This window comes from Sarcophilus harrisii, chromosome 6 (assembly GCF_902635505.1).
Source record: "Sarcophilus harrisii chromosome 6, mSarHar1.11, whole genome shotgun sequence".
In the NCBI taxonomy this organism is placed as follows: domain Eukaryota; kingdom Metazoa; phylum Chordata; class Mammalia; order Dasyuromorphia; family Dasyuridae; genus Sarcophilus; species Sarcophilus harrisii.
In genome coordinates this window covers 182,103,050-182,366,779 of record NC_045431.1, presented here as the reverse complement: position 1 = coordinate 182,366,779, position 263,730 = coordinate 182,103,050, and the positions used below count along the sequence as shown (strand labels likewise).

The 263,730-nt window shown below is 36.1% G+C and overlaps 1 protein-coding gene across 4 annotated transcripts; it reads left to right on the top strand.

Annotated features, from left to right (window-relative positions):
• Window positions 1-27,855: 27,855 nt before the first annotated feature.
• On the top strand, window positions 27,856-250,669 carry AFAP1 (actin filament associated protein 1). 4 transcript variants are annotated; one of them, XM_031941769.1, is made up of 19 exons: window positions 27,856-28,048; window positions 93,488-93,600; window positions 109,106-109,234; window positions 110,535-110,632; window positions 127,239-127,347; window positions 139,413-139,624; window positions 147,056-147,235; window positions 177,181-177,273; window positions 179,384-179,465; window positions 186,339-186,488; window positions 197,792-198,003; window positions 210,724-210,869; window positions 223,513-223,630; window positions 228,577-228,843; window positions 231,310-231,424; window positions 238,383-238,547; window positions 240,620-240,810; window positions 243,253-243,417; window positions 250,101-250,669. In XM_031941769.1, exons 3-19 carry the CDS (start codon window positions 109,108-109,110, stop codon window positions 250,125-250,127), a joined length of 2,457 nt encoding a protein of 818 aa, XP_031797629.1. In that variant the 5' UTR covers window positions 27,856-28,048; window positions 93,488-93,600; window positions 109,106-109,107; the 3' UTR covers window positions 250,128-250,669. The 4 variants fall into 4 exon arrangements, with proteins under 4 accessions (XP_031797629.1, XP_031797628.1, XP_003773456.1 ...); XM_031941768.1 differs by having other exon boundaries at window positions 93,485-93,600; XM_003773408.3 differs by lacking the exon at window positions 93,488-93,600.
• Window positions 250,670-263,730: the final 13,061 nt, after the last annotated feature.

Below are 263,730 nucleotides of genomic sequence, written 5' to 3'. Positions count from 1 at the left end.
CTGAGATTATTTCTGTTTCAAAGCATGCTTGTTATGACTAAGCCAGTTTCCATCCAGTTTCTTTTTAGGGGTCAAAGAATCATTGAGTTGTAGCTCCACAGCCTGAAAGGAGTTCCAAGAATGGAGTTTGTACTCATTTTATACATTAGAAAACTGAGGCTAGGAGAAGTGGTGAATATTTTTTCCCCAAGTCACCAAGGTAGTAAGAGTCAAAGAGATGCAATGAGATGCAGCTGATTTAGTCCTTACAGGTTTCTTTAGTGACTGGATATTGGGTGAGGGACATAGTGGAATGAGGGTTGTCCACCTTATTGATTTCACTGTCTTACAAATGCCCATGAAGAATAACTATATGATCATATACACCTGTGAAGACCGCACTAGCACCCTGGATACCTTAGAATCAGCCAGAATCAGGATAAGCAAAAGTCCTTGGTCTTTATTCTTGGTCTTTAGAGGTAGGAGTGAATTGGATGGATGCACGATTTCCAAGACCTTCCTTCTTCATCTCCCACCCAGAAGTGACTCTGACTAGTCTTACTACACCTCCTAGTCCCTCCTACAATTCTCTGTATACACCAATTATCGAGCCAGCACAGAATAGTGGGAAGGGTCATTTTCAAAGCACATTTCAAAGCATTGTCCAATCAATAGTTAGCCTTAAGTGCTTGGTTGTCCAACTTCAGTGCATGAACTCAAGAGCTTCAGCCCTTTACATACACCAAATGGACTGCTTAGTCCATTCATTTAGCCTAGAACTGGAGACTGCAGTGAGAAAACAGTTTTCTCTAATTTCTAGTTGCCTTACTAAAGATCAATAAATGAATACAGGATGTCTAGTTGGACTTGTTTTGAATGTCAAAACAAAACAAAACAAAAAAAAAAAAAAACCAGCCTTGACAATTGTGTTGCTAAGGCACTATGTTCCCTGGCTGCTTTTTTGGGTCTACCTTTTGAGACTTCTTTTGTTTTGTTTTGATAGAGAAGGGAATGAACCTGTAATCCCATTGGTATAAGGAGCTCTTGGTAAAAAACAAAGCAAACTGGCAGCTTCCAACTTCTAGTTATAGAGTTGTCTGGGTTGTTGGGAATTTTGCTAGGGCCACATAGTCAGTATTATCAGAAACAGGACTTGAATTCAAATCTTTTTGTGTTTGAGATCAGTCTGCTAGCCATTATACTACATCATTTTTAGGATTTTTAAAGTGAAACTCAATATGATACTGGGTAAAGGCACTAGATTTTAGAATAAGAAACTGGAGCTTGTTTCTTGTTTCTTTTTTTTTTTTTTAAATTCAATTTAATTTGATTTTATTTTCAATTTCAAATTTTCTCATTCTTTATCTACAATGGAGAAGAAAACCAAAACCCATTACAAATATAATCTGGGCTTTTTGGGGCATGCCCAGTTCTTCATAAAGATGCCCTGAAAGGCTTTTTGAGCATGCCTAATACAGAGACTGCTGCATTCCCTATCACATGTAGGGATATCCTCTTTTGACAGGCTGTCAGTGGCTTTAAATCCAGTGAAAATGGTAGTTCTTTTTTCTGTCATATTCATTCTCTGCAGCAGCTCTCTTTTCTGCCCAGAAAGGGAATATCTTAATTCACTCATAGTGAGGACCCCATGAGCTAAACCAGTGAGAATGAAAGGACATTTCTTTCCCTAATTCCTCTCTTTTACTGTGGCTCCAAGAAATATACCTCAGAATATTTGTTTCTTTTCTATGTTGTTTATTCTCCTCAGTTTCAGGTGCCTGAGATAATTCCCATGGGACCCTGGAGTTACAGCCATAGCAACCTTGAAGTCAGGATTGCAGGCAGGATGATGAGACAGCCAGCCTAGCATGGAAGCCCTAAGAAGCCAGAGTACCTAGGACTCAAGCCGAAGGGGAATTTTAGATTTCGAGCTGGACTGTGCTCTCTGCAAATCAAAAATAGGCTATGAATTTAATAATCCTCTTTCCTTTCCCAAAGACTAAGGTGGTTCAGGGAGAGTGGAATATATTATGCCTATCATGTATTCATAGGAAATAAATTTGATTATTTATGATTATGTCTTTTGAAATCAATTTTCTTTTGTCAAAACTAATGTAACTATCAGTGATTAAATGAAACCAAGTTGCAAGAAAGCATTTTTTACATTAGAGGGAACACTATCAGTTACAGAGAACTGACACCCCACCGTCCCCTTAAAGGTACCAGAGAATCTCAGGAAAATAAAAGCGAATCCATGTAGCATTCCAGGCAACAAGGCCAAGGAAACTGTGTTACATGGGAAACAAACTCATTTCTTTTTTGTTTTTAACTCACCTTTATTTTGTTTTCAATCCTAAATTTTCTCCTTTTTCCCTCCTACTATTAGAAAAGGCATTAGAAAGGCATAAAAACCATTGCAAATATGTATAATAATGCAAAATAAATTTCCCTATTTTCCATATCCAAGAATAAAAAAAAATAAAGAAGAAAAAATATGCTTCCATATGCACTGAGTTCATCAGTTCTCTAACTGGAAGCAGATGACATTTTTCATAAGTTTTAGAATTGTAGTGAGTGATAGTGTTAATCAGAATTACTAAGTCTCTCAGTTAATTATCTTTATAATATTGCTGTTACTGTATAACTTGTTCTAGTTCTGCTCACTTCACTTTGCATTAATTCATGTAACCTTTCTAAGGTTTTTATGAAACCATCCCCTTCATTATTTCTTATACCACAGTAGTATTCCATCATACTCATATACTATAACTTGTTCCCCCATTCCCTAAATGATAGGCATTTTTTCAGTTTCCAATTCTTTGCCAAAATAAAAAAGCTGCTATATTTTTGTACATATAGACTGTCGATCAGACTGGAACTGGCCTCTAACTTGTGAATAACTGGAGCCAAATAGAACAGGTTAAAGACAGGAGAATCAAGGATCAAACAGAAGTTTAATTAATTTCATTATGAGAAAAAAGGCAGAGTTTACATTCATAAAAACCATAGAGAGCTGGACCATGACATAATCATATTTAGGTCTTGAATTGGCAGGCTCATGCATGGACAATGTAGCGTTCTTGAGTTCTGTGGGAATACTCTCCAAATTGATTATCTTATAGGAGGGTACAGAAAGAGCATGAACAGGAGTGCAATACCTGGTTCAGTTCACTTGGCAGTTACAATGAACAGGAACTGTGAACATGTCAAGGGATGGGATGGTTAGCTCTCAGGTCCCTGAGAAATAGGGGGTAGTAAATATCTTCTGCTGATCAAAGCAATGCATTTTAGCAGAGAGTAAGATCATCCCAGAGTGCAGAAGAATATTATACCAAGCTCAGGGCACAGACTGCTTGTTGGGTCTTGCTCTGGATAACAGGGTATCTTCAAATATTCTTGACTGGATCCTTTCCCTCTTTCTTTGTTCTGAGATATAGACCAGTTGCAGAACTTCTGGGTCAAAAGTTTCATAGTTTGGGGGATATAGTTCCAAATTGCTTCCCAGAATGATTGGACAGGTTCGTAACTCCACTAATGATGCAGTGGTATATTTATGTTTTCCCCATATCCCCTTCAATATTTGTCATTTTTTGTTATCTTAGCTGCTATGAATATGAGATGTTATTGGTATTGATGTTGTTGCTGTTGAATTATGTCTGATTCTCCATGATCCCATTTGGGGTTTACTTGGCAAAGATACTTGAACAGTTTATCATTTCCATCTACAGCTTATTTTACAGATGAAGAAACTGAAGCAAACAAAATTAAATGATTTGCCCAGGGTCTTATAGTTAGCAAATGTCTGAAGCCAGATTGAATTCAGGAAAATGAATATTCCTGAATCTAAACCTAGAACACTATACACTGCACCATCTAGCTACCCTGGAGAGATGGTACTTCAGAAATTTAAAATTTGCATTTCTCTATTAGTGATTTGGAGCATATCATTTCCCTTTTTTGCTATTTTAGTCCATCTGATGAATGTGAGGAAGTATGAGAGAGTTTTAATTTTTATTTCTTACATGATTTGGAGTACATTTTTCACATGATTTCTTTGATTCCTTCTTCCAAAAAATTGCCTATTCATATCCTTTGGCTATTTATAAATTGGAGAATGACTCTTATTTTGACTCAATTCTCTGTTTCTCAGAAATATGACTTTGTCAGAGTAACTTGCTGTAAAAAATTTCCTTCCAATTTCCTGCTTTTCTTTCAATTTTAACCATATTGATTTTGTTTGTGCAAAGCCTTTTAGTTATATAATTCAAGTTCTTTCACCTTCTATAATATTCTCTATCTGTTGTTTGTTCATGAATTCTTCCTAATATCAATAGAGCTGATAGGTAATTTCTTTTATGCCTCACTAATTTGCTTATGATATCACTGTTTGTGTCTAAATTGTGAGTCTACCCTGTGCTATAAGATGTGAGGTGTTAGTCTATGTCTATTTTCCACCATATCAATTTTTCTATTTTCCCAAGTTTTTGTTGATTTCTTGGCTCAATTGCTGGATCTTTTGAATTATGAAACACAAAGTTATTATGTTCATTTGCTTCTATATATTGAGTACTTAATCTGTTTCACTGATAAACTTTTCTGTTGCTCACCTAGTATGAAGTTATTTTGACAATTGCAGTTTTATAATATAATTTGAGATCTAACACTGACAGGCCATCTTTCTTCCCCTTTTCCCATTGATTTCTTGGATATTCTTGACCTTGTATTTTGCCAGAATAACTTTATTTTTTCTAGTAGAGTTGTAGTTTACTACACTTTACTATATAATCAGTGAGTAAGCATATTAAACACATACTGTATGCTAGTTACTATGCTAAGGGATGGGAATACAAAAAAAGGCAAAAAACAGCCCATGAATTCAATAAGCGTGCAGTCTAATATGGTTACATATAAACTATATACAGAATAAGTAGGAAATAATCAATAGCAGGGATGCATTAGCATTCAGGGGGCTGAAGTTGGGCAATTCATTTATTCTCTGGGTCTTAATTCTTTATCAATGAAAGAAGGTTCACCACATTTTTTAAAGTCTAAAATTCCATACTTTTTATTCTTTTCTGCCCCCAGTCCCTACCATTCTCATAGATTATACTCCTAAATTCTTACTGTTCAAAACTTACCTTTATTGAAACTCCATAGCAATTCTAGAGGGCTGGAGAGATTCTCATGCATCAAATAGAATAAAAGAAGAAGAAAAAAAACTTATTGGGTCTAAATGAAAGAAAAAAAATAAAACCCCACAGATGGGTAACAGTAATCTTACTAATCAGAATGCCTTGAATTTGCTTGGCTCTTTGCCACATATAAAATGCTTATCACACACTATCTCATTAGATCTTCATATATGTATGGAAATCATGCCAGTGATTCTATTTTTAACTCATAATAAGTCACCACTTTTCATTCCAGTTTTTCTATCCTTCATCTGAAGTCTTGGTTTCCTTTTAGTTACTTAGAGCCCAGCTTCTTAAAGTGTGGGTTGCAAGCCTATGTGGTATCTTGTAACTTAATTTGGAGGAGTCTCAAAATTATGATTTATTATCATTGGTTTGTATACCTATTTTATATATCTATGTACTCAGGGTCCCATAAAAATTTCTCAGGTGAAAAGGTTTGGAAAATGGAAAAAGCTTAAGAAGCCCTGTTCTAGTTTATAACTCTCACATAACACAAAAGGCTCAGATACATTTGGAGAATTTTTTCCTTGCCTAGCTTGTTTTCCTTTCATCCAGACTTTTGCCTCAAAGACTGAAATGATTGGACCTTGAATCCAGTTAATTTCATTATTTAAATAGTCTGGCAATCCCTGGAATCACCTTCTGGATAACTGGGTGGGAACATTCAAGTTACTCAGGGTTATTTTCCTTTTTATATATATTTTGTAATTTTTGTAATATATAACCTAATATAGGTTATATAAGTACCATCATTTTAAACATATTTCCAGTCATTCATGTTGTGAAACAAAAATTTGAACAGAAAGGAAAATACACAAGAAAGAAAAAACAAACAAAAAATAGAAATAATATCTTTCAATCTACATTCAGTCTCACTAGGTTTTTCTTTATATATGGATGGCATTTTCCATCATACATATATTGGAATTGATGGGGGCAGATCCAAGAAAGCAGAGTAAAGACAAGGATTCACTCAGGGTTATTTTCCAAAACATGTAAGAAGTAAAGAGATCACAAAATCCCTTCATCCTCCCCTCCAGCATTGTCTCATCACCTCCCAATCTGGAGACAGAAAGGTACACAATCCATGCTTCCAAATAAAACAAATTCCAAATAAAACTGATTCCAAGTCCAGCTCTTTCTCCACTGTCACCTACTAAACACACACCTCATGGAGGTTAAAGACAGAGGAAAAAAGGCTCCATATGAACAAAAAATATAGAACCACACTTTTGAGTAAATGAATTGGAAGTCAAATGGAAAATAGCTAAACAATTTATAATATATGAATGAAGTATAATATTGCCTTACAAGTAAGAGTGAGTATGATGAAATCAGAATTTGAACCATTTTGTATGGAGAAAGTATTCAGATCCAAGAGAACCCAAGGATTGAAAAATCAGTACTAGGAGCAATTCAAGGATGATTTTAAGTTCAGAGACCTGAGGATGAAGATCCTTCCTTCCTCTCAGCAATTAGATGGTGGACAACTGGTATAGAATCTACATCAATTGTCAGACAAGTTAATTTTTGTTTGTTTTGTTTTATTGTACTTTTTTTTAAAAGGGAGGATTTTTAAAGGGAGAGTGAAGGGAGGTGGCATTGGAAACTGACACGATTACCTTAAAATTAGTAATTTTTTTTAAGAAAAAATAATTTAAAGGGAAAGGCTACCCTCTTTTCTTTGATTCCTATAGGTTTTCTTTTGTTCTCTGCTGTGCACTTTCTACTTTCTTCTTTTTCCCTCCCTTTCTTCTTCCTCCTACTTCCAGAAGGCTACAATTAAGTATGGATATATTTATACACATACACACATATACATGCATATACATACATATACATAGATATATATAAGCACACACATGTAAAAATCATCATATAAAAGCATATACATTTATGTAGGACTATACTATACTTATTTGTTCTGTTTCTCTGAAAATAAGTATCTTCTTTCATAAGTCCAAGCCTTTTCATATTTTTTCCTAAATCAAGCAACTCATCATTTTCCACACCACAGCAATTTTTAAATCTTATACTGTCTAGTTATTTTAAATAGTCTAAGATAATAATGATCAATATGAGTGACATATAGTATAATTTCCCTATTTTTCTCTTTTGAGAAAATATTTTAGCTTTAATTTTATCTGAAATCATGATTACTACCTCTATTTTTTTTAACTTGGTAAATTCTGCTCCTGATATTTATTATTAAGTTTGTGTGTATCTCTTATTTTCTATCTCTCTGGATTCCTCAGCTTTACTCCTACCTATCTTGCCTTCCTTTTACTTAACCCATCCCTCCCTTATTCTCTTCCCTCACTCTTACCCCATTCCCATTAACTATACCTCTTATCCCATTCTCATTAATCTGCACACCCTTCTATATTCCCCCTTATCCTACACTCCCTCACTCTCTTACTTCTTTATAAATTTAGCTAACTTTTATTCCTTTCTAAATTTATGTGTTGTTCTCTCTAAAGTTATGTGTTTATGTGTTTTAATCCTGATCAGATGTTAAATAGGGTTCCCTCTAAAAACCCACTTCTTTTCTCTCTCCCTATTCTTCTACTTTCTGATTTCTTTCTGAATTTAGAAGACTTTTATACATACTATATACACACATATATATGTACACACACACATATATATTATTCCTTCTTTAATCCATTCCCAATGAGAGTATGGTTCCAGAACTCTAGCACTGCTCCTCCAACTAATTCCTCTGTATTTTGCTTTTAAAAAAATCACATTATACTCAGGTCTATCCTAGAAGGAGAGTTTTAAGGCAGCATTTTGTTCACTCAAATCAAAAACTATACTAATAATAAAACAGTGAAATCTTATCTTCTCTACATCTTTAATTCAATTATATGACTATGACCATATGGGCTACTCTAAAATATGATTTGAGAGCTATCTTTAAGGGTGGTTTTGATGCAAGGGTGAATCACTTTTATAACCCAGGGTTCAAGCCTAGAGTATTTTCATAAGTCTTTCTTCATTGATGGAGAGAGAAACTGGTTATTTGATACTATGTATCTGCCTGAGAAACATTCTTCATTTCTACTTGAAGAGAGGACATGTGGTTCTAAGCTCCCTTTGGGACCAATTGGAAGGGAGAGAAAAAAAAAAACTTTGGAAGTCATATGTACCAAGGAAAGCAATATTACATTGTTATAAATGTTTGCAGAGAGAGACAATATGGATAGATGAAGAAGCCTCTGAATCAGGAAGATCTCAATTCCATTCGGCCTCTAATAAAATATGTACCATATGATCCTTGACAGGTCCCTAAACATCTCAGTGTCCCAGGAAACTAAGGCTATGAATTTTTTATTTGAAGTGGTAGGGGGAACTCTCTAACCCAGAGTTGCCTGGTTAGTGAAATCATGTCTATCCTCTTTCCCTTCTAAAAAAAAAAAGAAAAAAAGATTTTTGCAGAGGTGGGAAGATAAAGATACATGTTCCATAGCTGTTGCCATTTTTGTTAGTAAGGTCTATTTCATGCCAAATACTTGGCATTCTCCTCACTTTTATCTTGAAAATAAATCAAACTTTTGTCTCCCTCAGCATGAATACCTTCTGTATATAATTGGTCTAGTATAGCAACTCTATTCTCTTTGTCTTTTTTCTTTGGTGCCATTTCTACTTGCTTGTATACTCAACAAAGACTGTAATATATGGAGACCAACTCTGGTGGTTCCATTACTACTGATGGAGAGAAGAGCCTGTGATAGCAATACTCTATTTTAAAATTTTTAACTTTAAATTTTCTCCTTCCTTGCACTAAGAAATTAGCCAGCTATATTCTAAAATGATTCAATCTTCACAATTGCCTCTTGGTCAAGAGTTGGACAGTATGGTTATGACTCTTCTGGAAATGTCATTGAGTTCCTCTTTCAGAATTGTTTGTCTTTGTTCATATAGTCATCTCAGGTTTCTATGAAATCATATGATAGAAATGTTAATAGATCATTTCCATTTTTCATCTACTTATTGCTCTCCATCCAATTTTTTTGTCAAATGATCTGAATATGATTATACTTAGCTGGTCTTCCCTTTACTACTTCTTGCTGTCTTATTAGGCAACAACATTTCTCGTAGTCTTCCCCCATTCTTCTCTGTAAGATTTTACATGCAAATTTATAGTTTAAATTTGTCTTCTTACTGAAAATAGTAGTAATATAGATATAAGGTTTCTATGTACTCAAAAGTTTTTGACTTCTCATTTCCTTCTGAATCATGTTTTTTTTTTTCTTTTTCTTTCTTTCTTTTTTTTTTACTTAGAAAACATATGTGTAAAGGGCTGAACTCTTGAGTCGATGCACTGAGGTTGGACAACCAAGCACTTAAGGGTAATTACCAAATGGGTGATACTCTATAAGCATATGCTTGGGAAATGGCCCTTCCCACTATCCTGTGCTAGCTGGATAATTGGTGTATACAGAGAATTGTAGGAGGGACTAGGGAGTGGAGTAAGACTAGCCAGGGTCACTTCTGGGCAGGAGATGAAGAAGGTTGCGGAGATTCTGCTTTCATCCAATTCAATCCTACCTCTAAAGACCAAGAATAAAGACCAAGGACTTTTGCTTATCCTGACTCTGGCTGATTTTAAGGTATCCAGGGTGCTAACACGGTCATCACACATATGCATAGGTAATTTTCCAACACTGACCCTTGTAAAACCTTGTGTTCCAAATTTCCCCCTCCTTTTCCCCCACTCACTCCCCTAGATGATATGTAATCCAATACATGTTAAATATGTTAAAATATATGTTAAATACAATATATGTATACACATTTATACAGTTATCTTGCTGCACAAGAAAAATTGGATCAAGAAGAAAAAAACTGAGAATGAAAACAAAATGTAAGCAAACAATAACAGAAAAAGTAAAAAAGTTATGTTGTGGTCCACACTTGGTTCCCACAGTCCTCTATCTGGCCTTCTTCATCACAAGATTATTGGAACTGGTCTGAATGATCTCATTGTTGGAAAGAGCCATGTCCATCAGAATTGATCATCTTATAATCTTGTTGTTGCTATGTACAATGATCTCCTGTGAACCATGTTTTAAAATAAGTTTCCAACATCCTTTTAAAAGTCCAACTTTTCATCAAAGCCACTAAATATTGATATATTTGGGGATCTTGTTTTATTTGTATCCATTCCTTTGTTTCCATTGATATAAGGAATGCTTCACAAAGAAATGTCTTTTGTCATTACAAATTGGTGCCTTTTTTGACAATTTATAAGCATAGAGAGTTGCCTAGGAAATTGAGAGATGACAACTTACTCAGCATTACACAGAATACGTCAGAGATGGCACTAAAGCACAGGTCTTCCCAATCCCAAAGGTAGTTCTCTATCCAGAATAGCAATGCAATCTAGGGAATGGGAAACAGTGCTAGAGACTTGCCCTTTGTAATAAAGCTATAACCTGGATTCCTTGAAGGCACTGTTTCTCACCAGCCATACAAGTGTTCATTTAAAAGAATTAGGAGAGGAAATGCTGCTATCATGTTTGAGTCATGGGAACTCACTATTGGGAAATTCCTCTTTCTAGCTGCTAGCCAGAGTGCTCTCAAATCAATCTAAAATGTAGTTGAACAGGAAGTAAAGACCATCTCGGGGAGACACCTTTGATCTCGACACACAAAATATCTTGAGGGCAAAGACTCTGGGATGACATATGGTGAAAGGGGAAAAAAAGAGTCCCCCTCAGTATACCAACCCCTACAGTTAAAGCCTACAAGTGGGAAGGCTACCACCATTGGAAGTGGGCAAGACCTGACAGAAAGGAGCTCCCCTAATGTGTGCCTGGTGGGGATTAGTGATGAAGAAACATGCCATTTAGGAGCTAAGCTCAATTGCTTGACTGTTCCGGGTTACCTGGGGGGAAACCCTAGGTAATAGCTCTGCTAATACCCTGTACTCTAAACCCTTTCCACGCTAACATTTTGTATTCTGAGCTCCTTTTCAGCTCTAAAAATTTATGATCCCAAGTATTCTATGATATTTCAGATGTATGCTTCTATACAAATCATTAATCATTGCTCCCTAACTCACGTATTAAAATTTCAAATCATTCTTGGAGGAAATACTCTTGTCATCTATACCCCTTATATTCTCTAAAAATATGGCCAGGGGAAGCCACAGCATGCTAATTTTGTTTAATTTTATATTTTCCTTTTTGTTTCCATGTCCCTAATATAACCTGAATGTGATTTTAATATTTTTGGCTTGTGCCTGTATATCTCCCATTGGAAACCTTGGCAGTATTATGTAAAGAAAAGAAAAGAATACTTGGATCTGACTTTGGTGATAAGGAGGAAGGAAATGCAGGTTGAGATTTCATTCAGGTTAAAGCTGAAACTACTGGGATTGGAAATACTAGCTTAATGGAAGAATTTTATTGGCAGAAAGTTGAAAGCATCCAGCCAGTAAAAATAAGATATTTATGAGCCATTCAGCATCTTAGAAAACATGACCAGGAATTCATTTGGCAGAAATTACATTAATCTCAAGTACTGTCTCTTGAGTCAAAGAACCCACATTCAAATCCTACCTCTATCATTCATTATCAGTGGGATTTTGAGCAATTCACTAAACTTCTTTGGACCTCAGTTTCTTCATTTGTAATATTTAGGTGTTAACTGGATATGGTCTCTAAGGTTACTTCCAGCTGTAGATTCATGACAAAGTGTCTTGTTCAAAGTAAAAATTTGGTTGATGAGGTGACAAGGACACTAGTCCTTACTCTATCATTTTTGATAGAATTACTTATAACTTTTTGGAGTCATTCTCTTTTTCTGAGTTTGTCTCTTGAGAATCACCATAATCGATTTTAATGGTGGGGTTTAAAAAAATTGCTTGCTCATTTTCAAGCCATCTTCCTGACTTTGGACTTTTTTGTTAGGGTCTTGATCTATGCACTTTTGGAGGGAGTATATGCAGTAGTTCTTCCATTACTTTCTTGAGGGATTGAGCATGGTGTGGTAGAGTATCTCAAGGACAGCTCAAATTGAGTACTTACAAGCTTACCATGCTCCCATGATGGTCTGATCTGGGATAAAGTATAATTTCTACTTTTCTGGATTTGGGTTTGGATCTGATCAACATGCCTGTGCGACTGCCTCATTTAGAGTTCTAGTGGAATGCTGCTGGACTCAGTCACAATTGGCCATCTAGAAAGCTCTGCTCTTCCAGTTCAGAGTGAGGGAACTCTTTATTTTGGCCTGGTTATTCTATTGCAGGCTTCAGACTGGGCTAGAAGATGGAAGTGAGACCCCATCCTACTCCTAGGGTCCAAGTTACCCAGCTCCTGATTGTTCATTTCTTAGCACACAGTCTAAGTTCCACAACCACTCCTTCTCCTGGAATGCCACCCACCAGGTCTATCCTGGATCAACAACCTGAAGTAAGATAGTGAATAATATAGCTGCCAGTTTGCCACTGAGCTGCATCCTAAAGTACTTTAGGCTCCTCTACATTCAATTCAGGACCCTTTTTTGCTCTGGTGTATAGACTCTATTTCTGCTTAGATCCCATTTCTAATATCTACAGACCTCTCTATTTCTCCATGTCAACTTGGGATAGAAAAATAGCTGAACTTGGCTTTCTTGATTAGCATTGTTCTGGAGGCATTTTCTAAATCAGTTTGGAGGAGTTATGTTTATATGATGAGCTCATTGATCTTTATGTTACTCTGCCATTTTGGATCCTCTTTCCCCTTAGTCTCATGGCTCTACTTTGTCTCATATGGTGACTTCATCACTATGGAATCCATAATTCAACTAAGATCTCTATATTTGTTATTGTCTTTTCAGTACTTTCCAACTCTTTGTGACCCCAGTTGGGATTTTCTTGGCAAAGATACTGGAATGCTTTTCCATTTCCTTTTACAGTTTATTTTACAGATGAGGAATCTGAGGCAAGTAGGATTAAGTAACTTGCCCAGGGGTGCTCTATCTACTGCTCCACCTGGCTGCCCAGAATTTCTACACAGATGACTTCTGGACCTATAAAACCTCCTGAACTATAATCACACATCTCTCATTACCTCTTAGACATTTAGTACTGGATGTCCCAAAGTCATATAAAACTCAAAATGTTCAAAACAGAACTTGTTAACTTTCTTCTTAATTCCTCCCCTCTTTCTAAATTTCCCTATAACTATCCAGAACATTCCTAACCTCCCAGACCTTGAGGCTTGCATCTTCTTCCCATCCCCATTCCCTTGATATACTTAATCTTGTCATTTTATCTTTACAGCATTCCTGGTCCATGCCTTCTTTCCCTCATCCAAAAAGCTATGTCCTTATTGTAGGTCATCATCACTTCTCAACTGGACTATGCCACAAGAATCTAACTGTTCTCTTTAGCTCAAGCCTCTCCCGGTTCTAACCCATCCTCCATTCAGGACATATTTTTTTTAAAGTATACACCTGAAGTGCTACTGTTCTTCTCACTGAGCTTCAGTGGATCCCAATTATATTTAGAATCAAATACAAAGTTTTCTTTATCATTAAAACTCTTCATTAACTGATCCTTTCTTATCATTCTAGGCTACTTCCACCATGGACAGCACATACCATTTCTCACTTCTTAGGTTCTCTGAGTTTTTGTTTGTTTGTTTTTGTTTCTGTATTAAAGCATTTTATTTTCAAAACACATGGAGAGATAATTTTTTCAACATTGACCCTTGCATAGCCTCAGATTTTCCCCTCCTTCCCCCCACCTTCTCCCCTAGATGGCAAGCAATCCAATATATGTTATACATATTAAAATATAGGTTAAATCCAATATGTATAACCACATTTATGTACTTCTCTTGTTACACAAGAAAAATCAAATCAAAAAGGAAAGAAAATGAGTAAGAAAACAAAGTGCAAGTGAACAACATCAAAAAGAGTTATGTTGTAATCCACATTCAGTTCCCACAGATCTTTCTCTAGGTGTAGATAGCTCTCTTCATCACAAGATCATTGGAACTGTTATCAATTATCTCATTGTGGGAAAGAGTCACATTCATCAGAATTGATCGTATATAATATTGATGTTGCCATGTCCAATGATCTCCTGGTTCTGCTCATTTCACTTCGCATCAGTTCATGTAAATCTCTTCCTAGTTTTTAGACATTCTTCACCATATCTTCAAGACAACTTTCTCATCACTGCTTTTGCCTTCCCTATTTTTAATTCACTTCATATAGTCTTTGTATGTAGCTCTTTATCTTCATGTTGTCTCTCCCATTAGAATGTATATGCTACAAGGCCAGAGACTGTTCTAATATTTTGTCTATTTGTTTAGTACATTAAAAAAAAATCCTCAGCACTTAGCACAATGTCTGGTATATGATAAGTACTTAATAAATATCTATTGATTTACATTATCGTAGGCTCTAAAATTTTGGCATTTACTGAATACCTAGTATGACATGACAAGTTTACTATTTTTCATGAACTTTTTGAATGATGAATCTCCACATTACAAATAGAAAATCAAAATATAAAGGGCTTAGCCACCAATGGAAAGAGTTCTGGCTTGGGAGTGAGAGACTCTGGACTTAGGTCTTTGATTTAGTATTCTAGTATAATATTGGACAAGTCATTTAACTTTTCCAGGGATCACTTTCAATATCTGTAAAAAGAAGGGATTAACTAGGTGGTCTCTTCAGTCCTTTCTGGTTCTAGAGTTATCTCTATGACCTGAGCAAGTCACATAATTTCTTACAGAGGTATTATTTTTAGCAGGATCTGAATTCAGGCCTTCTAACCTCATAGACAATATTCTGCAACCTACTAAGGCAAGACTCCAGCCTCACTCTTCCTAACTCCAAGACCCCTACTCTGTCACCTATGGCACAGAACACATTGGAGGGATACTAAATCATTTGATTGTATTTAGCTTTTGCTAAGAATTGATCTTGAATGAAATCATGCTTAGTCCAAAAGTATAAATATCATGCAATTGAAAGAATGTAATTTAGATCTGGAGAGGCATGAGAGCTAGTTAGAGAGTCATAGATACAGAGCTAAGAGGGGTCAACTAGTCCAGATACTAAATTCTACAGAGAAAGAAAATGAAGCTCAATAAATGACTGGCCCATAGTCACAGATATCCACAGAGTGGAATTTGAACCTTGGTCTTCTGATTCTAAATCTAGTGTCTTTTGCATGGTACTCCATTACCTCATTTAACCTCCTTATTTTAAAGAGAGGACTGGGAGGGAAATGGGTGCAGTTGGGTGACACATTGAATAGAGTGCCAGGTCTGAAGTTAGGGAGATCTGAGTTCAAATGTTCCTCAGACACTTCTTGTGCGACCCTGGGCAAGTCATTTTACTGTTTACCTCAGTTTCCTCATCTGCAAAATGAGCTGGAGAAAGAAATGGCAAACTACTGTAGTATCTTTGCCAAGAAAACCCCAAATAGGGTCACAAACTGAAAACTGAAAAGCAACTGAATAACTACAACAAGAGTGGGAAATTACTTGTAACTGGTATTAATTGGCAGAGTGGGATGGGATTGGAAGCCAGCTTCTTACCATGTCCCAATTCTATCAGGGTGAGAGGATGGAGGAAAAGCCAGCCTATTTTAGGGAAATGTTTACATTAAAAAATATAACAGGCATACGATTAGTGGTTTGAAAGGGGGGCCTGCCTAGCACAGACAGAAAATGAAGATGACCTAATTCTACAACTCTCTGAACCTGACAAAGAAAGAAAGAATGAGCCTGAGTTCTAGCAAAGGAAAAAATATGGTATTTTGTGTAATATCCATATTGCCCAGAAATCTATTCTCACTTTTCCTGTTCTTCCTTTTTTCTTTGCTTAAATTTATTATGGAGACTTCCCTTCTCTACCCAGAAAATAATATTAGTTATAATGACCATACTGACAGGTTGGCAGAAGATATGTTTATATCAGATAATATAAAAGAGGGATGTCTGTTTGGGGTTTTTTTCTATATTTTCCGTTGTGATATCTTCCTTTTCTCTTTTAGCAGGAATGGGTAAAAGGGAGAGAGGAGTGGCAAATTTAGGCATTGGGCAGAGGGTTCTCAATTCAGTTTCTTCTCATCTATTCAAATATAAATTCTGCCAATGACTATGTGATCCTAAGAATGTCCCCACTTCCTCAGTCCTCAATTTCTTCATTTTTAAAATGAAAAGTTTAGGCTAGATGATCTCCATGGTCCTATCCAATTCCAACATTTTATTTTTATTGGTTTAAGATCTTTCAAGCTCTGACAGCCTATGAATCTCTTCATCTCTTTCAAAGGCATTCTTTCTTTTTTGTTCTTTTCATATCCAAGGAACTCTCTTAGGGAGTCAGTCCATATACCACTAGCATTGGTGTCAAAACCCACTCCAAGTCATTTCATTTCTCTGAGCCTCATTTTCCTTATCTGTTAAATGGGCATTGCCCATTCTAACTGCCACAGAGGAGTTTCAGGAAAAAAAATGAAATGAGATAAAATATTGGAAAATCTATGAAGTTTCATTACTATATAAATTCAAATGTGAGTTAAGAAAAGGATCCAATAAGAGACCAAGAGATCATATAGTGAAAATCTTGGCACCCAAGAAAAGAAGATAATCACCCACTCTTTGGGGTTATGTTATAGCAACATTGTGGAAATCAATAACTCATGATAGTTTTTTTTTAATATGAATATGCCTTGATGTCTGACAGAGCATGAAAGGAGAGGAGATAGATAAGCAGATGTACCAACCTTGAGGAGCACATATTCAACATATTTCATGTTCACTCTCTCAGGGAGATCTGCCATAAGAGGGTCAATTTGGGAAAGGGGATTTCAACCTCAGTCTCAAGTTTGGCAACATTTGTCCATCCCAAACCTTAAAGAAAATGTCACTTGTTATTGCTAATATCCATTCATTCACTGAATAATAACAGTTAACATTTGTAGATTTGCAAAGTGCTTTTTCTATACAGTGTCTCATTTGGTCTTCACAATTATTACAGATGGGTGCTATTATAAATCCCCATTTTAGAGATAGGAAGCTCCAGAGTAACTTGGGTAGCATCACAAAAAGTAAACACCTGAGGAGGACTCAAGTTTTCCTGATGATGATTTCAGTCCTTTATCCACTTAACTGTCAAGTATTTCATGAAATCCTTGTATTATGAATAGAGACAATCTAGCAACCAGGAAGACCTTGGCTGAAGTTATACTTTTGATCCATGGTGGCAGGGTGAACCTGGACAAGTCATTGAACCTGTTAAGACAAAGATGTAGAGAGGCTGTTGTTCTGCATCACTGAAGTTATTATTCTTATCTGGAATTACCTAGAAGAATGATATATCAAATTCAGAAAACAAAGTCAGTCAGAAAACAAGCTGCAAATCTGTTGTGGACGCAATACTATGTTAAATTCTGAGTGGGGTGGGAAGAGATGGACTTTATATAATCCTTGCACCAAATACCTTGGAATCCAGAGAGGGAAAAAGGCATAAATATTGGAAAAGATCAAAGAACGCTATCACTTGGTCTTCTCATCTCAAATCTCTCAATAGAACAATCCATCTGTCCATTCAGCTATCATATTCAATCAATCAGTAAACTTTTATTAAGTACCTACAACTTTGCTAAGTGCTGGAAAATTATTTTCCTTAAGCATTGATCTGACCATGTCATCCCTTCCTTCTGATTTATTAAAATTTAATGGCTCCCTAATACCTCTTGAATCATGATTTTTTTTTTCCCTTAAGGAAGTTGTAAAGTGTCATATGTATATGATGAGCACTGATGGTATGTAGGATTTAATATCACCCAACTGTGCCCAACAAAAAATACTTAGACTCCACCCCATCCAATATATTTTTAATATGCAAGACAGAAGAGCATGAAAGAGATAAAGGAAACAATTATCTTGTCTTTAAAGTTATTACTTTGATTTTTGGTTGCTGTTTCTATGGTCAGTTAGCAAATATTTATCTCCTTCTGTTGTCCAAGGCACTGTACTAGGGCACCACAAAGCATGTAAGGCACCATTGTTAGATTCTCCTTCCTTAAAATTACTATCAAGTTTGTCTTTTTTTTTTTTTTTAGATCATAGAAATGATACAAATTCTATCCTAAGAGAAAGGAAATGAGTCATTGCTGATATGCCGCTCATAGTTGAATCAGCAGTCTGTAATCAGACTGGTTAGAGAAGGGCAGGTAGGGGCTGGGCCTGTGATTTCATCAGAATAGGGAATCCCCATGTATGGTAATCCTTCTGCTTAGGTGGATTAATATTTAGAGCCTTTAAGGAGCTGCTTAAATTAGACTAGTTAGAATAAAGGTCAAAAATCAACATTAAATAGGAAGAAAAATTAAGTTGGGATAAAATCCTCATGAACAACTACAACAGCTTCAATCTAAATTGTTCAGATTAATTACCAGGAGTTGTTCAGTCCTATCTGACTCTTTGTGACCCCTTTTGGAGTTTCCTTGGCAAAGACACTGGAGTGATTTGTCATTTCCTTCTCCAATTTATTTTACAGATGAGCAAACTGAGGCAAACAGAATTAAGTGATTTGCCCAGGGTGACATAATTAGGAAGTACCCGAGGTCATATTTGAACTCAAGAGCTCATGATTGTAGGCCTGGTGCTCTATCCATTGTGCTACCTAGTTGCTACAACCAAGGTTAACTTAGAGACTTAATAAGGCTCAATAAGGCTTCTGTTCTGAATTTACAGACATCTCCCTATAGTAGGCATGGACCTCAATTGAAGTGACTTAAGGATCACCTTTTCAATTGGGTATGCTGTGTGCCTGGATGATTATTAGCTTTTTGATATCCCATGGGAAGTTGAGTAATGTCTATGGATGCTCTGAACTGCTTCTTGAACTGGAAAATGAAGTAGGCAGACCTGGCAAAAATGTGCCTCAGTTAAACAGCTCTCACTTGTTCCTGCTCCTCTGTCTTCCTTGATGGATCTTCCTTTTCTTCTGTCCCACTAAATATGAATAACATGCATATATCCTGTAAATAAAAGGCTATTAAATAAAAAAAAAGAAAAAGAAATATGAATAACAAGGCTCTTTCCTGAATCCTTTTCTTTGTTCTTTATATTTTCTCCCTTAGCAAACTCATCAGCTTCAACTATTATCTCTTCACAAATGACACCTTAATCCAGCCCCAATATACCTGTCAACACACCTAAAGTATTTATCAATTAATCAGCTTACATTAAGTGCCAACTATATATAAATTACAAATGTATTTATGTACAAATGCACATTTTATACATATATGTATATATATTATATATATAGAGAGAGAAATTGGGATTAATCTCAGAATTAAAACTAAAAATTAAAATTTAAAAATTAAAAACTTAAAATTAAACTTAAAACAAAGTTTAAGCAGCACTAGTAAAAAACTTCTTGCAGAAGGTGGGACTCAATCTGAGGTTTGAAGAAAGGAAAGAAAGAAGGAAAAGATGAAAATGGAGGGAATTTCAAACATGGGAAATGGATAAAAAAAATACTTGGAGTCAGGAGTTTAAGGAACAGCAAGGAAACCAGTGTTACTGGCTTGCAGAATATATTGGGGGAGAGGGGGAAGTAAAGTATAAAAAGACTGGGGAAAGGTATGAAGGGGTCAGATTGTAAAGAGTTTTGAAAACCAAAGAGGATTTGTTATTTGATTCTGGCGGCAATAGGGAGCCATTGAATCTTATTGAAAGGGTGGAGAAGGAATACGATAAACTCAGGGTTGTACTTTAGGAAGAAGAATTGGATAACTGAATGGAAAATGGAATTGAGGAAGAGAGACTGACCAGTGGAGAGATGGAGACCACACACAGACTTGGGAAAATCCTGTTTTACTAAACAACTCTCCTGTAGGTAACTAACTGTTTGGCCCCAGGAATGGCATTTACTGTAGGCAAGGATAGAATGCTGACAACTTCTGGACCCAGCTTCCAGGAAACAGGATTAACCTCTAATCAAGCATAGAATTTTAGGTTCAGTCTTCAAGAAGCTGGGTTCAGGAACTCAAGTGGAAACTTTTTTTCCTCCCCAAGAGAGATGCTTGAAGAATTCAGGATTTATATCTATCTATCTTTTTTTTTCACTCAACAAAAATCTATTTTCTCTTCCTTGTCCCCTTCTCATTGAAAAAAAAAAGCAGTACAGTCGAGCAAAACATTTCACCATTGGCCATGTTTTAAAAAGAAAAAAAAAAAACTTCCAGTCTTTATTCTGAGTTTAGGAGGTAAATAGCATGTTTCATTATAAGTTTTCTGGAATCTGTATTCATTAGAGTTCTAGAGTCCTTCAAAGTTATTGATCTTTGCAATAAAACATTATTGTGTAATATTGCCATTATCTAAATTGTTCTTTGGTTCTGTTCTCTTCATTTTGCATCAGCTCATGCAAGTCTTCTCAGGATTTTCTGAAACCATCTTTTTCATCATTTCTTACCACACTATAGCATTCCATTACATCCATATATCATAACTTATTCAGCCATTCCTCAGTTGATGAATACTTATTCAGTTTCCAATTCTTTGCCACCACAAAGAGAGCTGCTTTAAACATTTTTCTACATTTGAACTTTTCTTTGGATCTCTTTGGAGATCAGCTATATCAGCTCAAAGGATTTGATTTAATAACTTTTTGGAATGAGAACTTGGTATTGTTGAGAAATATAGGAGAAATGTTGTTTTTTTTTTTTTTTTCAAATGTGATAACCTCTGAGTTTCTTGTGCTATCCTGCAGAGACTGATAAAGCTGAATGGGTTATCACTCCCAGGTGTCTTTGCATATAACCAGAAGCAATAAACCTTAAAATAAAGGATTGACTCAGGATTGTGGAATTTCTGGAGTCAAATGCTAAGGATTAAAGTATTCAAAGAAGGTATACTCTGTAGTGATCTCTTCCTCCAGCCAAATGTAGGATTCACTTTATCAAACTGTAGGCCACTAATCCAAGCAGGGCATTTTAAGGCTGATTGTGCATCAGGTATGTTAGAAAACATCCCTTCTCTCTTTTCTGAAAAATTTATGAAAATATTTTAAAGCTATCCTTGTCTGAATCCTCTCCATTAATATAAAAGATTTTGGGGGGAATGGGGAAGCAAAGGGGATTAAATGAATTACCCAGGGTCACAAGCTCCTAGCTACCTCTGAAAGAGAAATCTCATCAATTTTTCTTTAACTATTAGCATCTTGCTCCCATTCTTCTGACTCACTCAGAAAGGACTTCTTCCTTGAAGTAATTAGGACAGTGCCTGGTCCAGCATAGAGGGATTGAATAAATTTTAGCAAAAATGATTCTCCGAAATTAATTAAATTGTTATGGTTGATGAAACAAAATATCAAATTTTCCCTTATCTTGAACAATGTAACTATTTTATCATGTTGTAGAATTTTCCTTGTTCATTCTCAGGTTACTTTGAAAATGTCTTATATTGGAGACATGTCTGAGACCATGGGAGGCCTCATTCAATTTGGATAGTTCTTTTTTTGAGCACAACAATTCATTGATTAGAAAGATCAATTAATAATTGTTTCTGGCAGATGTGCATACAATAATGTTCAGTTCTGATTTTCTTTTTCTTCAACATAGGGAAAGATGTGGTACAAGAGAAATGGGATAACCTGCATTTTGGATTTCCTTCAAAGGCTAATAGTACAATATTTCAGAGTGCGATTCTTTTCGTACAGCAAAATAACGGTTTGGTCATGTGTACTTATTGTGTATCTAATTTATATTTTAATATATTTAACATCTACTGGCCATCCTGCCATCTGTGGAAGGGGGAGGGGGGAAGGAGGGGAAAAATTGGAACGAGAAGTTTGGCAATTGTCAATGCTGTAAAGTTACCCATACATATAACCTGTAAATAAAAGGCTATTAAAATTAAAAAAAGAGAGAGAGAGAGAGAAATGGGATAGAAAAAGATTAAAAAATCATGAGATTTATTGTTCAAAAATACTGTAAAGGACATCTATTCTAAATGTTATTTCTGATGAGAAAACTGAAAAGTGGAGTGTTTTGAGGAATTCCATAGTAGTAACAGAACTCTGATTTGTACCTGTCAACAGGGCCAGAACCAGCTTCTAACCTGTGAGTGACCAAAGATGCACAAAGCAGGTTGGAGACAGGAGAATCAGGCCATAATAGTTGAATTAACTTTAGAGTGAGGAAAATGACCCCTGCAGGCAGAAGATCCTCTTTCCCAAGAAGGAGGATTTAACAAATGTCATGCTGCACAAGAAAAATCAGATCAAAAAGGAAAAAAAAAATGAGAAAGAAAACAAAATGCAAATAACAAAAAGAGTGAGAATGTTATGTTGTGATCCACACTCAGTTCCCATAGTTCTTTCTCTGGGTGCAGATGGTCTCTTCATCATAAGATCATTGGAACTTTACTGAATCATCTCAAAATGAGATAATATTTGTAAAGTACTTTGCAAACACAGAGCTCTTCATAAATGCTATCTATTAGCTGTTAGTAAGTGCCTGAATAGTTAAATGCTCTTTTATGCAGCACTAGCTGTTGTACTATTGTTGTGGCCATTATCCCACTTGTCTTGCCAGTGAAATGAGGGCATTAATGATCTTGAAGGTATCTTTCAGCTCTAAATCCTATAAAAGTGCTAGAGAAATACACCATGAACTTTTCAAACTTAGATTCTATTCCATTACAATGTCTGAATATAGACTTAATCTGGCCCACTTAGTATTTCTCAAACAAATGGTTTTCCATTATAAGACTACTCTTTAGCTCTGAATAACTATGCCTGTTCTTCCAGGTCCGTCTCAAATGACACTTTCTAAGATATCATTAGCTGCAAGTATTATCACTCATCTGAACTAACAAACATAATCTATTGTACTTTCACATTCTGCCAGGCAGAATAATCAATTATTATACTTGTCACCTGCTGACTATCCTGAAGCCACCTGTATGGAAGGCATTCTTTCCTATTCAAGGTTATCAATGATGATCTCTAAATTGCTACACCCGATGCCTTTTCTCCAACCTCATTCTTTTTTTAACCTCTCTGTAGTTTTTTTTTTTCTTTCCTTTTCTTCTAATTACTTTCTTCTCCCTCAGCTTCTGTAGACAAGATTGTCTCTTGATCAGCACTTTGACTGAAAGTTTGCTTCGACTTTGATGGATCTTGGACTTCTGTTCAAACTGATATCTTTTCTTCAATAATCTTAATTACTTCCCTAGGTTCATTATCATCTATATGAAGATGAATTATCAAATATGTGTTTATGTGTATGTGTATATGAACACATATATTTAACTCTAATTTCTCTGCTGAGTTTCACTCTTACATTGCCAATTGTTGGGGGTCATCTGCAAATGGGTGTCTCATTAGCATCTTAAATGCAACATTTATAAAATGAAATTCATTCTTTCTCTCTCTCTCCTTTCAGACTTCATTATTCCTGTTGAGGACCATAAACCTTTTTCAGGTAGCCAGTTAGAAACCTTGAAATCATCTTTCCATTTTCTCTAATCCATCTCTTTGTCCTCATCTTAATTCAAACCCTCATTGCTTTGCATTTGGATTATTACACAGTAATTTCCTATGCTTTTTTTTTTTTTTTTTGTGGGGGTAGACAATTCTGGTTAAGTGACTTCCCTGAGGTCACATAGCTAATAAGTGTCTGAAACCAATTTGGACTACAGGACTGTTGTTCTATCCACTGCACCACTTAGCTGTCTCAATTTCCCATACTTTTAGCTTGTAAGTCTTTTTCCTTTTCCAATCTATAGCTGATAAAATTATATATTTTTTCCTCCTTATTGGTTTGGGGGGAGAGATTATAAACTTCTGAACTTGATGTTGAAAATAATTGCAAACTTGACTCTAGAATACCACCTCAGATATATTTCATCTTATTCTCCTGTATATACTCTCTTCTAAACTGGTGAGCCTAACTCTTTGAGTTCAAAAATCAGTCTCTCATCAATGCTTTTACAAATATTTCCCTTGGAACGCATCTTTTCTCACTTCTGCCTCTTGAAATAGTTAATTCCCTTTAAGTTCAAGTAAAATTTCCTACAGAAAAATTTCCATGAAAACCTTAAGTTGTCAACACTCCCTCCCTTCTCACATTATTTTGTGCTTATTCATCTTTTTAGATAATATATTCTACCACCTTCCAGTGGAATATACACTCTTTAAGGACAGATATTGGTTTTAATTTTGGTCTCTCTATCCTCCAGCAAGGCAGTATATGGGCAGCCTTTGAATGTGTGAATCACAGCAAAATTCATTATGTCCTCAAAGAGATAGGAATATCAGATCATCTTACTTGTCTTTCAAATGAGCCAGTATGCAGGCAAAGAAGCAATAGTTAGAATTGAACATCGAACAACTAACTGGTTTAAGATTGGAAAAGGAGTACAAAGGAGGCTGTATATTGTAATTTCAATTTACATGCAGAGTATATCATTCGAATCAACAATCTCAGATATGCAGATAACATCACCTTGATAAAAAAAAGTAAAGAATGAAGAAGGTTCTTGATGAGAGTGAAAGAGGATTCTGTAAAAGCTGTCTTGAAGCTTAACAATAACAACAACAACAAAAAAAGAAAACAAAAACCCAAAAAACTAAGATCTTGGCAGTTGGTTCCATCACTTCCTGGCAAACAGAGGGAGAAGAAATGGAAGCAGTGTCAGATTGTATATTTCTGGGCTCAAAGATCACTGCAGATGGCAACTGTAGCCATGAAATTAAAACTCTTGCTCTTTGGAAGGAAAGCTATTATAAATCTAGTCAGCATACTAAAAAAACAGAAATGTCACCTTGCCAACAAAAGTCTGTATAGTCTATATATGGCTGGGCAACTTGGAGTATAAGAAAAGCTGAGTACTACAGAATCAATGCTTTTAAAATGTGGTGAAGCAAAGAGATCAAATCAGTCAATACTTAAATTAATTCAGGCTATTCACTAGAAGGTCAAATATTGAAGCTGAAATACTTTGACTACATAATGAAAAGACAGGACTCATTGAAAAAAAAAACCCTAGTGATGGGAAAATTGAAGGCAAAAGAGGAAAAGGACTAACAGGATGAAATGGATAAATAATGTCATGGAAACGATGAGTAGAACTTGGACAGACTTTGGGAGACAGTAGAGAATAAAAGGATCTGGTGTAATATTCTCCATGTGGTCACAAAGTATGGGACATGACTGAATGATTGAACAACAAACACCCTCCAGTACCCAATACCCAGAAGCCCCCAAATAAATGCTGTTGCATTGAACTGAAATATTCAGAATTGTAAAAGCAAGAACAACACAAGGTATCTATAAACACTGAATTACAAGATCAGTTATGTTGGATTTGGGAAAGTCACTCTGGGACTCAGTTTCCCGATGTGTAAAATTATTACACTAAAAGATTTCTATAATTCCTTCTGGTCTAAATTTTATTATAAGTTTCTAATATTTCTACCATCTACCTCAAGGAGTATTGCAAGTGTACTATGAAAACTTGAAAAAGATAAGGAAATAGATGTTATAATTATTTGTAGTAGCCTAGCACAAAGCACTGCATGTAATAGACATTTAACACAAACATTGGAATTGATCTTCATCATATTAATTGTCTCAAAATGCATAAGAGGAAAATAGGGAGGGAAATACTAGACTGGTTTAGGCAAACTCCTTTTCCTCTATGGAATTCAGTTTCCTCATCAGTAAAAAGAACTAGATGACATGATTTCCAAGACCTACTTTGGTTCTAACTGTTCTTAGGTCCTTTACAATTCTAATGTTCTAAGGTCTCTTTTTACTGACATTCTATGGTTTAAGGTTCCTTCAAGCTTCTGCATTCTATATTCTTTGATCCCCTATGACTGATTCCAGCTTTGACATCTAATGATTTTGTGAAATCAAGAAGGAGAAAGAACTTTGCAGGCTTTCATTACCTCATGTGAACTCCCAGTATACTGTAAACGTAATGTACTATTTTCTACAGATTTCCCTCCTGGTAAAAAATGTTCCCACATGCCCAATCTGCACCTGCGAATAATCTGGAGCATGGCAAAACTGTCATGGAAATGGAGCTCAATCCTAAACATAAATAGCACCATAATTAATTTTATTTCTCAAGTGACCCATTGAGAAAAGAAGTGCTTGAGATGTGGTGGCAAGTGCACCAGATTTATCCCAGAATCCTTGAGACTAAAAGTCCAACTGTGACTAGCCTCTGACTTCAGACAAATCCAACAAATGTCTCCAAAGCAGAATGAACTATCTAAGGATATGCTGTTTCTGCTAGTTAGAGATCTTTAAACAGAAGTAGAATAAGCCAGTTTATGGAAGATCGCCTAAATCAGGTATGGGTTACACTAGATGTTTTTTTTGTGACAGAGATTATGCCCTTACTTTATTAGAAATATGAACATGTTTAGAAAGTAGTCTAGCAACTAAATCTGGGTAGAGCTGAAGTTATTTCCCAAATGTTACTCATCCCCCTAATCCCTAGCATCTCTAAAACTGGAATCAAATTGAGACAGTTACTATGTAATGGAAGGTGTGTCATATTTGGAGTTAATCAACCTGGGTTCAAATCTCTGCTCTGTCATTTTCAGTGCACTGGATAAAGCATTGGATCTAGGAGTCAGGGGAACCTGAGTTGCCATTCTTTCTCAAGACATTTACCAGCTGTATAATCACTTTTTTTTTTTTTTCTTTAGGTCCCCGGTTTCCTTAACTTTAAAACTAGGATGCTATGAAGCAGACTTCTAAAATTCCTTCTAGCTGTAAAGCTGGGGATCGAATCCTAGATCTTCCATTAACTTGCTAGATGATCTTAATTAAGTCATTTTACTACCTTTCTAAACCCATAGTTTTTCTATCTGTGAAAGAGTTGGACTAAGATGAGCTCTAAAAATTTCCACGATTCTGAGAAACATGACGCTACCCAGCAGCGGGCAAAGCCGCTTTCCGTTCATTCCCGGAGGTTAACTCCAGCCAGAGCCATCACCATGAACTCCCTCTTCCTCCGAGGGCTCGGGTACTGACTTCTGCCCCTGGGGCACAGCTGAAGAGCTAAGAGTCAGAACCTTGGCTGGAAGCTTTTCCTGGGGATCTGTGGGCTGGGCGGCCGAACAGTTGGCTGGCTGCCCCCTGGAAGTTGAGGTAGCGTGCATGTGTGGGTGTGTTGGGAGATAAGGAGGAGAGTTAACCTGTCCATCCCGGGACAGTCCTCCTTTGTTCCACCTTGGCCCCTCCCCAACTTCTCCTAAGTAGTGCCCACCGTCGAGGGTCCCATTGGTCCTCTGGGCTGTCCTTATTCGACCGGACCCGCAGCGCCGCAAACGATCCATTAGGGGGCCGGAGCTGGGGGGCCCCCGCAAGAGAAAGCTGCGGATAGAACGCGCCTGCGCAGATTTCCTTTTCCTCTCCTTTCCCTCCCTCTTCCCCCTTTCCTTTTTCTCCTCCTCTTTTTTCTCTTCCGCCCCCTTCCTCCTTCCCCTCCTCCTTCTCCTTTTCTCTCTCCCATCCTTCCCTTCTTCACTTTCCCCCTCCCCCACCCTTTCCTTTCCTCTCTTTCTCGCCCCCACCTCCTTTCCTTTGCTCTCCATCTCCCACCTCCCCCTCCTCCTGCTTTCTGCCCTGCCTTCCCACTCCTATCCCTCTCTCAAACATCCCCCCATCCCACCCCTCCCGCCCCGGCAGCCGCCAGCTCCTCCTTCTCCTTTCTCTCTCCTCCTCCTCTGAGGCCTGGCCAGCCCAGAGGCTCCCGGCACTCCCGCCCCCTCCCCTCCCCTTCCCTCCTCCCCATTGTTGCGGCGGCTGGGTCCTAGGAAATCGGAATCGCTGAGGCTCCGCTCGCTACCTGCGGAAAGGGCGCGGGGCTGCTGAGGTAAGCGCTCTGTGCTCCCTCTCCTGCCCAGTACAGCCTGCCTCCCAGTCGGGCGGGTTCACTCCACCGGGTTCGCCTCTGGTCCCTATCCTGACGGCTCCCGCTGGGAAACACCCCGCTCCTCGGACTCGAACTGCCTTAACCGGGACAGGGTGTGTGGATGTGGATGGATGTGGGTGCGTGTGCATATGCGTTGTACGGTGTGCGCGCGCGCTCCGGGGCGCGATCTGGGGAGCTGGCTCCAGAGAGACCCGGGGTTACCTTTTTTTTTTTAATAGCAAAAAAAAAAAAAAGAAGGAAAAAAGGAACTTGCTCCTGAGAGCCGGGTTTGCCTTAGGGCCTCCAGCAAAGTGTCATTAACTGGAAGTTCCCGGTAAACCGGACAACCGGAAAACAAAGGAGGAAGAAGGGCGTTTAAAAAGGTCTTTCTTTCTCTCTCCACTGACGCCCCCTCCCCGGGCATCTTCCAGCCCTCTCCAGTGTCCCGAAGCTGCACATGGAAAAATCTGGGAAGATGACATGACTATCCGTCAAGCAACGGATGGGCAGTTTCTGCCCTCATGGTGGAGTGCATGCGTGTGCGTCTATGTCAACGTGTGTATGTGTGTGTGTGTGCGCGCGCGCGCGTGTGTGTTGGGGGCGGGGAAGGTGGACTTCGCCGACCCGCTGGCCCTAGGAGGGGGTTGGACCTCCCTCAGTAAAGGCCGCTTGTCTTCTGCCCATAGGTGCTCTGCCTGTGGTCCCTACCACGGAGAGCGAGCGCCGGCCGGGGAAGCTGGAGATGAGGGCTCCAGTGAGTCTGTACCATTCATAGTTCTCGATCTTGGGCAAGTTCTTCCCCCTCCCCTCACTAGGAACCTCAGTTTATTCCTCTGCTGCGCTAGGGGGATTGAACTCAAAAGGTTTGCTTGTTCCTTTCCTGGGGTCTGAACTGAGAGCCGGCTGGCAGGGCGAAAGCAGCGAGCGGACCTGCACCGTTCCTCTCCGCTCTGTTCCCGAAGACAGCCCCCCTGGCTTAGTACATTTCCTGTTTAATGCCGAGCTTGGGACTGGAGAGCCGAGCGCTATTGGTAGGGCTAGAGCCCCTTGGCTTCGACGTATTTTGATTTCTTCCGTTAGATTTAAAGGGGGTGGGGAAGATAACCCGCCCCAACCCGTATCCACTTTTAATTTTGAAAGGCCATTTCCCTCCTCCCCGACCCTAGTGGAAACTGAAACTTTCTAACCAGTCGGGCTTTTGGAAACTATATATTGTATTTGTTTGAGCCTCAAGCCTAAGGCAGCCGGAGCGATGCAAGCTGAATTTACTGAACTCGGAGGGGTTGGCAGGAGAACCCAACGGCACCTGATAGGCGGTCCCGTTTTGTACACTTTTGAGATCTTTGAGGAATTGACAGTTCATCAGGAGTCATTCATTCAATCAGCTTTTTTAAACAAATGAAATATGCTAAAGCCACTGTTAAACACTGTGGGAGGTAGCGTTTGGAGCTGGAAGTGGGACAGGGGATGGAAAGATGAGTCAGAAAGCTTGGGTTTGAATTTTAGCTCCACTACTTAATACTTTATCACTGGATGAGCTATTTCCTTTCGGACCCAGCTTCTTCGAGTTTAACATGGCTTTTGTGTTGAATGATCTCCAGGCTTCCTTCTTCTATAACTGACCGGGTTTGTGCTCTCCGGGTGTTTATAGTCTAATAAGGAAAACTAGTCTGGGAATCATTGGATTATAAACCAGATTAGGACGGCCGGGAGCACTGAGAGATTCCGAAGAGAGCACTTGTAATAGCTGGGGGGCGACTATTTTGGAAAGCTTCTGGGAAAGGTGGTTGTTTTGGAGGGTGGGCCTTGAAAGAAAGGCTGAGATTTCATTGGACAAAGATTGGGGATGAGGGCTGGGTGGAAGGAAGATTGGCATATATTAAGAATTTAAAGTGCCTAACCTAGTTTTCCAGATGCTGCGGGAGCTATAAAGATAAAGCTCAGTTCCTGCCTTGCGCAAGCTTACAATCGCCCTAAAGGGGGAGGGGAGGGGAAGAGAGAGAGGGAGAAAAGATAAGACCTACTGTCTGTGTAGAATGTTCATAGATAAGAAGAGACACACTTTTCCTTTCCTAAGGAGGTTGAAAATCTGGTTTTGTTGAGATGGGCTTGGTGATCTCCTTTACATTAGGTGGAGACTGAGGATGTGGGAGGAGAAGATTCTATTTACTTTTGAACAGCTTCTTAAATTTTTTCTACTCTTGACCCCTTTTTGCCTGAGAAGTTTTTACACGATCTGGGACTTATAGGTATATAAATAAAATAGATGTATAAATCAAGCATTTAGTGATATTAAATCATAGTTTCTCGACCTCTCCCCCAGATTCCTTAGGGGTCTCCAGCGATAATTTAAGAAGCTGGACTGTAGACAATGAGAGCAAGTTTAGCGGGGTGGCAAGGTGACTACCGGATTTTGGGGGGTAAAGTAGGCCAGTTTGGTTGGAGCATAGTTAGTTGGAGCAAATGATGCGAGTTTATTTTTGCAGACCTGGGTGTAGAGAATCTCTTGTTAAGGAATGCAGATGCAGTTTGGAGTCTTAGAGCGTTGCCAAAGGGAACTGAGAGGTTGAGTAATGTGCAGGGGTCACACAGCTACATGTTAGAGACTGGAGTTAAACACCAAGTCTCTATTATTACACATTAGTCCTTCGATCTGATTTTGAATAGTGAAAAAGTATACTGGAAAGGTAGATTGAAGGCAGATTGTACTACATAAATGTGAATATCAGGCTAAGGAATTTGGACTTTAATTTGGTGGGCTGTGGCAAGCCTGTGAATGTTTGATCAGTGAAGTCATGTCAGATCTGTACTTTAGAGACACTGATCTGACTGTGTAGTAGGTGGGATTGGATTGGAGAAGAGAGTAGAGGCAGCATATCACTTGGACTTTTCCACCCAATAATTAGTGAGGTTTTGGACTGGCAGGGTGGTTCAAGGAGATGGATAGTAATACAGATGTAAGATGTTTTCTGAGTGGAGTTTGTAGGATTTGGTGACAGTGTGGGGAGGCAGACAAGGAAGACCGAAAAGAAAGATTCAGGTTTCAAAGTCTAGGTGACTGGGGGAATAGAGGTTCCAGTAACAGAAATGAGGGAAGCCAGTTTAGAGTGCAAGAATGAGTTCTGATTTTTGGACATGGTGAGTTTAAGGTTCTGGTAAGAAGGCCAGTTGCAGATAACCAATAGGCAATTAGAAATAGGAAAATTTCAGCTAGAGGTTCAAGTTAGAAATAGATAATTGAGAATAATTTTAATACTGACTTAACTGGAGAAACAGTTATTGGGTGTTAACTGTGTGTACAGCTCAAGACTAGGTGCTGGGAGATTGGAAGGAGGGAGAGGTGAGAGGAGGGAGAACAAAGGAAGTAGAAAACAGGGTCCTTACATGAAAGGAATGCTAATGGGGGGAGGAGGAGAAACAATGGATGGATTTCTCTAGTTGAATCAGTTGTACAAACCATATGAAGAAATTCAAGACTATTTAACATGTAAATATAAGCTGTGGGCCAGGACTAAGAATAAAGGAATATTTGGATAGGCTAATCACAGAAAGTATAGTTTATATACTTGTCAAAATCTAGGGCTGTATCTATAGCCTTGGAGACCACCTAGACAGCCTGGTCATAACACAGGACCTAATTTCTAATCTGACATTTGTCGCTCATTGTACTATTTATGTGCCTTTAGGAAAGTTAATTCCCTTTCTTGATCCTTCGTTTTTTCTTCTTTAAAATATAGTCATTTTCCTGTAATATTTTTCATTGATCAACCAATCCTTTTGTAAATATAACCTCAATATTTTTCAAAGGAGGAAACTGAATCCCTGAGATATTTGCTTTTCTTGGTTCTCCATTTTCTCCACTGTAAATTTGGTCAGTTTTATGTGATAATTTTCATGGATCAATCCCTTTATAAATATAAGCTTCACATTTTTTTTAAAGGAGAAAACTGAATCCCTGAGAAGGTGATTGATTTGGCCAATGTCACACAGGTTGTAGAGATAGATTTAAACTTTAAACTCAGAACTGGGCTTCTTTCTGCTTAAATTCCCTACCCTTTACGAAGATAAATATCTAACTGTTTCTAAAAGGAATGTCTTCATCTCAAAACTCCAGAGGCAACTACTTTAATCTTGAGAAGGGATTTCCCTTACAAATTCTGACCAGAGGGCTAGCTAGATGGCACAGTAGATAGAGTATCTGCAACATGTGCATTTTATGCATAATATATAAATATAAGACTATTGAAGGAGAAGAATCAGGAAAAAACTTCATGTAAAATGTGATACAATTCTAGGCTGTTGCCCATTTTATGTCAAGGACATGGATAAAAGTTTGGACTTAAGCTTTTCAATTTAACTTTGTTAAATATTAAGTTCAAATCGGCCTCAGACACTTAACAGTTACTAGTTTATATGATCATAGGGCAGTCATTTAACCCCAATTGCCTAACCAAAAAATAAAAATAAATGATCTGAACATCCAGTCTTTTTTTTTTTTTTCTTTTTTTTGGAAAACTTCCATTGAGGGGGAACCAGTTATCAACTGAGGCTATCTATTATCCTATGGGATAGTTCCAAGTTAATACATGTTTTATCTTTACATCAAGCTTAAAAAATTTTTTTTTGGTAATTTTCTGTAACTTGAGATTCTTTGAGACCAGCTGTAAGAAGCTGAATCCTTGTTGTTTATGACAATCCTTTATGTGAAAACAACTCTCATGTCTCTTCAGTTTTTTTTCTCACTGGAATAAACAGCCCAAGTTCAGTATTATGGTTGCCTTTCTTTAGACTTTCTCCAGATTATCAATGTTCTTCCTAAAATGAGGCACTTAGAATTTAACACAATACTGTAATCATGATGTTTTCAGGGGTAGTGTTATAAAGGGGCTGTCTGTTACTTCTTTAAAACTAGAATCTATTCCTATGTTACTATACAGCCTTTGAATTTGTTTATTTGGCTGCTGTAGAATATTTTGGATTTGTATTGAGGTTTCAGGTTTCTAGAAGCCCTAGTCATTTTTCAGAAAGATTAATTTGTAAAAAAAATCTAAGTGCAAGACTTTATATCTTGGTACCTCTAAAATTTTATCTTATTGGCTTCTTAAAGTCAGTGTTCTGACTTGGCAAGAATTTTTTGGATCCTGATTCTGTCCGCCAGTGATCATTGTCCATCTACCTCTAAGTTAAATGCAAATTTGAAAAGCAGATAGTCCAAATTCTTATCCATGGGCTTGACATAAAATGGGCAACAGCCCAGAATTGTGTCACATTTTACATGAAGTATTTCCTGATTCTTCTCCCTCTATACACTTATTTATTTTGCATTTATATATAATATGTACATGTTGCTTCCTTTGAGACAATAGAAACTCTTTGAGGGAAGAAATTATTTTTTTTTCTTTTCATAGAATGTGTAGCATAGTTCCTAGTATATAGTAGGTGCTTAATAAATTCTTGTTGATTGAGTTAAGCATACATCCCTGGCACACTTCTCTAAGATAGCATTTTTTAGTCTTAGTGGCAGCTGCTGGCCCAGTGGATAGAGTACTGGATCTAGAATCAGCAAACCTGAAATCCAGCCTCAGAATCTTACTAGCTGTGTGACCCTGGACAAGTCATTTAAATACTGCCTTAATCCACTGGAGAAGGAAATGACACATCCTTACAGTATCCTTGCCAAGAAAACCTCATGGACAGTAATGACATTCTATGGTCCGTGGGGGTCATGACTGAAGAACAACATTTAATCTTAAATCATTAGAAAAACGGGAGTGCAAAATAGGGGCCAGGGGAAATTCATACTCAGCATTAGGAAATTTGAAATTTAAAGATGGGAAAGTATTAAAAAAAAATCACAATTATTAGTAGAGTAAGGACTAGAACTTAAATTTCTAAAATCAATTTCGAAAGATTAGCCTAGGTTGATGTAGAAGTCTCTTTTATGATTTAAATTAGCTGATTATAAATTAGATCTTGGCACTAACTTTAGATTTATCACTTAGATTTAGGCACTCAGTTAACATTTCTCCAACTTCTTATTTCTAAGGAGTAGGTTAATTTTAAACATGGGTGACTACTTGGATCTGTATCCTAGGGCAGGTAGGGGATCATAGGAGGTCCTGTTTTTTGCCCAGCATGAACTTCACCAAGCAAGGCTGTATTTTATCAAATGAGGCAGCTTTTTCTCCAAATAGGATTTTGGCCCAGATCTTTTAGTCAAAGGTGTTCCATGGGTCTCCCTAGGGTCACTTGAGTGCTGCCAGTGATGAGCCTGATCTTGTCCCAGGCTCTAAAATACACTACTTTGAGAATTTTGCAAGCTAATGGAATTTTGGGAAGTGCTTTTGGAGGTACCCTGTTTATAGAGGGTTTGTTTCTGATTGGATGTAAATGAAATGTAATGTAAATGAAAACCAGATAATTTGTAATGAATATTCATTTATACTAGAAGTATACCTTTCCTCTCTTTGGTTTTTCTAATCTATACTTTAATATATATCTGTCTATCAAAGAAGTATAACCCTTTTATTTTTAGACGCATAGAAGCATATCAGTTTGGGAAAAAGTTGTTACTTGGTACTGTTAGCTTCATAAGAATAAAATAAAATTTGTGCACTTAAAGTAAGAAGATAGGCTCATAGTCTGAGTAAAGGCACCCATTTCCAGGGTACTTAATTCCCTTGAAACCCAAAAGCTAGTTCAGACCAGCCATCAGATTTTCCCTCCCAGGCAATGTGGTAAGTAATATTATACAATAGGCTTTGTGTGATTGAGTCGAAATGTATAAATGATATTATTGTGAAATATCTCTTTTTTGGGGGGAGGGCTATTAATCGCATGATATGAATTTTCTTAAAACCAACCATACTATGTATAAGAAAGAGTGTTTCTTTTTTTCCTGTTATTGTTAACTATTTTAGTGGCAATAAGGATTAAAAATTCATGAGTGAAAAGCCCCTAATTCAGGTACATAATAGTGAATAATGCTTCTGAATTTTGATTCTGAGTTAAATCTCTGCAGGTTGGATTACAGATAATGAGTGTTGGAGCTGGAAAGATACACACAAGATCATTTAAAGTCTAATCCCTTTATTTTAACGGTCCTGTCAGTCAACAAGCATGCATTGTTATTTTTATGTGCCAAGCACTGTGTTAAGCATTAGAGATAAAAAAAAAAAAAGAGGCAAAAATGGGAAAGTAATGCAGATAATAAGCAGAATTAGGATTTGAACTAGGTCTTCTGTCTTTAAATCTAGAGTTCTTTCTAATATACTGCTCAGTTTTTTGAGTGGAAGCCAGGTGCTTTTTTCTACCATACCACTGTAACCATGTTCCATAAATCTTAGTGAGAGAGCTTTGCCAATAGCTGTCTGTGCATTTCTGAGATTCTCACAGGGGTGGACTGTGTTGTATAGGGAGCTGTATTACATGTTGGAAATCCAGTTGGATATGTAAAGGTACCATTATGGTTTTATAAAATTGTCCCTTGAAATGGCTCTGGGAGAGAATCCTTTACTGTTGGGGAGATAGAGTTCCTTTGATTTTTCAGCTGTACCACATTTGAAAAGGAAGTGTGGAGGTGGGGCCCCATGGAAGGGGGATTTTGGTGGGAGGAGGTGCTTTGTAGATCTCCCACTTTGTCTATAAGATATCTCCTTCACATTACAGGAAAGGATGCTTTATAATTGTCCAGATTGTGTCTAGGGCAGAAAATTTAGAATAAAATTTATCCATTCTGGTACTTCATTATTTCCTGATTTAATGTTAGGTCATACTATTTAAAGGTGATTAAAAATCATAGGGTCACAGGTCTAGATTCAAAGGAATCTCAAAGTTATATAGACCAGCCCTCTCATTTTGCAGAGAAGGAAACAGGCTTAAGGGGGTTGGGGGTGGAAAAGGGATCTTCCCAAGGCTATATAAGAGGCAGAGCCATTATTTAAATCTAGGTTCCCCCCCCCCCCCAAAAAAAAAGTTAGAATTTATTTTTTTAATTGAAGTAGCCCTTTTAAATAATTGTAGTCATTTCAGTCACTTCCTCATGTCCACCAAACCCTTCTTTGCAACTAAAAAGATGTACATTTAAGGAAAGCAAAACCCATTTGGCATGTATTCCTCATTCTGCCTCATGAACTCCTTACCCACTTTGCACTTTTAATGCTCTCCTTTCCCTTTCCCACTTCTCTGATGAAAAATGATCTGTCTCCTTTTCCATCTGATCTTGGAATTGGTAGCTGCGTTGATCAGATTTCCCACTATTTTTCAATGTTATTTATATTATCCTAGCCATTGTATAAATTATTCTCCTGGTTTTGCTTGATCTATATCAGTTTTTATGTCTTCTCAAATTAAAAAAAAAGAAAAGAAACACTTCATATTAATTCTTTCTTCTCTATTGCATTCTTGTCCCACAATTTGCCCAGTAGGTGATAAGCATCCTCTTTACTTAAACCTTTTCTTAGCACAAAAAGTACCTTTATATGTATATTCATATATAAGGGGCCCTTCCCTTGTTTCTGACCTCACTGAGGGTGCGCACCCAGAACTCTTTCTTTCATCAGTTTCCTCTTTGGGGACCTGGTCCAGAGGTCCAGATACTGTGGCCAGCATTCTGATGTCTTGCTTTGACTTGAAGGAATGCTTTTTGCTTTAACAGTGGGTACTACTAGAACAGAAATAAGAACAGAGGTGAATGTTATAGGGTAGCAAATTTTACTTTGTTGCAAGGAAAAATCTCCCCGTAGAGATGATTCTTTCTTGCTCAGCTGTTAGTTGAGCTAGATGACTTCTGAGAGGCTCTGAATATGCTGTGAAAATTGTTCAGACAATTAGCAATCACCAGAAATAGGATAGGCTGTCTCTGGAGAGAGTGGCTATCCCTTAAGGGCTTTCAAGCAGATTGAAAGATCTCTGGTTAGATTCCTATCGAAGATATTCCTCTTCATGTAATGGTGAAGCAAGTAATCTCTACTTAGGAGGCATGCAATAGATAAATAGATAAGATAGACTGATGGATTTATCTGGTGCTAGCCAATTTGCTTAGTACTGGTGATTCGAATACAAGATTTTTCCAATCCTTAGGTAGTTTACATTCCAGTGAGGGCAGACATCACATAAAAAGGAACTGGAAGTGGGGAAAGGAAGGATAAGGGAAATTGGTAAGTGAGGAAGATTCTGGAGGGAATATGTAGGCGTGGATGAGTTGAAGCATGAATGGGGGGGGGGGGTGTCTTATTCTGCAGGAGGGAGTCACATATTAAGAAAAGAGAATTTAGAGTTTTCTCCAGTGTCAAGGCATCCTGGGAGAAGGGAAAAATCTGGAGAGAGAGAAAGAGAGAGTCTAAGTATGAGATTCTGCCTACTCAGATTTAGTGATTTTAAAAGTAGGTGGAATGGAAAATGTCCATCACATCCAGAAAGAGAATTATGGACACTGAATGAGGATCAAAGCCTATTATTTTCATCTTTTTGTTTGTTTGTTTCCTTTCTCTTGTTTTTGTTTTCCATTTTGGTCTTATTTTTCTTGCACAATGTGACAAATATGGAAATATATTTAAAAGGATGGCATTTTAACCTATTTAACCTATTTTTAACCCATTTCAGATTTTTTAATCTATATCAGCTTGCTTGCTGTTTTGGAGAGGGGGTAAGGGAAGGAAGGAGAAAAATTCAAAACACAAAGTTTCACAAAAATTAATGTTAAAAACTATCTTTACATGTATTTGGGAAAATACAATATTATTGAAAAAAACAAAAGTAGGATTGTAGAATCTCAGATTTGCAAAGGGCCCCAGAGATTATTTAATTAACCCTACCTGAATTACAATCCCATCTGTGATCAGCCTGTCAGGTTATTTGTTGTTGTTGTTTGTTTGTTTTTTTGGTACCTCCAATAAGCCACCTATCCTTTATCTAGTAACTCTATTTAGGGTTGTATGGCCCTTAATATAATAGATGAGTGACATTTTAGCCATTTGGGGGGAGAATAAAAACCCAACCCACTGTTCTTATTGATGGCCTTTTCAAAATAAACTATATCTGGCATTATTAAGTTTAGTTTTTAACAACCTCTTCAAATATTTATTGACTTGAGGAGAATCTTTATGCTAAAAATACTTTTTGATATTTCTATTTTTAACTGTCAAGTCTGATGTCAGTAGGATTGGGAGATGGAATTAGATCAGAAGGAATCTTAGAAATCAAACCTGAAGCCCCCCCAGTAAGGCAAATGGCATGGCCAAAGTTATCCAGACCTAGAATGTAGAAGAACTCTAACTTGTATCAGAAGTTAAGTTCAGTTTGACAAATGTGCATTAAATAACCATCATTCCCCTCAGGAAACTTATACTCTAGTAAAGGGATAGCAGTGAAGCAACATTATATGTAGTAAAAAGGACACTGTATGTGGTGTTAAAATTTTTAGTTGAAAATCATGGCACTCTCATTTATTAGGAGCCCGTGGGCAATTCATTTTCCAACTCCTCTTTCCTGATCCATAAAATGAAGAGCTAGACTAGATCATCTAGCTCTAAAGTTTATTCTAATTCTAACATTCTTAATTAAAAATTTTCCCAATTAACAAGCATTTATTTTCTCTTCCCATCCCAGAAAGACAAAAGAAAAGATCATTGTAATACAATCATGAAAAATCAAAAATTAAAATAAAAAACAGATAATCTAGTCTTTAGGAGGATGCCAGAAAATGTTGGAGCTGGAAGCATTATCTAGCTTGAGCCACTCATTCTTTTTTTTTTTTTTTTTTTAGTTTCTTAGGTATCTTTTAGTTATTTTTCCTGTTTGGGAATTAATTCTAGTCTACTACGGGGTCAGAAATAAAACTTGGTCTCCTGACTTCATTTCAGTTCTCTTTATGCTGATTGTAAAATATAAGGTATAACTAAGTTTTTATTTTTAAAGGAAGGACATTGGGGATTTTAAAGTTGATATTTGTGGCTGGTTGTGATTACTTAGCTGAATAGAAAGTTACCAAATGCTCCTATATTAGGACAGCTTCAATGACTTTGAAGCCATTCTTTGAGAAATAGGTTGTCCTGCTAACTTTTTGAGATGATAGATTGTGTCAAGGATCAATCATTTGAATGGAAAACTGCCATCTTGGTTTATAAAATACTTAATGGAGGAGGGTTCCCTTTTTAGACTTTTGCCAACAAAAGCATTAATTTTATTACCTCTCTGAGAAATATATTCATAGCCAACTAGGTGGCCCAGTGGATAGAGTACCAGCCCTGAACTCAGGAGGACCTGAGTGCAAATTTGACCTCAGACACTTAACACTTCCTAGTTGTGTGATCCTGGGGAAGTCACTTTACCCGAATTGCCTCAGAGGAAAAAATGTATTCATGGAATTCATTTCAGCTTGACAAATATTTATTTAACTTCAGTGATATTCAAAGTACTTCAGGAGAGGTACAATGGATAGAGATGGGACTTGGGAGTTAGTAAGGCTTGGGATTCAAGTCCAAGGCTTGTGTGATCCTGGGGAAGCTGTTGGACCTCTCAGTGGCTCTAACAACTCTTCTAAAAGCAAGAACTTGTAGAATGGTTCCTTATATACATTGATAGAAAATAATTTCCTCCTTAGAGGTACCACCACATCAGTAAAAGCAGAGAGCTGGACAAAAAACCAAAACCAAACAAAAAACAGTTTCAGGACTCATGTGCAATGAGTACTAGTGACAGATTGTCATATATTTTGCCAATTTACAGTCTAACGGGGAAGAATGTGCCCAGATCTAAGTATATAATGCAAGATAAAAAATGTGGGCACAACAGATCTAACCAAACTTGAAAAGAGAGACTTTGCTTTATGAGATGGAGGAATCAAGGAAGCACAGTGAAGAAGTGACATCTGAACTGGGTTTAACAAGAAAACTAGGATCAGGTGGAAATGGTGTATGGGAGGCACCAAGGATGATTCTCACAAATACATGGAGGCAACAAAAATGGGAATGATGTGGAAAGGCCGGAAAGGGAGGGTAGGTTAAAATTTGTTCAGGGCTTTAAAGGACAGACTGAGAACTGTTAGCATTCCCTAACCATTGATCAGAGAATTCTTCACTTTATGTGTATAGACCAGTTTACTTTTGGAAAAGGATACAGCTGAGAAAGCTCTTGCTCAAACCTTTTCTAGAGTGTTAAGTCATTTAAAGCCTGAAGCCACATCTTCTCAATGGACCTATTATTTTAAGCTAAATTGCCAGTGTAAGAAATGAATGCATCTTTTGCTTGAGAAAACAACTAGTCAGCAGCTCTTTTAATGGTTGCACATGCTTTCTATTAACTTTATTTGATACTGTTACTTAAAAGTTAATTGCTTTTCCCTTTCTAAAAGCAGATAGCATGAGATTGAAATGATGTTCTGCTTAGAATTTTAAAGAATTAAAACTTCCTCTTCTTAAAACAGAGATTGCCAATAATCAGGAGGAGGGAAATCCAAATTTTTGTTTGATGTTACTCTGATCAAATAACACTTCTGTGTTTAATATATATATATTTTTTTAATTCCTAGAATTTTTTTCCTCCCTTAATTAAGCAAATTGAAAGGGGCCTTTGTTATAGTTAGGATGGAGCTGGCCTGTTGAACTCCATCTTTGAAAATCTGTCAGCTTCATTCTTTTCCAAATTCTTACTGCCATTTTTTTCACCTGCTAAGCAAATTTCCTGTGGTGTGATTCTTTTTACCTATATGGTGGGCATTCTTCTACTTTTTTAAAATCCAGAATTTTTATTTCATTGAATTTCCATGTAGTCACTCTTCTTTGAACAGTAACTTTTGAACAAACTACAGAATTGACTGGGGGAATTGACAGAAAATGAGCTTCTCTGATTTATCAAGTCAAGTCAGTCTGTAGTTGAACCAAGTCTTCCTGATTCCAAAGATAGTTGAAATCTTCCTAATTGAACTATAACATTGATGCCCCTTATAAAAATTGAATTGATCAGTTTTATGTGAAAGGCTACACCCAGGATTCCATTTTGGGGGCAGTATATTGAGTTAGCAGAGAAAGACATGGACATCCATAGAATGCATTTTAAATCCAGTAGGTCACCTTAAATTTAGAATTCCAGATTTGGAACATTAGATTGGAAGGGACTTTGGGTAAATCTGGGATTTAGTTTTCTCATCCATCAAAATGTTTCAACTGATAACCTCATCCCATCAAAATGTTTCAACTGATAACCCAACCTATGATTCTGTAACCCTTTAATTCCATTTGAACTGTACAATAACCAGTATGAGATAAGCACTATTATTTTCCTCATTTTACAGGTGATGCAGGGAGAAGTTAAGTGACTTACTCTCAAGGTCACACAACTAGAAAGTATGTGAAGCAAGATCCAGGTCTTCTCCCTCTCCAATATATTTATAGACACTTGTCTTTTTATTTATGTCTACTTTATTTATATTCTCTCTTTAAGATCACTAATCCATTGGTGTTTTGGTATATATATAATGTGTTTTTGTTTTAGAAGCATCTTACAATTCCATTGGCTTTCTAAGTGCCTACCTAGTTCAGTGTTATAAACACAGTGGCTGCTTGATAAACTATTCTGACAAACATTCATCTTCAAAGCCACTTAAAATACCTATTGGAAGTTTAAAAAAAAAAAAAATTCCCTCCTATATTGTGGTTAAGGCTGGGCTGTTATCTGAAAATCTTCAGCTGCCACAGAAACTGCTGTAACATGCATGGGATTTCAGCTCTATCCAAAGGCATGTATGGTGGTTTTGAGACGAGACTAGCCCCTACTGTACCTTATGATACTATAGGGGTAACTCATTGTTTCTCTACCCTGGGGGGGAATGATAGCAGCTCTGAATTATTACTGGAATTTCAAGAAAGTCATGCAGATCCTGAACACAATCTCTTTCCTTACTCTGTTAACCTCCTTCCTTTGCTATTCTTCCTGTTAGCTTTCTCTTTCTTGTTGCCACTGTATTTCCTTATCTCATTTTATCCCTTGAGGGCTCTTTATTTATATACCCTTCTTCTTCTTCTTATCTTATCTTATTATTCCCTTGTCCTCATACACACATATTCACACTTGATATATATATATATATATATATATATATATATATATATATAGACAGATACACACATATATATTTCACAAATAGCATTCATAGCAAGGAACATCCATGCTATATCAATCAATTATTCTTTGCTCTGGATATTTGAGAAAAAGAGGAAGATTCCTACAATGTTGGGTAAATTCCTCAGTTTATAATAGGACAGAGATTGCCTAGGATGGGCAAACATTAATATATTTAAATTTATAGCCTAAAAGGAATACCCACACTGAGTAGGTCTTAGATCCTTTGATGTTTTAGTTTATATACTGTATTCCATTTAAGAAACATTTTACAATTTAAGCACTATCCTAAGCAAATTTGCATCCCATTGCAAAAATGAGACCCTGCCTCTTTCCATTCATGTCTGATACAAGTTGGATTGGATTTAAATCATCATCTTCACAAGGTGAAGGTATGATTCTCCTATTTTAACAGCTCAGTGAATTCATGGAGGAAGGTCAGATCCATGATTCATTACATAGAAATATGAAAAAAAAAAAAAGAATGATGTTATTACAAACTTTGAGGATTAGTGAAAAGGTTCACCAGTAGAATAAAACCTCTATTTTTCTTTCCTTCTCATTAAAATTAAGTTTCCCTACTGAATTGGTTTGGTATGTCTTTCAGGAAAGCTGAAAGGGTTCTTTTAGGTTCTCAAATATGCAGTTTTTCAGCTAATTGTGTTATCAGAAACAGCTTAAATGTGCCATAATGGCTTTTTCATGGATTCATCTGGACTAGAAAATTAACCACTAATTCTCAAGAAAGGTGAGGAAGCCACAGACACAACCCAACTGTTTTCTTGGTTCTTTTCTAACTGGTCATTATAGGAGGAGAAATAAAGAAATGCCTTGTGTTCTAAAGAGCCCACATAATGCTGCCATGCTCTTGCTGTACCCTGGAGGCTTAAATGAGACCAATGAATTGAATTGACTAAAGGGCAACTCACTTAACTTTTTCCCAGGTTAAAAAAAAAAATCTGTTTGACCACATCTCCACCCTTTGGATACAATGGTATTGTACATTTTCACTAGCCATGGTGCTGACATACCCAGTGAGTTTAGTCTTTCTTGTCCCTGTATTAGGGATATTAAAGATAATGCCATAGAGAGTCATTTTAAAAGATATGTATGTGTGTATATATAGGTATAGAATGAACCTATTACCTAGAATGATAAAATAATGAATAATTTCACATATAGTATCTATCCAGTTTTTCAGTTTATCTTTTCATCCTAAATTTCTTTGATGCTTCCTAACAAGAGATATTGGACAAGAAAGTTAGAATGGACTTCCTGTTGAATTGGTGGGATTCCTTTCTGGGAAAGTCTTCAAGAGGTGTCTGGGTGGCCATTTATCCTGAATGGTATGGGAATGGGATTCATGATTATTTCTAAATAACTTTTTAACCCTGAGACTTTATGTGAGATAAATTGCAATTAATCTGTGATTAGTTCTGACTTTACTCATTCTGTGACTTTGAGAGAGTCACTTTTCCTACTTAGTCCTTAGTTTCCTTCTTTGTAAAAAGGGACAAGATGCTCTCAAATGTCCTTACCAGATCTACAATACTATAATATAAATGACAAATTACATATTACTTAAAAAGAAATGAAAACATATTGGATGTTTTCCACGTGAAAACTTAAGTATTTGGGTCATTAGGTAAACTAGGTCAAAGATATATGTCTTGAAAATGGAAGAGTTGCATTTTTTATTTGTTCTTATTTTGGTACAGTGGAAAGAAATTTGGTTCTGGATTCAGAAGATCTGTGTGCAAATACCAACTCTGAAGATGACTCATCTGAGCTTAGACAAATCATTTAATTTCCTCAGACCTTAATTTCCTTATTAGTCATAAGAAGGCATTGGATTTGATGTCCAATGAGGTTTGTTCTATCCTTAGATTGATTATCTGATGATGTATATTTTAAAAAGCCCCAACAAAAACTCCACTTTCTTCTTGTTGACTGGGGAGCATGTATTTTACAACTTAGTAGTGGGATATTCTTTTCCCTTTTTCCTTGGCCACTTCTTGATTATCCTTCCTTTGCTTTTCTTCTTTGGAATATTTCATTGTTTATTATTTCCATCATTGAGTGATAGAGGAAAGAGGAGAAGAAACTTAAGCAATGGATTCTGTTAATGGTTACCTTCTCTGATAAAAAGGTAGAATTTCCAAAAAGATTAGCCCACAGTCTAAGATGACATTTGGGAGTTATCTTTATATTTTAATTATCCTTATTCCCTTGCCACTTAAAGGAAACTGAGAGACCTGTCCATGTTCATACAAATTAAAGCTTTATGATTCTAGAGTTAATGCTTTTCCACTCTGCCATGTAGTTTTTGCCTGAGTTAGTGAGGACTCCATAACAATATGAATGCCAATTTCTGTAGCACTTTAAGATTGTACACAATTTTATAGCTCTGTCCTCTTTCAATGGAAATGATGTGGTTGACTAATAGACCTTCTCATTTCTCACTTGGACTTGACCTCCTTATTGTCTTCTTGTCTCCTACCCATCCCTCTCCAGGGCACCCCATGCAGGCTGTTAGATTCATTTTCCTAATTTATTATAGTGATACTTATACTTCTCCTTCACTGGTTCCCTATTTGCCTACCGGATAGAATCTAAAGTTTCTAACCAGTACAGTGTCGAAGATCATCCAAGTCAGTTGTTCAAATAAAATACGTAGAGAAAGTATTCACTATTAGGCTGCTTTTATATAGACAGTGTCTAATCCAGTTGTACTCTGCCCTCAGAAATCATAGTATTTTGTGCATTTCTGGGTATTGCTTTTTCAGGTGTCCTGCATATTTTGGGTGGAGTTCTGGTGAATGACTTGCAGCATTATAAAAATGGATTGGAATGGTTTATTGTTATACACAAGTTCAGCCCAGGAGGGCTAGACAGATGAACAGCAATTCAGACAGGACTAGAGTCACATGTGGCCTTCTTCGTCCTTACCATCCCATGGGGCATCGTGCTGGCTGGTGGCCTGGAGAAACAGTGGATTATACCCTAAATACTGTCTCTGGGGGGCAAAGTTTACATAGGGTTTTTACACAGAGGGCCTACTGTGGCAGCTGTCACGTAGCTGGTGGGGTGATGGGTCAGGGAACATGAACCTGGAGTAAAATGGAAGGGTTGGTGGAAGGAAATTCTCTAAAAATTATCCAGGAAAGCCTACTCAGAATAAGGAAGGTGGAATTATCATCAGGCTTCCTGAAAGCTTCAGCAGTCTAGCCTAGCATAGTTCTAGTTCTGAACAGATCTGGTTGCACTTTTAATCTTGTGAATACCTGAGTTGTATATCAGGAAGCAGGCCTGGGAGACTGGGGCTATGGACTCATAAAAGCTGACAAGATGCATTATGATCTGTATGGTGAGGGTTCTCAAAGCCATGACGGGTGAAGTTTGCAGGAGCTGAGAGTGTTTAACATTGGGAAGGCTTAAGGGTTATATGCCATCTATCTTCAGCTGTTTATAGGATTGGGAAGTTAGAAGTACAGGAGATAAAATGCTGGACCTGGAATCAGGAAGAACTGAGTTCAAACATGGCCTCAGACTCTTACTAGCTGTATGATTTTGGGCTAGTCACATAACTCTTTCTGTTTCAGTTTCCTTACCTATAAAATGGGCTAGAGAAGGAAATGGCAAACCACTCCAGTATCTTCACCAAGAAAACCCCAGATTGGGTCATGGAGAGTCAGAGATGACTGAACACACATTCATCATCCTCTTTCCTTTCCCTCAGTGGTTAAAATTTAGAAACCTTCTACATTCTTGTGATTATTCATTTAGGATGAACTTGAGAGGTCATTGAGTCCATTTTCCAAGTGAGAAAACCAAGGCACTGAGAGTTTATGTAATTTTCCCAGGGTCACACTGTTGAGGTGTGAGAAATGAGGGTTGAGAGATCCCCTGACAGTAATGGGATCCCCTGGTTGGTCCGCAGGCTTTGCAAAAGAATTTGCAAACCCCAATGAGTACAGGCTCAAAGTCTGTGGCAAGAATGGGTTTATTACACTAGAAAACAGCTTTCTTAGAGGACATTCTCCTGTTAGGATTTGTGCAAAAGTCTGGGCACACAGCTCGATTTTATGGAGTTTCTTGGAGGACATTGACCATGCCCCAGGCCAAGATCTCCAATTGAATTGAATTGAATGAAATTACTTCTCGGGGAGTTTCCTCTGTGAACAGGAGGGTGGGACCCTTCCCAAAGATAGGGAGGGTTTGAGATCCATGACCATCCTTCCCCAAAAGATTAAAGGGGATACAGTTTACATCAGGGCCTTTCCAACCTTTCACCCCCAAAAATCAGGGGGACAGTTTACATCAACACAGTTAGTATCTGAGATGGGATTTGAACCAAGTCTTCTGGATTAATTGCCTACTATGGGCAAATATAGCATGCTTGAATGTAGATAGTATAACTCATGCCCTACCAGATAGGAGAATTTAAAAACAGGTTGGTTTTTAAAATAATGTCTTTGAATCTTTTGTAAAAGGCAAAAAAGTTACTTTTTAGAAAGTGTCTTTTACTAGCAGAAATCATGTGCCCCTAATCATGATATTTTGGTCTCATACTTGTGTGCTACTTCTTTTTATAGCTTGTGTTAGCCCAGATTAGGCTAGCTAATTTCCTTTAGCCCAGCTGGTTTCCTTTTCTTGCAAGTCCTACATTTTTGGATTTATCATCATTTTTTTGGTAAAGCGATCCAGAAATTTGTAATTTTAGAGGCCATTTCTGTGTAGTTACAAATGAGGCTGATTATCCCAAAGCAAATGAGATTTTCGATTTTTAAATTAAAAAAAAGTTTTATTATCTTCAATTTTAATAACATGAAAAAGCTAAGATATATTTTAGAGGCTATTTTCCTCCATTATTTTCCTCTATTAAGAAAAGATAATCTGATCATAGAACACAAGTGTCAGAGTTTAAGGTTCTCTCCCTTCCCCCCATCAAAGGGTCCTTGGTGACTGCCAATTCTATCCTGAGGGTACAGCACAAGCTTGGGAAAAACAATGATGTAAGTCATCACAGGAAATTAGTGACAATCTAAGAGCCCACATTACTTGGCAATGATTTTTGTGGGGTTCTTTCTCCTTGAATCAGTCTCTGGAGGACCTGACGCTTTGAAGCTTGTTGCTACAGGTAGGTGTGGGTTTGGCAATGCACATACTTAAATTACAAAACTACTCTTTTGCATTGTTCATTATCTAAACTCAATATAATGATAACTCCATTAGGCCATTGATCTCATTCACTGGCCAGAGAAGAATATGTCCCCATTTAAGCACCTTACACACTAAATTATCAATTCAACCCCAAAAGACTCTAGGTTGTATACTTATTTAGAGATTGTATGTTAAAAATGTTTTTCATTTACCTGAGTGTATTCATTTGTCAGAGTTGAGTGAATGAATGTTTGCAGAGTAAGGATTGTTAGTTGCTAGGGGAGATAGTAAATTTAAACAAGCTAATTTTTATTCTGTTCAAGCTCATGATCTAGGTATTGGTAGTGTAAGTCACAATTTGAGTTTTTATTGCAAATCTAACCTCTTTTCACCTTAGCTTCTGTTGGGTTTTTCCACCTATTGGTTTGCAATTTCATGTGTTATTTTTGTTTATTTTTTTCCCAATTGTTATCATTAATAATAATAGCCAGAATTTATATGCACTGCAAAATGCTATATGTGTTATTTCATTTGTTATTTCTTCATAACAACGTTGTTCTGTTGTTTCATAGATGATGAAACAGGCTGAAGGGTATTAAGTGTCTTGCCCAGAGTTACACACCTAACAAGTTGGGATCTGAACTCAGAACTTCCTGACTTCAAATTTAGTATTTATTATGTATTGTGCTGTCTAGCTATCTATTTACATTTATAATTTTTTATGCTGTTTGAATATGTTGAAAATAAATTTATATTTAGGCTTTTTTTTTTTTTTAACATCTCAAGTATTTCCAGATATAACCTTCCTCTTCCTCCTTGGAACAGAATAAAAGTTCATCAAGACCTACCAACAATGACTATCACATCTTATGGCTGGCACACATAACATTCCACAATGTTCAAGAAAAGGAGTGAGAGATCATATATGGCCTTTTGTACTTTCTGAGGGTCAGGGTTACAATCTAATGGTGACTATTGCCAATGCAAAGATTATCATTTTGGACCAGAGAATGATCACTATATATGAAATGGTCTGGGAGTTCTATCAAAATACAGAATTTGACTGTCATAATGTGGAAGAGAATAAAAGAACATTGAACAAAGAGTGAAGAGACCTGGTTTTTTTCCCCCAACTATAGACTGTTTTCTCTCAGAACCTCAGTTTTCACATCTGCTATTTGAGAATATGAATTACATTCTCTCTCAAGTCCTTTTCTGCTTTGAAAAGTTACATCTTCTTATATACAAGGTACCATGTTAGGTGCTATGAGGGATACAAAGAAGTGTGAGACTAGCCTTGTCTTCAGAGAACTTTTATATTCTAGCTGAGAAGACAAAACAATATAAACAGGAAAGGAAACTTATAGTCTAAAGTCATGGTGTTAAGCTCAAATAAAAATAGGGCTCCGAGGATAGAAAGTTCTCTATGGGCAGCATATTGATTTAGTTTTAAAGTGTAACATTATCTGTGTTTTATTGTATCTTTATTTATTTTGTTATATATTTCCCAATTGCATTTTAATCTCATTTGCAGTGGTCTCTGGCAGCATATTTGATACCTCTGGCCTATAGTGTTGTAATCATTCTTGTGGAAGAAGGATGTTTGACTACTTCTGCTTGGACCCAGGTGGCAGAAGGAGGGCCAGCTGGTGGAAATGGTGATGGTGATGGGTTGGGGAGATTTGTTTCTGTTAAGGAAACACTTCCTAATAATTGGAGCTAACACTAGAATGGACTGCTGCAGGAAGAAGTGGTGAGTTCTCCATCGTTGGAGACTATCCATTCACCACTAATCTATCTCACTCCCCAGATGCATTGCTGGGGGCTCAAGCTCTCCCTCTCCACACTCATCTACCCACACTCTCTTTGCTAGCCTGCCAATTTCCCAAACAGGCTTTTATAGACTCCCAGGATGGATACTTGCCCACACCGCTGAGAGCTACACTCCTGAAAAGCTAATTCCTGACTCTTCTGAGTACTCCCTGGGGAACTGCAACCTGGCTCTCTCCTTTCCAGCTGCTCCCATGAATGTAGGGTATAGGGAGAAAATCTTTGGAAATGATTCATCTCCCTGTCTTTATTTTAAGTTTTGCAACACCACAAGCTCTGAACAATGATTTTTTAGTTGATGTATTTTATTTCATTGGAAAAAGCATTTAGTAAATTAGACATTATGCTGGGTATGAAACAAAAGGGAAGCAGTCCTTACTCTCAAGAAGCTTGCTTTCCACTGGGGGAAACTAGATATGTATGCATAAATAAACAAAGTATTTTGAGATGGGAGAGGAGGCTTGTGGGGATAGGATCCCAACAGTTTGAATAGAGATGAGAAAAGATTTTGTATAAGAGGTATGGTTTGAGCCTTGAAGTAAGCTAAAAATTACAAGATATGGAGGAGAGGAAGGAGAGCATTCTGGAAATGGAAGGCTGCCTGTACAAAGGAATGGGTTCAGTGGGTAGAATATTGTGTGCACAGAGTAGTGGGTAGGCCAGTTGGGTGGATCCATAGTGTGTGTGAGGAGGCAGTCATGTAATATCAATTTAAAATAAAATTGTAAAACTCCAAACAAAATTTTGTATTTGATCCTTGATACTATAGGGAGCCATTGAAGCTTCTCAAACAAGAGAATGACCTGGTCAGGCCTGGAACTTTGAAATATCAGTTTGTGGTATTTATTATAATTCTCTGGGAAAGAACTAGAGAGGAGAGAATGAGGAAGCAGAGAGACTGGTTAGGCCATTTTTGCATAATCCAGGGGAGAAGAGATGTAGGTTAGTACCAGGGTATGGATTTAGGGTGTTGAAGAAATCACATGATAATTAACTGATTTTGGTGGTGATGGAGAATGAAGAATAGATAGATAATCAGATACCAAAGTCTGCTTTGGACTTAATCCATTTGAGTTGTCCAGGGGATATCCAACTGGTAATGTTCATCAGGCTGTTGGGTATGTGGAACTAGACCTGTAGCTCTTAACTCCCTGGATCTGGTGCACAATACATTCAAGTATATGACTGTTGACTCACTATGTAGATCTGGAAGTCATCTGCATAGACATGCTAAATGAGCAGGTGGGAGCTGATGGGATCATCCTTAGAAAAGAGGAAGGAGAATAGAACCTTGGAGTAAATCCATTAGTAGGGAGTGGGAGATAGTTGTTTTTGCCTCTAGGGAGATTGAGAAGAAGTGGTCTGCCAAGGGGGAGGAGAACCTGGTCAGAGTAATGCCAAGAAATCTGAAGGAGTAAAAGCTCTCTAAAAGGAAAAGACCAAGTGGTTCATAGTGATCTGCTACAGGAGGTCTGGTAGAGAATGGATTGAGAAGTCGTTGGATTTAACATTTGTTGGAAGAAGCCATTTCAATCATATGGTAGGCTATACAGAGAGTAAGTGCTCTAGAAACTTGAGACACCTGGACAGAAAAGTGACGGAACTTTGACTTTGGCTAGTAAGTAGAAGAGGAATGATTTGTGCTTCAGCCCAGGGTGCTTTCTACTGAGCCGCACTGTTTCCTTGTGGCATGGCTGGGACAAGGGTGGGCATGAAGGAATTTATAATCTTTGAACCAACTTCTCAAGAGGCTATATATGAAGAGATTTTGTATCAAGATGGGAGGTTGATGAGGCAGAGAGTCATTTTGGAGATGATGAATAAAAGATGTAGCAACATCTGGAGAATTTCTTGATCTCCCCATCTGGGGGGACCAGGGCAAGAGAGGAAATGGAGGATTTGTATTGTGTGTTTGCTGTAGTCCTGGCTATATTTCAGGGAGGTATGCCAGATTTTATGATTCTTGCAGGAAAAATAAATGCTTCTCTTTAGGCTGCCCAGTGACTTCAACACTTTTCTGTTGCTTCTCCATTAACTTCTTATTTCTGGAGAAGAGTATGATGTATCTGTCTGACCACTTGAATTTTTGCCTTCATGGTCAAGGCTGGTATAGAAGAAAGAGCACTGGCTTTGAGTTGGAAGACTCCAAGCTCATGCCCTAGTCTTGTCATTTCCCATCTCTGTCAACTGCAGGCAAATTGCTTTACCTGTCTGAGGTGAAATATGTGAAATGAGGATAATAGTATTCTAACTGAAACAAATAGTAGCAGTGCATTAATAGAGATATTGAACCCAGAAAAACCTGGCTTTGATTTCTGCTTTTGAAACATACTTGTTATATGACAATAAACAAGCCATTTAATCTTTCATTGCCCCAGTGGACTCTAAGAGCATAGAACTCTGGGAAGTTTAGAGCTACCAGTATGCATTAGTGGTGGGAGGGAGGCTCCCCAAGCACCTAGTTCCTTAATCAGTAAAATTACACCTTACCTCCCTCTCTAGATTGTTCTAAAGAAAGATTTTTTTGCAAATTGTCAAGTGCTGTATAACATAGTGATGAGTTTAATGACTAACATGACTCCTGAGAATGAGGATGCTGTTGTCACTGGAGCTGATCTTACAGAGCTGCACATCAGTATGGGATTTCTGGGTACTTTAGGAGTTCTCTCCCTCCAAAAAAGCCCCCTTCCCTCCCCCCCAAAAAGCTACCAAAACACTTTCTATACTTTGCTCTCTGATGCCTGAAATTATTTTTTTTTCTCCCAAGGCTCAGAGTCTTTTATTCCTATTCACCCAGGAGAAGACTTGAAATGAAAATAAAATAATGGACTAAGAGACTTTTGGAGCTGGAAGGGGAATGCCGGAGCTTGAAGGGGAATGCCAGAGCTGGCAAGGGCCTTAGAACAGAAAGAATATTAGACCTGGAAGAAATCTTAAAGCATAGAACAGAGAATACTGGAGTTGGAAAGGCCCATCCTAGAATAGAGAACATAGAATAGTAGAAATAAAAGAGGCCTTCAAACATGGAGTATGGAGAATTCCAGAGCTGGAAGGGACCATCTTAGAACATAGGACAGAGAATACCAGAGATAAAAGAGGCCTTCGAATATGGAATATGGAGAATTCCAGAGCTAAAAGGGACCATTTTTGAACATAGAACAGAGATTGCCCGAGCTAGAGGGAGCATCAGAACATGAAGAATTTCAGAACTAGAAGAAAGTTAGAGCATAAATAGACACCACCTGAACTGGTAGGGGCTTTAGAACAAAGAGTTGGATGTGACTTGGAGATTATTTATGGAAGAGGAAGATCAAGCCCAGGAAAACCCAATAACTGACCAAATTCACTTGGAGAGTTATGGAAGAGTTAAAATGAGGTATCCTGACTTCTGGTCTAGTTCTTTGTTTTATTTTTGACTCTGTAATGAAGAGACAGGGAGGGGCAGCATGGAATAGGAATTTGCTTAGAAGGAAAACCAGAAAAAGAAATTGCCAACAAAGTAGGAAAATAGGTTCTATAGGCAGCAGCATAGCTGGAACCTGGAGGTTATCACAAGCCTGTAAATATTTACATAAGAGCTTTGAGTTTTTATTTTTTGGCTCAGACACTTATAGTGGGTATGCTTTTCTCTTTCAGTAAGTTTTGCTTGGGTATCTCCAGTATCAAAGGAATGAAAGGAAGCTTTCATAACCAGGCAAATGTTTATGGCATCTGGCACCTCCTGTGGGTGTTATGTTCCAGTGTTTTGTGTTTTAGGCCATTTCATATGTGATTTTTCTACTAAGATGCCCTTTATATGGGAACTCGATGTCTGAGAGACAGTGAGGTATGATGGGAAGGGACATAAGATATAGCAGTCAGAAGTTGGTGGGACCTCAAAAATCATTCACTCTAATCTGTTCGTTTATAGATCAGGAAACTGAGTCAAAGCCTTGTGTTTGAGCCCCCAGCTCTGCTATTTACTAGGTGTATTATTTCTGAGGGATATATGATAATATTAACATCCTTGTCTTTTTTGGCTTATATGATAGTTATATATACTAAATGGGAAAAAATATTGGATTGTAGACTTCTTAAAGGAGTTCTTTTTAAATCACTATTTTTCTTTTTTCAGTTAAAACCATTGAAAACAAATTAATCTTTCTCTCCCCTACTACCTAGTTGAACAAAAACAAACATCTGTTATTCTAAGGCTGCATAGTCTGCTGAAAAAGATTCCTGCAATAGCCATATTTGGAGATGTAGGTTTCTTTATGAGTTTTAAGCTTATCACCTCTCAAGAAGTGAATGACCTTTTGGACTTGTGGTTTCTGTTCTATATTATTGTTTAGAGTTGTGGATTTTTTCCCTGTAATGTTGTGATCATTATGAAGATTGTTTGGTGAGTTCTGCTTGCTTCCTCTACATCATAGTTCACAGATGTCTGACATCTTCCCAGTCTTCTCTGAAACTATCCATTTTATCATTCTTAATGGCATAATAATATTCCATTACATCCATATGCCACTATTTGTTTAGCCATTCCCCAATTGAAAATACCCTTAAGGTTTTTAGTTTTTGTCTCCCCTGAAAAGAGCTGCTATAAATCTATCTGTACATTGATTTCTTTGGAGTTTAAACTCAATAGTATTTGATAAATTTGATAATATTTGTTAAAAATAAAATCACTTTCTGATGTTGAGCCATCTGACAGTGCCAAAAACTGGGGTGGCAAGAATTTTCTTTTCTGTCTCTTTAGAAGCGGTGGTTGCAGCACCCAAAAAAGTAGTTGCCAGGCCACATCTTTGTAAGGGTTGCTTCCCAGGATATAATGGGTATTAGGGCTAGGTTGGAAGGATAGACATTTGTGTGTGTGTGTGTGGGGGGATTAGTACCATTCCCAGGCTCTTGGACTTACGCATTGGTGGCAGTCAGTGTTGCCATTGGTCAGGAAAGTTGGTCCCTTCTTCATGTGATTGTTCCCTTCAGTGTGTAACTATGGGCCTTGGCTTGGAAGCAGAACCAGAGTCTGAAGGACAGTACTTATTCCCATGGCTCTTAGATTCAGGGTTCTGGGTTGTCTTCATCAAGCTCTAAGGGAATTGTTGGTCTGATTTGCCTGGACTCCCAGAGTCCCCCACCCTTCTTAGTCACCTAGGCTCCTAATCTGGCTGCCTACATTGCTTTTTCCCCCTCTAATAATTTGGTACTAAATATGATACTTGTTAGGTCTAACTAGGTGTAAAAGGAATCATTTAAGTAAAGAATGTTCGTGTTATCTTAAAACAAGCAAATCGGCTGTATCTGGAGTCAGCAGGGGGAAGAAACTGGAGGGAAGCAGGGGAGGGAGAAGGGCATCATTTTCCACCCCCTCATCCTTCTACTGGTTTTGATTTTTGTGAAAGTGCCTTATATGGTGTTGTTAGAAAGAGTATTATACTTGGAATCAAGAAAGACCAGGACTAAAGGGGCTGGAACACATTAGTTAGGTGACCCTGGACATCTGGTATAATTGTTCTCAGCCTCATTTTGCTCATCTGTAAAAGAGGTGTTAATATATTTTTGTACTACTCATTACACAGAGATATTGTGAGGGAAATGACCCATAAACATCGAAGGCATTTTAGAATTAAAAAAACAAACTATTTAGGAGGATACTATCTTGTTTAAGTCACTGGACTAAGGAGAGAAGGAAGGAAGGACAAAAGAAAGAAAGAATTTATTGAATGCTTACTATGTATCAGAAACTGTGCTAAGAACTCTATACATATTCTCATTTGCTCCTCACAGCAACCTTGGGAAGTGTAGATGCTACTATTCTCCTAATTTCATTGTTGAGAAAAATGAGGCAAACAGAATTTAACCAAGGTCACACAACTAATAAATGTCCAAGGCTGAATTTGAACTTAGGGCTTCTTGATTCCAACCTTAAATTCTATGTAAAATACTATTCAGTTTTCAGGTTCCCATTGGTGGCTCCAAACTTTCTATTCCCCAGTATGAGATGAGATACTATATAGATATTTTGAATTTTTACTTTCAAGAACATCTGAGTTGTGGATGGGTTCCTTGCTTGCCCCTCTGGAAAGATAAGGAAAATAGCCAGATTCTAGGACTCATCTAGATGCTAGTAGGTCTACAGTAAATCCTGCTTCTGACATGAGCAAGTAAAAAATGATACAAACACCTTTCACGGCATTTCTCTGCATAGGGCTGAAACACCTTAGTTCAAAAATCAGAAACATGATTTGAATCCATGTTTGCTGACTCAATCCATTCTCCTATGCTGTGTCCAGGATTGTGTGCTTACTTGTCAGAGATGCTAAGATATGTCTTCTTCAGGAAATTAATGAGATGATTTCTCAATTTTTTCCATTTTCAAGATGATCTGATTCCATTGATATCTCTGGCAAAGTCACCTTACTGTGTTGTTGCTTTACTTATCCATTTATGTTACTACGTTAATGCAAGGATTATTTAATATGCTGTCTAGAAGGGTGAGGAGACACATAAGATCTTAGGTTTTTAGAATTATTGCAAGAATTTTTTTCTTTTAAATTGGGAAATATGGAAGAGAGAAAAATAAATGCTTTATTCAAAATAAAATAAAAATGAATAATTAAAAAAAAAACAAACCTTGGAGGTGCATTAGAGATGGTCTATGCCTTCATTTTATGCTGAGAAAATTTAGGAGAAGTAACTTGAACAGAATCTTATAGTAAGAAACAGGACCAGAAAGAATTGGAATTTGAAGCCAACTTTTCCTACCCTTATTTCTGTAATACCATGCAGTCTCCATTCTGAATTTTTCTTCATTAAGCCAGCAATGATCATTTTTTTTTTACTTTTGCTCATCTGTGGGATTAGCTCCTTCCCAGTTAAGCACTGATACTGGATCTCTGAATGGTGATCACCAGAGACAACCCCTCCCTCCTGCTGTTTAACTAGAGAAAAGAAGAGGTTCTTTCTTGTCTATATTTGGTGGGATTTTCTCAGCCTGACTTAGAGATAGGAATGCACAGAGAATTGTGGGAGAAGCTAGCTGTCCACACTTGCTGACTCCTCACTCTGCATACTGTTGGGGGAGGGTGGGGAAGCAGAGGGGGGTGGTTCCACAGTAATTTGCCAAAGGCCTTCTGAACCCATCTGTCCACGGCAATGGCCGGCAGGCCAGGCCAAGGATCTGTCTCAGAGAGATGGGCTATAGTAGTTAATGGCCTTTGTGGTCTTGATGAAATCTGAGATATTTCTGCCAGGACTTAATTGCTTTCTGGGGAATATTTGGATCAACTAAAGGGGGATTGGGGAGTTTGGGGGGGTATATTCAAAAACCTCATCACTATAGTCTCTTTTCTGATGTAGTAGTAATCACTGCAAGAAGGTGAATGTCAGCCCTCCCATTACTATGAACCATGAAAGTTATTTCAGTATCCTAAAAAGAGTACTGAATTTAGAGGCAGAAGTTCAATTCTGGCACTAACTTTGTGACTTTGTACAAATATAAACAAAAGGGAATTGGTATAAATTAGGGCCCTTTACTGCAACAATTGGAATGAGGGCTTTCTTTGGGTTCAAGGAATTTAAAAATGGGGAGCATATTTCATTAATGTTTCTACTCATTTCTATTTCTTCATTTGGTAACAAAGGTCTCTCTATAAGAGGGATTATGGGGTAAACTCACCTCTATGCTAGGGAGGGAGAAAAGAAGCTAAGTGTAAGACTTAGATATCCAAAGATTTGTTTACATTTACATATTGTTTTACCTAGCTGCAGATAGGAGTGGGATGTAGTAGGCCTTAGATCTTTGCCAAGATTGGGGTAGTTTTAAAGAAGGCTACCTAGATTCCTCTGTTTATATATGAAAAGTAATTTTTAAAGGTGTCTAGAGTGATCATTGGTAGGGAACAAGATGTCACTCTGTCTACTTCTATTCTTGGGAATCTTTGATAATAATATGGGACTGGAATTGTTTCGATTTGTTAGGGGAATATGGAAGCTCTTGTGATGCTAGATGTAGAAGGGCCATTTGGGCTCAACTTTATATGTGAGATTATTTTTAAAAAGATGGATATTGGATACTTATAATTAATGGATACAAGCCAATTAATTACTTGGGAAATATGAAGAAGCTGGCCCTGAGTTTTCCCTCAAGTGAGGAATCAAATACCTTATAGAACGTCTTATTACAGAAAGACTTTGGGATTATAGATATGAATTGTTCACTCAGATTATATTGGATTAGGGGAAGAAATGTATAGTATATAAGTCTTTTTTTTTTTTAACTGAGTCAATTGGGGTTAAGTGACTTGCCCAGGCCCACACAGCTAGGAAGGATTAAGGATTAAGGATCAAATTTGAACTCAGGTCCTTCTGACTTCAAGGCTGGTACTCTATCTACTGCCCTACCTAGATGTCTCTATAGGTACTTAATGAGATCTTCCTTATTCATGTAAATATAAATGTGTACTTTCATAAATACAATCAGTTGCAAATAATTTTTTTTTACATTTTTCATTGAGTATATTGATATTGAAACCAAAATATATGATGAGCAAAGAACTCTGAATGATAAAACTCTATGGATATAGGATCTTCTATCATATCTAATAATTACTAATAATTCAATTATATAGTGTTTTTTTAAACAATCTATATTAAATGGCAATAGCAGCCTACTTCAACATATTTCCATTACCATTCCCAAGCAGAATTAAACATGTTTGTGCGACTCAATGAAAAAAGGTTTTTTAATAGTAATGAAAATAATTTTCAAATAACCTATGGCTTATAAAGTACTTATAAAGTTTTCACAACAGAACTAAAAGGTTTGTTTTTGGTCCTTGGGTCTTGAGAAGAACCATGACATCAGGGAAGGGATGCTGTGATATGCAAGTGAATTGGTTTCAAGTGAGGGATGACTATGCAAGGTCACCAGCTTCACTTTCCCCTCCATAATCATCTGGGCCTAAGATGACTGGAGAAGGCTCTGGATGAAATGGGAGACCCTGACCTTTTTTAAGCTAAGGTCTTCACCAGGCCCCTGTTTAACTGAGACTGTGAGTCATTTTAGTCCTGTCCAACTCTGTGACCCTATTTGGCAAAGATATTGGAATGGTTTTCCATTTCCTTCCCAAGCTCATTTTACAGATGAGGAAACTGAGGCAAACAGGGGTAAGTGACTTACTGAGGGTTATACAATTAATAAGTGTCTGAGGCAGAATCTGAACTCACTGTGATGAGTCTTTTGGATTTCAAGCCTTGTGCTCTATCCATTGTACTATGTAGCCATCTGAGCTAGAAGGTAAAATGCACCGGTGTTATAGATAATATTCAGTTTTATACATGAGAAAACTTTAACTGAAGCTGAGAATGTTGAGCTCCTGCTTTCAGATAGTAAGTGGATAGTAGGTTAAGAAAATGGCAAAATTGGGACTTGTCCTCAGATCTTCTGACTTCTAGTCCAGTGGTCTTTGGGTAAATATGTGTGAAGCACCTCACTAATGTGTTGTGTTTAATATACAATAAACTCTGGGGCTTGGATCTAGGTCTTTGCGGTCTAATTCAGTACTTCCTTTTATGTAAAAAAAAAAAGTGGAGAAACCACTGAAATTTCAAGGTTTAAAAACATCTATTAGTGAGATATAACTACTCAATTTCAACTGATTTCCCCCCTAAATTTTGCTTTTTCTTGAGTCTGAATCACCTCAGGTGTTAATTATTTTTGTGACAGTTTTGCACTTCTGTGATAGTTTTATCCTCATCAAGCGTGAAAATTTGATTAGTAACAATTTGCTATGCTTTTAGATTTAACAATTTGACCCTCCCTGCTTGCAGCCCCTAGCTTCCACATGATTTCACCTCATTGGTTTTGAGCCATTGAAACTGATATAATTACTTTATTACATATGAGTAAATATAATTACTTTATTATATAATCAAAGGGCAGAGGAAATTCTTTTTGGCATCTCTAGATTCCCTCATTGTGATCAGTACTTTACAATTGCAAGGAATAATATGGATAAAAATATAGAGAGTGCTCTTCAAATCTACAGAGAACAAAATTCTGAAAGAGATAGCCAATTAGTGATCAAGTTCTATCCTTTCCATCTTCATAATGGATTTTATATATGTTCCCTTCTCTCCTCTGACCCTGTAACTACTACCCTAGTACAGACTCTCATCATTTCATGCTTGGATGGTTGCTATAGCTTTCTGGTTGCCCTCCTTGCTTCAAGTATCTCCCCACTCCAGGCTATCTATCACTTGGTTGTGAAATTTTTAAAAAATTTTTAATAGCCTTTTATTTACAGGTTATATGTATGGGTAACTTTACAGCATTAACAATTGCCAAATCTCTTGTTCCAATTTTCCCCCTCCTTCCCCCACCCCCTCCCCCAGATGTCAGGATAACCAGTAAATGTTAAATATATTAAAATATAAATTAGATTCTGTTGTGAAATTGATCTAACTGACCATGTCACCTTTCTCCACATTCAATAAATTCCAGTTTTATAAACTCCCCACCACCTATTGGTTCAAATACAAAATCTTCTCTTTGTCTTTCCAAGCCCTTCATAACCTCGTTCCTTCTTACTTTTCCAGTATTCTTACACCTTTCTTCCCTTTGTGTACTATGTGATTCAGTGATATTGATCTCCTTTCTGTCCTTCACACAAGACGCTTTGATATTTTCATTTGCTATTTCTCGTGCCTGGAATTCTCCTCCCATTATTTCTCCTCTTAACTCTTCCTTCAGGTTTAAAGTCTTGCTTTCTTCAAAAAACCTTTCTTAAACTGGCAGATTTCAGAAAAATCTGGAAAGACTTGTATGAACTGATGCAAAGAGAAATGAGCAGAATCAGAAAAAACTTAGTACATAGCATAAATCACATTGTGTGATGACAAACTATGAATGACTAAGCAACATAATAATCCAGAACAAATACAAAAACCTCTGAAAAAACTACTATCTATATTCAAATAAAGGATTGATGGACTCAATGCAGATTGAAACTTTTTTTCACTTCTTTATTCTTTTTCATGTTTTCTTTTTCTTTGAGTTTGTTTTTCTTTCAGAACTGTGACTAATATGTTTTACACAATAGCACACGTATGTTCTGTATTGAAGTGCCTATCAACTTCAGAAGAGGGAAGGGAATCAAAATTTTACCAAAATGAATGTTAAATATTTTTGGACATGTAACTGGGGAAAAATAAATAGAAGTTAACAAAGTAAAGAAACAAAAAGAAACCTTTCCCAGTCATGTTTAATTTTAGGGCCTTCCATCTGAGACTACCCCAACTTGTATGTATTGTATTTCTACATATTTGTTTTCAAGTTAATTTTCACATTAGAACAGGAACCTCTTGAGACTAGTGATTGTTTCTTGCCTTTATTTGTATCATTGGCCCTTAGCTGGTGTTTTAATAAGTGCTAGTTAACTGACTCTGGTTGAATGGCAATTCCTTTCATTTCTGAATTTGACTAGTTAGCCTCTGAAGTCCCTTCCAATTAGTGATTCTGTCTTGAAAGAGCTACTGGAAGTTTTGATCCTTTTTCAATTTACTGATAGACAGCTGATTTGATATTTAGGTTTTAGGACTTGAAAGATTTTAATTCCTATTCTCTTTTGGATACTTTTAAATGATAGGACTTTGGCAAGTAACTTAATCTCATTAGTTTCCTTACCTGTGAAATGGTAATATTAATAATTGTTGTTCATTCATTTCAGTCTGACTTTTCATGACTCTATTTAGGTTTTTTTTGACAAAGATATTAGAGTGATTTGCCATTTCTTTCTCCTGGGGATAATAACAGCACATATCTAGTGTTGAAAAGAAAAAAACAAAAAGGTGGTTTTTGAAGTTGATTAAAATCTTACCGTTCTATACATGGTTATGTGGAAATCATGATTCAGTCATGAATAGAATGAAACAGGAGTAGTTAAAAGTAGGACAGTGGACTGGGAATCTCTGCATTTCAGTTTCTTCCTGTAAAATCAAGAGGTTGTACAATATAGTCTTTTGAAGTCCCTCTCCATTCTAAATCTGGGCATGGGCATAGTCAAATAATTCTCTATTTTATTCCCTTTCATGCTTTGAATTTTGCTACTTTTTGCTTCAAATTCCCCCCATTTTCTCCTGTTGGAATCGTTCTCCAATTTAAATCAGCTTAAATGTCATTTCCTCCCAACAGCATTTTCTGGTACCTCCTATCTGAGAACTTGGAACTCTCACAATTCTGTAATTCTTTTATCTACCATTCTGTTTATTTAGTATGGTAGTTATTTGTCTAGGTGTTTTATCTTTCCTCCTAGATTGTCAGCCTTCTTAAGTGGAGGGATTGACTTTCATCTATTTCTTCAGGCCCTAGAACTTCCTAAATGTTTGCTGATTATTTGTTAGACTGGACTTGTTTTCCTATCCCTTACTTCTATTTCACCTCCTCCCTCTCCCCAGATTTTCTGCTTTGATTTTACTCATTTTACTTCTGCATGTTTGATGTTTTCCCTTCATGTTTCTAGGCTGCTCTATTCCCTGTGATCCTCATTCCATTAATTCCCACTTCAAACAAAACACTCTAGAAATTTTTATGTGTTTAGGCTTTCTGCCACCTATTTTTCTTTGCTGATTCACGATTTTGAATTTCCCTCTCCTTTTTTGTCTCTGCCAAATTTGAATGACTTATTTTCCTTTGGACCGTTTGTGAAAGGAAATGGTCATTTCTGAGGCCAGCTCATCTCTGTGTCAAGGTAGAAGGAAATTTGCTAGTCTTAATTACTTCTTTGTTGGCTTTGGAGAAATTTCCTAATCCTGACTGGTTTTCCTCTGAAGCAGACACCCAATGTTGCTTTCCCGTTCTACCTATATTTTCTCTCTCCAAATAGAGAATGCTAGAAAGAAAACAAATCAAGAGACTTAATTCTGAAACTAACTCACCACACACAACCCTGAGACTCACTTTCCTTTTCTTAATTGGACTAAATGACCTCAAAGATCTCTCCCAGCTCTGATATAGTTTATTCTGTATTCAATTCAATTAAACAAATATTGACAAAGAATCTACTGGATACCAAGGCAAAAAGTAGCAATAATAGCATAGAAAAATAGTCCATGCCATGAAAGAGCTTGTTCTGCTGGGCAGGATGAATTATGCAAAAAAACTTAGTTTCAAGTGAAGATAAGTGTAGGAGGAATCAGGTTCCCCAACCCTGGTCTAGAACATAGTGTTGGAACCAGAGTGATGCAAAATAAACCTGGAAAGGTAGGCTGGAGTCATATTCTGAAAGACTAAACTTTCCAATGTAACATTTGTATTTTATCCAAAACCAATAAGGAACCACTACAGATTTTTGAGTAAGGGGGTGACATGTCCAGACCTGTACTCTTTGAAAGATTATTTTCTCAGGTGTGTGGAGGATGAAATGAGAGATGTAATAGTTTAGGCTTGAGCACATCAGTGTCTGAATTAGCTGACTTAGTAGGTGACTGCTGTTGAGTCACTGGAATTCCAAAGGCTGGAATTCCAAAGACCATTTAAGCTCCTCTCTCCCATTTTACAGATGAGGCTCAGAGCAATGAGACTGAATCTTGAGTAAAGTAGTAAATATTAGAGATGGGATTTGAACTCAGAACCAGTATTCTCTTGTGCTATGCTGCCTCCCCTAGGAAGTAGGTAGAAAGCAGAGATATTCCCTTTCCATTCTGTTCTCAGATGCCTTCTATATTTTGCCTAAATAGCTTATTCTGTTTGTAGAACCAGCCCTTTGTGCATGAGGACCAATATGTTGTGATTTCCTGAGGGGAGGAAGGGTCATTCCCTCCTCTTCCCTCTCCCTGAGTGCTCCTCCTATCTTTTGACTGATACCTGAAATTCTATCATTCCTCTCTTTGTTTACCCCCTATAATTATGTGAATAATATTTATAGATAATAAGAACTTAATTCTATAGACTTTTCAGTTTATAAAAGACATTTTTCACACAAATCCCTATAAGGTATAAGGAGTGAAAATATTATTACCATACTGTTACAAATGAGGAAACTGAGGCTTTGAAAGTTTGAATAACTTGCCTGGTGTTATTTATATACTTTGTGAGGGTATGAAGTGATGTTTGAACTCAGGTCTCCTGCCTCCAACTTCTAAAAGTATCATTCATTCTTCTTTTTTGTCCTTTTCCTTTTTCTCTTCTTCCTCCTTTATTTCCTTCCTTTTCTTCATGAACAACTATTTATTAAACACCTGCAAAAATTCAAGAAGCATTGTTTAGTGGAAAGAACATTAAGGTTAGTTTTAGGAAATGCTTGTGCTCAAATACTACCTCCTACCCCATAGCTGGGTCATTTTGCCTCTAAGTTTTAGTTACCCCATTTATAAAATTGGGATAATAATTAATAATAATAGCTTTTACCTGGAGTAGTTGTAAAGATCAAATAAGATTACGTACATGAAAATAAAAGCTATTGTTATTATTCATTATTATTATACAGTGGGGATACAAATAGAGAAACTTACCACTTTGGAAAGTAGTTTAGCTGAGACAGAGACATTTTTAACTGTAAAAATAACCTTCGGATGGGTAAAGAAGAGAAATTTTGCCTGCAAGATTTGGAAGACAAGCTGACATTTCTAATTTGCCAGTTTTATTGAGGGCTACCCAGTGACACTAGTCTGCATTTTTTTCTGACTTGAGGATTAAAGTTCCTAGAAATATTTTTTAGCTGGTCTATTTCCTCCCTTACTTTTCTAGTCTGTGATATTCCTAAATTGTTAAGACATGTGGTTTCTGAAAGAAGAATGTGCCCATAAACATTGGCCTTGAAATCAGGAATTATGCCTTTGACATTTGTTAGCTACATGACCCAGGGTAAGTCATCAGTGCCTCAGTTTACTCAACTGTAAAATAGTGATATTAATAGCACCTCCTCACTACTGTGAGAATACAGTGAGATAACATATATAAAATGCTTTGCTAATTTTAAAATACTCTGAAAATGCTATACTATTATTTTTATAAGATCCTCTCCAGAATTTTGCTTTTGTGTTCCAAAGTCTCCTCCAGCTATAATAACCTCCCATGATTTAATAATGCTGACATTTATAGGAATAGGTAGAAGCTTCTTGCTGAGTACATTTGAAGGTAGCACAATATAAAAATTAGACCTTCCTTTGGCTGTGGGGTATTAATCTACATCATTTTCCCTCTGATATAGCCAACCCCATTTATGTGGGGTCCTTCCAGCCCCCATGGAAAGAAACCTATTTCTCACCATATCTGTTTTCCTGGACACTTTTACTGTTATAAAGGATACTAACCAGGGAGGCCTTTTTTATTTTTCTTGGCCCATTTGAAATGCCTGAATGCTGACTTGACTCTAAAGGAGCCACCTCCCTTCCTTGTTTCTGCTTTTAAAAGGCTTCCCCCACTCTTTCTTTCTCACTCCTTCAATTAGGAATTTTATAGGGTCTGAGGAGCAGTGTTTAATGTATATTCCTGTGGGTCAGAAATGAGAGATGACCCTCTTTAAGAACTCGACTGCTTGGGAAATTTGATTTATTTTTACACTATCTAGTTCAGAATTTTTTTGGAGAGGGTTATGTCCCCTGTCTCAGATCAACCTACAAAAGATGATTTTCTTCAAAGAGGAGCTTTTGACTGTGACCACTCAGAAGTGGGAGGGTAGATAATTATACATCACTTTGTAGCATTTAATTATTTAACTTCCATTCAGTGGATATTTATTTATTTTATTTTATGGGATAGCATTTTTCCCAATTATATATCCAGATAATTTTTAACATTCATTTTTGCATGACTTTGAGTTTCAAGTTTTTCTTCTCCCCAGTTCCTCCCCTCCTCTAAAAATGTTAGGCAATTCACTATAGATTGTATGTGTGTAATCATATAAAATATATTGCTATAGTAGTCAAAATTGTGAAAGGAAAAACAACGAATCAAGAGGAAAATAAACATGAAAAAAATAAAATAAGTTTAAAAAGGATACATCGAAATTGCATTCAGAGTCCCTCAGTTCCCTATTTGGATGTGACTAGCATTTTCCTTCATGAGTTCTTTGTACTTTTCTTGGATCTCAATGGATATTTTTTCAGCATTTACTTCCTGTGTGAGGAATGCTGGGTTGTGTGTGAAGGAAGACACAAAGTCTTTATGAGTCCCATTCTATCAGCTGCCTTCTCTTCTTTTCTCTTTTGTCACCCCACTCCTCTATTTTCCTCTCCCCTCTTCTCTCTTCTCTTTCTTCCCACAATTCTCCTTTTTCTCTCCTCTTTTCTTTCTTTTTTTCCTCTTTTCTCTGTCTCTCCACTCCTTTCTCTTCTCTCCTTTACCCTTCCTCTCTTTTCTTTACTCTTTCTCTCCTCTTTCTTGACCTCTGTCCTCCCCTTTCTTCCTAACTTTTTTCCTTTCTCTCCCCCTTTCCTCTTCTCCCCTAGCTAGGATTGGGTATTAGATCTCACTGTACTGACTAAGGTCAAATAAACGTTGGAGACTGCCTTAACACACTTATAAAAATTCACTAAAAAAACCCTGTTGTTTTTTTTTTTTCTGTTGTGTCCTTTGAAATTCTTGCTCTATTATTAGCAAATTGTCCACTCTCACTTTTCAATTAAGACAACTTTTACTCCTCACTTAAATTGAAACCGGGCTTTCTCTTCCCCCACCTGCTTTGTTACATCATTGCACCCTCTTTCCCAAGGGAGAGTATTGCTTCTAGACTCTGGAGAGGAATGGGGGGGGGGGGAGGAGGTTCCTTTTGCTCTTTTCATTTACAATCCCTATGCTCACTGACTTGCTTATTGCTCATTTGACTAATGAATGTATTTCCTCAGTATCATATCTACCAGAATCAAGAACATTATGACCATCCTCACAAGGAATTTGTGGTAATGAAATAATTATTTAATGAGAATTTGTAAGTTGGGTCCAGCCCAGGAAAGATATTGTATGATTTAATTTGATTAATTTGACCTCATTATAACCCTTTGAAATTATTAAATTTATTTTGCCATGCAGTTTTAATTATTTAAAATATAGATATTTTGGGGGAGGGAATTCCCAAATTTTGTTGATGCAATTATTTTTTTAACTTTTTTTTAAAATTAAAGCTTTTTTTTTTTTTTTTTTTTTTTTTTTTACAAAACATATACATGGGTAATTTTTCAACATTGACCCTTGCAAAGCCTTCTGTTCCAAATTATCCCCTCTTTCACCCTACCTCTTCCCCTAGATGTCAGGTAGTTCAATACATGTTAAATATATGTTAAATACAATTTATGTATACATATTCATACAGTTATCTTGCTGCACAAGAAAAATCAGATCAGGAAGGAAAAAAAAAAACTAGGAAAGAAAACAAAATGCAAGTAAATAACAACAGAAAGAGTGAGAATGCTATGTTGTGGTCCACACTCAGCTCCTACAGTTCTCTTTTTGGGTTTAGATGGCTCTCTTCATCACTGAGCAAGTGGAACTGGTTTGAATCATCTCATTGTTGAAAAGAGCCACATCCATCAGAATTGATTGTCATATAGTGTTGTTGTTGCTATGTTAATGATCTCCCTGGTTCTGCTCATTTCACTTAGCATCAATTCATGTAAGTCTCTCCAGGCCTCTCTGAAATCAGCCTTCTGGTCACTTCTTACAGAACAATATTATTCCATTACAGTCATATATCATGACTTATTTAGTCATTCTCCAACTGATGGGCATCCATTCAATTTCCACTTTCTTGCCACTACAAAAAGGGCTGCCACAAACATTTTTTGTGCATTTAATTTTTAAAAAGAAAGTATTAAACTTAATTGGACTCCCTTCTTCATGTTGTTTTTGTGGGATATATTTAATGTATTTTCATCATTAAATTAAATCATGGAGATGGAAGGAATCTTAGAGATTGTCTAAATTTAACCAACCATCCAAAAAAGAAGGAAAGGGACTTGTATAAGATCACACAATTAGCAAGGAACAGAGTTGGGATTTCTTAATTCAGGTCTTTTGCTTCCAAATTTAGTCCTCCTCCCTTTGTCCAGATACAGATCAATATATTCAAGTCTTTCCTGGACTCATCTCCCCCCCCCACCCCCCGTTTTCTACTGGAATGAAATTAAATCTCTCCATATGTAGGGGAGAAGGATAAGAAACTGTGATCTGAGGATTGGTCAGTTACCCTTTCCAAAGCTCAGAGTAGGCTAGGGCAGGGCTCCCATTTCTCTGTTTGTTGTAGTTAGTTCAGAAATCATTTTAGAAAGTATTCATAAGCAGAATACACAAACTCTGTTCCCCAAGGAATGGGCAAAACCCAATGAAAACACAGAGTGGGTTTTGGTTTTGTTTCCCCTTCTCTCTACATCTTTCTTCCAAAGTCAAATAAATTCTAAGAATCCCCAAACCATTGTTAATTCTTTTTCATTTAAAAAAATGTTATGTTTTGTTTGGAGCGATGAGCCAACCTTTCTGTTATGATATACAAAACCCTTAATTTTTTGTTTTTCAAAACATTTGGATAACCACACTCTTTGCTGCGCTTGCTACCTGGCAACACTTTGTCAGGGACAAATGTGGGAAGTTTCTCCATAGACAATGATATTGTATCGCATATGTGTGATTTATATTTATGTACTATATACATCGCGGAGCTATAGTGTAGAAAGGTCTTTGTCATCTTAAAGTATTATGTAAATGTGAGCTGTTGGCATTCATCTTCACTGTTTTGTTAGAAGTTTAAGGTTGATCAGTATTTAAAAAAATACTTTTAATTAAAAGTATTTAAAAAATAAATACATTTATGTGTATGTGTGTATTGCAACAGAGATAAAGAAATGTAATAATTAACTTATTTCCTTTAGTGAGGAAGTAGACTGATTTATTCCCAGGTACAAGTTTGATGATATCATGTCATTATGGAAAGAAATTGTCTTGAGAGCCAAGACACTGGCTCCATTCTCTAATTGTCTAAGTATCTGTGTGAAATAAGCAAATCATCTTAGCTTTCAACCTCATTTTTTTCACATGTGAAATGTGATGATATGTACCCTGGGCTACATGTTATCTAAAATAGATGCTTTCCAGAATTATGTGTGGGTTGTTATTTTGATAAATTTATTGACTTAAAAAATTTAATACCTTTCTTTTCTTTCCTTCCCATTTTATTAGTCTCAATCCTATTAACAAATATGCATAGTCAAACATAAAAATTCCCACACTGGCCATGTCCAAAAATATGTCTCCTTCTGAATCTTAAGCTCATCACCTGTGTTTGTGAGGTGGGTAGTGGACATCATCATTGATCCCCTGAAATTGTGGTTAGTTATTGCACCAACCAGAGTTTTTAGGTCTTTCAAAATTGTTTGTTTTCACAATATCAGCCTGACTTTCTAGGAACCAGAATAAGTCTTATAGATAATAGGGAAAATGAATGAATGAAAAAAGGCATTTAATAATCACTTTTTATACCAAACAATGTAATAAGTGCTAGGAAGATAAATAGAAAAGGGAGACAATTAAGAACACCTCTTAACCAGAAATATTGTCTAGAAAATTCTCCCTGATCAATTTATTTCAGTTCCTGGGGCTGGGATCAGGAAATTCTTCAATATAACAATTTGGCAACAACATTTTTCTGAAGGGAGAACTATTTATGGAACTCATTGGGTCACTTGCTGTATCCATAATCCCTAAACTGGTTGTGAAGCCTCTGGCATCCTGAGAATTACAGGATAAGAGCAACTGCTGTGCTCTAGAGATATTGCTAGATCAAAGCTGGGTGAGAAATGTGGGCCTGAGTCTGTCTACTCCTTTGGTTCCCCAATCAAGCAGTTTAGGTTGGACTTCTGTCTCTTCAGAGTCAGGCTCTATTTTGGAAGAATCATATTGGAAGATCCTAAACATTCTGGACACTTCTAATCCTGCTTCTCACTAGAAGCAGCAAGGTTCCTGGAGGCCCTCTAATTGACCCTTCTGCTTAGACAACCTACTAGGTCATCTCTAAAATGAAAGAATTGAATCAGAGCTTAAATGTAATGTCCCTTCTAATGGTGTTTTTCATGCTGAATCTCAATTGGCCTTCCCAAGGCAGCTACAAATTTGAGTAATTTTTTTTCCCCTGAGCTTGGCCCTGGATTCCCAGGATCTATCCCTGTAGTAAGTTAAGTGCTTCACTGATGTGATTGATGTATTTGCCCTAAGGATGCTTTCTTAAGGTCATTCCCAATACAGGAAGAAAACAAAACAAAACAAAACACAACAAATCACTAGAGGGCAAGGCCAAAAGGAACTCTTTGCTTATAGGATTCTGACTTTCTGTGGTGGACTTTAGATAGAAGTTATCTTGTTCAACACTTTTTGTTGTAAAGATTTGAATCTAGAGCTTCTGACTATATCTGCCATATAATAGCACAATTTCCATAGCCTTTGGCACTTTGCAAATGGTTTTCCTCACACCCAGCCTTGAAAGAAGTCTTATAAGTGATGTAATCCATTTTATAGATGGAGAAACCAATACCCAGAGAAGTAACAATATCATACCATAGTCATATGGTTAGTAAGTGACAGAGCCATCATTAGATCTCCCATGCTTGTGTGCCTTTTATGATGTCTGCCCCACCTTTTCTTCTCTCCTTCCCTCTCCCCCTTCCCCCCCACCCCCACCCCCACCCCTTACCAGTCATTGGTATAATAGGAAAAACTCTATACTGAATGTCAGAAGACCCTGGCTCTGCCATTAATTCTCTCTTTTTCCTCCAGCAGATTATTGCCCCTGTCTAGACCATAGTTTTCTCATGTGTCAAATGGAGAAAGAATGATTTCCCTCTTAGGGTTGCTTTAAGGCTATCATAATAATAACTGTAGTAATAATAATAATAATTTCTGATATTTATATGGCACTCTATGTACATTTTTTCATTTAAATCTCGCAACAGCTTTATCAAGTTGATGCCCCATTTTACAGATTAAAAATGGAGATCGTGGTTAAAGTGATTTATTCAAAGTTTCAGAGCTTGTAATTGTTTGAGATCAGATTCCTTCTCCAGGTCCCAGGCTCTTTCTATGCCAGGTATCTTTGGAAAGTATATAAGTATGATAATAATGGTAACAATAATGTAATTGTGATCATAAGCAGGTCTTGGTCTCTTGACACATTTTTTAGTCTTTGGGCCAATTGGTTAAAAATACAAATTACTTAACATGTGCATGCATTTTCTTTTCACACCTGCTTTTAATTGTGAACATGGTGTTTGCCTTCACAAATTAAATCATTTGGGAGGAAAATAGGTCTTGAATATCTGAAGGTTGTCTAGGCCAGAATAAAGACCTGCCTGCCCTGTCAGACTTGGCCACAGAGACAGAAAGGAATGGAAGTTATAGAAAGGCAGATTTCAGTTTGAGGTCAGGGAAAAACTTTCTAACAATAGGAGCTATCCTATAGGAGACTAGTATACCTCAGGAGGTTGGAAGGTTCCTGTCATAGAAGGTATTCAAAGCTTTGACTTGTTTATTGAGGTCACAAGAGAGAGATTTTCTTTGAAGATTTAGCTTAGACCATATAACTTCTGAGTTTCTCCCATCCCTTTTGCCCTGAATTGATTTTTTTTCACTTTAGAGATGTGAAAAAATATATTGTCTGCTGAACAAACCACAGAGTGGTTGTTCTAGACCAAGGATAAGATAGGGATGAAGGCATGAGCATAGTACCTTGTCTTGTCTTCCATATAGCATTATGAACTCCATGAGGGCAAGGATCCTAATCTTGGTCTGCTCTCAGGGCTTAATACAGAGATAAGCTCCCTTTGTCAGTCTTGAATTGAAAAGAATTTATTTAAAATTATTGTTATTTTAAGTATAATTTAACTATTTAATAGAACTTAGGATATACTTGTTATATATTTGAGGCCAAAAGACTTGATTAACATCTTGAGTTAATGGATTACTAGTATTGAAAGAAATCTCCTAAATAGAATGTTAGACCTAGAAGAAACTTTATTTTGTTTTTAGTAGCTTTTTATTTTTACTAAACGCATGCAAATTTAGTTTTCAATGTTCACCTTTGCAAAAACTTGTTTCAAATTCTTCTCCCTCCCTCCCCCCACAAGCAGCACCTATCCAATAGCAAACAATCCAATCCAGGTTAAATATATGCAATTCTTCTAAACATATTTCCATATTTGTCATACTGTGCAAGAAAAATCAAATAAAAAAATATGAAAGAGAAAACAAGAAAAAACAAACAAACAAAAAGCTGAAATTCTATGCTTTGATCCATATTCAGTCTACATAGCCCTCTCTCTGGATGCAGATAGTACTTTCTATCACTAGTCTATTGGCATTGATTTGAATCATCTCACTTTGAGAAGAGCCAAGTCCATCACAGTTGATTATCACATAATCTTTTTGTTACCTTGTACAGTGTTCTCTTGGTTCTACTTACTTCACTTAGTATCAGTTCATGTAAGTCTTTCCAGGGGTTTTCTGAAATCAGCCTGGTTGTCATTTCTTATAGAAGAGTAATATTCCATTACATGCATATGTCAGCCATTCTCCAACTGATGGGCATCCACTCAATTTCCAGTTCCTTGCTACTACAAAAAGGGCTGCTACAATATCTTTGTACATGTGGGTCCTTTTCTTTTTCTGGAAGGAACTTTAATGCCACATTGTTGAGGTCTAGACCAAATGTTGAGGTCTAGATTTGGGGTACCTAAATGAAATTAGGATTTAGTTGAGGTCTAGTGGCAGGTTTGGGGTACAGGGAGTCAAACAGAGCTCCCCTGCACCCCCCTTGGATTCGGCGCAAGGATACGGCGGTAAATGAGCGCGAATCCCCAATAAAAGCATTTATTAGCCCCAGAGCTAGATTGATAAAAGAGATTTATTATTGAGTTTAGAAGTAGGAGATAGGTGAAGGTAGAGACAAGGAGGGCACTGGACAGAGGGTCCTCACATGGCTGCCATGTTTGGAATCTCTGCAAAGAGGGGTTCCCAGTGTGGCCCTTTTATACTAGGAGACGTGTAGCAAAGTAGTAGAGTGCTACACTTGAAGTCAGAAAGATCTTGCTTGGAATCCCACCACCATCATTTTAGCTCTTTGCTCTGGGGATGTCACTTCATTTCCTCTTCCGTTTCCTCATCTGCAAAATGAAGGGGTTGAAGCTTTAAAGTCCCTTTTTATTCTAAAATCTATGATGTTATGATATATTCCAATCCTCTGCATTTTCCAGATGGAGAATTTAATGCCCCCAAAGATTACATGGTCCACCCAAGTTTTGTTAGACAGGGAATTAATGACAACAACAGGCCCAGAGCACACTGGCTCTTCTGATCCCATTGCTCCATTGTTTCTTTAAAAATACCTGTGAGATGTTTAAATGCTGGGATTTGGCTTGACTGAATGCTTCTGTTTAGATATCCACTTATAATTTTAATAGGATTATAGAAGTCATTTCATCTAACTCCTTCATAACACATGAGGAAATCGAGACCTAGAGAGGTTGTCTTGTTCAAAGTGGTGGATCCTCTAGAAAGAAAAGGAGGGAATGAAGGAGGAAGGAAAAGAGGGGGAGAAAAGGGAAGAGAGAAGGAAGGAAGCAAATGAAGAAGGGAAGTAGAAAGGGAAGAAGGAAAAGGAGGGAGGAAATGAAGAGGAGAAGGAATGCTTACTATATGCCAGATATTATGCTAAATTCTGGAGAAAGACCCATAAAGACCCATGGGGATACAGCTGTAAGTTTAAAAAAGTTGCTATCCTCAAGAGAGTCACACTGGGTGGGGGGGTGTGGAAGCAACTTTTGAGCATAATTACTTTTAGGAATTGAGAAGAAGATGAAGGATGAATGAATGAATGAGTGGATGAATACTTCATGAATGAGTGAAAAATAACTTAAGCACTTATTTTTGAGGAGCTATGTTTGCAGAGAAGGAATGGTTATAGACATGGAAGGAGAAGAAAAAGAAAGTAATATGATGGTGGGATGTTTCTGAAGTTGAGGGAGGAGGGAGCATCTCTGAAGGGCAGCAGCACAAATAGACAGAGAGTTTTGGGACTGTGGAGTAGTATTGCTCCAGTAATCCTAACAGCAGGCAGATAGTTATTCTATATATATATGGTAAAGTAGGCCATGTCAGAACAGACATTAAAACTGTAAGCTGAAAGGATGCATATTTTTGGTTCTTTGAAGCTCTCTAAATTTTAGTTCATGGTTATCACTCTAAGAATCTCTTCGGATCTTTGAGTGGCCATTCTCAGTGTTTCATTTTATCCTCTTTATCTATGACACATTAAAGAAAGAATTTCAGGAAAGCAAAACTTCTCTCATAATTCAATTTCAGCCTAGAAAAGCAAGTATTCTTTCAGAGAGATTCAGAGATTTAATTTTGTGACAGCTGAATTTCATTTGTTTTCTCATGAATACATTTCCTATTCCCTGGCGGTTTTTGACAGCTCTCCTCAGTGGAACTTCTATAAAAATCACACTTTCTTTTGGAGAAGGTTAAGGTTAGCTTTATGGGATGCTTGCTTCATTTAAACCAAAGATCACCTTCCAAGAAATGGAAACACTGTTAGGCATATTTTGGAAGTGATTTAAATTAATCCATCAGAGTGGCTACTGAACTGACTGAAGGAAGGAGATACTGTCTTAGAAAGAAATGGGATAGAGAGGGAATAGTCCATTGCCTTAAAAACAAGATAATATTTTTGGGAAATTTGTTATTGCATAAGGTAACACATTATATTGGTTATTTCTCTGAATTACCACATTGGTTCTATACCATCTCTATAGTTTATACTTTATGAAAAAAATAAATGTAACAAATAAAAATATCTACAATTTCTTTGATGTGACCAATTCTTTTCAATCCAGATTGCAATCTTATTCCTCTTAAATAGATAGACAGCTTTTGCAAGTTGTTGTGAACAAAATTTTTTAAAAATAGTTTTTTAGAAAATGATCTCTCAGTATTCATCTTTAGCAAGTTCTTGTTGAATTAGAGTAGCCTTTCATTTTGCTAATCTTATTCTTGAATGGCCAATACATAGTCTTCAGTGGGTCTACTTATGTTGTGAATTGTTTGTTATTCAATTCAATTTATTTCAACAGATATTTATTAAGTGCCTGCCATATGGAGCCCTTCCCAATAATTTGTAATCACCCTGAAGATTAAAATCTGTACCTCTTGTGAGTCCACAAAGGTTGGTTTTCTGTTGGGGAATAAAATAGACACCTGATAGAAGAAAATTTTCTTAAAATCTTCTCTTTATGCATTCTCCCTCTTCTTTTCTGCCTAGACTTCATTTCAGTGTCTGAGTTGGTTCCAGTCTTTCAGTTCTTCTTCCTTGTTCTCCCTCTCTGTAGTTCAGAGAAAGCAAATCTCCCCACAAAACTATACGCACAATTTTAATTTCAGAATGTAGAAAGCATTCCTATCCTCAGGAAAATCTCTAGATTGTTATTATCACATAGAAATATGGCTGAATTCCTAATTGGATTTTTCATGATTCATACAGTTATGTTGGTGCTATGTAGGTATGCTTTCTCGCTGTCGCTTAGATTAGGGATGTCTGGCTTAAACTTCACCTTAATTCTAGTCCTTAGATCGAGTCATAGAACTATAGATTGTCCGAGGAAGAAATGATCTTGTGATATAGCATGTTGAAACTGTAAGGAAACTTAAAGATTGTTGCAATCCACAATTTCCTCTTATTTTGTTCATAATTTTAGTAAGCATGCTAATATGACTTCCCAGCTCTTAGCAAACAGAAGAAATAAAATAAATTAAAAAGCAAATAAAAAAAATCTTCAAAACTTGAAGTTATTTTTCAGGGAGTCACTTTTATAGACCTCAGTGGTCCCTGAGGGCATTACTTTTATGATTCAGTATAATAATTGTTCTAATTATGATTCTGAATCATCAGGGAAATTACACTTAGAAAGCCCTGTTTAAGAAGGTAGGAAGATATGGAATACATTTTAGAAAGATTCAAGGATTAACTTGAGAAGTCTTTACCATGGAGGTAACTCTGTGGAAAAACCTAATTATTAGAGTCCATTCGTTCCCCAAGGGTCCCAGAGACCTAAAGTATAATCCTATTTACCTCCACCAGTAATTGTGAATTGTTAGAATTTTGGAGCATCCAAATTATGTCTAGGATACATGATGAGGCTTAATTATCCATTGGGCAAGCGTCCATCTTATTTGAAGAATTGTTTCAGATTTTTTTTTAAAACTTCTGAACAAGGAAATAGAGAATTCCTAGGTTCTGTCTCAATTCTTATTGTAATTCAGGCACGTCAGCTAGGAAGGCTAGTTAAAACTGTCTTCTTATTAGCACTATCCATTAAAGTGGAACAAACAGAACAACAAGCATTTATTGAGCACTTTTTGTTGTTTAAATCATTTTCCAGTCATGTCTGACTCTCTGTGACTTTTTCTGGGGTTTTCTTTGCAAAAATACTGATTCTAGTGCCATTTTCTTCTCCAACTCATTTTACAGATGAGGAAACTGAGGCAAACATGGTGAAGTGACTTACCTAGGATCACATAGCTAGTTAAATATCTAAGGCCATATTTAAACTTAATAAGATGAGTCTTTCTGACTCCAAATGTAGCCCTCTTTCCACTATGGCTGCACATAACTTCCATTTATTAATTCCGTTATTGGGGAGTAGACTTTTCCTAACCTGAAAAATGATGGAACTGGACTAGATGAATCCCAAGGTTCTTTCAAGTTCTAATGGTATGGGGACAACTAGGTGGCGTAGTAGATAGAGCACCAGCCCTGAAGTCAGAAGATCTGAGTTCAATTCTGGCCTCAGACACTTAACACTTCCTAGCTGTGTGACTTTGGGCAAGTCACTTAATACCAAATGCTTCAGCAAAAAAAAAAAAAAAATAAATAAATAAAAATAAATCTAATAGTAGGTATTTGAAGGGATCTGCTAGTTCTTGTTCTGTGATTCTCTAAATTTGTGAATGTGAGTTTATATCCACTTGATTGAATCTATCCTTCATATTTCCCAGGCTGCAACTTATCCAGCTGTCTTTTCCCCTCACCACAGCTGTAAGGAGGTAGGGTATCTTATCTTGATTTGCATTTGATCAAGCCCCATGCTATTTATAAACAATTAAAACATAGAGTTTATTGATAGCAAGATAGCAAACCAAGAAGAACTTGGAAACATCTGCCACTGCGGTTATATGTTATATGCATTGTCCACATAAGCAAAGATGTTCAACTCAACTCCAGAAAATATGTGTTCCTCTCACTGGTGTGACTGTCACCCTTGTAAAGTCATTCTCTCTTATCTTCCTTATTTTAACGGCCTTTTGTTTTTATTCTTTACAGAAAAGAAAAAAAGAATAAAGCAATTAAATTTGCTAAGGTGGTTGTTACAATCTATAAAACATTGTTTGGCTTTTTTCCCTTCTTAATTCCAGACACTATCTTGAGCTCTGTTAGTAGGGAGTAACCTCATAGAATGTAACAAAGAATCTCCCATTTTCTCTTTTGTTATTATCATGAAACAATGTTTTAGGAAAAGTTGATTCTGCAGAGTAGGTGAGAAGAGGGAGAAAAGGTTACAACAGAGTACATTATGACTTCAAAACATTAAAAAAAAAAAATCTCTTTTTAAAATGTTGCATTTGGAATGGTGCCCAGATTCTGAAAAATAGCTTTTAGGATTTGGGTTAGGGAAGGGACATAAACATATTATGTGTATGAGTCATTGAATCATAAGATTTAGGGTTTAAGATCATCTAGGTCAATATCTTCATTTTATGCATAAGTCAAGTGAAGCCCAGAAACATATAGTTGAGTGGCTGGTCTAGGACTCAGAAGCAGGTCTTCTGATTTCAAAGACTTTTTTAATGTCTTTTATCACACACAAAGGGAGAACTGAAAGCTCTCCTAGACCTAAATAGAAGAAAATAACAGACCTGCAAAGTTTGTTAGCAGTGAATGTTCTGATGCTCTATGCATTGGAAGTAGAGATTTCATGAAAAAATTCATTGCTGGTGTTTTTCTTCTCTAGGGTATTAAATATGATATTATATTTTTATCACAAAATCATGGAATGTGAAACTTCTTTGGAGTGTGAAAACAGACTCACTTTCCTTTATTTTGTGTCTCATTCTCCTAATTCCTCTTGATCCTGGGCTCTGGCCTTCTATGGCCCTGTGCTTGGAATTTTATTTTTATTTTTTATTGACTGACTATAGTGACCTGTATTTGTGACTTCGTCATTAGATTCTATATCTTGAAATGTTCAACGTCAAAAGAAAACACTAATCACACTAATTGAGTTCAATCTCTTCCATTTCCAGACAATGACAAGGTGAACTTTTAAAAAGGACAAGCATTTTGTCCAGAATTAGATAAATTCAGCACATATCTTGAACAAAATCCCAGGGAATCTGTTCTTTCCCTTGCCAGTCTAGTGTTTTTCTCTTTACCTGATTGGAAAACTCGAATAAAATAAGACTAATTGTATTGTTTCATTTTATACACTTCCTTGGCCCTGCATATGCCATGATAGAGATGGATGGGTGAAAATTTGTCTATTTTTTCCTTGAATCAGTGACATCCAGGAGAGCATTTACCTGAAGGGATCATAGTTAATAAGTTTTGTTCATGCAGTAAGTAGCAATTTCTGCATTGATTTTTAAATTTCCAGGGGTCTTTTTCTTACATACTTTGGAAACCATAAAATAATAGGCATTACTTTTGGATAAGCTTATCTAAAAGAAAATTCAAATCTGATTAGGAACCATTGTTTTAGAAAAAGTATCTCACTCTGCTGATGCAGTCTAGTAATTATCTGTAATTGAAGGAAGACAGATGCAACATTAGCTCCTCTTTTTAATAACAACCTTATTAATTTTAAAGTGAATGGCAGGAGAAGCAGATGGTAAGATGAGACAAGTATTTAAATATTTGGCCCTTGATGGCTTTTTTTAAAAACCCCTGTGTATTAAATGGGGGTCTGTGATTGGCCAAAGCAGCAGAGACCCGATTGCTATCAGTCCCTGAGCCAGCTGAGTCCTTTGCCAGATTGGGTTCCATGGGCTTTACACAAAGTTGCTTCACTGGGGACATGAAAGGCCTCTCTCTTCCTCCAAGGTTTTCTTGCTGCAGGATTGATCACAATCAAAGAATGTGAGTTTTTAATGCTTAATAAATCTTTTTTCAAAATGCCCACCAATGCTCTGTAATAGGGATGGAGCTTTTTGCCTGTGGATTTTTCAGACTCTCTACTTAAAATCTTTCTTTTTCTCTATTCGCATATTTCGCCTTATTCACTGAGTATGTATATATTGGTTCCCAGAGAAAAGATTCAGATAATAGCCAGTGTTGATTGTAGGCAAATCCTTTCATCTCTCTGAGCTTCAGTGGTCTTATTAGTAAAATAGGGATAAAAGTATTTCCGCTTCCTAATTCAGAGGACTGCTTTGAGGAAACTGCTTATATCCATGCCAAATAATATATTGGAATAAAAAAAAAAGTTTATTCATTATATTACTTTTATTACTAAAAGAATGCATATCTCTCTCTTTCCCCTTCTCCCAAAGAAACATTCAGCTAACCTACAGTAATTATTTTATAATATTAAGGAGTAAAACCCTAAGACTCTTTTTCTTGTAATAACTGAAATAACTATTCTAATTGTTTAGGAACCAAAAATGTCCATTCTTATTATTTAGAGATTGTTTTATATTTATTTTTTTTTTAAAAAGGGAAACTAAGAAGTTGATTTATGTATGGACAGTCTGTTTTGAAGTACTTCAAAGTTCAAACTAGAGGAAAGCTCAGTGATTAATATAGAGTCCAAAATCCTCATTGTATAGATGTGAAAACTTAGGCTCATAGAGGGGTTGTGCCTTGTCCAAAGTCACCTACTAACAAAATTCACCAGAACCAGACTTCTGTACTGTGGGTCTCAGGGCCCATTCCACTGTACCAGGCCCAAAGACACTCCGATGCCTGACCTCCTTCTCTAAATACTTGGCCTTATTTCCTCTGACTCCAATATAAATTCATTCCATGAATTACTTCTTTGCTGAGATAATTGTTGCTATGGAGCAGTGCCCTGAAGTTGACATGTGGCTGTTTTTAAGTTTCCAAGTTTTTCATTTTTGCATTTAGTTTCCCACTGGTTTCAAGGTATTCTTCCAGGGGCAAGTTCCACATGGGAGGTTTACTTTTTATTTTTGTTTTAAAAAAATTTCAGCTGGGTCAGGACCCATTTTAAGTAAACAGGGGGCACAACACAACTGGCAATTTGGTTTCCATATTCATTCCAGCTGTCTTCTGCACATTCAGCGATGAAGTCATTGTTTCCTGATGAGTGACCTGTGTTGCTAACCCTGATTATTGCATTCTCTTACTGCTTGCAGTATGAATAAAATGTTTCATCGAGTTCACATACTTGTGGGCTGACTTGTGCCTTCTTAGTTACTTGGATGATGTGACTTATGGAACAGCTGGTTCAGGCTATAGAAAAGAACATTCATTTTAGTCAGATATAGCGAATCACATGGATGAGACCTTAGAATATGGAGTTTAGATTGTAGAATATGGAATTTTGGAGCAGTACATGATCTCAGGCTATGGGATACAGCATGCTAGTGCTGGAAGGGACCTTAGAACATAGCATCTTCTTTGGAAGGATTCTAGTGTAATTTCAACCCCATCCTAAATTTCATGAACAACATCCTTAAAAAATGATCTCTACTTGAAGGACACTGGTGATGTTAATTATGCTTCCAGATAATCTTTGTAAAGAAGAAGAAAAAAGAAAGAAAAATAGTCCTCTCTTCAAGGAGCTTACCTTCTGATGGAAGAAGCACACAAAGGGAAGCTGAAAAGGGGAAGGTGGGAATGAAGGTATCCAGCTTAGAGACATATATCAAGATATGGTTGGCCTTCTCTAATGGAGATTTAGAGATGAGCTATCTAATAAGGGAGGAAGAGAAGGGAGAAAGAAAGGGAGGGAGTGATAGAGAGGAGAGAGAAAGAGAGAAGGAGGGAGGGAGAGAGGGGCTCAAGAGTGGAAGATAGCTTCAAGTTGTGAAATCCAAGTTTGGGGTACCCTTCCAATCTGAAGAAGTTTTTGAGAAAGTCTAGACTGCTGCCTAGTGAGAAATGAAGCAGCACCGAGCCTAAGCTCTCTTTCATATAGCAACCTTTTAAATATTTTAAAGATTGTCATCATGCCATCATGTTTCTTTCTGTTCCCCAATCTCTTGTCCTTTACTCCTACATACTGTGCAAAGAAACATAGATGGGGATTTAGAAATTTTCTTTTCTTTCATTCTCATTTAGCAGCTGAAGAACATAAAGCCTCAGAGAGGAAACTTGCCCAAACTCACACAGAATGGTGTATATGGACAGTTTAACTACTGCTCAACTAATGTATGAAAACTGGGTTCAGAACCTGGCTCTCTCATTTTCCTCTCTGGTATTTTTTTAACTGGTAAACACTGCTACCTCCTTAAAAATTACTTTTCTGAATAACTTCAACAGCAAAGAGTTATTTCCAGAGAAGTTATTTCTTATTTTCCTTAACACATGGGATAGGAAATTCTTTGCATATGATGGAGTGATTTGACAGTGTTCTCCTGGCAAGGTTTCAAATTCCTGGAGGTTTCGGTGATAATTTCAGTCATTGAGAATGTCACCCTTGCAAGTTTTAATTATTCGAGGTTTATTCAGTGTTAATATGATACAGAGACAGCTGTATTTGTAGTCAAATCTGTAAGTGCGATTGTTACTTGAGATGTTTAGAATATTATAGCCAAAGAGATAGGTTAAACATATTCCAGGCACATATAAGTTTCTGGTATCTACTGATTTGATGATGCATCTCAGTTTCTAGTCACTGGTCTTCCTCTCCCCACTTCTTCCTCTTCATCCTCTCTCTTTCTCTCCTCTATCTCCTCCTCTCTCTTTTCCTCCTCTATTACCCCTTCTTTCTTCTCTCTCTCTCTCTCTCTCTCTCTCTCTCTCTCTCTCTCTCTCTCATGAAATCCAAGATTCAGACAGTTGTACATGTATATATACAGATGTGTGCATGACTAATATGAGAGAAAATGATGTTTTCATAGATTTGTTAAAAATCACTTACCATCAGCTGGTACGTTGGTCATTAGGGTTATTAATGAAAACACTGTTTAAAAAGGTTAATTAAAAATGAAATAACTTTTTCTGCAAAGCACAAGCTACTTTTGGTGTTTTGATTAAAAAAAAAAAGCAGAGTGTATTTTGCAAAGAAGTAATTTGTTCTGCTAGAGTGAAGCTAATTCTTTTCAGCATATCTCTCTCTCTCTCTCTCTCTCTCTCTCTCTCTCTCTCTCTCTCTCTCTCCCCTTCCCTCCTTCCCTCCTCCTTTTCTCCTTCTCTCTCTCTTTTTCCTCTTTCTCCCTCCCTCCATCTCCTCTCTTCCTCTCCCTTTTCCTCTCTTTTTCTCCTCCCTCTCCCTCTCCCCTTCTCTCCCTCCTCCTTTCCCCCTTCTCTCCCTCCCTCTCCTCCTCCCCCTCTCCTTCCCTCGTCCTTCCCCCCCCTCCCCCATCACACAGACATCACATACATAGTCATTGTGTAATGAACTGATGGTATGGGACTTCTTTCACCAATAGAGTTGTTGTTATCTGAGTTTAGAATTTGTTTAGCATAGAATTGGTTACATAGTAGGTACCTGATAAATGCTTATTGATTTCAGTGGTTTGTTCTGCCTAGCATAAACAGATGCTATCTTTCTCTCATATTATCTAGGCTTGTTTGGTAGCCCTAGTGGTAATAGTTGCTTTTGCTAGTGATAGAGCTGTCAGGATTCTCCACAGGAATTTTTGGAGGCAGAAACAGGATAGGTAGCTCAGGAGTGATGCTATTCCTTGGAGCTCTTGACTTGTCTACCTGATATTTACTGATCCTTAAGAAGAGAGGTACTATCCATAGTGCTGCACAAGGGCTCTGAGACTCAGTGCTCCAGATTGAACTATTCAAGACACAAGAACAATTCCAGAGAGGAGGAAAAGGGAAAAGAGGCAAAAAGGAAGGCAAAAAAAAAAAAAAAAAAAAAAAAAAAAAAAAAAAAAAAAAGAGCAAAAGGAAGAAAAGAGACAGATGTTTATTCATAGAGGATCCTTTGGTCAATTTAGATTTTGAAAAAATATGTGTAGGTATACCCAAGTGTGAAATTATGGAAGATGAAGATTACTGCATGGCCCAAACTTTTAATAAAAACAAAGACTGTCAAAAGTCCAAAAGTTCTGAATAAGCAATAACTGGTGAGATAATCTAAGATAATTCTGCTGTCCCATCTCCCTTTCCACCCATATTGGACTGGATGAAAGAAAGTTGTTTTTTTATGTTTCCAAGCTCAATATTGTCTTCATTATTGCTTGTTACAAGTTGTGACGTCAGTAGTCTTGGATTGGATTCCCTGAGACCTGAGTTCCAGGATTGGCTCTGATTCTTTCACAATGTTTTTCTTAGATAAGTTACTTTTCTTCCCTGGGTTTCTACTTCTTTGACTGTAAAATGAAGGGCTCTGACCAGGTGATTTTTGAAGTTCCTTTTCTTTATTCTTATTTTGTGTCCTAAGCCCGATTCCTGAGCTGTGACTTTCTGTGCACAGAATGTTCTAAGTTCCCTTCTTTGGTTTTGGGATTGTAAGGTTGCTCCCACTAGCTCTAACATTCTGTGTTCCATATTCGTAGAGCTGCTTCCAGCTTAAACGTTCCATTATCTAACATTGCAAAAACTTAGAAAATTGCCCCTTATATTTATAGGGAAAAATTGTTTGGCAGTGAGGTGTCCTTGGCTGACAGCTCCTCATTGTGGTACATGGCACGGTTGATGAGGACTCTGACAGCCAGAAGCTGGCTGGAGTGGACTGTTTTCAGCTGCCATGCATTAGACTTTAATTTGTATGCACTGTGTAAAAGAATTGTGTATGCATACAAGACAAGTACATTATGCTCTCAACTCTATCCCTGTCATCCTCAATCTATCTGTTCTGCATGCCCATCTTTAACAGTATTTGCTTTGGAGAAGCAAATCAGTATCACATTTTTTTTTCATTGTCTCCTTAGTGCTATGTTTGACCATTCCATTTCCAAATACCACATCTCAGTGTTTTAAAAGTAATAATTGAACGATGGGTAGGGTGAGCAGAATCACCAAAGAACCTTCAGAGAATGCTGTCTTATTTGTTCTAATGACCATTCTTTTAGGGAAGCCGGGTCACATTATTTTACTTTAAATGGGGAAAAAATGAAAGACCAACTGAGATCCAAAAAGGAACACTTCTTCAGTCACATAACTAATTAGTAATAGTCTAGATAACTCATGAGACTTTTTTAGTCACATAACTAATTAGTAACAGAGTCTAGATTAGAATTCCTCCCTGTGTGCTGCCTGGGATGCTTTCCACTGTTATGTTTCTCCGAGAAAGAACCTTTTAAATATGAAAAAGGAAACACATTTAATGTAAGTAGTGATATGGATTAAGACAGTTGTAAAAGTACCAGTATCTGCAGGGTGCATGGGTGATGTGCAAAGGTATATTAAGCTACTACCTTCGAGTTAGATGTTTCGTGAAGGAGACTCTCAGAATCAGTGTTGGCGTGATTTCTTCAGCATGGAATACTGCTTTGGTCCGTTGCAATGAGGGTATCCAACTGATCAATAAGTTAGTAAAAATCCCTGGGCTGGAATGCAGAAGTTCTAGGTGCTAGTCCTGGCTTTGCCAAAGCTTTCCCTGTGCCTTTTTCCTATTCCTGGACTTCAGTTTCCTCATCTGTAAAACCTAAGGGAGCGGGGGGGGGGGGGGGGGGGGGGAGTTGCACCAGATGTCTTTAAGTTCTTATGTTTCCCTGATTTTTGTACTGTGAGTGTTTTCAAAAGGCATCTTTTGGAAAATCGCTCTGGTAGGCTTTTTCTTAAAATAGAATCCAGCTGTTAGTATCTGTTTGTCACTTTTTAGTGCTTTATTTCTCCATGTTAAGTGACCAACTGTCACCTTGCTTGTCAGTGTAAATGCCAACTGTGAGGCAAATATTGTTGTTTTTTTCTGTTTAAAAAAACAAAAACAAAAATGCTTTTTATTATTTTTTACATTATTGTCATTTGCCTATACCTCCTTTCCTATGTTGAGAGCCCTATCTTGTAACAAGAGAAAAACAATGTAAAATTATAAAGCAACCTTGACAGATTTTTAAAACCAGTCATTAAACACTCATTAAGCACCTACAATGTACCAGTCAGAGTGCTGCGCACCGGTATACAAAAAGAAGCAAAAAGACAGTTTTTGCCCTTAAGGAGCATACAATCTAAAGGGAATAACACAGTTGACATTCTTGGCTCCTTATTTCCTTGATAGAAGGCATGTATGTTTCATTATTATTATAAGAACCTGAATTATTACATAGAATGAATCTGAGTTGATTTGTCTTTTAGTGTTGTTTTCACTTAAAATTATTTTATAATTATGTATATTCTTCTCCAAATTCTGCTTTCTTTGCTCTGTAACACTTCATAGAAACTATTTTGTGTTTCTCTGAATTCTTTATATTTATCATTTCTTTGCTCACCATTATAGTCCATTATTGTCATATCCATGGTTTGGTCTGCCATTCTGCTCAAGACAACTTGCAATTTTTGCTACTGATTATTGTTGTTTTCTTCCTAGGATGCTTAGAATTAAAAGTTGGAAGGAAACAGTCAAGATTCAAATTCACATTCTTCACCTACTAACTTAGTGCACTTTCCATTTCCTGCTTTTATTCTGAAATTTATTTCTCTTGAAGAGTAATCAAGTGCATCCAAGATATAGTATGAATTATAGTAATTCAAAACAAGAAGAGAACATGGGTAAGATCCTCTTGAGGATTGGGTTAGGGATCATTTGGCAAAAAAGCACTATCCAGGAGGATAAGAGTATTGAAAAAGCATTTAGCCTTTTGAGAAATCAGAAAGTTAATGATATTGATGATGGTGCCCCCACCAATGAAAGCAAGTGTTAGAGGTTCTTTTTCAACCCACTAATTTTTCCACATGATGGAAAATGTTTTTTGAGATTATGAATGACTTGACCAAGGTCACACACAAGTCTTTGATATAATGGCAAAAACATTGGATTTAAAGTGTGAGGACTTGCTTTCAAATCTGGGCTGAGCTGTGTCTGTGATGTTCACCACATATCTACTTTTATGTGCAAAGCACTGTGCTCAGTACTGGAGATACATTAATGATAAATGATAGACCTTGCCCTCATGGAGTTTAAATTTTACCAGAAGGAAATGCCATGTGTTTAGTAAAATAAATCAGTGGATAGGATATGATAGAATCAAAGGAGATACCCAAATAAAATACCTGATTCTTAACCTAGGGTCTATGAACTCAAAATGACATTTTGATATAGTTATCTTCTTTTATAATCCTGTGTATTTTATTTTGTGCATTTAAAAATAATCTGAGAGAGAGCCCATGTAATTCCTCAACTGCCAAAAAAGGTGAAGAATCCCTGTTATAGAAAAATACTACCCACATGTTTGTGAGTAAATATTTATTTCTTTGAACATTAGGTTGTTTATCTTTAAAATTGAGGATTTGGATGAGAGGATCTGTAAGATCTCTTCTAGGTCTAAATGCTATATTTCTATGTTAGTAGCAAATCCATGACTATAATTCAATGAATTCATCAGAATTCGTTCTTAATACTTTGGGAGCCCTCCCCTTCTTCTGTTCCTGTATAATTTTTGTTTGTCATCTTGGAATAAATTCTCCTTGTAGGTTTGTGGCTATCTCCATGTACCTTTAACCTTCTCACAGTACCAGTGCAGTACCTAGGCAGTCCATTAGTTATTGCTTACTTTGGCTACATAATCAATATACCTCCTTTTTCCAGTCCTAAATGTCCTTAATGATGTATCTGGTTATTTATGGGAAATTGCCTCTGTTATGGGCTTCTCTAGGTATATGCCTCTTACACACAAAGCATTCACAATTTAAGCAGCTCTTACTGGAAGCACAGAGAAACTGAAAAAGTTCGTTTTGTTTGTTTTTCTCTTCGTGTCCCATTTGAGTAAGGGGATATTTTTGCAGAAATCTTGTCTCACTTTCCTCTGGTATGGGTAAGGAGCCTGGAAGCAGCTGTAGCCAGCTGGTAGGACTCAATGTGTTCTATCATTTGCCTGCATTAGCATATATAACTCAGTTTTCTCCTGGTAACAAGGCACCATCTGTCCTAGGGAGCTAATGGCTGAGGGACAGATCTTTAGAGATTGTTCTGTCTGCCTTCTGCAAGCAGCACCTGGGGCTTTTATACAGTTTGAGCCTTTTTTTTTTTTTTCCAGTGAGGGTTATGCTAAGTTGGGGTTGAAGGCCAGAGCCCATCACAATGACAAGTTGGCTTAAATCCAAGTTAGCTGAAGAGAGTCAAACCCTAGAATTTTGGTGGTTTGGGGGGGACACCAGGAGTCTGATGGATTACACAAAAACACAGGGAAAGTACAGACCATATTTTGTGGACTGCCTATATTTTGTTTGTAATGTAAGGAACTCGGTTGTCTTTCTGTGACTGGGAGAGAAATTACCTCTGAAGGAAAAAAAAAATCAATCGTCTCTCATGTTGAGGAGTCTTTTAGTTTTCATTTGGGTCTTAAATTTCTGGCCCTCTCTCACTCATCTGACTAACAGGGGCTTCATTTTTTTTTTTCTTTCCCCGCATTTTGAACATGTCACTGGGTTAGCCATTGGACAACATTAATGTTTCATCCTTAAGTCTGACATTTGGGATTTCCTGTTGGGATTTTTTTCCCCCTCTAGTCGTTTGAACTGATGGGATTTTGATGAATGCGTGAACAGATAAAGCACTGATTCCAAACAATTGTATTTACAGTACTCTGCTCCCTGAGGCATTTGGAGCTATGAGAACAGGATCTTGAGGGGGTAGTGGAGATGTTGGTCATTCATGTGTTTGTCTCCTCTGATTATTGATCATCTGTTTGATTGCCAAGTAATTCTGTCAGGTCTATTACAAGCAAGTGAAGAATAGTCCTAGGAGGATAGAGTAGGTTCAGAATAAGATGAAAGATTAGAAAGAGTGGACATGGCATTTGATGTTTTTAGAGATTTTAAGATGATTGAGGTTTTAATGTCAGAAAATATAGCTATAAAACTGGAGGGGACCTCAGACACCATCCAGATTGTCTCCCTCCTTGCAAACTGAAGAAACTGAGTCTAGAGTAAAGTTGCTTTTCCCAGGTCATAAAGGTAATAAGCATGAGTCATCATTTGAATTTAGGTTCCCTGACTCAAATGTAGGAAATTTTTCACTGTTTTTCACTTTTTAGCTGTAGTATTTAGAACAAAGTAATTTTCCTGTTCCGAGTCTCATTTCCTTCTTTGCAAGAGAAAATAACAAAGATTACATGGTCTTTAAGTTCAAATGTAACTTCATATACTCATAGATTGCACAGTTATTGATGTTATTTGAGTTTGATTATCAAAAGGGGAAGAGAATAGGGTCTATGCAATGTAGACCAGCAAGTGTGTAAATCATTTGATTAGTGAATATATTGAAAAGGAAGCAGTGATTAGAAAAATCCAACATGCCTCCATCAATAATAGACCTCCAAGTATAACTTTGTTTTCTTCTTTAGATGGGTTTGCTAAGTTGCTAGATTAGGCAAGTGCTGTGGATGTAATTTTTTTAGATTTTCTACTTGATGAAGAATATTTTGCAATTGTGGAAAAAGTAGAGCAATGTATCCCAGACAGTAATAGAATTAGATGAATGAGGAACTATTTAAATCACTAGACTCCAAGAGTAGTATTTATGTATATGCATGGCAGAATGTCTCTAGTGAAGTGCCTTAGGGATCTGTGCTGTTTAACATTTTTATCAGTGGCTTGGATAAAGGCTTCTAATATTTTCAGATGACAAGAAATTGGGCGGTACAGGATTACCAACACTCTAGAAAATAGAATTAATATGAAAAGAGAACTTAATACGCTAGATATACCAGTGAGTTGGGTAAAAGCCCTGTGGCTCTTGAATGAGTGACCATATTAAAATTCTTTATCCTTCTGATACAGAAGACAATTCTCATTGAATTAGAATAGGACACATATATGCACCTGAAATTTTTGTATTTGAGTCTTGACAACGAATTTATATGAATTTTTTCTTCTCTCTCACCTGGTTCTTTTGAACAAGTGGCCTACTTTTTAGTTAGTTGATTGGGTCCAGTGGTGCTGGGTGAAGCCCTTCTGAAGAGTGGAATTCCGAAAGATTATTTGACTGAGTCTAAGAGAAGTGAAGATATTTGTTCCTTGATAATAAGGTTTTAAAGTTGAAAGGGTCCTGGAAGAACATTTTGTCAACCTCCTTGCTTTTTCAATGATAAAGTTAAGATCTCAAGTAAAAGACACATAGGTTATCTCAACAGAGTTGAGATGTTAATGTAGTTCATCTTGACTTCAATTAAATGCCCTTACCATAATCTATGAAAGCTATTTCTCAGACCAAATGACATTGAGTATTCAATCAGCAAGCAGTTATTCATTGCCTATCATGTGTTAGATATTGGGGCAATAAAGACAAATATGAAAAAGAAATTCTGCTCTTAGGGAGCTCCTATTCTGTTAGAGAAGACAAATGAATATACTTGTATACAAAATAAATACAGATTATTATTTTTTCTTTTTGGGGGGATGGGGAGGGAGAAGCACTATTAGGTGAGGCAGCAGGGGAATTAGGAAAGACATCTTTCAAAGAAAATGAGAGGTGAGAAATTAGTGCCTTTCATGAAAAGGGGAGAGTGAGCACAAAGATGGAGATGGAGATGGTGGAGTAGCATGTGTGAGAAGTTCCTAGTTTGGTTGAGTGGTAGAATGCATGAAGGGAAGTCATGTGTTTAAAAAAAAAAAAAAAAGCTGGACAGATAGGCTGGAACCAGGTTGTGAAAGACTTTCAGTGCCAAACAGATGATTTTATATTTGATTCTAGAGTAATAGAATACCCACAGAATTTATTGGATTGGGAGTAACATGGTCATAATAGTGCTTTAGGAAAATCACATTGGCAGCTGAATGAAGGTTGGCTAGGAAAAAACAAGCTGCCACAGGGGTCACGTCCAAAAGTCATTGTATTCTCCTTGTGGTTTGGGGAGCTAACTTTTAGGTTGCTGCCCACTAGGAGAGGCTAGATCCAAAGCTTTAGTCAATATTCTACTCTTTATTCTAAAGCAGTTGTGACTTGTCTCCATTTTATCTATCAAATCCAACGTTTAGGGTTTCCAAGTTACTTAACTTGAGTCAGTCCTATGTAATTAAAAACCAACTGCTAATGTCATGGGAAGGATAAGGGAGGAAGATGCACATTATGTATCTGAGGTGTGAAAAGATGGATGGTTAATTCATGGAAAAAAGGTTTATCCTTTTCCCTATGGGCAATAGTACCTCTCAATTGATAGAATCTTAATTCCTTCCTCCTTCCTCTCAGGAGTGACAATGTCTCCTGGGGGAAATACAGAGCTGTGTGAAAGGCTTTCTCCTTTTAGAATGTGCTCTTACTTCTTGTTTCACAAAGCCTGCCACCTGGTAGTCTCGAGATGGCTTTGTTGTTGGGGACATCTGTATAGCTTTAGGTATCCCTTAATTGAGCAGCTGGTGCCTTCTCTGATCTTGACAGGTTGATCTCTAAATGTATTGCAAGAATCTTAAATGTTTTCCTTAATGATTCTTCTCTGTTTGGAGTTGATACAAGGACCTTTCCTGCAAAATTCTCCCCCATCCCCAAATTGGCACTGTTCGTATCATTAGTAGAAAATCTGTCAGGTCTATGAATAACTCTGCTAATAAAAAGGATGTATTCCAGCCACTCATGCCTCTGCCAGAAACTGTTATCAGAGCTAGCAATAACAGAGGAAGCAGAATAATGGGGTCAAGGATTGGAGAATTGGTCATTCTTAGAATCGTAAGTTCTGTAGATGGATGGGACTTTGCTATCATAGATTCAGGACTGGAAGGTACTTCAGATGTCATATTGTTTTAACCTCTCATTATACAGATGAGGAAACTGAATTCCAGAGAAAAGAAAAGTATCATCCCTGGCCACATAGATAACAAGTGAAAATAGATATGGTAGACAGATAGAAGGTGAAATAAGGGCAGCTAAGGGAAGATACATTTATTTAGAAACAAAATCAAATGGTGAAGCATGATCAAACCATGATTAAAATGGTGAAAACACAATGGTGACAAAAGTGTTATTTTAACTTACATTGAGGGGGAAAAAAAGAATCCAAGAAGGCCTACATCACTAATTATGATAGAATAGATGACAGATGGTAGAGCTGTCCAATTTTTTTTTTTTTATCTGACAAGTAAGGAAGGTCATCATTATTTTTTGAATGGAAAGAGCAAAATAAAAATGGGTAATGGAAATTCAAAACATAAGATTGGTTGGAAGCTAGTAAGAGAATACCCAAATTGCCTTTGGAAAAGACATTTATAAAGAGGCAGAACTTGGTCTTTTGACTCCAAATCCCAGGGTATTTTTTAAAGGCAATAGGTTCTTAGCTTGGAGTCCATGAATTATTATTTTTTCCCCTGTATGTTTCAGTATAAGTAGTTTTCTTTGTAATCCAATGCATTTAAATTAACATCCAATGTATTTAAAACATTATTCTGAGAAATCCATAGGTTTTACCGTTCTGCCAGAATGAGGATTTGTGACATACATACCTTCTTCTTTGGAGGAAGAATCCTTTCATTTCGTTTCTGACATTTTTCATTGGAATGCCCTCTCATTTCAAGCTATCTAAAATTTTTGTAGAAATTTTGGAAGTTTTTTATTAACTCTCTCTTTCTCCCTCCCTCCTACAGATTTATGGACTCACAAGAGTATAAAGGTCAGTCCAGCCTTCAGACTGTCCGATTCAAGACCAGTTGTCTTTCTATGTCAGTCCAAGATGAGGAACTTGAGACAAAGATAGATTTGACTTGCCCAGGGTCACTCAGCTAGTAAATTTCAGAGCTAGAAATAGTTATAGGTTTTCTTTCCATTGGACTTAACTGCCTCTATATTCTCTTGGATAGAACAACAATTTATCAGCAAGCTTTTATTAAACATTTGTTGTGTGGGAGACCCTGTGCTAGGTCATGAGGAAACAAATGAAGGAATGAAAAATCATTTAATTCCTTACTATAACAAAGACAAAGATGAAATGGACATGAGCCAAAGTAGCTAAGTATAAGTACTATCAAGTGTCAGGGGACAATTTGAGTCATGAATAAAAAACCTACAGGCAGAAACCTAACATTTAGAAATATATCTGGAACTGTTTTAAATTTACTCTTGCAGGGATAAAAATGATTTTTTCTCTTTTTTGGGGGGGTGGTGTTTCAATTTATGTACAAACCAAAGCAAAGCAGTGAAAAATTAATAAAAATTAATTTATATCCATGTAGGGTTTGTAGAATTTGGAGCTGGAAGGGACATTAGAATATAGACTCTGGGTATTGGAAGATATGTTATACTCAATGGAAAAGAGAGGCATGGAATGGCTAAGTGATTGATTTAAGGTCATACAGGCACAGCTGTGATTTGAACTATGGCTCTTGGCCTTCAAATCTAAGAATGTTTTTCAGCAAACCCAAGGCACCTCTCCAAAGAACTTCAGGCCTAATCTCCACTGACCTGTTTGGCTTCCTTCTTTCATTCTGTTTAATGTGTATTCAATCTTAAGGATGGGATGAGAAGGGAGTAACTTTGACCTAGCCTTCATTTATTAGTGACTGTGCAAAAACTCTGGGGCCAAGGAAGCTCTTGGACACCATAGTTCACTGACTAAATGAGCTTTACAGTATTAATATTGTAGCTATTTTCACTATTGCTGTTGAGTCATTTTTTAGTTATATCTGATTCTCCATGATCCCATTTGGAGTTTTCTTGGCAAAGAGACTAGAGTGGTTTGCCATTCCCTTCTTCAGCTTGTTTTTACAGATAAGGAAACTGAGGCAAATAGGGCCCAGGATCACACAGCTAGTGAGTGTTTGTTTATTTTAGAACTTAGTAATTCTGTAGAAACATAGTTAAATTAGGTGCCATATTTCCCTCTATTCTATATGTGCTTTTTATACCAAGGTAGGTTGTGTTTACAATTTTGAAGATTTAATATATTTTCTTTGTATGAGAGAATTTGTTGTTGACCTAAGAGTTGATGTGGTGTGCCGTGAAAAACAATGACTCTGGATTTGTAATAGATGTGAGTTTCATTCTGATCCTATTACTTAGTACCTCTTAACAATTTTTGGCAAATCACTTGATCTCGCTGAACTTTAGCTTTCCAATCTGAATAACAGTTGGAGTAGAGAATGGATAAAGTTCCTTTTATTTCCTCACTTATATCTGAATTGTATTGTTTCCCTTTATAAAAATAATAGCCATCATTTAGATTCAGTGGGTCTAGATGGGATCTAGTTATCATAGATGAGCTCCATAGGATCTGTGTATAACAGGGAGATCTCTCGGCCAGAGAGCATGGACATTTCTATCATTTTTCTACTATGATCCCAAATTGTTTTCAGAATGTTTCCTCCAATTCACAGCTGCATCAGTGGTGCATTCCCATGTCCATTTTTCCACAATTCCAAAAGAACATTATTCAGTTTCCTAAGAAGGCCCCAGTGTCCTGGAAAATGAAGTGAGTTGTTTTAAAGATAAAGTGTAGAGACCCCATTGTGCTATGGACCGTAAGAGAATGACTCACTATATATGCAGTGCCTGCTTTCTGTGTTGTTTGGAATTAAGCAAATTCTAAAAGCATTTGTTGTCTGTGGCAGAGTTCCTTCATGTGTCAAAGGAAGTTTGCCGTGCAGGCTGATCTGGTCCTTCAGCAGGAGAAGTAGAAAGAGATTTGAATTCCCATAAATGCACATTTCAAATGATTACATCATTATGTGATTTTCAGGCCAGTTGGTTTGAGTTTTAGTTTGGAACAGACAGCGCACCATGATGTAATTGGCTTGTCTCTCATTATATTCTACCTTGGTTGCACATTCTCTTTGGCCCTGCCTGCTTAGAGAATCCAAATGGCTTAGAGATGGAATGGACCTTTAGCAGAGTGTGAAGGAAAGAGTACTTACTTCACTTGGAATCAGAATACCATGGCTGGAAATTTGACTCTTTCATTGATGAGCAGGGTGTCTTTTGGCAAATCATATTTCCTTGAACCCCAGTTTCCTTGTCAAAAGGAAGTAATTGTATTTACCCTATTTATATCAGCAGGTTGTTTCAATGACATCATGGATTTAGAGGTCATCTAGACCAAGCATCTTATTCTGCACCTGTAGAAACTGCCGCCAAGTGTAGTGACTACCCTGAGGTCATAACTGAAAGAGGTAGGGTTGGAAACCAAGCCTTCTTATCTCTAGATCTCCTACTCTTTACACTATTTCCTGATGTTCTCTTATTTATACACACATGAATTCACTTGATTTCTGTAAGAGCTCTTGAAAACTTGCCAAGCTATTTACATCTATGACCCCATTTGTTCCTCCTAATAATCCATTTAGTGGGTCTTATTAAAATTCTTATTTTATAGAAAGGAAATGGAAGCTTAGAGAGCAAGTAATTTTCCCAGGGTTACCTTGGTTTTTTATGTTTGAGACAAAATTCCAACTCAATTCCTTATCTCCCAAGACCAGATCTCCTCCAGCAATGTGGATGAAATGATAGATGGGAGAATGTTTCTTTATTATAACTTCTGCATAAGATCTGAAGATTGAATAACTGGGAGAAACTTGAGAGATTTATTAAATTAGTCTCCTCACTTTGCAGATAAGGACACTGAGGTTCAGAGTTGGAAAATGGTTTTCTCAAGGTCATGTAGATAGTAAGTAGAATACAGTTATCCCTTTCACATTGTGGGGATTAGAGGTATAGCACCTCTGTGGTAAAAAAAATTTTGCTCTCCTTCCATATAGAGAAGTCTGAATTTTGTCATCTTCTTTGATGGGGCATTTACAGTACTTTACTGCAAAATTTGAATTGAGTGTTTGGTCATAGGCTGTTTTAGGTCAATGCTAGGCAATAATGCTATATGAAAAAGAAATTTTAAAAAATACAAAATATCACATTAATTTCTTTTGATGATCTGCAATGTAGTAAACCATGATTGGACAACTCACAATGTGGAAGGGATGATTGTATTTACAATTTGAAATCAGATTGTTTGATTTCAAATGCAATATTCTTATATGTAATACAAGATACATTTGAATCTTTTTGTATATACATTTATATACAATGTATGTACATATACATACAATATACATTTGTATACAAATACAAATATTTTTTCCACCATACTTTGTTATTCCTAATTGTCATTTTTATGATTTTATTATTTTTTCATGGATAAAGTGGAACTCTAAATGATAATCTGAGTTATCCATGGTGATCTAGAAGGTTCAATGGCACAGCCAGAAGTAAAATCCAGGAACGTTGATCCTCATTTCAGTGCTCTTTATATAATATTCTTCATTCTTGCCTTAACTCTGCCATCTTGACTTCACCTCCCCATTCTTCATTCTTTAGGCAGTTTTCTGTAAAAGTTCAAGCTTTTAACCACTTGGACCTACAATTACTTTGTGTTATCCTTTCAGAAGGATGATTTCCAGAGGGTGGGAAGGGAAAGGCCATTTAAAAGATGTTACATAACTTACATTAAGTAGAGAACTAATTTACTTAGAAACACTGAATTATAGTGTTCTGGTTATCAAGCAAAAGCACATTCATTAATCATAATCACTTCTTTGCTTGTTCTGTTCCACATATATTATATCATTGACTCTGGCTTTCAAGAAATTTGTTTGCTTAGGAGTTAGTTGGGCACACAAATAATTGTGGGGTAATCGAGCAAGCAAAATGGAGGTAACTCTTGAGGGTGAAAGTTCTTTGCTCACAACAATCCTGAGAATCAAGTGGTACAAATGTTATCAAAACCACGTTTTACAGACAAATAAGCTGAGGATCTGAGAGGCTAAGTATTTGCCAAAGAGGTTAGTAAGTGGTTAATTTCATGTCCACTTTTCATTTTATTACATGATTTTTAATGTTAAAAATCACAAAAAAAAGTTAGCATTGTAAGGGACCTTAGAACTGAGAGGGAATTTAGCTATCATGGCATACAACTTCCTTACTGTGTAAGAGGAAACTGAGGCACAGAACAATTAAGTGATTTGCCCAATGTCACACAGCCACTATGAAGCAGGATTGTTCTCCCACTCTGCCCTTCTCCACTCTTGAAAATGGAAGCATATTTTCTTCTAGGACTCACATCATCCCCCCATATCTTAGCCTTATTTCCAAGGATCATGACAGTTTCCTGAAAGAATGTGTTCTGTGGATTTTCATTCCAATTCCTTTGAGGGCAATTTGTTTGCTCTCCATTCAGTTTTGGAGACATTTGGAGATATCAGATCCAAAGAGCCAGCATTTGCATACATTTTTTAAGGCCACAGGCTTTCATTTGGTACATTGACAAATTTGAAAAAGAAAAAGAAAAAAAAAAAGAAAAATCAGTCTTTAAGGCGTAAAGCTACCATTGTGTGATGTTGGACTGTCAGGAACATTCAATAAACAAATGCAGGGAATATTTAATAATAATAGTCTGATGTAGGAGAATGAACACTGGGCTGAGGAATCTGGGACTATAAGCTTGAATCTCACCACTACTATTTATAAGCTGGTAAAAGTAACTTTACTTCTTAGAGCCTCTGTTTTCTTATTTTTTAAATGAAGCACTATGACTTGTAAGATCCCTTACAATGCTAATATTCTATGTAATATTCCAGATAGTTTAAACTTGCTGTTGTTAGATATGGACAGGAATGCCTTGTGATTAGTCAAATATTCCATTTGTTAGTGATTTATAGCAAGAGTGCATATATTCATGACCATAGATATACATATAACAACAGTTCAATCTACAAACTTTTATTAAGTGCCTTCTACCTGCTAGGCATTGTGCTAGGGAATGGGAATATAAATACTATGAATCTATTTGCAAGGTTGTTACAAGTAGCTTATATTCTAAGAGGGGAGGAGTAATGAAGGGGAAGGACATAAACGTTTATATAGTGACTCCAGTGTGCTAGGCATTGTGTTAAGTGCCTTATAAAAATTATCTTCTTTGATTTTTGGGAGATTAAATGATTTGCCCAGGATCACACAGCTAGAAAAAGTGTGGGGCTAGATTTGAACTGCTCTATCCCCCTACTCTATCCCACTACCTACTATTCCACTATTGCCACTCTCCTTTGATTTTTACAGCAACCCTGGAGCTATTATTATCATTATTTTTACAGTTGAAAATTCTGACTCTTCATGAACCTATTTAGGGTTTCCTTGGCAGAGATTTGAAGCTGTTTGCTATTTCCTTCTTTGTTCATGTTATAGATAAGGAAACGGAGGTTAACAGGGTAAATTGACTTGCTAAGGTAGCACAGCTAGGGAGTATCTGAAGCAAGAGTTGAACTTAGGAAAACAAGCCTTCCAGACTCCAGGGCTGGCTATCTGCTGCATTACTTTGCTATCCTAAAGATATCCTTTTATTTGCAGATTAGTTCTGCTTGACCAACCTCGTAGGCAGAATTAGTACCAGTGGATAGAATTTACTGAGGAAAAGATTTCAGTATCATGTATAGAAACCTAATATTGTCCTCAAATGGTGTGTCTTGGAAAATAAGTTCCCTGTCATTGATAGTCATGTGAAAGCTGGATGATCCTCAGTTCAGAGATTATTAGCACTGAAGGGACCTTGGAAATTATCAGTGCAAGGCTTTTATCTTCCAGAGGACAAGACAGTGGTTCCTGGAAGCTAGTGACTTAGCCAAGATCATACATTGAGTTTGTGTTGGCAGGAGATGTAGAAAGGACTTATGTCTTAGCTAGAGGTAGATTGGGGTGCCCTCTGTACTCTGATTCAGGTGTGAGATTGAAGATTCTGTGGATTCCTTTTGCCACTGAGCCTACAGAACACTTTTCAGGCACATAACACTGAGATCTGTGATGTTTCTTTGCTCTTAGACTGCATTTATTGCTTCAAGCTTTCTCTCTTTGCAGATGTTTGAGGAAATAATCTGCAGAGTTTGTACGACAATGCTACAGCGCAGCCCTATAAGGGGCTATATTCCCTATAAGGGAAAATATGTGAGGGCTTGCTGTGAGGAAGGCAGAGCAGTATCACATAGATTGTTGGGATGTCATACAAATACTATATCACTTAAGCACACTTCCAAATATTTCCACACAGAATTTATGTAAAGCCTCCTAACTTAGCAGGTGGCTGTTGAATGCAATGGAAATCAGCCCACTGGAGAAATAGCTTTTTTTATCTTGGTTCTTTGGCGTGCTGCCTTTGGAGAACACTACTCATTCTTTAGCTGGGAGAAAGGACAGACCATCTATCAAGCTGCTTTGTAATGATGATGGTGAAGTAGTGAAAAGAAGGCTGGACTTGGGCCCAGAAAACCAGGGTCTGAATTCTGGCTCCAGAATTTATTAGAAGGGTAGCTATGGACAAGTGATTTCACTTCTCTACCTCAGTTTCTCCATCTGCAAAATAGGGATACTATTGTTTTATATCGCGACTTCACAGTGTAGATTTGAGGAAACAAGTTTGCAAACTTTAAAATTTTGTAGAAAATAATATTGAAATTTGAGTTAGTGATCATGGGGAATAAAGGAAAAGAAAAGGCAAATATCCTACAGTGAGCAGAGGATTTAGAGTTATAAGGCTGGTGTTTCAGGCTTTGCTCTGACCCTTACAAGCTGTGAGATTGTGGATAGGTCCCACCTTTCTGAGATTCACTTTTCCTTTCTATAAAAATGGGGATATTACCTTCTTTACCTTACTTTCTAGGAATATAGTGAGCACCACAATATGCTATGTTATTGTAGAGTGCTATAAAAATGTGAGTTTTTGGTAGCAGAGAAATATTAGCAATTAAAGTTTGTAAGATACTTTAACTTTGTGAGATAAAGAATATGAATTAATTTCTTGTGCCTATCACAGTGTTTGGCACTTACACAATTGATAATTCATAAATGTTTTTGATGCATTATCTTAGGAGGAAACTGAGGCATAAAGAACTAATCTCTTTCTATGATTCTTAACAATTCTATCTCAACTAATAGCCACATTATGAGGATTGTAAAAGCCAGGGCCCAGGAGATTTTAGGTCAAGGGCAGGAGAGCATGCAGCCAAAATGCCACACCTAGACCTCATTACACAAATCAAAAGCCCAAATCCAAAGCAGGAGGGAGAAAATCAGGAGATTTCACTTTGCCAAGACAAAACTAAACTGCTGTTTCTGAGCCAAGAGTTGTCCAGCTTCCTGTATCCATTGGAGGGGGAGATATTGTCCAATGACTCAGCCTTTTTTTTTAAGCAGACTCAGGCCAGAGGGTGGTTTGACCCAGGTCTTCCTTCATTCAGCAAACAATTAAGAATTAATTCTCTACTACATGTAGAGTACTATGCTAGTTACTGTGAGGGTTGCAATTTTTATTTTTTATTTTTTTATTAGTACTTACATTTATTTCAGATATGCAATTCATACCACATATTACTGAACAAAATTATATTGCAAACAAATATATAGAAATAATAAGCATTACCAAATAACACAACTGGCACTAGTGTTATAAATATATTAATGGAACTAATAAGGAAAAAAGAGGCAATATTTAAATAAAATATAGTCCATAGTAGATATAAATAGAGAATTCCCACTTTCACATGTTATTTCTGGAGACTGCATTTTGAAATTGTTTATCCACAAAGTAAAGCAAGTTTCTATTTGTGCAGGGGAGATTGTCTTTTTGGACTTGGATGGAAATTGTCAACTACCTGAGTAATAATGTCAAGAAATGAAGTCCTAGCTCTTCATTGCATAGGGTTAAATGAGCAGATCAGTAAAAAGGGAATCAGTGATAATCAGGTATTATCCATGCTTGTGAAAAGATAATTCACCTCCCAGAACAAAAGGAGTACTCTTGGAATTTAGAGAAGAAAAAGACTAGTCTGGTTTGGATGACATTAGGGAAGGTCAGACTTAAAAAGGGAGTTTAAGTAAAGTGTAGTATATGAGCAAAAGCTAAGGTATGCCGGATTTAGGAAGGCCTTGGTACAAATACCATACCAGCTATTAGCTGTAACCCTGGATAGGAAAGTCACTTAATCTCTTTGTGCTTCAGTTGCCTCATGGAAAATGGGATTGGGTTTAGTAGCCTCTCTTCCAGCTCTACATCTATGATTTTATAGGAAGAGTAAGATGTTTTGGCAGGGGGTGAGAGGGTTAGAATGGATGAGTTTGGATGGAGAGTAGATGGATTCTGCTAACAGTCCTAGTGCTATCTGAGGGATTGGAAATTGATAAGTAGAGGAAAGAGGAAAGAACAGAAAAAGAGAGATTATCCCTTTGGTGCTGGTGCTTGGTTTATATTTTCCTTCTGCTCATTATAGGAGTTCTTTTACTGTTTTGAAAAGAATCATATGTCAGAACTGAGAGGGATCTCAGAATGCAGAATATTATTGCTAGAAATGATCTTACAACAAAGAACATAGAATGCCATACATTGAGGGGGATCATAGAGTGTAGAACCTAGATTCTCAAAGCTGGATGGGAACTTAATCAGAATATTCTTGGACCTGGTGAACCTTTTAAAAATCTTTACAGATGAGGAAACAGAACAGAGATGGGAAGGTGACTTGTTTAGTTTCATTCAATGAATTAGTGATAGAGGATAAGGGTGAAGTATGACTGTTAGAGAGCTCCCTGACCATAAAAAAAAAAAGACATTGAAATACTATTCCTGTGCCAAGAAATTTGGCTATAGTTCAATATGCAAATAGAAAGATGTATTTTACACATTATTACTGTTTCAGAGACATATGTATAATAACACATTGGGCAACATCTGCCAAATCTGTTGTCACCCGTGGAAAATTAAATAATATGAGACTGTGAAGCATTCCTTTGCCATTTCTGAATAAGAAGGAGGAAATGGCAGTGCATTTATTTTATTTTCTTAGAGCCAATAATTGTTGGCAGTTTCACTAAATGATCACAGGATATAGGAAGCTATTTTTTTTTAGTGGCAGTTGACAAAGATAGTCTTTCCAGGGACCAGTGATAAAATCCAGAACTGTAGATAGAACTTGGACCTTCTCCTGTTGCCCTTGAAGGACTATGGTGTAGTGTGGTCATAATTACTGCTTGGTAATTAGGAGATCTATATTCTTGCCTCAGCCACTGCATCTTACACAAGTCACTTACACTAGCCAAATCTTAGTTTGTTTTTTTAAAACAGAGTATATCTGGAATGTATTAAGGTATCTCAGCTCTTGATAATCTAGATTTCTCTCATTTATAATTCACTAAAATGTTGGGGAAAAATTGACAAACTCTTTAAAGCAAGAGTTCTTAATCTTTTTTTTTTTTACATCATGGACCTCTTTGACATTCTATTGAAGCCAATAAATGAATAAAACACAGAGCATTATGTAGAAAATCAATTATATTAAAATACCTTTATCAAAAAGCAATTTATATTCCATAGATTAAAAATCCACATTAAAGAAATAGAATTTAGTTATTCATGACTGACAGAAAATGGTCAAATAAAGAATAGTCACAGAATCACATTGTTATAAGTGGAAGAACCTTAGAACACAAAAAACAGTGTATCAGAATTCAAACCAGTCTTGGATCTCACCATATAGAATGGTAGGTTTTAGGAACCTTAGGCTATAGAAAATAGAATGTTAAAATTGGAAGGGGCCTCAGGACATAAAAGATCAGACCTGGAAGGGTCCTTAGAGTCCATCTATTCTATCTTTTTTTAAAATTAGTTTTCAATGAACAAGTTATTTGTTTTCCCTCCTTTTTATCCTTTGGAAAAAAAACATATAATAAGTATGCATAGTCAAGCAAAACAAATCCCCACATTGATCATGTCCAAAAATACGTATCCCATTCTGTCCCTGAGTCCATCACTTTTCTGTTAAGAGATAGGTAACAGTCTTCATCATCTCTCTGCTCACTGAGATACCCATGCTCATTGGATTGTTAAGTCTTTCAGAGTTCCATAATTCTTTCTCTCAGAGTTGGAACTATACCCAGAGAAGGGATGTGTTATGCCTGTATTTGCAAAATATATTCATGTCAAAGTCATAATCTTAATATCTTGACTTCCAAATCAATGCTCTTCAACCTTGCCTACTGAACATTGTTGTTGTTTTTTTAAATAAGGATGCTGCAGCAACCATAAAAGAATCCCTTATATACAATAGACTCCACCTCCATCTTCCCTCTACTTTTCTACTTTCCCTTTTCCTTTTCCTACCTCTCCTCTTGTCTCTTCCTGTCCCATACTTTTATCTCTCCATCCATCCATCCTCCCATTCATTTACCTACCTATCTACAAAGAGATAACGAAGAGAAAAATTATATGAAAAAGACTTTAGGGTTTTTAGAGGAACATAATTATGCATGTGATTTTTATTTTCACTCTGGAATATTATCTTGCCCCTCAGTAGAGAGTAGTAGAGCCTGTGTCAGGGCGGTGGAAAAGTTGGATCATGGAGATAAGTCTCAGGAAGCATATGGAGAATGTCATTTTCTGAATAAATTTGCACAGACCTCATCTGAGTCACTTGGCTCCTGATTGATTAGCATGTCATTACCCTCTGCTTCTGGCCCATGAGTACATGCTATTGTGTGGTATTGGCACTTGGGAGTGGCAGAGCTAGAGAGCTGGAGAAATGTGTGTGTGTTGGGAGTATCTCTTGAATTCCCTTCCTTTCTGGACATTCTGCAAACTTGAGTTATGTGATGTGTCTCCCTAGTTCAACCTCTACATTTCATTGAGCTTTGTGAATGTGAGACTCTCCGGAAGATTTATTGGTCTGTTCCTTCAGATCTTAAGTGAAAAAGTATGTAAGGCTAAGCAGTTTTAACTCCAGAATCAATTGAGAGCTAGAGAAACAATTCACTCCCCTACCTAACATATTTATGTGTCAAGCATTCAGAATATTAGCAGTGGAAGGGTCTATCTGATCCTATTCAGGTCTGTGGAGGGAGAAATTGAGGATAAAAAGAAGGAGCTTGCCCACAGTCACCTACCAAATAGGATGAGAATCTTTTTATATATATCTTTTTATTTACAGATATATGCATGGGTAATTTTTCAGCATTGACAATTGCCAAATCTTTTGTTCCAACTTTACCCCTACTTCCCCTCCACCCCCTCCCCCAGATGGCAGGTAGACCAATACATGTTAAATATGTTAAAGTATATGTTAAATACAGTATATGTATACATACAGGATGAGAATCTTAAATTTCTTCTCTTTCAAGCAGGACTCTTTCCACTTCCCCCTTTCTAGGATCTATTATTTATTTATTTAGTATTTTGATATTCTATGCTTCAGGGTTATAGTTGTTCTTAGATTATTTTTTTTAATGGAAAAAGTGGTGGGCTGGTCTGTAACTTCCTTTGCCCAGTCTTTTCATTGAAAGTGAAAATACTGTTTTCTGCTTTAGTCCCACATTCCTTCCTGTTAATTTTTATTGGCCTTGCTAGCCAAATGTACTTTTGTAGCCAAGAAAACATGTTTTCAGGAAACAGACTACAATTCTGTCATTCAACAACTTTTAATTGAAGATCTAGTAACATGCATAGTGTATGCATACTAACCACAATGGATATAGAAAATTAGCAGGAATTTTTTTCCTCCTCTCAAGAAGCTTATACCTGGGGGAGAGACAAGATTAAAATAGACAAAGCATCCAGTAATGTCAGAGAATAATAATAAATCTATGTAGATTTGGATATATTGTAAGTGTAGAGACCTAATAATGCCAGAGAATATAATTTTACTTTTTAACATTCTGTCTAACCTAGGAGCACCATTTAAAATGCTACCTTTTCCACAAAACCTTCCTGAGATGATTCCCCAATAACAGCAAGATTTGGCAAATGAACGCATATGTAGGATGAAGGAGTGAGGAGGTGTGAAGGGATGACACTGAGATTGTGAACCTGAAGGATAGGAATGATTATATGCCCTTGACAGAAAGAGAGAGATCTTGAAGAGGAATGAGATTTGGGAGGAGGATGATTGGTTTGGACTTATGCAACTTGAGATGGCTTTAGGACACTCAGCTGAAAGTATCCAATGGGCAGTAGTGATCCAGGAGAAAGGATGGCCACTATGTAGCCATCAGCATAGAGATGATAATTAAACCTAAGGGAATTGATATTACCAAGAAGGCATGTAGAGAAAGCAAGGTCTACCACAAAAGCCTTCTGTGGGGATACATCCACAGTTAGGGACCATGAGACTGAGAACAAAAAGAGAGTAGTCATGAAAACTCAGGGAAGAAAGGATGTTTCAGAGTCAGATGCTACACAGAAGTCAAGAATAGTGAGAATTAAGAATTGACCACTGGATTTGGTAAAGAGATCATTGTTAGCTTGGGGGAGAGCAGATCCCAAAGGACTGAGGAGCAAGTGACAAGGATAGGAAGTAGAGGCAATAATTGTATATAACTTTTTTTGGAAGTTGGGCTGAGAAGGGGGAGAATGCTATAGGAGAATACTCTGAAGATTTTTAAAACCAGCATAGATTTGGGTATGTTTGTAGGCAGGAAGGAAGGAGTTAGAGATTGAATATGAAAAGGTTGATTGAGATGATGGACTAAATCATATCCAAGATTCCTTCTAACTCCAAATCCCTGATCTTATAATGATAGCAGTTATTTGCATAGCAATTTTAGAGGTACAGAGTTTTCATATGATATCTCATTTGTCTTTTCATTGCTGTCATACTGAAAGAACTGTGAGGGTAGTGACTTTATCTTGTTTACCAAGGTACCCCCTCTCTATCCCTTCCCCATCATCTAGCCCTGGGCAGTGCTCAGTGCTTAATGTGAGAGAAATCACAAAAGAGTATTGAATAGCACTGCTATGGTAGTTGCATTTCTTGATGAACTTAAGCATTTTGACATTGACCTGAAGAGGAGAGAGTGTAGAAATTTGACATGGAATTGTAGAATTTTTTTTCCCTGAGGCAATTGGGGTTAAGTAACTTGCCCAGAGTCACACAGCCAGATTTGAACTCAGATCTTCCTGACTTCAGGGCTGTGCTTTATCCATTGTGCCATCTCACTGCCCTGAATTATACAATATTTGAATGAAACAAAAAGGAACCTCAGATTTTAGTAAGTCAATAGTCAACTTGTATGTCTTAATTTCTTTCTATGTTCCAAAACTCATGCTAAGTACTGTGGCCACAAATAAAAGCATTCTTGTGATGGAAGACAGCATATGAAAACAATCTGAAAAAAGGTACCCATTTAGCGGTATTGTGGTGAAGTTCAGAGACTTAAAGCTAAAAAGAGATAGTTACGAAAGATGGTCACTCTGGGCCATTTACACCAGATATTATTTAACCCTTTGAACAGAGAAGTAAACTGAGACTCAAGAGACATTAAGTATCCTTCTCTCTGCTTATGTCAGGGTTAAGATTCAAACCCAGGTCTCTACTGGTTCTGAACCAAACATTCTTTCCCTTATACTACACTATCTCTTAAGATTAGTTGATGTCTAAGGCCCTTTCCAGTTTCCAAAGTCTGTGGAATTTTCTTCAGGGAAAATAAGTTCTTGTTCATGATGGGGTCAGTGCCATTGGTTTGTAAGAGGAGAATTGAAAGTTGAGTTTCTAAAATGTTGTGGTCATTGTTGTTTATTCATTTCAATCATGTCCTATATGCCTTGAGACTCTTATTTATTTTTTTTTTTTTGGACAAACCTGGTTCTTTTTGTTGTTTAATTTTTTCTGTCATGACTGACTCTTCATGATCCCATTTGGTTTTCTTGGCAAAGTTACTGGCATGGTTTCCCAATTTCTTTCCTAGCTCATTTTACGGATGAGTTAACTGAGGCATACAGGTTTTGGTGACTTGCTCAGGGTCACATAGCTATTGAGTGTCTGAGGCTAGATTTGCACTCAGACCTTCCTGACTCCATGCTGGGTACTCTTTCACTGCACTGTTTAGGTGCCCCAAACTGTGCTTAATGGTTCCAGAAAACTGTCCAATAGGCCAGCCTCTCTTGCACTTTCCCAAATGGAAATTTAATGCCAAGGAACTGACAATGGATGTGATGATGTCAGAATCACTCTGAGGCTTTGGGGTCAAAACTCCATCTGTTGGCAGGTGGCCTTGAAGTGAAGCAGGGCTATGTGAGCTTGGGCTTTTTTAACATTTAAAAAAATTTTTTTTTGTCTGATGTGGTTTCCGTAGAGGAGTGCTTTGGTGTCAAGGGTACATCTTTTAAAGTCTTATTCAATTTGAACAGATTGCTGGGAGCAGAGCCCTCTATGATATACTGAGGAAGTTGTAGGAATTTGATGAGACACAATTTGTCCAAGAGGGCTAAGTCTGCCAGGGGGAAAAGACACAGACACAGACAATTGTGATTCACAATAACATGATAAACACATTAGACAATTATTAAGTGTCATGTAACATAGTGGATCAGGCACTGGACATGAAACCAGGGAGCTCTGTGACTTCATCTCTCTCTATCTCAGTTTCTTCATCTGTAGAATGAGTGGGTTGCATTCAGGATCCCTTCTAGCTTTAAGTCTTTATTCCTGTGCTCAAAGTGGGTGATGTCAGGGAAGACTTCCTGGAGGATATGGCATTTGATTGGGGTTTTAAAGGACAGATTAAAAATTCAGATGAAAACAAGGAAGGAAGATGGACACTCAGGACAGGAAATAATGGGAGCAGACAGAAAAGTAACAGGCCTTTTTATAAGATCTCTAATAGCCTAGGATCCTAGTAGTAGTAAAGAGTATGTGAGGTAAGAACATGAAACTTATGGAGAAGGCAGAACAAGCATTTACTCAGCACTATAGATGTGTAATGGGAGCACAAAGGGTTTTGAGTTCTTTGGTATAGGTTCGAGTCCTGTTGTCCTAGAAATAAGGGGCCCTATTTTTTACCCTATCAAGATAATTCTTTTGTCAGACATATTTCTATATTTGTGGTAGAATGCAGGATAGAGCGATTGGTAGGGAGATAAATCATAAACATATTGCCAGTTATAGGTAAGAAATTTTTTCATTGAAGGTGTCTTAGTTGATCGTAGCGGAATCGTGGGTATGATGCTCGTACTCATAGAAAAGCTATGGTGAGGAGGAGTGTTTTTAGTATAAACGATAGTGTTTATATGGGATAAGCTTGGTGTAAGAGAGGGGCCTAGGAATAGAATAGTTGTGATGGCATTTATAGCAATGATGTTTGCGTATTCTGCTAGGAAGACTATAGCGAAAGGGCCAGCAGCGTATTCTACATTAAAGCCGGATATTAGTTCAGATTCTCCTTCGGTTAGGTCAAAGGGTGCTCGGTTTGTTTCTGCTAGTGTAGAGAGATATCATATTATGGCAAGGGGTCATGTTGTAACGATTAGTCAGAAGTTTTCTTGGGTAGTTGAGAGTGTTTTTAGTGTAAATGAGCCATTGATTAGCATGATTGATAGGAGGATGATAGCTAAGGAGACTTTGTATGAGATGGTTTGTGCAACTGCTCGGAGAGCTCCATTTAGGGCATATTTTGAATTAGAGGCTCATGCTGATCATAGGATTGAGTAAGCTGATAGGCCAGATAGGGAAAGGACGAAGATAAGTCCGAGGTTTAGGTCTAATAGGGTGTTGGGTATGGGTAGTGGGGTTCAAATTGTTAGGGCGATGGAGAGGGCTAGAATGGGGGCAATAATAAATATTGAGATGGAAGAAGTTAGTGGATGAAGGGGTTCTTTTGTGAATAGTTTCACTGCGTCATTGAATGGTTGTAGGAGGCCATAGGGACCTACAATGTTTGGTCCTTTTCGGAATTGTATGTAGCCTAACACTTTGCGTTCAATGAGTGTCAGGAAGGCTACTGGTAGGAGGATAGGAATAATATAGAGTAGAAGGTTTATTGTAAACATTTATTAAGAAGAGGGTTTGAACCTTTGGGAGTAAAGGCTTAAACTTTATGCAATTACCAACTCTGTCATCTTAACAACCCTGTTCTTGGGGAGAAATACAAATTGATTTAGTATATTTAGATTGATTCATATGTTGGTTCTAGGGCTTATTGGGGACGTTGGCCCTATTTCTCTTGTCCTTTCGTACTGGGAGAAATGAATTTACAGATAGAAACCGACCTGGATTTCTCCAGTCTGAACTCAGATCACGTAGGACTTTAATCGTTGAACAAACGAACCTTTAATAGCGGTTGCACCATTTGGGTGTCCTGATCTAACATCAAGGTCGTAAACCCTAATTTTCGATATGGGCTCTTAAATAGGATTGCGCTGTTATCCCTGGGGTAACTTGTTCCGTTGATCAAGAGATGGGTCAATTACTGGTATTGTTACACTTAGATTCGTTAATCTAGGTTATATTCATTCGGAAGTTATTTTATGCTCTGAGGTCACCCCAACCAAAAACTATAACTCAGGGGCTTATATGGGTTGTTCCGGTAGGTTATGTGTTAGTATGTGTTGAGTTATGCGACTTAAGCTCCACAGGGTCTTCTCGTCTTGTATATTGTATTCCCACCTCTGCACGGGAAGGTCAATTTTACTAAGCCCTCGTGATGCCATTCATACTAGTCTCCAATTAAGAGACAAGTGATTATGCTACCTTTGCACGGTCAGGATACCGCGGCCGTTAAAGCCATAACTCACCGGGCAGGCAGTGCCTCTAATACTGGTAAATGCTAGAGATGATGTTTTTGGTAAACAGGCGGGGCTCATGCTTGCCGAGTTCCTTTTATTCCTTTTAATTTTTCCTTTATATGCACGCCTGGGTTGGGTTAACAAAGTGTGTAGTAAGGTACTAGTATGTGGTTATAGTTATTTGTTTGGTTAAGTGTAAGCGGTTGTTCCGATCTGTATTTATGCTTGTGCAAGGAGAATATGTTCAGGTTACTCATATTAGCATTATATCTTCTAAATAATTATAGAATTGTCCAATAGACGGCATTTACGGCTCAACATTCTTTGTAGCAACCGGCTTCCATGGTTTACATGTAATCATTGGCTTCTTGTTCTTAATTGTTTGCCTCCTTCGACAACTCTTTTACCATTTCACACACCACTTCGGGTTTGAAGCTGCAGCCTGATACTGACACTTCGTAGATGTCGTATGACTATTTCTATATGTTTCCATCTACTGATGAGGCTCCTATTTTTCTAATATAATTAGTACTACTGATTTCCAATCATTAAGTTCTGGGTAAAACCAGAGAAAAATAATTAACCTAATATTAACCCTCCTAATCAACTCTGCTTTAGCAACCATCGTAGTCCTTATTGCTTTCTGACTACCACAACTATATTTGTACCTAGAAAAATCCAGCCGGCTTTGATCCCCTAGGCTCTGCCCATCTTCCTTTCTCAATCAAATTCTTCCTAGTTGCCATTAATCTCCAACTATGACCTTGTCTGGTCAGGTGATGGTTCCAAATTGTTGTGGGTTGTGCTGTTGAATATCAGTCTTATCTTCGATAAATCAGGTATTTGTAATTTAGGATGTTATGTTCTGGAATAAAAATCTCATTTATATTTTTAGATTTCTAGGTTATGGGGCAAGTGGACAGTGTGGTGGATAGAGTACTAGTTCTGGAGTCAGAAGGATCTGTGTTCAAATCTGGCTTCAGACATTTACTTGTTGTGTGATTCTGGGCAAGTCATTTAACCCTAACTGCTTCCAGAAAAAAAAAAAAATTCCAAGTTAACAGTTTGTCCTTTTTTTCTTTCTTTCTTTTTTTCCCCAGCAATGGAAGAATTAATTGTTGAGTTGCGCCTGTTTCTTGAGCTGCTGGACCATGAATACCTAACATCAACAGTCAGGGAGAAAAAGGCAGTGATAACTAACATTCTCCTGAGGATACAGTCATCAAAAGGTGAGTGTTTGTGGTGGTTCAAGGTTTTGTACCATAGAGAGTAAGTAAGGAATTGAAACGAGACCTCTAAATCCCACCTATTTCAGACATGGCTATTAGCAGATGTAAATTATACTCTAATAGCATTTGCTCAGTAGTTGGTAATGCTCTCTCTTCTGATCTCATACCCTTTTGTTTACTTCTTGTGCATTTATTATAATTTCTATCACATTAATCTGTCAATATTTCATCAATGCTACTAGTTGTATGTATGATCTTTCTGAGCTTAACCCAGTACGTGGCACATAGTAGATGCTTATAAAATGCTAAATGACTGAGTATATGGAGCAGTGGAGAGACAAGAGACCTGGATTTGAATACTGGCTCTGCCACTTACTAACTTTGTGGGCATATTATTTAAACTTTCTAGAACATGGTTTCCTAGTCTCTAAAATGAAAGAACTGAATTAGCTGACATTTAAAGTCCCTATCAGCTATTCAGCTATAATCAGTGATGCCATGACTGTGTCTCCTTAAAATTTCTCTCTCACTTTCTCTCTCCTTCCTTCCTTCCTTCCTTCCTTCCTTCCTTCCTTCCTTCCTTCCTTCCTTCCTTCCTTCCTTCCTTCCTTCCCTCCTCCTTTCCTTCCTTCCTCCCTTCCTTCTTTCCTTTCTTCCTTCTTTCCTTCCTTCTCACCTCTAAAAATGCTGTGTGACTGGATGAATCATGTAACCTTACCCTATTTTCTCAGCTCTAAAATAAGGATGACTAGACTAGCTAGATTTCCCATTTCGGCTTATAATTGTTGGATTCAGGAGGAACAGTTCAGATCACCAAAGAGGAGAATATAGAGAGAACGAGACAAAGAGGTCATGACATAATCCTTGAAATCTGCTAAAGGAGAAGGAGATGATGAGCCATCAGAAAAAAAAAAGATTGAGGAGGAATGGTCAGGTATGAAGGAGGAGATTGAGTAGAAAACAGTTCCTGGAAGTTGAGAAGGGAGAATATCTAGGAGAAGCATTTAATCAAAGAAATTAAAGTGCTTTGAGAGTTGAGAAAAGGCTATTCATTGGATTTTGCCATTAAGAGACATTTGGTGACTTTGGAGAGACTTGTTTCAGCCCTTCACTAATTATTGTTGTCAAACTGAACTCTTCAGGGCCACCCAACTGGTATGTGGTGGGGCTGGCTCTCATTGCCAAGACTTCCCTTTCTACCACATACAACCTCCTGCCCTATAGCCTGGCCTTGAAGGAACGAACCCCATTCCAAGGTTTTAGATGTAGGAACTGATGTGGTTTCTCTTAATACTTGCAGGCTTTGAAGTAAAAGACCATGCTCAGAAACAAGAAGTTACCAACAGTTTGCCGGCCCCGCCACAGATGCCGCTGCCCGAGATCCCTCAGCAATGGCTGGTGAGTTATGGCCCTGTAGCCGGGTGACAGGAGACTGTCTGATCCTGTCGTTACCTGGAGTCTAGCTGAGGACATGAGGAATGAGGCGAGTGTGTGATCCTGGGAATGCTGAGGCAGCTGTTTGCCAGCTCCCACTCGGCCGTTCCCAATGGATAATTGGAAAAATCATATAGGAAATTAGCCTGCCTTGAGATGGCAGCTGCTTCTTTACAAAGTGACAGTGCTGTAAATACATTGTAATCCTGCTTTGATGATGGATTTTAAAGTAGCAGGGGAGAGAGGTTTTAGGGGCAGAATTCCTGAAAGGCCTCCAGAGGGGCTCGCTGACTTGGTCTGTGATTTTGAACACCTGGCTTTGAAATTTTCCAGTACTGTTTCTTTCCTGTTTCAAACCCCTTTGTATCTAACAGAGTTTCTTAACCTTTTCTGGGTCATGGATCACTTTGGCAATCTAGTGAAGCCTAAGATCTCCTTCTCAGAATGTTTTTTTTTTTTATAAAACAGTGCGTTGCAAAGTAAAGCAATTATATTGGATTGTAACTATCAAAATATGAAAACAAAACAAAACAAAACAAAAGTTCATGGATTCCATGTTAAGAATTTCCAGAAGTTCCGATATATGTTATATTCAATTTTTTTTTTTTAAGATTTAGGGTTCTTAAGAGAGAAGAAAGAAGAGTGCTTTTGGTCAGGATGCAAACATTTGAGTCCCAACTCTGATACTTACAAGTTGTATGATCTTAGGCAAGTTATTTAATGACTATATACCACAGTGTTCTTATTTTAAATTATATCTTATTTTATATTATATATCACATATAAGAGATATCTTTATATCTATCTATGGATATTGATATAGATATGTAGATTTAGATATTGGTGAATTTTTGGAAAATATTCCCAGATCCAGTTATTAATTCCCTTTTCTTCATGAGTTGAATCGTACCTAACCATGCTATTTACAACTATATTTGTGAGCTTGAGCAAAATACATCCATTTATTGGATGAATTCATTTCTTCATATGTTAAATCAAGTGATTGGACCAGATGATCTGTAAAGTCCTTTCCACTGGTAATATTCTATGAATCAATGACCTATGGTTTAATCTTTTTGCTTCAACAGTTTATTCAGGCACACGAGCTTCAGTTTTTAGAACTGAATCCCATTCTGCCTGGTTACCTGAAATTTATATAAGAAAACCTGGATAAAGGAAAAAAAAAAAACAAAAAAAAAAACAACTGACATAGTATTTCAACCTTCTCTGGGTGAATTTATACCCTTCCTTTAAAGTCCAGCTCACATGTTACTTCTTTCAGAACACTTTTCCTAATTCCCACAATCCTTTGAGTTAATCTAAAATGAACTTCCGTGGATTTTATGAAGAAACAAGCAGGTAAGCCATTGGTTAATTTGATTTTAAAAAAGAAGAAAACAAAAAATTCAGTATTGAAAATGAAAAGGATAAAATCACCAAAAATTAAGAAGAAATTAAAGCAATCATTGGAATGACCTTCCTTTTCAGTCCTTACTGAATACTTTGCTTTGCCTCCTACTTGCTTATCATTTGTATTGGTTGATACAAATAACCAAAAAAATCCTTATATAAAAAAGTTTGGAGTGACCAACTTAGATTTTAATATGGACTGATGGACATTTATATAGTACTTTAAAGTTTGGAAAGCACCATAAATACCCTATCACAACAATCTTATGAAATAGAGAGTATAACTGACCCTTATATAGTAGTTTTTTTACATACATAAATTTTACATATATAAATATCATATATATACATAAACATATACCATCTGAGTTTCATAATGAAACATCCTATAATTTCCATTACAAATATGGGTAAAGCTCAGAGATGGTCACAGGTTAAAACTACAAAAGTTCTCAGAAGTCATTTAATCTAATCTTACAAATGAGGAAATAGGCCCAGATAATTTGAATTGGGTAAGTGTCCAAAAGCAGAACTTTTCAAATTTAATTTTTAAAATTCTAAATTTTACAAACACCTAAAAATAATACTTTCACATACAAAGTAGAACAGAAAATAAGGTTATTTGGAAAGTGTGAATCTTTACTATATATAGCTTGCTTTTAAAAAAAAATGTAATTAATTCCACATGTTACTTTCAAAGCTGCCCTCTTTGTTTCCTTTTGATCTTCTTCAATTCTGGAGATCTAAAATATGTTTTCATGACCCTCTCTTCTTTTCTAATTTTGGCAAACATATTGTTTGCTATTCCCATAGTCCCACTAAAAAAAAAACCCAAAACAAAACAATTCAGTCCTTGTAACAAATAAAACAGTCAAGCAGAATAAGCCACCCTAATTTTTCATGTCCAAAAAGGTATGTTGCTCACTAGAAAAAAAAAATCTCTTTATAAAGGTGAGTAGTTTCATTCCTTTGGAATTGTGGTTATTTCATTTTTCAGAAGTTTTAAATTTTTCAAAGCTGTTTTTTTTTTTTCTTTTAAAGAGTTGCTGCTATTGTTAATGTATGATTTTTTTTTCTCCTGGTTCCTCTATATCAGTTAATGCAAGCCTTTTCAGATTTCTTTGAAACTCACCACCTTTGTCATTTTTAATGTTTTTTTTGTTCCATTACATTTGTATGCCATAATTTGTTGAGACATTTCACGTTTAAGGGATATCACTTTAACTTATAGTTCTTTGCCACAACTGAAAATACTGGTATAAATAGATTGAAGATACCAGCTAAGGTATTTACATGTGGCCTGGATGATGATTGACATTGATAAAATGCTTTGAAAAACCATATATATATATATATATATATATATATATATATATACATGATTATTTCATCTTCTTAACAATCTTATGGAAGAGGAGTACAAATAATATAGTATTATCCCCAGAGACGTTAAATAATTTACCCACAGCCGTACATCTTGGCTCATCATGACCAATTAATAAATAATATCTAGACTTCTCTTTCTAAAGCAGAATTTTCTGACTGAAAAAAAAAAACTAAAGCTTGAATTCTGCTCCTCCCCTTTATTTTTTAATTCAAAATAACAACAGTGTTTTTCTGTAACACATTATAAGACATCCTTTAGAAAGAGAAGCCAACTGGTTGTAACCAGCTTGCAAATGCTTCTGTCTGCTGGATAATAGTTCTGATCAGAGTCTAGGACAAAAGCTTCCTTGATATTTAATGCCTTGGGGAAGTTTTTGTACTTTTATTTATCAACAAATGACAAACATTTATGAAAATAACTGCTGTGTGTAGAGCACTGTGCTAGGCACTCCTTGGCTCCATGGATCTGAGAATCTAGTATGGGGATTAGATAGCAAGAGAGAGCTCTAACACACACCATTGTGGGCTAAGTACATTTGAGAGTTGCAAAACAAAGTACTAGGAATCTTAGGATTGTTCAGGAATGTTAATTGATTTTCTTTTGAATTCAGGAAATTCTTGTTTTGAATAGCCTCTCAGTTTAGGTTATTTGATCACAGTATTCTCTATCCCTTAGGACAGAAAACTGATGCTTAATAATTCAAATTTGCAAAAATAATAACAATAATAATATTAGCTCTCTCTCACACACACATATATGTAGCCTTCTTGTTGTTTTTATTATTCAGTTGTGTCCAACTCTACAATTTGGGATTTTCTTTGGGATCCAAAGATACTGGAGTGCTTTATCATTTTCTTCTCCAGCTCATTTTATAGATGTGGAAATTGAGACAAATGGGGGAAGGGACTTGCCTAGGATCATACTGTATGCCAGGCACTGTGTTAAGTGCTTTACAATGATCATCTCATTTGATCCTCATAACAACTTGGGAGGTAGGTGCTTTTATACTCCCATTTTGCAGATGAGGAAATTGAGGCAGGCAGGTTAAGTTATTTGCCCATTATCACATTTAGTAAGTATCTGAGGTTATATTTGAACTCAAATCTTCCTGACTCCAGGTTTGACATTTTATGCACAGTGTTTCATAGTTGCTTTACAAAGACATTTTGAGAGAGTTCACATGACTTTCTTAAGAGACAGCAAGTTATGAGTTAAAGACCATTTGTTCCAAGAATCAGGAGACATCAATGTGAATATCCCTCTGCCAGGAAGCACATGCTTCAGATTCAGTGCAACCCAGTCCAAACCCAATGCCTGTGCTTTCTCCCTGACTCTTCTTAAAACCTTTTAATCATGTCCCCAAACGATTTCTGTAATAGCAGAACCACAAAAGAGACAGGATGAAGCAGTTTTCTAGCCCAAGACAATTTAGAAGGTTTGCAGAAAAGGGTGAGAGTAGAATACAGTCTACTGCAGGCTGAGTCAACAGAAACGCAGACCCAGCAAACCAGGAGCAGGTCTTAGAAACCACTGAATCAAAAGGAGAAGAGGCTACTTTTGGACCTCTCATCCCACAGGTAGTAAGGGGGTTCAATAATTGCTCAAAGGGATATTACAGGGGTCTCTTTGCTGGCATTGAGGGCAAGAGTCTGTTGCTTTGCTCATACTCATACAGGTTGCAATCCTGAGTGGCACTCTCAGGGCAAGCACTTTAGAGCTTGTGGCTACAATGGAGTGGGGACTCTTACCACAGTTCCAGGACAGAGATGGTGCTTGTAATCCCTCATAGACTAGAGCATAGGCCAGGAGAATAATAAATACACCTCTTCTTAGATCATACCACCTTGGAAGAACTGAAACTTATGGATCCCTGGTAGGATCTCTGAAAATATTTGTACAAAACCCCTGAAGCTTGGAACAGTGCACCTTCCACCCTAAAAGCAGAGCCCCACTTTAGCAAATAGTTAGAAATCAAGATCAGAAAAATGAATAAACTATTGTGATGGGATACTATTTTGCTATAAGAAACAATGTTACATGCTCTCAGAAAAAACCTGGAAGTACTTTTGTGAATTGATGTAAAATGAAATGAGTAAAACCAGGAGAGAATTGTACATAGTAACAGATAGTAACAGAAATGTTGTAGAATAAACAACTGTGAATGACTTAGCTATTGTGATACAACAAGACAGGACAACTTTGAAGGACTTATGACAAATACTATCCATCCTTTGAAAAAAGAACTAATAGAGTCTGAATACAGATAGAAACATTTTTTCACTTCATTTTTTTTATCTGTGCTTTTTTTTTTACAGTGTGACTAACATGTAAATAAAAATTAAAAATAAAAATTTAAAAAATAAAAAAAGAAAGAACGTCAAATTTGGAAGCAGCCAGCTGGCCAGTTTAACTTGAATGTGAAATGCATGAAGTAGATTATTATAAAATAGGGTTGAAAAGGGCAATTGGAACCTGACTGTGGAGATGTTTAAAGAGGATTAGAGGATTAATTTATCTTTACTAGAGAAGCAGTAGAGAGCAGTTAAAGATTTTTGAATAGGAGAGCAATCTGATCAGATGCGAAGCTCAGGAAAATTATTTTGGCAAGAAGATCTTTGTTGATGGAAAGAGTTGAGGAAGCCTCTGAGATTATAGACCATGGGCACACAAAAAAATGATGCTGCTTATAACTGCTGAAATAGTTAAGTCTGAAAAATGATAAGTTTAATGGGGGAGATAAAAGAAACACAAAAAATCTATATCACAAGATAATACTTGGTAAATGCTTTGGAGAAGTCCAAAGTCACATGCTGTATGAGAGTGTAGGAGAAAGGGTTGTTAGCTTCCATGGTTATCAGAAAAATCTTATGAGTATGAAGAATTAACTTTTCATATTAGCATTTCATATCATCAAAGGATTGTGAGTTTTACATCTTGGAACTACTTTAGAGATCCAGGTCTTTGAAGACAAAAAATTGTTGAAAAATCAGGCAGAGAGGTTTTATTCTTGGTATTCAGCAGGGAGCTATTGAAGGATTTTGACCAAAGAAGTGACTTGACTAAATGTTTATAAAGGAAAGAATAATCTGATAAATATTAGAGAATAGAATAGAAAAAGAGGATCAAGAATCTTTGTTGTCATTGAGCCATTTCAATTGTGTCTGATTTGGGATTTTCTTAGCAAAGATACTAGAGGATTTTCCATTTCCTTTTTCAGCTCATTTTATAGAAAGAGAAATGGAAGCAAATAATATTAAGTGATTTTTCCCTGCATTCATACAACTGGGACATGTCTGAGACTGAATTTGAACTCAAAGGTCCTCCTGAGCTCTGGCTTAGCACTCTATCCACCACACCACCTAGTTACCCAGCTAAGTATCTTAAGTTTTGATTAAGGAGACAATTAAAATATTCTACAAAGTTAATAAGGAAGCACCAAACAAAGATGGTGATGGCAACAGAGGAGAAGGCACAGACTTGGTGTATGTTGTGGAGAAGAGAGAATTCATAGGACAGAATAATTTATTATGAGAGATGAGGAAGAGTAAAATAGAAGAATCAGGACTCGAGGAATAAACACTAGATTTTTAAACTCTTTAGCATTTTTGCATCCTTGGAATTCACTTATGTGATTTTTGACTTTGCCCACTAAATAGTGCAATATCTTCCATGTGACAGAAATAGTCAATAATTGTTGAGTTGAATTTAATATTTCTTATTTTGATCCTTTGACAATTTTATTATTGCTTCTAAAATTGCCTAAGGAATCTTGGAAATGGGCCACTTTTTCTTTTATGGTTTGTATTCATCCTTTCATAGTGACTTATTATTATAATATTTTATGATTATAGAACATGTTATATATCTTTTCACTCGAGCTAGGAAGTAAGAAGATCTTGGCTCAAATCTAGACTAGCTATGGGATCCTGACTCAATTGTTTAAGGTCTCAGTGCTCTAGGCCATTCTCTGAAAAAGTGCTGATCTACATTGGTAGAGGGACCTTCCTCCTCTTACTGTCTATTCCAGTGAAACATATGCCTAGTCCTTCTCGTTATCCTTAGTAGATATCACACAATAAATGCCACTTTTGCAGCATATCAAATATTAGCCTGGTTTTGCAAAGGAGGAAACTGAGATCTAAGCTGCCTGATCTCATTTGTTATCTTACTACATCACAAGCATCATCCTGGACCTCAGAATTTTACAGTAAACATTTTCATGACTTGTCTATTATAGAAAATTTAGATGGCAGAAGAATCATAAAAAGCTAGTCTATTCCAAGATTTTTAGGCAGTTTTAGAGCCAGTACTAACAAGAATGTCAAAAGATGAGAATAAGAAATATTAAATTTAATTCAACAATTATTGATTATTTCTGTTATGTGCAAGACACTTCACTGTGTTAGTCATACAAAGTTATAAAAATTTAAGAATCATTTCCTATATTCAATTACTCTGCCTTTTAAAGCCTTCCTTGAAAACATCTCCTTTCTTTCCAATTTTTAAAATAATACTCAATTCCACTGGATATAGCTGGTGCCTATCTCAGAATGAGTGTGATTTATTATTTCTTAGCTCTCTGGGATAAGCATACTAGCTTGTATATAGGGTCCTAGGATCCTAGATTTAGGGCTATAAGAGACTTTAGAGATTTTGGACTCATTTTATCGATGAGGAAGCTGAATCTTAGAGTGGTTCAGCGTGCCCAAGATCACACCAGTAATAAATAAATATATAAAACCCAGTAAATACATAACTAGTACTCTTTCCACTGTACCTCACTGCTTCCCATCCTTCCATTCATCTCTCCATTTAACAATTTTATTTTTTAAAAACTTGATTTTTGTCCTTGCATTTCAGCAAAGGGGCTCTGAGTTTGTGGGCAGAAATATTTGTGTTTGATTTAGAGCACATTAGGTTGGCAAGTGTACAGTGAACTCTGCTGACATTTCTCCAGTTTTACTTGACTCCATCCTAACCTAAATTGTGATGAAGCTTCAGTGATATTACCATTGGAGGCATAGGGACTGACCACAGTTTCTAGATGGGTGTTTCACAGATGAAAGACTGTGGCAGAACAGCTGTCTCAGCTCCATGGCCCAGTGGCAATAGAAATTCCCCTTTTTATCCTGTTGCCAAAGTCTGGGCTACTCCTCCTTCTAATTTCCCCCAGGACCCCATCCTCAAAAGGGCATCCTCTGATGAATACTCACTCAAAACAACTTAAAATTGCTTTGTCTTGGAAATGTTGTTGAATCTTGATTCATTTCTTTAGGATTGTAATTTGCTTTTTTCACTTCCTTTTGGGGTAATAAGTATTATCCCCATTTTACAACTGAGGAAACTGAAACCCAGAGTAAAGAATTGAACCCAGACTGACCCTGGTCTTTTGCCCTACTACATTACAAGCATCATCCTGGATCTCAGAATTCTACACAACATTTTCACAGCATGCCTATTTTAGGAAAGTGGAGTCAGAACCCTGATTAGTACCCATTTATATCTGTATGCAGTAAATGGGGGGAAAAGTGCAGAGGGAGAGGCTTTTATCGTCCTGTTGGTTTCCCTAAAAGTAATTTTAGGAACTTCTGAGGGTTATGTGCTTGCTTGAAGGCACAAGAAAGTATAAAATCATAGAATTTAGAGTTGGAATGACTTTTGAAGTCTAAGTGAGGGGGGGAAAGTTTTAAAATGTTTTAACATGTAATTGGGGAATAATAAAATATTATATATGTTTATGTTATATATATATATATATATATATATATATATATAAAAAGAAGTCTAAGTGATCAACCAGTCCCATTCCTTTCATTTTTCTTATAATTAAAGCAAAGTGTGGAGAGAGTGAGAGGCAGCAGGATGGAATGGAAAAGCTTGGACCCTGATGTCCTGATAATTGGGATCTATCACTTTAAGTGTGTGATCATTTGTCCTAAGTCTTGTATTGTTCAACCTTAAAATGGAAATGATAATACCTGGATACTTGTACTGTCTTCTTCACAAAGTTCTTGGGATTGAAGCATTTTGTAATTCTTAAAGAATTAATTTCATAAATGTGTTTCTCTTATTGATTTGGTACCCATGGCCTCATAGACAGGAAGAGGAGAATCTGGGATCTCTAATAACAAATTCAGGGTTCTTTCCATGACCGTAGACTGAGTGTGTGTGTGTGTGTGTGTGTGTGTATGTGAGAGAGAGAGAGAGAGAGAGAGAGAGAGAGAGAGAGAGAGAATATTTGCTTTATTTGAGTATTAGCCTTCTTAAAGCGTGAGGCCCCATAAATTTCCAAATGTGGTAACATCATACCTGTTCTCAGGATACTTGAGTTCATATCCTGACTCAGCACCTAGCTGATCCCATGTGACCACGGGCATGATGATAACAAAAGCAAATTTCATTTGTAGAACCACTTTATGTACTATGGTCATTTAAGTTCCACAAAAATAGTGTGGGGGAAGCAATTCAGATATCATTATTCCCATTTTATGGATGAACAAATAGCCTTAAAGGACTGAACTAAGTTTTTTTCAGGCTTGCCTAGTCAGTATGTGACAGGTCTTTGCCTTTGAAATTTGTCCTCTCTATATCATAATGCCTCTCATCTCTAATAGTGAGTGCTCATGAAATACCTTGATTAATTTAAGGACTTAATGTCATGTCAAAAAGCCTTCCTTCCTCCCTTCTCCACCATTTCCTTCTCTATCTGCTCTTCTCCTTCCTCATCTTCCTCCTTCTTGCTCTCTTTCATTTCTTCTTCCTATTCCTTTTTTCTTAGACAGGTACTTGACTCACAAGAGGACTGTCAAAGAAGGTATTGGATTAGTTTTTATACCATGAGGCAAAATTATCTTTCAATGATGCTTTGGGAAAGGTTGATGGATTAGGGAGATTTAGAACTCTCCTAACCATGTCATTCATCAGTTTAGACATTTGCATATTCAGTTAAAAGCTACCTTGCCTCTAAAAAGGGAGACTAAAATAGACCAAAAGAAAAAAAAATGTACTTGGATTGTAGAAATGTTCTTTGGAAGAGAGACCTGTACTTTTCAGAAAGTTCGTGTTTTCATTTCAGACCCAAAGTCATACATCTACCATGCTGATTGTACAGAGTCAGAGGCAAGTGCTGAGAGAGCATTTCAAAAATTGAGACCCAGTTCATTTCCAAAATGGATTCCATCTGTGTTGATTTTGGCTGTTCATATCCTCCCACCCAACTCTATGAAGCAGCCGGTGCACCAAAGGGGGCTCATCCAGACAAGCACCATTTGGGTTTCATTTCCTTTTTCTTCTGCTCCTTCCCACCTCAACGTATGCAGAATAACAGTCTTAAAAGAAGAATATTTCTGACATTTATCTAGGTAGTGAGAGAATAAGGTGTTGCGCAAAAACTGCCATCCAAAAAGACCTGGATTCAAGGAAAAGACAAGGAGGGAAAGAGAAACTGCTTGAAAAGCAGCTAGTCACAGAACTGGATCTGGAGTTGAAAGGGACCTAAGTAGCTAACTTATACCTGAACAGTCATTCCTTCTGTCTCTCTCCCCCCACTCCCACCCTCTTCCCATACCTATGAAATGATCATTCAAATTTTGCTTGAAACCCTCTGTGAAGGAGGAGTTGCTTACCTCCCAAGACAATCTCTTCTACTTCTGTATAACTCAAACTGTTAGGAAGTTTTCTATTACATTAAGCCTAAATTTGTTTCTCTGCCACTTTTGGAGGTTGCTTTATTTTTAAAATAAATTTTATTGATAGTTTATTTTTACATTGCCAACATTTCTCCCAATTTCCTTCTACCTCCTCTTTCCCAGAGAGCCAGTGTATATCAGAAATATTTTTCAAGAAAAAGAGGAAGAAGAGAAAAACATCAGTAAAGCTTTATGAATAGAGAAAAATTATACAAATCTGTACAGTTGCAGCACTTCTATAGAGCTCCTCTCCCTGCAAAGGAGGGAAGTGGGGATCATGTCTTTTCATACTTCTTATTCTTTGTAATTCTGTTATATTCATTTTTTTGTGGTGTTCTTTCCATTTATATTATTGTAGTTGTCGTATGTATATTATTTTCTGTATCAGATCCTGTCATTTTTTTCTCTGCTTCTCTGCATTTGTCATAATCTTCAATTCCATTCAAGCACTGTTTGTGAAGCCATTCCTCGACTGATGGAGAACTCCTATATTTCTATTTCTTTACCATCACAGAAAGTGCTGCTCCATATATTTTGGTGGATGCCACAACTTTTTTCTAATTTTTATCAATGTCTTCCTTGGAATATATATGTAGTATTAGATTCTTTAACCTCTAGCCATTACTTGTGTTTTTTCTCTCAGGTAATTTAATCAAATTTAACCTTATCATAGGAAAACTATTTTACCTTTCACATCTCATCTTCTCTAGATCAACATGCCCAATTCTTTCAACCGATTCTCAAATAACATGATCACAAGGCCATTTTTGATCCTGGTCATTCTCCTGTGAGTGGTATCTAGTTATTCAAAGACCTTTCTGAAATTAGGGGCTTGGAACTGAACCCAATGCTCTAGATTTAGTTTGACCAGAGTGTAGTATTCATCCTCCTGATTCTTCTATTAATGCAGCCCAGAATTATTTTAGTTTTTTTGGATTGCTTTATCATACTTTTGACTCATGTGGAACTCACAGCCCATTGAAACCTCTGGATCCTTTGCAAATGAATCATTTTCTAATCTCACTTAGTCCAAAATCTCATCTGATCTCACCTAATTCATCACTTGCTCATGTTTTTGTTTTTTGAGGAGTGAGTGAGACCAAATTTGAACTCAGATCCTCCTGAATCCAGGGGCTCTATTCACCATACTACCTGGCTGCCCCTCATCTTGCACTTGTGAAGTTAATGTCTTGAACTCAACTGTGAAATTTTACATTTTACCTCAGTGGCCATATTTATATCTCTATTGTATATTATTCAATTTGGCACAATCTAACCTAAAGATCTTTTTACTTCCCAGTTTTGCAAACCAGCATAATAGCTATCCCTCCCAGCCTTGTGAAATATATAAACTTTTAAAAATATAGTAATCTTTGCTTGTGACCAATTCAATGACAAAAATACCAAATAACAGAGGGCACTGCATCCCTGGGTCACTCAGTCAGAATCCTTCCTCCCATGTTGATAAGGAGCCATCTATGACCGCTTTTGGTTCTACACCTAACCAAATCCTAATTTGCTTAGCTTGAGTACTATTTAGGTTACATCTTTCTACTTCGTCGACAAGAATGGCTTGGGATCTTGGAATGCTTTATCATCTAGGCAAAGGATGATGAAATATCCCTTCTTGATCGGGATATGGGAGGCAATTGTGGAACAGTCATTTCTGATTTGTTCCCCAATCTTAATGACTGCTTTCATGCCTCTCCCCTAGAAATTATTCTGTGTGCATATATTTTGAATTTCCTCATAACTATCCATGTTCTATCCATCTCTATAAAATGTATGCTCCTTGAGGATAAGTAGTTTCAATCTTTTCTTTTTTCCTTTTTATCTTTAGTGCCAAGTATAAAGCTCAGCATGTAATAGACCTTTAATAAATGATTGTTGAGTGAATGAAAAGGAGGGTTTTAAAACCACAAACATCATTTTGAGATTAAAGAAAAGGATCCACTAACCACTACTAGTAGAAAAATTTCTTAAGAAACTTGCTTCTTCTTAGAACACATGTTAACCTTAAAAGAGGTCACCATAAAGTAATAGTTTTTTTTTTTTTTAAGCAGAACACATTTGATCTCCATTTTAACATTATCTTGACATTTAAAAAAAATCTGTCAGTTAAAAGAAAGATAATTTAGTAATTTGTGCTTTGTCATTTTTTTCCATTCTGTCTGGATTTAAGGAAAGGCAAAGGTCAGGCTTTTCTTGCAAAACCCCACTCCAAACTAAAACTCTTTATTTTTCTTTTAGTGATTAAGAACCTTATGGTCAAATTCAAGTTTTTTTAAGAATAAATATTATTGATTTTTGCTTCATGTGCTAAACCAAGGAAAACACATTAATGATAAATTCAAGCATAATGTTCAGCTGGTGAATACAGATGGGTTCATGTTTAAGATTACAGAAGAAAATGGAAAGGGAAGATCAGAGGTGAAAGGGACCACAAAACAATATCATCATAATGATTATAATGATGTGATAGATTATAATGCTTGGTAGTTTCTAATTTCTAATTTGAAGCCCTGAATTTAAATTTAAATTTAAATTTTAGCACTGCCATTTATGGCCTTTATCTTTTAGTCTTTCTTTCCTTACCCATTAAATGGGAACAATAATAGCTCTAACATTCTACCTTTAAAATTTTGTTGTGAGTATCAAATCAGATAAAGCAGTGCCTTTCAGATCACCTTAATTAGCCACCTAATTATATTATAAATATCTTGGGATCATAAAATCTTGGCATTAGGAGAAAAACAAGACGACACTTTCCCATTCAGAAGAATGATGATCCAATCAATCTGTAACCTCACGTCATAGACATTTTACAAGCTTATTGGTTACAAATCAAATCCTCTTTCTTCAACATTTACCAGATACTGAAGAGCTGTCAGCAAAGTTACTACATTCAAATAGGCTCTGTGTCTCATTTATCTTTTTCTCTTCCTATAGCAGAGTATATTAAAGGCAATTGGCCATCATTATAGATAACTAATTGGTGCAATATGTTATGCACTAGTCAGGAATACTTGAAGTCAAATCTGATCTGAAACACTAGACACTTAATCATTGGCTACCTCAATTTACTCATCTGTAAAATGGGGATAATAATATCATCTACCTCTCAGTGTTGTTTTGGGTTTAAATGAATTAATGTTTGGAAAGTGGGTTGCCAACTTAAGCGCTCTCTCTCTCTCTCTCTCTCTCTCTGTATATATATAATTTTTTTTTGGACTGAGGCATTTGGGGTTAAGTGAGGAAGTGTTAAGTGTCTCAGGTCCTCCTGACTTCAGGGCTGATGTTTTATCCACTGCACCACCTAGCTGCCTATAAGCACTATGTTAATGCTAGTTTTTTTTCTCATCATTATTTGTATGAATTCTAATTATATGACTAGCTATTTATATGAACAATGAGGCTATTTCACTTCCTAAAATTGTGAAAACTTATTCTTCTTCATTAATTGATTTAGAGATTAATTCTGGCTTATTGGAAAGAGTATTAGTTTTGGAATCACGAGACATGGGTTATAATCCCAGCTATGGTCCATTCTTAGCCTCTATTTGCCCGAATTTCCTTGGCTGTAATGTGAAAATAATAATAGCACCTAATTTCCAGGGTTGTTGTGAGAATCAAATGAGATATTAATTCTAAATGATTGTAAAGCACAGTATCTGGTACATAAGAAGTATTAAATAAATATTAGCTGGGAAGGTAAGTATCACAGTGCAGAGAACACTGGGCCGGGAGTCAGGAAGTCATCTTCCTGGTTCAAATCAGGACTCAAAACACTTATTAGCTGTGTGACCTTGGTCAAGTCACTTAATCCTGTTTGTCTCAATTCCCTCATCTGTAAAAATGATCTGGAGAAGGAAATGGCAACACTCCCAGTATCTTTGCCAAGAAAATCTCAAATGAAATCATGAAGAGTCAAACATGACTGGAAATGACTGAACAACAAGAACAAAACTGTTAGCTGCTATTATTGTCTTATTATTATGCTATATGACATTTGGCACCTTGATTTTTGGGGGCCTCAGTTTTTGCATCTGTTAAAAGGAGATAAATGGAAGGCAAGTAGCAATTAGAATTGGAGAAAAATATCAGAAATAATGTTCCACAGTTGTCTCCCATTTTTAGATTAAGGAGGCATGTTTCATTACTTCTGCCTCCCTTATGAGGGAATTATGTAATAAGCCCTAAAATGCTATGAAAATGAATATCACTTGAACCTTATGACTTTCCTGTTGTATAAACAAGACTATTTAATAGGTGACCTGCCTCCAATAGAGGCCTGCCCAATGCTGACCATAGTGTATCCTGAACCACTTTGGACTTCATATTTGAGGGAGATGTGGAGGGCCTGGAGCTAGGCCAGAGGAGAAAAATATGATGATTAAAGGATTGGGAAAGGGGCCCTGTGAGCAGAGTCCAAAGGAATTGGAGTTCTGCACTGCCTGGGGAATAGGAAACCAGGGTGGAAGAGAGATTGCTGTCTTTAAATATAGGAAAAAAAATCTCATGCAGATGTTAGACACAGAGTTATCACTTCTCTGACTGAGGACGGACTTCCAGTGGGGGGAAGGTGGGCCATCATAAGGGAATTTTTTGTGAATTCAGTGTCTCAGGAGAGATTTTTGGAGGAGGAGATAGTGGTATCTCTATTTTTGGAATTTTAATGAAAAACAGATAATTATTTTTAAACTACCTGTCCCCCATGAGGTCGTTCTGGGGGTGTGATCTGAGGAAAACCAACAAGAGCCTGCAATATCTGTGTGGCTACTGCTCTTGTCTGGATAAGCAGTCTTAGAGTGGTAGGAGGAATATATTTATCATTCTCTAAGCAGTTCCCAGTGAATCTCTTGGCCTCTCACCTTTGTCTTGTCTCCCTTTGAAGTTTGCTGGGATGCAACTGGATTGTTCCTGACAGTGCCATCCAGTCACCTACTTTATTCTGTAACCAGCACTTCATTGTTCTTAGAGAAGCAAGAGATCCATTATTGTAGTAAGGATCATTTGGGGCCAGAAAATCTGGATTCAACTTCTGACTTTATCACTTTTTATCCATGTGACCATGACATGGGCCAAATATCTTCCTGCTTTGAACCTCATTTCTTCAAATGAGGGATTTGAACTAGATGGTCTTGGTAAAGGTTTATTTCTAACATATATAGAGAACTGATTTATAAGAACTCAAATTTATAAGAATACAAGCCATTCCTCAATTAAGAAATGATCAAAGGATATGAACAGTCAATTTTCAGATAAATTAATGAAAGCTATCTATTGTCATGTAAAAATGCTCTAAATCATTATTGATTAGAAATGCAAATTAAAACAACTTTGAGATATCACCTTGCACTTATCAGATTGGACAAAATGACAGAAAAAGAAAATTATAAATGTTGGAGGGGATGTGGGAAACTGGAACGCTAATGCATTATTGGTGGAGTTGTGAACTGATCCAACCATTTTGGAATGCATCTTGGAACTATGCTAAAAAGAGCTATCAAACTGTGTATACCCTTTGATCCATAAATAACACCACTGGATCTGTATCCCAAGGAGATCATAAAAAAGGGAAAAGGATCAACATAAACTATATGATCTTATCCTTTCAATTCAGTGACCTTTAAAATTAACTTCTAATTCTGGGAGCCTGCATTATGAATTGTAAACAGGTGGTTGATTTTTTATTGTTGTTATTTTAATATATCAAATCTTTGTAATATAAGATTAATAGGAAGGTAGAGAACACCAGAAAGCTCATGAATTTAATAAATCTTTCATATTCAAGTCAAAAAGTATTAAGTATTTGCTATGTACCACACACATTGATAACTTCTGAGGAGGCAAATAAAAACAATAACAAAAAAAAATAATCAAACAAATAAACAAAAAACCCTCAACCAATAGCAGTCCTAAGAGTTCTTAAGAAGCAGTTAATGAATTAGCAGAATATTATCAAGGTAGGCAGGAGGGATGAACTTTATCACTGCCAATGCCTTGATGAATATTGAATTCCATTGACATGATTGATTTACGAGTGGATTTTATAGTGATCTCTGACTCTGTTTTTATCCTTTAGCCACCAGACAGTGGACCTCCACCATTACCAACATCTTCTCTCCCAGAAGGCTACTATGAAGAAGCTGTACCACTGAGTCCTGGAAAAGCTCCTGAGTATATCACTTCAAGTGAGTAACATTGCCCTGGAAGAAGCAGGGAGTTTTAAGAAGGAACTGGGATTTGTTTGTCGCCTTATCTGTAAAATAAAAATGATAGACTAGGAGAAATCACTGATGTTCCTTGTAACATAAAATAGTATGATCTCAGATTATGCCTTAAAATTCATATGGGTGATGTTATTAGAGAAGTTCACAGCAGAAAAAATTATGGGAAACTTTCCAACAGAGCTATCCCAACAGAAGTGTTTTTAGGGAGGTACTGAATTACCTCTTGCTAGGGGTCGTTGAGCAGAGGATAGATGATATAGAAGGATTCTTGGTCTGGTAAAGAAAACCTTCTAAACTTAGACAATTTTTGTGATTCGGCAACAAGAAGACTATTTGATGATCAATTCTGATAGACATAGCTCTCTTTAACAATGAGATGATTCAAACCACTTCCAATTGTTCAATGACAAAGAGAACCATCTATACCCAGAGAAAGGACTGTGGGGACTGAGTGTGGACTACTGCATAGTATATTCACTCTTTCTGTTGTTGTTCACTTGCTTTTTGTTTTTTTCCTCAGGTTTTTTTTCTTTCCTTCTTGATCTGATTTTTCTTGTTCAGCAACATAACTGTATAAATATGTATAAATATATTGGATTTAACATATTTTAACATATTAAACATGAATTGGACTACCTGCCATCTAGGGGAGGGAGTGGGGGGAAGGAGAGGAAAATATAGAATAGATTGTTTTGCAAGGGTCAGTGTTGAAAATTACCCATGCATATGTTTTACAAACAAAAAAAAAAACTTTAATAAAGAAAGAAAAGAAAAAAAAATTTTATGATTCTGAGAAAGCTAAATTGGAGATTCTAAGCTAAGGTCTGAGATTTGGTTCAGTTCAACAAATGTTATTTAAAATTATATGTGTGCTTCCAGCAAATATTAGGGTCATAGATTTTAATCTGCAAGAAAATTTTGAGTTCATTTAGTGCTATACTCTCACTTGACAGAGTAGGCAACTGAGGCTTGGGTAGCTAGGTGATACAAAAGATAGAGCACTGGGCTTGGAATCAGGAAAACTCATCTTCCTGAGTTCAAATCAGGCTTCAGCTACTTACTCAGATCTGGACACGTCTTTACTTAATGTTTGCCTCAGTTTCTTTATCTGTACAATGAACTGAAGAAGGAAATAGCAAAGTATTCTAGTATCTTTACCAAGAAATGGGGTCATGAATAGTTGGACATTACTGAAACAATTGAATAATAACAACTGAGACTCAAGATAGGCAGTAAATTGAAAAGCCAGGTCCTTTCATTCCAAATCTAATGGGCTTTCCATACCACCACACTATATAAGGCATTGTGGTAAAAGACAGTATGTTATAACAGAAAATGTACTGGACATGAGTCATTAGACCTCAGTATAAACTGCCCCTGCTACTTAAAAGCCACATGAATATGGACAAATAACTTAACCTTTTAAGTATTATTTTTGTCTTCTATAAAATGTAGAAAGTTATATCTTTATTGTTTGTCTCATAGAACTTTTGGGAAACACTTTGTAAACTTAAAAATGCTTTGTAAATGAATTATTTTTAATAGTGTTATTGTTATTCACCCTAAGTACTTTGGGAGATATAAAAAAATAAGTAAGATGGAGGTAATATCCCCCAGGAACTTGGTATTGTATTATGTGTGTGGTGTCCAGCTATACCTTTTCGCATCTTCTATTTGTACAGTTGATATTTTTGAGCCCCAGTATCATCAGAATCTATTTACTTATTTATTTTTTTGGCGAGGCAATTGGGGTTAAGTTATTTGCTCAAGGTCACACAACTAGTATGTGTCAAATGTCTGAAACTGGATTTGAACTTAGGTCCTCCTGACTCTAGGATTAGCATTCTATCTACTGCACCACTTAGCTGCCCCAGAATTTGCAGTTATAATTGCTCAGAACTGAAGGAGACCTCAGGATATGTAGTCTGATGTCACTTTTTACATGGAAGGAAACTGAGAACCAAACAGGCAAGTGACTTTTCAGATGTCATTGAGATAATAAGAATCAGAAAGAGGATTTGAATTTGCAGTCTCTGATTATGGAATAGGTAGATTTTTTTTTTTTTTAACTCTACTGCTCTTCCTCCTCATCACACACACAACTGACTTAAATTCATTAATTGTTAGGCCAACAATTCATTTTCAGACTGATTTCAACATCCTTTAAGAAATTGAAGCAATAACACAAGTCTTTTAAAAATTAAACTGGAATTTATATTTTCTCCTAATTTAAACTGCTTTCTGCCTATTAATTCAAATAAAGGTTCCTTTTAAAAGTAAATTACACCGTAATGAATGAATATCTATTTATCTTTCTTTGATATGTGTCAGGTGATTACAGTGCTATTTTCAATCACCTTTACTGGTGACTTCTTCACATTGCTTTATTATTATGACTACTTTTATTCATTATCACATTAATAATAGTAATTGACACTTGTGTAACATTGTGGAGTTGAAAGAATGCAAATAACCTATGAGGCATGTGTTCTGGTATTGTTTCTACATTTTACAGATGAAAAAAATGAGAGTTCAGAGAGATCAGATATGTTGTGTTGCTCTCATGTGTTGGAGAATCGATCAGTAGAATTGTTCTTGGCAGGTCTTACTCTGGATTGAAAATAAAACAACGACAAGTTGAACATGAAGTGGAATAACTTAGCATTCTGATTCCATGTCTCACAGATGCCATGGGGACATCTATACCAAAGCAGTAACATTGATAAGATAGTTTCCCCTATTGCTATCTAATAACTCTCAGCAGGCTCTTTTAGTCAACACACATCTTTTCATTTCACATGAAAAGTCTAACAGACTAAATAAGGCTCCAAATCTTTCAGAACAAGCATTCTCCTGGAGTTCATTGATCTGTGATCAATAATCTCTGATGGCGTTTCAGTTTTTGCATGAGTTGTGGCAGCCTCCCATTGTTGGATTCCATTGAAATGGAAGTAGATTGTTAAGATAGCCCCCAACAGGCTTAATGGCAGGTTCTTACATAAGAAGTACACATGAAAGATGGATTATCTCTTTCTCTCTTTCCTTCTTCCTTCTCAGAGAACCACCCCTCATAAAAAGGACTTAAATTTTTTTTAAGCTTTTTATTTTCAAAACATATGCACAGATAATTTTTCAACATTGACCCATGGATAACCTTGTGTTCCAAATTTTCCCTTTCTTCCCCCAAACTGCTCCCCTAGATGGTAAGCTGTCCAATATATGTTATACATGTTAAAATGTGGTAAGTCCATTATATGTAAACATATACATTTATCTTGCTGCACAAGAAAAATCAGATCAAAAAGGAAAGAAAATGAATAAGAAAACAAAATACAAGCAAACAACAACAAAAAGAGTAAGAATGCTATGTTGTGATCTACACTCAGTTCCCACTCTCTCTGGGTGTAGATGGCTCCCTCTGCACAAAATACACTTTTCATAACTGTTTACTGAATTGTGTCATTTTCAGAATCATAAGGAAATAAAAAATTTAAATCTTATTCTATGCTATGTTAAAAATGAATGTACATGTATAACCTATATCAGATTGCTTGCTAGCATAGGGAGGGAGGACATGAGGGAAGAAAAAAAAAATTGTAATTTATGAAAAGTGTATTTTGTGCAGAGCACTGTGGTAGACGTGTAAAGTCATAGTCTGACAGAGAAATAGTTTTAAATATTAATTACTAGTTATAATATAGTTTTAGATATTGGATACATTCTAAACAAAGTTTTCAAAAAGGTTTAAGGAAAAAGGACATTACTGATAGGAAGTAGTTGGGAAATCAGGATGTATTGGTATCATCTATTGATAAATTTCCTTTTTTCATTCATTCTGTTTCATTAAGAAAGGATTAAAAATTCTGCTTTGGAAAAAAAAAATTCAGTTCATCTCTTATTACCATGAGATGTTTAAAAATATATTATCCATATCTGGTTTTAAATAACTAATTATTCCACCAAATTCCTTCACAATACTTCATCATATTCTGGAGGGGACTATGGGTTCTTAAAAGATAAACTAGTAGAGTGAATCTCTGGTCCATTTCCCCTTCCTCCCTTCCCCCATACTAGATGGTTTTTGATGATAGATATTATGCAAGACTATTTCTGCCATTCAAGGACCAGTCTAGCTAGTTAACCAGAAAAGCCAAGAGGAATAATTTTTAACTTTAAAAAATTCTATTTACTATCTATTTTAACACAGATCCATGTTGATAGGAAGAATTACTTTCACTGTTTAAGTGATTGATAGAATTCTTCCTTGTTGCATTAAAATATTAAGTTAATTAAAGTATGGTTTGAAATGCATGACTCAGGTTCAATTCCATTTCATGCAGCTTTTTTTCTCCTTGTTGGCAAACTGAGCTTTGTGCAAAGTCTGTTGCTTAGTGTTTGAATCATTCAGCAGTAGCCCATGAGAGGAGGTGACAGTCTTCCAAAGAGCTATTACGCATTTTTGTTTGATTCATTGAAATGAATATTGCAGCTAGTCGTCAATGTGAGTAGCCCAACCTGTCACATCCTGTTCCTCTGATTGAGACCATGCCAGTGACCAATTTGCTTCAGGCTAATTCCAGAGGAAATACATCATTGGAGTTAAATGCCCCAGTGATTAATCCAGTCACCAGGGATTCACTCCATGGGGTCTCAATTCATCCTATGCATTTGAAAAATCTCTTCTAGCCTGTGGCACCCAGAACTTGCCTTCCATCCCATGAAGAATAATAGGCATGGATCGGCTTTGTTCTGATTGATGACCTAAATCAGTCATGGATTATATTTCCTTTTTCATTTTTCTCAAGCTTAGAATTGCTTTTATAGGTTTCTTGATTTATATTTCCTTAAAGTTAATTTTACATTTCATCTTGGCTTTGACTGTATGAGCAGGTCTTTGTTTTTAGATTTTGTTAGTGTTCAGGATGTCATAAGTCTCTTGGGAAGTTGGTGTTTAAATACATCACTAAGTGCCATTTTGACTGACTCTTTCTTTTGTGCTGGATAATTTGCATCAGTTTAATTTCACATTTGCTTATTGAATATCTCTTTTGTGTGAGGCACCATACTGGGCGTTGTGGATTTTAAAGATTAAAAAGACACATAGTCCTTCGTATGTAGTCCAGACAACTCAGAGGAGACGAATCAAATAATCAAGGACTGCCATTCTAAGAGGATTTGTTCTGTTGGTCTCTATAGGACAGAACAAGGAGCAATAAGTGGGAATTACAACTCAGTTTCAACCTGATGGCAGGAAAAACTTTTTCTACAAGAGCTGTCTAAAAGTGGATTAGGCCTTTGTGGGTTATTGGTTCCTCATGGGATGAATATGGTAGAATTAGAAGAAATCTTTGTTGAGTTCAACAGTCTTATTTTACAGTTGAGGAGATAGGTGTCCAAATGGTTGCAATTCTGGGCAATTTCCTCTTTACAAGACTATTTTCTCATTTTGAAAACAGTAAGAAACCTGTGGCTTGAACTGAAAAAGAATCTGGCTCAGCAAAAGGAAATGACTTTGTCAGGGTCATACCAAATAGTAAATAATAGAGGAAATTTTTAACTCAGATCTTTTGACTTAAAATCTTATTCTCTTTCTTTCTTAAAATATGTTTTTATTGATAGTTTTGGTTTTTTCCAAACTATTAAATTAAACTGTAAAATAATTGGAGAAGGAAATGGCAAACCACGCCAATATTTTTGCCAAGAAAATCCCAAATGAGGTCTTAGAGAATCAAACATGATTGAAATTACTGAATAATAGCAACAACAAGCTATGAAATTCCTTTGTAGACTTGCTGACATCCTCCCATTCTTTCAAGGTCAAGTTCCAAATGCTACTCCTTCTGTGAAACCTTCCTTGATGTCCCCATTTGCCTCTTACTGGAACTCATAATCTTATGTTTTTGTATTCTCATAGATCTGAGAAGTAGTTGAGCTAAAAGGTTCCCTTTCTTTGAAGACCTTTAAACAGAATTTGATGATTATTTGTTAGGGATATTGTAAAGTAAATGGGTAACTTCTCAGGTTGGACTAGATCAGGGATTCCTCATCTTTTGCATCACAGTCTCCTATGTCAGTCTAGTGGAAGCTGTTGATTCCTTCTTGGAATAATGTTTTTAAATGGATAAAATAAATATAGAGGGCAAAGAGAACTGGTTATTTAAAATACAATTGTCTAAATATATATGTATTTTTAGAACCTCATGAAGACAAAGACTCAGGGATAAAAACTTAAGGACAGGGGCAACTAGATGCTGGTGCAGTGAATAGACCACCAGCCCCGAAATCAGGAGAATCTGCATTCAAATGTGTCCTCAGACACTTAATATTTACTATCCGTATGACCCTGGGCACGTCACATAACCTTAATTACCTTGCCAAAAAAACAAAACAAAACAAAAAAACCCCAAAAACCTGAAACTTAAAAGAAGAAGAATTCAGGGACTACATAACCTAGAAGGATACGCCACTGTATAGTGGAAGAAACACTGGCATGTATGACCTTGGACAAATTACTAAGTCTAATTTCTGTCATTCATTTCTCTTTTCTTTTCTTTTCTTTTCTTTTCTTTTCTTTTCTTTTCTTTTCTTTTCTTTCCTTCCTTCCTTCCTTCCTTCCTTCTTTCCTTCCTTCCTTCCTTCCTTCCTTCCTTCCTTCCTTCCTTCCTTCCTTCCTTCCTTCCTTCCTTCCTTCCTTCCTTTCTTTCTTTTTTTGCTGTGGCAATTAGATTTAAGTAACTTACCCAAAATCACACACCTAGGAAGTATTAAATGTCTGAGATCAGAACTCAGATCCTTCAGGGCCGGTGCTCTATCCACTGTATGACTTAGCTGTATCCCATCATTCATAAAATTGAAGGAGTTGGACTCCATGATATTTGAGAGTCCCTTCCAGTTCTGAGCTTTGTGATCCTATGAATTTCAAAGGTCTTTTTCAACTCTGGAATTCACAAATATGTTACTGCTACCATATGAAAATATAGAATCAGTAGAGTGAAAATATGATATTAATTCATAGAAAATTAAAAGATCATTTCTAGCTGGAGAGGAGTGAAGGCTATCTTTAAGGTTGAGGTGAAATTTGATATGTTTTAAAGGGTAGAAAGGAATCAGATAATTATATGATATCTTGTTTTAAATGCTCTATACCTCTGTTTCCTTATTTGAAAAATAAAGAGCTTAGACTAGATGAGGGCTCAGGTTGCTTCTCTCTCTAAATCATCAGTTCATTTTATAAGCATTATCATATCTGATCCTCATAGTAGTCTTGTACTGCATTCCCATTTGGAGACTCATATAGATGATGTGATTGGCCTAAGCCATATCTGTCACATAGCTAATAAGAGGCAAGAGCAGGACTCATAACACTGTTAAGCTACTAAATCCAACTTATTTTATAGATGAAGAAATTAATTGTCATTAAGATCAAGAGCTGAAGAGATTGTAAGGGTACAAGAGAAAGAGAAGGAAATTCTTTTCCCTTGATGTCTTGACATAGAAGGAGGTCATTTAGGATTTGAATCTAGATCTTTTTGATCCCAATTTTTTTTTTTAATAGATCATGACTTTTTTTTTTGGGGGGGGAGAGGGTGACCTCATCACTTTAGATATATCATCTTTCAGACCCTTGGGAAAGAATTGTTGTTGAGTCATTATCACACTTTTTCAGTAGCAATGGTAATATTGATTTGATCACTATTCTTAGAGCAAGAGGTGGAAAGGTATTGGGGGAAACTGAGGGAAGGAAAGGGACTCAGCAAGGAACGTGACAAGATGCTTACATGAACTCTGTGGCTGTCTGACCCCATTTGGGGTTTTCTTTGCAAAGAGACTGGAGTGATTTGTCATTTCCTTCTCCAGCTCCATTTTATGGATGAGGCAAATTGGGTAAAGTGACTTGCCCATGTCATATGCCTAGTGAATATCTGGGGCTGGATTTGAACTCAGGAGGATGAGTCTTTGTGATCTTGCACTGTACTCATTATACCACCTAGCTGCACCATGAAAGAAATTTTCTCCTCGAAATTTGGGTGAAAAATAATTATTCAAGAATTATGTTCCTATAGCCAGTTCTCCAAACAGAAAGTCCAGGCTCCATAATGTGTTTGCTTGCCCAGTTTTGGTCTTTGTCATGATGTGTTGTAATTGCAAGAATAAAGTCTATTGAGGAGCATTTTTGGCTCTGTCAGGACTTCACCCTTAAGGTGATGAGTGCCCATAAAAGCATTTTCTGGCCTCTTCCCTGACCAACAGCACCATTAACTGTACAAAGAACCCACACAGTTTTATTTTTAGTCTTTCTAACAACTCCACCCCTCTCAGGAACATTTGGAAAAGACAGTAAACTTAAGAGGCTGAGGAGTGGGGGTGAGCTTGGGGGCTGGGGTTTTATCTCTACTTAATTCTGACCCGGTCACTTGTTTTTAACACCAAGGGTTACGATCCTCTCATTTTCCTTGATTTCTTCTCAGTATCTTTCTGCCAATAAAAACTTCAAAAGGAGATGAGATCCATTATCTCTATTGGTTCAGCCTAAGACCTTGTTCAGCCTGGACCACTATACTACACTGGATTCTCCTATAAGTTTCTCTTTGCTCTTCTATGAATGCTCAGGATAATTGAAGTGGAGAGTAGGGCAGTAGGCAGTCTATGTAACTATTCTAGCCAATTTTAAGGATAATAATAACACATTACATTTAGGAGATACTTTATGAATACACAGCCCTATATGGGTCTGATTTCATTTGAATTTATAATCAGTGCCTTTACTTTTAACAAGGATTAATGATTCCTTTTTTTTCAGATAGGACTGATGTTAAAGGTGGTAAATATACTCGGTTCTCACTTTTAAGTCCAATTTTTTAATAATAATATGTACCAATATAAGCTGGTTTTTAAGCTAAGGACTGTTATTGAAGGGTAAGTAGTCCCTTGTGAGACCTATCTGAGTCAGTCCTAGGATTTTTTCAGAGGAGAAAAATCTGTCACTGAAATGGAAGTGGAAAGCCAGTTATAGGAGTGGCACTTTGGATCTGGATCAGGAAGTGAGATACAGGAAATATTGGGATACTGAATGTCTGATTCACCTCACATACCCAAAGCTCTGGCTTTCTGTAGTAGCTCTGTATATTCTCTATTCCTGCGTTCTTCTATTAAATAATGGCCATCAACTGGCTCCACCATCATCTGTTGATCCAATAATTCTAATAATACCTTGGATTTAGAAAAACACCTTTCCCACTCCAAACATGCTGTCGTTCTACAAGTTCATCAGTCAGGTATTTCTCAAGCATTTCTAGACTAGTAATTAAGGGGCAGGAAAGTGGTACAGTGGATAGTGCTGGGCTTGGAGTCAGAAAGGCTAACCTTTCTGAGTTCAAATCTGACCTTAAGAGAGTAACTAGTTGGGTGACCCTAGGCAAGTCACTTAATGGTTCCTCATCTTTGAAATGGCAAACTACTCCAGTATCTTTGCCAGAAAAACCCCAGATGGCATCATGAAGAACCAGACATAATTGAAACCACTGAATAACCACAACTAAATACTTCCTTACTAATTGATATAAAACTTATTTTGGAGTTGCAAACACTATTTTATAGTATACTGTTGGGTTCATGATGGACGTGACTATGGAGGAAGGGAACAATATGTAAGATTAAAGTTGAACAATTAATTGTGTTCCAGTAACAGTAATAATATTGATTTGATCACTGTTATTAGAGCAAGAGGTGGAAATATATTAGAGGGAAGAGATTGAGGAAAGGAGAGGAATTCAGTAGGAAATATGGGAAAAATACTTGGATGAGCCCTTTAGTTTAATGGCCTGCAAGAAGGAAGGTCCAGGGCTGGCTATATATAATGAATTAGATGTGCTTACACAAAGTAGAATGTATTAACATTCCAAGGAGAGAAGGTCTTTGAAGGTTTGGGTCATAGAGTTAGCCCCCTTAGCTCTGGTTAATTGAAATGACCCATATCTTTAGAAATTATTAGCCTGGAACCCTTGTTTTCAAAAGCCATTCACACTTTTTTTTTAAATGTCTGTCATGAATACTAAACTGAACCCAAATAACACTTTAATAGTTATCTAGCTTTTCCCCCCAGAAAAGTGAATGTTTGTTTGGATGCCTCCTTGATGAGAGCTATTATTAATTTTTGTCCTTGTGTTTCCAGAGCCCAGAATATTAAGTCTTGTTTAGATTAGTTTGTCTTGGATAATCCCAAATAAGAAATAATTGAAAAAATTTAAGAAGGAAGGAAGGAAGGAAGAAAAGGGAGGGAAAGAAGGAAGAAAGAGAGGAAGAAATTTGGAGTAGGAGAAAGCAGATATTTCATTGAATCCAAACCCCGTATATAGAACTTTACTTACTATAGTTCTTTGAGATAAAGAACACCATTGTAATTATTGCATTTTACGGTGTTACCACTGACATATAATAACTTCAAGCTCTTTCTGTGACCCAAAGTGGTTCCTGAGTATAAAGGTCATTCTGGTTTGCTTAGGCATTCTCGGTTACCATAGATTTAATTTGATTATACCAGTTCTTGGCATTGTGTAGCTTTTTTATGTTGTAATTAAAGAGCCCTGTGGTTCAGTGGAAAGAGATCTGGATTTAGAGTTAGCAAACATTGGTTTAATTCTTGATTCAATTGCAGCCCTGGGCCTGTGAGCAAAGAACTTTATCACTCTTGGCTTTGAGCTTATCTGTAAATTGAAGGTTAGAATTGTGTGGTAATATACCCAATATTGAAAATCCCAATAAATCTAAAACATAAAATATCTCATCCCACCATTTCCTTTGGAAGTTGTTTTGTTTCCTCCTTCAGCTCTTTGCATTGTTTTTAACAAGAATTAATTGGCGATTTTCTTACAAGTGATAGTGTAGCAAAGTCATTGTTCATACTTTCAGAGCACTTTACTCTGAGTCAAAATTTTTTCTCTATCCGTTATCTTTTCCGAACCATCCAGTAACCTTTTAAAATTGGCAGGACAGTGATTATTTCCCTCGATTTTACAGGGAGGGAAAGTAAGAACTAAAAAGAGTGGTTTTTCTTGGTTAAAAAAAAATGGAACCTGGCCTAGAATCCTAGGCCTCCTGATTTCTAATTCATTGTTATATCTATTTTAGCCAGTTTTATTCTTTATGAGCTACTTCATTTTTTTAAGCTATAAGTCTTCCTTGATTATTACATTTTTGGAGATATTCTTGGTTATCACATTGTTCAGGATATTCATTTCAAGGATTATTGATGCAGGATTCTACCTCAACTAATGATAATCACAAGAATTCTACTAATTTCTCCAGCACTTTCAGGTTTACTTATAGCCACCCCAAAAGGTAGGCAGTTCAAGTATCATTATTCACTTTTTAAAAATGACCAAAACTTCTTAAAAGAAGGGAAGTAACTTAAGGTCAGTTACAAAAATCAGTAAATGGGAAGATCTCTATACAAATCTAGCTCTCCTGATTTTGAGGCCAGAACTGCCAGTGTGGAATTGAATAAGTCCTTTAACTGAGTTTACATTTCTGTGTTCCTTGCTTTTTCACAAGATAGTTGTTTGGAACTAATTTGATCATGTCCGTAAAGTGCTTTGTAAACTGTGAATTGCTATAGAAATTTGAACTGCTTATAAATCTGTTCAAGGAAACAACATCCAGAAGGTTTCTTTAAAAAAAAATATTTCCAATTTCAAGTACATTTTTAGTTTTTGAAGAATTGGGGTTGAGAATATCTCTAATTTTTTAGATTAGTGTCATTTTAGTTTCCAACATCCAACACTCCAGATTTGGGAAATAAGTATTCAAAACAAGGCTAAGTTCATCATTCAATTCAGCAACATTTTAAATATTTACTTACACATGTAGGACACTGAAGGTGATGACACTATAAAACTTGTTTTCCCTCCCGTGGAATATCCAGAGTAGTGGAGGGACAACATAACATAATATTTTATATTTTTTTCAAGGATGTAGATGCTCTTCATGGTAGTTTATTTTAACTGATCTACTTTGCTCTTTCTTGAAAGATTATGATTCAGATGCAATGAGCAGCTCGTATGAATCATATGATGAAGAAGAAGAAGATGGGAAAGGGAAGAAGACGAGACATCAGTGGCCATCTGATGAAGCCTCCATGGATCTTGTGAAAGATGCCAAAATCTGTGCTTTTCTCTTAAGAAAGAAACGGTTCGGACAGTGGACCAAGCTGCTTTGCGTCATCAAAGACACCAAACTACTGGTAAAACTTTTTGAGTACATAGTTTTAAGTAAAATCTACCTGCATATATAGCCAACTTCTGGTGCATGTTCAGAATCAATATTCCCTTTGGGAAAGGGAGGGAAACCAAAGTGCTAAGATATTGAATGCCTTCCTGACAGCTGCTTGTCAAACTAGTAAGCCTAGAAAGTTATGTGTAAATTGAATTTTTACTTATTGAATTACAGTTTAAATTAAATTTGACTCAGTTTGATTCAACAAACATTAAGAACTGACTGGATTACAAAGTATGGATATAAATCATACTTTTGTACTAGAATTGAAAAGGCTTTCTAGTTTAATTTCTTATACTTATTAGATATTCTCTTCCTCTTTCAGTGCCTTGATTTCCTCATCTGTAAAATTGGAATGCTAATATTTGGGCTTCTTCCAACACAAAAATTATTATGAGGAAAGTGTTCTATAAATCTTGAAGTGTTACATAAATTTCATTTATTGTCATCTACTCTGGTCCTTTCATTTTGCAGATGAGTAAATGGCGCTAAAAGACTTGAAGTGAATAACCTGAAGTGGAAGGAATAGAATTTTAAGATTTTAAGATTCTTGGTTACCATCCTCACCCTCCCTGTAGTTTCCTTCTTTGAGGTGTGCTTATTATTTATAGGAAAAAGAAAAGAATCCTTTTGCAAATCTAATACTCATGCCCTGTGGTATCAGTTATAAATCTGCCTTTTAAAAAATATTAGGTATGTGATATGTGAGGGTATACTTCTCAGATCATTGTGGTTCTTTATGGCACTAGTCTTTAAATACCATTCATCTTTTCCCAAATGCCCTTGGTTTAGGAGTATTTATATTTTGCTGTCAATATGATCTTACTGTTCCAAACCAGCATGATTCAGCCACATATTGTTGCCAAATCTAATGGCCTTTGGCAGTACACATCCCTCTTAACCTTTTTTCTGACATTTTTTGCCATGGACCATTCTCTTTTTGATATTTTCTTCTCCTTTACTTTCTGAAACACTGTACTATTGGTCATGTTTGTCTTACTATCTTTTAGGCTTGTTGTCTTTGCTCATTCACTAAGTTTAGGTGACCTCCCAAGTTTTCCCTTTGTTCTTTTTTCTCTTTTTTTCAATTTCCTACTTTGATGAATTCCTCAGTGATTCAATTATCACTTCTCTGTAAATGACAACCAAATTTATAGCTTCACCTTAGCCTCCCTTCTACAATAAGTCATTATTTCTAATGCTACATGGCTCCAGTGGGGTTCTCTATTCATACCAGAAATTCAACATATCCAAAATCAAACAACTTGTCTTCTCCTTTATGACCCCCAAACTCCTCACTTTCACAGAATCTCAGAATTTTAATGGACTTTGGAGGCCATGATGTACATGAATAAGAGTGTCTTCTATGCTTTAGACAAGAAATTGTCATCTAACCTTTACCTGAAGAACTTTTGTGAGGTGGAACCCATGGCTTTATGAGATGATCTTATGCATAAATCCTGTTATTAGAGAAAAAAAATCTCACATTTTGAACCTAAATTTGTGTTGTGTCTCTGAAGCTTCCTTCAGGTGCTTTCAAGTCCCTAAATTTGAAGAGCATATAACTTTTCCCTCACTTTTCCCACTCCAATGGAGAGCAAGGACTGATTCATTCTTTTCTGTATGTCCCCAACACTTAGCATTATTCCTGAATCAGAGTAAGTAATTAATACTTATCAAATAGAATGATTACAAGTTCCAGATCTTGAGCAGATTGGAAAAGGGACTCCAAATTCAGTGATTGTAGGGACTAGTCACTTCATGTTTCCCTTTTCACTATGGTACATGTTTTTTCATGCAAGTAGTATTGCTGTAAGCTATTTTTTCCCTTTTTTTCCTTCAAGATTAAGGTTTATCTTTTCCAAGTTTAGAGGCACAGGAGCTAATTGTTGGTCTGATCTCAATACTAATTTTCACGAGAGCTTTGATTTATTCCACTTGCAATATGGGCCACTTTGTTTCTCTCTAGGCAAATTCACCTTCCCAGGGGCCCACCCTATTAATCCTTAATTAATTATAGACACTCAATTGACAAAACCCAGTGCAGCTCAAAATTGCTGAGTTCAAGAGATCTGCCAGCCTTAGCCTTTCCATTATCACGTGATACCATGTCTGGTTATTTTTTCTTTTCTTTTACTTCTTATTGACATCTTTTGTTGATCTACATTTCTGAATATATCTCTTCTCCTTCTTCAATTTAATGAGCTACCTCCTTGCAACAACAATTTTTTTTCTTAATGAGGGGAAAAATGTACTTCAAAAAACCAACCAAGCCATCAACTGCATCTGACAGTATATGCAATGTACCATGACCACAGTCCCCCACTTCTGCAAGGGAAGTAATGCATGACATTTTAACAAGCCTAAAATTGAACTTTTTAGTTCCCTTCTGAACTGAGCCATGGTATTCTTCTATGCCAGGCTATGCAAGTAGGGCATGAAGGGCCTGGAGGTTTTGAAGGGGAAAAAGATCTGAAGAGAAATTCCTTTCTGCTTTTGAAACCTAAATGCTGAGTTTTCTAGATTTAAGTAGAAAGTCAGGGAGAGGGGAGAGAATAAAAAATGAAGGCTCAAACAGCAGTGGGAAGGGAAACCTATGTGGTTTGCTCAGAACACTTTAACCTTCAAGGACCCATTTTTCTATAATATCATGGCAAAATTCTTTACTCCTACTTTTTGAAGGAAAAGCATTAGAAAAATGCAATTTTTCAATTTAACAGATGAAGAAATTAAAGAGTTATACTGATTTTTTTTTTCCTGATCCTATTGATAGCCAATGGCAGAGCCAGACTCAGTTGCAAGTTTTCAGGCTCCAAGGCCTCTTCCACACAGTATGCAGAAGAAAGCACAGGGAGAACTACCCAAATAAACTGATAGTCCATAGACTACCTGTGATTTTTCTTGGGCTTCTTCTGAAATAAGCCAGAGGTTGAACTGCTGCATTATAGTATCATAAAATAATCCTTTGCATTTGTTTTCCTTTGTGTTTTGAAATTTTTCCCAAGAATCATCTCAACAAAACATAATGGATGATTTTATTAATATCCTGATTATCAACTGGAAAGTTGCTCAAGACCATGTGATCCATCCCTTCCTTTTACAGGCAAGAAAACAATGGCCAGAAAAGAGTCATTTTACAGTATGGCAAAGAATCAACTGTTCTTTCTCAACTTTTTAGTCTTCATTATGATACACTTAAAAAATGTGATGCTAAATTTGTAATGAAGACATTGCTTTTTTTTTTTTAATTGTTTTTTCTTCAGTTTTTTGAAGCAATGAGGATGCATATTTTTGCCACATGTGTGGCCTGAATTGCTCCCAAAGTTAGTTTCTGCCAGTATGATGCCATGGGAATTTATAAAAATAAATAGTAAAAAGGAAACTGGGGGGAGGGCTGGCAAAACTTAACTAATGTGTTCTCAGTTCATGTACGATTTGTTGTCTGAATAACTGCTCTCTGAGGCTTAATTATATACATGCTTTAAAATTTCTCATCAATTAAAAATCAAAATTAAATGTAATTCAAATGGGATGTTTTAAAAATGCATCCAGATATCGAGTTTAAATACATCAGCTATAATTATTTTGTGCTGCAAACATGAAAATTTGTATTTATATTGACACATACCTATTAATTGCTACACTTTTATAATTTATAAAAAAAAATGGATTAGCCTAATTTTCCTCTTTCATGAACTGGGGGTTCCACTACTCATGACCACTTTTTGCTGAGAAATTTATACATGAAATATATATATATATACATACATATATATATATTATATATATATATATATATGTATGTATATATATATATATACATACATACATACATACATATAGGTATACAAGTCTAACATTTACTGATGATAATAAATTATAATTTCATGACCTCTCAAATAAAATTACAAGATCCCATCTAGGATTGCAAACCACAGTTGAAGAATCTAGGATCTAGATAATTTCTCAGGGTCCTTTCTAGTTTTCTATGGTCATATATTTTAAGATTCCTTCCATTTCTAACATTGTTCTGGGTATGAAGAGCTCTTCCAGCTCTAATGTTTTTCTCGTATTTCTAAAATTCTATGTTCTAGATCCAGCTCTTCTATCTAGATTCTTTATAGTGTTTTATAATTGTTTGGGAATAAGTTGCATTTTCTTAACTTTTCTCTGGATAATATTCCTTTTCCCCTTCTGTTTCTAGTTCATTCTTATATTTACCAAAAAGTGTTTAAGCTTGGAAAGACACCTATCTAATAAAAGTTAATGAATGTGTGTCATTCTATATTTTTTTAAAGGAAAAGCCCCATGAATTATTAAAAAAAATTAAATAAAAAAAAATCTAGATTTTTATGACTATATGAGTCAAGAGTAATAAAAAACCTTTTGGATCCTTAAGAGAAAATAAAACACAATTATTTAGGAAGATAAATGGAATAAATAAATTTTCAATAAAATGGAAGACTAAGGAAAAGAAGTTTGAAGCCGTATCAGTCTTAACTACTTTGATGGTGAATCTGTTGGTCTAGCCAAATTATTTTTTTTGGTACCAGAAAATGTTTATTGAAAGTGTAAATGTGCATAGTTTTGGAATTGGAGAGAAGTGTTAATTTGATCCCCTGCTTAAATGAAGTATACAGATGATTTATAGACATTTCTATAGCTTATGTGTAGATATTGCCAATTTTCCTTGGGCCATTGGCATTCTACTCAGTCAGGTGCCAGTCAAAGATACCATGCAGAAATCCTCTTCTTGCTCCTTCTGTGGATCCATTGTGCAAAAATATGGAGAAGAAGTTTGGTGGCTTGTAGCTGAGCCAAATAAAACTTATCTGGAGCCTGAGAAAGAAGGGTTTCTTGGTCTCCAGTCACATTTGAGATCACTGAAGAATAGTGCTCTGAATAATCTCCCTCAAACCATGGATTGCTAAATATAGCAAATTCCAGAAATGGCGCTAAGATATTCGGTAGGTATGGTATCATTAAATTATGATATCTGATATATTTTGTATTGATGAATCTACATGGAAATGGACTATTTTTTTGTCATGTTGGTGATATCTTCTCACCATCTATTGAGAAAATTGTAAGATCTCAGAGTTAAGAGACCTCAGAGTTCAACTAATCCAACTTATTCCTGAACTGGCATTCCTTCTGTGATGTCCCTGTTATGTGTTCTGTTTCACATGATTGTTTTGCTACCTCTCCTTTTCTGTTATGTTTTCTACCCTTCTTGTCTTCCCTCTCAAAAAAAAACCCTAATCCCCCAATATTACCCTTCTTTAAAATAAACTTAAGCGTCTTTTGCTACTTTTGTCAATTATATTCACCAGTATAAAGCACTTGCTTTGTATCAGACACATCTTGATAATAGGTAATATATATATATAGCACTTAGTATGTATCAGATACTGTGCTAAACACTTTACAAATTATTATTTGATTTGATCCTCATAACAATTTTGGAGTCAGGTGCTATTATTTTCTGCATTTTACAGGTAAGGAAACTGAGGCAATCAGGGATAAAGAGTCACATAACTAGTAAGTCTCTGAGGTTTGAACCCAAGTCTTGCTGACTTCAATCTCACGACTCTCTCCAACATGCTACACAGATAAATTAAATGATGGGAAAGCAGAAACAGAGACACTATTCCTTCTTCTGCCTTCTTAAAATTAATCAGAATTATTGTCATTTTTTCCTGCTCATAATTATTTAGGTAACATTTTAAGGTTTAAAAAATGATCTAAACATGTTAATTCATTTGATCCTCACAACATTTTTGCTGTGAGGTAGGTGCTATCATTATTCCCATTTTATAGATGAGGGAACTGAGACTGAGAAATTAAGCGAATTGATCAAGACCAAATAGCTAGTAAATGCCCGAGTAAAGATTTGAACTCCCATATTCCTTACTCCAATTTATTAATATTAATGTTATTATTGTTGTTCTTGTTTTTATTGTTATTATTTTGGACTGGACTTGTGATTTCAGTGGTATAAGGAACCTTGCAATGAGACAACTTCTCCTACCAAAGCAAGTAATCATCTCCTTTGAAACACATATTCTTAGAAAGTATCCAAATTGCTTTGTCCAAGATTCACATAGCCAGAAAATTTTAGTTAGAGATGGTGCTTGAACCCAGGACCTCTTTAATTTAAAGCTTACTCTCTATCCACTACACCAGTGATGTGAAACACAAATAGAAATAGATCCCCATAGGAAACTTAGAAAACCACAGACAACATTGTCTATGTTGTATTGTATTTTTATTTATTTTGTTAAACATTTCATAATTACATTTTAATTTGGTTCTCATAGCATAAGGGACTTGGGTGTGTACATTCCATTTGACACCATGCTCTGTTAAGTTATATCAAGTCTAAATACATTATCCTTGTCTGTGTCTTTGCTTAATAGGAACAAACATCACCAGATCTAGCCGTGTGACTTCTAGGATCATGGGATTTGGAGTTGGAAAGAGCTTTAGAAATCAGCTAGTCCAACAAACTCCCTTTACAAAGGAATGAAATTGAAGCCCAGAGCATTTAAGCTACTTTCTGTGGCTCATAAAGATGTAGCTGAGATTGAATCTCTCTATCTTCTGCTACCAAATTCACAGCTCTTTCCACTATGTCAACCTGTCTTGCTTATTATCTATTGGTCCAATTATTCCCCCAAAATGATTTAGTTATTTAAAAAAGAATTTTTAATGTGTCATAAGACTGAATACCTGATGCTCATTAAATTGCTAATCTTTTTTCCAGCATAAGCCTCCACTTTGGATATCCACTCTGCATAATTACCTATCCAGATGCCTTGAGAATTACCTACTCCTCATCCTACTTGGTTTTATCATTTGTTTAACAAATGTTAAGGCCTCACTTTGTATAGGTCTATGTTAGGAACCAGCAGAGTTATAGAGATAAAACATGAGCCCTGACTTTATGGAATCTATAGTCTAATGAGAGAGAAGAAATAAAAGCATAACTGAAAAATACAACACTGAATAGTACATAGAGAGTGGAACAGAGGGAAAAGTACTTAACCTAAATTCAGAGGCTCAGAGTTCAAATTTCAGCTCTGTTACTTATTGCCTTTATATCCTCAATCAGTTAATCCTCATGCATTTATTAAACTCCTACTGTGTGCCAGACACCGTGTCTGGCAAATAAAAATAAAGGCAAAAGACAGTCAGCTTCCTTAGGAAATTAACAGTCTAAGGGGACGATAACATGCAGACAAGCCACAGACTGGATAAGCACAAAGGTCAGCGGAAGGAAAGCCCTAGAAGTGAAAGGATGGGAAAGATTTCCTGTAGAAATTGGAGTTAATGTGGTTTCACAAGCTTTTTTAGAAGAATGTTAAAACCCATACTGTATGGTTCTTGTTCAATCTAGTGCTACAAAAGTTCCAAGGACCAGCAACCCCATATGGAACTGCCACTGCATGGGTGCAGCATCACTTATATCCCCAAAGACAGCAAAAAGAAGAAGCATGAGCTGAAAATCACACATCAAGGCACAGATGCCCTTGTCCTGGCTGTTCAGAGCAAAGAACAAGCAGAACAATGGCTTAAGGTAAGATTGTCCTTTCTACTTTGGAATCATTACAATTTTCATGTTCCTTCTATGTATTGTATATTGTAGTTTTATTTAATTTATTCCTCATTTTTTTCTTAATAGTATTTTATTTTTCCAAATATATGTAAAGATATTTTTCCAACAGTCACTTTTTTAAACTTTATGTTCCAAAATTTTTTCTCTACTTTTCCCATCTTCCCCCTCTCTAAGATAGCAAGCAATTCAATATCAGTTAAACATGTACAATCCTTCTAAACATTTCCATATTTGTTATGCAAGAAGAATCAGATGAAAAGGGAAAAAACCATGAGACAAAAAAAAAAAGGTGAACAAATAAACAAAGGCAAAAAACTATGCTTTGATCCACATTCATTCTCCTTAGTTCTTTCTCTGGATGAGGATTTAGTCCTCATTTATACTATGGGTCAGGCTGAGTGCAAAGTGTTGGGGATACAAAAAAAGAAAAACAAAAGATTTTCCTTGTCCTGAAGGTGCTTACAATGTGATGCTTGAACTAAAAAAATAAAGGATAGCCCCTGGACATTTTGAGGGCTGTGTGGGTAATCTTAGAACCTTTAAATAAAAAGCAGATGGTAGACTCTAGTTTTCTTGGGAATCTTTTCTATGGAAGACTTGTGGAAAACCAGGGACCAGAATGGCATAAAATGATACAGGAAGGAGGATAAGGAGAGGATTTCATTTAAAACAATAGAAGGATTACCTCTACTGACCAGTGCAGAAACATTGCTTGGGTCCAGGTCATTGTCATTGATTCTCTCTAATGTTACTTTCTGACTTTGTCAGAGATGTTAACATATGAAGGCATTTGAAAAAATTTCGGTCTATTTTTCTTCCGAACCTTTTCTCCCTTCTTTCCTCCTTCTGCACTTTCTAGTGTATATGTGTTATTCCACCATTCATTCTGTTGGTTCAGACTAAGAAGTAAATCTAAGCAAGACGAAGCTTAAAATGAATCAGGGTGTGAGAAACCAATAATTTCCATTAAAATAAAAGAGAAATGCAGCTAAAACCAGTTATATTTGGAGTTATCCCCTTTTGAAGGTTATCCTGCCAGCTGCCATCAAATATATCAACACTTTTATATTAGGACTAGAAAGACCTTATGTACCATATAGTACATAATATAACATAGTTCATGTGTTTATGCAGCTAATTATTGAACGTACTGATAGAGGAACATGTAATCATAGCTTTAGAGCTAGAAGAGATTTGAGACCATCTGATCCCACCTCCATTTATTTGTGGGTTTTAAAAAAAATTTGTTTATTTATTTATTTAGATAATTGAGTAATTAATCCTTGCCTGGGATTACACAGCTGGCTTAGCATCTTTTTTGTCCACCATATCACACTTCCTCAAGGAATTTTGGGCTTTATTTATTAAATACAAGGTCTGCTAAAGTGATGGGAAATCTGATGTTAGATATGATAATAAGACTTGATTTCAAGAACTAAACAATCTAAAAGCAAGGATAGATGATAAGATGTAGACATAAGAGAGGTCATGGTGTAGTGAAAAGCAATCTGACTTTAGGATGAGGGACACAAGGATTTGAATCATAAGTCAGGATAAGAGTTAGTCAATGAAAATGCATTTACTAAGCCTATATGGCCAAGATCCTATTGTGCGAAACTTGCAATGCACAGTTACAGAAAGGTGAATAGTGAAAGGAGAATAGAGAAATAGAATTCAAGTTTACCTAGAATAGAGAATACATAAAAGACACTAATATGAGATAACAGTAGAAAAGGCAGATCAGAATCACGTTGTAGAAGATATTATGCTGTGATAAATAACATAATTACTCTTGATTTGGGGTAGGAAGTGGGGACTTAAGGAAATTTTTTGGTGGAATTTGCCTGAATATAGACTGCATAAAAAAGAATAGTATGAGATAAGGTTAGGGCAGCTAAGTGGTGCTGCAGTAGATAGACTGCCAGGCTTAGTGTAAGACAGACTTATTTTTCTGAGTTCAAATCTAGTCTCAGATACTTACTAATTGTGTGAATCTAGGTAAGTCTTTTAATCCAGATTGTCTCAGTTTCTTCATCTGTAAACTGAGTTGGAGAAGTCGATGGCCAACTACTTCATTATTTTTGCCAAGAAAACCCCAAAATAGATCATGAGGAATAAAACATGACTGTAATGACTGATCAACAATATGAGATAAGGTTAGAGAAGGCAGGACAGAGACAATCATGGAAAACTTCAATTCTAATGCTGTGATAAAGAGTTTTATAGTTTATTTGAAATAGGTTATAGAGAGCCATAGGAGGTTTTTGAGCAGAAGTATCAGGTTTGTTTAAAAAAAGATTGAATTGAATTAGGATGAATTAGAAAAGGTATACCATGGAGACAGGGATACTAGTTAAGAGAATGTTATGGTCATACATGGTAGGGTATGCCTTTAGCCCTGCTATTAGGGGAAGCTGAGGATGATGGTTTTCTTGAGTTCAGGAATTTTGAGCTACATTTAGAAAAAGGTAATTGGGTATCTCTGATATAATGAGCCCCCAGGAATTGGGGAGGGCACTAGGCAAATGAATGTGGGGAAAATAGCAGAGCAAGTGAATGCTTCCATGCAAATGTTTTGATAGATTAGAATCAGAATGAAGAAAAAGATATACTATAGAGATGGGACAAAAGTGATAGATATTAAGGAGGTAAAAATCAACAGAATATTGTAACAGATTAACCATGAAGACATTTGACCTGAAAGTGGCAAATGTTAAGGGGAATATAGTAAATAAACCAGGAAAGTTATGTTAGAACCAAATTTACAAATATTTCAATGCTTTTATAATAAATTTGAATTTTAATCCAATAAGAACCAATGCAAAAATTGATATCTCATTTGAGAGTAAAGACAATTTTCCTGAAGAAGAGTCAAAGTGACATTATTGCATCATTGAATTTAAAGCAAGAATAGACAATAGAATTATTTTCTTTGGAGGCCCAGAGTAACTTTAGCTCTTAAGCTAAAGCTATGATCCCTATTTTACAAGTGTTAGAGAGCTTATGTGATTTAGTTATTATCAATCTAGTATCAGAAACAGATTTGAACCCAAGTCTTCTTCATTTTAAGGGGAGCATCTCTTTCCTTGATCAAGCTATCTCTGGTGATCAATCCCATCCACTCCCAGGTCTATTCCATTCTTTTAAAATCCACTCCCAGGTCTATTCCATTCTTTTAAAATCCACTCTTTTCCCCCCTAGTTTTTACTCACTCCAATAGCAGCTTGCTGAATATATTAGGCCTTTAAACAAACAACTAACTAATGGAATGTTATTTTATTGGATCATGAAGCTTTGTGACTTAGCTGATGAATAGCATTAACTCAAGGACTTGTAGAGAAAACCTAACAAAAAGCATTGAGACCTTAAATGCTTACCAAGCGAAGAAGTTTTTCTCTTTTTAGCTCCCCAGATGGGAGTTTATTATAGGCCTGAGGCACATTGCTAATTGTAGGATGTCGAACAAATTTCTGAATGAAGTATTAATGGTTCTTAAGAATGTTCTTTTCAGTGTTTTTTAATCCTTCCAAAGAGGGAACAAATTATAATACCATTTTAAGGAGTTTCAGTGAATTTTACCATCCTGTTTAATGTGCAGTTTGAAGGCAGAGAGTTCTCAGTCCTGGAACTCAGTTTCCTCTTTTGTGAGATGAGGGAGCTAGATTAGATGACCTGAGGTCTTCTTCCAGTCCTCCATCTAGGTACTGTTAATATACTAGTATGAAGTGTTTATATTACCAGGCAGCTGGATAGCAGAGGAAATAAGAGTACTAGACTTGGTGGTCAGGAAGTCCTGATAGCTGTACACTCTTCTTAGATGTATGGTAACCTTGGACAAGTCACCTTAAGTCTCAATCTATTTCTTCCTCTGTAAAATATAAATAAATACATAAAACAATACCTGCCATCCCTAGGGTTGTTATGAGGAACAAATGAGATAAGATTTGCAAAGCTTTTTGCAAACCTTAAAGTGATATGGAAAATGCTAGTCATTGTTACATTTTGCATAGTGTAATTTATGATTTTTATTCATGTTAATCTTGAAATATTGGCAATACAAGTAATATGTGTGCGTATCTATCTATCTATCTATCTATATATATATATATGCCATTTTCCAGATAAGAGGCAAAGTGGTATTGTAACATCATTAAATTTAAAGCTAGATAATAAATCCCTAAATTTTGTGTCCAGAATATTTTGAGCTTGGTTACTCAGTTTAGGATTTAAACTGAGTCTTTTTCCTTTGTTATCTTGTGAAATATTTTCCTTAATTGCCAATATCAAAGTGAAAAAGGTAATTTTATTGCTTTACTTGTTTTTCTTTGTTTCTTCTTCTTTTTCTCCTTCTTTTTCTTCTCCTCCTCCTTCTTTTCTTCTTCTTATTTTTCTTCTTTTCTTCTTCCTCTTCTTCTAATCATGGGTAAGTGACCTGCCCAGCATCAAATACGTAGTTAGTGTCTGAGGCCATCTTTGAACTCAGGTCCTCCTGATTCCAGGGCCAGACCTCCATTATTTAGCTGTCCCAGAACACATTTTTTATAAGAGCCCTTTCCTGGTTCCCCCAACGTCTAATGCCTTCCCTTTGAAGACTGCTTTCCATTTACTCTTTATTGTTAAATACATTATGCCAGGCACTGTGCTAAAACCAGGATGTTAAAGAAAAAAAAAAAGGCAGCAATAGTTCTTAGCACTCAAGGAGCTTACATTCTAATTAGGGGAGACAATATATAAGTAACCAGCTATATAAAATGTAGTGGGGGGAAGGAGTACAAAAAGCCCCTTGTCACCAACATTTTAGTACAAATCCAGTAGGAGATGAGACAAGACTTTGAGACAAATAGTAAGGCTTCATGGGTAACAGAGTGAGTTTCCCCTTTATTACAGGAGCCAGAGGCCATAATAAATTATATAAGTCATCTGGCATTTTCCTATTTTAATCAATTATTCTGGCTAATTAGATCCTAAATTTACTTTTTCAACAAGTAGAAACAAGTCTTGTCTGTATCTCTATATTTTATTGCCCTGTATGAGTCAGTCACCCCACTCCAGTTATAGCTCTGCTCAAAGTAAATTATGAAGGAAACAGGATCCTGATTAATTGAAAATTCCATTCAGTTGAAGTCTAACTTATTTAGAGAAATGTTCAATCTTATAAAATAACTGAAAAATAAAACTTTTGTTTCAACTCAATGGATGCCAATGTTGTACAGAGTGCCATGCTATTTATATATATATATATATATTTTTTTTTAATTATATATAAATAACACCCTAGTGACATAATAGGGACCAGAGGGAGTATAGGGTCAGGATAGGGATTTAGTCTGTGACTTCATTCATATAAGGAACTTTCACTTGAAGAAACTCTTTCTACCAATGTAGGTTGACACCTTATCTGCAGCTTATAACTCTGAGAGGTTAAGTAACTTTCTGGGGTCATCCAGACTCATTTCTTGGCTTCAAAGTCAACTCTCTATCTCCTACCCTCTACTTGATATAGTTTGAGTTTGGCTCACATAACTGATCTCACAACAACTCTGTGTCATAGGACTTACATTAATTGTTTATCCACATTTATGAAAATGGCAACTCTGAAAGGCTGATTGACTTGCTTTTGCTGTCAGTGGTAGAAAAAGTTGGAAACAGCATGTGAACCCAAGTCTGGGAACATTTTCCATCACTCTATATGGTCATAGAACAATCTCTCCCTTCTCATCTGTGCCTTTCAAGGTTCTTTTGCCAATGACACTTGAGTGAAGAGTAAGAACACAAGAGTTTTTCAAAACTTTGAAATTAATCAGTGGCAGCCTGCAAAATAATTGATTGAAAACCAATCATACCCTTTCATCATCGTGGTATCTTATGATGCAGTGGGAAAAGTATTGAACTAGGGATCAACACCAAACCAGTTATTTCATTAATTAGCTTTATGCTCTGAGACTGTTTTTTCCTTTGTAAAATTATTTGATGCTTCTACATGATGTTTTTATATTTTATGAGCTTGTATCAATAATTTTTGCTCTTTTGTCATTATCATTAGGTTACACAGTCAGAAACAATTGTGTCTTCCCCTCCCACATTAATTAATTAATTAAGGTTTTTTTTTTTTTAACTAAGTAAGAGTCCATACTTTGCTTCAATTTTTGCCTAGCCTTAATCATTGAAAGGATTATGGCCTCAGTCAAATTGAGACTTGTTAAAAACCTTAGCTTACAAAGTTCAAGATTTCCCATTGCATCAGGCCTATCTCCAGTTGTCCCAATTTATATCTGACCATTCGACCCACATGACTCTAGAGTGGAAAGAGAGCCAGGTGATTTTCCACAGCCCTCCCTTATTTAAATCCAATTAATTTGCATGTCAGAGCATCCCCTCCCTGATATCATGATTCTTTTTGAGAACAAACAACAAGGAAACCATGGCTACAAAATCAAAAATATCTTTGATTTTGGAGAATTAATACGGTGTAGTTGAAAGAAAAGTAAAATTTTCCTCAGAGGATCTGGGGTCTGCAATTCACTGTCTTGAATGAGCTATTTCCTCTTCTTGGCTTCTATTTCTTTCCCTATGAAATAAAGGTTTTGAATCACATGATTTCTGAGATTCTCTTGTGCTTTTGTTCATATTTCCCTTTCAGAAAATGCAAAATTAATGCAAAGTAATGCCAAAGGAATCCAATTTTTATTAAATATTTCATAAGCATTACAATAAGAAAGCCACATAAGATTATGTAAAATGAATGTGATTCACATTGTAAGTGATATAAAGAAAAAGAAAAAGAAAGATCCTTTGGGGCCAAACTAGTTGAAAAAGGTTTAACACAGCTTTAAGAATGGCAAGGGTATAGGTTAGGTAGAGGAAAATATAATAATCATAAAAATGTTAATAATACAGTGAATGCATTTATAATCAAGGTTTCAGTTTTTGATAGATTCTTTGGTATTTACTGAATGTGATAAAAAACTACTAATGGCATAAGCTAAGTATGAGTTTTGTTTTTATACCTGCAATTAATTATAAATGTAATATATTCATATCTGACCTCAGACATGTACTATGTTATCCTGGGCAAATAACTTATCCCTGTTTGCCTCAGTTTTCTCATCTGTAAAATGATTTAGTAAACAAAATTGTAATCTACTCTAGTACCTTGGCCAAAGAAACTCCAAATGACATTATGAGGAGTTGGTCACAATTGAAATGACTGAATCACAAAAGAAGGAAGTGGGGAATAGTATAATAGGTATGGAGCATTATCGAAGAATTTAGAGCTGGAGGAGATATTAGAGATCATTTTGTCCAGTTCCTCTCATTTTACCTATGAGGAAACTTAATTGCAGAGAGGGGACTAGTTAGTCCAAGGTCACACAGCTAACAAGTTGTAGAGTTGGAATTGGAAACCTAGTTTTGCTGCTTTCAAATCCAATTCACAACCACAGTATCTCACAGAGTTTCAAATTCCAGAGTCTGTTTCACAACTTGTTTAACTGATTGTGAAATTCTGTTAAGTCCATTTTAATGAATTGGCTTTCTCTATAGCTCTGTTTACCTTTGTTCTGGTTGTAGGCTTACATAGCAGTCAGCTAATTAACAGTCTGCAGGAAAGGCCCCTCACATCTGGGTAATGGGAAGAACTTTGTTTTCCATTTCCTTTTTGACATACAGGAAACTCCTAATTTTGATTTATGGTAAAACTAATAAAAGCTCTCCTTTCCATAGGAATTTTTGGTTCACAAAGTACTTTATCAAAAACAATTTTGTCAGGGAGATAGTACAGTATGATTATTTTCAGTTGACAGAAGAGAAAACTGAGACTGAAAAGTTACTTGACAGGCTCAAAGATCCCACAGATAGTTTCAGAGTAGGGATTGAGCTCTGTTAGTCACCCACTAGAGCAGTGGACAAGATACTGCTCTAGAAAGCTGCCTTTTGCTTATTTTAACCCTGATCTTGGTGGATGCTTGTTCTGTTAATTTAAGAATAGGTTCGGAACGCTCCTTTGAATAACCTTTTTTAACTCAATTAAAATGAAAATAAAATTATAACTCAATTAAAGTGGACATAAAGTTTAATTACATAATACACGGAATAGATTGCCTACAATAACAACCAATACAACAAATAATGCATAAAAGACAAAGAATAAGGAAAACTATAACTAAGATAGGAGAGAGAGAGATAGTGTACATCACCGATCTTGGAGCACAGCTGGGGGCCCCATTGCAGCTCAATCGGGAAAAATATTAGTCCCAGGCAGATGTCTCCCCGTGGGTGAAGCCCAAATGAGGAATAAACCTGGACTGATTATATAGGAAAAAAGGGCTAACCCGCTTATCTATTGAAATGCAAGTATAAGAGAGGGAAATGCCAGATGGGCTTCCAAGATATGACTTGATAAATGTAGATGTCAGGGAGGGGGCAACCCTCCTGGACACCTATTGTATCTCACAGAGTGGCTAGTTCCTGGGATTGTAGAGGTGAAGCTAAACACATGTGGCATATTCCCAGTCTCATAGGGTTAAAAGGCTAAGTTCTCATGGTGAGTCACGTTCTTGAAATGATTTGAAATGAACTTACTAATAAGAAGGCATTTCTTATTCAATGCTCCACCTCTTACTAAAAACTTCTTAGGAGAAAGAACTCTTCCCATAACTTAATTTCTTTTATCATTTCTCCTAATAGTCATGACTATGTTACGTAATTAAGAACTGTTTACAAGACTTTGTGTTGTTTTCATTCTTTTTAAAAACATTTCCCATTGCCCTTATTAATACTTTAAAATCCCTGGTGACAGAAATATATTCTTTTCTTGTATTCTCTCTCCTTCCTACCAGCACTGTGATGAACACAAATAGTAGACAGTATTATAACTATAAAACTTGAAGAGATCTTAGAGTCACCTCAATTTGTTCATGAGGAAACTGAGATTTGCAGATGTTTACTGACTTGTCAGCTTGTATAGTTCATTTGGTTCATTTGGTTTTGTAATTTCCAAATTGTGATTTCTTGTTGTTGAGTAGAAGATTTCCTTCTGACATGGATGATGGCAAAGCCAATGATTTTTGAAATTGCTATTTGTCAGCAAATCTCCTTAAACTGTGAATTCCAAAGTCTCCCACTTGCATTCTTTGTTTATACCCTCTTTTATGCCTGAAATGGACTCCTTTAATTTTCTATCTTCCAAATCCCATTGGTACTAGATGCTTTATTCTGTCAGAGATTACCTTCAGTGCTACCCACTTCATGAGGCCTTCCATGACACTTCCATTCCTCTTTTGATTATTAGCTCCTCCTTAAATTTTCCATAATACCTTGCTTATATTTCTTTTTTGCACCAATCTCATTTTTCCTTTCATCTTGGCAATTTGTGTTCATGTATAAGAAAGTCCTGAAAGGCAGAGTTTGTATTGTGATATATTTGTATGCCCAGATTTAGCATAAAATCATGTGCATGGTGAGTGCTTACTAAAGTGTTTGAATTGTATTAAATTGAAAATAAATGAAATGAATAAAACTTCTTAAAAATAAAAAGTAAGCATCAGTCAGTCACTACTAACCCAATTTCCTTTTCCATTCTGTCAAAAATCTCTATGAAAATTATCCACTATGAGTCAAAGGCACACTTAATGAAGGCTTGAGAACAGGATTTTATAAATGGTATTCTACAGCTAACTATATCTTTGTAGCCAGCTTGAGTGAAAGGATCTGTTCTCTCAATGACTTTGTCATTTGTTGAAAATGAAAAAGAATTTGATTTGTTGGAACAAAAGCAATTTTGGAGTAGTAAGTATTTTTAAAGCATTTTCTTTGTTCTAAGCATTAGAGATGGGACAAGCCATAAAAAACTCCCTTCTTATAAAGAGTTTGCATTCTTTTTTATTTTATTTAATTATTTTTTGAGTTTGCATTTTGATAGGAAAAAACACATCTATTTTCTTTTTTTTCTACTTAGTAATATTTTATTTTTAAGAAATTACATGTAAAAATAATTTTCAACATTCACTTTTGTAATAGAGTTGCAAATTTTTATCCTTCCTTTTCTCCCCAAGACATCAAGCAATGATAGAATATACATGTGTAATCATATTAATCATATTTCCACATTGTGTGATGAAAGAAGAATTAGAACAAAAGGGGAAAGCTAGGAGAAACAAAAAAACAACAAAAAAGTGAAAGTAGTATGCTTCGATCTACATTCAGATTCCATAGTTCTTTCTCTGGATACAACCATCTATTTTATAGACAGTAAATCAAATGGGTGTAGATGGCTCTCTTCATCACAAGATCATTGGAACTGATATCAATCATCTCATTGTTGAGGGATCCCAGAGGGAAGGAGCTAATGTTAATAGGAACCAGAAAAGTTGCATATAACTCTATCTCATTTGATATTCATCACAATCCTAAGAAGAAAGAAGTAAAAAGATTATTTCCATTTTAAGTTGTTGAAATAGAGGCTGAAAGAAATGAAGGCAAAGCCCAATGCCATCAGGCTTCAGGTTTGTCAAAGTATTGGGGACTCGGAGCCATACCTTCTGATACCACACCCCAAAACCTTGACACTCTCCTAGTATACTTCATAAGATGAGTAGTTTAAGGAAATATAAGCTGTTAGGTTCATTTGTATGAAAGAAGTGAATTATACTTTAAGAAGCACATTCCAAAATCAGCACATGGAAAAGGGCATCCAAAAAATTAGGGAAGAAAGCCCTTGGCTTTGTCTTATGAGTAAAGATGACCCTTTGCTGTTTGTCCAATTATTAGTAGAAGCTAAATATGGTCAGGAGCTTTGTAGGCCATTTCCAATGTTGTTATTTCATTTTTCATTTAAAAAATTGTATAAAAAATAAGCATGACATAGCTTAATAAAAAAGATGATCGCACATGAAACTACAAATCTATTGCATACAACTTGCTGTTACTTTAAATATATAATAAAGCTATCATGTATATTTTTTACACCACATCCTAGATGTGGCTTCAAAGCAACAAATAGGCATAAATGTATAAAATTATTTTACACATACATCTATTTATCTTCTATCCAGTTCTTTATCTGGATGCAATCATTTCTCATTTTAAAATTTACTATTTGATAATATTATCTTCCCTCCTTAAATACTGATTTTAACGAATTTAATGAATACTGAATTTAATGAATAAATGGTCTCGCCTTGGTTACAAAGGAATTTCATTTTAATTTAGTAATATTTAATAATTTATTATCCTCCATGGTGTCCTTAAATTATATTTCCTGGTATTTAGTGCTTCTGGGAAATGAATGCTATGGGCTCTGGCACCTATCCAGGAAATCCTGCATTCTTGTGCCAAGGAATTAAAAGGAAATATTATTAAATTAAATTGATTTGTTAAACCAAGAAAAAAGAAAAAAAAATCTTTCTGTGTTGATGGTTGTCACTAACTATCTTGTACAAGGTAGCCTACCTGAAGTGGACAAGTGCATTTCTAATATTCTTGTGCCAAGAAATTAAAAAGGAAATATGATTAAATTAAATTAATTTGTTAAGCCAACAAAAAAAGAAGAAAAAATTAGTTCTGTGTTGATGGCTGCCACTAGTCATCTTGTATAAGGTAGTCTAACTGAAATGGACAAGTACATTTCTGCCAAGGGTGGGACTAGTATTTAACAGCAGTTTTACAGGGATTTTTGACAATTGAGATCCCAAACATTTTGGAATTTGGGTGATGTCACTTTTTTTTTTTTTTTTTTTTTTTTAATAGTTAAGCCTTTCTTAACCAGAATGTTTGGGGAGTCATAGAATCTTGCATCAAGGGTTCTAGGAGTCACTAGTAGACAGGTTCTTAATCTAGGGGTTCATGAACAGCAATGAAAAAAAGCTTCAACAACCCAATAGGATTAGTTTCTTTTGCAATATTATGAATTTCAGTTTATGCAATTAAAAAACATTGTGAGGAAGGGTCTCGTAGCATTGCCAGACTGCTAAAGGGGTCTGTGACACACAAAAACCCAAGAACTCATCCAATATCAACATTTGATGGATAAGAAAATGAGATTTGGAAAGGGTAACTTGTTCGCATTGGGAGTTGGGGCCAGACTAGGCAGATTACTTAGTGAGTTTTAGCCCCAGTTTTCATTTATCTTGGCATGATCTGGGCCAATTTATTTAATCTTTTTTTAGTCTTTAATCTCCTTGGCTATAAAATGAGAAGGTTGGACCAGATAAACTCAGAGATCTCTTCTAGCTCTGTGATCCTGAGTTTATTGGACAAATAACCTAGAATTATTGTATTTTTGTCTTTTTACCTATTTCCACAGATGTGCACATGTGTGTGTATTTTCCCATTCCTTGGCTTGGTATTCTTATCCTACTTCCTCCACCCCCTAAAAAAGACTTCTAATTTATGATTTCCACAGTAATATAGTTTGTATTAATTCATGGTGTATTTTGAAAATTGCTTAATTAACATTTGCACCCTATTAGGGTGTCTGTGACCTCGAGCCCAGTTTACTGTCTGAGCCACTATTGCAAAATGAGAGAGTTGAATTAGATCATTCCCAAGATGTCTTTGAGCTTTAACCTATGATCTAGACTCTAAGGTTCCTTCTTCCTCTGACATCCTATGATTCTGTGATTGTCCCCTTTTGGGACTTTATTTTTCTCTATAAAATGAAGGGTTTTGAATAAATGATGTTTTAGGTTTCAGAGTTCTGATTCTAGCATATATTTAGTTGATGGTTATTGAATTGAATCCTGTTGTTTAGAAGAAAATTAAAGTTTCCCTATGTATTATCATTTTAGGGTGGGGGAGCAGTTCTTAGATTGTGTGTTTAACCTCTTAGTCTCTTCTCTTTCTATTTTTTGGGGTATAATTTGGGGTGAGGATTGTTTGTTTATTTCCAATACAGGATAGTCTGTTAAATATATTTCTGAACTGAAAACAGGTTTTGCAGAAAATAAATATTGAAAGATAGATCAGATTTCATCCTGAATGTCCATTACTCCAAAATCTATTTCTCATAAATGGCAGAAACAGGATTCCCTTTTCTAAAAAAAATGAATTTTATTTTAATTTCAGACTTTCATTCTTTCCCTTCTATCTCCATCCTATCCCCCTAGTCTCCCAATTGAAAAAAGAAAATTAAAAAAAAAACCCTATGTTAATAGAATTCAAATAGAAAGGTGAGAGGGAAGGCAAGGAGAGGAAGAGTTAAGGAACTGGAACTTGGTTCAGCAGTTGGATATTTCCTGGGCTTTCTTGCTAAGTCCTTTATGTGATATCCATTGCTCTACTTGGAATCATTTAATAGGAAGAAATTTGTCACTAGGAAATAATACTTAGGAGAGTTAATGTTACATAAAGAGTTGGAGTTAGGCTATTAAATAAAAAAAAAAAAGTTAAAAAAAAAAAAGAGTTGGAGTTAACAGATAAGGAGAATGTGGTCATACAAAGCTGCAATGCTTTATTGGCCTAATGAGCTCAGAACTCTGTCTCAGATCCAAACTTAATGAGCCCTACACATCACTTTCTGTACATTAGGATTAAAGAACTTTCGTTTTGGCGGAATTCCTTATCTATTATTCTAATTCCTTTCTGTTGCCTTTCTTGACCATCTGAAAATAGTCTATTTTATGCCTTATGTTCCATTATCAACTTTTCTAGTCTTAGATTCCATTGTTGCCTCTCAGTTATATCTTAACACTTTCTTTTGCTCCAAGTTTGTTTCTACCCATCCAACCCTATCTGCTATAGAGCAGGGTGCTAGAGAGTGGTATATTCAGAATCAGAGTGACTATGAGTAGGAAGAAAAGAGGAGAGGGCTGGACTTCTCCCAGCTAAACTCCTGGTGGCCCAGATATAGTTGATATATGGATAAATTTACATCTGGTTTAGCAATATAAGCAATATACACACATACCTATTCTGCATGTATCTATATGGATATAATAAAGATAGAATCAGACTTAAGATCATAAATCTAAAGCTGGAAAGGATCTCAAGAACTACTTAGTCTAATCCCTCTCATTTTAGAGATAAAGAAATTAAAGCCCAGAAGGGAAATGACTGATAAGCAGATATACTGTAAACATAAGACTTTCAACTCACACTCCCTGACTGGAGAGCCAATGTTCTTTCCATTTACCACAGATTCCAGACATAGAATCGTCATTTGCAAGTTATTTTTTCTATTATACTTTTGGTTAAAAAATGCAATGCTTATTTATTCATGACTTATGAGTTATTAACTGAGGAAAGTTTTGATTAAACTTGGCTCTCACATGAAAAATTTAATATTTATAAAGCTCAGACATAATTGCATGAGCTGAAGCCATCAAACAGATAATTTGTTTATTTGTTTGTGGTTTGTTTAGGAATTTGCAAAGCTCTTTTATTGTCTCAATATTGATTAATGGATGAATGGCAATTTGGAAGGATGTTTCTAGTTGAGCCTGCTAGATCTTAACCCTATGTTGTTCAATATTTTCACCAGTGACTTGGATGAAAGCCTAGATAGCATGTTAATGAAATTTACAGGCAACTCAAAGCTGGCTTAAATAGCTAAACTGCTGGATAGTAGCAACAAGATCCATAAAGATTTTGACAGAATACCATGATGGGCTAAATCTAATTTGATGAAGTTTAATAAGCATGAACATCAAGTCTTGTACTCAAGACAAAATCAAAGATGGGAAGGTAAGGTTAGACCACAGTTTGTGTGAAAAAATACTTTTGGGATTTTAATAGATTGCAGGGTTAATAGAATTCAACATTATGCCATAGCAAAAACAATAATAATAAAACTGGTATCTTAACTTCCTTGAAGAAAAATGTAGTTTCCAGAATAGAAACAGTGATAGTCCCACTATCCTTTGTCCTTCTCACACTCTTTTTGGAAAATTTGTGTCTAATTCTAGACTTCATAGTATAGTGGACTGAAAGTTGGCTTTGGAGCCTGCAGGACCTCATTTTAAGTTCCCTCTTCCTTTCCTCTCCTCCCATCCCTCCATACATACTGTCCCATACTGGCTTTGTGACCTTGGCCAAATCATTTAACCCTCAGGTCTCTTGATAAATTTCCAAAACAGGCATTCTGAATCTGGCATTTATCAGCTTAAAAAAAATCCCAACACTTTAATAATCATTTTAATATAATTGCTTTGGTTTGTAATCATATGCATAAATTGTTTTATTCATTTAAAAATATTATTCCAAAATTGCTTTATATGGCCATATACTCAAAGGTTCCATTGCACAAAAAAAGTTTAAGAGCCCCTTGCCTGAGACCATAAATTGCATATCTGGTACTGATCTGAATTGATAGATGGTATTCCTTACTGGGAGTTCTAAACATCAATCTAATTACAGGTCTAGCAGCTTCCCTTTTCTGGCAAAATGGTTTAAAAAAAACAATGTGATATGTAATTGAGTCCATAGGACAACTGCAGATATTTCATATGCAAAGCACTGAAAAAAACCAAAGACTCAGGAAGGATGTGTTATTTTGTTTTCATATAGTCAGAAGACCGGCTTGTAGAAGGATGATGAGACTTGATGTGGAATGAGAAAAATAGGTAAAAGTTGTAGAAAGTCAGATTTCAACATTAGGTTCAGTATCAGGAAAAAAACAAAAACATATTTCCTATCCACACATAAGATGTGATACCTTCAAGTCTAGTGAATTTCTCATCACTATAAATCTACAAATGGAAAATGAATGCTCAATCAATGGCACCATAGTCGAAAGCATCATCATTACAGCAAAAACAACAATATTTAGCAGTTATATAACTTGTAAAATACTTTATAAATGTTTTATCATTTTATACTCACAATCCTGGAAATTAGATACCATTATTATTTCCACTTTATATGTAAGGAAACAGATAGAAAAAGATTAAGTGACTTGTCCAGCTTCATACAATTAGTGTCTGAAGGCAAATTTGAATTAAGTTGTTTTAGCTTCCAGGTCCAGGATTCTTTCCATTGCATCACTCTCTGCCCCTAACTTTGTTCTTCTCCTGATACAAATGGAATGCACCATTGAAATCCCCAGTGATTCTTTGTAATTTTACCCTTTTCTGTGGTAAGGAAACAATCAAAATAAAGTAATAACAAATATGCACATTTTAAGAGGGATTTATGGTTCACAAAGTGCATAATAAGGGAAAAGTTGTTTGACTGACTGGGAAGAAAGCCTAGATACCTGGGGACTGATGTGCCCCATGCCCTCTAATGGGGAAACCCAGGCATTATAATTATAGGACCCACTACATGGGAAGAAACCAAACCTCTTTTTAAAATAGAGCAAAGGAAGGAGCTATACTTTTAAAACAACAATGGTAGTCTAAGTACAAAATTGTAGGATACTATTGAAAAAAATCAATTTGGTGGCCATCCTCCTACTGCCCAGTCATACCTCAGCAGACGCTCCGTCATTCATAGGAAGTACATAGAAATGTTTATTTTCAGCCCAAATTGGGCTGTGGCTCCCTCTCCAAAGGATGAAAAGAAATTATTTATTTCTGTATGGTATTCTAACCTAATATGTGGTAGTTTTCAATAACAACCTACTATAAATAATTGTTCTAGACATCACTCAAACAGTAAACATTTATTACTGACTGTTGTGTGCCAGAAATTGTGCTAAGCATTTCAGAGAGCCCTGCTCAGTTACAACAGAATGTCTTCCTCAAGTCATAAAAGGGAGCTAGGTAGTACAAAGGAAAGAGTGCTGGGCTGAAAGCTAGGAAAGTCAGAGCTCAAATATAGTCTTTAGTTGTGTGATCCTAGGAAAGTCACTTAACCTCTGTCTGCCTCAATTTCCTCATATGTAAAATGAAGCTAATAATACCACCTACTTTATAGGGTTATTATGAGGAGATAAATGACCTAATATTTGTATGAAGCACTTTGAATACTTTAAAATGCTATAAAAGTGCTAGTTATCATCCTTTTCACCCTTGTTATTTTCACTAACATCAGAATCCCAAAAAACTGCCAAGATACCTGTGTTGCTGAGTCAAATAATTTCTTGGCTTGTATCTTTGATCAACTCAGAGTAAAATGGAAGAGTCAGATTAGATGATTTTTAAAATGCCTTAAAGCTCTAACATTTTGTGTCCCATATTGTGGTATCTTCCACTTCCATTATTCAATATTCTAAGGTTCCTTCCACCTTTAACCTTTCATGTTCTAAGATTCCTTCTCAAAATCTATTTCTCATTCTTTTCCATCTCCATCTCTCTATGTTCTTAGATTTCTTCTAGTGCCAACATTCTCTAATCTTTGACCCTTTCCAGTTTCACCACTCTATCTTCTTTTTTTAACTGGAGAGTAGCTTTTATTTTTATAATTTTGGCTATTATATTTTTTTCTCTAGCTATACATATATGTTTATTTTTTAAAAAAGCACTTCCTTATGAATCACAGTGGGAGAGAAAAATCAGAACAAAAGGGAAAAACTATAAGAGAAAAAAAAATAAAAGAAAAAGAAAAAAAAGTGAACATAGCATGTGTTGATTTACATTCAGTGTCCATAATTCTCTCTCAGAATACAGATAGTGTTTTCTATCGAAAATTTATTGGGATTGCTTTGGATCACTGAAATAATGAGAAAAACCAAGTCTTTTAGACTTGTACATTCTTGCTGTTACTGTGTAAGATATAGTCTAGTTCTGCTTGTTTCACTCAGCATCAGTTCATTTAAATCTTTCCAGGCCTTTCTAAAATGAGTTTGTTCGTCATTTTTATAAAACAATAATGTTCTATTATTTTCATATACTGTAACCTATTTAAGGAACCATTCTATCTTATAAGGCTTTATTCAGCTATAGTATTTGATATTCTTTGGTCTTTTCCAGCTCTGAATTCTATATTCTGATATGCCTTTTGTCTCTTCTGTTCTATGATTTTTGTGTCTTGATGTGCCATTTCCAAGGTCTTATCATTTAAATTCTTTATGATTCTAGACTAGGAGTTCCTAAGTGAACCATGAACATGTTGCTTAACTTTTTTTTGATACCTGTATTCCACTATAATTAATTTCCTTTGTAAGAGGAATACAGACTATATATATATATATATATATATATATATATATATACATATACACATTATTCTCAATAGAAGTTCCCAGACTTCAACAGATTGCCGAAGGGGTCCATGACACAGAAAAGTAAAGAATTTCTGGTCTAAAGTCTAGAGGAGAAATAATAGAATACATCATATGCTCTTTTATTTTTCATATTTCTAAGCTCAAAAATTGAAATATGGGTACTTTCTATCTACCTTATTGAGTTGCTGAGAATGGATGGTAAAATTATTTTAAACAAGGGGCCAAGTGTGTTAGGAGAATGTGCCAAATTACTGGATGGGGAAGTGTTCAGAATCAGCTGATAAAACTCAAGTCAATCAAAGTCTAGACAGAAAACCACATAAGGAGGTTTCAGATTACTAGCCAATGTATGAAGAATGATAGGTAATCATTGTTAATGTCACTAGAAAATTTGTCAAAAATTGAGAAAGATTTGAGATTGAATCCTATTACTATAACTAGTGAACACCACTGAAATCTCTTAAGAGATCATTGGAGGAATTGGTATGACTTTGGGAACTTGGGAATATGGGCACTTAGAAGTGTCTGAGTAATTTAAAGAGAAATTTAAATAGGAGTTTAAGAAATTCTGTGGTAGGAAAACACTAGCAAAAGGAATTTGTGGTCCTTGGATGTTATTTAAAGGGACTTATTTTAATCCACCTAATTAATATTTCTTATAAGACATAGGAATTTGATGTTCTCATTTTTATACTGTATCCTTCTGTGACCTCATGGTACATTCCTTTGCACTGATCCAATGCATCTATCATGTAATACAGTATATAAGAATAATCTAAGTCTGTCATCCCTCCCACTAGACTATAAAATCAATGAGGACAGAAACACAATGTTATCAAACTTATTTTTTCTCCCTAGTGGACCTCTGGGTTCTTTATGCAGTAAGTGCTTAAAAGGATATTTGTTAACTGAATGGATTAGAATTGATCTGTATAGTAGTCATGAATAGAATGACTCAAAAAGAGCCATTAATCTTTCCTGGTTCTACTTTTATCTGTCTGACTCCTTCTCTGTCTCCTAACTAGTTCTTCCTTCACAGATCTGGGGGTGCTAGATCTTCCTCCACAGATCTGTCCTTGACCCTCTTTTCTTCTTCCCTTCTGATCTCATCAATTTTTTTTAAATAACTTTTTATTGACAGAACCCATGCCAGGGTAATTTTTTTACAACATTATCCTTTGCACTCACTTCTGTTCCGATTTTTCCCCTCTCCCTCCACCTCCTCCCCCAGATGGCAAGCAGTCCTATACATGTTAAATATGATCTCATCAGTTTTTATGCATTCTCTCACTTCAGATGATTCTCATACCTGTATATCTAAACCCTACCCCTTCTGACCTCCAGTCTTATATCTCCAACTACTAGAAGTGAATGTCCTATAGAAGGCTCAAATCAACATCTCTAAAGTAGAACTTGTTGGATTTCCCCCTTAACCCTCCCCTGAGCCAAGCTGCTTCTTCTTTTTTTTTTTTTTTTTTTTTTTTTTTTTTTTAAACTACCATTGAAGGTATTATTATCCTCCCAGGTTCACCATCTTACTGTCATCCTTGATTTCTCACTTATACTCACCTGACCTATCTAATTTGTTGCCAACTCTTGTATTTTCTACCTTTAAAACATCTCTGAGAGAAGTGGCTTTTGCAATGGAGTTTTCTTATATCAAAGAAATCACCATGTCTTCCTCTTACCACCCTATCATGAACAAAACAAAACTCAAAATTCACAATTTTAATAGAGTTTCATCAAATGTATATTCTTTTTAGTCTGTGTGTCCTGATTTTGTGGAAAAACTTAAATAGGTTCTTAGATGGTAGTATATTATTCTAACTACAGAAAACAATATATATAATTGGTTGAGGGTAACTCTGAATCAGAACTGTTACCCTGGATACAATTGAAAAGTAAATATGGACTGTGGGACTAGGGAATGCCAAAGCTTTTATTTAAATAAACATATTCTGTTTTTATTTATTTGGAAATTTTAGTCTATTCCAGCTGTGGTATTCACCATTTTTATAATCACCGATCTAATGTATAGATGAGATGTTTTAATGCATATATCACCTATTTCCAGCTCAGCTTATAAAAATCATATCTTTGTTTTTAAAATTCATTCTTTTTTTTTTAAGCAGATTGGTTCCTACCAAGCTATAGTGAAAAGAGCATATGACTAGACATTAGGAGGCCTTTTCTGTAGTTCTTGCTGATTAATTTATTGTGACAGCCTCATCATTCCCTTTGTTTCATTTGTGTCCAATTCTTCTTGACCCTAGTTGGGGTTTTCTTGGCAAAGAAACTTATTTTATGGCTTCAGACAAATCATTTGGAATCTCAGACTCTCAGTTTCTTCATCCACTGATAGGTGATCAGTGTGCTTGTTCTGTCTATATCATATGGTTTTTGTGTAAGAGAGGTGACTTGAAGTGGTCACTGACATAGTAAACCAGGAGACAGGGAGCTTCATTTTAAGGCTTGGCTCTTCAATGAATATGACCTTGGATGAAGTTCCAGTGTCCTCACTTGCAAAATGAGGATAGTGGAACAAGTAGAGAGATGGTCCATAAAGTCATTTTTAAGATCTAACAATCTACAAAGGGAAAGACTAAGGATGGAATGATAGGGCTTTTGAAATACACCAAAAAAGCACAGTCCCAATGTATTGCTGCTGTCATCATAGTGTTTTGGGGTTGTGTGTGTGTGTGTGTGTGTGTGTGTGTGTGTTTTAATTTTAGCACTATCCTATGGTCCTAGGATCTTACAATCCTAAAGTTCTTCCCCATCATTACAGAAGAGAAAAAGTGGGACCCAGGAATTGGAAGTAAACTTTCTTACATTCAAGATTCAAAGCAAGCTCTCTGATTCTAGTTGCAGTGAATGCTTTTCCCCCATATCAAGACACTTCCTCCTGCCTCTTTAATCAGTCACAGGTCTCTGGCATGGAATGTTATACTAACAATTAAATGGTAATTTATATCCTAATACCATTCCTATCAACTGGAGGAATAGCTTGTCATCTACCCAGTGGATTGAGCCATAAACTTATTCTCCAGATTTCAATCTTTTGAAACTCAAGTTTTCCTCCATAGCTAGTGAGAACCTTTGTAACCAAGTTTTCTGGGCAAATATGTGAAGTATGAAAAGAACAGCACTTAATAGAGTGCATGACTTTGCACATACTCAAGAAGTTTTGCCAAATCTGCCCCCTTCCTTTCTGTCTGTAACTTCCATTACCAGCAACTCTTGCCAACATTAACTGACTGGGGTGGTGGGAGCAGATGCTGGAAACAAGAAGGTCATGCTGAAGACAAGAGCAAATGTTCCCAGAAACGGAGTGGTCAGGTTTCTTTAAAAATGTGCATGGATTGTATTTCTGGAGGGAGTCTGTGAATTGAAAGCAAACAGAAATCCCACAAAACAAATAACAATTTGTTTTCAGCAGCATTTGGGCTTATACATTTGAACCCAGCTCACCAACATGTGTTTTAATCTTTGTGCTCAAGATAATGGCATTTAGAGTTAGAGGAGCCTTTAAATATCATTGCGTGCATCTCATTTTAGAGATAATAAAACTATAGCCTAGAGAAATGAACTAACTTGGTCATTATCTCATACCTACATCTCTTAGATCATGCTGTTTTAAAATACTATTACTACTGTTGCTGCTGCTGCTACTCCTCCTCCTCTTCCTCTCCCTCTTCCTTCTCCTCCTCCTCCTCTTGTTACTGCTGCTACCGTTACCACTTCTCTCTGCTATTATTATATTATATTTATTATTATTATTATTATTTTATATTATAATAAATAAATCCAAATCTCATCACAGTTATGCAATGAGTCACATAGGTGACTAAGGTAGCAGATTATTTTCCGATGTTTATTTTTGAATTAAATAAATTAGCAAACTTTTTAAAGACTTTACTGTTTCCTAGACATTATGGTTAAAATCATTCCAGTTCCTGCCCTCAAGGAGCTTATTTTAGAAGTGTGACAATCCAAGATTGAATGTAAAAAGGACAAGCAAAGGATGCAGGCAAACAGATAGGAAAATTTCATAAAGGAGAGATCAGTTTCAACTTGGGAATATTTGGAAGCATTTGTAGAGGTAGAAATCAACTGGAGGAACAGCTTGTCATCTATCCAATGGATTGTGCCATAAACTTATTCTCCAGATTTCAATCTTTTGGTGATAGCCTGGGCTAATGCCCAGAAATGGGAGAATACAAGGGAAGCTTAAAGAAGAATCAATCAGTTGCCCAGATTTTCCAGAAAATATGTGGGGAAATAATTTGAAAGAAGATTGTAAGGGAGCAAGATTGCTAAAACACTTCACTACCAGGTTAAGAACTTGATATTTTATCCTTTAGATAATAAATAAGGAGGTACCAAAGGCTTTTGAGCCAGGGATTTACTTGATCAATCCAGTGAATCTCAAGCAATAATAATGGCATAGCTTGGTGTAAAAATTAAGACATGTGGCTTTGTGAATAGTGTGGTATCAGGCAGGAGTAGGGTTAAAATCCAGTATCAACACAATGGTTAGCTCTATACCCCCTAGTAATTCAAGTACTGTGTCTAAGGTTCACCTTTATAGAGAAGCTAGAGTTTCAGCCATGGTGTATATACATATACATACATATATATATATATATAAAACTCTTCTATCATCTATTATATCAATAGTATGTAAACTTTCTGTTTGGAGTTTACTCCTATTTGTGCTTTTGTTATGTTGGATTTCTTTTGACCCTTGAGATGATTACGATATTCCTACGTCTCTATATTACTACTAGTTGTTTTTTGCATTGTAACTCATCCTATTGACATATCTTTTTGGCTTTTTCTTTCAGTTCTTAAAGAAAGATATGAGCAAGTTCTGAAAGTCTGTTATCTTTCATATTCCATCCCTCATGTTTCTTTCATTGGGTAATATGATATTTCATTTTTTTCTCTGTATTTTAGCTCATTAGATATCAATGTAATCCTCCAGTGGCTTTTCATATGGAGCCAACTGTTTTCTTAAATTGTTTCTGCCATGATGATGTTTGATGCCTTTCTTTAGAAGTTTTCCTTTCTTTCTGAGGTCCTTATCATGGCAGTGATGTTCTGTGGTGTGCAGGTCCTAAAATATTTTTATGTTTTCTGTCAAATATTTTGGGAGAATTCATTTGATCATGATGTTTCATTTCTAGATTCATGATAGTTGATACCTAACTAAATACAACCCCCCCAAAAAAAGAAAAGAAAACTAAAGATCATATCATCAGCTATTTTGAACTGTTCTGCTTTCATATAGTTAATGTGTTAGCTGAGTATATGTTGTTTATCTCAAGAATTTCTTGAAATTCCATTCTATTTATGGCCACCACCTTTTAAAAATTATTTAAGATATCAACATTATTTTTGCCATCAATTTCGTCATTGGGTAGCATTTCTGAAGTACAGGTTTTTAAGGCCTCAGTATTGTTGTCATTCTAAATAGAGGAAGAAAGAGAAGAAATTTGTTCCATATATGTTAATCTTGTTTCTATAAATATTGTGATCTCTTGACAGTGGTAGTCAATGTGGTATAATAATAAAAATACTGGATTTGGAGTCAGAGTACCCAGTTTCCTGTACTGACTCTGTTCTTGGCTGTGTTTGTGACTTTGGGTATCATCTCAACTCCCTGAGCCAGGAAGTTGTACTGGATAACTTCTAATGTCCTTTCCCATTTTCAGGTCCTATGTCTTATGTTTCTTATGTGTCCCTTCATAGGGCCTAGGACAGTTCTGAGCACAGAAATGCCTGTTGATTGAAAAAAGGACATATCTGTAATCTCATAGAGACATGAGAAATTGCCATAACCTAGAACCAGGTTGTAATTCCTAACTGGTTTGTAAGATAGATCCCCTTTTAGAGAAAACAAAGAGAAAATGAGAATGTCCTTAGAACAGGCAAAAAGTCTAATGCCAGGAATCACCATAGAGTTTGTTTCTGAAGCTTATCAAATCGACATAAAGGCTCTTTCTATCTGGAATTAGGGATTGGTCAGCCAGTGATCAGCATTCTTTCAAGTCTCTCTTTCCTCTGTGACTCATTCTAGCCAATTTTCTAGAGCTCAAGGGCAGAATCTTGGCAGGAATTCTCATAGCTGGCTAATGTAACCCTAGCAAAGATGTAGAATGGGGTATGAAGACAAGGTCTGGGTGAAATCTGTGCTTGCTCTAAGTATAGAGGACAAACTAATGAATGTGAGATGAGAGCTGGAACACCTAATTGCAACTTTTGTACAAATGTTATTGTGATCTTTAATAGTTATTTCTCATATATCTTCTTATTATTACTATCTCAATGCAGAATGAGGGAGGAAAGTTTAGACAGTAGCTAACTGGGAAAAGATCAGAGAGAAGAATGTACCACAAGCTTAGTATAAATCAACAATGTGACATGGCAATGAAAAAAACTTAGGTTTCATTAAAAGAAGTTTAGTGTCCAAAGTAATGGAAGGAAGACTCTATCTTTCTGCACTTAGCCCCCATTTGGATAAATTTTGGCAAACAAATTTTAAGAAACAAGAGAGTGACCAGTGGAGATTGATCATGATGGTCAATAGAGACCATGCTACATAGATAATCCACTGAAGGAACTTCCAAACGAGGAAGTAATAGAGAAGGAAGAGAATTAGGGAGTATATCCCAGCTTCCTTCAAGGAGATGAAATGCAATTAGATGAGAATTTTCCTCTCCTTGGCCCTCAAGGGAAGAACTAGGAATAATTTCTGGGTGCAGAAAAAAAATTCATTTTGACTAAAAACAGCCACAAAAACATCTTCTAAAAACCAATTACCTCAAAGTAGAGTGAGCTACTTCAGAAAGTAGTCCTGGATGACTGCTTATTAGAAATGGTATTGATTGGGATTCTTGATGCAGGTATAGTTTAGAATAGGTGCCTTCTGAAATTCTTTTATTTTAGTTTTTGCTTATTGTTAATATAAATATATAATTGAGGTGGGATGATATTGTATGGAAGGTGGTAGATTTACTCACATAGAATATTAAGAATTAGAAGGCACTTTAGAGACTTTCAAGTTCAACAGATTTTGCAGATGAAAAAAAAAACAACCATTGAGTGATTTTTTTTTCAAGAATCCATGTCTCATATATAGAAGAGATTGAATTTCTGATTCTTAATCTGACTCCCAGATTTTATGACATCTTATCCCTATTCACTTTCTACTGTACTATACTTATCTTACCCCAACATAAAAGTCCTGATTAGATCAATGCTTATATAAGGCAGCTAGGTAGTGCAGAGAATAGAGAGCTAGTTCCATAATCAGAAAGAACGGAGTTCAAACTCTAGCCTCAGATGCTTGCTAACTGTGACCCTGGGTAAGTCATTTAATCCATGTTGAGCTGTTTCCTCATCTGTAAAATGAGCTAGAGAAAGAAATGGTAAATCATTCCACAATCTTTGCCAAGAAAACTCCAAATGGAGTCACAAAGAATCGGACATGACCAAAAAAGAACAATAAAATTTGGTGATGAAAGTAAAGTAGAGGAAACTTCAAAATAGTAAAAAACAAAACAATGTACATAAAACAGAGAAAGACAATTGTCCTCATAGACAGAGAGCTGGTTTTGATGTCTGGAAGGTTTGGTTTAAGTCTCACATCTGGCACATATTGGATGCTTGACAGGGACAGCTCACTTAGCTCAATGCCTGGCTTTTATAAGAATATAAATTGCATAGCACTTGGTTACTTATATTGCTAAAGGAAGTTTCTTCTCTGGAAATTCCTCATAAAAATGAAATTACTTTTTTTTTTTTAAAAAGCAGTCTATAAGCTATTTGAAAGCAGGGACTTTATCTTTGTGTTCTTGGTTCTTACTACCATATTATAGGTACTTTTCACATAGTAGATACTTTTGTAAAATTTCTTGAACTTAATTTGTGGAAAACATCTTGATGTAGAGAACAGTAGATTAGGGACCCAGGATTCTAGACCTTGTCCTACTGTTCAACAGTTCTATATTTTTGAGACAGCTACCTGACTTTTCTGAGCCTTGATTTCCTCACCTGTAAAACTGGATAATATTGTCCATCCTGAATAAATTAAAAAATGTTTAAATTAGATGACAGCAGATAAGATATTCGGAAACATTTTGAAAAACAGTGAATATCTGAAAGATTATTATACTTAGTCAATTTCCAACCATTCCACATCAAAGGACTTCAATGAGTTTTTCCAACTTCCTTAGTTGATCGGGGCAAATCTGGTAAGGTGATATTTAAAATTTAAAAAAACATTAAAACTAAAACTAAAACAAAACAAAACAACAAAAAACCCAGCAGCAACATGAATATCTAACTTCTATGTGCAGGATAAACCTAATTTACACAGAGTTTTCAACAAGCTTTATTTTGGCCATGCACTTTATGTACAGAAAACCTCAAAACAAGTCTAAAATATAGAAATTACAAAATAGCAAAGTGAGGAACCTCATTGAAATTAAGTTACTTACTAGGGAGCAGCTACGTGGCACCATAGTGCACAGAGTGCTGGGCTTCCTATTCAAATCTGGCCTCATACTTCCTAGCTGTGTAATCCTGGGCAAATCCCTTAACTCTGTTTAACTCAGTTTCTTCCCCTGTAAAAATGAGCTGGAGAAGGAAATGGCAGATCACTCCAGTATCTTTGCCAAGAAAACCTCAAATAAGGCCAAGAAGAGTCAGACATGAATGAATGAAAATGACAGAATAACAACCACAACAAAGTTCTCCAGGTAATAGGTGTCAAAGCCAGTTTATAAATCCATGGCTTCCAGACTTTAAGTCTAGTATGTGATGCACTCAGCCATGCTCTCAGAGCAAGAGATCTTGAAAATCTATAATTTTAAAGTCATCTAGCTGTATATTTGGGATATGTACATGCATCTGTACATATGTACATACATCTGTAGGGTTTTTGAAGACATTTTTGGAACTTGGTTCTTCAGGATGAGATACCAGATAAAAGCTGGTCAAGTTTATGAAATAAAGATCAGACATACATAAAGTGAGACTAGACCAGACCTAATCATGAGAGTAGTTGAAGGACCAGCCAGGATAATGAATGGTGTCTGGAGCAATTGTCCTCTGTGGCTGCCGTCCTACTTTCTCTGAATGCAGGCATTCAGATTTATGCTGGACTTTCTTAAAAGGGAAAATTTCATGAAGGGATTTCTTTTGGGTTAACAGATTTCAAGTATTTTGCCCCATTCAGATACACAGGAGTTGTCAGATAATGTATCTTGATATTCTAGTTTGGAAAATATCATCGTTACATGCACTGAAAAGTAACAAAGTGCTTTATGTATTCAAAGAAAAGAGGGCATTTTCCGACAGAAAAAAAGGAAGGGGAAAGGTGTCATGGAGAGAGATGAGTAAGAGATTGGATTTCTCATAACTTTGTGAGACTTCATTATTTTTTTCCTGAACTTTTTTCCATCATGGTTCATTTTTCTCCAAATGCACAAACTTAGTTCATTCTTAGAAAATAATTATTTCTTCCTCTACAAATTGTAGTAGAAAAGTTTATCTAGGATAGTGTAGGATAGTATGATGATCACTAGATTCAGCATAAATATGAGTTCAGATCTTTCTCTGCTGCTTACTCCTTTGTGACCTTCCTCTCAATTTTCTCATCTATATAATAAGGTGGATTAGACTAGATTATCTGGGGGTTTCCAAATGAAAATGAGAATGAATTTGTAAAAACAAAAATTAATTAAATAAAAAACACCTCCAATTTTTTTTTTTTTTTTTTTTTTTTTTTTTTTTAGTTTTGCATTGCAAAAATGGACCAATGATTTGGGGAGCAGAGTGGTTTGGGAGACACTAAGATGAGACCTTTGCTTCTAGACATGAATGAATGATTTATGTATGCTGTTTCAAATTTATATCTTTTGTGTTATAATTTCTTTTTATCTTCTGATGAAATTTCTTCTTCAGTGTATTTAAGGAGCAAGCCATTTTTATTCCTATTAAAGTGCTCAGTATCTTGAAAATCTATAATTTTAAAGTCATCTAGCTGTATATCTGGGATATGTACATGCATCTTGAAGCTTGTATGTAATCCTTTGTGCAAGATGTGGGTTTTATGAAATCCAGAAACATTTGTGAAATCTGAAAGCATTTGAGTTGATTTCATCAACCCTTACAAGTGAAGAAATCTTGGGTTCTAAAAATGCTCAAGTGGGTAAAAAGAAATATAGGACTTGTAGGAAACCAAATTAGTAACAATATTCCTTTGTGGCTGTTAAGTACCCATTCAGGGGAAATAGTTATGATATTAGGATAAAAGACTTTACACAGAATTTTGGAAGCTTTTCAAGTATTACTTGTCATTTTCTGGTATTTATGAAATAGTGATGGTCTCTGCAGAGGAAATTGAATCATAAGATTTTTTTCTTTGCCTGTCCAATTTCTTGAATGGAGTCAAGATAGATTATAAAGAACAAGTCAAGAAGATGCTAGAATTAATGGAAAATTGGCCTTCAGAGCCTACTGCAGATCTTGTGGTATCTATGAAATCTTTCCAGATTGCCCCAGCTCAGATTTCCATTTTCCACACTCGGATTTCTCTAGAGCTCTGGATTTTTTTTTTTTTTCTGACCTTCTGTCACATGATACCTTGCATCATATTTGGGCTGCATTTAGAATCAAATCATATGAGTCCAAATTCTAGTCCTGAAGCATTTGGGGCAAATCCATTTAACTTCTGTGGGCCTCAGTTTCCTTAGCTATTAAAAAAAAAACAACAATATTGGATTAGATAGCCTCTGTGGTACTTTTCACCTCAAAATCGAATCCAAAGTTATTTGTGTTTATATATCTCATTCCCTTCAATAGACAGTAAATTTCTTAGGTAAGCCTGGAAGGCAGAACTCATTTCCATCCCCATTTCCTCATTGCCCTGGAGAATAAGCACTTAACTTTTGCTGAATTAAATTGACAATTGATTTAGGATGCAGCTTTTATTGTGAGCCACACTGAGTTCTTTATGGTTAACTACCAAGAAAATACATCACTGCAGTGAGATCGCTGAGCAGCAGTGATAGCTCAGTATCTGAATTTTGGTCAACACTTCATTATTTCTTCATAGAAGAGCAGCCGGGGCAACTGAATGGCTGGGCATGCTGTCCTGTTCTTGGATCTCATCCCATTTCCAGTCCAGTCCAAGCCAAATTAATATAACTGTGTCTATGGAGATCATGTTGCAAAACTACCCCTGTGGGCTCTTGCATTTCTTTTCTAACCAGGAGGGGCGAGGCTTTCACTCAGTATTGCAGACATAGTTCCAAAAACGGAAAGAGAAAAGACTAGCCTATAAAATGTTTAACTGCTGTTAAATATTGGCCTGTTTATTCTTCAGTGTGAGAAATGTGGTGTTTTGTACCAGTAGTCTGAAAAAGTATGTGGCTTCAGGTTGTATATTATGGAATAAGAGAAAGAGCATTTCTTATAGAGTCCAAAGACCTGAGTTCAAGTCCTTGTTCCTGCTATTTGGTAGCTATGTGATCTTGAACAAATGACATCTTTCTGTGCACAATTTCCTATCTATAAAATGAAGAGGCAAGTTGAGTTCTAAGCTCTCTTCCAAGTCTGTCCATATTATAGTGGATAACTGGCTTGAAGATTTGCAAAGTGTGGTACGAATGCTAGTTATTATTATTTTTATATCATAACATAACAGATAGAAATTAATAATTAAATTATATACTGTCATGATAATTATTACTATGGAATTGTACCATATTCATGAAATACATCTTTTTATTTTCAGGTTATAAAAGAAGTCTACACCAATTGCAGTGGGGCAGTCGATTCAGATGGACCTTCCTCTAGTTCCCCAGTGCACAAGACAGAGCTAGAAAAGGTAATATCATGAAAGAGAAGATCAAGAATGTAACTTCAGATTAGCAGATTCAAGCCATCTTTCAATTTCTCTCGTACCGAACACAAAAATCTGTAATCTTGCTTTATCTCTCCATTGGACCAAGACAAACTATTATCTCTTTATAAACTGTGGAACCACAGTCAGTGGGATAGTCTTGCTCAGTGAAGAAGAATGTCTCATTCCTTTTATTCCCAAGGAAATTTTTTTTGTTCATGCTCTCCTTTTCAAAGAGAATGGATATTTATTGTTAATTTTTTCAAGAGCTAGCCACACATTTTTATAGCATAAGTTATTAATCTCTTCATTGCAAATTTTTAGATTTCCAATTTTTTTTAATGTTGTGTATGGTCTTATATGGAGGATCCTGAAGAAAAATAAATAGATAAATACACAGACACAAAAATGTGGACAGAATGAGGAACAGCAGGGTATGATAGAAATAATATAACTCCTATTTCACTTTCTCTCTCTGACTCCCACCCAGAAAATCTTTTCCAATTCTGTGAATTTCACAGGATGAGATGATATAGAAGACTTTGTAATCTCTTTTGATAGATAATCAGTAACCAGACATATAAAAGTATGAAGTATCTAAGCATATCATCAGAAATAGATGTAGTTTCCTAGTCCATGAAAGGTAGCTTGAGTTTGTATAAAGATTATTGGGCTTGAAATCACAAAACTAAAGTTGTGGTTCTAGTCCTACAACTTGTTAACTGAAGTCCAGTTCATCAAAAATATATCCATCATATACTGTTTGTAAGACATTATGTTGGGCCCCAAGGATGCAGATATAAAAATACAAACATCCTTGCTCTCAGAGGTCTTTGATTCTAATCAGAAATAGTGATTTTATTTTTAGCCCCAATTTTATTCATTTACTTTTGGATGTCATTTTTTTTACTGAGTTTTAGGTCTTCCTATCTTATTACATGGTGATAATACCTCAACCTGTCCATCTCTAGGGTTTTTGTGAGATTAAAATAAGATAAAGGATATGAAAGCAATATATGAGTTATAAAGTGTTTTGTAAACACGAGTTGTTATTATTATTACTAAACACTGAAAATGTGCTTTGCAGAAAAGTAGTTATTTGTGTTTTCCTATCCCTTTCTATTTTCTTTATTTATTGGAAGGTAAGAATAATAGGAAATGGTAAATGCTAAAATAAACCATTGATTAACTCAAGGACCTTTCTTTGCTCCCTTGAGTTATGTAAAACATACAATTGTAAGAGACAAGTCAAATTAAGCCCCTCTTAGTGTCAACCACTATAGAAAATGCTAAGGGATAGCAAGAAAAATTAAAAACTAAATTAAAACATGCCCTGAAGTTTCTTTCAGAATATTTCCTTTCTAGGTCCTTACCTTTATGAACTTATACATCAACTGGTCCTTGAACTCCCTGGAGATACATGGTATTCTTGCAGGCAATGCTGTCATTTGAAGAAATTTCTAGGGAAAATAATAGTAATATTCTCTACCCCCATAAATTTGTTGTGGGGAAAAACTCACATTTTAAGAATTCAACTGATAATTTTTTAAAAAACCCAGCAACTTAAAATGCCATGTAAATGTGAGTTAATACATACATTTTACAGATGAAGAAATTGAGGCCAAAGTTGATTCCAGTAGGAACTTGTTTGTATCTATAAGTAGAATTGTTAATATTTTTTTTCCCAGAAAGCATTTGCCTCTCTGTGACACGGGGACCATTAGGAAATGCTAATGAATCTCATCAAGGGCACTGCAGATTTTGAGGGGAATCATTTTTGGAGAGCAGATGACTTTTGTAGACTATATGAAAGACCAAACCTATGGAAATAGTTAGCAGAGTGAAGTAGATCCCACAGCATCTGTTAGAATAACTGCAGGATGATGGTGTTCCATTTGATTTCCAGTGCTTTAACAGTGATGTAAGCATCCAAACTCTGTCTTTGTGTTCTTAGGTATCTTATGATTACCTTCTGGATAGATTAGGATTTGATCCTCTTAGATTTCACATTCCAGAAAAATTTTAATTGATGCTTGACCCACTGCAGAGCCAATATGACCACTACAGGAATGATCTTATCCTTTTGTCCATGCAGAAACTGTCCTCAGAGAGACCGAGTTCAGATGGGGAAGGAGGTGCAGAAAATGGAATTACCATGTGCAATGGAAAAGAACAAGGTGAGTCTTGAGGATGGTCCTCCATTGTTCAAAAATGATAAAAAGTCTGATTGGTCTGAAGGCCAATTTGATTACTAACTTAAGTGATGTGGAAGCTAGATGGTTGTTTTACCATTTAGTGGAGTGAAGAAAGATCTGATAGATTTCAAGTCTAGCTATGATTAGTTCTTACTTCCTCAGATTTTCCCAATGTCTGAGTTTTATTTTAATCCCAACAAGGGTTCTTTAGTAAAACATAGAAAAAGACAGTTTACTGTAATGGGAAAAGCAATAAGTCTGGAGTTCTAAGACTTCAGTTCAAATCCTATTTTTTGCTTATTTCCTGTTTATTATTTTCTTGGGCAAGTTATCTCATCTTGCAAGGAAAATTGAGTTCTAATCAGTAAAATGAGAGAGTTGAGCTAACTGAGCTTGAAAATCTTCCAAGAGTTTTATGGTATCAGGACGTTTTCATTGTAGTTTATGATACAGAGGACAATGGAAAGAGTATAACAATAAAATTGAATTTCAGATCTTGTCATCTTGTCTTGATTGGAGTTTATTCCCTAACCTAAGGGAAAGGGTGCCTGGTGCAACAGATGCCAAGACATGAGCTTGAGGACCTTTGTCTTATTAGTGCAATTCTAATCAATTGAGATAATCACCATTTCACTTCAACAAACATTTGTTAAGCTCCTACCAAGTACTAATCCTGAGATGCTGGCTTTGCTCTCATAAGCCTTACATTCTAGCATGAGACAGATGAAATGTAATGGAAAAAAAATGACAAATGACTTATAATGTGAGGTGAAAGGTTATTGCTGGCTTGAGGATCAGAAGGAGGACTTCTTGGAGAGAGTGGTATTTACCATAGACAATAGAACCAATGGGAAGTATAAAAAGTCATCTCTGACTTGCCTCATTTGTTTCTTCTCATTTTCTTCCTTAAATCATATTTTTTCATCATATTCACTTTTTCCTCCCCGCTGTACTCTCCCAGATGGTATATATACCTTTAAGTCTTTCTGTTTTCCACTGTTGTGACCTTAAATAACAAATTTAATCTTTTACACATAGTAGGTGCTTAATAAAAATGTATTTTATGGAATGAAATGGAATGGGAATGCAGCTGAAGTCAGGATGACCCAAATGGAAATCCTCTTCATTCCTAAAAATCCTAATCTGAGAGACCCACAATATGTGGATTGAGTTACTTGTCTAGCCAGTTTATGGTGGAGAGTGCCCTAGTGAAGGGCACAACCTCTGCTTTGATCACAAGTGATTTTCCCCCTTCTCCCCAGGGAATAAATGATAGTTTTTCTCTTTAGGAAGTTATTCATGGAAAAGTGTTATCTATGTCTTCCTCAGGGCATGTCATATATGATTAACAACAGGAAAGCTATCTTTAAATTTGACTCTGACAGGAAATAGACTGCAGTCTCCATGTAGTGTTTAAAAATGGGAGTTTTCTACTCTGAGTGTTTTGTTTCTCTTTGTTTGTTCCTCTTTCTGCAAGTTTGGATATTTGGAAGTAAGTTCTACCTCTGGACATTTTGATAAATTAAAAACTCTTTTGCTCTGGTGCTTTTGCCCACACTCCCACTTTATACAACGGTATAAATAAAAGTGCATTGAAAACTCATCGATCATTTCACAGTTTTTAAAAGAAAGTCAACAGATAGAGGGCTGGTCTTGGAGTCAGAAGAGATGTGTATTTGAATCCCCTTTTAAACTTTATAACAGTATATTTCTGGGAAAGTCAGTTCATCTTGTGGAGTCCCTTAATTTTCTTATTTGTAAAAAGTGAATAGTTAATGAATACATAGCCTGTTTCATAAAAGTTTTGTGGGGAAGGTACTATGTGGACTTAAAGGTACTTTAGAAATGTGTATTCTTGTTTATCATTTGAGGCAAGTAAGGTTTCTTAGAGGTTTAGTTTTTCAGTGTAATGTAAAGAGAACTAATTTGGGTTAAGCAATGTTTTATTAATTTTATTAGATTAAATTTAAATTTTAAAAATATTTATTATTATTAGTATTTACCGAGTAGTCATTAAATTATATTTTATTATTATATATCATGTTTTTATCATTTATATCATATTTTTATCATTTATATATCATTTTATATTGTTACATTATATTATGTCATACTATGTTATGTTTTATTATGTTGTGTTACATTATGTTACGTTATGTTACATTATCTCATCTCATCTCATCTCATCTCATCTCATCTCATCTCATCTCATCTCATCTCATCTCATCTGCCAGGCACTGGGAGATTCAAATATAAACCAAAAGAAAAATAGTTCCTGCCTTCTGGGGAACTTAAATTCTAAAAGAAAAAGAAAACATAGAAGGGGCCTGACAGACAGTGGGGGTGGAAGAAAGCATCTGGGCCCTTGTACAAAATGGAAGCTCAAGGAAGAACTCAAGAATTTAGGAAGTGGGTTGTAGGAGTATAGTCAAGAGACAGCTGAGGAGATACAGAAGGCTCACATTATTCATTCTGTGGTCAGTGTGGTATAGTGCAAAGAATGCTGCATTTGGAGACAGGACAGTGGTTTGACCTGGTTTTGCCATTTGCTTATTATTGATCAGGTCACTTAATCTCTCTAAATCTCAGTTTCCTAATCTATAAAAATAGTGTGGGCGGACCAGATGACCACTAAGTCTTTTATTGTTCTAAGTCTAAATGCCTATGATCTTTGCACAGAAATGTGAAGGCAAAGTCTAGATGTGGCCATTGTTCTTTGTTGAAAAGATTTCTGAATTGGATGGGAAGTAGTCCCTCAAGTTCATTCTAATTCTATTAGAGTCTGTGATTCTATGAGAAGTCCTTTTTTTCTCTGAGCCTCAATTTCCCCATCTGGTAATGGAGAGAGTTAGACTACATGTTTTCTTAAGTCACTTTTTGCTATTATGCGCTCTGATTCTGTGGTACAAGTTCTCCATGTTGTATATGGCCTTGTTCTTTTAAGCTTGTTCTGGCTTTAATTCAGAGCCCATATTTTTCTTTTGTCAAGTTGTAAGGTTCTAGACAAATCTATCTCTATTAGCACCATAACACGGACTTATTTCACTGCTTCCTGGAACTCATCCTGAAATCCAATTGCTCCTCCTGGTTTGGTACATTCCAGTACACATCTGTCCAAAGCCACAATGACTTGCTTTCCCTGAAGAATTCTCCTTCTTTTCCCCTCTTTTTCTTTCAAGGGTGATGGATCCATCCCTTAAGTTTTGGCAAAGTAAGCCATATAATGCAAAAATAATGACCCTGGGTGTGCATCTCATTAAAATGACTGTCTATGTAAAAAGAGAGGAGTCTGAGAGAGTGGAGACTCTTGGGGCAGAACTAACAGGACTGGACGTGTCCACACCCACCACTTCACAGATCTATTATAAGCTAGTTTAGACAGGGAACTATTGGCTAAAGCATTGAATAAATACTTTGGGCGATAATAACTCACCCCCCACCCATCCTGATAAAATGATTTGTAGAGTTTAAAGGCATGCATTTAGATTGTTCACATTTTCCTGCTTAGGTTGTAGGCTGGATGCACAAATGTCAAAGATGTAAATTGCATAAAAGTTTAAAATGTGTTTTGTTCTTCCATTTGCTTTTCCGTAACCCACTCAGCCTATTTTGCCTGTGTCTACCATTTGAAAACTCACCATATTTTCTACTATGAACTGTGTAGTAGACTAAGAATTCTTTGCTCTCTCTTTTTTTTTTTTTTTTTTTTTTAATAAGTGTTTCCTTATCTATAAAATGAATGCCTTGAGCTACAGGATTCCCATGGTCCCTTCTAGCTCTAACATTCTGGGTAATTTTTCCTAAAGTACTTTATACCTCCCACATTCTGTGATTTTGTGGATTTATTTATTTCCCCTCCACCCCCAAATCCATGATTTCATTAAGTTAAGGAACACTAGGTTAGAAGACTCCCTCTAACAATACAGATGTGGATCTATCTTTTGGAAACAAGATATTTGCTTAGGGTCACATAGTTATATGTTTCATTGATAAGACCTCAAAGACCCAGTTCTTCCTGGCTTTGAGGTCATCTCTCAATCTACTATACTTATCATAAATTAATTTATATGGGCTAACTTGTTTAAGAAATAAAATTTCACAATATCATTTGTTTTAAACTAGATGTGTGATTTCACTGGTATTGGGACCTCTGAGATCAGGCAACTTTTGGGCACTGAGAAGAGGTGATTTACTCAGAGTTGGACTTTGCCTAGACCTCTGAAAGAACTATATTTAAAGTCTGTCTATTATACCACATTACCTCTCTATATTCCTGACTATTTCTATGATACCTTGGAAGCAGGTTCTGATTTTTCTTCCAGTCCCTGACGGCTTATTGGGGACTGAACAAGATCTGAGATTTCTCAGGTCCCTGTCCCTCAATAGGTGTTTCTTCCTGAATTGCTGGGGATAAAAATAAAAGATTACATAGTGTCCAATCTTCTGATGATGAACTATTTTGTAATTCAGGGTAACAGGACCTCTGTTGTTCGTATCACCATGTGCCACCAAATCTCATCTGTCTCTCTGTCTCTATCTCTCTTTATCTCTGTCTCTGTCTCTCTTTTTCTCTTTCCCTATCTTTTCTTCCTATCCTCTTCACTCTCCATCCTGTTTTTTTCTGAGTCCTATAATTCTCTTGACCTAAAAGCTGTAGGAGTTCTTCTTCACGCTTAGCTTAAGTCTGGTATGAAGTTATCTTCTTGATATTCAAATGAAATATCAGTTTAGGAATGGTTCTGAGGAAGGGCATCCACAGTTTCTTTGGAGTGCTTAGCTTAGGCTGAACATGCAGGATACTAGTTACCCTACCATTACACCAATATGTCAAATGATAATTGTAGTACAGATGAGCCTTTAGATAAAGCATCATAAATAGATTTGAGTGTTTTATTTTTGAAAAGGGGCCCTTTGTTTTACTGTGTATGACTCCAATGTCTGAATTTTTAGTATTATCATGCAGGCCTTTGATCTATTTGGTTGTCTTGCTTGTTTTGAATTGTGGTCAGCCTTCTTTACTTTGTACAAGAAGCCAACAAAAGAATAACAGCCACTCAATAACAAAGAACTTCACTTTCTTCATGGAGAAAGCATAGGGTAGTGGAAACTGAGACCAGAAAGACAGAGATGACAAAAGGTTGAGAGAGAAACAAAGAGACAAAGATAAAGACAGAGACAGAGACACATATAGAGATAGATGGATAGACTCAAAGAGAGAGAGAGAAGGAAATAGAGAAACAGAGACAGAGAGCAACAAAGAGAGAGACAGAGAGACAAAGAAAGAGAGAGAGACAGAGAGACAGACAGACACACACAGAGAGAGAGAGAGAATAAATAAAAGTTTATGCAATCCAAGAATGATAATGAACTGGGGCCAGAAATGAAAAGGAGAGAAGGGGGTGGCTTGCCTTTGGGAAATTATGTAGTGCTTATAATGAATGACCTCTAGCTTCTTCCTGAAACAAAGGATCATCTTTTTAGCTTCAGAATTCTTCTGGTGGTGCTCTGTGACTGTGAGTCATGGAATACCATAGTCTCTGTAGGATTAAAAGCTGAGGGTCACCCAGAGGACAATGGAGAGGCATATGGCGGGTGTGGGTTGGTTACCACATATTATCAAGAAGGAATTGTTTGGGAGAAATTACAGAAAGGATGCCATCAGTCACACACGTGGCAGAAAAAGGAGGTGGGTGGATCCTATAGGAAGAGCCAGAGATGATTGATGGATGGCTTCACATGCTTCCTTGGTATCAACACAGTGTCAAGAAATTTAAAAGAAGTAATCCAGCATATTAGGAAGGCATTGTGTAGCAGAAACAGCCTTGGGTTTTAATCAGAGGAACTGGATTCAAATGCCCCCTTTCCACTTAATAACCTCTATGTTATAGGCACTATGCTAAGCATTAGGGATATAAAGAAAGACCAAAAAAAAAAAAAAAAAAATGATCCTAACCTCAAGGAATATACATTCTAAATGGGGATGGAGGATAGGGAGATAATGTGCAAACAATCAAAACATTTGGATCAAAGATCTTCCTTTATGGAAGAGACCATAAAGGCTCCTTAATTGATTCCTTGAATCTTTTCAAAAGTGTCTTCTTTCTCCCAAAAGCCTGGTATGATGTTTTTCATGATTTTTGTAATATAGTGGAAGGAGAATTGAATTTGGACTTATTATTATCCACTTATTAACCATACAAACATGAGCAAATGATTTTGCTCCTGCCTCCTTCAAAGTTACCATTGTGTAAAGAGTTTTGTAAACCATAAAACATAATGTAAATGCTATTTTCTAATAGTATTACAATCATTTTAAGATTGGAGTTGCTCTTTCTATCCATTCTTGATAGTTTTATATTTAAGGGAGGGAACATAGTTCAGGAAGTTGATGGCATTGGTGATAACCCTGGACTCAAGGAATCTTGGTTCAAATCCTCCCTCTGACACTAAATGTTTGACCATAAGGAGGTGTTTTAATCCCCCTAGCTTTCTTGTCCTCATTTGTAAAGTGATGGGATTCACTTGAATGGTCTTTAAGATAGAAGGACTTAATCCTTTTGTGAGATGGGTAGCCAGCCTTTGGTTGTCTGGTAAAGTCAGAAAGTGAGTTGCGTTAATCTTTTTTTTTAAACTCATACTCAAATGAGATTTTACATTTGTATTTGAGGCTAGTGAAAATAGAGATGTAATTATTTTCTCAACTAAGGATTCCCTGTAATCTGTTCATATACCTTGTGGAGCCCAGAATCATAAGGTTTCTTTTATCTCTAGACATAAGATCCAATTACTTTGATTTTTTTCCCTAATTGACTGTTTCTACAACACACTTATGGATTTTTCCTCCCTTTTTTATAGTTAAAAGGAAAAAAAGTTCAAAGTCAGAAGCCAAGGGGACAGTGACAAAAGTCACTGGGAAAAAGATTACCAAGATCATTGGTCTAGGAAAGAAAAAACCGTCAACAGATGAACAGACCTCGTCAGCTGAGGAAGATGTGCCCACCTGTGGTAAGAGGGTGTTTTGGGAAACTTTAAATGGGGAGGGGGTATTTTCTCTCTTCTTTGGGAGTACAGAATTTTACCTCCATACCAGCATTTCTGTTAAGGTCTCACCTCATTTGTAATTTTAATTATGACAACAAATTTGACCTTTGCACTCACTATCAGTAAGACTTCTTCCAAGAGAGAAGGAAGAAAGGAATACAGTCTTTGCATGAAGGATTGCCAATGTAGAGATACCAGGTGGGAGACAAAGTGAGAACAGTTTTAGGGAAAGAGGTCATCAGTGATGTTGAAAGCTCTTGAGGTCAAAGGAGGATAAAGGAGGAGATAAGACAGTAGATTTAGCAAATAAGAGATCTTTAGTACTAAGTTTTGTTAGAATGGTGGTTGTACAAACTGGAATGCAAGATATTAAGTGGTAATGCCTAGACAGGCAAATGGAGGAAGTTTTGAGAATTTTTGTGGCAAGAAGAAGCAGAGGAGAGGATTTCAGGGAGGTGATAGTAACTGACAGAATTGTTTTTATAATAAACAAATTCCTTTTATAAAGTATTAGGATCTTAGGAAATTTTGAGATGATAATGGACTGTTAGAAAGAAGCCCTGGGTTTGAATCCTGGTCCTGTTATTTGCTAAACATGTATTATTGGGTAAACCCTGGGCTTTCTCTTCTGTCAAGTCACTGAAAATTATTATGTTTTTTTTTCTCTCTTTGCACTTGAAATCTTATGATTTTGCAGTTCAGTTATTGTCTGAAGTCCCTTCTCACTCTAACATCCTACAATTGTCTTATCTTCCCAAGGATTTTTAGTGAACCCAGTTGGTAGGATACTAAAACCTGGGATTTCAAGAAGGGAACACAGATGGTGGAATTGCCCAACTTGGGGAATGGTGACAGATTTAGTGAGAGAACAGGAGGGAAGTTGAGATGGGAGGGCCCCACACTCTGCATGGGAGAGTCAGGGAATAGAAGCCTCATGTATTTGGAAGACTCGGCAATTAACCTTACTTAGTTAATTCTAACTCAACAAGGCTAGGTTTCTATTTGTGAGCATATAATCAAATAAATGGTTTTGCAGAGTGTCTGTCAGAGGCATATCCGATCACTGTAAATCAGTCGCCTTATAATTACCCATGTGTGTTTCTTTTGAAAGGCATCATCTACTTTTTTCAGATTTTGGTTCTCTGGAAAGAATATCTTTCTTGCACAAAATTTTTAAATTGTCACTTAATTTTGCATTCAGAGGGTGAGGGAGTAGGGATCAGACAAATGCTTTCTTCTGGATGTCAGTAAAAAGAAAATTATTTTGAAAAGATCTATTTCCAGCTGTAAGCCCAGCTGTGAAATATCAAGAAAAAGGGTGATCTCAGTAGAGGCCCAGCACTCAAATCCTGCCAGATTGAGCCTGCTGCAGCTGCTGATCTGCTTCCCCACAGAGAGGAAATTCTGAACTAGTTGGGCTGAAGACAGCCATGGCAGGGATGAGGTGCTGTGAGTTCGAAACTCAACTCTTCCATGAAATACAGTGGGAACAGCTGGATCGCAGTAGATTCTCACTGATAAAATGGATATAAGAAAAATAGACCTCCCACTTGGAAGGCAGATCAGTGGGTGAGATTCCTGAAAAGTGGGATTATTATGTGCTTTTAACTACAATTTTGCAGTCAGAGAATCACAGAAAGCACAGCTAAAAGGGATCTGAGAATAAAGAAAATAAAAAATGGCAGAGCCAGATGGGACCCAGCAATAGGAGGAACGATGGATGGGTAGCAAACATCCTGTTGAAGAATGTCAGAGATGAAAAGGACTTTAAAACCTAGAATGCCATAAGTAGAAAGGACCTGAGAGCACAGAATATTAGAACATAGAACATGGAATGTTAGAGCAGAAGGTGATCTAAGAACATAAGGAAGAGCTAGAAATGACTTTAGAACATGAAATGGTGGAATTAAAAAGACTTTCCAGACAACCTAGCCCAACCTAAATATTTAACTTCTCAGAAAACACCACAGGACTGAGAAGCACTTCTGGTCAGATGGCAGACAAATACGGCTTTTTAGGATTACTTAGAATGATCAGCACTGGTCCCAGATGGAAATGACCGTAGTGAACACCCAAAGCATGTGATTTGAGGATTTCAAAAGATCAAAAATATACTCTCAACTGACTTGCCTCAGTGACTGAAGTTCTTTAAGGAACTTGCTACTAATAGAGGAGCAATTTGAGATGTTCTTAGTAATCAATAGGGACAATTCTTTAACAGATAGATCCAGACTTACTTTTTCAGATAATTTTAAGCATCTCCAAAATAGTTCACATGGGGGTAATGGAGTAGAGGAAGCTACATTTATTCTTATCATGCTTTCATTCATCAAAACTGTTTTGAAATGCCTTTTGCGAAGTTATCATCTGACCACAGTTAACAACTACACCAGAAAATACATCTTGACATTTTATAGCTACACCCAAAATAAAATTCCCCAGCTTTATTATTTACCAGATCTGCTCTTTTGGCAGCTTTCAAAAGTCAATTATCTCAAATAAAATTGCAGAGCTCAGTACCTTCATTGCACATAGAATAGGGACAGGGACTATAATTTTATTGAGTGAAGGAATTAACATAATTTCACACATGGAGGGAATTCCCTTTACCTCTTTTACCATTGCTAGGTTTGCCCATGATAGATGTTTAACAGAGATTTATTGAATTTATTTTTAATTCAAGTTCATTCTCTCAGCTAGTGTTTACTAAGTGACTACTATGTGCCAGGCACTGTAATGTTCAACAGGTTTGTGTTCAGTGTCCATCCTCATAGGGGTACTCTGATGGAAATAACCATCATTTGCAAGTGGGAGATGGAGCTACAGAGAAACACTATGTTCTTAGGGTCAGAAAGCCCTAAGTTCAGTACCTACTTCTGACACCTGTGTGACCATGCACAAGTTGCTAATTTCCTTGACTCTCATTTTCCTCATTTGTAAATGGGAGATAAAAAACCAGTTCTTCCTGATAGGATTGTTGTGAGGATTAATTAGATAATATATGCACGAAAGGCAAGCTGGCTTATGTATGTGCTTGTATCTGCAATATTGATCATTGTGTTTGGCACAGAGTAAGTATTTAATAAATGTTTTTTGATTAATTGAGGTAGAAGAGGCAATGTGGTGAGAGGGCAAGAAGTGATCTTGTGGGGAGCATCTCAGTTTGTGTTTATCTATTGTCTGAGTAATCATCAGTATATCACTTAATCACCCTCTGAGATGTAACATGAGGATGTGTTATTCAGACTGATCTGGATTATTGTATACAGTTGGGGACACCTCTTTTTGGGAAATATGTCAAAAATTGTGGAGTGCATCCAGTTCAGGGTTCTTAGTGTGATGAATCACCTAGTTAGCCAGATGATGCAGTAGATAGACTGCTGAGCCTGGAGTCAAGAAGTTACCCCATAGCTTGAGAGCTCAATTTTTGTATCTGTAACATGAAAAGAGTTGGATTAGATAATTTTTAAGGTTCTACCCATCTCTGATTCTGTTTGATCATAGGGATACACATGGACCTTCTCACACTTAGCAGTTCCCTACCTCAAGTGGCTCTACCTTGTCAATTCTTCCAAAAGATGAACCAGAGAAAGGGCTGATACTTTTCCAAATGGAAACACTGTTAGTATTTTTCATTTCCTAATATGATAAAGGGAAGTTATTATAGTTATCCTGGAAACCATATTAAGTGAAGTTAGGAATTCAGAACTAAGTCTTGGACACTAGCTATGTAACCCTGGGCAAGTCACTTAACTCTGTTTGCCTCAGTTTCCTCATCTATAAAATGATCTGGAGAAGGAAATGGCAAACCTCTTCAGTATTTTTGTCAAGAAAATCTCAAATGGGGTCACAAAGAGTTGGATATGATTGAAATTACTGAACAACAAGAAGTGTGATGAAAAGAGTGGAGAGATCTAATCCCACATGGGGACTATATGTAGAGATTGTGAGTCTAACATAGAGAAAAGAAGACTTGGGGAAGCTGGGAGGGAGGGAAAGGGCCAGCTGACTGAATCAATGATCATTGTCCTAGATATGTAAAGAATTGTCATTTGGAAGAGGAATGATTAGCATTATTTTACTTGGTCCCAGAGGATACAGTCAGAGCCAAAGATAGGAAATTACATGGCAGGAAGTTTGTGCTCAGGAAAATATAAAAGCTTTTTCACCACTGAAGCAATCTAAAAATGGACTGGACTGGACTGGCTCATCAGATAATGAGTTCCCTCTCTCTGGAAATATTCCAGCAGAGGTTGACTAAACAACTACTGAGGATGTTAAACAGGACTTTTATTTACTGAATAGAGTTTATTATAAAATATCATCAAAAGTTAGCTTATCATGTCCTACCCTATCATTTTACAGATAAGGAAGCTGAGGCATTTGTCCAGTATTAAGGTTAATAAGAAGCCGAAAAACATGATGTAAGGCAGATATCAGACTACTGCCTACTATACTCTTGAGTTGGTAGAAACATCCCAGATTAAAATGTAATGGGGAAACAGCAAAATAAACAAAAATGCAATAAGATATAGATATTACTAATTTGGGATTTTCCAGATTAATATGTGCCCAATAGGAATCATTATCTCCATGTTAGTACCTGTTTTTGTTTGTCTTTAAAACCAATGGTGTACTGGGCTTGGAGTCAGAGTGACCCGAGTTCAAATTCTGCCTCAGACATTAACTGTGTTAGAATCCTCTCTGTGCATTAATTGTTTCATCTATAACCCATCTTCATGGGTTCATGACCCTAAATGGGTCTCGTACCTGAATGGGAAGGCTGTGAAATTATGATTTATTATCAGTAAAGATTTGCTTTGTATACCTATTTTATATACCTATATATCTAGGTCATGTAAAAATTCCTTGGGTGAAAAGGGGTCAGAGTTGGAAAAAGTGTAAGAAGTCCTGGTCTATAAAATGAGTGCATTGGATCTGGTATCTTTCCCTGGTATCTTTCAGTTCTGAATTTGTTATCCTATGTGGATCTAGAGTTCAGACCTTTGAAAGAGGTCTTTTTGGGAAACAAAAAATATCTTCTAAGACTACCTTCAGTTCTAAAATAATGGAATTCTAAACCTTGCTCAAGCATCAACTGATTGACTCAATAAATCATGACCTTTCTGGAATATTTGAATTTTGACAAGAAATTTTTTAAGTCAAAAAAAAGGTCACATATTTAACCCAATATGTTTTCCAAAACAGCTACAATATCTTCCCTTTCTTCTATTAGGAAATAAAAAATACTGACTTGGCATTTCCATTGGGAAAAGTGTCAGCTCCTGCTTTGGTTCATCTTTTGGGAGATTTCTGAAGAAGTGAAAGATTTTACCCAGGCAGAATATTGAATGTGCACAAGGGTCCATGTTTATCCCTAGATCAAAGAATATCATAGTTGGGTGGAACCTTAGAAATGATCTAAGACAACCCCCTCATTTTACATTGAAGAACTTGAGGGCTACACTTGTGGAGTGTCTTGGTCATGGGAATAGGTTGTTTTCTAAGAGGCCTAATCTAAATCTCCTCTCTACAAATCCTTTCTCTTTTCCTGGCATTTGGATTTCCCATTTTGAGGAAGCTGTGAGGTGCTCAGGATCTTTGATGTATTATTTTGATTTAAGCTCTGAAGTTATAATTCCAGAATCAGAGGCAATATCCAAAAAACTTAAAACAAGAAATGATAGTATTGTTCAAAACATAAAAAAAACTGGGATTGTTGACTAGTGTGATTTATTACTTTCTCCTTTGAGGACTGAAAAGAAATCCGAGGAAGAAAATAAAGGATCAGTCATTTCATAAAAATTTCAGGTTTAAGTAAAATGTCATTCAATCTCCTATTTGTATTAATTCTACTTGAAATAGAAACATGCTAAATATAAATTGGACAGCTTCTGGAAAGCCAGAGACTAAATCCAGGAATCCTTTTCTTTCCCCCAATATACTAACAATGCCTGCTGTGTCTAGTACATCATTTTCCAGAGAAGTCATGGTGTTTTAATGACATTTGGCCAAATGCAGTCTTGGGAATAAATTATATCCTGTGTGGAAATTAAATCGCTTTGGAACAAAGATTAATCCTTTTGGACCAGTGGGTTAGCATCTAGAACATCCTCATCCCACAGCCTAAAACATGATCCAATTCAATTCAAGAAACATTTGTTATAGCAATTACAATATACTAGGTGCTGGTTATAGAAAAAACAAAACCAAGAACAGTTTTGTCCTCAAGAAATTGACATTCTAATTCTAATAAGTGAAGGCAGAGAATATGCATTTAGAGGAGCAAAGGTAATGTGATTTGTAAGTGCTGAGATAATCAATAGGTCCAATATAGGTGCCTATAATTCAATACCAGCTAGTGCAGTGGATAGAACGCCAAGCCTGAAGTCAGAAAGGCTCATCTTCCTCAGTTCAAATCTGACCTCAAACACTTACTGACGAAATTACTTCACCTTGTTTGCCTCAGTTTCCTCATCGGTAAAATGAATAAGAGAAAGAAATGGCAAACTACTCTAATATCTTTGCTGAGAAAACTCTAAATAGGGTCATGAAGGGTTGGACATAACTGAAATGACTGAAAACAACAACAACAAAAAACTACTTACCAGAGCTGGAGCTCAGCCAACATAGCTTTTGAGATCCCAAGGCCACTATGAGGTGAGGGAGGAGGCAAAATAATATTAATAATATGTCACCACTACCACCACCATCACTACTACAGCCCTGCTACTATTACCATCACCACCACTACTATTACTACTACTACTACTACTATTACCACCACTACCATTATTACTACTACTTCTATCACTACCACCACTGCTCCTACTATATTATTACTATTACCATCATTACTACTACCATTGCTACTGTTATTACTATTACTACCATCACGTTAGTATTGCTACTATTACTACTACTGCTGCTATTACTATTGCTACTATTACATCACCACTGCTGCTACTATATTACTACTACTAATATTACCATCATTATTACTACCACTGCTACTAGTACTATTACTGTTATCATACTACTACCTGCTAATATGTTACTATTACCACTATTACCATCATTACTCCTACCATTTCTACTATTGCTATTATCATATTACTACCTGCTACTATGTTACTACTACTACTATTACCATTATTACTACTACCACTGCTACTATTACTTTTACCATATCACCACCACTATTGCTACTATATTACTACTACTACAATTACCATCATTACTACTACCACTGCTATTATTACTATTACCACCACCATTATGGCTCCTACTGTGATACTACTACTACCATTATCATCACTACTACTACCACTACTACCAATATTACTATTACCACCACCACTGTTTCTATTACTACTATTATCACCACCACCGCTGCTACCATATTACCATTACTACTACTACTACCATCACCAATACTATTACCACTTACCACCACTGCTACTGTGCTACTACTATTATTATTACTACCATTACTAATACACCACCACCACCACTGCTACTATTATTATTACCACTGTCATCACCATTACTGCTCCTCCTCCTCCTAATACTCCTCCTCCTCTTCCTCCTATTACTATATCTTGGTAAAGCTTGGCCCATAATCTGATCTTGACAAATGTCCATGATTGATTTAAATTTGACAATCATCCTCTAGCTGTTTGAAGAAGAAGCAATCTTTGAAATGAGAAAACCAAGTTTGGCACCCAACCCAACTAACTTAGGCAGATCATACTGAGAGCACTTAATTATGAAACAGAAAGGATGATGAAGAGGTCTAAAATGAATTGGGGTGTGTGTACATGGTGGGGGGGATGATGCTCATTGAGATCAGGGATTATCTGTTTCCTGTTTGTATTTTGTTGCCTATGACATGCACTTAAAAAAAACTTATTGTTGAGTATTAATATTATAGAAAGATCTGTGCAAATAGCTTTGACCTCCCAAGTCTTCCTTTAGGACTTTTTTGTTTGTTTGTTTGTTGAAACAGCCAAAAAACTCTCCATGTACAGATGGGAAAAATATGATGGAAAAACCTAACTTGTGTTTATGAGGATCCATTTCATTGAGAGCACCATCACTTGCTACTTTACCTTCAACTAGAGAAACAATCCTGACTGTATTACAAATGTGTCAGGGGATTTTGGATAAGTCACTTTAACTCTTTCTCTGTTTCGGTTTCTTACCCTGTATTTTGTCTTCGAGTATGTTACTTTGAGAAATAGTTTAAAAGTCAATTGAAACATAGGATCTTGTGTTTTGTAAACACAAGAAGACCACAGAGTCTCACTTGAGTAAATCTGTTTCTTGCTTTTGTTAATATCTAAGAAAAAGGCTTGTGACCTGAAGTAAGTTTTTTAGTTCTAGAATCATACTTCATAAGATTTGGAGCTGGAAGAGATCATCTCTCTAGCTGCTTCCATATTTCCAAGGGAAGAAACTGAAAACTAGATAGATTAGGTCTTATTTGTATATGTAATTGAGAAAACTTATAATGTTCAAAGAAATGTAATTCATGTGAATTTTGGAAATGTTTTTCCTATGCCACAAATTGAAAAAATGTTATTATCCCTTCATTCAGCTCAACAATTTAGTTCAATCAAGGTAGAGTAGTATTAAAAGAACTGGAATTCGCATCAGAGGACCTGGGTTTGAATCCTGCCTTTATGACTTTAGACAGGGTGGGAGTGGGATTGGAGGTGAGCAGGGAGAAAATTGGATTATCTCTAAATTCCCTTTCAAATCTAAACCCTGTGATCCAATTCAACTGTCTAGTCAAACCACACTATGAAATATAAACCTGCATCCCAACATGCCAACAATTATAAACATAAAACATTTATATCATATTTTTTAGAAAACAAACCTTAGAAAGTAGATAATTGTAAATGTTTTTATCCCCATTTTTTTTTCAGAGAAGGAAAGCAATGATAAGAGGAAAAGTGACTGCAAGGCCATACGGTTTGAGATTATTGAGGCCTAATTCAAATGCAGCTCTCCTTACTCTGTATAAAACCAAAGTTCCATTAAAAGAGGATGAGTTTATTTTTGACTTGGTCATTTTTGGGTTCCAACTTGGGCAAGCATCTAGAAATATTCACAAGACTGTGGAAACAAGACTGGAGCTTGAGAGTCAAAGTGGCACAGGAGATAAAAGTTTGGGAATCTATGTTGATCATTGTTGAAGCAGTGGGAACCATTGTGAATCATTCAGTTCAATACCATAAACATTTTTAAAGTAAATGGTATGGAGAATTGCCTCAACTAGAATACTTCCAGTAATGAGGAACTCACCCCTTCTTAAAGTATTTAGTTTTAATTGTTAGGATGTTCTTAATTATGGTGTGAAATCTGCATCCCTTCCTTTATTTTGGAAGGGAATAATAATTTTCATATTGGAAGGATGTAATCAATTTTCCTCTCCCTCCATTTCAGCAGAACTTTGTAGCCCAGAACAGCGTCTGCATGAACTAGGTAGTCAAAGGATGTACTTTCATTCATTTCTTCCATGTCTTCTTTGACACACTGTTTCTTAATCTGCAAACAGTTTGTTGCCTTCACAGGGTTGCTAGAAATAATAATGAGAGAATGTGTATAACCTAATCCTATTATTGTTCATGCTTAGGTTGTGTTACCACTGATTTGGGCAATGATCTGGAGCCCAGCACTTCCCCATTTATAAAATCAAGATGATGATTTTAGGATTCTCAGATGAATCAATAAAATGTCTTAAAAATACAGTCCTGTTGTATTATGAATGGACTACTCTTAGTTGGAGTTGGGTTAAAAAAAAGTTTAGCTTTTTATTTTCTTCTTATCCTGACATTCTATGATTATCAGCTTCCATTTATTCATTCAATAAATATTAAGTACCTATTGTGTGCCAGCTTCACAGTTCATAGAATTACTTATAAAGAGATATTTGACTCAGAATTTGATCTTAGTTTAATTACCAAACCAATATTTGAGTGCTCTTAAACTCATGATGGAAAAATGCACTCCACATCCAAACAGAGAAATGATGAATTTAGAGTGCAGATTGAACCATATTTTTTCTCTTTATTTTTCTTGCTTTTGGGAGGTGGGGAGTGGGGGGAACATGGCTAATGCAGAAAAATGTTTTGCATGACTTCATCTGTGTAATGGATATCATATTTCTTGCTTTCTTAATGGGTGGAGGAAGGCTTGTAGAGAGGAAGAGAATGTGAAACTGAAAATAAAAAGATAATTGAATTTTTTAAAGAAAGAATACCCTAGCCACATCTCTGACAAGTAGTTATGTAGGCTGCTAATTAAATACTTTCAGTAATGTGGAACTTGCTACCACAAGACAGTGTATTTCATTGTTTGAGATCTTTAGTTTTAAAATGGTCTTCCATTTATGAAGCTGAAATCTCTCTCTCTGTAATTAATACCTTTTGGTGTTCTTTGGAGGGCTTTTCTTTTGCCCTCTGTAACCTCTATTCTTAATTCTCTTGCATTTGAAGATAGCCACCCATTATTTATTAATCATAACAACAGCTGATTAGTAAAGTACTTTACATACATTATTTGTAAAATTTATTTCAATTAAAAATTCATTTTCTCACCCTTCTACCTTCCCCTATGAGACAGAGACAGAGAAAGACAGAAGGGAGACAGAGATACACACACAGAGAAAAAGAGACAGAGAGAGGCAGAGACAGAGAGACAGTGAGAGAGAGAGGCAGAGACAAAGAAGACACAGAGAGACACACAGAGACAGAAAGAGAAGAAAAGATTTGAAAACTTTTTCACATGCCTTGAGTGAAAAACAAACAAAATATTTTCCCATTTCCCCCCACCAATATATGATATTTTAAATATTTTGTTTCAAATCATATGTTGCAATTCATGCTAAGCATTTTATTTTCTATCATTGTTTTGGACCATAATATAAATGATTCCCCTAAAGCCCAGCATTGAAGTTGTGGTACCTGGAACAAAAACAGACTTTGGGAGCACAATTCACTTCTAACCTGATCTTAAGTGCAAAGAATATATGGAATACTCTGAGTTCTTGGGGAACTTTTTTCTCTCTTTCTCCATTTACAATTTTATAGTATTGTGGAATGGATTTATTTGACAAGTATTAGCTTCTTTGAATCCCATCCCCATTCCTCCCCTGCTCTCTTCCTTGAAAAAGAAGCTAGAGAGAGCTACCATAATTCTAACCAAGCCCCCTCTTTTCTGGGACAGATAAAGTGTCTTAACATTTGTTTTTACTGCAGGCTATCTAAACGTGCTCTCGAATAACCGCTGGCGGGAACGTTGGTGCAGAGTGAAAGATAATAAGCTCATTTTCCACAAGGACAGGACAGATCTGAAGACCCATATTGTTTCCATCCCTCTCCGCGGCTGTGAAGTGATTCCAGGCTTGGATTCCAAACACCCCTTGACATTCCGTTTGCTTCGAAATGGGCAGGAAGTCGCTGTACTAGAGGTGCGGTATGTGTGAGGGGCCGGGCTTCCCAGGGCTGCACACCAGATAGTATTTCCCTGCTGAGAAATGGGCTCAGACTCTGCTGCTGATCCAGATTCTTCATATTCTGTCCTACTCTTATTTTTGTTCTGTTTTTCTGCTTTCTTGCCTTGGTCTTTTCACTCTGATCTGCGTGCTGTATTCTATCTACCTCTCCTATACCTGATCCGCTTTTGAAAGATCATGGCTTGAGGTCAAATGTGGCTTCAAACACTTTACTAGGTATGGGCAAGCCACTTAACCCTGATTGCCAGGAAGGAAGGAAGAAAAATAGGAAGGAAAACAGGGCATAAGGAAAATAGGAAGGAAAAGGAAAGAGAAAGAAGGAAGGAAGGAAGAAAAATAGGAAGGAAGAAGAAAAGAGAGAAGGAAGGAAAGTAGGAAGGAAAGAAAAAGAGAAGAGAAAGAAAGGGAGAAGGAAGGAAGAAAGGAAAGAACAAAGGAAGGAAAGAGAGAGAAGGAAATAGGAAGAAGGAAAGAAAAAGGAGGGAAGGAAGAAGAGAAGGAAAGAAGGAAGGAAGAAAAATGAAGGAAAACAGGGAAGAAAGAAGGAAAAGGAAAGAGAGAAGGAAAAAAGAGGAAGGAAAGAGAGAAAGAAGGAAGGGAGAGAGGAAGAAAGGAAGCAGGAAACATATTTTAAAACTATTCATTCAAATCCATTCATTCAAAAATCCTTATGAAACCAAGCAATGACTTGGTTCTGTGTTTGTTGATTGGTTCTGTGTTTGTTGATTGGTGTGGGAACACAATTCTGTTCTTTGTGTTTGTTCTGCCAAATCCCATTCACTTAGTCATTCACCAACAAATTCTCTCAACAAATATTTAATAAGTACTCACTCTGTCCAAAGCACTTTACTAGTAGTTGAATGTACAATGGCAAATATTAATCCAACCCCTATCTTTAAGGATATGAAGCTAGGTGTCTCTGGACTTCAATTTAAGAGGACTCCTCTTTCTGAATTAAAATTTAGCTCAGACATTATATGAAGTATGTGACCCTGGGCAAGTCACTTAACCCAAACAAGCCTCGGTTTCTTCATCTATTAAATGAACTGGAGAAGCAAATGGCCAACCAAAGTAATATCTTTGCCAAAAAAAAAGTCCAGATGAACTCACAGAATTGGACATGACTGAAACAATTGAATAATAATCTTCAAGGAGGTCCTTTTATTTACCATCTATTATAAGTAATGCTATTATGTGAGAAACAGATACAAATAGCAATCTGCTTACCAAATCTAAAGATCAGTATTTGAACCCAAACCTCTCATTTTATAGAAGAGGAAACAGACCCAGAAAGTTTTAAATGGCTTACCAATTATTGTAAAAGGAAATAAGGCAGGATTTGAATGTAGTACCTCTGGCTCTAATCCATCATTCTTTCTGTTATACTCCCTGATAAAATTCTTGCTTTTGTATTTCTTTAAAAAGAATTAGGCAGATAATGCTATCTGAAAGACTGTTAAATAAAAGAACCTGTTCTTCATGATCCCAGAAGACAGAACCAAAAACAATAATAGAGGAAGTTATAGAGACCCAGGTTTAGGCTCAACATAAGGAAAAGCTTCCTGACAATTAGTTGGCCAACAATGGATATTGGGCTACCTCATGTGCTAAGTGAGTTTTCCATCACTGAAGCATTCAAGAAGATGGTCTAGAACTATTTATCAGAGATGTTGTGAAGGGAATTTTTCTTTAGTTTTGAGTTTGACTAGATTCGGTCTATATCAGAGGGAACAATCATGCTATTGAAATCACAGATCCTTAAGCATGTCTCCAAGAATTATAGAGATAGCTATTGCCTAAGAAGAAGGGATTAACATTTTTTAAACTTTTGGGGTCCCTTATAACTCTTTTATTTTATGATCTTGGGATTTTAGAATCTGAAGTAGAGGTGAGAAAAAGAAGGCATCAAAACTCATACTTTGTTGTGACAGTGGATTTGACAAGACTAAGCCATGTCCAACCTACAATTGAGTCTCTCTCAGAATTAAACAAAGACCAGAAATCTGAGTATGGAAGCAAAGCCAAAAACTTCTTAGGGCCCACTCTTACCTCTGAATGCAAGTCATTAATCCATGGCAAGAAAAAGTACAGGCAGATCATGCTGATAATGGCAAAAGGGTGAAACATGGGAAGTATTTATTTAGTGAAGCTCTCAGTAGTAGGCAGTTCAGACAGGTGAGAAATTAAGCATCAAGGAGGTCTGTCAGTAGGTACAAAAATCCCCAGTCAGGAGGTGGCTGAGGTTTAGGGGCAGAAATTCATTTATCTTTCTCTCTCCTCTCTTTCACTTCCTTCCTTCTTCCCTCCCTCCCTCCCTCCTTCCTTTTCTTCCTCTTTCCTCCCTTCCTTCCTTCCATTCATTATCTCATGCAGATTTATTTATCTCTCAAAATATCAATTTCTTAATTTGTACTATGAGCCTGAAGTCGTAATTTTGAGGCTGTACTAATTTAGATAGAAGTATAGTCAAAATCCACTTAAGAACTTTGAAGGTGGAGATGGAAAGGAAATCAGAAGATCTCAGAGACGTTGTTTGTGTAGATACAATAGATATTGGCAATGTTCTGAATAGAAGGTAGCAGGAGGTGCAAGGTACTGTGAGAAGAAATGGTTAGTATTACCCCAAGACTTTGTCTGGGGAGATATGCAGGGTATGAAAGGAATAGTCACCAAAATCATAAGTAATCTGATTTGGAGTTTTTTTTTTTTAATCTATATTTTTGTTTGTTAGGTTAAGTTTTAGGTGAATACCAGTTTTATGATTTTCCTCATCTAGAGTCATTTCATATGATAGTTGCTTCGGTATATGACAAGTCCTTGAAAAGCAGCATTTTTATAACTACTTCTAGAAATGAAGGTTCAGTTCAGAAGACTCAGATGAATGGATATACTTCTCAGATCCTGAGTGGTTGATCCAGCATCTTGAGTGATGGCAAGAGTTTAAAATTTTGATCAATATCTCCAGTGGCTAAAAGCAAGTGTTTTTTTTTTTTCTTTTGTCAGAGATCCTCAGGACCAAAGTAAACAGACTTTTAAAGTATTTGTTCTATTTTTTTTCTAGTTCTAAAAAGTGTACTAAAGCAACAACTTTCTCCCAACCATAGATACTATCAGTGCAAAGCCTAGAGTTGTATTTTGTTATGTCCACTCTTAAAACTTCCCCAATGTTGGTAGAAGCAAAAATTCTGGATTTAGAGCTAGGAAACCCAGCTTTGGGTTTTATAAACTCTTTGTTCTTGAGTAAGTCACTTGGATGTCAGTTTCCTTATCTGTGTGATGGGGATAATCATAATATTAATGCTCTGAGTATAGTAACAGTGAAAACAAACATTTAAGCACCTACTATGTACCAAGCACCTCTACTAAGGGTTGGGGATACAAAAAGAAGCAGAAAATTATCCTTGTCTTAAAGGAGCTTAGAAGTCGAATAGATAGACTATCTTTTTTTTTCATCAATACCTTGTAAATTATATACAACTAATAGTAAGATATTCATACATTGTTGAAGTTTTGGGCTATATTCTTTGAAAGATTGTGTCTGTTAAGGCACAAAGATTGTTATCTGCCTCAGTTGAAGCAATATTTTAACCAATGAAATCACAAATCCATGAAGTATTGAATTAAGTTTAATACAGAGAAATGAGATAACTACATTGATTATAGATTCAGAGGCAATGGTGCTAGCCTCAGATGGAAGACCTTTTGGGCTGCTTATTAACTTGAAACATCATAAATTAACATAATCTATGTTCTATTTTATTTTAACTATTTCCCCAATTGCATTTTAAGCTACTTTGAGCTGGATTGGGAATATTGTGGGCAGCATCCTTTATGCTTCTTCTTTAAGGGAACTTGGAGGATATCAGGCCCAACCCTTATGTTTTGCAGGTGAGGAAACTGAGATAATGAAATATGATACCTGAAATCTCATCATTCCCCCCCCCCCCCCCCATTTTATTGTCATTTTATTGGCTTAGGGAATTTTTGATGAAGGAACTCCCTCTACTGATGGAAATTCGAAAGTGCTCTGTGGTTTATAATTGTAGAGAACTGTTTGGGCATTGAATTTGTAGACTAGGGTTTCACAGCCAGTATGTGTCAGAGGTTGAGCTCTTGTTGACTCTGAAATCAGTGATGTGCCGCCCCCTTCCCCCCATGCTATGGTTTTAATGGTACTGATAATAGCCTCTTGAGTACTTTAAAAATATTTTTATCTTTTAAAAAATGTTATGTTTGGGAAGGTTATTTTATGCCTGACACATGGAAACAAATGAATAGAAAAAAAAAAAAAAAAAACATTTAGCAATCACTTACCATATGCAAGGATCTGTGTTAAGCACTGGAGGTATAAATAGAAAAGCATGACAATCCCTCCCTCCATTCTAGTAGAGAACACATATAGGAAGGAACAGTTGAAAGGCAGAAGGAAAGACCCCATAGTCCTTTAAATGGTAAAGTGGGTGCTAATTAACTGCTAAAATCATAATCATTTCTGATGTCCAACCATTTGACTTTCTAAGAATTTGAGGATGAGAACTTTCTTTTTTGTATTTTTAGTAGCTGTGGCTACTGAGGCAGGGGCTAAAGGTTTGCAGAGGCAGTTGTTGGGAGAATCCAACTCTCCACAAAGACTTATTCCCTGGATGATGGATGTGGGAGCTAAGTTGGAAGCAAGGCTAATGATCTGGGGATTCGGGAAGAGAGCAACACTATTCTTGGAGACCTTAGGCTTAGAAATCTAGGTTGCCTCTAAATGGGTATGCAGGAAGTGGTGTTTGGAGCTATCAAAAAGTGAGTCATTTATAAAAGTATAAATCTTTATTGGATACAAAAGAATTTTTTAAAGAATATAATAAATTCAATATAATAGTTTTGAAAATGCCATGCTTCTGCCTCCTGAAGCTCCTCAAATTAACTTTTTTGCACATTAAAAAAATCTAGAACAACTCTCTTTTCTACATTTTTGAGTACTCATTCCTAGAAAAGTCAGGGATCCTCACATGCTTTTTAAGAACATGCAAGTGCCTTCCAAAATGTTTCTGATGAGTTCAGTGTCATCCATTTACTTCCATTTCCTCTTGAGGTCCATCTCTTAGTTCTAAAGTACTTCTTCCTATGGAGGTGAAATCTCTACTTTTTAGCCTTTGTTCTTCTTAATCATAGAAAAAAGGACAAGTCTCAACTGTCAATGCTTATGGTGCTTTTAAGGCTATTCTTCTTCAGGCTATATATCCCAATTTTTAATAAAAATAATTACTATTTGGTGTGATTTCCAGTCCTCTTGCCATCTTGGTCCCCTCCTCAGCATATATTTTAGCTTGTTAGGAAGTACAGATCAGAACACAATATTCCAAATGGGTCCCGATCAAAGGTCAAGGATAGCATCAGAATTTAGATAACATATACCCTTGTTATTGCAGTTCAAGATTATAGTCTTATTTATTTTTAGCAGTATCATCATGCCTTAATTCACATTCAGCCTATGGGCACTAAAACTCATGAGTCTTTTTTTTTTTTTTTTTTTTTTTTTTTTTTAACGTGAGCTGTTCTTTTTTGTATTTCTACATAAACAGCTTCTTAACTCTGTCTGCCTTATCCTATACTTTTGTGGTTAATTTTTTTTTTTTTTACCTTTACATAGGCACTTTATTAAATTTCATCTTTTAAAACTCATGATGAAATTTAATAGGAATATATTTAAATCTCATAAATGTCTTCACAGGAGGGCCAGCTGGTATTGTTTTACTCCAATTTAGGTGGGTAGATTATTGTGACATTTCCAAGATTTTTTAATTACATTTAAAAAAAATTAATAAACATTCAAAAGAGTCAGGTTTCCTTTATTGTTTAAGAATTATAGCTGTATTCTGTAATAACACTTTTCATTCTAAAAGAGAGTTGGAATCAGGATCTTGAATCTTATCAAAGTTGAATTAGTTACTGAATTACCAAAGGGACCCTTTTATAAGGAGAGGCAAATTTGGAACAGTATTCAGATAATCCTTCACTGCATTCCTAATCTAATGCATCATTGTGGTGGTGATTCAAAGGGTCTGTCAGGTCCTGCCAAGTGTCACTAAGTGACAAAGTATGTGTTTGTTGTCTGGAATAAATAGATTCAGAGAAGTTCAGCTGATGTGACTGATTTCAAGTGATTTTTTCAGCCATGTCAACTCTTGAAGATCATATATTGTTATATAGGGGCCGCAATTACTTTGATGAAGGCGGTTTCCATGGCAGTGAAATTGCAGATCTTTTTGGTATTGAAATAATAGGGGAAATTATAATTTCACCTTACAATTAAATCTATTTAATAATGGGATGAGCTTGCACAGGACATAGTGAGTACCCCATGCATGGAAGTATTCAAGTAGAGCTTGAAAGACCAACTTGAAAGTAATGCTGTAGAGTGGAAGTATCTGCAGGCCACAAGTGGCTGGCAATATTTTTAAGTAAAGTTTGAAACAGATTAAAATGTAAATGGGAAATATTTAACAAAATAACTAAAATTACAACAATATATAAATAATATTATATTTAAAACCTAAGTCAATTTATGGTTCTCTTTATGTATGGATTGGTGGCTCTGGACTCTATGTGAGTTCGATACCACTGTTGTAGAGTACCCAAATGCTGAGGAAAAATTGGACAACGTGACTTATGGTTTATTATGTCTCTGTAAGTTTGATTTCTAATGTACCATTAGAAATTTCTCTGTTAATTCTAATGTAGCTCATCATTGATGAGCCTAAGAATGGGTCTCCTGTTGTAGGTCTTACATGTGTGTTTACAAAAGTTCACTCAAATGTCATCCACTGCTTTGGTGGCCTAGTTGGCCCTGAGCCTTGTGGTGATGGTTTTCATAGAATATTGCTCAATCCCATCAAGCCCACACAGTGGGTGTGGGTAGCTTCCTGTGGAGATGGCCTCTTGCCTTCCTTTTACCCCCTTCGAAGCCTAGATTTTTGAGTCATCAGTGCCCACTTTTTCTGTGTCCAGATGTGCCAAGTGTGGAAGAGGCAGTTATTTTTCTGGCATTGACATTTCCAGCTCCATCTGTATTTTATCAAAAATTTTAAAGGATGTATTTACAGGCCTATGTTAAGTGATTTTAAAATTTATTTCTGCTGGGGTGAAACAGATCCATTTTTAATGTGCTGGAGTACATGAGAGTACAATATTTTAAAATTTAGGCAAAGCATTTCTAGGGGAACATTAGTGAAATAAATTTCCAGATTGGGCAGCCAGGGAGAAGTGATAGGCTAGATCATAGATCTATCATAGATCACTTTGCTAGAGGTGATTGAGAACATCTCATTGAACTCCCTAATTTTGCAAAAGAGAAAACAAGTCCAGGTCACACAGGAAGTCAACTACTTTGACAAGATTGAGCCCAAGCAATCTAACTCTAAATACAGTATTTATTTTATATTTTTTTCTATTATATAAATCTGTGTGAATAGATGAGAAAACTGGGCATGTTTTGGGCATGGGCCATACAGCCGACCTTCATTCCTCTCCTGGCTGTACTTCTGACTTTCAGATTTCATCTCCTGCCCCATTTTCAGCTTCCTTCTTCATGTTGTCTTCTCCCATTAAAATGTAAGCTCTTTTGGGTAGGGACCATCATTCTTTTGTAGGTTTAATTATTATTCCTAGTGCTTAGCACAGTGCCTGGTACATATTAAGTGCTTAATAAATGCTTGTTGCCTGATTCTTTGCTAAATTTAAATTAGAAAAGAGAAGTTTTAGAGGTTCATGGCAATGATTTTACAAGTTGTCATGTAGAAGAGAATAAATTTGTTCAATGTGATATCAATGGGACCTAGAAACCTTAGGACCTGTGGATACAAGTTAAATGGAGCAGAATTTTGGCTCAATATTATGAAAACCTTCTGGACAATTAGAGCTGTCCAGCATCTCATGGTGTCTATGATCATTTGATGAATAAAAGAACAAATGAATAATTATTATTCCTAGTGCTTAGAACAGTCCTGGTACATATTAAGTGCTTAATAAATGCTTGTTGCCTGATTCTTCCCTATATTTAGATTAGAAAAGAGAAGTTTTAGAGATTCACTGATTTTCCAAGTTGTCATGTAGAAGAGAATAGATTTGTTCAATGTGATATCAATGGGACTTAGATACCTTAGGACCTATGGATACAAGTTAAATGGAGCAGAGTTTTGTCTCAATGTTATAAAAACCTTCTGGACAATTAGAGCTGTCCCGCATCTCATGGTGTCCATGATCATTTGATGAATGAAAGAACAAATGAATAATTATTATTCCTAGTGCTTAGAACAGTCATGGTACATATTAAGTGCTTAATAAATGCCTGATTGTTCCCTATATTTATATTAGAAATAGAAAAGAGAGGTTTTAATTTAGAGGTTATTGGTACTGGTTTTCTAAGTTGTCATGTAGAAGAAAATAGATTTGTTCAATGTGATGTCAGTGGAACCTAGAAACCTTTACGACCTGTGGATACAAGTTAAATGAAGCAGAGGTTTGTCTCAATATTATGAAAACCTTCTGGACAATTAGAGCTGTCCAACATCTCATGGTGTCCATGATCATTTGATGAATGAAAGAACAAATGAATGTTGCAGATACTAGTCTGTTTCCTCATTTCATTCCATAGCAGGCTCTGTAGCCCACAATTCCCGTGGTTCCCACAGGGATGATACTCATGTTACATCAGACTCATTGGTATTTCTTATTCACCCCTTTGGTCATATGGTGATTTGGGAGATTAAGATGAGAATCAAATGAGATCATATATTTCAAGGATGCTGGAACCATAAAGTGCTGTAAAAATTATCATTTGCTCTTGAGGGTCATTTCACTACATTTAAAACTCTAGATTCTCTCATATTATTATTAAAGATAAACTCCCAAGGTTCCTAATGAGTATTATCTTGGTAATAATAATGATAATTAATAGGAAGACTAAATGAGTTAACTTGTATGAAACATTTTGTATTAAATTTTAATGTTAACTATCACCAATATCATCTTCTTCATTAGGATACATGTTGAGAAGAAGGCATTATGGTCAGGGAGTGGAATAATGCAGATTAAAAACTAAGAATCACAGGCCAACTCTAATAGATTTGTGATGGAGAGAACCATTTGCATCCAGAAAGAGGGCTAAGGGGACTAGATGTGGATCACAACATAGTAATTTCACCTTTGTTGTTGTTTACTTGCTTTTTTTTTTCCTTTATGATCTGATTTTTCTTGTGCAGCATGATAAATATGGAAATATGTTTAGAAGAACCACACATGTTTAACCTGTATTGGAATATTTGCTGTCTGGGGGAGGGGGTGGGAAAAGAGAGGGAGAAAAATTTGGAACACAAGGTTTTGCAAGGGTGAATATTGAAAACTATCTTTGCATATAATTTGAAAATATAAAGCATTATTAAAAAGACTAAGAATTAGGAGTGTATAAGACCTATTCAGTAGACTCATCTAGCTGGAGTAGAGGATTTATATTGAGAACAGTAGTAATTGTTATTTTTAACAGATTCTATCAATAATTTCTAAGTTGACTACCAAGTCAACTTTTCATTTCTGCCTCCTGGTTTCCTTGGCTTCTTTCAGGTCTACAATAAAAATCCCATATTCTGAAAGAAGCTTTTTCTCAGTCCTTCCCTCTTATTACCAGTGGCTTCCTTCTATTGATTACAACTAATTTATCCAGCATGTATCTTATTTCTTCATAGTTGTCTTCATGTTATCACTCCCAATAGATTGAGAGCTCCTTGAGAGCAGAGAATGAATTTTACCTTTCTTTGTATTTCCAGGACTTAGCATTGTGCCTGCTGTAGACAATAAATATGTTTTGACTGATTACATAAATAACTTCATACTTGACCCATCAGACAATTGATTTTGTCACATATTACCAGTAGTAGACTATTTGGACTTCCCCAAAGCCCTATATTATTCCCATTTCCCTTCTATTTTGTTGGGAGGGTCAATTGTAGAATTGTGAATAGACTTAATGGTCTTTAGTGAGCATTGTAAATATCAAAGCCTTTCAGGAAGTTGATGCAGGGGACGTAGATACATACACAATGACATGACTGGTGGTTTGAATATAGTGCCTTCCATCTAATGGCCAAATCATGGTACTTTTTAATTATTTAAGTGACAGTCTACTTTTTTTATAGCTCATGGAAGTAGAATAAGAATTAAATGTGAGCTACTGTTGCTTATGGGAGCACTTGTAGGGGCCCGTCTGGGACTAGTTATGAAAACCATAAATAGAGCAGGGAGGAAAAGCTAAGGATCTCATCAACCTTAATATCACTGGCTGCTGAGTATCAGATATCATGGCAGCTGTTGGTCCAGCTGCTTATGCTTGCTGGTCTGTCTTATTTCAGTAGTCTTGATATCATTTCCACTCCTAGCTCTGTTTCAGCCCTGTCTTTATTTTTGTTTTTTACAATAATCCCATGAGGTAGATAGGGAAGGAATTATTTTCCTTATTTGACAGAGGAAGAAATTGAGATATGGTTTCTTTAAGTGACTCCCCCAGGATGATGTAATCACTAAGTGGCAGAGTTGGGACCCAGATCCATGCTAGTCCATAGTTCTTTCCATGATGATTTAATATGCATATTAAAACTTATTCTCAAGTGGATGTGGAGCCATAGATAAAACAAAACAAAACAAAAAAAATGGGGTCTAAAGAAAGTTGTTTTAGATATAACCCAATTTTTTTTTAATTTTATTTAATAGCCTTTTATTTACAGGTTATATGTGTGGGTAACTTTATAGCATTGACAATTGCCAAACCTCTTGTTCCAATTTTTCCCCTCTTTCCCTCTACCCCCCCCCCAGATGGCAGAATGACCAGTAGATGGTAAATATATTAAAATATAAATTCGATACACAGATATAACCCAATATTAATGGGCACTTTTCACACTGCTTTTATAGACACAGCAGAATACTTTGCTGAAATCTGAATAATTTTGTTATTTGTAGGTATATTTGTATTGTGAATTTAGTTTTGGTTATTGGAAAAAAGGATGATTCCTTCTTATAGCACTTTAAAGTTGACAGGATACATTTCTCATAAGAACCTTTTAAGGGATACAGCACAGATGTTGTCACTCTCTTTCTACAAATTAGGACATTGAGGTTCAAAAAAGTTAAATGACTTCTGTGTAAATACACAACTCATATATATACTCATGGATATCTTTATCTTTATGATAAGATTTAGGTTAGTGACCTTAAGGACAATGCATGGTGGGTATCAGTGGGCTGGCTTTTGTTTTTACAAAATTAATAATGATTTTGAACTAGAACTGATAGACAGACGGATGGATGGATAGATGGTCAAAGAGAAAAGGAAAAGAACCAGTCTTGTAGTGAGACTGGAGACTAATGGAGAGACAGTTTGAAAGCTATTTTGCTATCTTTAAAATGTTAAAAACAATTGAAAATGCAATTCATTGCATTAGGTGGATCCTGTATGGAGAATTTATGAAAAGCACAAGCAAATATCACACAGGGAAGAAATTATAATCTATGCCAGGAGAAAAAGTATTGATCCTAGTGATACCAGTGATTGTCAGCATATCACAAATAAAGAACTGGTTGTAGAGCACCTCTCTTATGCTCACTATCTTCAAGGGAACCAGATGGTACGCGGATACAGGGCTGGGCCCAGAATTTGGAAGATTTGAACTCAAATCTAGCCTTAGATACTTACTAGTGTAATCCCGGACAAGCCACTTAACAGCTATCCACCTCAATTTCCTCAACTTTAAAAATGAGGATAATAGTAGTATCTACTTCCCAGGAAGTTGTTAGGAGGATCAGTGTATTAGTGAAATACTTAGTCTAGTACCTGGCACTTAATAGTGCTTCATAAATGCTTATTCCCTTCCCCTATTTTCTTTACTTTAGCATACTCTATCAGCAAATTCTTTTTTTAAAATAGTATTTTATTTTCCCAAATACATGCAAAGATAGTTTTCAACATTCATCTTTGCAAAACCTTGTGTTCCAAATATTTCTCCTTTTCCCTCTAACTTCTTAAGACAACAAGCAGTTCTTCTAAACTTATTTCTGTTTGTCATACTGTACAAAAAAAAAAAAAATCAGCTCCAAAGGGGAAAAACATGAGAAAGAAAGAAAAAGCAAGCAAGCAAACAACTGTAATAACAAAAAAGATGAAAACACTATGCTATGCTTTGACCCACATTAATCTCCATAGTTCTCTCTCTGGAAGAGAATGACACTTTCCACCCCAACTCCTTTGGAATTACTTTGAATCACCTCAGTTTTTGAAAAGAGCCAATTCCACCACAGTTGATTATCACGTAATCTTGTTGCTATGTACAGTATTCTCTTGTTTCTTCTCACTTTACTTAGCATCAGTTCATGTAAGAATTTCCAGACTTTTTTGATATCATATCAGCAAATTCCTAATAGGACATATCTGCATAGTTTCTCTTAATCAACAATGTCATACACAGAGTCTAGGCCATAATAAGTGGGTACTTATCAATATTTGTTGCTTCATCATTAATTATTATCCCAGTATTCACAGGAGCTATGTTCTATAAGATGGTATTGTAAAACTGAAAAGAAATGTTCAGATGATCCTAGAATGGAATTAATATTTGTTCTTTGCCTCTTTCTCAACAGGCTTCATCATCAGAAGACATGGGCCGATGGATTGGAATATTATTGGCAGAAACAGGGTCATCCACTGACCCTGGCGCACTACATTATGATTATATTGATGTGGAAATGACTGCAAATGTCATCCAAACAGCCAAACAGACATTCTGGTAAGATGCCGATCAGTGAGTTAAATATTGCTGAGGTTCCTGAAGCTCAGTAATTTTCAGTTATGTGTTCAAAAAACAGTTTTCTCTTCAACATCAAAAAAGTAGTTCAGGTTGGATTTAGTGTATTTAATATATATTCCATCTACCTTCACCCTTAAAATATTAGAGAAGTTGTGTCCCATCCTCAGTGCCAACATTTGGAAAAGATCTGGATAAGCTAAAGTTGTGGTCAGAAAAAAGGGATCAAACTGGCCAAGGCTTCGAAAACGATTGATGTTCACCTATCTCTGTGCTCACCCAGCCAGATGATTCTTTTATTAACTTTGGTTTGCAGGAACCTTATCAACCTTTCATCCTTTTCAAAGCACACTGCTACAGAGAAAGGTAAAGATGGGCAATGTTGAACCATATTAGTCTTGACTTTATTAAAATATTTTGGGCATTTCAATCCTGCCTGCCTAATAAACAAGTAGTCTGATGAAGGTGTCTCTGACTCTTGTGAAGATAAAGTCTGAATTTTTAGGGCCTATTTATTGAATGTACTTACTGAATTTATATGCAAAGTTGCTAAAAAATTGTTTTAAAAAATCTTTTCACCCAGGAACATTTCTTTGACAAAATAGCTATAAAGAAGCTTCAAAGTCTGATAATGGAAATGATGAAAAGAGTAGAAGCTGGAGAAGCCAGAGGAAGAGACATGTGGAAGGGAAAGAGGAATTAGGAATAATAATTTCTCATATTTGTTTTGTTCAGTCCAGGTTACCAAATGCTTTTTACTCTATTATTATAACCTGTTATTGATAGTTTGAATAGATCATCCTGATTTTACAGATGAGGAAACTATAGCTCAGAAAAAGTTAAGAATCTTCTTTAAAGTCAAATAGCAACTTATATGATTTTTACAATAATCCTAAGAGGTCGTGTTAAAAGTCACATATTACAGATGTAAAAATTAGAACTAAGAAATACAACTAGTAAGTAGCAAATTTGGGATTTCAACTGTAATAGATTTTTAGATTCTTTTAAGTCTTTTATTTTATTTTATTTTTTCTAAATCTCACACTGCTTTTCATTCATCACAATAAAGATGGAAGCCTCAAGCTCTGGGGATTTTTTGTATACATCTTGCAGCAGATCTAACTAAGGGAGTCACCAGCAAGTATTTTTTTTAATGCTAAGTACTAGGGATACAAAGAAAGGCAAAAGGTAAAATCTCTTCTTAATCTCAAGGAACTCACAGTTCAATGAGATAAACAATATACCAATAAAATGCAAACAATTTTATAATAAAGGATAAATTGGAATCAACTAGGGGAAGGCTCTAGAATGAAAGGCATCAGAAAACTTCCTGTAGAAAGTAGAATTTTATTTTAAATCATAGAATGTTCATATCATGAGACTTGAAGGAAATCAAGGAAATTGTAGGACAGAGATGAGCTAAAGAATCCTAAGGAAAGGATATCCATCCAGAGAAAATGCAGAATTGAGAGATGGTGAGTCTTGTGCAAGGAACTACATGGAGACCAGTATCACTGATCATATAATACATGGGGGGATAATGGTGCAAGAAGGATGTAAAAGTGTGGTGGAGCTTGGTTATGAAGGACTCTTAAAAGCCAAACAGGATTTCATGTTTAATTTTTAGAAAGCTGGGAGTCACGGAGTTGCTAGGCAGCTAGATGGTGCAATGATTAGAGTACTGGATCTGAAGTCAGAAGAACTCACTTTTTAAGTTCAAATCCAGCCTCAGTGGCTTACTAGCTGTGTGATCTTGGATAAGGTTAAATAATACTGTTTTTCTCAGTTTCTTCATCTGTAAAATGAGCTGGAGAAGGAATCCCCAAATGGGTCACACAGCTAGTAAATGCCTAAAGCTGAATTTGAATTCATGTTTTCCTGACTCCAAGCTTGACACTCTATCCACTGTGCTACCTAATTGTCCAGTAAATAACCTTAGTAGGAGAGAAAAAGGAAGAGGGAGGGAGGGAGGGAAGAAGAAAAGGAGAGAGGGGGAGAGAAAGAGAGAGAGAAGGAGAAGGAGAAGGAAAAGGAGGGAAATAGAGAATAAAAAGAGGAGCAAGGAAGAGAGAGAACTTGAGGCAAGGAACCATCCAGAAATTTTGTTTGTTTGTTTGTTTTGCAATAGTCCTGGTGCAAGATAATGCCTGAAGTCCTACACCAGGGTTGTGACAGTATTGTGGGGGAGGTGAAGAGAAATAATACTGCCCTTGACAATAATAAAGGATTTAGGAAAAGAAAAAGGTTTCAGGAGAAACATAATGAGTTCAGTTTTGTACAGGTTGCGTTTCAGATGCACAGGTCTAGGCTCAGTTCTGTTATATACTTTTTACTCTGTAATCTATGTAATTCTCTTTCCTTCTCAAAATATAATTTTCCTCAACTGGAAAACCATAATCATCCCTAGTGGCCAATTCTAATACTCTATGATTCCATAGGCTATCAAATCTTCCTTTGGCTTTTGTTTTGTATTTATCTCCTCCCAAGAGGATCTGTTAGTGATGCTGCAGAGAGGTGGGTGGATGTAGGAAACAGATGTGAAGTTGGGGAATCATGTAATCAGCAAATGACAATAGATTATATTAATAGCTAGTTGTAAACTCACCAAGTCTGTGTGTAAGAAAGAACACACTTTGGAACATGAAGATAATCAACTCAAACCATTTGTGAGTTTGCTTTACTGTATTTAAAACACATGCCATCTATTTTACCTTAAAACAGTGTGTGGGGTACGTTGGGGAGAGTTGGATCAGCCCCCTTCATCTTGGCTAGTATTAGGCAATTAAGTACTTGCTGAAAACTTGACCAGTGAAATCTGTAGTTAGAAAAATCATTTTCCATTTTCTTTAAGCAGAGTTAACTGGCCTTCAGGGAGAATTTAAGGATTTCACCATCACCATGTTTCACCAACTAAACTAATATACATCCAGAATGGTAGCACTGCAAGGAACTTTAATATGTAGAACACAATGCCGGAGCTATAAGGGACATTAGAATTTGATTCTTACATTTAGAAGAATCCTTAGAGCAAAGAATGTTAGAGCTGCAAGGGACCTTAGGACCTATAATGTTAAAGCTGAAAAGGACCTTAGCACATAGAAGGTTAGAACTGAAAAGGATCTTAGAATCTGGAATATTAGAGCTGAAAAGAACCTGAGAATAGAGAATATTAAAACTGACAAAAAAAAAAAAAGAACACCCACAACTTAAAAGTGTCAGAGTTAGAAGAAATCTTGGAATATTTGCATTGGAAGGAACCTCAGAAAATTGAATAGTATGTAGGAGATCCTAAGAACATAGGTCAGGGTTGGAAAGGACTTTAGTAATCACCATGTTCAGAAGTTTTTAACCCTTTTTTTTTCCTTTGTACCATGATTCTGATGAATTCAGGGAAGCCTATGAAAACTTTAGTAAAAGGCACCATTTATTACAGCCTATTAAGGTTTTCATAATATTTTGCATATATGATCTCACATTATCTTCATAACAGTCCTATGAGCTAGGTATTGTTATCCGTATTTTACAGGAAACTAAGGCAGACAGAGATTAAGTAACTTGCCCAGAATCACACAAGTACCTATAAGTCTTCCCAACTCCAAGTCCAGTGGTTCTCCAGTGCACCATCAACCTCATGCATTCTCAAAATAATGTTTTAAATGCATAAAGCAAGATACATAAGATCACCAAAAAAATTATCAAAAATATTTTTCTCATTCAAAGTTGCAACTCCTGGAATTTTTCCATAGATCTCAATTTAAGGATAACTGATCTTGTCTAACAAAATCGGGCTACTGCAGTCTAGATACAGAAGGGGATTTGCCCAGAGTCAGCTTAGAATGAATAGCCAAGGCAGAACTGGCACCAGAGCTAACTGAGTGACCCAGACAGAGAGAAAACTTTACCAGGAAAGTCCCAGTACCAGTTAGGGGTTTTCCTAAATAAAAGTGAAACATTTTTTCTGTTGCTTTTCTGTGTGAACCACAATAGAGCCTTATTTTAAATGCTTACAATTTTGTTTATGCACATTATTGAAGGATGACATTAATTTGCTTTGGTATTGTGACCTTCCTGTTGTTACTGATGTGCAAAAATTAAGTAAATTCCAGTGGGATTCCCAGTCATTAGTTAATCCCAACCTCAACTAACCTTCAACAAGTCAATTTTCCTTATCTGCAGAATCAAACAGTTAGATTGGATAAATTGGGAAGGCTCCCTCACAGTAGCTAGGTGGTATGATGAACAGTGTTGGTCCTGAGTTCAAATGTGACTTCAAGACATTTACTGGCTATGTGACTCTGGGAAAGTCACTTGACCCTGTTTACTTCAGTTTACTTGTAGAATGAGATGGAGAAGAAATGACAAACCATTCCAAGATCTCTGCCAAGAAAATCTCAAATGGGACCACAAAGCAATTAATTGACCCAAAAAAAAAAAAATCATCTTTCAGTTCTATTGCTCAGTGATTCTTTACAAATTAAGATTAATTATACAAGTAAAAAGATATAGTGAAAAATGTACTGGACTTAGAAACAAAATACTGGGTTTCTTTCCCCAGCTCCATATCTGCGTACAGCTCATGATTTATTAGCCTCAGTTTCCTTCTCTGCAAAATAGGATCCATAATACTTCCCATATAATTGGAGAGTGCCTAGTAAATAACAAAGGATCAATACAAAGTAAGGAATTGCTATTATGACAAAAGGAAAAGCTACCACAATTTATAATGTTTCTTCCACTGCAAGATGATTTTATGTGAAGACCATCATTCCAAACTTGCCAAATCTACATACCACTCGGGTTAAATTATAAGAAAGTGAGTTTAGAGTTGTTTAACTTCATTATTTGGAATCATAAGGCCTGCAAAAAGCTTTCCTGAGGTTCACAATCATCTTGTGTCTCCGTCAGCAAACAGTGATAACCACATGTAAGAGAATGACTGAATAAAAACATTCTCCCCAGAATATTACTTGGCTTTCACTTTACAAACAAATGGAATATTAATCCAAACCAAATGTAGCTGGGCCACATATCAGGGAAAAGGAATGTGAAAACCAGTTTTCATTTTTTTTTTAAAAGGAAAAGGGAAAAAAAAAAAACATATCAATTTGTGGCCAGGGGCATCTTTAGTGCCGTATTAACGTGCCTATAACAGGAGGTAGTGAGCAATGCGACTGCAATGTTCAACTGAACTGGCATTTCTTGGCTTTTTATATCCCGAATATGCATGACATTATGGAGTAAGCAGTTGACTGCTGGATTTTAGAACTGGTTTGTTCCTAAATCTCCCAGGGTGCTTTTGGAACACTCCTCTCGAGCTTTATTTTTTCAAATGAGCATGAGTGATCTTTTAGATCTTTCCTAATATTTTGTATTCAAGAGTCCTTCGAAAAATGATGTTCTCTGTTCCATGTTATCATCATCATCATCATCATCAATAATCCTAACATTTCTAATACAGTTAATATAGTTAACGTTTCTACAGAATTTCAAGATTTGCAAAGTGCTTTCCATAAGATTTCTCATTTGATTCCCCACAACAGCTTTTTTAGATAGGTTCTATTATTATTCTAATTATACAGATCAGGAAACTAAGGCTGAGAGTCTATGAGACTTACCAAAGATCTCATAGCAAGTGTTTGAGGTTGAATTTCAACTAAGTCTTCTTGATTGATTCCAAAGCTAGAATTACCCACTGTGACAGCTTTATATTCTCACATCCCTTCCACCTCCAACATTCTGTGTGCTATTCTGCCTCCTGTAGATCTAACATTTAGTATTTCCTCTTTTAGCAAAAATTCTTGATCTTTGTAAAAACCTAAAAGAAAGAAGGGATTTGGGTGAGGAATGTCAGAATAGGAAAGGTTGGATGTAAAATTTTCTTCTTGTATTCCACACTAATTAGGAGCTAATTAAAATTATGGTATGATGGACTTCTGTGTGTAACATTAAATGTGGCTGATTATGGGGGAAATGTGAACACTAAATTTTAGGGAGAAGACAGTGAATAATAAAAATAACAATAACAACAGAAATAATAAGGATGTATCTCCTGGACAAAGCAATATATTTAATAATAATATATTAAGCAATTAATGATGAAAAAACACAGAAACTTACATATTCAGAGAGCTTATTTTTCACAAGAAGTTTTGGATTTGTGTATGTATCAGAAGTTGTTCTGAAAGTTTTCTTCCCCAATTCTTGGCTCATTCAGCCGGATTTTTTTAACCTTCCCCTGCTCCCCACATCACCATGTTGGGGAAGTTGTAATGAACCAGTAAATAAGACACACACAGAAAAAAAAAGATCAAGAAATATTCAATATTGACAGGAAAACATTTATCATTAGTCCATCTGTCATTTGGCATTTGAATGTTGGGATTCTGCCAATATTTTATTTTCTTCTCTGAACTATTAGATCGTCAAATATTTCAATCGTTTACCAACATTTGGGGCTGCCAGCTGAAGTGCTGCCTATTTCTGATTCAAGTGTCTGGCTGGATCATCTCAATGTGTGAGAGGCAATGTAGCATAATGGGAAGCACAATATGGGAGCTTAGATTCTAATCTAGACTCTCTGAGTGCCGTTGGACATATCACCATTCACTTCCCGTCTCCTTTTCTGCTTATTTGCTTCAAGTGTCTGGCTGTATCATCACAATGTGTGATGAGCAATGTAATGTAGTGGGAAGCACATTATGGGAACTTATTCTAATAAGCTCTGTGATACTGTTGGACTTCCCACCAGTCACTTCCTTTCTCATTCTTTGGGATTGATGTTGGTTGATTGGGGTTGATTGGGACTTCTGGTACCATATCCCCCATAAGAGTTCATGATTCTTTTATGTCCCACAGAGATATTAAAGATAATATATATAGAAATTCAGTTTCTGAGTTAGCTACTATTTCCCTTCCTAATAGTATTTTTCCAAATAAATGTAAAGATAATTTTCAACATTTTTTGGTGATCCAAATTTTTCTCCTTCTCTCCTTTACCTGCCCCAAGACAATCTGATATAGGTTAAATATGTACAATCCTTTTAGGCATTTTTTCATATTTGTCATGTTATACAAGAAAAATCAGACCAAAAGGGGGGAAATACCATGAGAAGGAAAACAAACAAAAAAGTGAAAATACTATACTTTGATCCACATCCATTCTCTATAGTTCTCTCTCTGTTTGTGATTTAGCCATGATTTTTAAATAAAGGTGCATAAAGAGAAAGATTTCCTTAGGTTTAGAATATTTTTTAAAATTTTTGTCCTCTAGATTTCTCCTTATTTCAGTCACATGGGGTCAGGGCTAGAAGAGACCTAGTTCAGATGACCTAATGCTTTAAGATGTACCAAATGCTTTCAACCTGATCCTCACAACAACTTCATGAGGTTGGTGCTATTATACCTGTTTTGCAGATGAGGAAACTGAAGTTGAATAGAAATTTCGTGTCTTGCCCCAGGATCATAAAACTGTAAATGTCTGAGACGTGATTGGAACTCAGGGGTTTTTGACCCTAAGTCCAATCCTTTGTCCTAATTGAGTGTCTGAGAAAGAAATTGACTTATTCAAGGTCCCATCTGCTATGTAGTAAACCGTAGAGCTGAACCACTGATTTCTGATTCCCAAGTCCATTGAATATTCATTAAACAACAGTATCTCACAATAACCGGTTTCCTCTCATTCATTCAAGGTTTGAGTCTGGCCAAATGAGAAATGTACATCAGAAATATTGAAATGTCTTGTACCAAAATAAGTATTTAAACCCCAATTCTTCCAACATTTCCATAACACTTAAGATAGGGAAAAGAGAATGAATGTAAGATTACTTTCTTTCCACTAGAGGGAGGTATAACCTTACTTTGAATTCATTTCTTTTGTCAGATGATGCTGAAAAAAGGAGCCTATAAATCTAATGCTGTTCTTAATCCTTAAATACTATTTCTGCACACTTCTTTGAGGTTGGAATTACATTTCTATCTTTGTTGCAGAACTTCTCCTCTCACAGCTTGTCTAATATAAGACCTCATTCCCCCTCTTTATATTTCTTTTCTGTCTTTTTAATTTTTTAAAAACAACTCAACACAATAGAAAATGTAAGAACCTAGAGTAAAAATGGAGAGAATAGAAAAATGTTAACCACTCTCCCCCCAGTCTCCCATTTTAGAGATTGCTTTGCCCAGTGACTGGAAAATAGCTTATCGAATTGCATTGAACTGATGCATTGGATAGACCAGGAGTTATAATGTCAGGAAGACCTGCATTCAAATCCAGCCTCAGTAGTTGTATAAGTCACTTAACCTCTGTTTGCTTCAATTGATTTATCTCCAAAATGGCAGTAATAACAATGCATACTTCGCAATATGAGCTTTAACTGAGATAATATTTCTAAAGCACTTTGCAAAACCTAAATCACCATCTAAATATTAACTGTTAGCTCTTAATGAGTATATTCTCTCCCATTTTGCCATCTGTAGTTTTCTTCCCTTGAGTGTCACTCCTCTGCCCCTCTTCCCAAATTTGTATCTGAACATGGGAGATATTGTTAGATAGGGAGAAGGGCTTAGGATTCAGAGTTAGCAAAGCTGGAATTCAAACCCATTGCCTCATGGTACCTTAAATGTGTTATTTCCTAATCTGGATTTCACTTGGGTTTTGATGAAGGAAACTTTAAGGTAATTTTAAAAAATCTAAAACCCATGATAGTTTTATGAACAATAACAAGAAAAAGATATGCATGGTTTTAGTCTTAAATAATGAATTAATTCAAGATTTCCAAATGATGGTTTTAAAAATTCATTTAATATAGTATAATTATGGAATAATCTTTAAGTTGAAAACCATCTTAGAGATCATTTGTTCAAATTATCTTTCAGTACACTAGAAATCTTCTTTTCTAAATGAAATGAAGTGATATTAGTAAAGATCTTAAGTTTTGTACCCGGCACATAGTAGACAATTAAAAATTGCTTGTTACCCTCCCTGCCTTATTCCACAGTATCCTTTGCAGTCATCCATTCATTTAACGGATATTTACTAAGCATCTACTATATTTAAGGTCTTGTACTTGGAGAACAAGAAAAGCAAAAACATTAAGGATATAGCATGTAAAGATAATCCTCTCAGGAGCTTACAATCTAATAGGGAACAGGATAAAGATACAAATATTTATGATCTAAAGGGAACTGAGTAAAATTTATAAAAATTAAGAGTCATACCCCAATTGATAAATGATCAAAATATATGATCTATCCTTAAAGGACTATATGAATGGCATAAGAGATTTAAAAGAAAAAAAAAGGAAAAGGACCTATATGTACAAAAATATTTGTAGCATATTTTTTCTTAGGACAAAAAAGTGGAAATTGGGGGGATGCCCATCAATTGGGGAATGGCTGAATAAATTGTGGAATATAATTGTCATGGAATATTATTGTTCTATGAGAAATGATGAGAGAAATGCTCTCAGAAAAAATCCTGGAAAGTCCTCCATGATCACACACACACACACACATACACACACAATCTTTCTTTGTCTCTCTCTTTTCTCTTTGTGTGTGTATATGTGTATGTGTGTGTGTGTGTGTGTGTGTGTGTGTGTGTGTGTCTCCTCCCTCCCTCTCCCTTTTTAACTTTCTTTTTCTTGAGAGTTTTTTTTTATTAGGGTGGAAGATCTATGTTTTCTTTCACAGCATGACTTTTATGGAAATGTTTTGCATAACTTCACATGTGGTTTCTTAATGGGGACTGAGGGTGGAGAGAAGGAATAGAATCTGGAACTCAAAAGTTTTAAAAATAAATATAAAAAATGTTTTAAATATAACTGGGAAAATATAAAATAAATACAATTTAAAAAAAGAAAAAAAACAACAAAGAGAAGTGGACTATAAGTATACAAGAAGAAGCTCTACCAAGATGTGATGAGAAGTGGGAGCAAGTAGGAATCTTTTCAACTAAGATGAGACAGGAGTCAGGGAAAGCTTCTATAGGGGAGGTAATCACTGAATTAGTCATTGAAGGATAGGATAGATATCAATAGGTAGAAACAGGATTGGGAAGAGACCACTGGAGGCATAGATATCAGTAGATGAGTATAGGATAAAGAGACAGGTCATTGGATTTATAGAGTTAGTAAGAACAAAGGATTGAGGTAAGAGATAGCTAGAGAAATAGTTCAGGTTAGTGCTAACATAAAGTTCATGCAGGGAAGAGCAGGAAGAAATAAAACTGGAATGGTAGGCTAGAGCCAGATTGTAGAAACCCTTAAGTGATAGTACAAGGATTTTATATTTTATTTAGTAGGCAAAGGGGGCCACTGAAGAGTTTTAAATAGAGAAGTTTCATGATCAGACTTCAAATTATGGCAACTCTGAGCCTCGAGTTCTATGCAGACATTTCCTTATTAAAGACGAATCCTTCCTTTTGTGTTTCAAAGAGGCAAACTATTTGTACTAATTAAACTAGTTGGCCTATAGGCATTAAACTCAGTAAGTCCAAAGCAACTTTTCTTTCCCCCCCAACTTTTCAACTTCCCTATTACTGTGGATGGAGGGTACTGCTCTTCTCTCAGCCACCCAGACTCACAATCTTGCTATATCATTCTCATAACTCCTCTCTTACATTTAACTCCTTGTACAAATCATAGCCAAACCTTGCCATTTTCTCCCTTCTTTTTTCGTCCTTCTCTTATATTTGTACCATTGTCTCCGGGCACAAAGTCATCAACGTGGTGCTCTCATATCCTTGTGCTTGGACCTTGTGATAGTCTATCAGTTGGATATTTCAGTCTTAAGGATTTTGATTCTCAAATTCACCCACCATTCAGCTGCTGCAAAGATATAAAGCCCCTTCCTACTCACTAAACTCAGGGATTCCTTGTTACCTCTAGGGTAAAATACAGAACACTGTGTTGGACATTTTAAGCCCATCACAACCTTACACCTTCCCATTTTTCTACACTTTATTCCTCTCCATGTATTTAATATTTGCCTTCAGGCAATTCTTTGAGTGTAATCACTTCCATTTCTATGGTACCTAGACAACACAGGATAGAGCATTTGGCCAGGAGTCAGAAAGAGCTGAGTTCAAATGTGCTGGTGGTCACTTATTAGCTGTGTGATCCTTTGGTGGTCACTTAACCTCTGTTTCCTTAACTTGTATCTACCTTGCAAGGTTTTTGTAAGGATCAAATGAGATAATATTTGTAAAAGAACACTGCCTGGCACATAGTATATGTCATGTGAAGGATTATTCTCTTCCCTTTTGCTGATCTGGAATGTTATTTGTTCCTCTTCCCCTCTGCTTCCTTGCTGCTTTCATCACAATGTAAATTATCGTATAGGGGAGACTTTTCTCAGCCCCACCTCATCTCCTTTTCTGTTAGTTCCTTCCCTTTGAGATTGTTCACAATTTATCTTGTCATATCTTGATTTGACAGAATATGTACAGTAACAACATATTACTGATCATTTACATATCAATACAATATTATTATGTAATATAATATAAAATTATAATGATTTTTATTTTGTATTCATCAATTGTGTATTCTTTGAGGTCAAGAATTGTGGTTTTTGCCTTGCTTGTATTCCCAATAATTAATTCAGTGCTTTGTATATAGTAAATACTTAATAAATGCTCATTGACTGACTTAAATACTACTACAAAAATGCTATGGCTATAATTTTGACATACATGAAGATTTTTGTTGTTGTTGTCATTGACCTCCTTGGGGTATGTTCAGTGGAATCTTTAGACAAAGGGGTCATGGGTATTTTAGTCATTTCTTTAATATAATTCCAAATGTTCTCAGAATGCTAGGATCAATTCACAGCTCCATCAACAATGCACTAGTGTGCCTATCGTTCCACGACCAGTTCAACATTGACCAGTTTCATCTTTTGTCATCTTGACCAATGTACTAGGAGTGCTAGGAAGCCTCAGATGTCTTCATTAATATTATCCCTCTTTTTAACGATTTGGAGCACATATGGCCTTTCTAGTTTTAATAGAATTAGAATGTCTTAGTTCTAATGTGTGCTAGTCTTACTTCTAGGCACTATGTTTTTCATTTATAGCACCCATCAGAGAATTAAAAGTGTGGTGCTCAATAAAAATAAAGAAGGATGATGCTTTGGGAAAAGAACTGGACTTGTCAGTCAGGAGAAACCTGGGTCTGAAAGTGCTTTGTGTATTTTCTATTTCATTTAACTGATCTGAGTCTTAATTTCCTAATTTATAAAATGGAGCTAATAATCTCTTTATTGCTTTATTCATAGGTGAGGATCCCATAAGATACTGTATGCAAAATATGTTATAATCATTATAGCACTATATATTCAATTATTATTATAAATACTTATTCTTTCCTTCATTCAACTTATTCATTCAGTAAACTTTTATTAAGTACCTTCTATATGCAGAGGTCTAGAGCATTATGGAGATATTGAAGACATGATCCTTATCCCAAAGAATTTAAAATATTGTAGGGGTTTATAAAAAAAGTATATGGTAATAAATATATATGGGAGCAATTCTGCTGTAACAAATGCTCCTTGATGTATTGATTTTTTTTTAAAGTGGGGAAATGGATTGTTTTGTATATCTTAAACATAATTTTCTCTCTTTTAGCTTTATGAACAGACGTGGTATCTCTACAAATCCTTATCTCGGCAGTGCCTCCAATGGATATGCTCACCCCAGTGGGATGGCACTTCATTATGATGATGTCCCTTGCATAAATGGATCGGTGAGAGTGTCATTTTTATAGAGTAAATGGTTTATCTTTGCTGGGAGGCAGGAGTGTCTGAAAAATTGCATAATTTAATGTCCCTGGGTTCCTTCCAAATAAGCTGGGGCTTTCTTGGGTGGAAGCAGGATGAAGCTGCTATCTCATTTCTCATCCCTTATGTTTTGGCGTATTGTTCATCTTAATCTGCATCAGAGCGAGTATGGAGTTTGACGTGCTAGGGGATGGCTTGTCAATTAATGCTAACCCCATTAATTAAATATCTGAGCACACCTGGAAATATATAATTACTGTCCTGCAGATGTCCATGCTCATTCCTACCCTCTAGGTGTTTACTCATTTTGTTTCCCTTTGCTTTCCTTGCATTTGTTCATATTCAACCATTACCCTAAGGAATAGCTCCAAGTCCCTTCTCTTCCATGATGCCCTTTTCCTCATTTGTCCTGCTGTCATATCCATTTTTACAGACATTTACTAAATGACAACATAATAGTGTCACCTTTTTGCTCAACCATAACCTCCTAAATAGTCTTTTTCTTCTAGTCTCTTCCTTATAATTTATACTTCACACACAAATGACAAAATATTCTTCTTAACTACAGTTCTGCTCTTCTAATATGCATCTCACTCTATTGCTCAAAAACTCTCAATTATTCCCTCTTGCTCATAAAAACTCCTTTGCTTGGCATTTAAGATCCTCTTGAGACTGGATCCAATGAATCTTTCAAATTCTATTTCACAATATTCTTCCTATGTTTTATATTCTGGTTAAACTTTACTTTTTTGTTTTATTTCCCTACACTTTTCTATATCCTTGTTGAGCCTATTCCCCCTTTCTATAATTCAGTGGTATCATATTTTAATAGAAATGAAAGGGTGGGTGTAGAAATGAAAGGGTGGGTGTTAATCCATATTTAAGGATCCCTGCTGGTAACATCTTGAGTCAGAAAACTACAAATTAATATAATCTCTCTTATAATTGTATTTTTTTTTTTTGTTAACTATTTCCCCCATTACATTTTAATCTGGTTCAGGCAGCTCTGCAGAGTGTTGTCAGCCACATATTTGACATCTTTTCCGTCTCTGACCATTAAATTTGTCATAGGATCATGGGATCGAAAAGATCCACATCATCCAATCCCATTACATTACAATCAGTGAAGATGACCTTCAGGGAGTATGAATGACTCCCTCAGAGTCATAGAGGCAATGAGCATCAGAGGAAAGATTTCGACCTGGGTCTTATGATTCCCAAAACTCTTTTCTTTCAAGGTCCAGGTTCCTCAAATATTTTAGAATATTTTTGGTTGAATCTATAGCACATTCTATCCTGAATCACCTTGTGATTCCCATTATATTATTGTAAATATGTGGTTGAGAAGAGATATTCTCATAGTTAGATAGAGTCTCTTTTTCCTTATAGCTTTCAGAGATGTTTTTGACTATTACATCTTTTTGTATGTAGGAACACCTCCCCTTCCCTTACACATTTGCAGTGATTGAGACACTGGTCTTAAATTTATTTTATGATTGATGGCTGGTATCAAGTAGTTACCACCTGCAGGTGTGTTGTTTCCAGGGGTGCCAAAGCTCTGAATGGAGACTACTGGATGGAAAATACAAGGAGAGTGATTTCACTCAATACAGAAAAGAATTCCTTATGATGAGATTTGTCAGGAAGAAATAGTATGGACTAGCTGAAAAAATAATAGACCACTTCTCTCGAGATTCTTAAGAGTGGATGGATCTCTTCTTATCAGTTTTGTACAGAGATTTCATGATTCATATGGGGTCTGTTCAGAGGATGGCTGAGCTTCCCTGCCATTACTGAGATTCCATAATTCCATGCTCAGGCTCTCTTTTGATACAAGTGAAGCTGGCAAGTTTTTCTATAGCTTAAAGGGCACAATCACGCTAATAATTAGACTCATTCAGTATAAATCAAGGGATCTCAACCTCATGATTCAGTGGTAAATTATATATATATGGATTTATATTATATATAAATATATATAATAGATGGCCTATATATATATATATAATATACATCCACACATGTATACACATAGCACGGCTTTAGTATGTAAGTAATTGGACCTTTGGGGGCTTCATTTTTCTTATCTGTAAAATGAAGCATTGGGATTAGATGGCTCATAAAGCCCTATTCCAACTTTATGATACTTTTTAAGGTTTTTCTGCTGTTTTTCACTCACATCAATCTACCTCCCATCTTCATTTCTTTGAACAGATTGTCCTCCATTTCAGTGATATACCTTTTCATTTTCATCTCTGCCTCTAGAAATCCCTAGTTTCCTATAAGACAACTCAGCACTGCCTTCCACATTAGACCTTTCCTAAGCTCTCCCTCTCCCCACAGCTTCTAGTTTCTCTATTCTTACAACAAAAATGTATTTTCTATATTCTCTCTCTCTCTCTCTCTCTCTCTTTTTCTTTCTCTGTCGGTCTCTCTCTGTGTGTGTCTCTCTCTCTTTTTTTCTTTGTTTCTGTTTCTCTCTTTTTTTCTCTGTTCCTCCTCCTTCTCTTTCTCCTCCTCCTTTTCTTCCTCTTCCTCCTCCTTCTTCTCCTCCTTCTTTTCTTCCTCCTCCTTGTCTTCCTCTTCTTTCTCCTTTTCCTTTTCCTTCCACTCCTCTTCCTCCTCCTCCTTCTCTTCCTTCCATTTCTTTCTGATATGTATATATGTCATTTTCCTTGATAAAATATAATTTCCTTGAGGGCAGGGAGCGTTATTGTCTTTGCATTTCTATGCCCAGTGCTTTGCAAAAATCCTTGAGCAAATGCAGATGAATTGATTGAGGGGGAAATGATAGCCAATGCTACTTAAAGAATCTTGGATAAACAGGGGCCAGCCTTTTTAATGAAAATCTCATTTGCTTTAGATTTATCTGTGAATAGCTTTATTTTTAGATTAGAGCTGGGTAGCTGACGTCATAGAAATAGACACGTTGATGTTAATGCAAAGGAATGAAAACACTCCTACAATGTAATTTTTAGACTGTGCTATTTTTATGAAAAAGGCGCCTAATTATGGTCTGACAGAAAAGAGCTATATATGAAGTGTCTAAAATTGGGGTAAAATTCACACTATATAAACTAAATATTGCTTCTTTTAAGTATAAGGGCCATTTGTCAAGAGACTTAAAAAAAAATCATCCTGATATGGAGAGAGCCTTTGCTTTTAATTTAGACTTTAGCCAGATGTGGTGTTAATGTTTTTTTAGTTTTCAGTGATTGTGAAATGGTGTCTAACTATTTCAGTCTCTGGTTTAAAAAAAAAGCCCTCCCCACCAAAATAAGTTAGAATTCATGTATCAGCTAGTTATTAAAGCATCATGTTTGGGTTCAGATGGCCAACTGGAAACTCTCCCTCTGAACACACCATTTGTGATAATAATAGCTCTCAATTATGTCATAAGTATGGTTTACAAAATTCCTTCCCTGCAATTTTCTTGGGAAAAAGAGAGACCAAGTATCAGAACCGAACCCTCAGTAAGAATTCTTGGGCCAGGACAATTATTGCAGAATACCCTAGAACAAGAAGCATGTTAAGTCTGCACCCTCAAGACCACTTTAACAACTTTTTTTTTAAGTGGAGGGATGTGGATGGAAGACCCTAAGGAGAAAAGGAATTGACTTTACATTAGACCCTGTGGAAGGTAGACCTATCAATTCTGTGAGAAAGAAACTTCCATGAATAGATGAGGCCATGACCAGGCAAAGGAAATAGTTTTGGGATGTGGTAGCTACACTGGGCCTTTTTTTTTTTTTTTAGCCCTTTTAATATCAGTAGCTTGTGGGGAATTCAAGGATTGGGTATTCACACTCAGTTAAATATATTTAAAGAGTAAATATAGGCCCCTTTCACAGATTAGGAGACTGAGACTAAGTTAGTTTACTTGCCTGTAGTTGCATAGTCAATACATAAAGTTTGTCCCAACTTTATGTCCAGATCTCTTTCCAAAGCTCTAGTTTCTTTTAAAGGTTGTTATCAAATATAGCAAAGTGTGTAGTAGAGACGGTAGCTAAGTGGTCCAGGAGATAGAGTCCCAGACTTGCAGTGAGGAAGATTCGCCTTCTTGAATTCAAATTTGACCTCAGACATTTCCTAGTTGTGTGACCTTGAGTAGGTCTCTTCACCTTGTTTACCTCAGTTTCTGTAAACTGAACAGGAAAAGGAAATGGCCAACTACTTCTTTGCTGGGAAAACTCCAAATGGGGTCACAAAATATTGAAATAGCTCAACTACAACATGTAGTAGGGAGTAGCATTATAGGCAGATTTCCCTTAGGTAGTTTTTCATTAGACCTTAGGGAACCCCACAAAACAAATGGCTATAACACTCGCTTGCAGTGGCAAGAGACCCTAGTCCAGCAGTCTGCTAATTCCAGGTTTGGGTCCCAGCTCCAACATTCCTCAGCCGTGTGACTGTACATCAATCACACAAACTTTCTGAACCTGGTTATCCATATCTACAAAATGAGGATACAGATTCTTGGGATGAGACTCCAGAGGGTAATTGTGAAGAAAGTGTTTTATAAACCATAAAAGCAGGCATTGGAGAAATGTAAGCTCTTACTGTCTTTCTCTAAAAATGTAAAAGGTTAAAATTGTGGTTGACATATTCTCTTAGTTAGGGAAGACTGACTGTTAACCATCGGGCGTAAAAATGACTCAAGGGGCCAATCCCCCTAAAATAAGACAAAACAAAACAAAACTCTTTCTTCAAGGATGTTAAGATAGAAAAGTTCTGGGAAGAATCCCTATAGCAACCAAACACACATGCTTGAGAAGGGACGTCACACGGATTAACTTCCAGGGGTGAGGAGGAGAGGGTTATGACTTTTGGACTTGCTGATGGTTTCATTCTGCTTTGCTTTATATCATGACTTTATACTAACAGTTGAGACGTGTGTATGTGTGTGTTGCAGTGGGAACAAGAAGATGGCTTTCTGACTTCCCGTAGCAGAATCTTGGGAGAAGAAGTGCTTTATGATAACGCGGGGCTGTATGATAACTTGCCGTCTCCAAAAATCTTTGCCCGCTACCCACCTGCTGAAAGAAAGGCTTCTAGATTATCTACTGACAAACTGTCTGCTAACCATTACAAACATCCTGTCTCCTCCAATCTATCTTCTGCTCAGTCTGTCACTAATACCTCTTCAATGGGGAGGGGATCTGTCGGGCTGAACTCTCAGGTACTACATGAACTTCTATAATGTGAATTTGGCTTGGATTTCATGTTACTCTTATGCTTTTATAACAGTATTGCAATTTCTATTGCTAAATGAGAATAAATAGTATCAACTGGAAGAAAAGTATAATCTTTTCCCAAGTGGAATATTGTTTCCCTAACAACTTATGTTTTCAGTTAGTATTTGCTTGTTTCTTAGCTGATTAAAGGATAGAAGGGGATATTATAGGATTATACTTGGAAACTGTAAAGGGTACTAGACTTGATATTAGAGCAACTTAACTACTGATTACCTATGAGACTTTGGTCAAGTTGTGTGAGTGTTATGGTCCCTCTGGTCACCTGGAAGATGAGAGGATGGGCTTAGATAGCCAGTGAATCCATTTCAAAATCATTGTTCCTTTGATGTAACTTATTTTTCTTAGATTTGTGACAAACATTAATATTTAAGTTCAGATGTCTATTCTGAATTCTGCAGAATCATTTTTCCCTCATGCCTTTCTTCTCCTACATTTCTGTGTTTTTCAGTACCAACCTGTGAAATTATCTTTGTTGGTGGGCATGTGGATCTAAACAGAAAAACCTTTTTTTTCCTTTTTCTCTTGATCTCAGTAATATTTAGGTATTGATAACTACTAACAGATAAGACTGCCAAAATGTACAGAGGGGAGTAGGCAGCCAATATACTTGTTTTATACCTGCCTCTCTCCCAAATCTTCAAAACTCTATATTTATTCCCTGAGAGAGTAGACTTTCTTAGAAGTCTGTTCCAAGAGGCAAGCATTTGATACCAACCCAACATGGTTAGGTAACTTTGGTATAATGGTAATACCTCACATTTCAAGATCATTTTTGAGGAAAGCAGAACTATAATGGAGAAAGCTGTTTTGTCAATCTTTAAAGCACTAGAAAAAGGAGAGAAGTTTTGGTTGATTTGTAATTCACAAGATGCTCCCCTCATGACAAATCTGTGACATCAGCATCATTGTCCTTATTCACAAAAGAAGGAAAAGAGCTCAGAGATAAAAAGGGAATTCCTCGTGGACACATGACATAGCTGGGATATGCACTACAGTCCCTTCTGATTCTTGTTCTAAGTCCAGTGCCCCTCCCTTGGAACCCCAGTGTAGATCATGCGCATGTACTTCTGGATGGTCTGCAAATTAACATGAAACATGGGTTTCTATATAGGTTCATATATATCTATGTTTCATGATGTTATGGAATCAAGGTTCAGAGTTGGAAGGAATCATGGAGAATCTTCTAGTCTAGCCTACTTATTTTACATAGGAAAATGAAATCCAGAAAAATTAAAGCACATGCCTAAAATCTCACAGGTATTAAGTCATAACATTGTGATTCAAATCAAGGTTCTTTGATTCCAAATCTGACATTTCCACTAAATTTTCAGGTGGTTTCTTTTCTTTTTTTTCTTATTGGTTATTTTCCTTTATTTACCTTCTTTTTTTTTGCCACCATATTAACTTTGGCTTTGGTGCTTAACAAAACAAATTTAATTTCACACGTTCCCTCTATTGTGCTATTTACTAACATTTTTCATTTTTGTAAAACTTTATCCTGTACTGTGTAAACACATTTTATATAGGTATTTACATGGATCCTTGAAATTTCCCTGTCTGACATAATAGCTCCTATTTACTTAGTAGTAATAATAGCTATGCATTTAAATAGAGTTTCCCAAAAGTCTTGGTACAATTTCAAGTTTTAAAATCACACTAAGACTTAATTAAAGTGACATTTTAAAAAATGTATTGCCTTCTGTTTTGCCTTTATTTTTAAGCCTCAATAAACTTAAGGTTACAAAGCAGTTTTACATATAATAGGTCATTTTAAAATTTTACAGAATATTTTCCATGTAAGAATCCTGTGTAGGTAGGAAGTTGTTGTTATCATCATTTCACAATTAAAAAAAAAATGAAGCATCTTATAGGTCATCAAACCTATAAAAATAGCTAGTTAACATTAAGGCAAGATATACCTGAGGCTTGTCTCTAAGGATGGCCTTCTATCCACTTTTCCATGCTTCCTCCCAGGTTACTGTGGTCTGATTTATACAATCTATTTCCCTCCCCCAAAGCCTTGTGACTTAGATGGCATAAATCTTACCATCCCTGTTTTATAGATTGAATGATTTGACCAAGGTCATTCTGGTAATTAGTGGCAGAGTTGGGAGCTGGATCAGGTCATCTCCCTTCAAGCCACAGTATTTTTTTAAATGCTAGCTACTCCTAATTAATTTTTACTTTTTAAAAGATAAAAATCCTAAGTATTTTCATCCATGAGTTGTCAGGGAGGATAAACCTTATATGGAATTTAGGAGCCAATGTGGTTTCAGACACTTGTTCTTTGTCATCAGACTTGGGACAAGTGAAAGAGATAAAGAGGAGGTACTGTGGTTAAAAACAAAAGTACAGATACTTAATTTTCTTGTCTAATTTGTTCCTAATAGTTCAAGAGCAAGAAACCTCCTATAGCATCTAATGGGGTCCCAGGGAAAGGGAGAAATGTCAACAGTCCTCAAAAGAAAACGGACTCATCGGCTACTGTCAAACGGACAGCATCAAGTAAGTTCTTCATAGTGCCATTCTTTATGTTTGGGAGATCAGTGGAAGGACTTTTAGAGGCTTCCCTGAGTAGAGTCATAAATACCATTCTGGAAGACACTTAAAGGTCGTCTTAGCTTCTTCCATTTTAAAAAGGAGGAAAAAGGCCCAGAGATCCTTACTTCCTCAAGGTCATATAACAAGTTAGTGGCAGAGTCAGGTATAGACTGTGGGTCTCCTGCCTTCTGGTCAAGAGTTCTTTCTAAGTGTGGTTTAAGTCATACCTAAAGAGGAAGAAACATAACATATTTTTTTCTTTTAGCATTCTTTTAAAATTATTTTTTAAAAAATATTTTATTTTAAAAAGCAGAATAAGAAAAAAGAAAAATAGAAAATGAACACAAAACAAAATAAAAGAGAACGTTGATATGAATAGAACATCAGGGAGGATTCAAAATATATAACAACAAATTACCAGACCAAGAAAGTGTGTGTGTGTGTGTGTGTGTGTGTATGTATGTATATATGTAGAAGAAATATATTCATGAGTGCCCATCTTTTTTTTACTTCTTTGTAAATTGTTCTTTTGTTCTCTGCTGCATACCATGAAATATCACAGATTTTTCAAATCATGTTGAATAACAACCAATGATCTAAATAACTTTATGGCTCAGGATCAATTAATTGCAGTTCAATGGATGAGCACTATGGTGCACTGGGGAACCCAAAAATGAAAACAAACTTCTTGTCTTCAAGGAGCATAGAGTCTATTAGAAAACTGGAACATATATACTAAGATAAATATGCTACAGAACAAAGAGACAAAGGTCAAAAAGAGTAATCCAAGAAGAGTGCTCAAGTAAATTTTAGAAGTGTTCATGGAAGATGTGGTACTTGGGTTGAAACTTGGAAGAAATCAAAGATTTTGCACGACAGATGTGCATATTTTTGTTATAGAGAACTAATGTAGGGGAACAAGGATGATCAAGACAAAGTCGAGGCACAGCTAATAGCCCCATTTACATGGAGGGGAGTAACATAAATAAGTCTTGGAGGGTAAGTTGGAATGAGACTATAGAAGGCCCCTAATGTCATTCCAAAGTTTTCTTTTTCTTTCTAATGACAAAGTAAATGGGAAACCTCTTGAATCATTTGGGTTTTTTGTTTTGTTTTGTTTTTTAAACTAAAAAAAATTCAAATATGACTTCAGACTCTTAATACTCTGGGAAAGTCATTCAAACCCTCAGCCTCGGTTTTATCATCTGTAGAATAGGAATAATAATAGCATCTATCTTATAGGATTCTTATGAGGAATAAATGAGATAATATACATTAAGTACTTGGTAAATGTAAAATGCTACATAAATGCTATATGTTATTCTGGCTCTTATTGTAGAGAGGAGAGACTGAAGTTAAGGAGACACTATAAGAGGCTATTGAAGCAGTCTGAGGGAGATATAAAGTGATGTAGGTCAGTAGTAATGAGTATGAACAAGTTAGATTCAAATGATATTGTAGAAAGAGAACTGGAAAAAAGTTGAAAATAAAATAAATGTGAATTTTCTGGGAGAGGGATTCCAGAATCATAGACTTAGAGCTAAAAGAGGAATTTGTGGTCATTGTATTTCATGCTTAGTGAGATGAATGTGAGACCACACAAGTTAAATTGTATATATTGAAGGCAGGATTTGAAACCAATTTTTCTGACTACAGAGAAGATGTAGAGATTATTCCCAAATTGTAAGGGTGTTGCAGTAGATAGAGCACTGATCTTGGAGTCAGAAGGGTCTGAATTCAAATCTAGCCTCAAATTCAACTTACTAGCTGTGTGACCCTGGTCAAATCACTTAACCCCAATTACCTCCTCAAACACCTCCTAAAAAGATTCCTAGTCTGGATAATTAGGAAGGATGATAGTACCATAAATGGAAATAAGAAAACTGGGAAGAGGTAAAGATGTTTAAGAGAAAAGATGAAGACTTTAGCTATGGCATGATGAGTTTGAAATGTTAGCTAAGGATATAAAAAGAAATGTCCAGCAGGCTATTAGAGGCACTGAATTGTAGCTTGTGGGAGAGATTCAATTGTATGTATAAATTTAGAAGTAGTCCATGTGGAAGTAATAATTGAACTAATGGTGATAAAATCACCAATGAATGAATGAAAAAGGATTTAGTAAGCACTTCCTAAGTGTAAAGTAGTATGGTAAGTTATTGTTCAATCTGTCCATTTGTGACACCCTTTGAGTACTTTTTGGCAAAGTGACTGTAATGGTTTGCCATTTCCTTCTCCAGCTCATTTTTACAGATGGAGGAAACTGAGGTAAATAAGGTGAAGGGACTTGTCCAAGGGCACATACCTAGTAAGTATCTTAGATCAGATTTGAACTCAGGGAGATGAGTCTTCCTGACTGCGGGCCTCCATCCTCAGTGGGTCAAAGTAGAATGAGGAACCATTCAGTCATGGAAACTAGACCTGTGACCCAGAAGTTTGTCAAGACATCTGAATGAGCTAAATTATTTTCATCCTGTTTTTAAGGTGATAGCTTATTTTGTATTTTTTTTTTTATTATACTATTGCTTCCATTAAAGAAAGCATGTTCTTATACAATTAGGAAATCTGCCCCCACTACTCACCTTTAATTTTGTGTTCATTGTTCATTATGGGGAAGAGGAGAAAGGAAATAATGGGGACTAATAGGTTCCTTAAAAAGTCATGTTATACAAGATCTATATCACTTGAAATTGCTGCCTCTGTCTCTTTTCCCACAGTGCCTTGATTTTGATACTTATACTTCTTTTATGGCCACATGATTTATCCCTTTATTTTATGATGCCTTCTGTGGGGAATTTTTATTAACTTTGGTGACATCTAATGGTGACAAAAGAGAAAAATAATTGCATTCTACATTTTTGCTGAACTCAGCCCATTGCATTACCAACATCGCTGGTTTATTGCATGGGGATCCAAAAGGAGAGCTGGAAATTTACACTTCCTTATTTTGGCTTTTGCTCTGAAAACATCTTGCTTTAGGAAGAAATGAAGCCGGGCAAATTCTTTTTCTTAAGATGTCCTTAGGCTGACCATGATCAGCGATGCAATCTTTTAAGTGTTTTAAGCTTGATTAGTCCACTGTTTGACTCTGACTCTGTGTTTTATCAAAGCTTCCATATGCGTAGTGTATTTCATTAAAATGGAAATTCCTCAGGAAGAGGGCTACCCACACTTTTCTATTTGTATCTTTAGTGCATAGCACATAGTTGTTTACAAGATATTTTCCCATTTGATTGTAATCTCCTTGTGATCAGAGATGGCCGTTTTTGTTTTGTTTTGTTTTTTCATTTTTGTTTTTTTGGATCTCAGTGTTTAGCAAAGGCATCTAGGTGGCACGGTGGATGGAGTGCTAGATTGGGAATCAGGAAGACCTGAGATTTGAACTCAGATACTTGCTAGTTTTATGATCAAGTCATAGCAAGTCATTTAATCCTGTTTGTCTCAGTTTCCTCATTTATAAAATATGCTGAAGAAGTGGCAAGCCACTTCAGTATCTTACCAAGAAAACTCCAAATGGGATCACAAGGAGTTGGACATGATTAAAATAACTGAACAACAACAAAGCTTAGCATAATGCCTGGTACTTGACATAGTAGATACTTAATAGATGCTCTTCACATTTAATAAATCCTTTCTCATTCTGCAAATTCCCTCATCTGCAAAATGAGCTGGAGAATGGCAAACCACTTCAGTATCTTGCTAAGAAAACCCCAAATGGAATTGGACATGACTAAAATAACTGAGCAACAATAAAGCTTAGCATAATGCTTGGTACATAACATAGTGGGTGCTTAATAGATGCTTGTTGATTTGCTATTCACTTAGTAAATCCTTTCTCATTCATTCACAGAGTGCTAAAAGAAAAAAGGCTCTTAGCATACAAAATATCTGTAATGAAACTAGAATGTCAGAATTAGAGGGAGAACATAAGATATTAGTGTTGAAAGGGACCGTTGAGATCACCCAGACAAACCATCTTATTTTACAAGTGGGGAAACAAAGTCGAAGCAAGTTAGCCAAAGTCACATGGCTAGTTAATATTAAGACAAAAACTAAAAAACTAGATTTTCTCATTGTCAGGCCATCCCTCACATTCATGGAACTTTACTGAGTTTGTCAGTCATTAACTTTGCCTGCAGTCATCTTTACAGTTATAGGTGGTTACTGGAAAGAACATTGGATTTGGAATCAAAAGATCTTGGTTCAAAGCCTGGCTCAGCCATTCATTATATATGTGACCCTGAATAAATTATTTAACATCTCTGTTCCTCCTCTATAAAAGCAAAGATAATAACCCATGCTTGGCTCACAAGGTTAGGAGCAAATGAGAGGGCTCAAGGGAAGTGTTTTGTTGTTACTTTTTATTGTTTTGTACACTGTAAAGGTTGAGATTACATACTTTTTACAATCTTTTTCTTGAAGTTTCACAGAATGTGTTAGTCAATATCTTAGGCTGAAGTTCAAGAACATATAGTTCTTGTCTCCTAGATAAGCCTGGAGGGGCCTCTTTAGTTTGGTGCAAATCAGAAAATCCTTCAAAAGCTATGATGATTAAATGAAGAAAACTGAAAATCATCCCTAAATTCCAATGGGCCAGGACATAGATATTTTACAAGTGAATAATAAAATTTGACATTTAAGTTCACTTAAAAAAAGTTTGATGATTTAGAGAAAGATAGTAACAGTTACCTCATCCAGTCTTTCAGTTTGCTTCTCAGCAATCCTGTGCAGTGATTTTTATCCCCATTTCTAGAGGAAGAGATTGCCTTATAAAGAAAATACTCACGAGGGAGTGAGGAATCAGTGCCTATGATAACTAAGTTATAGAAGATTAGCAGCTCCCCTGCATTGTGATTTCCACTTGAAGGAAGAGAATATTGCCTTTGCTGTTTGCTGCCCATGTGCCTTTGGACCTAAAACTCATATTTTAAAAAAAAATTAATAGTAATTTATTTTTCCAAATATGGGCAAAGAAAGTTTTCGATATTCATCTGCAAAATTTTGTTTTCCAAATGTTTCTCCCTCTTTTCCTCAACTCCCCATTTCTCCAAGACAGAAGGCAATTCAGTATAGGTTAAATGTGTAATTCTTCTAAACATATTTTCATATTCATCAAGAAAAATCAGATCAAAAGGGGAAAAACATGAGAAAGAAAAAACAAACAAACAGCAATAGCAAAGGTGAAAATACTATGCTTTGGTCTACATTCAGTCTAGTTCTCTCTCTGGATGCAAATGGCACTTTCCATCACAAATCTATTGGCATTGCCTTGAATTACCTCATTATTGAAAAGAAAAAACAACTCGTATTTTCATTGAGAATCCATATGGTCTTTACTACAGGAAGTGAGAGATTCACTTTGCTAGATACTTATTCCACCCAAGTGAGCAGTTTATGTGTAGATCAAGCATTATATACATAATAGAACATCTAGCATTAAACCCTCTTTAAAAAAAAATTTAATTTATTTTGTATCCTTAAGGATTAACAGAGTTCCTGATATGAAGGAAGCATTTTACAAATGCTTATTCAATGTTTGACTGATTTTTCATTTAACAAGCATTTAGTTTCTCTCCTGTCCTCCCCATCTCCCAAATTAAAGAAAAAGAAAAACAAACCCCCCACCAATAAATATGCATAGAATCCTCTTATTGAAGTTTTTCATGGAGTTTCATCAAAATGGTTAGAATTAATTATTATGATTTCCCTTCCTCCAGTCTCTTACCGCTCTTAGCCCATAGTCTACATTGCTGCCAGAGTAATTTTCCTTAATTGCAGATCTACCCACATGACTCACTTATTTCAGCCCCAGTGGCTAAGATAAAATATCAACTCTTGTGTTTAGTTTCTAAAGCCCAGTACAACCTAGCCCCTTCCTATCTATCTCTCCAGGTTCCTTGGACATTATTTTATGTCCTGTCTTTGTGATCCAATTTTTCTTTTTGCCCCTCATATATGATACTCTCTTATCTGACTGCAATTGCACTGTGCATCCCCCTTCCCCAGAATGCACTCCTTCCTTCCCTCTATCTCCCTACATTTCTTTAAGACTTGACTGAAGTTTGGCTTCTGCAAGAAGATCTGAAGATCCTTTGAATAGTTAATGCCTTCCCTGTAAAAATAACAACCTTCTATTTAACTACTTTTTTTCCAAGTTTTATTTTAATTTAATTTAATTTTTAATACACATTTCTTTATGAATCACATTGGAAGAGAAAAATCAGAACAAAAGGGGAAAACCACAGGAGAGAGAGAAAAAAAACACAGAAAACAGAAGTGAACATAGCATGTGTTTTTTGTATATATTTCTGTTAATTCACTTTATGCTGTGAAATTTATATATTTAGCTATTTCTTCAATTAGAATGTAAGTTTCTTCCAGAGAAAGTAGCATGTTCACATCTGGTTTAAAATGTACAACTTCTTGTTGTACATTGCAAGGATAAAAGGACTGAGAGACCTTTTTTTCCAGTATAGATTATTCATGTTCTCTCTCTCTCTCTCTCTCTCTCTCTCTCTCTGTCTCACTGTCTCACACACACACCCTTCCTTCCATCCATCCGGCAGTTAGGGTTAAATGACTTGCCCAGAGTCACACAGCCAGTAAAATAAAGTGTCTGATGTCAGATTTGAACGCAGTCTTCCTAACAGCAGATCTGGTGCCCTATTCACTGTGCCATTTAACTACCCTGACTATTCTAAATCTCAATCAGTTTAGATTTGATTCAGAGTGTTTGGGAGTATGTGAGGCAGTCATCTCATACTTTCATATAAACTCACCTGTCTGTATATTTGGTTTATGTCAAGGCTTTTAAAAAAAAGAAAAGAAAAAGTCCATTTCTTCAAATTGTCTGGCCTAGCAAGTTTGAACTACTCTGACATCTAATGAATTAAATATAATTGACCATTTTCATTTTTTCCCTAAGATGCTGACCAGTACAAATATGGTAAGAACCGTGTAGAAGCAGATGCCAAGAGGCTGCAGACCAAAGAAGAGGACTTGCTAAGGAAGAAGGAAACTCTACGAAACCGTCTGGCTCAGCTCCGAAAAGAAAGAAAAGATCTTAGGGCAGCCATTGAAGTGAATGCTGGTATGAAAAAATCAGTTTGATTAGTCTTAGAATACGGTTAGAATTTCTGGCCCCCTCCCTGTTACATTTTTTTAAAATTTAAAATATCTAAAGCCAACAAGATTTTCTTCTCATAAAGATGGTGGATGATATTCAGTAGAATGAATTCAGCAAAGGGTAAATCAGTGCGGTGATGTGTTATCTATTAGTTTAATTTACAAGCATGATGATAATTATTCATACTCATGTATTTGCAAAAACAAAATTTAGATACTGGCAAATAGGAAGTTTTCGATTTTTTCTTGCTTCCTTGCCCTAGAAGATGGTTTCTATCATCTTAATATCTTTAATATCAAAATAATTGGTACCAAAATTTATGAGTTGGGGAAGGAGAAATCAGTATAGGACTGAGGAGCTAGGGAAGTCTTTAGAATGAGGGTGAGGGTAGGGATTTGAGGATGAGTATTTGAACTTCAGACTTGATTTGCCTGTTATTGGGCTGGCATGACTGGTACCCATTACAGTATCAAAGAAATTGCTCAAGAATGATACTAAGGAAGATATAGAATTTCTTCTCTGCTTTTTTTTAGTTGTACTGATAATAGGAATGGTAGAAAACCTCAAATGACATTTATCATAAGCTTAGTTTGTATAAGACACTGAGTTAGGGGCTAAGAGTGAAGTCTGATGGAGTAGTAAATAGAATGAAGTCAGGAAGCCTTGAGCTGAAATTAGACCTTAGATACTTCCTAGCTGTGTGACCCTAAGCAAGGTATGTCCCTTCTCTTAGTCTCAGTTTCCTCATCTGTAAAATGAGAATAGTTAAAATAACACTTATTTCCCAAGATCATAGTGAGTATCAAACAAGACAATAATTTTAAATGGGTTAGGAGTAACTACCATGTGGTAGATATCAAATAAATTCTTCTATTTTTAAATGACCCTATTTTCATGTGTTTATAATCTAAGGGTAGAGAAGGACATTTATATAAATAAGTGATGTGGGGGGAGGGAGGAGAGAAGATGAGTGTATAGGAAAATTCCAAATAAAGTGCTCTGAGATATTTGAAGACAAAGGGATAGCTCTCACATCATGGATGAGGGAAAGAAGTGGGGGAGATGCTCCCATTTTAGGATTTTTCTCCATAAAATAGGAATAATGTATTTAATTTCTAATTAATAATCACCTATCTCAAAGAGCTTTTATATGGAGCAAGAGAGAGTGATTCCTTATAGTCCCATACAAATGAGGGTTAGTGTTTGTTGAGCTCTTAAGGCAAGTGAGGTTACTGCTGAAGGCTCTGACAGGAACAAAAACAGAGGAACTAGAATATCTGAAATTAACAGACATCATTGAGGAGAACTGGGCAAATGAAGGAAAATACCAGTATAAATCTAAATATGTAATTAGATATCATAAATCTAGAACTGGAGGGGTCCCTATTTCCTTCTGGCAAACTATACTTCCTTATAGTTTGAGTACTAAAGTCCCAGAATTGTGTAGGTAGAAAGGGGGCTGTATTTTTACAGGAGTCATTTTAGAAAAGAGAAAACTAGAACACAGAGAAACGGAATGACTTGGTTATTGTTTGGTAATTTCAATCATTTCTGGCTTTTTATGACACCCTTTGGAGTTTTCTTAGCAAAGATACTGAAGTGGTTTGCCATTGCTTTCTCCAGCTCATTTTACAGATGAGGAAACTGAGATTCAGGGATAAGTGATGTGTCCAGGATCACACAGCTGGCAAGGCCTTCTTGATTTCAGATCAGTAACTTTAACTACTTAACTACTAACTGCCTCTGTCCAAAATTAGACTCCTAGTTAATGTCAAGGTGAGAACTCAGAACTCTTTCTTCTTTCTTCTAGTCTAATGATCTTTTCACTGCATCAAGCTGACTATGTCTAAAAATCAGGACTTTGCTCTAAAACTTAATAAGTGTGAAGTTGAAACAGACTTGGTCACTTTCTTAAATAGAGAAGCTTTTTTTTTTTTTCTTAATTCACCTCTGGACCTGGTTTGGGAAGTCATTTTCCTTTTGATTCTGAAAATCTTTTCCTGAGATTGAAAGAATCTTTTTTCTTGGGGTTCTAGGCAGGAAGACCCAAGTTATTCTAGAAGATAAACTGAAAAAGCTGGAGGAGGAGTGTAAACAGAAGGAGACAGAGCGTGTCAATCTGGAGTTGGAACTCACAGAGGTCAAAGAAAGCTTGAAGAAGGCCTTGGCAGGGGGGATCACCCTGGGCCTAGCAATTGAGCCCAAATCTGGAACCTCCAGTCCCCAGGTAAGGTCTCTTGGTCCTTACAAACAGCAATTATTGAGGTTATAGTTAGAAAACAGCAGTGTCAGTGACGATTATTTTTATCACAATTGTTGTGTTGTTAATATTAATTATAATTAGCAATTATATATTATCATAGAATTATATTTTTGGAGCTGCAAGGATCTTAAAAATCGTCTCATTCAGCCTCCTACTTGTGAGGAAAATGAGCCAAAATTTGCTCATCATCACACAATTAGTAAGTGCCTGAGGCAAGATTTGAACTCAGATCCTCAGATTCCAAAGCCCCCTTTTCACTGTTGTCATGCCCTTTATCTCAGTGAAATAATACTTGTTGTTTTTGCTATTTGAATAATGTCACAGTTTTATAGCATATATGCCTAGATAGTTGGGTTTTTTTAACCTCTTATGAGACTGGTTCTAGATTTAGAGTCAAATCTGAGTTAATAAGAGAAAAAAGTATCAAGAGTAATTTATGAAAGCTAAAAAATCATTCACTCTTCTTCATGTAGGCCTACATGAGGTCATGGGCATCTTCTAGTAGCTTTTCATGTTGGGTTTCCATGTGGGTCTTTTAAAGAAAGCTTGACTGTCAATTTTCCCGAATCTCTCCTCTGTCATTTTTTCTTCTTCTAGTGAAGGAAATGAAAGCCAAAATGAAAACCACAAGGTTGCCATTTTGATGGATAGCATTAAGATATGTTGGCAAGTTTTCTTCTCACTCGCAAACATTTCATTAGTTCTTCCTTTTGGATTTCTTATCCTTTTTTTCCCTTTGCCTTTTGATCACTATCACTGCCTCTAGCCTTTGCCATAATCAGTCCCTGTGGATAATGGGGCTTCTTGAGAAAAGCTGCTAATAAAATTATAACTGACCACCATTGGGTCAATATGGCCAGGACAAAGCAGTTCTAGAGCATTAGAGACTTACTTATCACCTATTGGTGCCTCTCTTTCCCATATATTTTTTTTAACCTTGTAATCATATGCATTGTGATTGTATAGTGTAATCTTAGCAGGGTGTCATGGATCAAAGTAATAGATTTGGATTCAGAAGATCTGGATATGAATCCTTGTTGTCTAACTATTTCCAAGTCACTTTAACCCTCTGATCCTCAGTTTCCTCATTTGTACAGTGAAGGGTTAATCTAAATGATCTCTAATCTCTCTTTGAGCTCTGAATCTTAGGATAATACATGTGATTTAGCATCAATTTACTGACTTGTTTAGTTGACATTTTTGCCTGGTTAAACATGTGGAGAGAAGGAGAGGGTTTGGGGTGGGGATGACTTTTCCACCACCAGAATACTACTATAACTAATCATGGTTTAAAGAAACTCTGGGTAATAAATGAAAATAAGCATATCCATATGTCAATGAGTTCTTGGAGGAACTTAGAGGTATCTGGTTTAATGATGATTAGAATACTCTTCTGCCAAAGAACTTTTTAGAGTCCCTGGCCTGTGCTTAAATAAATATTCCTCTAGGAATAATAAATAAAAAGAAATATTTTTAGAGTTTAAACCTTTGATTCTTAGGAGATCTCATTTGGGAAAACTTAAGATCATGACTACTTTCTACAGAGGGATTAATTAATTACTTGTGTTGGGTAGGGTAGAGAGAATTGGTAACAGGTATTCATGGTGGCCATGGCCTAAAAGATATATTTTGTCATGGCTCACTTTTGAGTTTATCACTCACAAATACCTTTGAATATAGGTATATATTTCTGTGAATTGTGGATAGAAGGATGAACAGGCAGATTATATTCTAAATACATCCTTCATAGATACAAGACCAGTAAAGATGACTGAATTCTATGAAAGATGTTCAAGTGTGGGATAGTTGAAAAATTTCTGAATAGCCAAGGTTTTGGATCCTGGATCTGCTACTTGCTGTTTAAGTTATCTTGGACAAGTCACTCTTTGGATTTCTTTTTTCCCTATCTGTAAAGCAAGGATATTGAATTAAGTATTCTCCAACTTCACTTCCAGCTCACATTTCTATGCTCTGTTATTGGATTCTCCACAATTGTTACTCCTAGTTATCATTGTTCTTAATTGCTTCTTTAAGTTGATTTCCCTCCTAGCATTACATAGACAAAAAGGAAAATATATGAAAGTAGAAAGAATTCTAGCAATGACGTAGATTATTATTTTTATTTTTTTCATAGTGCCATAAAATTTTGAGATGAAAATGTCTTTAGAGAACATTTAGTCCAGGTCCCTCATTGTTAATGGGGAGAATAAGGTTGGAAGAGGAGGGAATTTGCTCAAAGTCATGCAGGCAGTCAGGTTTCAGGTTCAGTTCTGAACTTTCTTTCAATTGGATCATGGCTGCCTTCCAAGAGCCATTTTCTGCATTAAAAATAAAATGTGCTCTGGAAGAATATAAACCATCAGGAAACTGTGCCTCATGTGGGATTTTCATTCTCTGTGCTATCAGTCTCCAGTTTTTAGGCACCGAACTTTGGAAAACTCTCCCATCTCAAGTTGTGATACCAGCGACACTGAATGTTCAATGCCAGTGAACAGTGCAGCAGTTCTAAAACGACACCCTCCGACATCCGGAAACTCTCCTTGCCGAGGTCATGTCCTGAGGAAGGCAAAGGTGAGAGTCCTCTGGCTTTATCAGAACCATCAGAATTGGACAAAATAGAACCTTTCAGGTCCCCCCAGAGAATCTGAAAGAAAACATCAGGATTTGGTCACAGTCCCTGTCCTTTGAATTACCTGTAGACTTCCAGATGAATTAAGGGGGTTAGAGATTTTACACTCAAAGAATGACATAGATTTGAATTATGTATAAATAGTTATTTATCTATTTATGTTTATGTCTGTGAAGCTGGTAATATGAAAACATTAATCAAAAGGGCATGACATAGTGGGAGGAGAAATGAGAATCTGGATACTTGGGTTCTAGGCTTAGCTCTTTCTTCAACTAGCTCAGTATCTTTGGGCAGATTGAGCACTTCCTTTCTCTGAAATGATAAAACATTATTAATGTACTAGGTAAGACTCTAAATTTCTACTATTTTTGTCTTAAATTTTTTTTCAATTCATAAACATTTATTTTCTCTTCCTCTTACCTCCACCCTTCTCCCCATAAAGAAAAAAAAAACAATAAAATTCTTGCAGGAAATATACATAGCCAAGCAAAGGAAATTCCCTCATGGACCTTGTCAGAGTATTTGTGGCATGTTTCATCCCTGTTCCTCTAGAATAATGGTTGATCATTTTATTTTGTCTTTACTATGTCATTTCTATTGTTTGACTTGTTCTCCTGATTGTTTTAAACTTTATTCTATATCTAGATCTAGATTCATCCAAATTTTCTTAGGCTTCTCTGAAAGGGACTTCCATTACATTCATATGCCATAATTTGTTCAGCCATCCCTCAATGATGGGTACTCTGTTAGTTCTTTTTCTCTATAAAATATTACTTTAAATATTTTTGTATAGATGGATCCTTCTCTTCTTTCATTGAATAGACCTAATAGAGTTACTTGAGCTAAAGTATTTAAAAACTTAGTGATGTTTTGGGAATGCTTCCAAATTTCTTTCGAGAATGACAAGGGTGATAAACAGCTCTACCAACAGTATAAAAATGAATCTATTTTCCCACAGACCCTCTAGCCTTTTTCATTTCCTTTTTTGTCAACTTTATCAATGCAATGGTATGAGATGAAACTTTGGAGTTGCTTTAATTTTCTTTTCTTTAATTATTAGTGATTTGGAACATTTTTTCATGTCTATTGAATGCTTGGATTTCTTTTTTAAGAACTGCCTATTTTCATATCCTTTCTACCACTTGTCAATGGAAAAATTGCTCTTTGTGAAATTTTGAATCACTTCCTAATTCCTTTCTAATCTTAGATGCATGTTTTATTTGTACAGAAACTTTAAAAAAGTTCATATAATCAAAATTATCCAGTCCTTTGGGATCTTTATTTGGTCATGAACTTCTCTTCATTCTCTGCATTCTACAGACTTGGAAGATAATTTCTTCTATCTTCCTCTATTTTGTTTATTTAAGTGAACTTTTATATATAAGTATATATCTATTTGGGACTGAGGTAGTATTAGATGTTTGTCTAAACCGAATTTCTGCCAGACTGCTTTCTACTTAATATATATTCAGCTAGGGAGTGGACTTAATAATATCTAAGGTCTTTTCCAGCAAAAAAGATTCTATGATGTAGTTGTGATATCTTCTTCTTTATCCCTTTCCCATCTAGGGGGAGGTCTTTGAGGAATATTTTAGATGATCTTTCCTTTTTACTATACCACATCCCTCTAAAAACTCTTACTTGCTTGTTTTAACATTATCTAAGTAGACCTTGCATTTGTTGTAATTTCCTGTTCACAGTGCTCAGGAGGAAGGGGAGGTACTATGTGAGACATTAGAAAAATCCTTGGTTCTTGAGGTATAGGTTCTGGGTTTACCCCTAACCCCCCGACCTCTCTACCTGGATCATTTATCCTCTGTAAACTTTTTAGATTCCTCATCTAAAAATGAAGTGTTTCCCCCTATTTCTGGATCTATGATCCTATGATTATCACCCCCATTTCATAGGTGGAAAAACTGATTCTCAAAGAGATGAAGTGAAGAAAAGAAAATATTATAACTTTTAAGCAATTTCTGTCTTTCTGTGCATCATCCCAGAAATCTAAAAGAACCATGCCACTCTAAGTTGAATAGAGAGTAGATGAATTTTTGCTTCTTAATTAATATAGTGCCACTTCTTTGGGGAAAAAAATGTGTTCAATTATAAGACTTGTTGCCTTAAATAGTTCTTTGGAGAGTAAGGAAAATACCTACAAAGGAGAAGCAAACTAAATGCAGTGACACCATTCATAAATTTCTATCCTAGCCCTTTCCCCATACCACTTCCTCATGTATTTCTTTCTCTGTATTTAGAAAAAAAAATCATGAGGTTATGTGGAGATAACCTATTCAACTGTGTGTGTGTGTGTGTGTGTGTGTGTGTGTAAGACAGACACAGAGAAAAGAATAGTGAGAGATTCAAGAGACAGAAGATTGAATGAGTAAGACTTGTTCAGTCTAAAAATACAGTAGTTATTTCTAGGTCTAATTCTAACATTAATTGGCCTGAGAGATCATTGACATGATCTATTCCATTTATGACATGGGCTAGTTTTCCCCACTTTAGGCAGCTTGTTGATGCCCTATTCTTAGAGATCGATCATATTGGGGCAAACAGAGTATATAATTACACACAGCTTAACCTTCTGTAGCTCAGAACTCTTGAGCTCAAGCAATCCACCAGCCTTAGCTTTTCCTGCAGCAGGAATTACAAGGAATAGTAGGAGTAGCCACTAATTATGTTAATAGCTTTTTTTATGACAGAAAAAATATGGAAGAAAAGAAAGGAAAGGAAAAGGATTAAAAAAAACTTCCCAATAGAATCATTTCCAGTTGATGTCAAAAGAAATAGTACAGAATGACAGTCATTGAAAACATACTTGCTCATGTAAAGCATGATACATATGATTATATTAGTGGTGAAATCAGATTAATTTAATTTGTTCCGATGAATGCCAGCCTTGGAGTTTTCACATCACTAACCCTATTAAACTCTCTAATTGATGTCATTATTTTTACTATTGAACAAACATAATTCACATGACAACCACTGGGGCCTATTCTGAATAGGCTGAATTTATGTATTTTCCTGAACAATGGAGTTGTTATTGGATAGAAATATGGGTGTTAACCACTGGCAAAATTCCTAGAGTCTAATGTGTTTCTTTGGAAAGTTCCCTGATCATTTTAGATATAAACAATCTCTGGAACATCTGGTATTCATAGTAGCCTGAAACTCTTCTTTCCAGATCATGTGCATTGTTAAGGGTATTAAAGAAATTAGAACTGATGCTCTTATCTTCAACTGCACTCCGCAAAAATCTTCACCTGGCATATTTTGTGGTTCCTCTAATATTTAGTAAGGCATATAAAATTCTAGTGAATTGTGACATTTGGCTGAGATAGATGTTTAGAAGTAGACTATGCTATGACACAGTCCTTGTTATTGATAGCAAAGGAAAAAAAGCTTTTGTGGTATTCCTTTTAGATTTCATTTTTTGCCAAGGCAATTTTTGATTCAAAGAAAACTACAGAAACCGAGGTGGGTTCACTGTTGTGACTTCAATTCTTGAAAGACTGACTTCAGCCAGTAAAGCAAAGCACTCCTAAAAGTGTCCATTTCCTTGGTCACCATCACACTAGACTTCTGAGGGTTTATGAAGTCATATTCTTATTTTTGTATATGTCATATCCCTGTGATAAGTTGTAAGCCCCTTGGAAAAAAGGACTCTTATTTTTCATATCTGTAGCACCCAATCCTTGCACAGTATCGCAAATAAGCTCAATAAATGTCTATCAAGTCAATGAATTTTCAGTCATACTTTATGTTGAAAGAATTGAATGAGGTCTTAGAATTCCAAAGCTAGAAGGAAACTTAGATGAGGTATTCTGATCCAACACTGTTATTTTACAGCTCAGAGAAGAGAAATAACTTCCCCATACTCCCATTTCATGACTAGTAAATGTCTCTCACCCATATAAAATTCTCACTGAAACTCAAACTGAAAAGGCTCACAGAACCATAGATTCTCACAGTTCTAAGGGACTGAAGCTCTGGTATTATACTTAGGCTTTTTGATATCATGGAAGGCATCCCTGATTTAGAATGGGAAGATCTGGGTGAGAGTCATGACTCTGACATTTTGCAGCTTTATGGCTTTGGATAGGTAACTAATTCTTTTTCAGCTTCAGTTTTTTTCATATATAAAATGGAGCTAGTAACATTTGCTTTGCCTACCTCACAGGATTGTTGTGAGGATAAAGAAATAATGTATATAAAATGTTATATACATATATCTATATCTTTATGTGTAATATAATGCATATTATATATAAAGTATACTGATAATTGTATATGTAATGTATATTATGTGTAAATATATTGTATATAATATATACTTATATAATGCACATGCAATACTGTACATTGTATACAGTAATATATTAATATATAATGTTATATAGAATATAATGTATAACAGTGTATATTATATAATATATATAAAATATATTAATAACTGCAGAATCACAGTGTCAGAACTGGAGGGGAACTTATCCAATTACCCTATTCTTTAGATGAGATCAAGAAGTAAAATCATATAATTTAAAGTTAAGACATTGGAGAATATTAATCTCCCTATGACCACTACCATTCCCTCCTTCATTTCAGGAACATGTCCACCCATTAAGTGGAAAAGCTGATTCTGAGCCAAGTTCTTTGACACCAGGTCTATTGCTCTATCACACAGCTTTACCTCCCACTATTAATAGTAGTTGAATAAAAATCTGGAACATAGAAGGGACTTTAAATCAGAATGTCTAGTAGTATTAAATGGTCTACAATTCTCATACTTATGTTGTATGATAGTTAAGGTTAGGAGTGAAAGGGACTTTTTTGGAGGGGACAGAGAAGGGTAGGGGGAGTTTTTACATTTTGGTTTATGTCATGCTAGAGATGCTGGCCCACAGAAATCTAGATCCTAGGAAAGAAGCTGTGTCATATTCTTTTTCATCAGTGACAGGTGCAATAGAAACCAGTCAACCAATTAAGATCACTTGATTTGGGACCAAAAGACTTGTAGTTACATTTTGGCTTTGCTACTTTTTAACTATAGGATCATAGCCAAGTCTCTTAATCTTTTGGGCCTCTTTTCAATCTTTCCAGTTACCTTCCATCTTTGAATACTTTGGTCCTCTCAATCTGATTCTTACCAGTCATATAGGATATTCAATTGAGATACTACTGATCCTTCACAAAGCCTTGTTTCATCTCCCAATTACAAGGGATCTTTGTCCCTTGTCATCCCTATCTAGGTTATTGCTACTACATTTTATTTTCACGAAACCTTGCCCAGATCCCCTTAATCTAAATACTTTCTCTCAGAGATTATTCCTCAATTTTATGCTAGACAGATTAGGTTTATATATGGTGTTTACCTGTTGTCTCCCCTATTGGATTGTGGGCTTTCTGAGGACATTTTGTATTGTTTTGTCATTATTTGTATCTCAGAGCTTAGCCCTAATGTCTGGCATATAGTAAGTATTTAACAAATGTAGTAGACAAGATGACCGTTTCTGTTATACCTCCTACTCCCATGTTAAAATATAAATTTATAAATTCTGGAAATTTCTGCATATCCCCAGAGCTTAGCACATAGTCTCAAAAACAATAGATATTTAATAGATGTCAATGGATGTAATTGAATTAATATAAGACCATGTTTATAGGCCTTAAGTGTTAGTTGAACCAGTGAATTTTATGATTTGAATCAGAATTCTGATCACAGTGACTAATTTCTGCTCCAAAGGACTGATGATGAACCATTTATAGAAGTTCTTTTTATAGAAGTTATAAACAAATGGTTTGGAATGAGATTATAGCATATCTCAATGGGGAGATCCCCATTGACCAGACATGGTCAATGTTGGTTTGTTTTCTGTCAATAGTACTTCTAAAAGTGAATATTCTGCTGATAGTAGGAAATGACATTGATATTTTTAAAATATGTACTCATAAAGAATGGCTGAACAAATTGGAGTGTATGGTTGTAAAGAAATACTATTTTGCTGAAAGTAGTAGTAAGCAGGGTGATTTCAGAAAAACCTGGAAAGATTTACATGAACTGATACAAGGATATGAGCAGAGCCAGAAAATTATATACAATGATAGCAACATTGTTCAATGATCAACTGTGAGAGACTTAACTATTCTCAACAATAGAATGATCTAAGACAATTCTGAAGGTTCTATAGTGGAAAATGAAACAAATGATGGAATCCAAATACAAATCAAAGCATAATATCATTTTGTTTGTATTTTTGTCTATTTTCTTTCACAAGATTAATGTGGAAATATGATTTGCATAACTGCACATATATAATCCTCATCAAATTACTTGCCTTCTTAGTGATTGTGAAGGTAAAAGAGTGTGAGAGAGAACTTGGAACTCAAAAGTTATAAAAAATGAAGGATAAAAATTGTTTTTGCATGTAATTGGGGAAATATAAAATTTTAAAATTGCATCCATAAAACATTAAAATAATTTAAACTATGGCTTACACTGGGTCTTACAAATAGTTGTCACTTAATAAATATGAACTGGATTAAATAAGTAGTCATAATTCTTGGAATAATGATCTCTGCCCAGGTCTTTTTGTTTATTTCACTCTTCTGTTTATTTTTCTAGGAATGGGAATTGAAAAATGGGACATAAATAGAATGGTGGAAAAAGTACACACCTTCTAGAAGGCCTTACCAACCAAGACTCAGATGAACAGGAGACTCAACTCTAAATATGACGTCAAGCAGTATAGCATCAGAGATTTTGTAATTCTGCTCAGGTGCCAGTAACTTGACTTTCGCTCCACTTGTATCTTTCTACTGTATATGGTGCCCTTTTAAAAATAATTATTTACTTATGAAACTCATTTCCAAGTTTGTTAAAAGAAGAAGACAAAAAAAATCACACACACACACACACACACAAAGTATCCTTGGGAAGAAAAAAAAGAACAACAATAATTTACAGAAAAGGAGCAAAAGAATTGTAATGGAAAAGGTTATGTCTTTTAAACTAATTAAATAATGACTTTTAAACTGCCTTGGCTCAAATTGAACCGGATCACAGGAGTGAAGCTGGATGGGCTCCAGGCAAAATTCTTGGATTGGTATCTGGGGGAGTTTTATAGTAGGACTTCCACAGGTGCGGATGGCTCTAGGTTTGGGCAGAGCCAGGATCTGATCCATCATGGATGATCTTATTTGAAAAAGAGCGTCAGGAAGCATGTTGATCAATGTGATAGGACTGCTGGCATGAGCTGAATGTCTGGTTCAGGAGATCCCTCTCTTCCCCCTTCCCCACCCTTATCATGCCCTTTCCCTCTAGTCATTAGAGATTTTGGAATGAAATAACTGTGATGTGAAACAATTCTTCCTCTCTTTCCTATTTTTTCCCCACCTTTGGACAGATGCTTTTCTCACTGGGACATGAAAAGCTGCCATTTTTAGCTGCATTTTTTTTTTTTTTTAAATAATGTTTCTCTTTATTGTGTATTGTATATGTGTGTGTTTTTCTAAAAGCACTTGGCATCTTCAGAGATCTTTTGTATCATAGTTTGTATTTTGTACTGCTTTTGAAAGGCAGCAAAGTGCTATTAATTCTTTGATTCATTAGTTTGACCTCCTCTGCCCCACCCCCATATTCCTTTTCCCTCTCCCTCCTGTCTCTCAAATCTTTATCTTTTCCATATTCCCTTTCTCCAAGAGCTTGTCACTAGGAGTGATTCTGACAGAAGAGAAGCAAGTTTGATTTACTACCTGATGAAGTTGCAAATGTCACAGCTTATCAGCCCTGATGGATTTGGTTGGATCAATCTTTTGATGAGTTCTGACCCTGGGAAGAAAGTAGGTTTGGGACACTTCCAGGCTCTTCTCTTTGATTTATTGATCTAGAGCCTTAATATGGTGCCAGACTTGGCTGTGTATTTTTTTCCTCCCCAGCAGCAGACTTATTGGTCTTTTAAGATGATGTTATTTTCCACAGTTAATTTTTTTTATTTAATTTTATTTTTGTGGAGAAGGGGATGGGGTTATTGTATCAAAGAGAGAAAAGGGCTAACAATGGTGGAGAAGATGGCAGATCTGAGAACTTGATTTCTCCTAATATACCAGTAGGAAGATTACTCAGGAAATAGACTGTGAAAACTGAAAAGGACATCATCCATTTTACAGTGAAGGAAATTGAGTCCAAGAAAGTGGAAGCAAGATCATATTGCTATTAAAAGACTGATATAGACTAGAACTGGGATCTTCTACCTCCTAATCCATTGTTTTCTTTCCTGTACTGTTGCCTCCCTTAGCTCCCTAGGGTTCCAGTAGTGTCATTGTCTTGAATTACCTTTTTTGGGAAAAGGATAATATGCTGACTGACTAACTAGGCAAAGTCAGCTGCAGAAATACACCCTACTATGAACAGGCCAGCTCTTTTCCCCTAAAAGTGAATATGGTGAGGCACTTCAATGAGCTGGGAGTTTTATGAGAATTAATCAAACAATAAAAGGGGAGGGATTTGAATGTTTTATTCCTTTTTCTTACACAGTTCTTAAATGCACGTAGTAGGTACTCAGCAAATATTGCTTAAATGAGTTGGTGAAGAAAACAAGTTGATATCAAATATTTGTTCAAAGAGTGCTACAAGGCTACAAGGTCAGCACACATTGAACTTAGTCTTGTACTGTCAATATAAGGAGAATAAGTATCAAAAATAATGATTCTGATTGAGATCATTGGGGGCATAAATCACTTATAATGTCATGGAAAGAACAATGGGTACGGAGTTCAAATCCTGGTCATACTACTAACCTGTAATTTTGGCCAAATCTCTGGGACTCAGTTTTTTCATCTGTAATGAAAAAGTTGGATGGAATGGAATAATTTTTTTTTTTTTGGTATTATTCTTTCCAGATCTAATTCTCTGATCCTATCCATTTCAGAGCTCAAAGGGGCTTGAGAAATCCTATTACCCAAATTCCTCATTTTACAGAGGAGGAATCTTTGCTAAAATGGGAAAAGAGATGCTGAAGTTTTAGAAAGATTTTTAACAGCAAAGATCAAAACACAAGTAGTCCTTGACTTAGTTATTCAGAATAGCCATTAGTACCCCTACCATTCTGGTTTATCAAATTTGGCTCAAGTAAATATTAAGAAATTATTCAGAAAATTGACATCAATGTTTGTTATCTTTCAACCCCTAAAAAAATTGCCATAAAATGGTAGAGCTAAATGAGAGGATCCATAGCCTACAGATTTTGAAGAGCAATTTCTCTAAAAGGGAAGAGGAGAGATCCTGGAAACGTTTGGTTATGTGAGCTTGAAACTTTTGTGACTGAAGGAAGATGCTAAAGGAATTTTTTCTATTGGATGACTAGGGTAAGGGGAGGAAGGGCTGGTGGGAAATTTGTCCATTGTCAGTTAACCAAAGCCATGTCCATTTTGTATCCCTGCAGAAATGTGAAAATATCCCTTAAAGGGAAGCAGTTCAGTCAACAACAGATTTCCTTCTTTTGAGGGTTAACTAATACTATACCTTATTCAACAAGAAAATGTTTTTAAAATTTTTTTAAAGTACAAAATGGGCATCATAAAATTAGTGATTAATTGTCATCTTTAAGACAAATCCCAGAATAGTAGGCTTTGAGTTTGCAAGGGAACATCAGAGTCCATCAAACTTACTTCTTTCTGAAGCAGGACTCCCCTTCACAGGGGATGACCAGCCCATAGTATCCATTAAAGAACCCTGGATTTGACATCAGAGAATCTGAGTTCAAATTCAGGTTTTTTACTTAGTAACTAGGTAATTTCATCCAAATTACTTCCCTTCTCTGGACCTCAGTCTCCTGTAAAATGAGGGTTAAAGCTAATTCAGCCTCTAACCTATGATCTTCTGTTTGAAGACATCTAGTGATGGAGAGCTCACTACCTTTTAAGTCATCAGCAGAGTTAGTCATCAAGGGCACTGGACCAGTCTCCCCTCTCTGTTCTTGTGATTGGCAGCCTTCTCCAGGCACACAATTCAAAGTTTTAATTGTTTTTAACCTAATATCTCTAGTTACAAAGAAATCAATAAACCTATATCCTTAATCCTATCCCTTTTATTATTATGGTGCTGATAACTCTAGCATGTAACAGTCTTGATAACATGGTGGCAATATGCCAATATGGGATCATCGAATGTTAGAGCTAGAATGGACCTCAAGGATCCTTTCATCCAGGAGTTCTTAACTTAGGGTCCGTGACCTTCCTTGTGTGTGTGTTTTTTTTTTTTTTTTTTGTTTTGTTTTTTTAGTTGATAACTGTATTTCCATATAGTTATTTTCTTTTACAATCCTATGCATTTTATTTTATGTATTTAAAAATATTATTCTGAGGAGGAGTCCAAAGGCTTCACTAGACTGTTAAAAGGGTCTGTGACAGAAAAGATTAAGAACTACTGCTCTAATCCAATCCTCTCATTTTATTGTTAAGGAAACTGAGGCTTGGAAGAATGACTTACCAAAAGTCACACATCTGGTTTTTGACAGAACCAGGAATATCCCTAAGTCTGCTGACTCCCAACCTAATTTTTTTCTTTGTAATCCATTTTCAGTTGTGAACACTTTAAAGCGGGTGGCCCACTTAAAAAAAAACAACCCACTCAAAACTATGCTATGTTCAATGGAGCCTACTTTAAATGAGCCACCCCACAAAAAAAGCACATATCCATGGGAATATCACCTGATGAGTGATACCCAGTGTTCCCTTTAATATTTAAGAATAAAAAAAGTTTGATTAGAAAATAAGTTTAGGCATTTTGCTTCAAAGTAAGTTATTTATTTGTATATTTTCAATAAATATTGTTTTTAATTTATATCTGTACATATTTAAAATGCAAATTAGGCTTCTTGTCAGAATTTAGAAGGTGATATCAATTCCATTGACACACACCCTCCCAAATGTGGTCCACATTTTGCCCTTTTACTAGCCATCTTGGCATCTTAAGGGCAGAAGTGAGCCCAGTGGGCTTTTTGGAGCCCTTATGGAGGATGATCTAGGAAGAGTAAACCGGTTTTTCCTAGATTTTATCTTACACTGGCATTGTCCTTCCCAACCATGTTAAAAATGTTTCTTCAAATCACAGACTGACTCACATTTTTGGCTGAGCAGTGGAGCCCACACCTGACTGGTAATATCAGCAATTGAAAATCCATTCTTAGGAAAGGAGTCAGGTGTCCAACCTTAGCTGGCTAGTGACATTGCCCTGCTCAACAATATACTTGTTCTTTGAAACCCTATACTAGAAAGACCCATTTTCCTTCTTTTGACTCTATATTGGTGAGGAACCATCTTCTCTCAAGATCTACCCTCAACTTTATTTTTGGAAGTCATGATGTCAAGAAAAATTCAAACACAGCTGCTATATGGAGTGTTCAATAGAAAAACCAAAGGGTTTCCTTTCATCATCATCTACATGGAGGGCTTAAATCTATCCAGAGACAGGTAACCTTATTGCCAAATCTGAGAGTTTTTCCCACCCCTGGAAAGCTAGGGAAATGTCCCTGTAGTGGTAGGGTAGGAAATATGATTGCCAAATAAGAGAAAGGAAATACCACAAAAGGTTTATCTAATTTAGTGTGACTACCTTGGGAGACAATAGGCTTAATCAATTGATCAACAAGCATTTATTAATTATCTTCTGTGCCAGGCACTGCCAAAAATCAAATAGCCCTTTTCTTCAAGAAGCTTACATTCCATCAGATCAAGGAACATTTCTTAAGAGCCTAGCTCTCCAATCTGCTGGAATGTCCTTCACAGATGATGTGAGAGCCGTGGAATAAACTCATTTTTAGTATTATAATGCTATCTCTTCTTCAACCAGAAAAATCCTTATTCAGTCTGTATTGTACAAAATGATTTCTGGGTGTTTCCCAAAATAAAATCCATCCATTACTAATGAGGACTTAATGAGGATAGTCCTTATTCTTACAGTTTACAAAGAACATTTCTTAGGATAGCTTTTTGAGTATAAGTAGGGCAAATATTAATGTGTCTTCTCTACTGATGAGGAAGTTGAGGCTGAGAAGGGTCTGCTTAAGGACAGAACTGGTCAGACCTGGAACTTAGGTCATCTGACTATCGATCACATATTCCGTGTGATTTGAGAAATTGTTTTGGAGAAGGAAAAAAAATGAGTTACTAACTTCTAAAAGAGGAGTTGAGAAAGGTTCTATGGTTAATAAATGGTTGAAATTAATATAAGGCCTCCCTAGGACAGCAGTTGGAGATGGTTGGCTTTCATTTTTTTTTTAAGTCCATCTCAGATGAGCAGAAAAACCATCTCCTGCTTTATACTTTATGGTAGAAGTTTTAAATAGGACCTACTGGATGTTGATTACCTGGCAGTATTTAGGCCAACTCGTCTACCCATGGTCATGATGAGAAACTCTAAATTAAGGTATTGACATCATTAGAGCATAGTGATTAATGTCTGTTTTCAATTCAAAAATGAAGCTATAGTGTCAGAAAATTGGTCATATGACTCCATATTTAAAGTATGTTCATTTGGGAGTAAATAATATAATGAAAACATGCACTCAATAGCCATTAATTGTAATAAGACACATCTAGGAGGAATGTTTTCATTAAATTTCTATTCTCTCATTCACTGTCAGACATGGTACCTCACCACTAATTGACAAAAATCATGCTAGCTTTTAGCATTTTCCTACATTTTCAGATATAGTTTAAGATGGGTCTATCATCATATGGACTATTTGCTGACATCTAATTTTTGATTAAAATGTTAGGTATTTCCAATTCAGGGCATAGTTTGGAAGGAGTGGCTTGAGCTTTGCTTAAGACCTTCTTGAAAGACTGTGTCCAATCAGACTGTGAAATAAACTTGCTGATGTATGTTGGGCAGAATTCTTATCTCCCAGTAATAAAACTTGTCTGTTTGTATTAGGAGAATCCATGTGAAAAAGAGGAAATCCTTTTTTAGCCAGGAAAGCTATCTCTTTAAAATAGGAAATTGTCCTTGAGTATATATAACTTTGAACACCTTTGCCTGAAATAGTTACAGACCTGTACTTCTGAAACTATTCACATTTCTATACACAGATGCCATGATGCTGTCAGGTATGTTTTGATCATGGAAAATATTTTTAAAGCAGGGATCATGAGACCATAATTTTGAGGGACCAAAGCTGGTGGATTTTTTTTTTAATTAGGATAATTGTGTGTCAACTTTTCTAATCAAGAAAGAGATTATTAACATTTCATTTAGCACCACTCTTTTCACTTCTAGACACTTTCAAAATTAATTGACCATACTTATATGTTGTAAAATAATGTTCTCATATTAAGAATGTAATTATTTCCTTATTGTATTTTCTAAAAGCAAAATCGTATTTAAAATTCTCTGTAAAAGAAACAAGCAAGGAACATAAAAAGAATTTTTTGGTTTATTTTTTTTTTATTGACTATGTTGGCAGTGCCCATGATGATTGACTGTAAATATATTCTTTTAACGATTTCTCAATGTATTTAATTCATGAAAAACATGAAAAAAAAACTTTGTTTTTTAAAAGTTTGAAATGGAGGCCCCATTGACATCATTTTCTAGTTGCTTCATTTGAACTTTCTGCCTTTCTATTTAATTCTCCTAATGTCTTATGTGGTGTAGATATGGACTGGCGCCCCTTGGCGTGACACACCCATGTGTATTATTAATAAAATTGCCCTATTTGAATAATTTTGTTGGAGTTGCTTTCTTTGGTTTATCACATGTCAGAGATTCCTAACAATTTGTAGGGATGGGATAAGTGAAATTCTTTTAGGTTCCATGATGTCTTGAAATCTAATTCAAGATAATTCATCAGACATGTATTAAGCATTTACAATATAGCAAAGGGTTTTAGATTCTGGGGTTATGAAGTCACAATGAAAGACTGTCCTCAAGGATAGGGGAAGGAACAGAAAGATAGAACATATAAATAATTAAGAATATACATGATAATTTGAGACTTCTGGCTATCAGTAGGGTTCCTAACAGCAGAGATATAGTTGGCCAAGAGGGTAAAGCACCTGACCTGGTGTCAGAAAAACTGAGTTCCAATCCAACCTCAAACACTTAATGGCCATGACTCAGGGCAAGACATTTATACACTCAACTTCAGTTTCCTCATTTGTAAAATGATAGCCCATGCATTCTAATTGTTGTGAAGATTAAATACAATAATATTTGTAAAGATGATATCATTTGATCATTTAGCAATTGGGGCATGGCTCTTATTTTATTTTTATAAGTTTAATTAAGTTCCCTCTATGTTTGAGAAATGAGGCCTTATCAGAGAAACTTGCTTTGAAATTCTTTTTAAAATTACTATTGCTAGCTGTATTTCCCACCATTTATTCTCCCTTTCACCATGTCCCTCCTCAAAAGTGTTTTGGTACTGACCACTCCCTTGCCCAATATGTCCTCTTTTTCATCACCCTCCCCCCCTTCCATATCCCATTTCCCTCCTATTTTCCTACAGGGTAAGATAGATTTCTATGCCCCTATTGTATATAAATGTTATTTCCTCTTTGAGCCAATTCTGATGAGAGTTAGGTTTACTTTCTCCCCTCTCCTCCCCCTCTTCCCTTCCCCTATAAAAGTTTTTTCTTGCCTTTTTGTGGCAGATAATTTGCACCATTCTACTTCTCCCTTTCCCTTTCTCCCAATATATTAACTCACACTTGTGTCCTCTCAATATATATATATATATATATATATATATATATATATATATATATATATATACATACATATAATTCTAATGAATTACAAGTATCATCATTCCAAGTAAGGATGTAAACAGATAACAAAATAGCTTATAAAAAATGAAAACAGAACAGAATGTGAACCAAGAGAAAAATGACAGCTCTAGAGAACAGACCAAGAAGAGAAAATACAAGAATACTTGAACTGCCAGGAAGAGAACCTTGATAAAAACAATGCAGGAAATAACCCACGAAGATTGTTCTGAAATGATAGACCATGAAAGGAAAGTAGAAATAGAAAAAAATCCAGCAATCATCACCTCAAAGAGATCCTGTGTAGAAAACAGGAATATTATTGTCAAATTTTGAAACCCCCAGATCAAAGAGAAAATTTTGCACGAAACAAGGGAAAAAAAACACAAACATTCAAATATGCTGGAGCTACATTTAGAATTGTACAAGACTTATCAGCAGCTATAATAAAAGACTGTAGATCCTGGAATCATACCTACTGACAATCAAAAGAATTAGGCCTGTGACCAAAACTAACATATTCAGCAAAATTATCTATAATCCTGAATGAGAAAAAAAAATGGACATTCAATGAGCTTGCAGATTTTCAGGACATTCTATCAACTAAGCCAAAACTTAACAGAAAATTTAACATATAAGAGACAATATAAAAGATTAATTTTAAGAAACTTAACATGGACAAACTGTTTAAACATGGACAAATTATTTTTTATATATGTATGTAAGGTTCATATCAACAATAGAGTAAGCTCAAAAGAAAGACTGGCAGAGTTAAGGTAAAAATAATAATCATGTAATATAAATGAGATGTAGAGGAAGAATAGACATGGAGGCATTAGAGAGGGGAGGAAGGATCATAGATCTGAAAACCTACTCACATTGGGACTGGGTTCAATAAGTAATACTACATATATACCATGAAGAGTATAACACCCTCCAAAATCTATAAAGAAATAAGGGGGAAGGATGGGCAGATGAGAAAGGAAAGGGTAAAGAAAGACAAGGAAGGAATCCTTGGGTGGGGAAAGATTAAATGATAGCAATGCAAGTTATGATGGAGAATTTAATTAAAGAAGCAGCAAGGATAGCAAGGATATGTGTTAGCAAGGATATGTGTGTGTGTACATTATCTATATGTGTATACATAAATATATCTTTTCTTAAATGTAGCTTGCTTGGGAGTGGTGATGGTGGGAAATCAAAAGGGGAAAAAGAATAAAGTAAATAAGGTGAGCAGCGAGAACCAAAGAACAATTTATAAGGAAATAAAGCTAAAGCTCATGAATATAATTTCTTCTACTAATATATATATATATATATATATATATATATATATATATATATATATATATATACTTCTTGATCTGGAAATTTGTTGTTATATATTTTGAATCTTTCCTGATGTTCTGGTGGGAACATGACAATGTTCTCTTTTATTTTGCTTTATTTTGTTTTGCATTTTTTTCTGTTTTCCTTTTTTTTTACTCTTTTTTCAAATAAAAAAATAAAAAGGAAAGAAAATTAAAACAAAAACAAAACAAAAAGAAACTAAAAGGCCACTGATTCATTTTCTTTCCTGGTTAGCCAGGTTAGCCACACATAACTTAGGTTAGGAAAATCTTCCTAAAATTTTACAAGCATTTATTTAGCACTCACTGTTTGTAATTTAACTGAACTAATTTCATAGACCTAGAGCTGGAAGTAGAGGCTCTCTAGTGCCCAAAGAAGTTTCCAATACAACTACTAAGAATGTGAGACCAAATTTGAATCCAGCATTTTGTGAATCTGTTTGGTATGGTGGCAAGAGATATGTTCTTGGAGTCACAAGTACCTGGATTCAAGCACATACTGACTTTGTGACCCTGGAAAGTTACTTAATTTCTCAGTTCCTCAGATGGTGAGGTAGGAGAAGGTGCTGATTTATTATGCTAGAAGTTTTTTTCCCTTGGGAGCTCTCTTCACCAAAGAAATGACCAATTCAGTTTAAAAACAAAAATGTCTCCCTACCTCCTTCCCAAGTTTGATGAAGATTAAGGGAGATCATGGACATGAATTGGTTTGGAGCCTAGAAGAATAATTTTTTATAATTTTCACTTTTATTTATTTTTAATTTCCATTTCTTTTTTTTTTTTCCATCCTATCACTACCTCTCACCCCACTCCCATCTCCCTTTGAAAAGAAAAACAAAGTTCTTGTAACTAACTCAAATAATCACGCAAAACAAATTCTTGAATTGCTTACATGCAATAGCACTTTGAGGTGTATAAAGCATGATCTTTGAAGGGCTTTTAATACCCTCATGTGTAGCTGAGGAAATCATGTTTCAGTTCTGTGAAGTGATTATTGCTCAGACCAGTTGCTTAGCTAGCAAATGATGGGGCTAAATTTAGGGCCCAGCCTTTCTAACTCCTACTCCAGTACTTGGTCCAGGATGTTAAATTGTTTTTTGATGTCTGTATCAGGTGCTGTACTTGGGGTACAGTTGCATTTGTTGTTATTTAAAGGCTTGTCTATAACTTGTGACTTTACTTGCAGTCTGTCTGTGAAGAACCAAAATTCCCGCCCCTAAGGTTCCCACACTTACTGATCAAATCAAGAGGCTATTATATCCTCTTGTTAGAATATACACTCTTATGAGGATGGGTTTTGTTTTGTTTTGTTTGTCCTATGTGGGTAGGCATTTAATAAATGCTTGTTCATTCATTTGTTGATTCATTATCCATTCTTCATTCATTTACCTTGTCTTAAATTAAGACTTTTCTGTATCTTAATGTTCCTGCCCTCCTCATGAGTTTCGTCCTGTGCTTCTCCCACTACAGACAACAATATCATCAACTTTCATATTAGCAGGGACCATTCCACTTAGATGCTGAGTTATCTCCCTTATGACAAGGAAATCACTTTTCAATTATATTACTGGTTTGTTTTGTGCCAGTTAGAACAGGCTTTTCCTGAGCAGGGACTGAGCTGGGGCTTCCCTAGGTCTATCATTAATTGCCAAATGAGTAGGTAATTGCTTTTCCATAAAGATGCCTTCAGGTTATTGTTAGATTAACCTTTTTCAGCTTGTATCCCTTCCCAGTGCTCTCCATCATGGGTCATGGCAACAGAGGAGGAAGCAGCTCCTTAATTTCATTTACAACTTAGTGGGAGGCCTAGAGCCCTGGGCCTTACCATTTGCTAAGCTACCAGAAGCGACCAAAAGCATTCATCACACAACATGTGATTTTGGGCCACACTAAGGCCATCTCTGCCACATTAATCAAGGAACCCAGGTTGTAATGAGAAAGCGGGACAACATTAGCTAATACATAGCACCCAGAAATTTCTGACACAAACTTCATCAATTTTACCATGTTGTTCAAAAAGGATCATCATTTCCAGCAAAGAAACCAATTAATCATTAAATGTGTTCATAAATAAATAAGTAAATCTGATTGGAATGTAGTAGAAAGATCTGTACTTAGTGGGAAGACCTGGGCCCTGGTACCATTTTGACCAATTACTCATGCATTGTATGACTAGGATCAAAATATTTTCTTTCTTTGAGCATCCAATTCCTCAGATTAGACCTCATCTCAGAGTCACTATAGTTCCCTATTATCTTCTGGAAAAAAATATAATATCCTTTTTTGATATAACAGCCTGTCACTTAACCTTTTCCAGTTTTCTTACCCTTTTTCCTCTTTCCTTTTATATCTGGCTTCAATGACCTTCCTGCTGTTCCTCAAACTACTTATGTTATCCTGAACAAGTCACATTAACTCACTGGAAATCCATTTCCTCTTCTCTAAAACAAGGAAACCGAAGAGGATAGTTTTAAAACCTATTTCTAATTTCTAAATTCTAATATTCTGAGATTCTTAAAAACATGGCAAGAGTGAAGAAGCCCAGGAGAGAGGGTTTATTTCCCACCCTCAAATCTTAGTAGCTTTGAATATGACTGATTTTGGCCTTTGGAGAAAGAATGGTTGGCTTTAGCTAGAGAGATGATTCTTGTTGTTAGTCCTTTGTTCTCAAAGAGGACCATGACATTGAGGAGGTGGAGAGGATGTGCAAGGGAGGATTTAAGGATTTAAGGGAGGAAGGGTTGTGCAAAGTTAACAGCCTCACTTTCTCCTCCAGAGTCTTCACCTGAATTTTTATAGTTTCTGGGCTAAATAACAGCTTTTTACAATGACCAATAGCTTCATGGGATTATAGATCTGCACTTTGCAAGGGTCTTGGACAGTGTTTTGTACACTGAGATCTGAACACATGCTTCTTGAATTAAGTCAAAATATCTTGCTCAAAGTTGTTAATAAGGCAGATTAGTCAGGCAGAATGTGTGGGATAAACTGGAACAAAAACAAACTAGTACAAGCAGAACTAGTACAGAAATTAGAAAGGATGGAGGCTTGAACTAAGACGCTATATGAATGAAGAAAAGAAGATGGAAGGGAGAAGTGTTCTGCTTACTTAATATCTAGCTTAATTTTTATCTTACTTCATCTAAACTTTCTATTTCCCTTGGAATTAAGCAGAAGACCTTGCACACAGTAGGAAGTTAATAAATGTTACTGAATTCTTCAAACATTGGGATTTCCCAGTCTAGTGTCATCTCGGGGTGCAGGCCAGCTGGCTTTTACTTCTGAGACTTTCTAGTAATTCTACATCACTCCACGATCTAGATTGCCCACTTCTAGCCTTTGCCTTTATCCCTGGGCCTTCTTCAGTTCTCTGGAGACCTTTCTCAGATTGCACTCAACCTGAAATGCTCCCCAGTGACAAAAATTTGACCCAAAAAGCTCTTGAGAAATGACCTCTTATTTTACATTTTAGACCTAAAGCTGGAATGTGATTTGCCAAAGATCACAGAGGCAATTTTGGAAATTAGAATTCCCATCTCATTCTTTTAGCATACACTAGTATTTTTGGCAGTATTTGAGTAGTGAGGTGGCTCAGTGGTTAGAATACTGGGCCTACAGTCAGGAAAACTTACTTTCCTGAATACAGATTTGGGATTCAGATGCTTCCTAACTGTGTGACCCAGTTTGTAAAAAATGAGCTGGAGAAGGAAGTGGTAAACCCCTCCACCTCTGAATAGAAACTCTCTTTACTGATGTGTCTCTACCCTCTCTTCAATTTACAATATATATATATATATATATGTAGTTTATATAGAAAGAAGGATGTTATTTCAGGTTCTACTTGGACCTGATCACAACCCCCAGTCACTTCATGGGACCTCTGGTTTTCTAAACCAGACTTTCCTAAGGCAGTTTCTCACTCCTGCCCCCTTTTGGGATCCCCTTTTAGCAAACAGGGACTGGGAAGGGCATTGCTGGAGAGAGAACCTTACCAATGAGGTCATGGGTCCCCCAAAATGTCTTAAGGAAAGCCTATATTTTTAGCAGGGAAAGACATGGGTAGTGTTTCCATTCAGTATTTAAGAGACAACATCTTTCTCTCTCTCTCCACCTGACAGAGCTATTGATATCACATCC

Coding starts and splice junctions, on each gene's coding strand:
- AFAP1 (XM_003773408.3), top strand. CDS start 109,108: ATGGAAGAATTAATTGTTGAGTTGCGCCTGTTTCTTGAGCTGCTGGAC. Junction 110,633..127,238: donor AGATCCCTCAGCAATGGCTG/GTGAGTTATGGC, acceptor TTTATCCTTTAG/CCACCAGACAGTGGACCTCC. Junction 147,236..177,180: donor AAGCAGAACAATGGCTTAAG/GTAAGATTGTCC, acceptor TTTTATTTTCAG/GTTATAAAAGAAGTCTACAC.